General features: G+C 41.5%; 11 protein-coding genes across 21 annotated transcripts; 7 read left to right on the top strand and 4 right to left on the bottom strand.

The window, feature by feature from the left end:
• Window positions 1-1257: 1257 nt before the first annotated feature.
• On the bottom strand, window positions 1258-20808 carry SCTR (secretin receptor). Its single transcript, XM_027723616.2, has 13 exons — window positions 20746-20808; window positions 16840-16966; window positions 12706-12816; window positions 8671-8774; window positions 8277-8374; window positions 7158-7290; window positions 6177-6330; window positions 6027-6087; window positions 5420-5489; window positions 2800-2891; window positions 2578-2716; window positions 2365-2406; window positions 1258-1439 (listed from the first exon to the last, which is right to left on the bottom strand). The coding sequence occupies exons 1-13, from the start codon at window positions 20788-20790 to the stop codon at window positions 1263-1265; spliced, it is 1353 nt and encodes a 450-aa protein (XP_027579417.2). The 5' UTR covers window positions 20791-20808; the 3' UTR covers window positions 1258-1262.
• A 4803-nt stretch (window positions 20809-25611) lies between these two features.
• CFAP221 (cilia and flagella associated protein 221) lies at window positions 25612-48519 on the top strand. Of its 4 annotated transcripts, none has more exons than XM_039382026.1 (25): window positions 25612-25732; window positions 27319-27492; window positions 27919-28019; window positions 29011-29097; window positions 29202-29297; window positions 30296-30396; window positions 32777-32880; window positions 34037-34196; window positions 34702-34825; window positions 34912-35023; window positions 35245-35353; window positions 36076-36163; window positions 37297-37386; window positions 38253-38348; window positions 39549-39639; window positions 41178-41314; window positions 41727-41807; window positions 42823-42930; window positions 43073-43357; window positions 44812-44970; window positions 45394-45488; window positions 46055-46144; window positions 46347-46466; window positions 47436-47465; window positions 48068-48519. In XM_039382026.1, the coding sequence occupies exons 2-25, from the start codon at window positions 27354-27356 to the stop codon at window positions 48189-48191; spliced, it is 2727 nt and encodes a 908-aa protein (XP_039237960.1). In that variant the 5' UTR covers window positions 25612-25732; window positions 27319-27353; the 3' UTR covers window positions 48192-48519. The 4 variants fall into 4 exon arrangements, with proteins under 4 accessions (XP_039237960.1, XP_039237964.1, XP_039237958.1 ...); XM_039382030.1 differs by having other exon boundaries at window positions 25612-25826; window positions 34702-34819; XM_039382024.1 differs by having other exon boundaries at window positions 25612-25826.
• Window positions 48520-69579: 21060 nt separating this feature from the next.
• Window positions 69580-101915, top strand: ESYT3 (extended synaptotagmin 3). Its single transcript, XM_027723582.2, has 23 exons — window positions 69580-69889; window positions 75705-75746; window positions 76621-76755; window positions 77247-77323; window positions 83395-83461; window positions 84073-84162; window positions 85080-85135; window positions 87645-87765; window positions 88745-88918; window positions 89410-89492; window positions 89916-89964; window positions 90622-90711; window positions 91569-91631; window positions 91725-91793; window positions 92997-93062; window positions 94459-94545; window positions 95344-95493; window positions 96034-96470; window positions 97562-97651; window positions 98177-98308; window positions 99763-99868; window positions 100142-100191; window positions 101107-101915. The coding sequence occupies exons 1-23, from the start codon at window positions 69620-69622 to the stop codon at window positions 101141-101143; spliced, it is 2541 nt and encodes an 846-aa protein (XP_027579383.1). The 5' UTR covers window positions 69580-69619; the 3' UTR covers window positions 101144-101915.
• A 440-nt stretch (window positions 101916-102355) lies between these two features.
• On the bottom strand, window positions 102356-113459 carry CEP70 (centrosomal protein 70). Of its 4 annotated transcripts, none has more exons than XM_027723594.2 (16): window positions 113354-113459; window positions 112809-112908; window positions 112524-112647; window positions 112017-112197; window positions 111528-111697; window positions 110367-110426; window positions 109584-109683; window positions 109123-109211; window positions 108706-108780; window positions 107535-107634; window positions 106689-106859; window positions 105931-106077; window positions 105250-105418; window positions 103942-104056; window positions 102940-103019; window positions 102356-102559 (listed from the first exon to the last, which is right to left on the bottom strand). In XM_027723594.2, the coding sequence occupies exons 1-16, from the start codon at window positions 113360-113362 to the stop codon at window positions 102492-102494; spliced, it is 1758 nt and encodes a 585-aa protein (XP_027579395.1). In that variant the 5' UTR covers window positions 113363-113459; the 3' UTR covers window positions 102356-102491. The 4 variants fall into 4 exon arrangements, with proteins under 4 accessions (XP_027579395.1, XP_039237946.1, XP_027579396.1 ...); XM_039382012.1 differs by lacking the exon at window positions 113354-113459 and adding an exon at window positions 113101-113292; XM_027723595.2 differs by lacking the exon at window positions 113354-113459 and adding an exon at window positions 113113-113292.
• On the top strand, window positions 113300-121307 carry FAIM (Fas apoptotic inhibitory molecule). Of its 3 annotated transcripts, none has more exons than XM_027723599.2 (5): window positions 113300-113398; window positions 115821-115956; window positions 116325-116553; window positions 117982-118031; window positions 119145-121307. In XM_027723599.2, the coding sequence occupies exons 1-5, from the start codon at window positions 113361-113363 to the stop codon at window positions 119292-119294; spliced, it is 603 nt and encodes a 200-aa protein (XP_027579400.1). In that variant the 5' UTR covers window positions 113300-113360; the 3' UTR covers window positions 119295-121307. The 3 variants fall into 3 exon arrangements, with proteins under 3 accessions (XP_027579400.1, XP_027579402.1, XP_039237952.1); XM_027723601.2 differs by lacking the exon at window positions 113300-113398 and adding an exon at window positions 113478-113535; XM_039382018.1 differs by lacking the exon at window positions 113300-113398 and adding an exon at window positions 114864-115170.
• PARP9 (poly(ADP-ribose) polymerase family member 9) lies at window positions 121212-132341 on the bottom strand. Of its 2 annotated transcripts, XM_027723583.2 has the most exons (10): window positions 132028-132341; window positions 131578-131617; window positions 129322-130151; window positions 128246-128470; window positions 127960-128166; window positions 126460-126520; window positions 125646-126020; window positions 124718-124866; window positions 123252-123426; window positions 121212-122132 (listed from the first exon to the last, which is right to left on the bottom strand). In XM_027723583.2, the coding sequence occupies exons 1-10, from the start codon at window positions 132040-132042 to the stop codon at window positions 121828-121830; spliced, it is 2382 nt and encodes a 793-aa protein (XP_027579384.2). In that variant the 5' UTR covers window positions 132043-132341; the 3' UTR covers window positions 121212-121827. The 2 variants fall into 2 exon arrangements, with proteins under 2 accessions (XP_027579384.2, XP_039237936.1); XM_039382002.1 differs by lacking the exon at window positions 128246-128470.
• Window positions 132027-140106, top strand: DTX3L (deltex E3 ubiquitin ligase 3L). 2 transcript variants are annotated; one of them, XM_027723592.2, is made up of 5 exons: window positions 132027-132336; window positions 133151-133371; window positions 135252-136793; window positions 137536-137753; window positions 139082-140106. In XM_027723592.2, the coding sequence occupies exons 1-5, from the start codon at window positions 132165-132167 to the stop codon at window positions 139149-139151; spliced, it is 2223 nt and encodes a 740-aa protein (XP_027579393.1). In that variant the 5' UTR covers window positions 132027-132164; the 3' UTR covers window positions 139152-140106. The 2 variants fall into 2 exon arrangements, with proteins under 2 accessions (XP_027579393.1, XP_027579394.1); XM_027723593.2 differs by lacking the exon at window positions 132027-132336 and adding an exon at window positions 132458-132511.
• A 1889-nt stretch (window positions 140107-141995) lies between these two features.
• PARP14 (poly(ADP-ribose) polymerase family member 14) lies at window positions 141996-180003 on the top strand. The gene is made up of 36 exons (XM_039382189.1): window positions 141996-142319; window positions 142426-142532; window positions 142607-142640; window positions 143589-143663; window positions 144385-144582; window positions 144761-145048; window positions 146853-147089; window positions 147976-150230; window positions 151666-151896; window positions 152173-152394; window positions 153350-153443; window positions 154362-154511; window positions 155045-155107; window positions 156142-156309; window positions 157167-157373; window positions 157473-158066; window positions 158531-158676; window positions 159209-159383; window positions 159592-159870; window positions 162745-163068; window positions 164564-164703; window positions 164795-164828; window positions 165536-165745; window positions 166316-166552; window positions 167629-169892; window positions 171471-171701; window positions 171940-172161; window positions 172610-172673; window positions 173580-173729; window positions 174440-174621; window positions 174990-175269; window positions 175394-175600; window positions 175684-176292; window positions 176826-176956; window positions 178272-178446; window positions 179717-180003. The coding sequence occupies exons 1-36, from the start codon at window positions 142067-142069 to the stop codon at window positions 180001-180003; spliced, it is 11523 nt and encodes a 3840-aa protein (XP_039238123.1). The 5' UTR covers window positions 141996-142066.
• A 2701-nt stretch (window positions 180004-182704) lies between these two features.
• On the top strand, window positions 182705-198943 carry LMLN (leishmanolysin like peptidase). Its single transcript, XM_027723555.2, has 17 exons — window positions 182705-182869; window positions 183199-183296; window positions 183400-183430; window positions 183950-184032; window positions 184490-184607; window positions 185325-185503; window positions 186174-186279; window positions 186552-186646; window positions 187493-187610; window positions 188535-188642; window positions 189372-189448; window positions 190586-190696; window positions 191385-191517; window positions 192113-192272; window positions 193083-193213; window positions 193935-194145; window positions 194750-198943. Exons 1-17 carry the CDS (start codon window positions 182720-182722, stop codon window positions 194842-194844), a joined length of 2004 nt encoding a protein of 667 aa, XP_027579356.1. The 5' UTR covers window positions 182705-182719; the 3' UTR covers window positions 194845-198943.
• Window positions 198944-199066: 123 nt separating this feature from the next.
• On the bottom strand, window positions 199067-214347 carry LOC113989222 (glycerol-3-phosphate dehydrogenase [NAD(+)], cytoplasmic-like). Its single transcript, XM_027723556.2, has 8 exons — window positions 214178-214347; window positions 209097-209274; window positions 207004-207144; window positions 205668-205806; window positions 203923-204035; window positions 202865-203098; window positions 202608-202714; window positions 199067-201163 (listed from the first exon to the last, which is right to left on the bottom strand). The coding sequence occupies exons 1-8, from the start codon at window positions 214216-214218 to the stop codon at window positions 201067-201069; spliced, it is 1050 nt and encodes a 349-aa protein (XP_027579357.2). The 5' UTR covers window positions 214219-214347; the 3' UTR covers window positions 199067-201066.
• An 11239-nt stretch (window positions 214348-225586) lies between these two features.
• OSBPL11 (oxysterol binding protein like 11) lies at window positions 225587-266199 on the top strand. Its single transcript, XM_027723570.2, has 13 exons — window positions 225587-225860; window positions 241451-241519; window positions 242228-242403; window positions 243196-243275; window positions 244280-244462; window positions 248026-248227; window positions 252115-252260; window positions 254277-254417; window positions 256335-256833; window positions 258443-258629; window positions 261911-262093; window positions 262712-262865; window positions 264244-266199. The coding sequence occupies exons 1-13, from the start codon at window positions 225724-225726 to the stop codon at window positions 264319-264321; spliced, it is 2235 nt and encodes a 744-aa protein (XP_027579371.1). The 5' UTR covers window positions 225587-225723; the 3' UTR covers window positions 264322-266199.
• The last annotated feature ends 594 nt before the right edge of the window (window positions 266200-266793 follow it).

Below are 266793 nucleotides of genomic sequence, written 5' to 3'. Positions count from 1 at the left end.
AAAACCTGCTTGTATACAGGTTATTTAACCTTGAATGCATCCTTTGAACTTCTCTGCTTGTTTGCCTTCTGATAAAATGGCAGAAGCCTACCGTGTAGGCATTTGGTGTGATTAAAAGCTCGTTAGGGCAGTTTTGGCAGAGGGGGTTGGGAAATGCCACTCAGGCAGCATTGGACATACCATGAATGTTTTGTCAATGTCTTTAGGTGATCGGGAGGAGGGAGAAGTGATAAACACCTTTGCTTTCCATTCAGTCATCTTTGCCCTTGAAGAAACCCAGCCAAGAATCGCCCCAACTAAGAAACTGCAGATACAAAATCAAGTAGGAGACTTGGTTGCATTTCTCGGACAACTATTTTATCCTTTTCCCATTTAAACCAGAAATTTCTTGTTTATGTCCTTTAGAACATAAAGCTATAATAGCTCCAATACCTTGTGACAGCATATTACAGTGCACAGTCTTGCAGATTTCAGCACACTGGGTGATTGTAGACTCTAAAGAGATTTTTGGTAGCCAATATGGTATTTTTTTTCACCAGACAGGTTCTACTGTCCATTTCAATTGAGTTTTAAACATCTCAAGTACTTTCATTTCTTCCCTTCAAAGACAAAATGGACCAGTCTCAGAGGTACAAACACAATAGGAATGAGCTATCTTTCTGAAGTTTTTTTGGCCACTCTTGGAATATGCAATAACAGCTTTTTTACCATTTCAAAATGATACAAATATCCAAATTGAACCACTGTTGTTTCCAAGGTCTGCACTGTTAAAAGAGGCAAAGGAAGAAAGCTTTGAACCTTGATAAATTTTAGGTATGTGTTAATTTTGCATTTCAAACCCACAGGCTGTGTTTAAGGATGATGTGTAACCTTCGTCATTTAAAATTGAATGTCCTCCCAGCTTCCACAGCAGAAGAAATGGAGAACAACTAAAATTCATCAGCCTGGATTAGCCTGGAAGCTGTTGGAGAGCCACGTGGAAAATGAAAGGTCACATTTAAGGTGGAAATAGCAGCTGAAAAATACTGATGTGGAAAGAAACACAAATTAATGTGGCCAGAAGCTCAAGGAAGAGTTTTGGCCCATTTTGCTTTGCAAAATAACTGTGGTGCTACACAGGATATACATGAACAGATGTGCTTCAAGAACTGTTGACCTACAGCCAAGTCCTGCTTTTGGATACGTACACAAGACTCCCAGCTCAGCCCATGGGACTTAGCCATGTGTGTCTGAGCATGGAGGTATCCTCCAGGCATACAGTGTTAAAGCACGCTTGATCTTTGGAGGGTTTCTCTCCTGTGCTCTGGTGGGCTCGACCTCACCATGTGCATCTCTTGAGTCAAGCCACTTCCTCCGTTACTCGCTGAGGTGCTGAGATGCTGACGCAAGTGTTTGCTTAAATACCACTGCCTCCATTTTCTCTGAACTTCCAGCTGAACCTAGGTAGAAAGGTCACAAAATACTTAGTTCAGCTGGTTTATCTTGGAGGCCTGCACTGTGGAGAGCAGTGTAACAGGAAAAGGAGAGCAGGCTACCTGTGCCAAGGCTTAGGTTTATTTATTTGACCCTCAGTTTAAGGGGTTAGGCTAGGGCCTGTTTCTTGATGCTTCCAGTGATACTGTTGCCGCAGCCACACAGTTTTCTATTTAATTGCAGGTGAAACAGTCCACAGAACCTAGCTGGCCTTAGTAAGTCTTTGGTTTAGATTTTTTCAGAATTTTATTTTAACTTATAAAAACAGGACATTTTGGCACTCTGAGGTAAAATAATAAAAAAAAAAAAAGGGCAGATTTTATTTTCAAAACAACTTTTTCTGAACCCTGTTAAAGGATTGGTCAGAGTACTTCAAACCCTTCCTTCATTTCAAAGTGACTTTTTCTTCTTAGGCAATGGTTTAGCATTTCAGAGTGCAAGAAGCCTGGGAGTTATCCTGAAACTACAAAGGAAATGGTCCCTCTACCAAAAGCTTTAGCTTATGAGAATACTGATAAATTTGGACTGGATATAGCTCTTGATAAATTCCCTCCCAAGGATCAAGCCATGAGGTGACAGGTAATAGCACCATACATCAGAAACAGCTGGTTGTCAGTGTGACTGTGTGCAGGATGGTGCTCCCACCCTCCATTCCCAGACAGTAAAAATGCTATCTGATTCATGAAAGGGTTGCAATAGTTGAGAGATGAAGTTCGCATCTGGCATACAATTACTTAGGCTTGCCAGGTCCGGGAGGTATTTCATGAGTGATGTTAGGTAGCTGGGAAGAAAACCCTCAGATAAAACATGTCATTCTTTGGGGAATGTATCCCACTGATTAATGAGGCATGCTTCAGCAATAAAAAGGAATGTTATACACACTAAACTCACCTCACCGTTAAGAAAACAATAAAGTACAGCCACAACAAATCCCTAAAAGATAAAAAAGAAGTGGTCACAGAACTGCAGTTCCAGCTTTTGAATGGGGATGAGGCATCTCAAGGGAAATCAGACAGCTTGGCTTTGCCACTGGAACTCTCCTCTGTTGCGGAGTTAGATGTTCTGCCTCTCACTTTAAAGAAATAATAGCTTGTCAGATATTACCTGGAATGATCCAAGAGCCAATTCAAAAAACAACTGAATTTCCACTGTGCCGCTGCTTGCATCTTCAGGGAAAAAAGCAAAGATGACGTAGTGGACCCCAAAGAGAGGGATGAGGAGGAGCGTTGACTTTGCAAGTCTCCTGAGAATGAAAACAGAGGGAAAGGTGGTGTAGAAGGAGCAAGAAGAGCTCAGGTGGACTTCCATGGCATGTAGGGGACATACTTGTATTGGTTGAAATCGCTGCTCCGTCTTTCAGGTGAGCTGAGCTTCCTCATCAAGATTCTTAAAATGTTGACAAAGAGAATGAAATTAATCTGAAAAGAAAATAAAAAAGGTAAGAATGCAAAAACAAACACAACACAAGCAGTATCCACTTATGTAACTGCCAGCTATCAGCAGAGCCAGTTTGGGGTGTTTGGGCAAAGCAGGCAGAAATAGTGTCCATGTCCACATCCCAGTCTCTGTCCCTGCCTCTCCAGCCTGCCTGGCCACCCTGGGCTTGGGTGCTAGCTGCTTTCACTGCCTGTTTGCTGTAGCTTTAGTTCTGGGCGTGATCAGGGCTTATTATCCAGGCAAATCACCAACGGGAAGGGAGGCCAGGTGCGTTGGTAGGATCTCTTCTGGCTGTGGAGTTCAGACACAACCCACTTTGGTTGCTAGCAAGGGGGCAGCACGGGAGCTATCACTTGCTAACTGGGACTGCAAGTGCCAGTTGTTCCCTGCCAAGAGACTCAGTGTGATTTGGGATCATGGAGGCAAAGTAGTTAAAAGTGGGGAAAGGAGAGAGTTGACACTGGAGTTCTTCCTTTTGCATTTTCCCCCTCTCCAAGAGTGGATATCAGATAGAAATGCTGCTCTGCTGCTCAGTTTGGGTGAAGATGAGGCAATAGCTGTTTCTGCTCGTTTGACCCTCAGGCAAAGAGTGGGAGTTGCAGGGAAGGCACAGCCTGGGGTTGATCTTGCACAGCCCCAGACCTGCACCCCTTTTGCAACACCCTGCACCACGTCAGGCCCTTAACCCTTCCCTGTGCCTGGAAACACCATCCCAGAAGTGCATTCCTCTGTGGACATTGGAGCAGGGCTCTGGGCTATCGGGTTTCCCTAAAAGAAGCAGGTCCATTGGAGATGGGACAGACCCAGGAAGTCCCTGGGTTCCCTAAAATTATTGGATGGAAAGAGAGCAAGTGTGGCTACATGGGTGTCTAGAGAAGGCTGGAAGTTTGGGGAAGCTGAGAAGGATGAGGAAAGCAGTAGAGCTGGGAGGAGGTAGGGGTTGGGAGCATGAAGGAAAGACCGAAGTGTTTCAGGGGTTTGGGGAGGAAAAGGAGGTTTAGGTCTGGGGATTCTGGGGTTTTTAAATCCATTAGGCCAGGCACGAGCCGTGTGGGCTGAGCAAGACTTTTCGTAGATGAAAACCACGGGGGAAGGGAGAGCGGGGGATTCCTGCCGGGAGGAATTGCCCGCGGGCAGCACAGGAATGAGCATGAGCCTGAGAGCACAAAGGTGTTTATTGGTGCTGTTTTTCTGCCCTTTGAACTGCTGAAGGCTGTGAGGAATACAGAGATTAGATCTGTGTTCTTAAGAACTGGCTGTTTGTTTGGTTATGGGCTTGAGTAAAGCCTCTTTTTGGGTAAAGAGGCAGTCATGTAGGCGGCTCCTGCCTTCTGTGGCTACACTAGACATGATCAGCGTTCTGAGGGAAGTGAGGAGGCAATAGCAGGTGGTGGCCGCCAAAAGATAAACTAAGATTGTGCTTTTTGTCTTGCAGAATGCCTGGGTCTTGTTGACATTTCAAGTGGCTCCTAGGGTGAGGGTTGTTTCATTAAGAAAAATAAATGCCGTGGCCTCCTTAAGTTGATCCCATATCACTTGTGTGGTCTTGTGGAGTTGCAGGATTTCTCACTGGTAAACCAGAGCAGAACTTTAACCCACCATCTCTATTACCTGGGTTTCTGAGGGTGTACAAGTGTTTCAGTTTGTGTTTTGCAAACATAATGGTTCTTACTGGCAATGCAAAAACCTCAACCTGCTCTTGGGTTCTCGCTCAGACTGTCAGCAGGTTACTTAAGAGCAACCAACAGTTCACATGTTTCTGGACTAGGGCTTCAGACAGGTCATTGCAGCGTGGTCTGACCCAGAGCATCTCCATTGGGCAGAACAGCAGCTCCAGCCCCTTAGTACCTAAGTCTCTGAAGGTGAGAACCAGCAAATATTCAACCACAGTCACTGAGTATTATGTGTACCAAACTGGTCTTGCCATCACTACTGCCATCACTACTGGGCAGGTTTACACTGAGTTTCAATGCCTGTGCCTCAATTCACTGAGCAATGCCATTATAGTATAATTGCTGTCCACTGATATGTGGAGTGTGCAGTCTGTGAGTTGTGTTCATTGCTTAAAACAAAAGACAGTGGTCATGTAAGGCAAGTTGGTTTTGTTTTTGCTGAGAGGGACATTGACCAGGACACAGAAGGCACTTGTACGGAAATGTACAGCCACTCGTTCCTCCTCTGGAGCCTTCCTTGAAACAGTCCAAAACAAGCTTCCACAAGCCAGCCAAGTTCATATGCAATCAACAGGATGTGGAAACCTGATCTTCTTCAGGCTCTTGCTTCTTGGGAGGACACTCTAGCTTTCCTTGTGAACTTAGCTTTGGGGCATTAGTGACTAAGTCCTGCTGAGCAGAAGCTGCTTAAGCAGTAATTTATGTGTCACACCAGTTCAGACACATGTCTAAGATCGGTTCATTAACACACTTCTAAAGCATGTCAAGTAGATGATGTCTGACTTTACAGTATTTGAAAATACAGTTCGAGTCTGCTTGTCCCAGAAAAGACTTACAAAAATAGACAAAACTATGGGGCCTCTAATGATCCACCAGGTATTGGCATTAGTGTTAATGTCCCAACACCTGTAAAAATAGAAGAGAAGGTGCAGTCAGTTATCAAAACACTGGTGTCTTTTCAAAGAGGTTTAGTCTGTTTTGCACTTCAGATAGGCCCCTATTCCCTTCTCTACAAAATTAATTTCCCGTTCTCACTTAGTGGTACAACATATCTTACAGAAAACTGTCCACCTGCACTGGACAGCAGTTTGACCTTCTCGTAAAGTACAAACACTGTTCAAAATTTTGGAAGGGAGAAAGAGAAAGGAACCAAGTTTCACCATTCAGAAAGTCAAATACAGATACTGAAAACATCATGACCTGAATTCATACTTGAAAGCTACCTTCTACCTTTGAAAAATGCTGAAATGGAATTTGATGTATTTCCTCAGGTTGCTCAGCTACTCCCACCCACACTAGGATCCAGGCTCCCACCAGAGCGGGATGCTGGTTGATTTACTTGGCTGTCAGCAGTTAGAAATGAGCAGGATCCCATGGAACAGCCTGCACAGAGGCTGCATGCTCTCCCTGGTTTGCCAGCTTCCTCCCCTCCATACAACTTACCCAATATTTTCATGGAGCTGCCTGGCAGTCGCCCATGCAGCCACGAACACAGTTGGGGCACCTGCAGTGGGAAAAGCTAGTTACTGCTTCAGGAGCCCATCCCAAAGGCAAAACAAACCCAGTTATTCTCACTGAAGGGAGAACCAGTACCCCATCCGAGGACAATGAACCACCAGAGGAACTTCCTTTCCGAGAAGAAAGAAATAACCAGGAGAGTGTGGAGGTACAGTCCCTCCACGAGGAGCCAGCTGTAGTTAGACATGATGCAATACTGAAAGAAGACCATGGTGAGCTTGCAGCCAGCCTGAGGAAAGAGATGATAATTAGCTTTTGCATGGGTTTGTATCTACCTTCTAACAGAGAGAGCGAGCTGTAAATTAATCTTGGCAAATAGAGATTTTATAGCAATTAGGGAACTAAATGGGTGTCCTCGAGACAAGCATTCACATGACAAGAAAGCAGGGCTGGAACTGCTAAGTGCATTAATCAACTGCCTCATTAGAAGAACTGAATGTGTCATGGGCACATGGATTCAGATTACTGTTTCAGAGGAGTTTCACTATTACTGCCTTCTTAGTATCAGTAACATTAATATCACCTTAGAGAAGCACGTAAATGTATCTATCAATATTTTTTTTCCCCAAGAAAAACAGTTGCTAAAGACAAATTAAAATGTGCTCAAAATGCTCTTTTTCAGCGACAAAAATCCAGCAAAACTGGTGGGTTAAAACAAAACAAGCTTACATTTGTTTCTCTCCCTAATTCTTGTCTTTTAGTTTAAAGCATTGACCATCATCTCCAGCGTTGCTCACCCCTCAGCACGCCCAAATTTTCAAAATATTTTGCAACCAGTAAAAAGAAAAAGGCAAAGGCATTTAAAAATTTGGAAGGTTCCTTTCCCAGACTCTCTGAGTGCAAACCCCTATCAGGTCTCACACTGAAGTGTAAGTGTGAGACCCGATAGGGGTTTAATGTGTTCTCGGAGAAGGGGCAGAGCATACCTCTCTTCTCCCATAACCCCTCATGATGAATGTAAAGCTGGGATGGAGATTTCCTTCCCTGTTCACTAGATCCTGCTAGGATCCTGCTGGGAGACTGAGGGGTGGAGCAAGCTGGAAGGCAGAGGGTTACCGTTTGTGCCCCACAGTAATTTATGTCTTCGGAGGAAAACAAAACGGCATCCTTGATGAAGTTGGATGAGGCTCGCAAAATGAACGATGTGAAGAGATGCATGTGGATGTAGTTCCTTGTGCAGCGAAGTCTTCTGTGGAAAAAAAGAGAGATCGATCCTGTGAAGTGACATTCCTTGCCAGTGTGGGGAGCCTGTGACTGTAAACAGCAGGTTTCAATCCTTAGTACTGCTAAACTGACAAATGAAGAACAATGTTGTTCTGTCTGTGAAAGAAAGAAAGAAAGGCTAATACATCTCCCAAGAGGAATATCCTAGAGAAGACCTTAAAAAGCTGCAGTCACATCTGCTCCACTCAGGTACTAAAACAAGCTGTACCTTGCCAGAAAAATTGTGATTTCATGCCAATATGCTTGTTCTAGCCTCCCTCCCTCTTTCTGGAGCAACACAAACCCAAGGTGTTTATTCATACCTGGGTGAATTTATTTATTCTGCCAGCACAGTTCACTTGTGCCTGCAATGTTTTCTATACTAAATCACCACATAATCTGTGTCTGGAGTCCGTGCAGCCTGAATATAAATTTTCAAAGTATTTGGGTTTCCTTCTACCCAGACATGCTGCCCTGACATTTACTGTAAGGGAAATTAATTTCACTGAATAAGCAGCACAGTACAAATTCCAGGTTACAGGGGTGCGTGAAGATAAGCTGACTGTCAGATTGCTGATAGAAACCTGAAACACCTTGCCAGAAGTCAATGCAGTGACACTTAGAGCAAAGTTTTAGCCACAGTCTGAAGTGGAGAAAAGAGCAGCAGGGGAAAAGACACTCTGCCCAAGGGATGCTGAAGTCATGGGAAGACCTCAGCAGGGAGCTGGTGCAAATGCCATCTGGAACATTCATCCAGCTACATTTTCAAAGAACTGGAGAGCACAATATAATGAGCAGATCTGACATTTTTGGGGAGTCAAAACTCAGAAATAAATTTTGTCACTGATTTCTGTGAAGGTTTTCAGGAATACTTCAGTTTTTAACTTGCCCTGAAAGTCAATTGAAGGATTTGTGTCAGCTGAGATGACCAGAAGTCCTGGCCAAACACAAACCAGAGATGTTTCTCCTCACCTGAAAGAGGCCAGGACCGCTAAGGCTATCATTAGCGTCACAAGGGAGGTGCAGTATCCGACGGTGTACATGGTCTTCAAGGTCATGAAATAGGAACGCTGCAGGGAAACACATAATCACATGTTTACCTTTGTCTGTGGGGTAGAGATTAACCCATGCCAAGAGAAAGGTGTGTCCTCCTATTTAATGACTAAATTTTCTTGTAAAATCAGCTACTGAAATTTTACCCTAAGCAACCTATTCCGATCATTTGCAGGAAGCATTCATGCTGAAAACTACCAATAACAATAACCCCACCTGAGTTAGATCACAACATCATTCAGTCTCTCCTTAACATGTTCCTCCCCCAGGGCCCCAAAGCAGCAGATCTGTGGTCATGGGCACCCAGACTCACTCTTGCCTCGTTGGTCGTGTCATTGACATTGTAGCCGCAAGCAATATCAGGTCTCGGATATGGGTCTGACCAGCCCTCACTTGTACAATTTCTGTAGACAAAACCTGTGTGGTAACAATTAAAAAAAAAGACAGAAGAAGGTATGACCATTTCCAATTGTATCATTGTTCTCCTCAGGGGTCAGTCACCACAATGTAGGGTTTCTTCAGGAGCCAGGAGAATACGTGCCCCCAGGCAGTACACTCTGCATAGCTGGAGGTGAAATGCAGCTGAGCTAATTCTGTTGATACTTGCCCAGTGTACTTGTGTGGGTCATAATATTGTTTGCCCACTCAGGGATGACTGTGATGGATGTGTTTTTATTAATTGCAACATAAATAATACTGCTCAGTACATCTAGTGTTTCTTGGCCACTATTCCAAGATCAGCAAACACATGACTTGTTCACAGATTCATACTCCATGTAAACCTGATATTTTGCTTAATGGTCCCACCTCCTTACTGTGGTTTGTCATGCTCCACAGGGACAAAGTAACTGTAGATGGTCACAGATTTTTGGTGAGATTTAAATGAAAACTAAAAGGCTTTTCCACATAGCCCATACTGGATATTTTTTTAGACTGTTGATTTCCTTGTTTACTTGGAAATTAAAGGTTAGGATGAGATTACCCTCATTTAAGTTCAACTTCTGAAAGCTGAATGCTTGAGTCCAACTGTGTTCCTCACATCTGTCTTTGGAGAAAAATTGGCATTTGGAGAATCCAAACTCATTTTTCAGACAGATATTTGCAGAGGGCAGTTTGTCTGACCCACTTCTGCTGACTTTTAGTTTCCTAAAGCAGAGTGAGATGGATCCCCAGCAAGTTGAATATGATTGAATAGGATAGTTTCAAACTCATCCATGTGAATGTTTGGCACTAAAGTGGAAGTGGGAAGTCCTGCCCTACACACCTGACGATCTCATTGGAAGAAAATTACCCTCGCAGGCGTAAAGGTTATGTGCTGAGGATAAGAGAAACTATTCCAGAGAAGTGAAACCACTGCCCACTGTCCTAATCACATCTATCTGTCAGGTAAGAGCCATTGTTAAGAAGCATGGAATGAAATCCTGGCTTTTTTACAGTGATTGCAATGCTAGCAGGGTCTGAGAAGGGACATGAAATCAGCAGCCCTTCTTAGTACAAGCCTTGCCAGAAGGCACAATAAAAGTTTGGGTTTTGCCCACACATTTAGCCATGAGGACTCCAGGGCATCTAGCTCTTGTGAAATATCCCCACAGTGTTGAGGGAACAGAGGGAGATGTATGTGCAGCAGTGTTTGGCAATGGTTTATGCTCTTTGGAGCCCTGCTGAGGTTGTCAGGACAGAGTGAGGGCTCCTGCTACCTCTGGGCTAATGCTGGTGACCTTACAGCATCTCTGCACTTGATTTGAACTCACCTCTGTAGACCTGTAGGGCACAGCAAACATGCTGAGAACTCTGAGTGGGAAGAGCTCTGGGTGTGTCTGTATCAGACTATTGTTCTGATGCTGTTTTGAACATCTTGTTCCAGCTTAGCATCTTTGAAAGGGCCAGGTTTGCTTTTTAAGGCAGGTTTTCTATGCCTGCTGCAATGCAACAATAACAGGAAAGAAACAGCTCTCCCAAACAGTCCTCCCCAGCCTGCCTTGGCACTCAACAAGGGAGTGATGTGGTGACAGATTCTCCACTTCAGCATCAACTACTAAGACACAGCATACTTAACCCGGAGCAGAGCATTGTGCTTGCAAACACACCTGTAACTGGTTTTTGCCTGAGGCTGTCCAAGCAGATCAGACAAGAAGGTGTGAAGTTTTGTGTTGGTGTTCTATTTCATTATATGCAAAACACAGGAGATGATGCCAGGCATGTTATAGGGGTGGGCACGAGCAAAATTTCAGCAGTGCTCCTTGTTTATGGGTGACACACACACTGGGGAAACTGCAGCGTGCCCCACTCAGAGCAGAGTTGGGGTCTGCAGGCTGTTTAAGGATCAGTGCTTGGTGTTTACTGGTACCATGTGAGGCTTTTGAAGTTGCCTAGGCAAAGGGGAACTCTGGCTAAAGAGATGGCTGAGGAACCGGGGCCATCAGATTTGGCTTTCTCTGCCTCTGAATCCTCACGATTGCCACACCTTCCTTCCTTTCTTGCCTGAGACACAATGTGCAGGTCTGGATGTGAACTTCAGTTGTGTTAATCGGTTCCAGATAATTTTGTTTCTTTGGTCTGTTAGGTGGGAAGGGACCAGACAGTTTGGGCTGCAAATGCAAGTCTAGATGTCAGAACAAAACAGCACAGAGAGCAGGGTTTGGGCAGAGCTCAGGGCCATCTACATGGCTTAACCTATGGGCCTTTGGCATTTGTGGCTGCCCATGTGCTTTGTAAGTGGTCAGGAGAGAAAACTTTTGCTTTTCTTTTGAAGCAAACAGATTCTTTTTCAAAATTGCTTCAAACAGAGCAATGACTGTAGCAGTAATTAAACGCAGGACTCGCAAGCCAACCACAGTATAAAGTCAATGAAGAATGTGGCCATGAGAACGAGGATAAATTATTGCTGATTTTGACCCAAAATGCCAGATGCGGAGCCAGAAATAAGATGCAAATGCCAATGGACCACATCTTGGGGTTCTATTTTGAACACTGTCACTCTGTTGTTTATTAGAAGTGGTTCAGCTCTCAGCTTCTCGTTAAGGAGGGCAACTAAAGTGTAAGGTGCTAGACTATCTCCAAGATAACGCAGTGAACATTTGAGATGTAATTATGACCTTTGGATGTACGAACTCCTGCTTTCCTCCCTGGTAGGAAGACCAGAAGCAGGGAGCAGTTCCCTCTAGTGGCCGTACCAGCAGGGATTTCGTTTAAGGGCCGGTATCCCTACACTAAAGATTTGTGAGCGAATGTCAGATGGATGATTTCTTCAGCGATCTGTGCCTTTGTGTAGTTTATTCTTTGTCTTTAAACCAAATTATAGGGCTCAATGGGCAGATACTGTTCGTGTGTACAGAAAGTAGCACGGTATTTATTTTAATCTGAGTGGCTCACGTCCGATTTTATTTAAAGAGCACTAAGTGCTTCTCTTCTGAATTATCTAATCTTTATTAGACAATCTAATACTTTGTCTCCTGTTCCTCCCTTCATACAATGAATTTGTCTGCTTTTCTATAAGTACTGGACCTCACTAATCCATGCCCTATAACTGAAGAATGCAAAACTCTCTTCTGATTGGAATCATTAACTCGCTAAAGAGAAAGGTAAGCACATTTCTTAGGCATTACTTGAAAACTAGAAATGAACAGAAAGCAGGCTTACTTAATAGCTCATTATTACTGTAGCCTACAGGGAATAAATTTCATTTCATTTCTAGCTTAAGTCCCAGGAAAAGGACAAGCATTGCTTGAGCTCATCTCAGTTTGACTTGAGTGTTTTGGTGAGCCATGAAACCTGAGTTTCCATGAGTTTGTACCACTTGTGTGGAGCCTGTCAGAGCCAAAGGATAAACTCCCAGTGCAGATTTCCTCTTGATGAGGGCAAAAAAGGGATCTTTTCTGCCTATTTGGCTGGATGTTTTGCCAAAACTTGTGTGAACTTAATGCTGTGTGAAGTTTTGTCCCCATCCAGCTCAGCTGAGATCATCCACTGGCTCAAAGAGTTATTAAAAGGGGAAAGCAGAAATAAACACAGAATCTAAGTGGAGAAAACCCTTTCCCTTGAGAAACCATGCTAAAAAAGTCTGCTTTTCAGGATAGCATTTACTTCCTGTACTTTTTTCCACCTGGCGAAGAAAAATAAACACTTAAAACATCTTGCTACTATAATTCCAGGCTTTTCCATATTTAACTTAGTGTTGGAAACTGAGCTGCTAACTGGCCATTGTTCTTTGAAAGAAGCAGGGACAAAATTTCACTTCAAGTTCAGACCTGACAGTGGCATCTTTGTAAATAAATAAAAAATAAAGTGTTTCATAAATAACAGTTTAATAAAAAACACCTGGGCAGGAAAAACATAATTTTAGTGTTACCTTTTTTCCCAGTCAGCATCTGGAAGAATTCAGGGCAGTGAGCATTGACAGTCTGTCCCACAGTGGATGAAGGCCAGCAACTCATGTTATCCCACATTCCAGCACACCTGCCTGGGGGGGCAACAGTGAAATACCATCAGCATCTCCCAGTGATGTGACACCGTGAAACTCCTTCCAACAACAAAACACTGTGAAACATCTCCAAGCAATGCAACACCATGCAACATCTCCCCACGACAAAGGCAGCTACAGGAACAAAGGTGCTCAGTACTCTGAAAAGCAAGCTGGGTGAGGCAGAGCAAGTCCTGCTGAGACCTGTTGAGACCTGGATAGGACAGAATAGGTCCTGCTTGCTTAAAACCAGCCCCAGCAACCTTCAGACCTGTCCCTTTCTGGTCCTTGACTCCACTGGTCTTTCCTAGACACATAAAGAGCAACTTGAGTCATTATGAACTTCACATCAGGCCCTTGACTACCCATCTCTTTTCTGGAAACTATTGAGTGGCCCTGGGAAGATGAAGGAAACCACATGTGAATTTTTTAGCTTGCTTTCAGTCTTTCTAAAGCTTCCACTTTGAGTCACCCTAATGGCTTCCTTACATAATACTTTTGTAAACAGGAAAAAATACAACTTGATGACCCTGCTTGAGCAGGGAGGTTGAACCAGATGACCCACTGTGGTCACTTCCATCCATACCCACTCTGTGATTCTGTGATTCTGTGATTCTGTGATTCTGTGACTAGGAGTTTAAACAGCTTCAGAATTATACTGGGGAAAGGAAAGTGAGGAACAACATCAATGTCATTCTTTTATCACCATAAATACTCCTCTTTCATTTATGCCAAGGCTGTGCTGATGTGAATAATGCCAACAGACCACTTGCTGGGCTTGGCTGCCTAGATTCACCCTGTTTTCCCCAGTTAGGTGCAAGGGCTGCTTATTTTAAGGATGGGTTTGTCATGGTCCACTCCCACAGTCAGGGTGAGAAGGAGAATTTTCCAGTTGCACCCTTGGCCTGACTGTGTTGCCTTCTGGCAGGGCTGGTAGAGATGCACCAGGGAGATGATCCAATGGTCAGTGGAGCACAGCATGATGGGGATCTCTACTTGAACATCTTGCTTAGGTGCTGGCGTCTGGCATGGATGAATTTTGGCCTGCAGTGCAGAGTGTTAGTAGAGAAGACCTACACTTCATGCTCTTTGTACTACAGAGAAACTGCAATCCTGCCATTTGTTATTTTGCTCTTTTCCAGATACAGACTGAAATCATTCAGTTCATTCCCTTTTGCCTCCACTCTCCATCCTTGGTTTTAGCACAGCTTTCATTGTGGGTTTTGTAAGAAGATAGGGGAAGAAAAAGGCCGCTGGAGCACGCCAGCCCCACCGTATTCCTGGTGTACCCAGACATGTGCCATCTGCCCTGCACGCCCCCTGAAAGCTGAGGGGAGGAAGTGCTGACCAAGCACCTCCTCAAACGCTTCATGTTTTATAAGCCCAGCCTCCCATTAGCCTGAAAAAAATATTTACGTTTCTAGAAATGCATTGATTTCCTCCAGCACGACAGTGCCTGAAAACAAAGAGTTGTTCACCTCAGCTCTAGTGTCGTCCCTGTGCCAATGTTTGTGGGACTTGGTAACCATTTACTTCAAAGCAACAGTTTAATGGCAAACAAAACATCACCTTGGGTGATATTTATGCCTTGACATGGTGCATTGTTTGGGTTATCAAACCTTTGCGAATGCCACTGGCATAAAGCCCCCAAATCAGACTCAGTGCACAGGAAAACCTGGCAAAACTACAATGCTGGGGTGGTTTCCACCCAGGAGGAGAAAACAAACCCTGGAGGAGCCATTCCTCCTGTGGTGGGCTTCTTGTCATTCCTCGTGGACCCATCCCTACCTAGCTAAAGAGCCTTAGGGTGGAGGCAAAGCACAGCAACACCTCCCTGACATCCCTGTGCTCTTTGGGATCTACCTAAAGTAGCAAACAGAGCATTCCCTGAGCAGCAATACATGGTGTCACCACGATCAGAGGTCCCAGATCTCCAGTAGCTTCCCTGCTGTGCTCCCAAGAGAATTATCCTGTCTTCACTCATGCACAAAAAAGAGCATAACTGTGACTTGGGTTACTTTAATGTTACACTACACCCTTTACCAGGCTAATGGTATCAGAAGGGCAGAGTCCCTTTTCCCTTATACTGCAGCAGGATAAGAAGCACTTAATGCTCAGGTACTTTGTGCCTGATTCACCAGCAATGAACCCTGTGTGTTTGTGCCATCTTCACAGGGATGTGAGCACTGCAGCAGAGACGTGGGTGGGAACATGGTGGGAACTTGTCCCCTGCTTGCACCACTCAAAGATTCTGGGGCAGGCACAGAACAGATGGGGTATGGAAGGTGCCCCACACCCTGCAAAGCCACCTTTCTCCCTCCCTGCATGACCCACCAAGGGCATGCACTGAATCCCAGAGTTTTGCTTCTCTCTTCTTCAAACTGAAGTCCCTGTGTGGGATTTTCTGCACATGGACTTCACACATGCAGATACTTAAAGGCTAGAGGTATTTTCAGATGTGTTATTACACAGAATAAAAGTATTACTCCCTAATTTATACAAGTAAAAAACCCATCTTAGGGTTCAGTAGAATTTTAGGTAGAAGTATCCTGTTAAAAAATTTCTAGTAACGAGAGGCCTCGGGGGAATTTTAAGATGTGGATCCAACTTAAAACTGGATTAAGTCTCTACTGGGGAGATAGTATTTGACCGAGATAAAATAAGACCATCTGTAAAATGGGACTGCCTCCTAATGCTAGTGCTGGTCCATACCTGCACAGTCCTGTGAAGTTTAACTTGTCTGCATCTATGGAGCTCTGGTGCAAAGGAAACAGTGGAGCCATGTCAGAGGACCAAAGCAGAGAAATAGATAGGTTGACAAACCACCCTCCTCTTTGCTGAAGGAAACAAATAATACTGATTTATTCATATCATCAAACTTCTTATAGGCAATGAGACAGATCTGTCTTGTGGAGTATCTGCCATAGGGTACCCTGTCACTGCTACAGGGGCGCAATGCCCTGAAGCTGTGCTCACACTCATCAGTCTACAAGGCTCACAGGAACAAAACAAGATCAGAGAAAAATGCTAAGCATCCTAAGAAACCAGGTGATACATCTTCCCTCTGAGTCCTGCCTTTGGGCCTGGTCACAGTGAAACGGTTCTATGTCTCCAACACTCTCTCCTAGAGAGGAAGGCTTTGAAACTAAGAAAAAACCTCAACTCTAGCTTATCTCTGGCCAGGACACCCTGCACACAGCATGTCTCATGGGAGCTCTTTCACTTTTCACACTGGTGAGGACCTTGCCATGTTATGGTCTGCAGAAGTCCATGAAGTAGTTCAGTTTGTGAGATGCTGTGAATGACACAACCCCATCCTCAGTGCTGATGGCTGGTAATGTACAAAAAATACATACAATGCACCCTGTGAGATGCTGACCCAGCTGCTGCCTGGGGCAACTGACACTCAGTTCATAGGCAAGCTTTAATAATCGCTTGCAGTTATTTCTCTGAGACCCCTTGCACATGAACACACTTGCTCAGCTGCGAAAGGAAAGCTGTCTACATGATGAGGACTCAGTACCACGAAACCTTCCCAGGCCAAAATACTCCTTTATGTGATGATAAATCCTCACTGAAGTTCAAGAACTCTGTTATGTGGCAGTAAGAGTAAGGAGGAAGCAATGAGGACCTTCAGGACATGTGATTTAAATGCTGGCTGCTGGTCTTCATTGATTTTTAAGGCAAATACAGTTAAGTAAATTTGTGCTTACTGGGGTGACTTTGTAAATTATCTTTGTCCAAGATGTGATGATTGATTGCAATTTGCAAGACCTGGTTGCTGGTGTGTTCCCAAGTTGTGAAGACTACAGTTGAGCAACTGGATTAGAAGGTTCCTACAACTCTTGCTGTCACAGTAAGGAGTCAAAATCCCGCTCTCAAAGGCTTATAACAGATTTTACGTGTTTTTCTGCTCCTAAATGAGAGATGCACACAAAGTGCATGCCTCCTGTGGGGAGGGATGTGAAGGTATCTGAGTTCGAGGCCACCCAACTCATCTGAGAGCATTCGTTCAGCCTTTACCTGAGCTCAGGAGCAGATCATTTTCAGTCGTTCTGTTCTGTGCCTCCAGGGAGAGAGTCTCAGCACACTTTTCTTCCTCCCTTTTCAGGACACTCAGGAGGTCACAGACAGGTGGAACAGCTTTGATCTACAAATTTTAAAAGCAGTGTAATCACTTTTCCTCTTACAACTTCTATCATCTCAATAGAATTTTCCCTTTTTATGCTCACATTCCCCATGCAAATTTATCAACTGATTGAGGGCAAGATTTCCTTGAAATAGAGACAATTTCCTTGAAATACAGTCAATTTTCATAATTCAGTCTGCATTTTTATAGTAGCAGCAGGCAAGCACAAACTGAGTTTATGTCTTCTCTCTTTTCATGACATTACTGATATTTAGAAAAATGTGTTATTCTGTTAAACTAAGTACATGAGCAGGATGCTCTTCCCAAAGTCTGCAGGAACATCCAGGACACTGCTGGAGTCTCTTAGAGTAATGGAGAATTAATTACTCACCCCTGGCAATTTAAACCATAGATCTTCTAGGTTACTTTCCTGGGCACAAGTGAGGCAAATATGCCCACTTGTTGCAGACCACCCGAGCCTGTTTTACTGCTACTGACCAGTTGCAGAAACCCATCGGAAAGCAGAATCTTGCCCAGATTTTCATGAGAACTTAGATGGTAATTTGTCCTGAGGTCATTTTCTCACCTTCCCATCCTCCTTTCTCATAAAATAATGTTAGTGTTCACTCAATCCTTATGTAACAATTAAATGTGTGTTTATGTTTCATGTAGCTGGACCAAAATAAGTGAATATCAAACAACTACAGATCATGAAAATTATATATATTGAAAATCATTGCAAAATTATTTGCAGGACAAGGTCCCAGTATCATGCAGAAAAAAAGTACTTTTACCATTTCTATTATTTTATCAGTTTCTATTCTTTTTGACAACAAAAACACAGAATATAAGTGGATTTTCATTATAACAAATTAGATAATTCCTCCCTCATGAATAAACCCAAAAATCTTTATAAATTCCCACTATGGACCTTTTATGTACACATATATATATATATGCATATGTATATGTACACATATTGAAAAGATTAAAAGCCAGTCATCAGGATCTATTAACTGAAAAGTATCAGATAGAACTTTTTTATGTCCTTTTTTTAGGAAAAGTTAACCCGGCAGCATCATATTCCTGCTTAACCTAATCAATCTTGTAGCAGTGCTGATCACTTTCAGATTAGATTTGGGATAGAGAACGATCCCTGAAAACCTTGTAATGAGAACTATTACTTTTCTACAATTAAATTTTAGCCTAACAAACATCAGAGACCATATTCCCATTATTTTGGCTAGAATTTTTCTGGGTATTGTATTTTTGAACAAAGTTTGATCTTTTCAGCAATGTATCATACCTCATCTAATTGGTCTGGTGTGTTTAAATTCAGCATCCCTCTCCCTTGTCTTTGTGTGTCATGAAATAAATAAACTAGAAACCACTTGGTTTTGCACAATGTAATGAATTTTCTGGAATCACACATACAAAGAATTCAGATGAAATAAATTATCCTCTCATGCCAGGATTTAGATGCCTTTTTAATCCATGTAATCTTTGGAAAAAAATAAATTTTAAAATCCACCTAATCTTTGAAATGTCTGACTGGACTAATATGTCTAAAGAAATGTATTTGCATTTAATACTTTCATTTGTTAGCTGAAGGTTGAATTTGATAATTTCTAAATATTGTCAGATTTTTTTTTAAATGTACATTATTTATCACCCTCTATTTTTATTTATTTGCTTCCCAGTAGTAAAGCAGTTTAGTACATTTTCAGACTTCACAAGTACAAGTATGACAGCTAAGTCCTATAACATACTCTACTGCCCAAAGTTGCCTTGAAAATATGTTAAGAAACAGTATTAGTGCTGAGCATTTGAAGTGGCCAACACAATTTGTCTGGGTTGCATCTGGCTTGTTAAGATGATACTGAACATATGTAAAAATAAATGCTAGGAGTCATGTTAACGATCTCAGAAACAGGAGAACACTTCATCTTAAATAAGCTTCTACATTGCGTGGGCACTGTTTTCTTTTAAGAAATGTAGGTCCTAAGAAAGCTTTTGTTCCAGAAAGATTTAAAGTCTGTGTTATTTCTTTATGGCTAGAATGAGACCACACGCTTTTAGCACACTCAGCTGTGAAGACCACCCTGATGATCTGATACAGCATTACTTTCTCACATAAAATGTGTTGTTCAAGCAGGAATATGGTGTAGTTAATGCCTTACAATTACTGTTTTACCCCACAAAGTGGTATCCACCCTGTCCTTCTGATCAGCTAGATACCACTGCTTGGCAATAGATGTGCAGGTAACAGGATTTTAAGCCCTGGGAAAGCAGAGAAGCCTTCAGGTGCTGGTTTAAAACCCTTGCTTTCCACAAACATTGTCCCTCAGCCAGTCTTTGCCAACACTGACATCCAACCAGGCAGTCTGGGTGTGAGTGTGCGGATGTTTGCTGAGCGATGTGAAACCCCACTCTGCTGCCAGCTGTGCTCAGTCTCACTCGTGTTTACTATTCACAAGTGGCAGCAAAAAGCCTCCCCCGCAGCTGGAAATCGAGGAGGAAACATGCTGTTTCTATGTCTCTTCCTAAACAGTTCCCTGAAGCAGTTCTGATGTCCTTAACACTTTACCAGCTACTAAATTAACTCTATCCCAGCAAGGCAGGGGACAAGACATCCTCATATTATGTTTAAAGAGAAGGTACCAAACCCATTCCAAACAGAAATAGCTGTGATAACTCAATGTCCAGAACAGGTAAAAAGCTGCAGTTTGTAATATTGATAGCAACAGCCAACTACAGGTTTTAAACTGTGAAATGAATGGATCTAAACACTACTTATTATTTATATTTGCAGCCACAAATTTCACGGCCATTTCATTTGAGAGTAAGTAGGTTTCGTTTAACGAGAGGATTTAAAGAACAAAAGATGCCTGACAGAATCAAAGTAGGTGTTTTGAAAGCTAGAAAAAGAACAAACAGAAGGAGGTGCTCTTGGTGACACCCTGAGCAATGACACCTATTTACAGAGTCCTTTAGGTAGAATAAGAAACCCAAATTACAAGAAAACCATCACAGTCACTATTTTTATTGTAGAAGATGATCAAAAGGCAAAAAGTTTGCAGACTGCATTCACTCTGCAATTAAAATATCTAGGCAGAGTTCAGGTTTTCTCAGAGTTGGAACCAAATCCCCTGCTGGGACAAATAAATTGATCTTTCCATTAGTTGCAATGAAACAGTGATTTGATCCTTCCCTAACTTGCCGCATCCAAGCTGGACATATTTCACCCTTTGTTTTATATGCCTTCAAAATCTGAATGAGCTGAGCAGCACCTGGAAATCACAGCCCAGGTTCTGCTGTCCTTCGTGACCAATCTGAGAGCCCAAAGATCAGCAGTGACAATCTACCACAAATCATAAACCTAAAAGAAAGAAACTAAACTTTGTGGGTTAAACATTCCCCCATTCTGAGTCCAGGAAGGCACTGCTAGAGGTGGGCATTGCCCCTTAGGGTTTGATTGCTGGTGTGAATCAGTAAAGCTTCCCTAAATGGTGTCAAATCTTTTTTCCTTCCTCACAGAATCTGCTATGTTTACCAAAGCAGGTTAGTAACACTGTTGTCTTTATACAGGTGGGGAAAACTGAGGCATCCAGCACCTAGTTATCTGTGCACTGTCAGTTAGTGCAGGAAGCAGCAGAAATAAGAATAAAATTTTTAAAATCCCAGGTTCTACACAGATCTTTTTAAACAGACACACCACAACTTAATGGAACAGAGGTTCAATTACTCATAATCAACATGTGATTCCATGCAAATGCAGATAAATAGCTCTGAACACCTACCGGGACAGTTGAAATCCAGAAGATTATCACCCAGATTGTCCACATAGTCAGTGACAGTCTGTTTTCTTTATACCTTGTGCATCAGAGGTCACCAGGATGTTTTTATACTCTCCAGTGTGGCTCCTAGCTCTTTTCACTTCGTCCTTTTCCCTCCTTGCTTTTTTTCCTTCCCAGCTTTGACCATCCTTAGCCAATGTTTCTCTCCAGCTGCTGAGCTCTAGAGAGCATCAATAGTGAAAGGACCCCCCCTCCCGTCCACCCTGCAATTTCTCCTCCTCCTCCTCTGCAGAAGCGTCCTGTCCCAAGAATTACAGCACCTCTCTTGAGCATGTTCCTACTGTCATCCGCCTCCTTTCCCGGCTATTATTCACTGTTATCGATGGGTGTCGCTGGGGAATGATCATTCCTCATGTCCTTCCATGACAAGGGATGGAGCAGGACTCCTGTGCAAGATGTCAGCCCCACAATGGCAGGGGTAATCAATCAAGGGGAAATACAGCCCTGGAATAAGTGCTCTGCTGAGAAACCGAGTTGGAGGAATGTGACTCAGGCTGCCTGCACTGCTTCTGCTCTCGACAGCGCTGCATATCAGCAAGCACATGGCCCAGAGAGCCAGGAATCAGCAGGCTGGCAGGTTCTGCTGCAGGTGAGCTGGCTGCCCACAGGTCCAACCAAGCCCAGGTGAGCACAGCTGCTGGAGCCGAAGACAACCTCAAGTCTGGGGTAGGCACCAGAGAAAGGGTAAACAGGGTATCGGCTCTTCCCACTCCTTCCAAAGAAGACTCCAAATGCTCCCTGGACTTTACTCTCTTATCCAACATCCAGAGAAACAGCCAGTCTGCATTTTAACCCAATGCTATAGGTTGCAAGTTGTCATTGCATTTGGATCCCTCAGGTACCTTGTTGTTGGGATGTAGAGTCCAGCCATCCTGGGTTCCCCAAATACAGTTCCTCAGCAGTCCCATCCCCTGGCAGCAGAGCACTCTTTGTTTTCCAGGTTTTGCTTCTGTGGCAAAAGTATTGTGAATAGGCTGTATGCTGACCTGGGTGTGAGCTCTCAGCTGCCAAAGTAGGTGCTCCAAACCCTTGCTTGCCAAGTTCACTTGTAGCACAAGTGAATGTGGCTTCAAAAAGGAGTCAAAGTTTTCACTGTGTACCAGTGCTCTTTCTCAAAGCACAGCAGTCCTCACCTTGTCTCAAAACATCTTTTACCGCCTATTCCAGTTTACCACTGCCCATTGCCCCAGACAGGTCAAATTTGATGAAGGGCTGCCCAGAATGCAGATGTGCTCCAGATCTACCAGTACAGTTAATGACCGTGACCATGAAACATATGGCTCTTTACCTGTGCACTGAAAATCCAGCCATTGGATTAAGAAAGTCTCAATGAAGGAGTTTGGGGTTCCTAGCAAGTGCTGCCCTTTCTATGCCCACTCTGACCCCAGTAACTCCAGTTCATGTCTATATGTGTTCCCAAGGAATGTTGAGTTGCAACGCTCCCCGTTGCATACACCATCCTCATCTCTCCCCACACCCCCAGAGCAGGAATCAGGCAAGTGGCAGCATTTGTTCTAACCCAAGGCTACCTCTGACCTGCCCAGCTCCCACACTCACACATAATCCTTTCCCTCCAAAAGGGCAAATGCTTTCGTCTTCCTTGCCCCTGTCCACACTAAACTTGTACTGACTTTCATTTCTTGAGGAGCTCTGCTTTCCCACAGAGTTTGGTTGAAATTGGTCAAAGGGTTAAACAAACTGTTAAAAGGAGGTCTGAGAGGCAGCCAGACAATGTCATTACAGTTGTCTGAAGAAACCACACTGGCAGTGCTGTATCGTCTCAGTGGGGTGCCAAGTCCTTCTTTTTCTTCCTTTGGCTGAAGGAGTATTTTATTATTCCATTCATATTGTAACAGCTTCCCTTCAAAGCCAGCAGTCTTGCCTGTGTTTGTGTAATCGAGAGAGCTTTGCTCCAGAATGTACTATGGAATGTGGGGCATTTTCTGAAATAGGCAATGGATGCCCAGGAGTTTGGAGACATGATTTTGGATTCAAACACCAATGTTTTGTGACCCTCTCATTATATTCATGTGCAGGCTGAGCATTTGAAAGAAACTGGATGCAAAATAAAACCTGGAAAATTCTCACCTATGCAAGCCACTGCTTGACTTGCAGCAGATGGCAATGCTGAACACACAGTGAGGGGTGGGAAACCTGAGAACAGCAGCAGACCACAAAGAATTATTACCAAGAATTCACATATCCCAAAATGAGGTGTTTGTTTAGTTAAACAATGAAGCATTGCACTCGTCTGTGTGCATTTATACCTACTCAGTATATCCAATTTAAATTTGTCACAGCTGGAATTTCTTTCAAGTCTCTTATGTAAACCAGAAAAGAAACATCAGAATTTATTCATGCAATATTGAAGGACTTTTAATTTTAACTTTAGGAATAAATAAATTACTTACCTTTGTACTACTCTGATTGTAGGATTGTTTACTTATCAAACACTAACCAACTTTGATTGTAAATATTTATTTATTAAAACTTAAAAATTCCATTAGTGCTTCAGTCAAATAACTATTTTTTATCCTTCCTTTGCTAAATAATTAAATTGCTTGCAATGCCTCTATTACAGCTTGATTATCAGGCCATACATTTTTCATCTGACATTTGGAATATAGAGATAAAATTGAGGTGAGAATCACCTATTTAAATCCTGGTTCACAATCTTTAATTATACCAGCCTTCCCAAGGAAATATGCAGGTTTGTTGACTGATAACCTCCTCTTTTCACCTACTTTCCCCACACATTTGCTACCTCTCAGGAAACCTTACAGAGTGCTTTTCCAGAGGTGCATCATATTCAGATCCTCTGATGTGAAAGCAGAGATGAATTTTGGTTTACACTCAAGATCACTGTCCGAACAGACAGATGTACATGCAAATTGTGTTCCTGTGGGAGGAGAAATTTATTCACATGCCATTTGCTGTACTGTGTTCCCACGGCCTTTTTCTTGCAAACAGGAAGAAACCTTCATCAAATCCACAGAACTAAACAAGTTCAGTGTGGGAAACCGTACATTTAAGTTCTGGAGCTGGCAATTCTGTTTTCAGTGCCAACCTGTGCCACACAAAAAACCCATAGCGTTTTGCAGAGACATCTCCCCTTGACCCCAGGAGCTGATTCTCGGGCAGCAGACCTCTGTGAGGGTTCTCTAGCAGATGCATTCTGGAAGAGAGAATTCCAACTATCCTTCCAGCTTGTGGAGAATAAACTTCCTTAATCTGTTTACTCAGCTGAAGTGAATGGATAGTTTGGAAAAGCACTAGCTTGCTTTCTTCCCCTGATGGCCAAATCCCCAAATGGCCAAAGCTCTGCCCAAGGCAGATAGCTGCACACATGGAGCTGCGAGGAAGAGGTGAGTGCACACAGGAAAGGAGGTTTGGCAGGCAGAAGGTGCTTTAGGTACCTCTCTGAGGACTTACATGCCTTGAGAGTGCTGTAGCACTCTGGGGCACATACAGAGGTGAGGTGAGGATGAGTTCCAACAGAAAGCATGCTGTGAAACAGTGAAACAGTGAGCTGCTGGACTTCACACAAAGGCAGTGTCAACACTGATCCTGAATTTTCTCCCAAACGCAGCTTTAATTCTGTCGTCCTTGAGCATCTCTCCCCAGCCTTGCCAAGGGTGTAGGTGTCATTTTTCCTAATTAACAGCAATTACATCCTACTAAGTATGGGAACTATGATCTGGGAGCTGAATTTTATGATCTGAAGTTTTTCTTCCTTTTCTATCTAAATTGAATATTGCACTACTTTTGGTCACATTTTACCTCTATGTTAAAAAAACTGAAAGTGAATAATTTTATTTTTAGAATATATAAGGAAAAAAAACATTCTGGAAATATTTCTGCCTTTCTGTACTAAGCCTATATTTAAGACATCATGAGAAAAGCATCAGGGCCATGAATACTGTTTGTTCCAAATGCACATTCACACCCAAGAAAAATGTAAAACACTTAGTGGCTGGAGGAGATGGGGCAGCCAGTAGTCTTGAATTTATTTTTTATGTTGCCTAATGCAGGATATATTAGTGCAGAAGCCAGTGAAGGACTGGCAGAGATTGCCCAGAGAAGCTGTGGATACCTCGTCCCTAGAACTGTTCAAGGCCAGGTTGGTAGGGGCTTGGAGGAACTTGGTCTGGTGGAAGGTGTCCCTGCCCATGGTGGGGGGCGGGAACAAGATGATCTTTAAGGTCCCTTCCAATCCAAGCCATTCTGTGATTGTCTTTCTCTTTGGCTCCTCCATTATATTGGGAGTTTAGACAGTATATGGGTTTGGGACAATTAGAAGGGATGCCAAGGTATCGTAAGCAAAACACCAAATAACAACATTCAGCATTAATTCGGCATTTCTCAGTCATCACCTGTCTGAAGGCAAAAAAAAAAAAATAAGGAAGAAAACTTTTCTTTCCCTGTGCCCACGCAGGCAAAAGTAAAGTAATTCATATGTGGTATGAAAAACACCACATTAAAAAAGGTTTGTCAGGATTATTTTTCAAGGCATGGCCCTTTAATACCGAAAGTGAGAACACAAAAGGGGGGGAGAGGGGGAACGGGGGGAAGGAGAGAAAGAGGGTTTAAAAGAAAAAAAGAAAAAAGAAAAAAAAGTTGTTTTTCCTCAGTTTTTGTCCTTTGCCATCACAGGCAGCTGAACTGCAGCTGGGGGGACAGCAGCCGGCAGTGCCGCGGCCCAGCGCGGCCGCCCCGTTGCCGAGCGACCGCCGCGGGGCCGCGGTGAGGGCAGAGCCGGGCCGGGCTGAGCCGGGACTGCCGGGGGGGCTGTGGGGGACGAGCGGGCTGAGCCGGGGCTCCCTCGGGCCGGGGGCTGAAGGGCTGTGTGTACAGGACGTGCTGTGTGTACAGCGATGCTTTGGCGAGCCTCACGCGGTTGTAATGGAGTGACACCGCGTCCCTCGGTGAGGTGAGGTGTGCGAGCAGCTCCGAGACACGAAAGGGATTAGAAAGCCCGAGAACTGTCAGGAGGAGGGCGATATCCCGGTCTGAGGGTGTTTGGGGTGAGTTTAGCCATGGATCCCCATGGTTTCACGTTTCTGTTGGTGGTTTCATACAAACACACAAAAGTCTCGTTAAGGGTAGACGCGGCAATCCTGGAAAATTGAAGAACATCGGTCTGTTAGACATTGCAGGACCTTAAGGCTTTGTCCTCTCTTAACCCTTTGAAGAACATTTAGTGCGTTGTTGAAGTTGGTGAGCCATGATGGCAGCATCTCTGTAAATTAAGCCAGGAATCCTTTGAGAATATAAGTCTGCCGGCACCTTTCCAAACCCTGCATTCCCAATGGGGAATACTGACCAAGAGAAGGAGGGTGGCAGGTGTATATATTAAAGTTGAACAACACAAATGGAAAGAATTTTTTTTAGCATGCTTTTGTCCAAGTTTGGTTGGTCTCACTACCTCAGAAGAAATTTACTGTTGTGCACAACAATGCAACTCCTCTTACACATTTTCTGTTGCAAGTGGAAAATAAGTGCTTGAAGCTATTGAGTGGAAAATATTATCGAGGCCAGGGTGCCAGTAGCACGTTATTTTAAGCTTCTTGCTTATTTATTATTTAATACTGCAAAACCCATAAATCAAACCAGCACTTTATGAGCTTGAAGCGACTCTCAACTTGTGCCTGGAAGATCTAAAGCAGACTAGAAAACCAGACAAATGCCAGAGATGAGACCATAAAATGTAATGGGGGAGGTGGACTAATGGTTTAGCTTTGGAACTGTTAAGTGCTGCTTGCTTGAGGGCTGAAAAACCCAGCATGGCTTTTGAATTCAGTACTTATTCCAAAAGTATCTTCTCTTTTTCTCCACACAGTTCTCCAGTTCATACAGAGCCAAGGGCTGTGTGCTATATTTACAAAGATAAATTCTGGTGGATGGATTGTGTCTGGTGTCTTTATTATATCATGTTTGCACTTGCTGTTAGAGAAGTTTATGTTCTGATAACTGCATACTTAACACAGGATCTGTAAGGCCCATGGCTTTCTGGGTTTACAGTTATCTTCACTAAACAAATAACCCAGATGATGCTATCCAAACAGAAGATTCAAATGCCAGTTTTCTTATCCCTCATATTAATATTTAAAAATTTAAATTTAATCTGCAAGTTAACAACCCAAACACCCAGGAGAGATTGGAAGAACATCTTGGCAGAAATCGGTTCGGATAGTGGAATTATCAGAAGTACCTCATCTCCTTGTCTGTGTTGGGGCACATGGAGGGAGAGAGAGATGTTTTACATAGACCTGAAAGGAAAATGTCCCCAGTAAGCCTTAGAACAGATGAACATGCTCGAAGTGCTAGGCCTTGCAGTGAGAGCGTGGTTTCATGGAATCTCTCTGTCCTCGTACTTGGCACACGCAGAGTAATCCTCTTCAGCAGGGAAAAAAAGTAACTCCCTCTCCTAAATGTTTTTAGGCAGTTTCAGGCAGCAGATGTTACCAGTGCAAGGGAAGACATTGTGATCATTATGTTGTCTTCATTTGACCCCAGACACTGAGGATTTTTAGTGCCATTGAGACCCTGACATGGATGAAGTTCAGTCAGCCTCCACAGACATCACTGTTGCTAGGAAGACCTTCAGGAAAATACCAAGTGTCCTTTTGGGCAGCCTCGTGGAGGAACCTAAAAAAAGACGTGCTGTCCCCAATCACCTGCTGGAATCAAGTAAGTTTTTGCTCTCTGACTGTTCCCCAACCTTGGAGCAATCCTAAGAAGAGGCACTTGGCTGTTATATTTTTTTTGCAACTCACAGGCAAAACTCCCATCCTGTTGCTTAAGTTGCAGCTTCTAGTGAACCCACACTATAGGAGAGGTAGTCTGGGAAGAAATAGTGGCTGTACTGATTCTGGCTGATCCTGAAGTTTTGGGATGGCTTGTTGAAGCCATGATGCCAAGAGGTAAACTGGTGTCAAGATCATGACTCTGCTGGGGTTTTTAAAAATTCATGCCTACTTAACAGGAGAAATAATCTGTCTCATTTTTTTCTCTGTAATATATTGGGTATAGCATAAATGGACTTAATCCATATAAGTAGCAATCATCATGTGTATTTCACCTGGTCTCCTTTTCTCCCTGTTTTATGATCTACAGAGATTTATTCAGCATTTCAAAGGAGCAAGGTTGTACGGGCTGAGCCTGCTGTGCTACACTATGGAGGGTATGAAGTTGGAAAACATCACCAACAGACACTGGTAAGTGTCAGAGCAGGGATCCTCTTGGGTCTCATAAAAGGACAGCAGAATCTGAGCTGACTGCTTGTGGTCATGAGGCCTTTGCTCTGTGGAGTGCTCTAAAAAGCAGCATTTAGAATGTGTGGCCCTGTGGTAACAAAACAGATGAGTACCAGCCACGCCATGTGCAGCACCCTCCTTTACACTCTGTTTTAACTTCTGTTTCCCGTGTCTGCAAGCAGTGTAAGTGATATGTGACTTGCACATCATGAATGAAGAGATTAGGTTTTAACTTCATAAGAAGCTTGTTTTCAAAATGCCCTTGGCCTGTCACTGCACCTGCAAGCACGTTCACTGTTGGGAAAGTTTTGAAAGTACCTTTGGCCTTCTGCCAAGAACAATTTATTCTGAGAAAGGAAACTTGGTGCATAGGTTTGATTACCTTTCCTTGGGAATGGTTTGGGTATTTCTTCTCTCTGTTTTCCCTTTTCTGCTTTCTTTATTTATATGGTAAATGTGTTGAGGCAGAGGTTGGGTAGTTATGGGGGACCGGGTTCTCCAGATATAATGAAAATAAACAAGATGCAGGAGGTTTTACAGGCTAAACTGTCACTATCCAAAGGTTTGTTGCTTTGTAATCCAAAACAAAAACATGGAGTATTACATGATTCCTGTTGTTTCAGACCTCTCTAGAAATGGTCAGTAGATTGCTTCATTTTTTGTTCCTCTTGCCCATAAGCAAAACATGATCAGAATTCAATTCAACAGTAGCATCTCTTTTAGCAAGACTGTTGTTCCTTGGTTAAGAATTGTGACTTGTTTCCAAAGAATAAAAATGCAGGATGTAAGGTTTGCATAATTTTCTTTTAAATTCAGAGCATATTCAGAATTATTTCTATTAAAGTAAAAATTATTACTTCCTTGCTATGGAGAGTTTTACAAAAAGTACAGTTCTCAATTGACCTCTTATATTTAAAGTGCTTTGTGGTTTTGTTTTTCTTTTGTTCTACAGAAGCTGACAAATATTTCTGCCAATGCAATAAGCCTTCACATAATACCACCCCAGACAATGTATTTTCAGATCAAATACAGCAAAGCAGTAAGTGTCAGAAAGCTTTCACACTGCCCTTTGCATGCAGCACAGGTTTTGTGTCATATAAGCAGCTTTTACATGCCTTTTATCTTATTTTGGTCCATTTCTAGCACCGGCTTGTCCCTGGTTTGTCATATGTGGTGACGGTTGATTTTTGTCCTGATGAGTGGCGATATTACTATGACTGCATCCGGATTCACTGCAAGGTGAGGATTTATCACAAAATATAGTTATAGTTGTGATGGAATGAAACAACTATTCGGACACAATGACAATGGTATAGTTAATATTCTAGAGTCACATGGATTTATTCCCGGTAAGTCTTTATTGGAGTATTTAGTTTTAAGCATCTAAAATTTTCCTCTGTAAACATCCCAGAGCTGTGGCTAAGATTATATTGCTTATTCTGCTATTCTTTGCCAGCAGACCAGTTTTTGTGCCACACTGATGTAATGTCTTAGCTGAGCAGGCTCAGAGGAGCTCGGGAGAGTTGCATAAAATATGAAAACAGATGTATACTGAGGAGAAACACAGTGATAATCTTGAAGATCTTTTATGCCCACTTACTGGCCAACTACTAGAGAAACTTCTTATTTCCATAACAAGCTAGAGAAACTTTTTATTTCCATAACAAGCTGAGAAACTTAGTACTGTTCAGCCAGGAGAAAAGAAGGTTAAGAAACTAGAGAAACTACTAGAGAAACTTCTTATTTCCATAACAAGCTAGAGAAACTTTTTATTTCCATAACAAGCTGAGAAACTTAGTACTGTTCAGCCAGGAGAAAAGAAGGTTGCATGGAGACCTCATAGCAACCTTCCAGTATCTGAAGGGGGCCTTCAGGGGAGCTGGAGGGGGACTGTTCATCAGGAACTGTAGTGGTAGGACAAGGAGTAATGGGTACAAACTGAGAGAGGGACAATTTAGCTTAGATATTAGGGAGAAATTCATTACTTTGAGGATGGTGAGGCCCTGGCACAGATTGCCCAGAGAGGTTGTGGATGCCCCAACCCTGGCAGTGTTCAAGGCCAGGTTGGATAAGGCCTTGAGCAACCTGGTCTAGTGAGGGGTGTCCCTGGCTATGGCAGGGAGTTGGGACTAAATGATCTTTAAGGTCCTTTCAACCCTTAACGTTCTATGGTTCTATGATTTATTCATCGTAAGACAGAAATATTTGCATCCATTTGTTTGTTTGTTTGCTTGCAGGGAGATGATAACTTGGTTGTTCCCATGCATGCTTATCCTGCTATGAATGTTGTAGAATTTCCAACGTTCATAAATCTGTCTGATGTATCAGTTGGTCAGAGGTGAGTTAAGGACAGACATTTGTCCACATTTCATGGGGCATGCCCAAACCCAGAAAAATCTCATTTTCCTCTATTTGTACAACTTAATGTCTTAGAAGCTTTAAGGAAGTAATCTGCCATCTGGACTTCAAAATAATCCTGTACATGAACTGTTTCAGGTGCACATTCTCAGTAAAGTAAATGCTGTGTGAAGTTAACATGTAAAGATGGAACCGGATTTTCATTTAGTCTAAAGCAGTGCTGACTCACCTCATTCATCATATGGTGAAGCAGTATGGCTGCTGTTTGTAATCTTTACACTCCCAAGTGCTGTGTCTTTTTAGCATTATTAGGTCGTAAGTGAATGGATCTTCCTTTCAAGATAAAGGGTTCTGGAAATGAAGGTTTGGTTGGTGTAAGTTCTGGAAATGAATGTGTGGTAGGTGTTAAGTGCTAGCAAATAGCTTACCTTAGTCCAGATACTGATTAGTCATTAGATTTGCTTCTTATGTTTAAAAATATTTAAAGTGATCTGATGTGAAGCTCTGAATGGCATAGCCTTCATCTCACTTTGCCTGTTGCATGGATGTTACACTGACAGTTCTCACTAAGTAATCGGTAGTAGCTGTTGATAGGAACTGGGAAGGGGAAAAGGAGAAGGCAGATCCTGTTAATTAGGGTTCAGTTCTGCAGGATATTGGTTATATTAGTTGTATTCATGGTTGTTAGTGTAAAGATTTGAGTGAATTATAGGAACTGAAGGTCTTAGCTAGGTTTTGTAGCCTGTGAGTTGAAAGTATCTCATGAATTCTACTGAAATATGAATTGGCAAGGCACATACAAGGAAAATTCTGCCCACTGAGTCCAGCATTGCAAATGAATATTTGTGTCTTTTGAGTTTTTTTAATCCCTTTTAATCTGTTAAACTCTAGTGAATCCATCAGGAGTTGTTGTTACAGCTTTCTCACAGGACTGAACACAACTCCCGACTTTTTGGATGCCTTTAGGCATGACGTGATTCTGGTTATTTGCTCCATTTTAGTGCTGAAATATACAGAATTTTCATATTCCCAGAATATAGAGAAGGTATTAGAAATAGTATAAAATATAATTTTAAATAATGGGAATTTTTTTTTTTTAACACAGCAGGGATGCATGCTCAGAGATAATCCTGAGGGAATTCGGAAGAGTTCTTGAAAAGAAAACTCATAGTTTCAAACCTGAATTTTCTACCAGTATTTTTCATCATTAAGCTATTAAAAACTTCCCTAAAAATGAAAACTCTCTGAGGTACTTGGTACTATACAGAACTCAAGGGTCTCTGGGCTCAATCCATAGCCGGTGAGGTCAATGGAAAAACTGCCTATTAATTCCATAACTGTAGAATAAAATCTATATTCTATCACCCATTATTCTCCTTAGGTACAGAAGGTCCATCAGGCAACAGGTGGCATAATTGTCTTGGTTTTAAGGCACTTTGGTTACTGTTCAAGCTCCACTATACACTGAAACAAATTGCCTGCCCCGTCTGCTGTTACAACTTCTTCATGAACAGGTCATATTAAGGCAGAGAAAAAAGGGCTTTGCTATCATTGCTTATTTCCTTAGGCATTTCAAAATGTGCTTTCCAAAAGAACATTGTGTATAACATGCATTCTTTGCTAATCAACAGGATAGGGTTTCAGTCAGGCAGTTAATAAAAAGCAGGAGTAAGCCTGGGTAAATTGATCTTGATTTGCAGGATGAGGGATGGTGTTACACCAATGCTTTTGTGTTTCAGTTTGATCTGTGAAAATACATGCATACAAAGACAAAGTAGCTTGAAAAGATGTGTGCTAATACTCTTCATACAACTTGCATGAGACATAAAGGGCTTTTATGAAAATCAGGCCACAGCATCATTATTTCTACAGTGGTTAAAGCCCAGTCATGTGTTGGAGTTTTCAACACTTTTGAAGACTGCACAGTCTTTTCTCATCATCTTTCACAGGGAGGACCATGGGAAAAGGCTGATTTGTGGTTCTGTGCTCATTGTTGCTCCAGTCTGGATTGTTTGTACTTGCTAGATATTAGAGTTTGTAAGAATTTGAGGATACACAGAAATAAATTCCAAAAAGTAGGGTTTTAAAATTTTCTGTAATCAGATTCTGTATGGGTAGGAGAAAGTAAGTCAAGATGTAAAATGTTCAATTTTCAGATCAAGATTTAGCTTTCGTTTCCTCAGGAAGTGAAAGATTTGAAATATTTTGCTATTTTGGAACAGTGAGGAATTATAATTTTCACATTAATAAGTAACCCACTCCTCTGAACACAGATAATTTAGTGCATGTTGTGTATAATATTATTTCCCAGCTTGTAATTGTAGTTTCATTAATCTCATTCTTCTTTTCTCTCTTTTCAGTAAGGAGTATGTTATCCCATTGCAGTGCAGCTGTCCAGTAGATTTTGAATTCCACATTGATATTATTCAGCCTCACAGAGCCTTCACTGTCCAGCCAACATTTGGTAGACTTTGAAATTCTAAATACTAAATCTGTATTTATTAAGTGCAGTTACTTGTGACCGTGTATTCAGTGCTGTACAGAAAAAAACTTTGCCTCAGGGTTTTTCCAGGTAAATGCAGCCACTCATATGCAGCTTCATGGCAAAGAGCCATCAGTGGCTGGTAGATTTCTTTTGGTAATGCCCAGCTACAGACCTCTGACAATATATGGGATGTTCCAAACAGTCCATCTGGCCTTTGTCTTCCCAGAAGAGTATCCCAGAAAAAAATATCAACCCAGTAAAACTTAAGTTGGAAATTTCGGTAACCTGAAACTAGGAGGTACTGAAGGCCATCTGAAAAGTACAAAAACGTTTCAACTCCTTCTCAAACCACTGAGCTCAGAGATCAGCAATCAGAGAATCAGATAATCATTTAGGTTGGAAAAGACCTTTAAGGTACACCTAACACTACCAACAGAGTTCACCTTCAAGGATGAAATTCTTTAGCAAATTGTATACACATACAGGAAAAACCCAAACCCAACCCAATGAAACTACCTGGGGTTTACAGGTTGCAGAAAGACAGGCAACGGTCACTTGAAAGGGATGAGAAATTGGTCTTTCTGATGAGCAGAATAAGCTCCTTGTTGCAGAAATGTTGAGGAGTCCCTGTATCCTGGGATTGCACTGAATGTTTAGGGGTATGAATAGTGGTTAAAGTGGTTGAGAAAATAATGCAAAAGGTAGTAAGGAAATAGGGTCAAGTAGAGATAGGTGATGCATCAAATCCAGGTGAGTCCCCCCACTTGGAAGAGCACAGAGGAATATGTTTATAAGGCTTTGCTCGTGAAAGCAGCAAGTGATGAAGACAACACTAGCAGATGCAAGTGAAGAATGTCCACATGTAAACAGGCAATCATTTTCACAGCAGTATGAAACATTACAGCCCTCCTGTCAAATCTTTCTGCTATTGCAAAATATCTTCTATTATCTGGCAATGGACATAGTTCTTGAAAGACTGAAAGACAGTTCTTGAGGCCTGAAATATTTTCCATGCCTACTGCCAACCACTCACAGATTAAATTGTTTAAAAAAAAGGTAGCCCAGAATCAATTTCAGCATATGTAACTGGGCTCATGTTATATGGTCTCTTACTGTTTTTCTCCTCTCATCACAGGAATCATTCCAGGCAATGAAAAAGTGAAAGTAACTGTGAAATATTCCCCACTTGAGTATGGAACAGCACAAATGGCAATGCAGTTACGGATTTCAGAGTTTCGCTCGAAACCCTATGTGTGTGTATTCACAGGAACATCAACACCACATCTGGGTCTGATGTATGTGTGGCTGACTGATCTTTGAGTTCCTTTGCCCAATTCCAAAAAATACCTATGTAATAGGATATCATATCATTTTGCTGTAATAGTTTTAAGTATTTGTATCTTTGGAGACTTAAAATGCACTAATGTAATTTGACTGTTAATACATATACCTGCTCTGCTACATCATTTACTCAGAAGTGGAACTACCAAAACAAATATAACAAGAAGTTACATGTTCTTAAAGAAGTATCGAGCATCCTCAGCTTCTGTTGTTCCTCCTCTTTATTATTTTTATTGTTGAGGCCTTGCAAATGCAGGGAGTTGTGAGCAATGAGGCCTTTTGGGCTATACTTAATTTTTTTGTGAACACTGAACATTAAAAAGTTTGGTTCTGGTCATTATTTGGGAGAGAAATTTCCAGTTTCTTTCTATACATAAAGGGGGTGTAAATGCATGTACTAGACCTATATGCTGTTTCCAGAGTACTTGTGAGAGCAATATCTGTTCTTTTGACATCTAGAAAAGAACATTTTGACAAACAACAAAGTCATCCAGCAAAAAAAGCTGGGTCTGCAGGAAAATTCATGGTGTGGAGAAGAGACCAAGTCAGCCAACCACGATCAAAACCTATTCAAAAGGAAAAGGTGTGAAAAGACAATGATTACAAGTACTTTTCTGGGCTGGAAATCTTTCATGTTTCTATTTCTTCCTATTAATTTATGTCTCATAGGAAATTGAATACCAGAACCTCAGATTCCCCACAGACTTGTCAAATCCGTATGCTGTAGCTACTGTTTTGATACAGGAACCAGGCAAATTGAAGATTAAGGACTTAAAAGAAGGTAAAGTAATTAAGCAGCATAAACTTGGTCTTAGCATTATTTGTAGTTTTCTGATGAGGAGCTTTGCTTCAGAATTGCTGATGTGATGTGACTGTAGTTTCTGTGAGAAATCTCACCTTAGCTTTATGTATTAGTGGGTTCAGTTACCATGATGGATAGATTTCACAATTAAAAATCCAATCTAGTTTGAGGTGTGATATGGCTTTTTGATATTCCTGCAGTCCTTTCCCAAGGCAGAGAAGGGGTAAAAACCAGACAGATGAAGGAAGCTGTATTTCAATTAAAAGTCAAACAAAATGTTGAGGAAGAGGAAGCAAATCATCTAAAGTGGTAAGTGTTAGTTAACCACATTATCAAGACTGGGATTTACTTAACTAAGGCCTCTCTGAATGATGTATGCAGTATCCACTAGTGCATAATGCTACCATTTCTTGTCCCAAGAAGGCTTGTTTTACAGCTAAGTTACTGTTGTTTCATTTAATTTTTTTCTCTTCTGCCTAAGAGCAGTCTCAGTAGTAATCCATAGTAGTAGTATCCAATGAGGTCTTTGACTGTGTTATGGTTCCATTCAGAAAGAAACCTGCTGAAAACCTTGTTCACCCAACCTTTTTCTCAGGCATCTCATCTTGTGCCCTTAAGGGCAAAGGAAGATTTTGTCACGGTTGTCAATAAATCAAGACTAAAATGAATAGTGGAGTGAACAGAATTACACTTGGAAGTGTTCAAAAACATGTAGATGTGGTGCTGATAGATGTAGACATGGTTTAGTGGAGGACCTGGCAGTGTTAGTTTAATGGCTTGACTCAGTGATCTTAGAGGTCTTTTCCAGGCTTATTGATTCTGTAATCCTATATACATCAAATGGTGTAAAGCAAAACATAGTTGGATGTGTAAGCACACCATGGTTTTGTTTGAAATCCACAGATCTGCTCTTACACTGAATGTCATGGACACCTAGGCACCTTAGGAAGAGGAGAGTGAGTCTGTTAGCCTTTAAACAAAGCAAACTATGCATTAAGTAAAAAAATTTCTTGCCTCCACTATTAATGCAGGCAGGTTCATAAGGGAGAAGATCCAGTCTCTGAGGAATTTAAAAAAGAGATTATTGAAAGACGACAAAGGGAAGAAGAGCAATACAAGGTTAGTCTTTGATGGTTTTTTTGTAAATTTAAAACCAAAGTTATACTTTCAGATTATGCAGTGCACTAGTGAATTGTAGCAAGCTCTCTACATCTTCAGTTTTTCGTCATACATCAATGCAAAGCTGTACTAGCTGTGCTTGTTACTGCAGTTATATCTTTATTGTACCTGAATATCTTTATTATGCCTGTTTCTGACGTGGTTTTATCTTGGAGGTAGACAGAGAGAAGAGTAAGCTATTCATGGAAAGGTAACTAGATCTTTGGCCAACCTAGCAGATTTGAACCCAGTCACATCACAGTGCCACATTCCAGCACAATCCTGTCAGCACTGTGGCTGCATCCAAACTTCTGCGTATTTGTAGCTCTCTGAAGAGCTGATGTCCTGAATGACTCACAAAGAGAGAGATGCAGTCAGTACTCTCAAGCAGAGCCATGGGGAGATAATTCATCCAGTTGTTCTGCACCTTCACCATCTCTCTCTTTAGTTTCTTCCAGTCACTCCAGACTGCAGGTCATCTTCCACAGAGGTGACAACAACAATAAGCAATACTTGGTGGCAGGAAATATTTTTCCATGTGGCACAGCCCTCAGAGACAGGTGGGGCTTGTCCCTCTTATCCTGCCTCCTGGATATTCAAGTAGCTTCTGACATCCCACTGACTTCCAAGGAACTGCTTGCGGGAGTAAAATTATTTATAGACAGAATAAAGGCTTGATTTATACAATGAATTAGGCACAATTAATTAATTCAAACATTTTATTTAATAGTAAAAGGGAGGAAGTGAGTAAAAAAAAAATCTAAATTGTGAGATTGTTATATCACTGAATTGATGTATATTAACTTTGTTTAGAAGCATTTATTTCCTTACCTGCTGATTCTGGCTATGCAATGCAACCATGTTTCGCTAAGACAGAGATCTGATTGAAACTCAGACTTGAAAAGACATTATTTTACTTTGTGTGACTTGCTCAAGGGTTGCAATAATCACTCTCTAAAAGGGAATTAAGTCTATGTTTTGTTAATGCACCTCCAGAACGTTTCATTGTAAGTGAGTTTCACTAATTGTAAGGGAGGAAAGAATTTGCTGGATGCTTTGCGCTAATGTGATTGTTCTTCCCGATGACAAATTAGATCCAAAGAGGAGACCCTATCATAGAACAGGAGTTTCAAAGGAATGAAGTAGAAGTTTCCTTCAAACGTGTTACCCAGCATGTTGGCCAGGTTTGTACGTACATTATTATAGCCTGCTATATGTTATTATCACCTACTAGGCTACCAAACAGCCATAGATGTTTGACATTGAATACTTTTCCTCCTAATGTTCCTATTTCTGTGTCAGTGCCTTATTTCCCATTTTACTTTTAGGTAGGGCAAGCATCATGCTACTTACACAGCTCATGTTCTGATGTTCTGATCTAATATGAGAGTCAAGAGGAAATCTGCAGGCCTAACCTGAGATTTATATTGCTTGTTTCTCTCTGGAGAAGCTTTCTCATGCCTGATTGTAAGGTTAAGCTTAAATCATAAGATTTGCAACCTTTACCTGCAGGTCAGATTGACAGGAACCTTTCTGGTACTTAGATTTTTTTGCTCCTTCTCTGTGTCATCTTTCACCCTTCTTTAGTATGTGCTATCAGCCATTATTGGAGAAGGGATACTGGTTTTGCTGGGCCCCTGGTGTGAGTCCTTACAGCTGCTCCAGCTTCACATCTGTGCAAGATGAAGTCTATATTTGGTAGAGACCCTGTCCATTCTCTCTGCTGTCCAACTGCCCATGTAGTGCACTTAAATCATAGTATGTGTCTGCCATTTGTGTGGATGCAGACCGTGCAACGTTACCTCTGCATTCCCTATACCACATCTGCAAGTATTTGGTGATTACTTCCCACTAAGCCCCTTAGTGAAGGCTTCTGGTTAAATGCCAGTACTGCAAATGCTTTCACTTGACTTAAGTTCAGTATTTAGGAATAACATATGGATGCAGGCCAAGGAATGGCTTGAGCTGAAGGAAATTTCTCCCTTATCCAGTTGTAAAAGGAGTTGTCCTTTTTCTTTTCTGTTTCCTTTAAAAAAAAAATGCCATGCAGCATCCAAGTGTCCAACCCACATTTGACTTGCTCCGTAATGACCCCTGGAACAACAGAAAGAGGATGTTAAGGAAATTCCAACAAGCAGCATACAAGGTAAAGTGAACAAACAGAATGCAGTGTGGTGGCATGATGCCTTGGAAATAGCACAAAAGAACATGCAAACAGACACATAAGGAGTGTTCACAGCTAGCTAGGGATTTGATAGTTTGATAAATATGGCCCTACCTCTACAGGAAATAAGGATATGGAGTAAGTTTTGTGTTCAGCTGGTGCTTCATATTGCAATTGAGACTAAATAAATGCAGATGAATTTTTTTTTTAAGTAAAAAATACTTCTGCACAAAAAAGAGAAAATTTCAAAATGCATATAGAACACCGTACCCAGTTTTGGGCACCTGGTACAAGAAAGACATCAATAAGCTGGAGTGAGTTCAGTGTAGAGCCACTGGGGGGTCTGGAACACTCACTTGGTAAGGAGACAATCTGGAGAGGGAAAGTAGAGGCAGAGAGCAGCACCTTCCAACACCTCTGAGGAGGTTACTGATGATGGAGCATCCTGGCACTGGTGCATGATGGGAACATGGGAAACAATGGGCATAAATTCAAATAAGTGAGGTATAGACCTGGAAGCTAAAGACTAATCAGTTAAATCACTTATTTCATTGGGTTTAAATATTAACTTGCATCTCCACTGCTGTTTCTCCAGTAAATCTCAATGTAGCAAGCAAGATGGAAATGTCCTGCTCTCCTAGTGTCCAGTTTGGATATTCTCCAATCTATTCAGAATATTGAGGTCTTGAAATGAAATGCTCTTTCCTGTAAGATAATTTGCTGTAAATGGCCCCTTCTGGTATTAAAACCTAGAGCTCTTCATTGTTATCCTGTGACATATGGGCAAATTACACAGTGCAGGTTGCTACTTACTCTCCTTGTTCTCAGAGCCACAAATACAAATATGGCCCTGATCAACTGGCTGTTCACTCATTGTTAAATCTGTGTATGCCAATAAACAAGCTGAAGGATTAGGACCTAGCCAAAAAACCAGTCTGATTAACCTGTAAGGCTAAATTGAGGTTTTAACTGTATTTGTTGTGTGATGTCATTGTAGAGTTAAGATCCATTCTACATCTCTCTTTCCCATTTTCTCCCTCCTGAACAGAAAACTATATTCTAAAGTAGAGATATCTGAGTGAGCTCTGTAGAATAAATACAGTTTTAACACACACAATATATTTCTGTGGCTGTAAATCCCAGTCTTCAACTTAATATTAAATTTGAAAATCATTCTCTCAGATTTTGATTCAGGCTCGGCTGAATCGTTTATTGCTTCTGTTCCGTGGACTGACCAGCGAGGCCAGAGGTCAGGAGGAAGGATCTGTATCTGGTAAGGATTAGAACAGTTTGATATTTTGACTGTGGGCTGTGATAATTCAGGTTGTGCTGCAGTGTGCCAGGTTCATTACATATAAACATACAGAGTCCTTACAAAGGAGTCTTCCAGAGAAAAAGAGAAGTGTGACGAGGTAGAATCATAAAGTGATTTGGATTGGAAGGGACCTTTAAAGGTCATCTAGTTCAATCCACCTGCAATGAGCAAGGATATCTTCAACCAGATCAGGTTGCTCAGAGCCCCGTCCAACCTGACCTTTAATGTTTCCATCACCTCTTTGGGCAACCTGTGCCAGTGTATTATCACCCTTGTTGCAGAAAAATGTCTTCCTTATATCTAGTCTGAAACTACCTTCTTTTAGCTCCAAACCATTATCCCTTGTCCTATCGCAACAGCCCTGCTAAAAGGTAGAAACAGCTGTAGTCAAAATACATCTATTTTTCATACATATTATTTCCTAGATTTAAAAAATGTGATTAACTCTTCTTAGGCACCTTATCTACTTAATAACAGGGCAGAAGCTGTGAATTCTCCATCAATGGAAATGTTCAAGGTCAGGGTGGATGGGACTTCAGACAACCTGATCTAGTGATAGATGTCCTGGCCCCTGCCAGGAGGGTTGGACTAGGTGATCTTGAGAGGTCCTTTCTATCCCGAACCCTTCTACGTATAGCCTGAGGAAGAATGGAAGGGCAAACAGGACTATATGAGAAATAGGCAGATGAACAGATCAGGCAGAGCCCAAGAGTCAGAGACACAGGATAAGAAGAACTTACTGCATGTGGGATAGAAGGGGGAAAGACTCCAGAATGTGATGAAGGCAGGATGTCTGAACTCAGGCAAATGAGGCAGTAGGAACCATGAGATACATGGCCAGTACTGGGTTCAGGTTTTTTCCTCATCTCTTTCTCATGTAAGTGCTTTTAATCAATCACTTTTCTTTATACTGAATTGCAAATGCTGGCCTGGAAAACTCACTTGTTGCTTAACAGTCATAGAAGGAAACTGGCCTTGGATGGGAGTCATAGTTGGGTATATGGGGGACAGAAAAGAATTTTTGTCTCTTATGTCCCACTCCCACACACAATGTGACAACTGCTGAGACACATCTTTCCATATCGGGCCTTTTCCTGCTTTTGCAAATAGGCACATTTCATTCCCAGTATGCAGGAGTTGCAGGGATGCTGCAAATAGAAGATGTAATGGCACTTAGTGTAAGAGAGACCTCTGACTTATCTCTTCCTTGCTGAGCAGAAGGAGATAGAGAACCAACCTGGAACGAGTGGGCTGTAATGTCCTCTCAGGAAAGGGTAAATTAGATCTGTCTGCTAGTCAAGGTATCATGCTTCATATCTTGTAGATGTGACATTTAAAGCCTTTAGGAAGTATTACTTTACTTTTTAATATTAAAATTACTAGACACATCCTGTTTTAGGAAGATGTTAAATACATTTTGTGTCTTGATTCTATTTTTGAAACTGTGTATTAAGATAAATTATGAAACTTTAATATTTGTTTTCCATTAATGACAGAAACCAGGAGTTTCAGCAAATCAAAGAAGAGTGAAGAATGTAAGGGCCTTTCTTCCAGCATATCTGAAGATCTTATATTGCCTTTTGAATTCCCCTTTTGCAGTTCCCATGAACAAAATGATGATTTGGTGGGTATAGTAAGTAAAATGTTGGTCAACACTCAAGATAGGATTTTGTTGAAGATATTGGCCTGGTACTGCCTTTATTAAATTTCACAACATGACTGGTTCTCACAGATTAATTCAGGACTTGGTATTTATTAAGGGTACTGCTGAAAACAGTAAAAAAAAAATCTTTGCATTCTGTAATTCTGAGCAATACATTAATGCTCAGAGTTAGTTAACATCCATGATTTTGCAGAAGAAAAGAAAGAAAAAATAACTGAAATCCCAAAGTCCAAGAAAGAACAGCAGAAATATCAAACTGTATAAAATAAATGTTTGCATAATTATTTCCATATGTTTTCAGTTAGCTGTGCTGATGGATTGCTGCCAGTGCAAAACAAAATGCCCACCATATTCCTGGTTTTTAAGTACTGTTTTCTTTCAGGCACCTGATGCTCTTGGCCTAGTTCCTGTTGGATCTGTGGATGTGACAGTCAGACATATTCTTCCTTATTATGACTTGAAGGTGAGTTAGCACAGCTCCCTCAACTGTATCGTGTTTCTCTCTTCCACCACTCCAGTTAAATGTTTTCTTCCAGATTCAGTGGCCTCTGTGCAGCCCAGTAAAAATGCTTTGTGCGTCTGTGTGATTAGCATGCTTGTATTAAAAACATCTCACCTGTTTCCACAAGTAACAAGCTTATAGTCAGAATAGTCCCCTCTCTCCAGACAGAAAGATGAGTCACCTCAGCTGAAACTATTATATCTCAAACATCAAAGTCCTTCTGTGAATGAGGATGCTGTGAGCCCTGCACACCACACAGTTTTTTCTTTTGTTCTGGAGTTTTATAAAAGTGACATAATAAAAATGTCCTTCCTTTTAGAAAGTAATGGAAGTCTTCTGTTTATCTGGCATCCAGTTCTGCATGCTTAGTTCCTTCATAGGAAATACGAACATCTCCTTCTTGAAATATTTAATTTTTTTTTTCAATTTTATGAGTATAGAAACTTTTTTCTCCTGAATTCTAAACCCATTTCTCTCCAATTTTTGAATAGCAAAGGATCAAATTCTGCATCCCATCAAATAAATATAATTCCTTAGGTTCAAATCCATGCAGATTTTGGGTCAAAGTACACTTTCTTTTTATTCAGGTGATGTGACAAGTCCGGAAACTTTCTTGTAGCATCTTTTCTCCTTACTGCACATTGCTTCATCTGTCAGTGTTACACCCATTACTCACACAGCCTTTCACGTCCCATTAAGTTCAGAATATTTGATCAAGAAACTCTTAAATCGATTATCTTTCACAGAAAAGCAAGAATGAAAATATTCTCTTATGCCCTTATTCAGCTTGACCTGATGAATTATGCCTTCTCAAAGTTTTGATCATATACCATGTTCCAGAATGGCGATCCAAGTATCCTTTACCACAGAGATGTGATGTGTCCGTGATAAAGCCGGAATGTTCCGTTCCATCTGTGAGTTAACCGACAGTGATTATTGTCATCTCCTGCAGCACATCTTTTTTCTTTGCACTTAGGTTCCTCAGCATTCCAACATTATGAAGTATCAACCTTTCTGTACACACTATGCAGCCACAAGTTACAAACCTCGAGAACTTTCCCGGCCGCTGAGGCAGGGAGCCCAGGTAACAAATCACCTCAAAATCACACTTTGCTGAAGTCACTCCAACCCTACAGTTCTACAATAATTTGATTAATTTTGTCTCAGCATTTTATACTGAAAAGCTTACTACATTCTGAAAACCTTTGATGTCTGTGTTTTTCAAGGATGAATTGATTCAAGTAGCTCCTTCTACTGAGGGGCAGCTTGACCTGGTCTTCCAGAGGACAGACTTTCACAAACCATCCCCAGCAGAGGATTTTTACAAACCATACTCAGAAGAGGATTTTTACAAACCATACTCAGAAGAGGATTTTTACAAACCATCCCCGGGAGAGGATTTTTACAAACCATCCCCAGAAAAAGCAGCAGGAAGAGATATCAGCCTCTTAAAACTGGTTCCTCCCCGAGCTTTAGTCTACCCTGCAGAGAGCAACCCACTTCGCATTTTTGTAAGTAGATGTTGACTTCCACAAAGAACCTAGGAAAGGAAGGAAAGTGTATTTGTTTCATCAACAGCCTCATGTGGAATTGATAGGCAATTTTCTTACTCAGATTGGTATATAAAACTATACAGAGTGAGAGTAATCCTTCGTGATGCAAGCTCTGGTAGATAGGAGTCACAGAGCTCATCCCACTGAGAGAGGGAACTTTTCACTTTAGGATGGGTTTTGATCAGTTTAGGGAAGGGATGATAAGGCAAAATTGCCAGTGAAAGCAGAGAACTGGAGACCCTTCCAGTCTGACACTCCACAAATGGTGAGTGATCACAGAACTCCCTGGAACACCATGGAGCCCCTTCCTTCTTCTCCACTTGTTTCCCCATTTGGATGCCAGAGGAAAAGGCATGATCTTGGCATCTCAGTCCTTCTATAACCTCCTACTCTTGCCCAGATAGGTAGGACACTCTTTTCCTGCTGTTCAGCTGGGAGACTGCAGTTCTGCCTGATCCTTGGGTAAACAGAATAGTGAAGTCAAACTCTGCTCACAATGCATCCTGCTGCCTTATAGTTTCTAATAATTCTCAGAGCATCCCAAAGCACATTTCCAAATTATTAGGCACAGAGATTCAAAAAATCCCCATCACATGCTGTGCGCGGGAGGACTTTCTGTTACTTACTTGTTGTGTAGATTGTGCTACTTGGCTCCACTGCAGAAGGTGTTTCCCACACAGTGCAGCTCAGCCTGCAGGTGCCTGAGGTGTCTCTGAGCAGGCAGAGGCAGCTGTAGAGCTCAGTGCAGTGCAGTGTGTGGGTGCAGGCAGATCTCCCAGCCAGCGTGGCACTGTGCCTGGCTTGGGCGGCTCTGTCTCTGAGCATTTCTTAGCTGCAATGGCCCAGAGCCCACTGTGCTGGTCTGGTGATCTTGGCATAACATGTATGTATAGACTTGCCCTCACTGCCTGCGGCCAGGACTCCAGTGAACTTTCTGATGAGATCTTCTCTGCATCTCTTTCATCCCTCTGTCATGTCATAAGAGCCAGGCACAGCCTGATTCCACACTACCCAGCATTAGGCTTTATCCAGAAACAGATGCTAGTGCAGGGAAATTGATGGCAAAATGCTCACTAGCTTCCACCACAGTGAGTCCACTTTCCCTTTTTGGATTCCGAACTGTTCAGAGAAGCAGCAATGGATTTTAGAATAATTAGGCAATAGCTTTTTCTCCCAAACTTCGAGACAACAGCTAAATTGCTGTATTTTAGACAGCACAGAGAATGAATGAACCAGACAGATTATAGGATGAGGGGAAGGGATAGGAAATGAAGGATCACACCAAACAAACAGGCACAATGAGAGAAGGCTGTGAATCTGGGGACACTAATTTTAAGAAATGAATTTTCATGAATTTCATTCTTTATGGTGCTCAGAACAATTTATTAAAATAATCTCTTCGTTGTTTTTAGAACCCTGCTCCAGGATTAGTTCCATTTTTACTTCCATTGCCCTATTGTGAATCAAATATTGAATATCATCTTTGTCCTCATCCAAAATACACCTTTACCAAGGAATGCCCCAAAGGATCCAGTATTCCAATCACACAAAAGAAATTTCTGCATCACAAGGTATGGCCTTTTGGGTTTATTGTATGAGTATCTGGCTTGGGTATGTTCTTGCCGAGAACTTGCTCTAAGGAATCAAAAAGGAAGATGAAGTCATCCTAAATAGAAGACATTTTCAAATATAAATTATGCATGCACTTAAATATGGTCATGAATATGACATGGGTCAGAATAACTAGTTCTAATAACTCTTGTTAGGCTTTATCCATGTCTCTTATTTATCCCAAAGTGTTTCTTCGCTCCTTCTGTCTTTTTTACTGTCTATTGTACTTTCACAATGTACTAACAATGATGGGAGGATCTTTAAAATATTTAGCTCTCCAGATTCAATTCTCAGCCAAGAAGTGAGATGCTCTGCCCTGCAAACCTCTCTCCCCACTGCATTATGTACTAAAGGTCTGATTACTGTAGCACTTGTCATTTCAGGAAGTGATTTCTGGAGTAATGGAATGGAGGAAATTCTCACCATTGGTGTATTCCACTTTTTCTAACATTCCCACATTGACAAATACAGCACCTAGGTAAGAAAGAAGTTGAATATACAGTGCCTCTACCCTGCAATAGTTTCTGTTGCCTATAAGTATATTGACCAGTTACTAGTCCCACCGATGAAAATGGGCCTATGGGTGTAATAAATTGCTGCTCAGAAATCCAAAACCAACAGGAAAAACTCCTACTGAACTCCTTGGAGGGTGGGTTAAGAAAAATATCATTAGGGGAAATGCCTAGCCTGGGAAGAAGAGTTCCAGTCCGTGCTTTCAATGACATCTCTCCTGGAAGCTTGTTGTCTAAGTCCTAGCAGACCCTAGGAGGTACAAACTCTGTCTGTCCTGCAGGAGTATGAACAGTAAAACCTTTATTATATGGACACTTGTACCCAGTGGTAGCCAATATCTCTCAGGCTCACATTCCCTTGTATCACAGCAGTTTCTGGTGTACTCAAATTTTCCAGGAATATTTAAAAGTACCTCATCTTTATTGTAACCGTAACTACTGTGAAGCTTCAAAATATAAAAAGTTTAGTGTAGAGTAACTGCATTAATACCCTTAGCATTAGCAGCTTAAACTAATACCATTTCCATCACAGGGATCCTTACAGTTTAGATATGCTTCCAAGAGATGTACCACCAGTGCTGTCTGACTTACCCGAGAGAGACAAGGAGAACGTGATTGATCAGTAAGTTTCTCCTCTATTCTGTACATGTTGTGATTGACTGTGTGTTAACCACTTGTTTGGATGGGTGTAAACGTGTCTCAAGGGATCCTCAAAGGCAAAAGCACAAAGTCCCTCTTGCATAAAACATACCTTTGTTTTGTTGGCTAAAAAATACTTTTAAAAGGATAAAGGTCAATTGTTTGTCATCTTTACTAATTTTTAGTGAGACAGATGAGGCTGAGTTTGAAATGATTCTTACTCCAGAGATGGTGAGGGCTGAATTTCCACAGATTGGTCAGGCACTCACAGAAGAAGACGAAGAGGAATCGGCAAAAGAAGAAAGGTAGGTATAATTTTAAATTAGGAGAGAGGAATAGGAAGGAATCTGAAGTCAAGCATCCCCTTCAGAATTGCATAGAAAGTCATACTGAGATGCTCTAGGGGCTCCATCACAAGTGGGATGTAGATCTGGTACTTTTGAAAAAATTTGCACTGCAAATGCAGTCTCTGGATTTTACTTCAGAAAGCAGCTGTGAATGTGACACATTGGCTTGCATGTCTCTTATTTAGTAATATCAACATGATTTAACACTTGAGGCAGTTTTCTTGCCTTCTCAGAGATATTCAGCATTCTTGGACCAGTGACTTTTTCTTTTCAGTGACCCTTTTGGTTAGATATTTATTAATGCTGGCAGAGGAAAGAACCCTTAGAGTTTGCCCCTGGCGTGGTGCTTTTTACTCATTTTTTTCCTAGGAGTAGGTCACATTTGCTGTGCTGTTAAAGCTTCACACTGCCCCAACACACATTGCAGCAGGTAGTATGAGTATGATAAGTGATTGCAGAGCAACACAGGAGAAAGTGCTGAGCTCTAACCCTGTGTTTTCACAAATACCTTGTGGGACTTGGAGCAAGTGAATTAATCTTTCTGTCCAACAGTTGTCCCCTTGTCCCCTCTTCAAAATGGTCATGATGTGGCTTAGATGTCAGGATGAGCATAATAACCTTCAGAAACTTTCAGAGCCATCAAGAATATCTCCTTTAATTTTAGAGTGAAATAATTTGATTGACATTGAAATCCCGTGTAACTGGCAGCCATTAAACTTAAAACCAGTGCTGTGTGTTGTGAGGTCTCTGACAAAACACTGATTGCTGTATTGTGACTGCTACAGCATTGATTGAAGATAATTCGCTGTAAAAATGTAGGTGTGTCATACTCAGTGCTGTTCTTTACATTTTGTGACACTCTGCTTGTCAGAACATGGGGATTTGGGACAGCTTGTGGAACTAAAGAGTGACCTTTTTCTTCCACAGTAATACAGTGCTGGATGATGCTTCTCTTGGGTAAGTAGTTTTATAACCATAAGATTCTTTCTCTGTGAAGTTTTAGATGTTTTCATCAAAAATGAAAATACTTTTCTATATTAAATGACTCTGGGTATTAATATTTACTTGTTGAAATCTTCCCTATTATTTTGGCTCTGTAAAGAGGGAAACAAAAATTTCTTAGCAAACAATGAAGTCTCAATCCTTTATGTTGTCATTGGCAGATTCTTTGTTATTATTGGTGGGGTGGTACTTACTAGATGACAGAGGATGTACTGCTCCTCTATCACGGTTTCAGCATTTTATCCTTAAGGCAAATCAGTTTTTCATGTGGCTGCTCTTGTTCTGGCAATTACAGCATGTGTTCCTTCATGGATAAAATGTAAAACTCAGTTTGTATTTACCTCTCAGATGGTTAACTTTCCTAACTGGCCAAACCAGGAGTGAGTGTTCTTTCCACAGTTTCACTGCTTTTCCAGTTCTGCATAAGTAATGGAATTGCCTCTGCATTCATTATTAAAAAAAAAGAAATTGTGTGTCTCTTTCTTTGGATTTTTCAGCATTCCTAAGTAGTTTCCCTGGTTATTATAAATACAAATGATGTTTTAAATTTCTTGCAGAGACCTGCACAACCATCCGGATGGACATTTTCAACCCCAAAACAATGAGCTTGGAGAAAGGATTCAAAAACATGTGGAGACAATGAAGCTGAAAGCTCTTAATAAAACCCTTGTTCTGGGATAAGAGTAATTTTCCAAAGCCCATGGCTTGGCACTGCTTATCCTGTTAATGTACAAGGCCTTCTAAATCCCAGCTACATTTACTTTCGTTCAGTGAGGTCAGCAACTTCTTGTGCCAAGAGAACTGCCAGTAATGCCACCTCTGTCAAGGTCTCTCACTGTGCCCATCACACCAAACACAATAATTACCCCAGTGAGAAACCTCAGCCTTGTACCTGTTCATTTTGTTCTGGTGTGAAGGACTAGAAAACCTCAGTACTACCATGTAATTTTGGTAATTAATTTACAGCCCACTACTTTCAAATAAAATGTGAAAAGACGTCATGACCAAATTCTTCTGAATTTGTTTTTTTCAGTTATGACCTGTCCTTGAATTTTTGCAGGTAAGTTGCTACATCTCAGACTTGACTGTAAACCATACACTCGAGACTTTTAATGAAAGGGAAGACTTGAACACCATTAGTGTCCACCAAGACAATGTCCAAGCACATCTCATTAGCTGTTCAGAGGTTTCATTCAATGCACAGCTCTTGGCAAAAGGATTATGAATGAATTGCATAGCCTTGTGAGAAACCTGTAATGCTCAGGGTGTATTCCCTAGAAAAGGAGATTTCTCAGCATATCACCTTGCAGCTGTCTCCTTACTTTTTTGTGGGAAAGCTGGGCATCAGGCAAAATTGGTTTTAACCATAGGAATTGATTGCTCATTTTGAAGAGTGTTCCAAGCTATTTGTGCTGAAAAGCACATTCTTCTATACTAAAAGGCATCGAAATTGCAGCAATACACACTATATTCCTAGAAGCCATACTTCTTTCCAGGCATCCTTAAAACCTTTAGGAAAAGAGAGTGATCAATGTAGACAAGCTGTAAAAAGCCCAGGAAGATAGAAAATAGGAAAGTAGGGTGGAAAAGCAACAGGATAGCCTGTATTATACCAGCTACATGATATCACTGCTCCCTTTGAAGAAATAAAAAGCTGGAAAGTTTCCGCTAACTGTCTAATTGGCAAGGGATTTGTTCAGAATGCAGGTCTGGATATCTGCAGATTTCTCTGACTACAAACAGTTGCTTGAACTTGTACACATGGTGTTTTCTTCTGTAGGTCCTGAGGAAAGCAGTTGATCTTTTAAGAGATGAGCTAAGAGTTGAGCATGTTTCTTAACATGACCATGACAAAAACATTCTCACATTTTACAGTGAAAACAGTTCACAATTCATAGTTTAGGTAAATGAAGCATAGGTAATTCTTAGGAACTGGTATCTATGAGCTAAATGTCTAATCTAGTCTAGTAAAGATGGAATAAGTGTTCAGAAACAGTGGTGATCAACCAAAGTTAATCTCTTTTTGTTACAGCAGTATTGTCTTTCCTTCCTTTTCCAGAACAGTTTCCTGGTCATCCCAATGGAAATTATTCATTATTCTCCAGTGGAAGACACCAGCCTTCAAAGAAATGAACCTCCTTTCTATTGAAGTGATCCTCCTTTCTCTGCCTTAGCGCTTTTATGGGCCAGGTTTCAGTGTGTAGAGAAGTGCATTACCTTGCACTAAAATGTTCCTAGAATTCAAAGGTGCTCTTGGTAATGCACAGACCCCTGTGCATTATATCCCTCCAGGATATCTCATAATAAAAGGCTGGCTCTTCTGGAGGTAATAAGCTCTCAGAGGCAGTCCAGCTGAGTTCAAGAACATGAGATTTGGCTAAATAATTTGAAGTCTTAGGTTTTCATGAGACCTCTTAAGTCAGCCCCTGGTTGACAACTGAACATTTTCAGAAATGGGACATAAACCATAAGAATTAGAACCTGCAATTGGTGGGTTTTCACTGTTTGGTGTTACAGAAAATAAATCGGAATAAAAAGAAATGATGTTATGGAAAATGTGCCTCTGGTAACATTACCCAGTGGACCGGAATATTTCTGATAGTTATTTTTATCTGGATTATAATTTATAATGTGCTGAATCAGGGCGTTAATTTTGGAGAACGGTTTTATGTATAAAAGATGTGTACAGTTTTCTCTGACAGACTTGTTAACAAACAGTTGCTTACAGGGTCTTCTAAAAGGATCGTTTAGTAGGATTCAATACCAATTGTGTGAAATGTCAACATTCAACATCAGTGCTATTTAAAAGAGCATTAGTGCAAACTCTAGCCTTAGGCTATGTTTTTATAAACTGTGGAACAGTTTATAAACAGTTTATTAAGATGTCTTTTAATGAGCTTTCTTATGCCTGTACTAAAGCTGCAGATCACTTTCTTTTGAATGTGCAGATTTTCACATACAGTTTGCAAACTAAGATCAATTAATATATATATATGTAGCCAAATTTCCCTACATTCTAATGTTAATTTGTCGATTACCTTATTTTGGGAATCAAAGGGCTGCATTCTTACTGATGAGAGTGGGAAGGTAAGAATGTGTAAATTGATGTGCAGAATGTGACAAGTTTATTTCCAGTCACTGCAAGTAAAGGAAAGGATTAATTGGCTAAATGACAATGCAACTGTTTTACCAATTAAGATATATCCATCTTGCCTGAAAAGGCCTGTCCTATTAGCAAGGTTAATAAACACTGACTTACTCTTTAGCTTTTCTCCCTTCTATTACATAAATGAGCATTAACCTCTAAATCAAATAAAAGGTCCATTTTAAAAATTAAGAAAATGTTAATGTGAAAATGATCTATGAGCTTAAGTGCTCAGTAACTGGGTTGTTAATCTCACTTACTGTTTCACAATGAGAGAAAATCCATCAGGATCTTTAAAATGTAAATTAATTGTATTTTATAAGAAGGCTGGGAGAAAAACAGCAGTGCGTGTCTGATGTAAAGAAAGGGATGAAATTATATTTTCAGCACATAAGAATAGTTCCATGAACCCCAGACTAAAGAAATCTTGTTACCTTTGGATTTGTAATGCAAGGTTCAGTTATTCCAAGCTCTGGTTGAAGATTTTTGTCTGGGCATTTATTTGGTCTTTCTTCTGCATAGGTTTTCTTCTGTCTCTTCTCACGCTGAGTCCTTTGCCTTATGGAAACACCATGGATGCTTCTCTCCAGGTGTTTCACCATGGAGGATTTTAGCTCTTGCTGAGGCCTCTCCTGCTCTTCCAGTTCAGTTGGAAATAGGCAGCAGGTTTAGAATTTATTGCATGAGATATATGCAAATGATGTAATTTCCTTAGAAAGCTGGAGAATAGAAACTTCTGTGTGTGTTTGTGTGGATAAATTTCTTTGTAAATGTGACTGTGAAGTGCTGCTCTGCAATCTGTAAATGCATCATTTGTATGTTCCTGTAGAGACACAAACAGCTGATGTGCTGAGGGCCTCTATGACCTTTGAAAACCACAGCAGTTATCAATGTACCTAGGTTTTTCATAGAAGTTATTTTAAGGCAGAATTGGTTTAAAAATTGTTTTTTTCCTCCTCTGTTTTCTGCTTCTCCCACTGTCAGTCTATGCACAGAGTACCAACACTGGTTGCATGGAGTAAGTCCTCTTCTTCAAGCAGTTGCAGCTTGAAGACAACCTTCTCAACATTTTGGGGGGTCTCTGGGTTTTTTAGGTTTGTTTTTCTTTCCTGAAATGTAATAAGCCTTCAGAGAGGAATTCTAAGCACTGAGTAGTGTCTACAGCTGTTTGGTCTGGTGGCACAGAGTCAGATCTTCCAGCCTGAGCAACCTCTTTGGCCTTCTCTACTCTGCCTGCTGCCAAAGGGTGGTCAGTGGTAGCTACTTTGGAATAGGGCCTGGAGAGCCATCAGGAGTAACAATGCTGCAGTTTCTCTCTGGGCCTTGTGGTTTGGGGTATTGTCAGTAGCAGGGTCTCTGAGTTGCTCAGAAGAGATCTGTTATTCCCAGGAATGCTATCCCATTCATACTGCTCCCACAGACTGAAGGACTTGATCCAAAGTGTCTTATGATTCTTCATTTCTATGGACCTCTCAAGTAATGTGTCATTTCTACACTGCTGGAATTTGTTGGAAGTCTCCAATAAATACTGCCGTTCTGAGCCATCCTTTCATTGGCTATGTCCCTCTGTGTCCTCCAAGAAAGCTGAATTCATCAAAACCAAAAGCAGTGCAATATCATGGCAATACTTCAAGCCCAAAAACAAGATCCAACAATAACATGATCTGGCCAAAAAAAGCCAGACACATCTGACAGGGCTGTCTTCTGCTACTTAACACCTGCAGAAGGTAATTGGTTGTGAGGAACCTCCCAGATTATGTCTGTATGACCACAGCAGGAACTTGAAAATTAAATCAAGAAGCTTCTGAAAAACTCCAGGTGATTTCAGAACACCTGCAGGAAGTATTTTTCCAAAGCACTGGTACATCAGAAAACATCTTCTGATGAGCTGCCCGCTTGTGCCAGGCACCATTTAGTTCCAGCACATTCATGTTTTACCATCCAAAGGGTAAACTGAGTTTTAAGTGAGTGAGGGCTCTCCATGGTGAGGAGCAATAGCATGTTCTTCTACCTTTAAAGAAATAAAATTTCCTGTCCAGGATGCAATCCTATTGTTATCTGGGAACGTTTTTAAATGGTTACATCTTTTCCTGATGTTTCTAACTACTTCAGTCAGTTTCTATGAGTTTTTAATTGCACAAGAGACTGAGTTAATAGTGCATTATTTTTAATCAGTTCATTTTATCTAGCTTCAAAATTATGAACCAAATTATCACCATCACCAAGTAATTACTGGTTTATAATAATTTCACAGTGTGGAGTCTCCAGTAATCCAATCTGTGTTGCCTACAAAACAACACTGTGCTGTGTCACCTCAGGGATGTTGGCTGTGTGTGTTGCTGGCTGAGTTTCAGAGCACCAGATGAAGAAACCAAGGCTTATTTCCCTTGAGTTTGGATTTACATGATTAGTTCTCTGTGTGTTACCCTGAGAATGGACATCAAGTACCAAGAGAGAATTGCTTTGAAACAATTCTCTTTTTGCTTCCCTGCCTCTGAAGCACCTTTCCCTGCAGGCAGCATCACATTTCAACCTACTTGGTACTTCTGGTGACCCAGCAGGCACAGATGTCCCTGTGCAGCTACTGTCAGCAATCACAGTCATTTTATATATTGGTACAGGAAAGCTCAGGATGCTGCAAAGTGTTGATGAGCCATGTCCACCACCAGAGCTGGTAACCAAAAGCTTCTGATTCCTCATGTAGGATACAGACCAGAGAATCTCAAATTTCACAGGTTCAGTTCTTCATGATAATAACTCCTCCATGTCAATGAGAGGAGTATTTCCATTCATGGAAATTTGTAGTAGCTGTTTAGTCAGCACAGCTGACAGGGAGCAAAGCAGCTATGTCTGCTATGACAGCAGTACCCACCTTGATTACTTATTTATCCCTTCTACAAGCACCTCTCCAGCTGCTTGTATGCACCCTTCCTCAATGGATCCTTCCTCCTGGAACACAATGAAGATCCTACTGATGAGTTTTCTTTCAAACCCGTCTTCCAGAGAAGCAGTGCTGGGGTCCTGGTCTGGTGAGGGTTCCCTGTCCACAGCCTTCCCTTTTAATCTGCACCACTGGAAATACTGGTTTATGGAACCAGGGGTATTTCAGTGCAGTTCCCAGTGCATCACCCAGCATTTTACTGTCAGTCAAATTAGTAGAGTCACATTCTTGCCTTGCTAAAAGCAGGTGATAGAGAAGCTGTGAGCTTCTATTCACGGTACTGATAGAAGCATTCACACACTTGCTGGGAGGAGCAACTCAAGCTAAACTGAAAAGTTTCAATCCTGGTAGTAAAAAAGACAGGCTTCAGTGCAGACTGGTCACTGACATCAGTGTCCAGCATCCAAGGAGGCTCGTGGTGCTCACATTAAAATCAACCTTAATTAAAACTAGCACGGACAGCTTTTTTGTGCTGCAGTCAGACCTCCCACCTTAGAAGAGACATGCTGGAAGACTCCTGCATTTTAGAGTGCAACACTACTTCTTCAGAATTAAAAGTTAGGAGTGAATAAAAATGACATACAGAATGAGTGATCCTGATGACTCGATTAACAGCAGGAAAAAGAGTGGAAATCTGAAAGATACCCCTAGGTGTCAGCATGAAGCATCAGCTAATGCAAACTGATCCAGGCCTCTCTTGAGAACACATAGATTTTCGCTGTATTGTTTGTAGCTCATATTTGGGAAGTGTGGCAAGAAGAGGTTCATATGATTTCAGCGTTAGGAATGAGTGTGAAAAGGCGAAACTGCTGGCCAGATCTTAGCCAATGTGCTTAGTAATGCTAAATGCAGACATTTAATGCTCAAGACAGATCTCCAGAATGTCTGAATTGTTTTTAACCAATCTGCTTTTCTTTCTCTTTTACTTCCAGTTTCTGAGCTGCAGGTTATGCTCCAAATACATTTTCAAGATTTTTCTGAAATTATGAAAGATAGAACCTTAATTTCAAATATATTAAATTAAAAGATGTATTGCTTGATCATCTGCAAACCAGATATTTATAACAGCACCAGGTGCTGTGACTGTTACTGCTGGTGTCCTGAAACTGGTAATTCTCATCTATTGTCAATAAAGACGAACCAGCTTCACCTGAGGACTAGTTTAGGATCAGATCTTGTTTTTATAGGAATAACTGAGACTGAAAAATCACCATATGTTTAGATATACATGATTCCTTCAGCCTGTCAGTGTTGTTTGAGAATACTGCTTGTCATCCTTGATGCTTTGTGGACCAAAGAAGATGCAGTAAAGTAGTACCGACCCTCAAGAAAACTTCTGCAGAATAACTGTAACAATTAAACTGTAAACAGTAAGATCTGTATTAACATTAAAACTACTTTTCTGCCATTTCCTTTGGAGACTCAAACACTGTGTTGGTCAGAAGTTCCTGGTCACAGCTGGATAATTGTGGCTATTTCTGGCCATTATTGGATTCATTATCCTGATGTATTATTTAGAAGACTGTTTATACCAATAGACAGATAAAAGGAAAGTTAGCTTTGCAAAAGCGACATATTGAAGTTTCTTCAGAAGTTTCGAATTTTGGCTCTGATCTGCCTTGGTTGAAAATAACAGGGATTATGTCACTGACACCAATGCCATTTGCACTAACAATTTCAGGCTTGTATGTTTCTCACTACATTAAACATTTTCCATTGACATAATCCTATATTTAAGGAGATAGATTGGAACTTGGTGCCCGAGAGACACTTCATCCTGCTAGGCTGGGGTTATTCAGGTGAGGCCTCACAATAGCCTGACTTCCTTGGAAAGCCTTTACTTTGTTCTGCTGTTAAATGCTGTTAAATGTTTTCTGTTAAATCTTGTGTGTTTATAATGGCATCAGATGCTGCTGCGAATCACCGAGGGAGCAGATGGCAGAGAATTCAAGTACCTATCTCCCTCTGATGCCCCTGGCAATGAAGCATCCAAATATCTTCCTAGATGGGAGCCTAAGAGCTGTGCCAGAATGCAAACAAAGGAATCTTTAATTTTAAACATTGCGGCAGCTTGCTGATTGTGGACAGTCCTCCTTTCAGTCTCTCAGACCCCACAGGTTGTTTGCACTTATTGCTCTGGAGTGTGTTAGTCTCCCAAAGGGACAGAGCAACATTACTAATTTATACTAATCACTCTAAAAATACCGAAAAAGCTGTGGAAAAATATCAGGGAGGAGACAATGGAAAAGCACAGCTCCTATCTATCTACTCTTCCAACCTGCAAACATACCACATCACAGTGAAAATCTCCTTTTTAATGAAACATGGTGACAGAATTTTTTAAGTGCCCTGAAAGATGTCAAAATTTCCCACTCTGTACTGCTGACATGCCACACAGGAGAAGTAAATCTATTCTTGTACTTTCAGGAAAGAAGTAATGAGTTATTGCTGTGATTATAGTTATTATTTAAGTGAGCGTCTGTTCCAGGAGCTGGAGGTTGATGTACAGTTGAATGTCACTGCTAAGGTGGAGTTTATGTATTAGATTAAAATAAATATTCAAGGTAGGGGGGATGGGTAGTGGAAGGAAATGCTTTCCAAAAAGGATGAACTGAGTATAGATAAAGTCCATGACAGTGGCCTGGTTGAAAAATATTTTCACGAAGGGTTTCTTCATCAGACTAGAACAATCCAATCTGATAAACTGTTCATAAAGAAAACCAAAAGGGTGCATCTGTGATGAAAAGAAGTGCCTGTGTTTGAACATTGGATTTTTTGGCTTTATGCAAAAGTTGCTGGATGAGGTTGAACATGAGACTGACCATGCAAGAGGTTGTGACAGTCTCTTATCTGTAAGACAAAGGAATATATACTAATCTGTCTCTGTTAAAAGTATGCAAATGTGAGGAAGTGATGTTTGCAGTCTGATTTCAGGCCCCTGAATTTAAAGAAATCCAGACACAATGACACAAATAAGAGACAAAAATAATTGTATACATGAACTGTTATTTGTTTAACCTGCAGGCAGAACTCGGGTCAGTTTAGAGTCATTTAACACACAACTTAGCACTGGAAAGTCTTGCATATGTCCAGACTCTTATTTGGCTTTGTAATTTCTAGACTTGCCTACCTCTTATCTTATTCCCTTTGAGTATTTGCTGCACTTGCAATGTGTAACAGAAACAGTGTCCAAAAATGCCTGACAGAAATCTAAAAACACAAAGCTTTCCACTGATAGCAGTGGAGTTACTTGGCATGGAGCACTCTTGGAATGCCTAGTTACAGATAATATACCTGGGGGGAATTCTTACACTGCCAACAGTGGGACAATCCTGGAGTTTCAGAGAGAAGATCCTAAAAATCTTTGAATTTAATCACTCAATGTAGTATTGGAGTTAATGGTCCCTTGGCTTCAAACATGGTGGTCAGATCTCAGAAAGATTTTTGGACTGTTCAGCCAGAAAGATTCCCTGTCACTTGTAACACTTGCACCACTGAATGCTTTAAGGAGTGCTGCCTTTTACAAATATTCCTCAGAAGAGTCGTTTTCAAATACATCCTTCCTGTAACTGACATTTAGCATGACAGTTTTGCTTTTTCTTATTTTATACTATACACTACCAGGATGATAGTTAGTTTCTTATAAAAGTATTTTTCTCTTTTATCTTTGCTTAAAGATACAATTATATTTCTGGTTTTCTTCAGCACAAAAGGCCAGACTGTTTTTCAGATCCATGCAGTCAAGAAAACCTATTTCCAACTGTTTATTTGGAGAATTAAGTGTTTGTTTGAGGATTTCTTAGTATCTTTTCTTTGAAGAAATTATCATCAGCAGCTCAACTCTAAACACATCCATAATCATTATTAATGAAAGTACCCATATTATCACCTTATTCACATCACCACGTAAGACTTTATTTCACGTTGCAGAAAATAGATACTAATTTATACAAAATCTGCAGCTCTACAGCTGTCTCACTGACTGTTAGCCATCTCAAATTGCAGTTATTCTGATTTAGATCCTGATTCTGATTAAAGAAGGCTCTAGATATTTTGTGTGACCAACGTGAAATACCACGAGAGGGGTATGAAATGGACTCCACGTGATTGTAGGGTGTCTGCAGCTAGGCCTTCAGAATTTCTAGTCAGTTTTAGAATTTGGCTTGAGTGATTGTATTAAAAGGCAGTAATTACATCAGAAAACTACTTGATTAAAAAGCTGACTGTCTCTGAGCTATTTTTCTAATGCATTTTGAAATCTTTTGACTTAATGTATTTTAGTTTTGTCTGCAACTACTTGAGAAATGTAAGAAGGAACAGCTTGTTTCCTTCAGAATGGAGATACTATTTGTGAAATAACCTTTTCAGAAGTGAGTCACTGATGAAAGGAGGAAGTTCATTTAATATGATCCCATGAAATTTGAAAAAAGAAAACTGAGTATTATTTTTCTGAAAGAAAGCTGAGGGTTGACAAAGTCGGGCAGCATTAAATATAGGCTCCTCAGCCACCACATGAAATAAACTCTTCCGTTTGGTTATGATTTTGGTGGCACTGAAAGTCAAAAATGATATCTGGATTGTCAAAGGTTTAGCATCTCGAACTGCTGAGCCAAACTCAATCCCTGCTAGAAACAAGTACCATATGAAGTACTTATTTTAGCCACATGTAATTAACTCTGAGGCAGAGCCATCTCCGTGGTAGTAGGGGACCTGGCAGTAAAGAGTGCACAGATTGCAAGTCCAGGGAGTGGGACATCAGGTGCCCACCCAGAACAGTTCTTTCCTGAGCATACCCAGGGTCTGGTCTGGCTGTGAATCTGAGGTGGAGCCAGACACCACTTCTGCTTGTGCACATCCAATGTGCCTCTGGAGCGCAGGCACAGGCATGGAAAGGACCTGCTGTGCAGCACCTTTCACCCCAGCAAGCTCAGATCACAAGTCCTGCATGGCCATGCTGGAAGGTAATGCTGCTGGGGGGACACAGGAAATCTATGGGCCAAGCTGAGCTCAGGAATTCAGCACCACTGATTGCAGTTGGTATTGTCTGATCAGCACCGTTGGGATCAGTCCCACTGTTGGGATTTGCTGACTTTGACTAAAAATTATCATGATAGGTTTATTTTAACGTAGTCCAGGTCAGAGGCTTCATCTATGACTCTTCTTACTAGACATGAACCCTTACTGGAGCCTTCATTTTATAGACTACACATCTGTAATCATGAAACCATTCAGAAAAAAGACCATCTCTTAGTTTTTAACTGTCAAGTCCTGATCAACCCATGACAACTTTCATTCAACAGAATATAACTTCATCATCTTTCCTTCTAGGCCTTTTCAGCACATCCTACCACATTCAGGCCTGCCCTCCAGTGGATGTATTTTCTGCACTTTGATTTGACTTAAATTTTCATTAAGAAAGAGCATTGTTGGAAAAAACCCAACCAAAATCACATAGTACTATTGGAAAAGATGAATAGGAGATAATTAGGTCTAGTGGACCTTTGCTCTGCTCCTCTGAACAAAAGATTTTGTGGTAACAAACAGAATAGAACCAAATGCAGGAACTGGAAAGAAAAGGTTTTTCAGCTATAAGTTATTTTCCAGGAAGAAAACAAGATGCAAAAGAACTTGGACAAAGAGAAGGAGCAGGGTTACTATTGTGTTTCCATTTTGAAATCAATCATGACTTATTGACCATTGTGCTCAGAAGACAAACATTTTGTCAGTAAACAGAATCTTAGTGTTTTTCACACTCATTCTGTTGTGAATGGCACATCCTCTCTCACCAGATTTTGTTGGTAAATGGGGCAGGACAGGCTTTTATTACTACTATTAGCCTGCAGGCTGCACTGGCACTCTGACCCTGCCATTGTTGAAGAAACATCCCCAGGTGGCACTTTTGAGTTAATGGTTCAGTGGGGTCGACTTAGCCCTTGCTTTACTCCCTACCTTCCAGTTCTCCAGTAGTGTGTAATGGAAAGCACATGCTGTGATCCTGTCATGTAGGGAGACAAGGGGACTTTTCACCCCACCCTACTGCTGTGGGACATGGGAATGTAAGAATGGCCACCAGGTTCACACCAAGAGTTATACTGCTATCCATAAGCAACCACTTAGGGGAGGGTAAAGACAAGCACTTACAATACTCCCCTAAAACTCTCCCAGGTTCCAACTGTTCTCATCTCAGAGTTTTCTGAGCCTGATGTGCTAAACCTCAAGAAACCTCTTCTCTCAGTACTTGTCCATTTTCTCCTTGAATCCATGTGATTTTTTTGCCATTCCATTTTCCTTTGGCAAGGCTCCAGAATTCTGTTACCACGGCATAAAGAACCTTCTCTCATGTTTTCCCCCAAAATTCACAGTTTTTCTTTCATGTGGGGAAGAATGGTAGGAACATTGCTGCGTTGGAGTTTTTCTGGCTCTTCTCTCTGTCTCCCTCTCGATTCTTTTTTTTTTATTTATTTATTTTTAAAACACTGTGCTTTTGCACCGACTCTTTGTCTACATTTCCCAGCAGATACAGTTTTGACTACTGATGGGCTGCAAGGTGGCATGTATCTATTTACACATAAATTCAATGGTAGTGCCAAACTTTAGCTGATGTTCTAGTGATTGGTTTGCTTGTAGGAAAACAGAAGTCCTTCATGATAGCAGTAAGGAAAAGGATAAAAGCAAAATCTGCCTTAAACCTTTAAATTAGAACTATGAAGTAATTATTATCATTATTTAACAAAATAATTAACCTTTCTCTTCTCTGTATCAACAGAAAATAGTCACATAGGTGACTATTGGAGTCAGAAGCCCGTAAGAGAGTGGAAACTGATTGGAAGGTAGGGGAAAGAACCTGGAGCTATGATAACCTAACAAAGATAAATCCTTCAATGAAAGACCACCAAACTCCCATAGAGAAACAAAGAGAAAAATGCCTGTTTATAAAGATGGGAAAATGCCTGTTTGAAATGATAGGATAACTTTGTATTTGTCTAGCTGCACAGAATTTATACTCCCTAGGGAAGTAAAACAGAGGCTGGAAAGCTGAGTTTGCACTAAGCTAGGGAGAGCACCAGGAAAGCAGTCCTATTTTTCTGATGTCCAGAAAACAGCAAACATATGCTTTCTGCAATCTTTTTGGCAAACTCTCAGCTGAAGGGATGAGTAACCATAATGATATTTTCCATTTCTTTGAGAACACTTCTGTTCACACCTTTACCATAAAAATGCTGTTCTTGGAAAGGTAGATCGCTCCCAGCCATGCACACTCCCAGTCAGTGTTCTCTTTTATGCTATTCCTACAGCACCACATAAAGCTGAACAGATGACTCAGTTTCAAATCCAGAAGCAGCAATCACATGCAGAGTTTGACTTCAGTAATTTTAATTTGCATCCATCAAGATTTTTTTTCCATAAATATTATTTCATCTCCAAAACAAGCAGCTGTAGTGGAACAGTGATCTCTACTGAGAACTTGCTGCTGCTGTTAGCAGTGGACTTTTTAAAGACACAGGAACTGACATGAATCTCTTTCAATCAGCTTTGTGTTTTCTGGTCTATGATATGTCATCTCCTTATGCACAATGTCAGACCTCTAGACTTGATTTTCCGTTCTTTTGCTTTACCAGTAAAGTCTTTCCTGTTTCAGTTTCGTTCCCTGCCTGTGAGGAACTACAGACACTTGTGCCTTCTCTCTGCAGGGGGAGAATTTCATCTCTCATTGAGAAATATTTCCTCAGAAAAAAAAGTTCTGTTCCTTAAATTTCCTGTGTATTAAATGTGATCTGGTAATGGATGGTTATAAATGAAGTAGTGACCCTAGAGTTTTAGAAGCTGAGTGGCAGAAACTGAAGGATTTTTTTAGACAAATGGTTTTTCTAGTGCAAGTACATGGTGAAAACATAAGAATTTGATGTCCAGGCTCCAAGTGCTTGCACAGAAATACTACTTCCAAAACATCTGTTTGTGAGCATTTAATATGTAACAATTGTATTTACTGTGAGAATGAACGGTATTTGACATCTGAAATGAAACTCATAAAATAGCAAGATTATATCAAGTGCTAACTTTTTCCTAAAGCATGTTTTAGGATTTTTTAAACCTTAGACGTCTAATCACAAGAACAGTAAACAAACGCCAGTTAGCACAAGCCCAGATGTAGCATCAGCTTCCCTGATTCAATAATACTCTCTCTCCTGCTTTCTGAACAAAAACAGGACAACAAATACACTGCAAAAATTGGTTTGGAAACCAGAGGCCAGCTAGGATTCCTCACTGTATTACCAAGCCAGTTGTTTAACTTCTCTACCCCTGTTTTCACTCTTGGAAATGGCCTTTAATAGCATTAGTGTTATGTATGTTGAACTGCAGGTCAGACAATCAGCTGCTCTGTATTAATTTGGCTCCGCTAAATGTAACGGAGCCAGAATAGTTTGCAACAGCCCATTATATGTTTCTAGATGCTTATTCTGATAATCCTCAGTGCTAAGCACTTGCTTACTTTCTATGCACCTCTCTTTTTATCCGCAGTGGAGGACATCTACCCTTGACCACCAATCTTAATTTACCACTTATGACCTTACATACCACTTACGCAGTTTTATCTATTGCCAAAGATTTGGGTGACAGATTAAGTCTTCGGGAAGAGTTTTCTCTAGGACATTGCTTAGAGAGGCTCCCATACCAGCCAGGATACCTGCACCTTCACAGAAGTGAAGTAGGAAAGACTTGGAAAATTTGGGCTATTTTGCAAGGTGCTTGCTGTCAGTGACTGACCTGAGCAAAGCGCTCAGCATCAAGTGGGATGCTCACAGATGAATACAGTGCTGGTGATGGTGTCTCTGCTCTTGTCACCAGTAAAATGTCTATTTAAATCTTAGCTGGATTCAGGACTGCTGACACTTAAACAGATGCCAGGATCTCAGTCCTGGCCAGCAGAGGCCACTAAGAGATTGTAGGAAGAGCTGTACAAGATGCTGGAGGCCTTGTAGTTCAGCATGCTCACTGCTGGAGAGACAGCATCTGGGATGTGGATGAGGATGTTTACCAGAAAGAAGGAAACTTTGGAAGGTTTTTCAAACTTTCCAAGATTTAAAAAATAATCTTGGGATGACTATTTCTTTTGCTGCTGCTCTGCGCTCTAGATGGGCCGGTACTTGCCAGCAATGAGCTGGAGCAGGTGCAGAGGGAAAAAATCTTTATAAGAAGAGGTCCAGTATATTATTTTCATTGTGCCCAGTGCTAAGGAGGACTTTGTAGCTAGACCTTGCAGTTTGGTACACTTACCTGAAGTCAGACTGTCAGCTTGCTTACGTCAGGGTTTAATGATCAAGCTGTCACCTATCATCCCTTTTGGGTGGACAGTAGTTAAAGTTCAGATGTAACCCATGGGGCCCAGTTGCCTGTATCACAGGGTTGTGGTGAAGAGCTGAGGTGGGCTTTGAATCTGCTGTGTTTACTGTAATCTCATGTTCCTATTGATGGGGATTTTGTGTTCGTGAGTGGCAGTGCTATCTTACTCCCAAGGTGCCTGCTTTCTTCAAGTTTTTCTCAGTCCATTTGGTTTTTATAAACCCCACCAAATATCATCATATCTTTCCCCAGTCAAAGAAATTCATCATTTTGTGCCTAATCGCATTCAGTTCTAGTGTACACATTGATGTGAAGGGAGAGGCACTGGGTAAAGGAAGATGATTTTGGCTTAGTAACCTACTTCCACAGTATTGTGCAATTCCTTTGTGTCTTTAATTTGTTTGTGTGCTGCAAATGCTCATGTTAAGCTCAGAAAAGTCATCTGAGAATTCACCCACTGCACATCTTCAAGTGCAAAACTGGCATAGAGAAGTTCTGCCTGCTCGAAGAGGTTTTAGACACCATTGAATTCAGCACAATTCTGCTGTGAACAGGCTTTCCACTGACCTTTCTGGAGCTTTGAAGGCAGCCCTTCCCCAATTTCAGGTCTTCATTTTAGAGCATCAGCTCTTTGCTGAAAGCACACCATGGAAACAGGTGGCAGGAGCTCCTCAGAGGGAGCTCCTCAGTTAGGCTGTGTCTATTTGCTTTTCTCAAAGAAAAGGCTAAGCACACTAAGCAGAAACTCAGCAGGAGCTGGGAGGTGCAGCCTTGCAGAGAGACAAGATGCTCTGCAATAACTGCTCCTCAGCAATAACTTGGCTCGAGGAACGTGGCTTCTGACTGACTGAATTCCCAGCCCTGTGCCAGCCTGGCTGTGCCACTGCACACTCTGCCATCTCTGGCAGCCCACACTCCAAGTGGGAGAAGGCAGACAGGTGTTCCTGTGTCAGGATCCATTACGCTGAAGGGATGTTAAGCAGGCAAAACTGCAAACAGCATTCCTCACAGCTTCACTTTCATTGCTCCTGCTGTTACTCCATAGATCTGAAGCTGATCTGATGTCACATGCCATGTCAAGCACTGAACACAGATAAATCTGCACTTTAAATGGACTTCATTAAAGGTGCTGTTATGGATGAACCATTGCAGTGGATAGAAAGGAGCAGAAAGTGTCAGGTTTTACCTCTCTCCTTTCATTGTGGGAAAGGTAACAGATGTTGTATCCATTGCATCTTCAAAACCTGGGTGTAAAAAACACTAGGGGCATAGGAATGGTGTTATTAGATACAGCATAGAATCATAGAATCATTTAGATTGGAAAAGACCTCTAAGATCATCAAGTCCCATCAGTAACCCAACGCTGCCCGGTCCATCACTGTCAATGTCCCCAAGTGCCACACCTACACATCTTTTAAACAACATCATAGTGACTCATCCACTTCCCTGGGCAGCCTTTTCTGGTGCTTGAGAACCCTTCCAGTGAAGAAAATGTTCCTAATATCCAATTTAAAGCTTCCCTGGTGCAACCCATGGCCATTTCCTCTCATCCTGTCACTTGTTACAAAAAACAAACACCCGTCTCACTACAGCTTCCTTTCAGGTAGTTCTAGAGAGCAATAAGGTCCAGTTTATCAAGAAACCCCTTTGTTTTGTGACACTTCAAACAGAAAGTGCCAGCTAAACAAGATACAGGCCTCCAAGAAGCAAAACCAAGAAAGTTTGTCCTTCCTGATGAGGAGGTACCATCTGGGACAACAGTTCTGTACTTCATGAATTATCTTTCTCACTGCTTGACACTTCTAATGTGTCTCACAAAGGCTGAGCATTCAAATTCCTTAAGAAGATATTTCTGTAAGATCAGTCAAGTCCTTTAAGCACTTAAAACATGCCAAGATGTAAGTTGCACAGATTAGAGACTAAGTCATAAATTATTAATAAGCTTGTTCTGGAAAATCATCATGCACTTGAAAGGCAATTTTTATAGCCTAGTGTGTCAGTAGCCTGTACCAGCAAGCTCTTTCACTCAGCAGAATCAAAAAGGATTTAAAAGGATGGAGAAACAATTTTTTCCCAGGGTTTTCTTGCTTGCCTTTCACTAACTGACATACAAAATCTATAAAATATTTTATCCTCCAAGAAATGTGTTTTGCTATTTTTAGACTGAAGACATAGAATCTTGTGCTCACAAATCCTGTTGCAGATACAATTGTTCAAAGATGGAATAAATTTATGTTATAACAATGGTAAAATTTAAAACAAACAGATTAACACGTTTTGCTTCTGAGCTCAAAATGTATAATACAATAATAGAAGTTGTACTGGGCAAAGACTTTAAAAAATAAACCAAAGTTTCTCTTGCTCATTGCAGCTCTCTGCTGGTCCTGTTACATGTGAAATACAGTCTAATTTCAGCAAGATTTTACTTTTCTGGTGGGAATTTATTTCTCTTCAATCCAGATTATAAATGTTATAATGTTCAGCAGGTGGCACCAGCTGCCCACGGCCAGTGCAGGCTCCAGAATGACACCAAGGTGTGCTGGTGTGTCTTGCCTGAAAATCTGAGTCATACCCAGAGCCAGGGAAGTGACAGCTCCAACTCACAGGCCATCTCCAGAGGCACTGGAAAACACGTTCCTCACTGTAAGGGAAGTTTAGTTTTTCCCTCTCCCTGTTGCCATCATCGACTGTGCTTTGTGTTCTTTCACATTCTTGTGCCTCACCTGTGCAGTTACATAACTTATGTGTACACAAGACACAGCTTTTGTCAGTGCTCTGCTAACCCAGCTGTCCACTGCCACCCACAGTGCCAGAGCAGAGTGGGATCTGCTGGCAGGGAGGGCAAGGCTGGGCAAGGGACACTGGGCCACACCACCCTTTTACCTCCTTTGGTGGATACTCTGCATCCTCCTGCCCTGCCTTCACTTTACTGGGCCTGCTGTAGAAGAACAAGTAGATGAAATAAATTGCTGATACTGGTTTTGTTACATTGCCAGCTCTTCAGTGCCTGTCTACTGCCCATTGTACAAAAGCAGTGAGGAGCCATGAGCCAGGCAGGCACGAGGCACAGTATGGGGGAGTGAGCTCAGTGGAGCAGAGCCCTTAAAAGAAAGGATCATGTATTGCCAGCCTGGCTTTGCATATATTCCCGTCTAAAGCCCTGGTTTTGCAGTCTTCTGCATGTGATTATTTTTCACATGAGAAGAAATCCATTATTTTTACTAGTCCAGACCAGGTTTATAGATAATAACAGTCCTAGATTGGTATTTTTTATGCCAATGGGATGATTCCTAAAACAGGACATACATACATAATTATTTTCATGACCAAATTACAAATCTCCACCCAGAATAATATCCCCAGCTGAACAATGTAACCCAGGCTCACCTGAGTGCCCAGCCTGTACTTCATTTTTGGACAGAACCAGTCAGAATGAAGGAGCCACAGATTTCCCTGGAGAAATGCACTCCAGACTTATTTGAACACAAACAGCAAGGGTAGATACAAGGCTTTTGCCCTATGATAGGCAGTCTGGAGTTGGCTTTGTTTGACAAGGTGAACAGTGCATGGATGGAGAGTAGGAATCCAGAGGAAACTAAACAATAATGCTTTGTCAAGTGAGTGCCAAAAGGGGCAACATCTTTAATCAGAAGTCAGTCTGACAACACAAGAAGTAAGGTTTTATCCTTACATGAGTGTTTTATATTTTGCTGTGGATGCACAGAGAAAAGACATGGTGCACCTCCAACATTTGCTAACATTTAAGAGGGAATTTCACAGTGTTCAGAAACCCTGAAGCCACAAGAAATTTAAGTTAGAAAGTCATCTTCAGTAAACCCTTTGATAGGTTGTTGGTGTGCACTTCATTTGATATTTCAGATTAATTCCTTTGTATGTTCTTTATAGTCAAAAGAAAAGCGTTGGCAGTTTTTCATAACTCCCCACCTTTAAAATGGGTTGCCTTAGTTACCGTGGCCAGCTTGAGAGACAGCAAATTTAGTACTAATACATTTTTCAAAGCCCTGCACTTTCTGTAAAATATCTATGTCATAATCAGCTACAACATATGCTTTTATGGTAGTGTTAATAAGTACAATGGTGATGTCTAGTCAAGTTAAATAAGGGGTGAAGGTTGTCACAGGCCAGAACAATAGTCTTGGGTCATTACCTTAGTGACCATCCTATGTACACTGGGAGAAACAGGTTGTGGAATTTCCCTGTAATTGAAAATCAGGTTGGCTTCCAATGGCTCAGATATCTGGTGCTTGGAAGCAGCCTGCTGCAGTCAAGATCATACTTTCCCCAGTAGGAAATTGATAAGTCTTAAGTTGTCCTCTTGATTCAGTATTTCCTCTGACACTTCAGAAAATTGGAGGAAACAGTTATTCTTTAAAGGGTAACTACAATCCATCATAAACAGAGTTAACAGTGGTCTCCAAAGTTATTGATTTTTCTTGTTCTCATGAGCACAGTATTTATTCAAGAACAGCTCAAATAGTTTATTTATGAAATTAGCCAGCGTGTATTTCACTGCAGCCCCAGTGTCTTTCCCGCTCAATAGTTGCCACTTGTGGATGCTTCTAAACTGCATGACTCTCTGAATTTGAGCTAAATACCTCGAACTCAGAAACAGTAATAATGTGAAGGAGGAAAACGCTGTATTTACCTTTTATTACATCTTCTCCTGATAGAAAAAGCAACCTTCTAAGTCTTCAAATTACTGAAAGAGCCTCCCTTTTTCTCAGAAGCTTCTGTTTTTACAGAAGGTCAGACTTCAGGGCTGAGTTTATCCATGTGAAGTTTCACCCTGTGGCTGAAATGATATACTGAAAATGTTTTACAAAGCTTTAAGTGACAGTGGGGAAAAATAAATAACAAGTCAGCCTCAGCCTTTGGTCACAGTTAGAACCAAAGCAGGTGTGTTTCTACATGTAAACGTATCTCCTGATACATGTAACTGTGCAAACTAACCACTATGTGGTTTTTAATGTATGGTATCAAGAGGGCAGTACTCCTTCAGCTGCTAGATCCGTCAGTTTCTGGACCTTATCTTCACAGCTTTACAAACAGAAATGCCCTCTGGGGTCAGCCCTCTGCTCCAGTTGCTACTAGTGATGATAGGAGTTGCTGTTTGGAGAGAGTATGAGCCCAGACATTTTCTGCGCAACTTTCTCCTCAGCCTTCCCCAGCCTCCACAGCTGTTGTGTCTATGATGTTAGAGAGTACATTTATGGGCCTTTTCTTGGAAAATTTACCTAATCCTTTTTTTGACCTGCTGATACCATTTGCCTTGCAGCCTCCTCCAAGTTCTAAACGTTTACTGCCCACTATGTAAAGAAGTACTTCCTTAAGTGTGTTTTATAATGATATATCTTTGCAACATCCCCAGGAAGAAGAGCATATTCATCCTCATTTGACAGTAGGGAAAGATTAGGAGGGTTGTTTCCAAAAGTGCCTCTTAATAGATGTCTCATGCATGAGTTCATCTGATGTGAGGCATCTGAGTTTTCAGATGCCTGATTTCTATCCCTGGTCAGTCATGCACAATGATTAACATACAAATGAGGATCACTTGTGGTGTTGTTTGATTTATCGACTGACCTATAATTAAATACTAATTCCACAGCAAAGCAGAGGCCAAACCTAGTTCTCCCAGACACGGTCAACTTCCTTTTCTTGGAGGTTTTTATCAGGCTCATCATTCATTATCTTGTGCAGCCGTTATCAAAAAGGAGCTACAATAAAAGCTGGTATCATTCACTGATGTTCCAGACTTATCCACCGAACAAAGAGTGGCATTTGCCTGATCCAGAGAAAACTGCAGTGGAAAACACAGTGTAGAACTGTACAGTCACAGCCTGTCTGTTAAGGCACAAATGGAAATGTATAGAAATAATATTGCTGTGGGGAAAAGCATCTCAAAAGGTGTCCTGTGGTTCCCTAGAAAACATATAATATGAGAAATGGCTGAGAGAGCTGGGTTTGTTTGGTCTTGAGAAGAAGAGGCTCAGGAGAGACCTCATCGCTCTCTACAACTACGTGAAAGGAAGTTGTGGTGAGGTGGGGCCGGTCTCTTCTACTGTGCCAGCAGTGAAAGGACCAGAGCAAGTGGCCTCAAGGTGAGGCAGAGGAGATTCAGATTAAATATTAGAAATTTTTTTCACTGTTAGGGTGGTCAGGCATTGGAATAGGTTGCCCAGGAAGGTGGTGGAGTCACCATCCCCGGAGGTGTTCAAGAGGCATCTGGATCTGGTTCTGGGTGATGTGGTTTAGTGGTTTAGGGGTTACAGTGATAGTGCTGGGTTGACGATTGGACTTGGTGATCTTAAAGGTCTCTTCCAACCTGGCGACTCTATGATTCAACGATTCTACGATTACCAGTATTTCAACATCTGAACCCCCACAACATCCCCATCAAAATCAGAAGAGGACGAGAAGAAGGTGCAAAGGAAGTAGGAAAGCAGCAAGCATCCAGAACCAACAGGTTGTGCCTGCCCCGTGTGCTTCTACACCAGCAGCGAGCGGCCACTGCGGGGCTGTACTGCCCGGGGAGCGGGGCTGGCCGGGAGGGCGGGGCCGGGCCGGGCGGTGTCCCCGGCGGGCGGCGGAGCCGCGGCGGCGGCGCGGGGCGGGCGCACTCGGCAGGGGCGAGCCCGCGGTGTCGGGGGCTCGGCTCTCGCCATGCACCCCCCGGCCGCCCCCCGGCCCGCCGCGCTGCCGCGCCTGCTGCTCTCCAACGGGGCGCGGGCGCTGCTGTGGCTCGGCCCCGTGTACCTGGCGGGGTACCTGGGGCTGAGCGGCAGCTGGGTGCTGCTGGCGCTGGCGCTGTGGCTCTGCTGGGGATACAACCGCCGGGGGAAGCGCGACCGCCTGGCCGCCGCCTTCGCGCTGCTGGAGGACGAGCGGGAGGCGGTGTGCCGGGGCCTGGCCGCCCGGCACCTGCCGGCATGGGTGAGTGGGGACCGGGGGGTGCTGCCCGGCATCCCCCCGGCAGCGGGGATGCTGCGGGTCCCGGCGACGGCGGGGCTAGGACAAAGAGCGGGGTGTCCCGTAGCGAGCAGCCGAAGGAGTGGCAGTGATGCCACGGGCCGAGCAGTAGCGTCTCTGATTCTGAAGTCTTGCTCAGTAAAGCGAGGATTAAACTGGAAGTTGTCTTAGCCGAGGAGATGTGCAGTAAGGGGGTTTGTAAAGCAGACCGCTGTATCGCTAGAGAAACCTCCTTTCAGATATGTGCTGTTGCATTGCAGGTATTTTGCTGTCGAGGATACTTATTTCAGACCTTCTCATCCAGCAAATTTTCTCCTCTTTAGTCACATTTAAAAACAACCAAAAATATATAAACATAATATTCTCTGCCTGCTAAAAGCCAAATATTTGTCTTTAAAGAGCTATCTATGGATGGTGTGGAAAGCCTACCCGTTTGTTGTTCTCATTTGTTTCCAGCCACTCTAGGTTTTAAAGTGAAGAAACTAGAAAATCTACCTGCACATTTTATTCCACGTCTTTGGTTATTTGTTGGGTAGCCGTGGTTGGCTAATGGAAAGTATGATGAGATGTTTGGGGGTTTTTTTTCTTCATCATCATTTGCTGAGCATTTACAAATTCCCTGCCAGGGACTGGTAGGGAAATGCTTTTCTTGTAAAAAAGAGAATATCAAAGAGCTCTATTTGTAAGGAGTGTTGCATGGAGACATTTATAGTCAGCAAACTTTTATGTAGCCTACAGCACTTGGCTGTCCTTAGTTCTTTGGGAAACGAAGGCAGCTGGCAGTTCTGGGGAGGGAAGCCAGGGTCTCCTGGCAGAGCTGGTGCAGCTCCCTGCACGTGTTCCCTCCCGCGGGGCACAGAAGCCTCTCTGAATGAGGTTTCTGCTTGTTTGTATTGACAGAGCGTTTAAAACAACTCGCAGCATTAATGAGTGTGGTGGTGTCAGCTCTTGTCCTGATACTGTGTTTTATCCTCACGTGCCCTGGATCGTGGTAACCAGAAATTGAGTCTCTTAGTCACTGTCACTCGCCTCCCAGCGCACACAAACTCAAAAAGTTCTACTAGGTTTCGTGGTTGAAAGTGTCAGGCTTCATTAGTGTGGGAGGAGGCAGCTGATGGAAAGGATTACTGATTGCTCTGTACTCGGCCTTCACAAGGATGCACAGAGAGCACTGCGTGCCCCAAGCACAGGAGAGGCTTGGAAAAAGGTTTGGGGAAACTCCAGCAGAGCCCACCGAGATGGTCAGAGGCTGTAGCACCTGGTGTGAGGAGGGGCTGACACAGCTGGGACTGTTCAGCCTCCTTCAGGAGGCAGAAGGGTTTAAAGGGTATCTTGCCTCTGTCTCCCACTGCCCAGCACGTGCTCACAGAGAAGGTAGAGTGACACTTTTCAGAGGTCTGATTCCTGACTTGAGAAATCTTGGAGCTGGCTGCCAGAAGGCAGGCTAGGATGTAGGACCAAAGAATAAAGGGGCTGCACCCTGTGCTTTTAGTTTTATCTTTCATCCATGTTGTCACTTCTCCCCCTTTTCATTTCTACGTTGATAACTTCATCAGTTGGTGTTTGCTTCCACACCATGCTTGTACTCAATGCATTTTTAACTCCTCTGTTTAATTCTTCTCTCTCCTTCCTCTGCTGATCTTCTACTTCTCCCCTGTGCTGATCTTGGAGGCTGATTCTCACCTGATGTCTATTCAGTTTATTCTCTGTGGTGTTGTCTTTTTTATCTTTCGTTTTTTGCCTTTCAGTGTTCATGAGCCTTTATTGAGAGAGCTCTAAAAATGTCCCTTGCATTCTTCTCTCCTGTCATGCAGAGGTGGGAGTAGAAATACAATTCAGGCTAAGGGGAGCATGGGTTGGATTTGCAGTCTTGTAATCCTAGGAAAGGTTCTGGAGGTGAGAAGAAATGGCAGCATCTTGAGATTTGTAAATCTTTGTCTCTTAATGTGCTCTATAGTAAAATGAGGGGGATCCATCCAATGAAGAGTTAAGACCAATCATTGGTTATGCTATTGGTTCAAAACTGTTCTCCCTAAGAGCGGTGCAGGGCTTCTTCAAACATGACTCGAGTTCCGCTCTGTCCTGGTATCAGTTGTTAGGAGATTTTCATATCGCAGCCTTTCCTTCAGGGGGCATGCTGGGAGGGTTTCCCTAATCTACTCAACCATCTGTTTAGGGGAATTTTCAGGGTTATTTTGCAGCACCAGTTTCTTGGCTGAAACCAGCCACTGAGTTTGGAATAAAAGGCATTCTTGTGCTAGACAGTGTATGTGGGCAGGCAGCGCTTCCTTGGGAAACCAGGCTGGAAATCTGCTCATGGCAAGCAGGGTGAGGTCTGTGTCTTGGAGTGGTGAGACTTTCTGACTTCAGCTTGTTCAGCCTTTAGCATTACTTCTGTAAAAGCAGGCAGTGCCCAGAGCCGAGGTTTGAGCTTCCACCTTCTTTCTCGCTCTTTGGGGTGGTGGTGGTGGTTTCTTTTGCAGCTGTTCCGCAGGTTGCACATGAGAGGACCCAAGTATGCTGGGTTCCTCGCTGATGTTAAACTCCTTTTACCAGGAGAAATACTACTGGGTACAGAACTGTCCTTTTAAAACGTTGCCTTTTAATTCCTTTTTCATATAAAAGGCTTGTTTAGACTTTTTTTTCCTTTTTGCCCCTGTCCCTTAAAAAAAACAAACAAAGCGCCAAAAAACCCAAACAAAACCCAAACCAAAACAAACAAACAAGCAAAAAACAAATGCAAACTCTGATGGGAAGATTCCTGTATTGTATTTGACCAGGATGGCACTGTTGTGTCAGACATGGCTTTTGTTACTGCTGTGATCCTTGGTGTGTTCTGCTCCAGGGCAAGGTGGAGCTATGCAGAAATTTCCTCATTTTCTTTACTTGCTAGTAATTGCCCCTTACCTTGTGTTTTTGATCTTCAAAGCTCATTTCAAATGCTAAGTAATTTTTGCAGCATTCCTTAAACTTCGGCAAGAAGTATGCCTGCTTTTGTAGGTGGATAGAACTGATTTTGATAGTGTGACTTGCCCAAGGCTACAGGATTAAATCTTATTCTGTGTTAGTATTAACTTTGGCAGCTCCTGGTGTCTGGGCTTAGGAGGAAGTGTTTTGGGCTTCTCTTACCTGTACTGATGACAAATTCGAGGGGCAGGGCTCTCACCACTAAAAGGGGCAGAAGGGAGTCTGAAATCCAGAGCATGTGGTTCAAAAGTATGGATCTGAGCATGGTTTTATTAGGACATATTATGACAGAGTAAGTTCTTGGAATGAGTGGTTGAGTCAAGAAGAGAGCTTGGTGGTGTCACTAGGCTGAACTAGGCATGCTGGCTAGCAGGAGGTACACATTATGGGGATACCCTGTGGGTAGGAAAGGATTTGCTCAGAGCTTATGACTTACTACACAGTGGATAATCTAGATGCAACACCCGGATACCAAGCTCTGCTTCCTCTGCAGAACTGCTCATTTAGTTCTTCCCATGGAGTGGACCTGAACTTTGGTATTGGAAACCCACTGAAACTGGTGGCCTTTCATAATGGGCAGAAAGCTGGTTTTCACCAGAGATATTTAGTCATCTTGTTTCTGTGGTGTTCACCTCTGCAAGCCCTGTCATGTGAGCCCAGGAGCTCCTGGTGGTCTTTGGTGCCAAGCTTTGAGCTACAGCAGTGCTATTCCTTCCATCTCTCAGAGGAAACTGAGGCACTGAGTGTCTGGGTAGGAGCTGGGCTGCAGACACGTCAAGTGGGATGGAAATGTACCACAAATGGCTGCTAATGCTGTCACAGCAATCTGAGGTGTGACACAGTGCTGTGGGATTCATTGCGGTTGCTTTTGGAGTTTGCTGTGGGCTGTCTGGTTTGGGCGTCTGTGGCTCAGAGAGTGAATTCAATTTTGCTTTTTCTTATGGTGGGTCTACCTATTGCCTCCTTCTCGTGGTTTTTGCCTTTTCCCTGATGCTCCTTTGTGCTGTTCCAGCTCTCTTTAGCCACCAGCTTGCTTCTTGGTCACCTCTGGCAGTTTTATCTCTAGGAGCTTTGGCTCTAGCAAATAATCTCGGACAGCTTTGGTGGTTTATAACGTGCTACATTTCTCCCCTGGCTGTGACTCTCTCATAGGGATGTGGCAGCCTAACTGTTGTCCTGAGTCCTGGTCTGTCCTTCCTTTTGGATTGCACCCTTCTCCTCACTGTAAGGTGTTTTGAAGAACAAGCTCACCATGCTATTTCTGTTCTATCCTGCCTGTGGCTGATCCAGAGCTGTGGCACAAACACTGCAGGACCTTGGCAGCTGCCTTCAGCCTACTCAGGATTTATGTGCCCCAGTGGAAGATGAAAGGCTGGCAGGTGAAGTGGAGGTCCCCTGATTCACATGATCTACCTCACTGTAAAATGTCAGCAGCAGTTTATCAGTGTTGATTGTCCCTTCTGGTGCTGTGTTCTCTCTTTATCACACAAATAGAGCTGGGTAGCCTGACATTTCTGTGAACTTGCATTGTCTTATTTAATGGAAAAGTTGCTATTTAGAGCATCAAAAGAAAATGCTTTTAAAGAATATGGTAATACTACTTTGGTTTTTTTAATGTAATAATTGGAGATAATTTGCAGCATTATTTGAGCAAGGAAAATGGGCTCTTAAATCATACATGAAGCTGTACTAAAAGACAGGCTGCTGTCCATTCCATCCGAACATCTCTGAGCACCTCTCTGAAAGCTGCTGAATTCAACAGCAAGCCTTTGCCTGAGGAGTGTCATTCACAGCTCCTGTAAGAGGAGTTATTGTCCTACCCAATTACTTTTATCAGGCTAGATGATAGTCACATTCTCTTTGTGTTCAGGTGCTCTTGTGGAGCAGAAATGTCCATTCTGAGAAGCTGCTGCACTGTCTTTCCCTTCTGCAATAGCCTGCTACCAGCGTGTGACACTGGCTGCAAATACCACATCCATAAGACTTTAATGTGTGATTGTAGCTCTTCACTCAGTGGCTTCCCGGTGAGGTCTGAGAGATCAGTTAGTTACTTGAGAGTGGCCTCATAACCGATTGTCCTGATGGTGATGAAGGAAGTTGTTACTTCAGGGAACTGGAGGGATTTTTGTAATGGACATATACACTTCTTGTTGGCATTTGATGTGTCTAACTTGGAAACTTGATGCATAAGTGACTACTTCATTGTAATTTGTCCTTAGTATCTCAAAAAGCTCTGAGAGGTGAAAACACCAGACTGTTACAAATGATAGTGTATGCTAATAGGCTTGAACTCTTACAGTGCTTCTTTTCCCTGAAGCCATTGGCACTGTGTTAGTGTTAGTGGAGAAATGCTGCCACAACCAATAAACTGAGTTTCCTAAACAGGTTCTTGTTTTCCAAAGTGCAGTGTCCTGGTTGAGGTGAGTGAGTACAGGAAACAGGTCTGACACAGCTCGTGATCTTGAAAGCAAGTTCTTGTGGCTTCCCAAGGCATGACAAAGAGAAGGATGAGAAATCTAATGCTACTTGACATCACGAACAGGATGTGACACTTGCATTAATCATATAAGTGTGCCCAGAGGCATAATGGTACATCAGTGCACGTGGGTCCTTTGGCCTTTTACTATTCTTAACTGTTTGTCTTTCATGATTTTTCAAGGAGGTGGTAAATTATAAAGGACGTATGTATGAAGGCAGAGGGATCTCAGCTTACTTTAAAGCTTGTTCCATGCTGCATGGTATCTTTTGTACATGTTGCAGTGTGCCCAAACAGATGGCATGTGGCACTCACTTTATTCTTCTTTGCATCCAGGTTCACTTCCCTGATGTCGAACGAGTGGAGTGGCTGAACAAGGTGAGGAGCTCTGAACTCCAGTTTGAGGCCACCTGCTTTGAGCTGCATCCCAATGCAAACTCTGTGGGACAAGTCTGAGAAAGTTGTCAAGTCACTACAATACAGCTCAATCCCATCAGTATCTGTACTGAAATATAGAGCCACTTAACTATAGAGTTGCCACTGAGGTTTTGGTGAGAGCCACTGTGAGCCTGGTTGATACAGGTTTGATGAATTTCACAACAACACTTCATTCTGAGATTAAAAAATGAAAGCGAGTGTGTGAATGTGTGTGTGCACGTAGATATGTATATACATATGTGTGTATGTATTATTATTTTAGCAAAAGTATTGATATCTCCTCTTACCAGAGGACAGCTCTAAGGCATATGCTCCCATCAGCAGGTGTAGTTAACCTCTCACTGGAACTGAAAACTTGGTGGAATTCAAAGCAAAACAGCCGAACTTGAAAATTAGGAGCCAGTGACTACCTTTTTTTATTTTTTTTTTAACAAACTTTATTTTTTATGTAAAAGCTCATCTCGCTCCTCTCTCAATAAACCCAACTCCAGGGAACTCTGGGACACTTTAGAGTAATTAGGGACTGTTGTGCTCTAGAGACTTAACCCTGGGCCTTGTTGGCTCCCGTGGTTAGAAGCAATCCATAGACCGTATGGTGCTGATAACTCACCATTCATTCCTGAAACAAATTCCTGTTCTGAGGAACTGGGATGGATCCTTCCATAAGGATGATGTAAGTGCACAAATGTGACTTGGTATTTTAAAAGGACTGATATTAATAGCCAGGTGTTCTGTAATGGGTGTGTCTGTTTCTCAACAGAAGGTATCTTATGTAAGGAATCTTTAGTGTGTTTCTGCTTTTGCTGTTCTCTAGGTCCTTGTCCAGGCTTGGCCATACTTTGGAACAATCATGGAAAAAACATTTAAAGAAGTTCTTGAACCGAAAATCAGAGCAAAGAATGTACATCTGAAAACATGCACGTTTACCAAGATCCACTTTGGTGAGAAGGTAGTGTAAGTCCTTTTAATGTTTGTGGTTCACTCTTTTCTGAAAGGTTCGGGTGCAAGGGAAGCCTGATGTTCAGCTCTTTAATAGCTTTGTTCCCTCCCCGTGTTGACTTGAGCATCTTCACTGTGAAGGAGAGATCGTACAGGAGAGACACACGTCTATTCCCACACGGTGTCAGCATCCTAGGACTGGAGATAGAAAGAAAAGGGCCATATCTATATTTCTTTCTGTCACACCCTTGCAACAGGAGTTTTCAGTGCTTCCTAATGCTTGCAACATGGGCTACTTGCAACCAGCCCTGTGTTTGAGGACTGCCAAGGCTGTTCCCTCTTTAAGGGAAAAAAACTAATGTGGTTTACTCATGCTTTACGTGCCATTTTGCAAAGTCTTTAATGAATGCTTCTGTACTCAAATTGATCAAAGTGAACAGGACTTTTCACTTGGGCTTGATAGATATTAACTGTGTCATATCTTGTTTGTCTTTATTTCAGTGCCCTAGAATCAATGGAATAAAAGCCTATACCAAAGAAATTGGTAGAAGACAAGTTACCCTGGACCTGCAGATATGGTAACATTGCATCATTGATTGTGTAGATGGTTTTTAACTCGTTGCCCATTTCACACCTGTGTGTCATGCTGGACTGGATATGTGGTCCACTAAGATCAGCATGAAGAGGTCCTTATCTTATATTAACCTAGAGTGATATGAGATAGTCTGCCCTCAGCTAGATGTCCTCAATACTTACAGAGGTGAAAGGCTGTGCATCAGCCTCTCAGTCAGAAAGCACCTGCACAGGTTTAGGTTTACCTGCTCTGGCCCATCACTGCTGCCATGGGTGTTAGAGTGTGTCCCTTGGCTTTGCAATTGATGGCAGTAAGAACCCAAGTTTTGGAACTGTATTGCCTGTTCTGAAAGCTCTCAGGTATAGAGGTGCTTGGTCTGTCTTGCCCACTATGGTTTCTCATTAATCCTGCCTCTCCAGTTCTTCCAGAACTACTTGCACTATTTATTTTTTAATTCCTTCCTCTGGTTTAATCTTCTGGTTTTACTCACCATTTGTTCTATGTGCCACCCAACACATTTGCTTTTTTGATTACAGCTGTTCTCTGAGCAGAAAACTGCCTCTAGCTCTATCAACAGCAACAACAACAAAATTAGATAAAACATTTAATACCTCCCAGGCTGTTTTGAATGAGTTTGTGTGTTTTGTTAACATCAGAGCCATCGCAGAGCTAAACTCTCTCCTGGTTTAGCCTGGAGAATGGAATTATGGGAAGAATTACCAAATGAATGCTGCTGTAGCTCTCTTAAGTTTAGTGGGCGATTGAGCTGCCTAATTTTAAATGGCTTTTCATGGTAGTGCCAGGAAAAAAGTGTGAAATTATGGAGTGTTTTGGCAGCAGCACAGAGGTCCTCAGAACTGTGCCTGCTGCTTAATGTGGCAGTGGCATGGCAGCATCCCCGGCCCTGGCAGAGCACCATCGCTCCCTGTAAAACACGATTGATTTTCAGCCAGGTGTTGTGCTTCAATACTGGGAGCAAAGTACTTTTTGTAATAGCCAGGTCACTGTTAGGGCCTTTGGCAAATCATTCATGCTTTCCGTGTTGAGACTGAGATCTGATACCTTTTAGGCTCTGCAGAACATTGCTGTTCTCTGCTAAACTGCTTCTCCAGGCTGCTTCTCCGACATAATAATTTTCACTGTCTTTTTAACAATCCTCTGCAGAGGGATTCCCCCACCCCACATTCCTGTCCCTTTGGCAGACCCATCAGCATCTCCAGACTGGCCTTCTGTTCCTCATACTGATGATAACCTGACCTGAACTGTTGTCTGATAACCCAGATGTTTTCTGTATTCACACAGCAGTGTGCAGTCTACCTTGTCTCTCTGATGGGGGTCTCTTCTCCAGGGCTATGTTAAGGCCCCAGCTTCACTTGTGTTAATACATCAACATCAGTTTCTGCAGCTAAGCTGAGTTGTGCGTTGTGCAGTGTCCACAGGAGGTAGTGTGTTAGTTCAGAAACATGAAGCAAATCAATGAGCAGTAGTATTATTTACCTGTCTTTTCCCAGATTACCAAAGGAACAGGGTTTTTTCTGCTACTTAGAGGAGATGGAGTTGAGCTGCCCCAGTGTGAGGCTGCTGCCCTTCACACTCTCAGTCACTGTGTGATGGTGAGGTTTAAATGACTATCTGTCTACAGAGCTGCATTCTGGCATCACAGCTCTGGAGGATAGTGATGTGCTGTTGGTGCCTGTGTGGTGCACTGTGCAGTGCTGGCAGCACAGTGACCTCCCTCTCTGGGGTTAGGTTTCAGAGAAGTGTAGCTGTGTTGCAGTGGACATTAAAGGATTAACGTGTCTGCATGTTATAAACATGACTCCTTTGCCTTGGTGCTTGCTAGCTGTAATTTGTGGGAGTTCCCTCGCTGGTGAACCCACGTGAGTGTGACCTTTGGCTGGGTCACCACTGCATGCAGCACTGACCAGGGCAGCTGCAGCAGGGAAGGCTGAGCAGCTACTTCACACAGGGTGCTGTTACCCTGGTGTTCAGCTGCCTTGGCAGCAGCTCTGCCCCACTCCAGTGCTGAGTTACCCTTTGTGTTAGGCAGTGTCTTGCATCCAGAAATCCCAGCATACTCTGAAAATGCATTTTGCTTTCAGTCTCACAGCAGTACAGGAGGAGGGATTTTTTTTCCTCTAGTTTTATCAAGGAGGTAACTAGTTGCTGAAGCCCAGACTTTTTGACTTAACATGGGGAAAACACAGAAAAAGGGCAGGACTAGAAAAAGCCTTTCCTTCTTAGCCTTCCTTTGTGGTTGGTATGGAAACATTTGTGTAGTTTTAGTAGCCACTTGTACATGTGGTTCACCAAGGGCTTTGTTTAATCTGTGCTTCTGACCTCCACAACCTGATGCAGCGCTGAATACTGGGGTTCAGTTCTGTGCCACGAGAAGAGGAACTTGCTTTCCTCTGTTTTAAATTTGCAGTGTGATATCACAAATTGAACCCTTTGCTTGGGAAGTGTGAAAAATAGCACTTAAAGGTCCCTTACTTGTATGGGCAGTAGCTATCAGCAGAGCCAGGGGTGCAGTAGGTCTGGTATTGCATGGAGTTACCAAAAGAACTCAAGAAGCTGCTTTAATTAAATCTGTTAACAACAGCTTACATGGTTGTACATCAGGAATGGTTATGTAGAGGATCATCTTATTACAGTCTTGACTGTTCCACTTGAAAGGACTATACTTGAGTTTTTGGCAGGAAAACCAAGGCTCAGAGGTAATTACACAGAGGTGAGGCACACAGATCTTTTGGCAAAGGCAAGAAAGGAGGCTACAAGATTTCTTCCAAAAACTTTTTCTCGGTCCCTGAGATGATACACTCAATTGGTGTAAATTAAGTTATATAAATTTTGTCACAGCTTATAGGGCTGAACAGGAATGTTGTGGTAACCACTGCTTACCCACAGGTCTTTGTACAAAAGTTGGTCATTTAACTGTGTGAAGGTCCTGGTGTCTGTATTCTGTACATGTACCTGTTTTTCAGTGCAAATATACATGATCTACAGCTTTCATGTAACATATAAGAAAGTATTAGAGTTCTTGCAGTGACTAAATGAAATATGAGATCCCTGCCGGACTGGGATTTGAAATCCCCAAATCTGAAATATGAGATCCCAGCTGGAAATAAACTGGCAATACTCTGGGATCTCCAAACAATTTGCCCTAGATGTAAATCATAAATCTGGTGTCCCCTGAGCGTAGGGAGCTGACAGTTGCATTCTCCAAATAAATTGATGTCAGAGTATTCCAGAAATGTTCTCAAAACTGCATTTTCCAAAATGAGAATTTTGCAAGTGCAACCACTTGACTTCCTACAGCTAGCTCTTCTTTTCACTTTCTGCAGTTGTCTGAGCTGCTGCATAGCCATATAATCATTGGATATAATCATGGAGTTTCAAAGTATTTGAAGGCACTACTACCCTCCTGAAAATATCTTGAAATACAGTTTCTTCCTATATCATTAATATGATTTTACTTATAATCATTTTCCATGGAAAATGTGCTGAATTTTCTTTTCCATCCTCTTCTGTGGCATTTACAGCACATGAGAAGTCATAGAAGAATAGTGTAATAATTAATATGTATAAAAATGTATTAATTGCAATTTATTCTCTCTGGACTTCTAACTGGCAAGTTTTCAAAGCTGTAAAGATAGTCTGCCTGGAGAAAGAAGTCAAAAGAAGTGTGCAACAATATTTTGAGCTTTAGTGGAGTTTGGGCTGAGTAAGTTTGTAGGCTCTTACAGGAAAATAAAAGCTTTATGAAAACAGGTCAGTCTTGAGCAGAAAAGGAGCCTGACTGGATAGGGAAAGAGGAAAGGTAGAGATGGTTTGTGTTTTCTCATACCCTGTGTTACCTGGTCACATTTTCTTGTCTCTCTTATTTGTGTAATACTGCATGTTCATCTCCCAAGTACAAAGCACTTGAGAATGCTGGCCCAAAGGGGATTTTAGCGTGGGGGGCCATGAGGATGTGTGGCCCATGAGCAGTTGTCTTATTGCACTTTCCTTTTCTAAAGGGATGTACAGACATCCAAGTTAGTTCAACTTGTTAGCATGTGCTCTTGTAGCAACCCTGCCTTCAGCCAGTGGATTGCCATTGGATCATAAACACCAGGACCAGCTTTTCCACCCAAATACAGAAGAGATACAGATGCGTGCAGCTGCTCATCCACAGCTCAGGCATATCTGCATCACCTTGTGCAGCAGGTGATTTAGGGGAGAAATGGGTGGTTATTCCACTCTTCACAGGTGGGTAAAGCAGGTCCTGTGGAGGGTGGAGGGCCTTGACCCTACACACTTTGAAGTGTCAGGACTTGAGTTTGGGTCAGGTGTGCTCTCTCTGGGGGAGGACAGCAGAGAGCTCAACAAGGATACACTGAGCAGAGAAGCAGATGGAAGGACAAACAGCTGGGACTGGAAATGAGGAATAAAACTAATTAAAAGAGTGCATCCTTCCTACTAAGCACCCTGGTGTAGGAGTGATGCCTGTATGAGGCCAATTTAAGAATAATTAAAGACTCTGTTAAGACTTCTCCAACACGTAGACTCTAAAACATGGTGGCAGCTATTGGAGTGTTACTGGAGAAAAGAGACATCTAGGACTGGGTAGGAAGAGTTTTTGACTGTGTGGAAAAGCATAAACACTGTAAATTAAAACACCACAGCTCTTACTTGTTGTGTCGGACACTGGCAACAGCTGAATTAAATCCTCTTGGATTAATTACTGCAAATTGAGGGACTCATTTTGGCTCCTCATTTAGAATTTTATTGTAACAATGCTCTATTAGCACCCACTGTAATGAGCTAAAAGATAATGTCAAAATTGTAGAAGTTAACAAATGTAAAATAAGTTTAATTATGTGACTAGCTTTTAAGAAAGATTGTGTTAATTTTGGCATGGCTTGTGAGGTCGGTTATTTAAGAAATGAGAATGCTCTAACATTTAAGGCTTTAATCTCTGTGTTAGGTGCTCTTAAAATTCTGTTAAGTGACTATCTGTAAACAAATATACAAAGAACTTTGCTTGCAAAAATGAGGACAAATTCACATGGTTGCACATTCTTGGCAGGGTTTTTTTGGGTGGGAGGGAATCTGTCTATGTGCAAATTACAACATGAATTTGTGGCAACTGCAGCACTATTTACCTGTATAGATGTGGTCAGAGCAGAAATCTTTTCCTTTGATTATGGGGTGAAATTATGCATGCAGGAGGCAAGCACAGCACATTCACTCTACTGCTGTACCTTTACACCCTGCTTTACCTGAGAGTGTTTGTGTGTCTGCAGCCAGAGCTATTTCTCAGGGGGCTGAAAGGGAATTTGGTAGCTCCCTTCAATTGTTTTCTGCCAGAGGCATCAACAGCTCTGCTATGTTCTTCTCCCTGGGGAGTGGCTATCAGTTTCTGCATAAGGTGATGTTTGTACTTTTATTAAAGTCTCTGGTGGTTTCCCAATTGCCAAAATACCACATTCAGCATTTGCTTTATTTAAAGCCTGATGTTCTCCATGGCAACTGACCAAAATCTGATCTAAGTCATTGTCTTTGAATTCAGCCTCAAGGAAACCAGGTTATTTTTAGTGATAAATTTGTCCTTCGGGTGGATTTTTGGGTTGTGGGTGAGGGTGATCTATGGGCTTTTTGGGTGTGGGCAAGGTGGGAACCCCATAAGTAATAGGAGGACGGCTCTGCACCTGGGAGCTGGGTCACCAGGTTGTCGGGCCTTTGGCAGAGAAGAGAGCAAGTAGGCAATTGCTTTTGAATGAGCTTGTTGATCCCCTCCTTGCAGCGAGCTCACCTCAGCCAACACCAGCCTTAAGAACAGAAAAGTAACCGTGAAATACAGATGTTACTTTGATATTTTATAGGTAGATCAATATCCCAGCTGACTGCAGGGATTCTCTTGTGCAGATCTGACCCTTGTTTAACTTTCCCTTTTCAGTCACTTGAAAATCCATCTCTGCCTGGGGGGTTATGTTGTCAGTCCTTAAACTGATTTCATTTATACTCCGTACAGCCCCGAATTTCTCATGGAACTATTGCAAACTGTGGAATAATGTGATAATTTTCTTTCAGTTACATAGGAGACTGCGAGATTCACATGGACATATCGAAATTTAATCTTGGCGTGAAAGGTGTCCAGGTGCGTGCTGTGCTGTGCTGACGTTTTCTGTTCAAGGCTGTGTGAGGCAGGAGGCAGCACATCCCAGTGGGGAGGTCATGACACTTAACTGGGAAATCACCAGCTATTCAGCTTGGAACTACTGGCTTTATCTCCTTGTGTTTTGGCTGGGGAAATGGTGCCTTCCATGGAAAGCACCTAAATACCACTTTTAAGCTTTGTAGTGTGACTCTTAAACAGGGTCAGTGCCAGAGCATCGAGTCTGTGTGGGGCAGCTTCTGCCACTGGAGTTCAGAGGAGCTGTGTGTTGGTGGAGAACTTCAGAAGAACCAGGACATTCATAAACTGGTGTAGATGAAACCAACAACCTGTTCTTACAGTGTTGAAAGCTAATAGGCAGAGCACTCCATTGTATGGCAGGATTGCAGAGAGACTCCACAAACATAGCAAGTATTTCCTGGTATCAGTAGCAGTGGTTTGGCGGGAGGAGGTTGTTGTTATTAAATTCTTAATAGAATTGGCTTCAAGCAGGATTTTTAAAATTAACTCCATCAGTGAAAAGCTCACAATTTTGAAACCACATCCTGAGAATACCTTAACACTCAGCTTTCCTTGGTCTGTTCTGTTTGCAGTTGTATGGGACATTGCGGGTGATCCTGGAACCTCTTCTAACTGATGCACCTTTTGTGGGAGCAGTGACCTTGTTTTTTATGCAGAAACCGGTGAGTCAGTCGTGGTGCAGGTGCTTGAATAACAAATGCCTGATTGTTCAGTGCTCCTTTTGAACTCTAGGAGGACATGAATGAATTTGCCCTAAATTTTTGTAATAGTGCTTAAAAAGTTACTTGCTTCACTCTAAGAATGGGAGTGCTGTCACTCTTCTTCTAGTGACAGCACAGTTTCCTAGGCCTTTGCTGTAAGGTTCCTGGCTGGTGGATATTTCCATTCGTATATTTTAAATGCCATCATCTTGCAGACCATTCAACCATGGTTGACTTTTGAAAGCTCTCCTGTTTAAGGTCATGTGCCTTGTAGTGAATTGTAGTTTAATAAATATGAGAAACCTTTTAGTCTTGTAAGGACCAGTTAGTTATCTTATGGCACGCAGCTTTGCTTGTGGGTTATGCTTTGCTTGAGTTCATGGGAGTCATATATTTTTGATCTTGGATGAGGTGTTCTTGTGTTTAGATTTAGTAGCACTATTTTAGCACATGAAAAAAAAACCTTTTTGTTTATTGTAAGAGTAGGGATACAGACAACCCCCTGCCTCAGGGCATAGGCCAACCTCTAAGTGAAAGGATGAGGAAACAACTTCAAAGTCTAGGTAGAGTTGTTGAATTTCCTGCATGACCCCAGGGCATCTGCCAGTGGCCATTGCTAAGGGCTGAATGCAGTCTTTCCTTGTGCTTGCAGGTTAAGTCCCAGTGATATCCTCATTTCAGGATGGCAGATAAAATAGATAAGGGAATTGATACCAGCTGTTGGTTTTAATGTACAGTTGCAATCAATTACAGGTGCTGATTTTCCTTTCTTTAAACAGCTGGCTTTGTTTTAGAATAATTTCCCCTTTAAATTCTACATTTGTTTTGAAATAAATTTTAATAGTCCTGTATATGTTTTTTCCCTGCTCTTGTTGTAGCATTTGGAAATCAACTGGGCAGGCATGAGCAACCTCCTGGATGTCCCAGGGATTAAGTGAGTGTCTACTTTGCTTCGCTTTGTTCATATTCAAAAGCCTTTAGAAGTTGGGTCTTCAGTAATCATCAAAGCTGTTCTCAAGAACGTTGTGTAGAAGGTTGTGTTGTGTGCTGGTTACTCATCCCATAGTATGTGGCTGTGGAGTTTGCAAAACCTGAGGAGGGTGCTTTTTACATTCTGTCAAAATTGCTTCAATTGCTTCACTGAATTTAGGATGGAAGTAGTAAATCCGTCAAACAACAATGATTTAATTTGAGAAATAACTGCAGTCCCTCTGACAAACTGAAATACAATCCATGATAAAGAAAACCGCACCAGATTTATAAGGAGAAATGTTCTCTTTTCATGTAATCTGCTCACCCTTTAGGTTATTCAGAAAATGTAGCTCTTCCCCAATGCTTCCTGGGTTGGTGTTGCATATAAAACTTGCACATCAAGGATGAAAATCTTAGTGGTTTTCAGTACTGTAAGTTTCAAACTGTTTCACCAGATTGGGGATTAACTTTGTCTTTGTTCCTTAGTGTAAGGAGAAAATTCTGTTACATAAGATCAAAATATATTTGATTACTCAGCCTTTGCCTTTCTCCCTTCCAATGCAAATGCAGACATTTCTGTTCCCCAGTGTTCTTCTGCAGCTCATGGCTTTCAGACTCACGGGAAGTGTCTTATTTAGGTGCCAGTTTATGCATTAAAGGGCCTCTGAAGACTTTTGATGTTGAGTGAGAGGAAGCTTTCTTTTTCTCTTAATGTGAGGCCAGAGTGGCCTTTTGCCCTGAAGTTTGGCCTGAGAGCTCCAGATTTTATCAGAGGAATTAATCTGTTCTCTTCTAACTTAGTTTCCCTAATCCTTGCAGGGAGAAATTATGTAGGTGTTCCAACCTACAGCCTCTCATATAATTAAGTGCAAATTTAGTGTCCTAAATTTTCACTCCCTGGTTCTCTCACAGGGATTTGAACACAGAAATCTTTGCTTGTCATGAGCACTGCAATGAGAGCTGGGAGCAAAACTTGCCTGACCATGAAGGGACTGAAGTACAGGTTTAACAAGAGCCCTCCCTTTCAAATGGATTGGGTTTACTTAAGAGAGCAAAGAAACTGGATGCAGTTGTCTGTCCTCATGTACAAGCTGTGTTTAGTTGGGTGCACCCTGAAGACCCAAGAGAAAGGACAATTCTGTGACATTCCTGTAGGGTTTTTTTTTACAGGAAAGCCAACAGCCTGACCAAGGCTCATGGTTTAACATTTGGAGTAGGAAACTACTTTCCATATGTGTGAATCCAGCCTCCTCTGTGGATTGTGGCACTTCTGTTACACAGTCTTTCTCTGATAAGCTGCCTTATAAGCACTAGATTTATCAAGAAGATGAAAGTATTTCAGATACTTGATGCTCTTGGGTTTTCCTCTTAATATTGTCTTTTGTTCATGACAATTTGTAGTGAGATGTTGAAATCCTCTTATTAATCACGTGGAGAGTACTGGATATCTATGATTAGCCACATATTTCTTGCTCAGGAAAAATAGTTCAAATTAGTTTTCCCTGCCATACAAAGACAGCAATTGTAAAGAAAAGATTTAAAACAAAAAGCTAAAAATGTGTAAGTTGTAATTAGGCTGGAAGATTGCCTGAACTCCAAGACAGTACCCTCAATTCAGCCAATGTGATCTCCAATTACTTAAACCAAGATTTTCCCTCTTAGCACAAAATTTTCCAAGATACAGAATTTTATCTTTTGCTTGGTCTTCTATTAAACTAAATGAGCTTGGGACTTTTGTCTTTTTGGGGATTGGTGGGGTTTTGTTTGGTTTTTTGTTTGTTTGTTTGGGGTTTTTTGTTTTGGTTTGGTTTTTTTTACGTGGCTGGCTTCTCCTTCTATTTTACAGTAAGGTGTCAGCATGCGACCAAGAGCAGGCAGCAGTGTGCACTAAGGCCATGTTCCAAGTCTTAAAAACAAACTACCTCGAGGCCTCAAGTCCCCTGGGAAATGGGTGAAACCTCCTGATTCCCTCCTCATGTTGCCCGTCCCAGAAGGCACATGAGTTTGCCTTGTTTGGGTGTGTGCATGATGTCACACAGTCGAAGCTCCCATTCATCATTTACAACCTGCTACAGCCAAATTCAGTCCAGCAGTAGGGGTGCTCCTTAATGCAAACTTGCATCACTAAATTGAAGTTGAATGGCCACTCTGCAACTCTTTTTATAGAATCATTTAGATTGGAAAAGACTTTTAAAGATCATCAAGTCCAACTATTAACCTAACACTGCCAAGCCCACCACTAAACCATGTGCCTAAGCACTGCTTTTACAGGTCTTTTAAACATTTCCAGGGATGGTGACTCAACCATTTACCTGGATGGCCTGTTCTAATGCTTGACACCCTTTAGGGGATTGTGGGCAGCATCACTCACTTTGCAGTGCCCAGTTTCTTTTGCTGTGCCTCATTCTTTCGCTCTAACCGAGTTGTGATTGATTGTAGAAACTGAGGTTGCTTTTTTCCCCCACCTGCAGTGTAATGTCAGACTCCTTAATTCAAGACTTCATTGCTGCACGGCTGGTTCTGCCGAACAGGATCACAGTGCCTCTGAGAAAGAACATGAACATTGCCCACTTGAGGTTCCCTATCCCCCAGGTGAGTTGTTTTTCAGTGAGAGTGTTTATCTTCCTGCGTGTGCATTTGGCACCACATGGGTGCTTGCAAGCTTAGTGACTTAGGATCCTGCATCAGCTCTTTTAACCTGAATTATGGGCTTTTTGTAGGTGATAGTTCAGAAATATGAACTATCCAACATCTACTGATATAATTTGGGAGGGGGGGACATGGACACTCGGGGTTCCTACCCTTTCTATATGGCATAAGGAGTCTCTTTAGACTCTGAACTCATTTACCAATTAAACCTTTAGTCTCTAACTGAAGATCTGTGATATACTCAAATGAGAGGATAAATACATGAGCAATGAATGTCCAGCTATTTAAGATTTTTACTGGTGCTCTGAAAGGGTGTAAATAGGGAACTTGGAGGGTGACATCTCTTTGTTACAGAAAAAAAATGGGAAAAAAACCCAAGAACAAATCTCCTAAATACTTGACATATCCACGTCTTCAGTCTCCTTCATCCATCCAATACCTAATAATCTTATTAATGAGGATAAATATAAATGAGTGACAAAAGGATGCTCCCTATTGCAAATGCGCATCAGCAAACTGAAGTTGAATGGCCACTGTGCAATAAAATAAGTCCCTGGCAATGGGTGCTTAGTTCCTTCTTCAGTCACTGGGAATTGATCCTTACACTTGATTTGACTGTGGCAATAATGCTGTGTGCATATATATGCTTCTGATTTAAAAATAAATTGAATATTATTTCCTGCACAGTTATCTAGATTGCTTTGTGCATCTGCTTAAGGGTTTTTTCCCCTCTAGGTAAGTGGTGGGAAAAGTGTTTTAATACAGCTGTCACTGGAAATGTACTGCGTCAAACTATGTGTCTTTGCAGAACTGTCACAGTGACTGCCCTTGCTGCCTGAAATAACTAATTTTAGGAGGCAGCATATTATAATTATCCAAAGATTGCATTTTCATGACCAGTTCTGTATCTTATTTTATTCAGGGGGTAATAAGGGTTCATCTGCTAGAAGCTGAAAACCTTGTCCAGAAAGACAGTTTCCTTGGTGCAATCAGGGGGAAGTCCGATCCGTACGCTCTCCTTCGCGTTGGCACGGTGCAGCATCGAAGCAAGACAGTTTCCCGAGATCTTAATCCCATTTGGAACGAGACATTTGAGGTACTGAATCTTTTGATCTCTCCATCTGTAGGATGCGTAGCTATTTACATCCCTGTGCTTGGAGGACCTTCTCTTACCTGACTGCACTGGAGCAGGTGGACTTCCTTGTTACTCGGTTGAGGCATTTCTGTCCCTTAAACAAGTTCAGATTTACATTGTAAACTTGAAATGTCATTCAGGTTGATCTGATTTACATGTGTGGGTTTTTGGAGGAGGTGCAGAGCCCTGCTTTAAATATCAATCAGTGCAACCGTAGGCTGCTCTAGCATTGGTTTCTCTCCACTTATTAGGGATACCAGTTTGAGGAGTTTAACTTGTAGTTCAAAACCAAGCAAACTGAATTTGAAATATTTTCACCTATAATCAATTGTATTTGTTACGCAGTTAGCCACAGAAGAGCAGGGAATGTCCTTTGTGTGTTATACAGCTGTGAAATGTCATGTTCTTGTCCACAGCTTTTTGGTTTTAATCAATACCTCTCTCTCCTCCAGTTTGTTGTTCATGAAGTACCTGGTCAGGACCTAGAAGTGGACTTGTATGATGAAGATCCAGATAAAGATGACTTCATGGGCAGGTAAATTAGCATGACCTTTGCTCGGGGTCCAGTAGCCGCTGCTGTGGGACACCTGGATTATTTATATTGGCAATTTAATATTGTTGGAAGCCATTCCCTTTGCCCAGATATTGATACCAAGTTATTAGTTTGTAGTGCAAGTAACTTTGAGCAAGGTAGAGAGTGGCCCATGCTCCTAGAGGGAATCCTGTGAAGCCATTAGAAGTGATGGTTGCCACATGACTTGAGATTTAAGTTTTTCAAGGGAGAGATTTCAGAAGTGTAAGTGCATTCCGGTGCATTCCTCCACACAGGCAATGTGGAGAAGTTGTTGTTTGGAGCAGACTTGAGTGTGGGCTTTTTTGGTGGTGGTTTCTTTTCTCCCCAACAGCAGTATGCTATATGCCTCAATATACACTGAAATGTTTGCTTTTTGCCTTTCAGCTTGCTTATAGGCCTAGTGGATGTAATGAATGACAGAACTGTTGATGAGGTAAAGATCACAGCTTATTTCTAAATGTGTTGGTGGTGTATGCTTACATGTGCTCATTTGTGCTCCCCCTCTGCTACTGCAGTACTTCTGTGTGCTTAAAGCTACCTTGCACACTTGCACAGTGGTCTTTTCACAAAAAGAAAATACCTTCACTCAGAAAACTTACAAAGTAGCCATTACAATAATTTTTACGGCCAAGCTGGTAACCCCAGACAGCCGTGAAGTTACACTGAGCCAGCAGTGGGGTATCTTGTGTTTGTATCTTGTGTCCCATATGTACCAAACATTTTGTACAAGGCTGCAGATAAGGTTTGGTGAAGCAGTCTGATTGCTGAGGGGAGAAATGATCTGATCTTATGGTCGTTCATCCTGCAACCCAGCACTCTGCAGACAATGTCAGGGTGCCTGTCTTGTGCTGCTGCTGGTTGGAAATATCCATGCACTTTGCCTGTATATGGGTATCTTATTTCCATTTTTTTCTGGCTTGTATTTGTAAGTAGATGGATGTGCTACAGTTTATGTGTCAAAAGTGCAAGTTAAAATGCTCAGAGTACAACTCATGTAGTCTAATGCACATAAGTCTCAGAGACTGCCACACACATATAAAAATTATTCTGCCTCACAGTTCTCAAGTTACCCTTTGTTGTCTCCGTTTAGTGGTTTCCCTTAAGTAAGACAACAAGCGGACACTTGCATTTAAAACTGGAGTGGCTTTCACTACTAAATGACCAAGAAAAGCTACATGAGGTGAGTGTATTTGCTTGAAGGATTCAGGTACTCTGATCCCTGTCCAGTGATCAACAAAGGAGTGTGTAAAATTAGGACCCCCAGGGCAAATTCATGGGAGTTTATTTTTGTCTGGCAAAGTTCTGATGTGATTCCCTCCCTGCCACTCCTACAGAGGAAGGGCATTTGCTTGCCCCAGGTCCCTTGGTAATTCAGGAGTAACTGAAATCTGGCAGCTCCTTTTGCTTGAATTGGCAAACCTTTGTTTGACTCACTGCAAAATAGCTTCTCACAGGTCCTTTCTTTGACAGTTTTTCTCCTGCCTCTTCATCTAGGATCTGTGTAGTACCCCAGGCCCCTGAAATAACCTGTACTAGTCATAGACAAATACACAGAACTGGTGCTTGGTAGGGCAGTATTTCCAAATTGTTGCTTGTCCAGCAGAACTGCTTGGATAAAGCCCATCTCCCAGGGATGCTGTTTCTTCAAAACCAACCAAAACCGTTGAAGTTCCACTGAAGTGAATAAAATTGTTTCCAAGCTTTGTTCTGCTGATACTGGATTGATGTTGATATATGTGGTTGAGCATGTTTTCAGGTGTCTTGCTATGCTGGGGAACCCAACCAGTTCTGCACTGAGGGATTGCTGAGCATTAAGGCCAGTGCATTGAAGAGACTTACACATCTTACTGGTCTGCTTAGAACTGTCACACTGTATTGGCTTCTGCTCTTCTAAATTGCAAGTTTTAGGAGAAAAGCAGAGAGCTGCTTAGCCTTCAGAAACTGCCCTTCGAATTTTGTTATATTTTACATTGTCCTTGGTGAGTGATCACATCTACTTTGTGTTTTGTTTTGGCTTATCTTTCCTGGCCTTTGCAGGATAAGAAGGGTCTGTCTACAGCAATTCTGATAGTCTACTTGGACAGTGCCTTCAACCTTCCAGTAAGTACAAACCACATGCAACAGCCTTCACTCCTAACCTTCTCTTTTTAAGACCACAAACTAATTATTTTAAATACTCTTTCACTAATTCAGAAAAACCACTTTGAATATTCGAATGGTGAATGTGGAGCAAAGAAGATCAAAAATAACAAGTACCTCAAGGTAAGATTTATATTTTCCTCCCATGCTTGCAAAACAATGTTCTGGATTATGGGGCATTGTAGTAACTGAAACTGCCTGTGGTTCAAGAGAAATAACCTCTCCACTGCCAGAATCTAAGTGACCAGGGGTTCAAAATATTCATTGAAAGGCCACCCCTGCCCCAGTAAAAGTCTAGGAGATCCAAGTGAGAATGCAACACAGAAATTTTTGATTGTGCCTGTGGTTGTTTATACTTTTATGCTTTGGACAGAGAGTCTGCAGACATCAGATTAGGTCATGATAACCTTTCTGCTGTTGCAGAGATTCTTCCCATGCTGAGCTGTTCCAGCTTGACATTGGGGTGGGAGGAATATGCTTGTTTGTGGTAACCTTCCTGTTCACTGGAGACCTGACCACCAAATTCCTCCCCCCTTGGTTTTAGAGGGATTCAGAAGCCTCTGTCATTCCTGCCTCCTCTCTCGTAGCTTCTATTTACTTTCCCCCCAAAATACTATATTTTGCTACTGTGATGTAAATGGTGGGTATAGGGAAGAATGTCTTTCTCCCTTTTTTCTTGAACAAGTTACACACAGTCACAGCTCTGAGCTATGGATAAAGCTTCCCATTCTGTCCAAGTAGCTCCTCTCCTAAGTACCATCTTTACCACTGAGTTACTAGCACTTAATTCTGAACCTAATTGTGAGTGCTTTGTATGCAGTGTTGTGCCAAGACCAGTTCCTCAGCTTTGACTTCTGTAGCATTAGTGCAGAGAAGCACAGTACAAGAGGTTCAGTATTGTTACTTCTGGAAAGGAATTGTTACTTGATGCTAAAGACTTGCTTCTACCTGCAAGTCCTGAGCCTTGGAAACCAATTCTGAAAGTCCTGTTTCATTCAGGAATGATGAAGACTTTCCACTGAACCTTCAGCTCTCTTCTCTGTTTCCTCACAGCTTCTGACAATTTTTTAACTGCTCACCTATTGAAACCTAAGTACATAAAACTTTGGCTTAAATGTGTACTCTTGATGGTAAAGACTGTGCTGTGTTATGGCTGGAGGCTTTCCTGTGTACTACACCCTTCAGATGTCCTACATCTGAAAAATATGGTCAGCTTTCCAGCAACTCATTTCAAGTAACAGTAGTGGTGTGATATAGCTTTCTGTAAACGATAAATTTCTCTTTTTTTTTTCTGATTTCTTCTTTTTTCCTTGTATTAAATGACAGAAGATGGAACGAGAACCTTCCTCGTTTGTCCTGCTCACAGTTGGAAACAAGACTCAGAAGAGCAAGGTGACGCTGTTCTGTTTTGCTTTCCTTAAATACTCTATTTTATGGGTGACTATTTCCAAGTAGCTTTTAGGAAGGGAAGGACTTCTTGTGAAACTGATGTGAAGAGCTGTAGTTATGGTGATGGCTGCAGAGCCTGGGAGGTGGAGGTCAGTCAGCACATGGAACCACTGTATCACTGAGCTGTGGTGGTTAGTGGGTGTCTGATCAGCTGCTGTACAGATGTGTGGCTTTGTGCTCATTGCCATGGAGTCATACTGGTCAAGACACTCCAGTTCTATAAGGGCTGAAGAGGAAAAAAATGATAGGTCTCAAATCTGGCTCATGCTTTCTCAGAGCAGGGTGTCATTTGTTATCAACCTGGCCTTTGTTTCCCCATCAGAGCCTTTCCTGGCTGTGTATCACAGTTTTACTGATTTTTTTTCTTTTTTTTTTTTTTTTTACCTGTACCAGATGTATCTGGATCTCCTCCACTTCACTTTCAGTTCCTTTCTCATTATTTAAAAATTACTTTTGCCTGATGAGTACAAGCAACAGCTGAGCTCTGCCCTCCCAGTAGCTGCCGTGTTTGCTGTCCTGCAGCTGGATGCAGATGAGGGCAGCCCTATGTTCTTTTGGACACCCAACAAATAGGAATGAATCCTCTTGGCTACACATGGGCGTATAGGACTGACACCTATTTTCCTTTGTTTCTTCCACCTGCTTCACCCAGGAATTGGGTTCTGCTTGCATTTTTACCTTTTTCGGCTTTCCCTCTCCCTACCACATCATTTGCCTCTCCTAAGCTAGGTAAGACTTCCAGCCTTTCCCTGCTCCTTTCTCCTTGCAGCCAGCAGTCGTGGCCTGGCAGAGACAGCTGGTTTATGGAGCAGCCACAGTCCCCATGGGTGCTTTCCATGGTCTTTCATCCTTGAAGTGGATGGTACTGAAGCTGTGCCATCCTACTCTTCCCACAAGATCTACACCCCTGAAACTGCCCCTCTAGCTTTCCTACCCTTCCCTGTCAGCTCATTGTGGCTTTGGGAGCTGGCTCTGGGTGCCTGCAGGCTGGAAGCAGCACTCTGGCTCTCCCTGGGTGGAGAGGTGGGAGGGAGGGAGCGGTGCCTTGCTGCAGGTGAGGCAGGCTGCTGGTCCAGGCAGCGCTGGCTGGGGCAAACTGCAGCTCACCAGACTTGTTCTTTGGCATTTCCACATCCTGCAAAACTTGTTCTGGTTTTGCCAGAGACTTTGCTTCCGCACGCTTCTGACCTGGAATTTCCACTCTCTCCATACAGCTGGGGTGTAGCATCACTGGATAAAATTAAGAGGGTCACCGTGCCCCTCTCTGGTGATCAGTGTCATGCATTCTGTGCTGCTTACAGAACAAACTAATGTATGTGCCACAATCTTCTTGTTGCAGACCTGCAATTTCAGCAAAGATCCCACGTGGGGCCAGGCTTTCACCTTCTTTGTCCACAGTGCTCATTCCCAGTCACTCCATGTTGAGGTGAGAGAAAAGCCTTTCCTTGGAAGACCAACTGCACATCTGTAGGAAGAAACCTCTTTTATGGAGATCAGTGCTGGTGTTTTCTATGTGGAATTGTCTTGTTCTGGGTTCCTCCTACTTAAAAACAGAAGAAGGACCTGTTGTTGCATGGGTGATTCTCTGTTAGGTGATACTGGTATCTGCCTTTGTTCTAGGATCATGTAGTGTAATATCTGAGTTTAAAATGTGGGATATTTCTGGCTGCAAAATGCAAAGGAGTTTTTATATAGGTCGGTGTGTAGTAAAGACATCAATATTTTGCTGTCAGAAATTGCAGCCTTAATAATTCCCAACCACAGCCCTTCACCTCAGTGTTCTGGCTTGTTAAGCAGTTCTGTCTCTCACCAGCCCCTTCTAGGGCTAGTCAGTCAGATATTGTAGAATTGAACTTAGAAGGTGTATTGAAGTTAAATAGGCTAAACAGTTACCTAAAGAGCTTGTAAAGGTTTAGACCAGTTGCCATCCCAGCTGCCTGGGACATTGCTTCTCCCTGAAGCAAGTAGGGAAGGTCCAGTAAATCTCAGGGCCTGGTTTTTCTGCTGAGGCAGTTCCTTATCTGTGTAGTTAGGGATGGGATTTTTACTCCAAACACACTAATTTGTTACACCCCTGAAATACTGGTATCACCCATTTGGAAGTAACCACACTTGATATTATGTCCAGAAGTAAATAAGCTAATTTTGGTTTCTGTCTGAAATACCTTCTTGCTTTGCTTCCCAGTTTGCCAAACTTTTGTTTCCTTTTTTTTCCCCCCTCTAGATAAAAGACAAGGAGCGGGATAGTGCCCTGGGAACTTCAGTGGTATGTCTGTCCCACTTACTTAAGGACCCAAACATGACTCTGGATCAGAGATTCCAGCTGGACCATTCCAGTTCAGACAGCTTTATTCAGATGAAACTTGTGTTGCGGGTATGTTGTTCTTTCGTATATTCATTTGGCTTCCCTAGTGGAAGCATCCAATTCTAACCAGGCAAAAGAGATGAAAGATGACTGTGGAGAAAGGCAGCTTTTCTTCACAGATGAGTAGAAAGTAGAAGTGTGACAAGGTCTTTAAGTGTAATTAAGAGTGTATGGTGGAGCTGAGAAGTATCCATGAAGCTTCCTAATACTTATTGTAGAGACAAGGCTGAAAATCTTCTCCCAACAATAAAGAGTTAGTCTGAGAAAATCTAAGCTGGGGAAATCAAAGCTTCTCAAAAGTAAGAGACACTGATGCTTAGAAGTCATTTTCTCACTGTGCTCTGGATCAGTGCTTAGACAGTGTTAAATGTATATGCAGTAGGACAAGAGAAGAGAACACTACAGTGAATCCCACAGACTCCTTTCATCTCTAATGGCAGATTCCTGCTGTTACAATTTTGTGGTGAAATTTTCTCCTGGGTGGTAATGCTGGCATTCACCCCAGTGCTTTGGGAGCAGCACTCACTGCTCTCCCTTGTGATTTTTTAGGCACTGAATGTTGAAGAACCTGATCCAGAAAGAGTCAAGGCTGGTGTCAGTGCCTCAAAGCAAGGTCCCGTGCGTGTTATGGAAAAGGGTGGAAACCAGCAGAAGTCTGTCTCCCCACCAGAAGTCTCAAAAGTACCTCCTGTCAGCAAAGACTCTGCAGCACTTGAATCCCTGCCAAAAAGGGACAGTGGAGAAGACCTGGCCACTAAAGACTGTTCAGCAGCCCCTGTACCAAGTGAAAGAGTTGCAGCCCCTGATGGGGCAGAGCACAAGCAGAACCCAGAGCATCGCCCGCCGTCAGCGCTGCACAGCGGAGCGGCGGCAGTGCCCACGCTGCCGGTCGTGCAGGAGCTGAGGCTTGCACCCAGTGTCACTTCTCTGGGTTCTCTGCCTTCCTCTTGCTTTGAATTAAGTAGCAGCAATCTGGACATTCATAAGTAAGTGTTCTTCCAGCTGAATTGTTCTTCTCGTGGGAAAGTTTAGGTATTATAGGTCGCTGTTGCATAGAGGTGAATTCAAGGGCTGCTAAGTCGTTTGGTGTCTTGGTTCTCAACTCACAAAGAATTGACCTAAGTATTCCAGTCAGCAGCAAAGTAGATTACAGGGCAGTATCAGATCAGGTGTAAAGTGAAAGCAATACATCTCTGGCTTTCCTAAGAGATGCTGCACATATTGGCTTCATATTATTGAAGAACCTCTCTACACTCCTGGCTGCCATAACACTCATTTAGCAGCAGGATATTGGAAGTCTGAGCATCCCACTTCTGTAGTATCATAAACCCTTGATAAGTTTCTCTGGCTGCTTAAAGCTTTGAATGCTGTGTTTTAAGAGTGATGACGCTGTGAACAAAGTTTGTATGGATAGGTGTGCTTGTGTTTGTGTCCTTCCCACAGTGCTCAGTAGTCTGTTCTGTTAATCTCCCTCCTGGGGGGCAGAATGGACCTTGTAGAATCCTTAATGAACTGAAGTGTCAAAGAAGGTCCACCTCACTTAAAAGAGCATCAGAGTAATTATAAACCTGAATGTGAAACCCAGCTCCCGCTGTTCGGTCTTGTACTGCTGGACTGGCAGATTCTCTAGCTCTGAACAGGGCTTCATTTATAAACTATTTTTAAACCATTTTGAACAATGTTTTTTGGATTTGAAGCCACTTCAATAACATGCAGAATGAAATATAAAGAAGGTCCCATTTTGCATATACATACATTTTGCATATACGTACAGGACATTCTTGAGCGAGCTGTGTAACACACTAACCTCTACTTTGCTCCTCCTTCTACAGCAGGCCATGGAGGGGCTTTTTCGGCAGTTTGTACTGTGGGACTGAAATCAAGTTCGTGCAGAGAAGGCAGGGACGGTGCTAACGGGAATGTTGATTCTGTGGAACCTCTGTGGTCCAGCTGCTTCCTAGAAAGCAAACATTAGGATGCCAGGGAGAAGAATAGTGCCCTGAAAGTTGGTTTTAGTCTGCATTTGGTCTGTTCAATGGCTGTATTGAAAGGCTTTGACTGTGCCAATGTCTTGCAGTGGTACCGAAATGCCTCTGGGGGAGATCCAGCTGACAGTCCGTTATGCTTCCATACGGCAGAGCCTCGTCGTGCTGGTGAACGGCTGCAGGTAACACTGACAGTCACCGAAAGAGAGGGGCAGAGCTCTCTGGGCTTGTGTCAGTCATTCAGCAAAGCTGGAGTAGAACCAGTGCAGCAGGAGATGTCTTAGCACTGGCTGGCCTCAACCTGTGCAGCCTCACTAGGCCCAGCTCTGGTCAGTGCCAGCAGCAGGTCAGGGAGAGAGGCCGGCGAGTAGGGCCCATTGCAGTAGAGATACTTCAACTGTCATCCACCCAAAACTTCCTCTGAACAGCACTGACAACTGATGTGTGTCTTGGGGTCTCGTGATAGGCATCATGGCAAGGATTGATCCCTATGACTGAATTTGTAATTGTTAATTTAGGAACCCTGATAAGTGGCCACACACTCGGTAGTGAAAATTCTGTTTAAATAAATGTTCTTAAAGTTTTAGTTCCAACTCCCAGGATTAATATTTTTGGCCCATGAAGGTTTGGTTTGATTCCAAGAGAGTCAAGTTATTAAAACATACACTGGGAGAACCTGCCTTGCTTGTCTGTATTTCTTTTAACAGAAACTTAGTACCCTCTTCCAGTCGTGGAGTGGATCCATATGTTCGTATATACCTGCTTCCAGATAGAAGGTGGACAAGCAGGAAGAAGACTTCTGTTAAGAAGAAAACATTGAACCCTCAATACGATGAGAAGTAAGAAAATGTTAATTAAGATTGTGGCTGAAATAGTTATGATGTCTGTGTAACGAAAGGGCTTCCTAAGGTGTGCTGCTGTTGGTCCTAAGGATTGTCTTGTGAACGTTTGCAGGTCTTCTGAAACAAATGGCACTTTAATTGTGGTTTCCAAGTACTTGGGGCTTGCTCTGCCTGTGGTGTTGTCTGTCCCTCTGTAGCAGGGCACACCTTCTTCCCTGCCCCTTCCAGCGGGTGCAGGCTGCACTTGCTTCCTTGCAAACAGACATTCCCCTACCCATGTTTAACTCCCTGTCATGGCAAAGGCAATATTTTCATTCAAATGCCTCACAGAGCCTACTTCTCTGTTTATACTGCTTTGCCTGATGCTTGTTTGGACACCTTTCCAAAAGTCCAAGGCAGAAGTACAGAGCCTTTAGAGACTGGACCATTCTTTGGGCAGACAGATGGATGTTGTCATCAGTACCTGGTGGTACAGGGTAAAATGTTCCCACCCCTTTGGTGACAGTGTCACATGCACAGCTCTACCACTGAAATGGAATGTGTTTTGTATAAACCCAAACGCAGTAATGCTTAGAGGAAGAGCTGTTTTGAGAGGTGGTCTTAGTCCCATAATTAGAGGAAGGTACACATATGGGAAAATACGTGAATATTGGGTGATCCTGGTTGGTTTAGATTTTTCCTGTGTTGTGTCCTTTCTGTAAGTCAGAAATGGAGAAAGGATTTTAAAATATTTCATCTTAGCACTCAAAACACTGGAGCTGTGGATTTTTCTGTGTATTCCCAAGTAGCTCCACTGATTCAGTGCCAGCCCAGCTGTTGGGAACATCATCTCGTTTTCCTCATCCTCAGTATTGACGTATCCTGTACATCCTTAATTAAGGATAATAAGTTGGGCAATGCTTAGCTCCAAAACACATTACCTGTTTTACAGCTCTGACTTGAAGAAAAGCTATTCAGGTGGGCAGAACTGATTTAGCATGGACAAAACTCACTTGACATTAGTGATGTGTGCCAGAGGCTTGAGTCAGAGCCATTAAGAATTTAATTGCCACAAGTTTCAGCCTTTGCTCTTCAGTGCAAGGCTATTCTGTGAAATTGGGGGTTTGGCTCAGCTGTTTCCTCTGAGTAATGAAGGTTGAATGGCAAACACGCTGGTCTTCCCATGGAGAGGAAAAAAGATGGTACATGGCATTTCATCATGGATGCATGTTTTCCTCCTTCCCCCAGCACAGTGAACAGTCTGAACACAGTGTAATAGTCTTTCATGAGGCCTGGAAGAGGTTTCTTGCAATGTGAATGAAATCTAACTATAGATTTGCCTTTTCTGTACCTTCTTTTCCTGTTAAAGTCTTGGCTACTGATGTTGTACTCTGTCACTGCAATCTGGCCACTGATGCTTACAGGATTTTAAGATAGGACTTATGTCTCTCCTTTCTAAACTTTACATTTAGGTTTGAATTTTTTGAATCTTTGGAAAATGTCAAGAAAAGGACACTGGACATTGCAGTGAAAAACAGCAGGCCGTTCATTTCACAGGAAAGGAAGGAGCTGGGGAAAGTAAGTTTAAAGAATCCGCACTACAGATGTAACAGAGCTGAACAGTCTGGGCCATTCCTGTAATCCTGAAATGCAGCTCGCTGGCAATCTGGAAACAACATCTGCCAGATTTTCATCTGAAATCAGGCTGTACCATGTGGAGGCTCCTTTTCACTTGGGCCTGAGATGCAGCCCTAGAACTAGAAAGTGGGTCTGACTTGGGAGGAGTGCTAGCGTAGCTAATCAATTTGTATGCTGAATAATATACAAACAAATAAAATTGGCTTTTTAAAGGTGCGGATCGACCTGTCCCAGGAGGACTTAATAAAAGGTTTTGCACAATGGTAAGTACCATCTCCATACTTCCAAAACCTGCCCATTGCTTTGTTGGGAGTTTGCATGACTGTTGTTGAAGTTCTGGTGACTGGGCTGTGTTTGGGTGAGCAAGAAGAATATCTGACCTGCAAACGCAGGACTAACTTGAACTAATCTGGTAGTTTTATCTAAATTGTGTGTTAATCCATGGGCTGTGCGGTGCCTGCCCTGTGAGACAACTTTAATGAGATGCCTGTGTGCCAATTATAGTCTTCAGCATATTTTATGTTACCATAAAAGCCATGGGGACACATAAGTAAAAGAATTATGTTTATTAAAGCAACTTTGCAACAAATTTTAACTTGGATAAAGATCTTAACTAAATATTCTGATCAGCAATATATATATATATGATAAAACTTTAATTACAAAGCATTTATAGAAACTATTATAATAAGCCACTTACAGTTCTGCCTGTATGTTCATTGTGGTTCTGAGGTTTGTGTGTTCATTGGTCTGAGGCAGAGACTGAGAACCCGGCTTGGGTGTTTTTTTCCACTTCTACGTCTGTAGCTAATGGCAGTAGTTCTTCCTTCTTTCTCCTTCAATGGAGCCCAAGGAATGCAGTGTGGGTAGTCCGGGAGCTTGCCATCTGCACAGGCAGTGAGCCAATATTCCAGATAGGAAAACCATGTTTCCCTGGCCCAGCTTGTGTGTGTGTGTGTGTGTGTGTGTGTCTCAGGGCAATTATGGGAGGAGGGAAAAACAACACACCCGAAGTTCCTGGTGAAGAGCTGAAGTCTGAGGCCACCTGTGGAGCCTCCTTTGTCAGGCTCCCTGTGAAGGCCAAGCAATAAAGCAGCCCGAGTCCTCTCTATTGTGGCAGTTAAAACTGTAAAGAAAGTCTTAAACTACTGTAATTACTTACTGTGTCTGTCTTGCAGGTATGAGTTGACAAGGAGTAGACGCAGGAGAATTTGATTTCTTCTCATGTACATAAGGCACTAATTTTTCGACTTTATATAAATGTATATATCTCTTGTAATTAATGTGTTTTGCACACTCATTGCAAATTTGAAGCAGTCTTTAGCTCAGGACATGTAAATTTAATGATCCCATTTGGAGATTAGTTCTCACTGAAGTTAAAAAATAAACATATTTCCCCCCCCATAGGGAATAATTTGTCCTTAGAGAATAAATCTTTTATTTTTGCCATTTCTGGCAAATCATCCCCAAAGGACTTGTAAGTTTGAATCCTCTCTTAAGGAAGTGTACCTGGGGATATTTTAGATTGTCAGCCAAGTGTCATTATCTTGCTTGGCAGTCTCATGTCCCCAGGATCTTGTTCATGTTGTTTTAACATGAAAGTGTTGTACTTTTCTGAAGCAGCATTCTTCAGCTGTAGGGCTACAGAACCCATTAAACTTTAATAGCATTTATTTTTTGAGAAACTAAGAAATTGGTATTCCACTGCTCAGAAGTACCTTTGCAGACTGTGGCTGCAGGTATGTAAATAATGAGCTTCCAAAAGCAGGGAGCTTAGTTACCCAGATGTCATTAAGGTTTTAGTTTGTGACACCTTAATAGGTTTTGTCCTTTGTTACAGTACATTTCAAAATCTTGTAAACCCAGATTATGCCTGAGGAACAGCAGAGTTTTGTAAACTAAGCTTTAATATTGAGGCAAAATATTTTTGGAAGCTTGGTGTACTTGTTTCTGTACAATAAACTTCTGTCTTGCGTAAGAAACTTGATCTGTTCCTTTCTGAAACTGACTTTTGGAATATGACCATGGTAACTTCTAACCATCATTTGAAGCAAATTTCCAATATTTTTGGCCTAGATTGCATTAATCCAGTCTGCTTCAGTCCATAACATGAGAGAATACTCACTGAGTAACAATGTGGTCACATCCCAAACTGAGCCGAAAATGTAAACATTTTAAAACGGGCTCTCCAGAAAACCAAGATAGGCAAATGCTGAAAGTGTGATGGCTGAGGCAGTTAGAGCACCTTTATCTCATACTGAATGTGTCAGTAACATTCAAAATGCTCGTGGTTATAATGTGCCTGGTCGTGTGCTGGGTTCAGTTTCCTGGACTGATGCAGAGCGTATCTCTCTCTGAGATTGAGAAGACCAGTCAGTAGCAGTTATAATGAAAATTTTTCTTAAATTGACCAAGAATTAAGAAAAATTTAAAAAAATGCAGCAACTTTTATTTATATAAAATCTGGAATTGTTGCTTATGGTAACAGTAGAGGTAGCTGTAATTCATATACATCGACAGGTGTGTTCACAGGTAAGATAAATCTTGCTCAAGAAGAGCAGAGTCACTCTTTACCAGCTCTCCATTTCAGGTTTCGCACCACAGGCAAAATATCATCCAGGTTACTGATCTCTGCAACAGAATGGAAAGCAAAATGGTAAGGCCTATGTACCCAGAACACCTTCAAGCTCAGCCAAAATTCTAACTTAACTGTTAGAAAAACAGACAGTGAATAAAATAAACTCCTCACACCTTTTAATGCTTTTGGGAAAAAATCATTTGGGCTTATGAGTAATATGATTGAGTATATGCATTGTTCAATGAAAATAAAGTATTTTGGTCACTTCAAGAGGAAAGATGGAAAGAAGAGGGAGACAAAAGGTAGCACTATCCCTCACATGCTTCTTGTGTTTTAGCATGCCAGGAGTAAACAAAACACTTGTTAGTTATTTAAAGTTCTATGAGGAAACATTTGCATGAAGATAATTCCAACTGTTGCAAATATTACTTACCTAGAAGACAGAGCAAATCTTGGATGAGAGCTTGAAATGGTGGAAAGAAGTGCTCATGTTCCTCTAGTTTATTGATGATACTGAAATGTGCAAGTGAGACTGTCAGACAGGGGCTGCAAGGACATTGCAAGTTCACCTCCTTGGCTGTTCTGTCATTCTGTCATGACTTTGTAGAAACACAGCTACTTCGTATATAAAACCATTGACACCAAAACTCTGTTCTCCAGTCCTGAAACCTGCAGCCACCAAGAGGTAGCTGTCACAGGGATCTCTGATTTCACTATTTATGCCCTACATACGTCCTTCCTTTCCTCCTCACATGGCATCAGGTTGTCTATGGACTGGAACATTAGTCTATATATGCTAAATATACTGCCTGGGGGTTGCTGATATAACTACCTTGGAGGTAGGGCTAGAAATGCTTTATAAGCAGCTGTTCTTTAGTTAAAATTGTGAGGAGTGAGCACAGAAGGGCTGAGTATTGTTAACTCAGCATGTGTCAGACTTGTTGCCTGCTCCCATTTTTAGTTGGTTTGTAGAGCATAGGCTGAACACAAGCTCTTACAGTCTGCTACCACCTAGATGTGGCTGTCATCTGCTGAAGATGGAACAGGTAGGCAGCTTGAGGCATACACTGCCTTAGCAACTCATACACTTCAGTATTACAGCTTAAACTTGCAACACTTTCTCTTCCCCACCCACGTGCAGGATTTGTCTCCTGATGAAACACACATCCCATTAAGGCTTCTTTGATCACCTTATCCATGCAAACCACGGGGTGTTTTGGAACCTTCTGGCCTCAATTCTTCTCTTCCAGCTTTATCCTTTTGATGAAAGGATTCCAGAGTTGTTTCAAGTAGGATCATAGTAACACCTCTGCTGTCGCAGTTCACTGACTTTATAACAAATGATTGGTTTCTTTCAGCATCAGTTTAGCCATTTTTCTCAATTACTACATCTGATGTTTGAGGAATGGTCACCAATGGAACAGCCCCCACATACCTGTGGATGTCCTGAGTCCCCAGAAGCTGCTGTACCTGCTCAGTCACATTCTTATTAACGATGTCACATAGTTTCCCAACAGTATCCACTACCACAGTGGGCGGAGCTGAACTGTCTGTGGAAAAAGAAACACTTCATGTTTCTTGTAACAGTAATAACAGGGAAGTATTTTAGACACAGTTGAATTCTTGCAGGTGGCCAGATTTTATTTGTTTTTCATAGATCTAGGCATACACATTCCATCGTTCATAGAAAACAAAGTGCTCACGGTCAGAAATAAACAAATGTTAACTAGGAATGGGGAATCTCTCACTAATCTTTCAGTGGCTAAAAAAAAATTGGCAGAGCTGTGAATGTTCACAGCAGAAGTGGTACTAAAGTGCACCCTACAATTTCAGTGGAAATCAGCCAACTAAAATTACATATATAGAGAGAGGGTTCCTGTGACACACCAGGCACATTATAGGGCCTATGCCAACAGGGAACCTGCTTAATAAATATTTTGTTAACACCCAGAACTTGTTTTGGTATTGGATTTTAACTGTTTTGACTACTGTGACTGAAGATAACAGGCTTCTTGTCCTTTTCTCCCTCAATTTCAGAAGAACTAGGCTTGGAGAAGGCATCTTCTAAGCTGCAGTTACTAGAGGGACATGAGGCTTCCTCATCTCCCATGCTGGCTGCAGGCAGGAAGACTCCTTCTTTCCTTGAGTAAGGCTCAGCAGCCCAGGAGCCTTGCTCTGGGGCTGGACATCCGACAGCCCAGCCAATCCTTCAAACCCAGGAGCAGCAGCAACTCCTGTTCTTCAGAAGTACAAACTAGAAGAGAAGTAACTAAGTACACCTCTGAGTTCTGACAGGTTTTGACATTCAACAACTTCTTTTGGTTTTTAAGTTTAGCAGCATAAGATGGAAGTTTCTGAGGATTGCACACAATTACATTTGAATGAATTACTGAGTAGAAATCTACAGCAGAGGTTATCTTTCTAGTAGAGAATGAAAGACAATTATGAAGTCAGCTCACAGAAAACAAAGCTTTGTGGGAAAAATAAAAATTCCATTTCCTCTGTTATTCTTTTCTGCCTCCCTGTTATTCTTCAGCAACTGCTAAAGGCTTACAAATAATGGGAATTTGCTATTTAAACTGTAAATTGTCAGGAGCCTATTTTTATCTTCCCAGTGAAGAAAACACCTGGTTTACTCGTTTCTCAACAGCTCAATATTATTTTCTATGAAGAGATCAGCTTTCTCACTTATTTTCATCTTCCTTTGGAATGGTCTGAACAAACTGCAGTGGTCAGTCTTTACCTAGTTCCAGGAGCTCATGGAGATTCCTCATAGCGTTGGTCATTTCCCCAAGCTTTGTGTAAACCTCATTCATTCGTGGATAAACACCATTCAGAGAATTCACATCAAACAACTTCTGGAAGTGGGAGACTATGGCAGACAGGGTCTGCAAGGACCGTGTCTGGCTGTTCTGTAACAAGCAGGAAGAACTCATCACTGTTACTGCTTAACAAGGCAAGGACACTTTCAAACTGTGAAACACTCCTAAAAACAGTCTGAAGAAACATTAGTGTACTGCCCTTATTAAATCTCAGCCTTTCAAGTATTTTTAAATCTGAAGACATATTTTCAGTACTTTTCAGGCACAAATATATACTAAATCCAAAATACTCTTTCAAAAGCTTTCTTCTCTGTTGCTGAGAAGTACATTTATGTATTCTCAGCACTGACTGAGAAACAGAACAGGATCATTCCTGAGACTACAAGGCAATGCAAATTCATTGCTGGTCAAGTGCCTTTGATCAAAGCAGCCTTCTCCAAGGTGAATTTATCCATTATACTAAAACAGTCTTTGACTATTACATGTCTTCAAACAGATATTTCTTAAACCCCACAAGGCTTTCAAATGCACCGATCTAATCACCGTGTGAAGAATGCACTTAAGAATGTAACTTGTGATTATGAACCCCTGGCGAGAAATACCTTTTCCTTATTTTCTATTTCTTCCAAAATTGCATCTACTATGAACTGGAGATCTTCAACTCGTATGGATTCTCTGTTATCCTGTGGATCTGCAGTATGCCAGGGCATGAGTTCCAGAGACAGTTTTCTCAAGGACCTATGCAAATCCTTTTAAAGGAAGGGAGGGGACACAAATTATTTTAGAAACTGCTTAAAGTTGTTTTTATTACAGAAACAGGCAGACTTGCTGTTTCTCATATGCAGAAACATTCCAGTGTTGGAGATGGTAAGGTTTTAGCTTTCATGGAATTTAAGCACAGTATCTTGCTGACATTCTTTGATTTGAAAACAACAGTTATAGTCTAAAATACTATATTTGCTGTTTTACAGTTTCAGTGAATTAAGAAGTTTTGATCACAGAGAGTTTGTTTTCAAACAGAACTATTTCACTTGTATTTGGATCAAAAAGTTACTGTTCTGGCCAGACAAAAGGAAGAAAGAGAATGCACCGTCATTAATGTGTGAAGTCCAGACTCTAAAGCTTAATTGTCTTTTTATGGACTCAGCCAGTGAACAAAAATACTTAAATGATATACAAAGAGGAGTATCTCTGTTATGTGTTTCACATGGACAGCAGAATTACTTTTAACATTTAACACCCAATCAGGCAATAACAAAAGCTACACACAAAAAACCCACACAACTACGTACAGGGAGAGACCAAGGAGGGGTCAGCCCATGAAAAGACTATAAGGCCAAGTACAATAACGTGTTGTTACCTTTAGGGCCATCAGCTGATCTGCCCACATTTCTATGGTGAGGGGAAGGTGCTCAAATCCACATTCCTGTCCACTCTCTTTAGTATAATTTTGCACTGGCCCTTTGCTGCGCCGGTATATTAATGGGGGAGCTCTTGGACTTCGCAAAATAGAATCAATATGGGACAAAACCTTCAAAAACAAAGAACAAGTGTTATTGCTCAAATATGTATGACATTTTGTAATAAAATTCCTCTCTTTCACAGTCTTGATTGTCTAAACATTAAATCACAAATAGCTCCAATATTACTATTAATCCAATGTTACTATCGATGAATTTTACACAAGCATTCAATATGTAATAGATTCAAAGATTTAAACATACTAGCTAGAAGATATGTAAAAGTAATGCAAATATAATTCCCTTTGAGGGATACTTAATATACTCAAGGTATTGTTACTTCCACAGTTTGCATTTTGCTAAGTTTTATTATATTAGGGCTTTTTAATTTGAAGAAAAACAAAAGCCACTATCTCCACAGGCATGTTTAATACTGTAACCTAAGGCTCTGTTTTGCCCAAGACCTTGAACAAATCCCCTGTCCTGAAAAGACTTCAGCTAAATCATGGATTTGATATTTGCCAGCCTAGTGTCTTCTTCCTTTCTATATGTTTCAGAGATAAAACAATTGAGAACTAGCCTACATTAACTGTCAAATCCAGGACATTACTCATCTTGCACAGAGGACTTGGTAGGAACTCTTAGACTCAAACCAGCACCCACCAGTTTAGGTGTTTAAACAAAACATGTATAGTATTGCATTGTAACAGTGCTAGATACACACAGCACAGATAAAATTTGTGTACCTGTAAGTAATGCCGGCAAGCTGCCTGCAGCTGATCCACTTCTGCAGTGCTCCCAGATTCTTTCTTTTCTTCTCTTTCTCCAGTCCTACTGCCCAAAGATCTGCACAAAAATACACACAGTTGGTTACACAAACAGCCTTAGCAGGAGATACTACTTTCAACCTGATAAAAGAACCAGGTATGTAGCACCTACAAAATAAAATCCCCATGTTATGCTGTTGGCCAATAGAATTCCATCAGACTGAACTAGTACAGACTGACAACACAATACCTAAAGTAAATATCACTGATTTATCTCAAGCCTCCAGGCTGAGGTTATTCCAGACTACTCTGATTTAGAAGGGACACCACCAGACACACTGTTATTCTGTTACCAGAGGTTCTACTGTGGCTGAAGACTTTAAAATCCAGAGTTTTACTGAAAAGGGTCAAATTCCAAGCTCAGTCTTTATCTGGTTCTGCTGGAATATCTTTCCTAGCTAACTACACACAGCTCGACATCCCTCTTATCAAATCTAAGATGACTTTCTCTAAAATTACCATCTAATTAATATCCACTGCACAAGAGAAAAGACCATTTAAATATACACAATGTGTATATTTATTTTAAAGTTTAAGTGATGTCTTTTTCAGGCTATGTTTATCATTCCATATACACATGCACAAATGACTAAGTGAAATTACAGATAAAAACACTTCACCTACACTAGATCTTTAATACCTTCAATGTATTTTCTTAGTAATGTTTCAGAAAACAATGAAGTCAACTTCTAAGAATAATATGGACATAACTTCTGTAGCTGTAACATTTTGCCAACTCATACCTTCACATTCATAATCCATAATGTAACCAGGAGCTTGCTTTATAGCTCATGAAGCAGCAAACACCACAGATCTGCCCTGTCCTTATAGCCTGCAATAGCCCTCAAATCAAATTCAGAAAGACAAAGTGAAATAAAAAAGACACACTGCTGTGCCCCCATTTGGAGACCCTGCCATCATTTCAGAGATACACAAGGCTTTGGAGATCCAGCAGCATTTGCTGCCCATAACGAGGCTCTGAGGAATGCTGATAAGGTACATGCTGTATAAGCCACTATCTACATTACAAAGTAACTTTGCTTTCAGAAGTCCAGAGGATTCATGGAAGTTATTAAAGGAATATACTTACTGGATAATTTTCTTTAAAGTTTTCTCTAGTTTCTTCACTTGGTGCTTGTGAAATTTTAATTCCTGTGCAGTTGGCCTGTTAGAAAGAAAAAGCACTGTATTATATGTCTTGTATTGGGAGGTATCTATAAAATTTAGCCAAGCAAAAAAATATGAAAGCTTTGCCAGTGCCAAAACATTCTGGAAATTAAATCCTGCTACATTTCTATGTGATAACAGCAATTAACAGCAAACTAACCACTAGCAGTTGTTTTTAACCGTGTAGGAAGGGGAGTTTGGCTGTTGCTGCCATATCTTATTTCTTTGATTGCAGATTTCATACTACACTTGTGCAACCACTGGTACTTTTGGTTTCTTTCTTTGTAAAGCAAAATCTACCAAAATGGCCTTGCAAAGGATGATACTTATCCTTTCTCACCTTATTTCCAAATCTTTTTTGAGATTTGTATTTTCAAGCAAAAGCTCTTCGTTCCTGGCTTTTGTTTCAATAAGTTGCTTCTGGAAAGACTGCAACATAGACTGGGTTATTTCTTCTATTTCACTCATTTCCTAATCAACAAACTTGAACAATTTAAAATATTACATGTTAAGAAGAGTTCACAATTGCCTGTACAGCAAGACAGCATGAATGAGGAATAAATGACTAAGACCAAGAGCTGCATTAGACCACAGGTGGAGAACTGTGACTATGCAGTCCCCAGCAAAGACTCACAACACAGTGCTGAACCTTTGCGTAAAGACAGGGAACCCTGCCCAGAGAGGTTACAAGTTCAGAAGACATGACAAGGGACAGAAATCAAACATATTTATGTTTCTAGGTGGCTCTTGAAGGGTTACCATTTAGAGATCTGCACTGACTTAGATTTGGCAGTTCCATACCGTGAGCAGTGCTCTGTAATTAGGAGTAGCATCTAGATTTAAGAAGTCTTCCTTGCTTTTTCCTTGTCTCTGTACCCGGTCTTCATCTTTTTTATATTGCCTATTGGGAAAAAAAATATTGTTTGAGCTTACAATTCAATTAACTCAAAAATCTAAGTTGGTTTAGTTAGGGTTGTATGTATGATAATAATGTTCTCAAAATTAAAAAGTAAATAGAATTGGAAATTCTGCCCTAAGATCCACTGCTCTAATTTCTGGGAAAGCTGCTTCACATGCCAATCAAGTGCACTTATCCTCAAGAGAAACTCCAGTACAAGTAAATCCCATTTCAGTTTTCAAGATAATAAACTCAAACTATAGGAATGTCTCAGGTATCTGCTTGTTGCTTTGCAGCATGATAGATCTGAAAACCCAGTATTCCTTTAGTTTTAGGAGATCATTCAACTGAGCACAGCTGATGCAGCAATTCTGGCAAAAGAGGAAAGGAAAAAAAAAAAAAAAAAAAAAAAAGAAAAAAAAAAGAAAAAAAAGACTTAAAGCTCAAGTGTCTGAATATCCCAAACTTCCCAGCTGTCCTGGCCTCCTGACTGAGGAGCTGCTTAGCCTGGACTGACAGTTATTCCCTGGATGAATCCAAATTTCCATGATCATTACAACGTTTTGGTGTTTCTTACATTCTAGAGAGATCTGGAGCACAGAATATTTACCACTATATGGTTTAAGAACAGTAAGGGGTAAATAAATTTTGAACAGTAGTACCATAAGGCATTAGATGAGACCTACCTCAGCTCCTTTTTAATCTGACTAATTTGAGATTCATAATAATCAATTAGACAAAGGTACCTGAAGAAAGGAAAAATGGCATTTTGAATTTCAGATAATCTCAAAAAACTCATGCCTGAGAAATAGTGACCAACCCAAAGGAACAGGCGAGCTTACACAGCTGCACTGCACTTCAGAAGTGGCTGCTCCAAACAGTGGGTTTTCTTTCATGGTTTGCCAAAACAGAAAATATGACGGAATGAAAAGTAGAGATACTAACTCTGTACTAGTCTAGAACTGGCAAAATCATTCAAGAGGAGGAAAAAACCTAAATCTGCCCAACAGTCTCCTCATCTTATAACTTACCCAGCAAGCTTAACAGAGAGGCATAGTCAAAATAAAGTGGCTTGAGCACTCTGAGGTTGCGTTTTGGAGAGACACATGAGAGAGCACAGGGAACCAAACTCAGTGATCCCTCCTCTCATACAGCAAGGGCATGAGGGAAAGCCTGTGCACACACAATCTCTTTTAGAAGCTTCCCAAGTAAACATTTGTGGCCAGGCCTAGAAAGCAGGTGACATCAGCACAGTAAAGCAATGGCTAACTGAGGCCTAAAAACTGGCAAATGTCTTGAGTATAGCAGAGCTATGGAAATCCTATTGGCAAAAGATTCAGCCTTGGGATACTTTCAGAACTTACCCTAAAGTACTCTGAAGCCTCACAGCAAGCCTGCAGTTGCAAAGATCCCTTCCCAAAACTGGAAGGGCTATTTTTTTGGGGGGAGGGGTGGTGGTGGTGTTGAGGATCATGTCTGTTGGGTTTTTTTGTTTGTCATTTTTTTAAATTTACATTTTTAAATGTTAGAATCCCAGGATGAGATCATCCTAGCAGACACTGCAGTTCCAGAGAAGAGTGAATCATTCCCTGCCCTTTGCTGACACCTAGTGTAGGCAGTGGCTGGTAAGTTTTTAATTTCTGCCATGGATTTATCTGTCTCACAATTTTACAAAAGAAAAATATCACTGCACTGATGTACCTTTAAAAGAATTCATATTTCAGCTTGCACCCCTAAGGTCTCCAGCTTTTTTTTTTTTTCCATATAAATATTGAGAAGCATTACTTTAAGATCTGTTTCTTCATTCAGTGATACAGGTTGTTCACCAATATAAGAAGATCACTTACCTCTGATCTAGAAGAGACTTGGGAGCTCTTTTGCAAAACTGACGAAACATTTTGTTTTGAGTGGCAACGCGGTGCTGCTCCTCCACCCCAACCTTGCTCAGCTCCTTCTGCAAACGGGCAATAACCTCTTCCTGTTCTTGCAGCTTTTCCTGCTGCTGTTGGTATTTTACCTGGGAATAGGTAATGGGAGCATTATTAAATTGTTCTGACCTCCCAGCTGACTGTTCTGTACATACCCAGCTACACACTTGGTCCCAAGGAGGATTAGTCTTTGGGTTTTAGCCATACTGAAGAGACAGTGGAAGAAGGACACAGATATTTTTCTAAGTTATTGATAGAAAATTTTGCACAGCTCAAAAAATCTTTGCTCTAGACAGTGTACTAACTCCATGACCCAAGACTCATGTAAATTTTGATCAATGTAAATATTTTTAGATCTTTTAAAAAAAGACGAAAGTTTGAATCCTCAGGCAGCACTATCCAAACTACCTGGGAAGCCTGTTGGTCTTTTTGAAGTTCTCTGACTTGGTTCTGTTGCTGGCAAGCTTTAGCTATCGTTTCATCTTCCAGCTGACGAATTTTGGCCTTAATGTTTTTCACCACATTTTCCAAATCATTAGCCCGTTGCTCTTGTCGAGATGCCCGACCTTGCTCCTGTCGCACCACGTCTCTGAAAAAAAATAAATAAATCCTTCATTTAAATTAAACTCATTTCACTAAAGACAATGCAGGAAGCACACACCTGACACACCTATTATCATTTGATAATATCCTGTGGCAGCAGATATGGGAAATATGCAGGTATAGGAAGAAGCAGCAGATGAAATAACAGAAGAGCTCAAAAGGAACTAGACCAACATTGCTGCACATTGGGCAATAATGTCAGGAAAAAAGTCTTAGGCCTCTGGTGAGACTAGATCTCCACTGGGCAGGAGATGCACATTGATAATACTTTCACTTTGCATTAGCAGGTAAGTTCCTTCCACTGTGTCTTACCTAAGACATCGATTTGTCTCCATAAGTCCTTGCATCAACTTCTGCTGTCGCTCAATGTCTTCCACCAGCGTTTTTAATGCAAGTCTTATTTCTAGAGAAGACTGACTATCTAGGACAATCATATCTGGAGATACAAAACATAAACAAAGTCACAGTGAAAGGCTTCTCCTTTTTTTAAGGAGAAGACTGCATGTCTGCTGCCATTTGGAAGTGACAGCTTTAGAGATGCCTTATGAATTTAGACTTACTAAAATACAAAAAGCAGTTAAATTAGCATGTCCTTACCTGTCGTATTTCTGCAGCATTGGGGGGCAGCAAGACTCACCGGTTTCAACCCATGACGCATTAATAGCTTGTTTAAATTTTCCCACTCTGCTTTCTCCTGCTGCAGTTGGGAGAAGGGGAAGAAGAGGCAGAAACCTGAGTTCTGCAGATCAGCTGTGCAGGCGGTGGGGGATACCAAATGCCCCCAAATTAAACCAAACCAACCCCAACCCCCCTAGAACCCCCAGCCACTACAGGAGGGGTTGGGAGACGCTCCAATAGGATCCGCAAAATACACTGAGGAAAAGCGTACTTAACAACATACAGCACGCTCAGTTTTCCCGATCTCTGTCAGAAGGCAAAATATGTGCAATGAGCAAAATTCGCCTTTTTAAGAAGCCCAGACCACCGGCTCTGGGGTCCCTCCAACGCCCCTGGGGCGCAGCGGCCCCGCCGCGAGCGGAGCGCTCAGGGAGCCGGTGGCGGCTCCGGGGGTTATGGGCTGTTGGATCGCTCTTTGTCCTGCTCCAACCACCCAGCAGCGACACCCGGGGCCGCCACGGTACCTCTGTCATGGCGAGGGCCGCCGACCGGGACGCAGAGCAGGAGAGGTGCCGGTTCCCCGGCCGCGGAACGCCTCGGGCGGGAGCGGGGCTGAGGGAGCGGGCGGGCGTGCGGGCGCGGGGCGGCGCCGGGCGGGAGCCGCCATTTTGCGGCGCGGGAGCCGAGGGGAGGAGACCCGGCGGAGGTAGGAGCGGGGCCGCCGCCGTGCGGGGCGCGGGATGAGCCGCCTGGGGGGCGGTGGGAACGGCACTGCAGGGACTTGGGCTTTTCACAAAAAAAAAAAAAAAAAGCTCGCTGCCGGTGGGTGGGGGAGATATGCAGCGCCCTGGAGCTCATGCGCTTCCCGGTACGCCGCGCCACGATGAGCGCTGCCGGGATTAGGTAGATGGGGAGCGGTAATCCGAGTTTATTTTTCAGAGCAAGCCCTCATGTGTACAGGAGTAAATCTCGTTTTGGGCTGCTGGCTTGGTTAGCAGAAAACGCGGTGAAACGAGGCGGTCGGTGCAGGACAGATGCGTTTCCCTGGATTGGAGCCAGCGGGTGGCTGTTGGAAGCGAGCAGCGCCTGGTCCCTCCGGGCTTTCCCTTGGGACTCGGGTGGTACCGGCTGGCCTTCAGGAAACACACGGCTGACCTAGAGTCTGGGTTCAGCTTCGGTTTAAAATAGAAGTCTATAACCTCATTACCATGATTTGCTAAAAAAAAAAAAAAAAAAAAAAAAAGGAATTTGTGTGTTCTGGGATGCTTCCTAACCCTTTCAGCACCGATCCTAAATGATCTCCAAGATCCACGCCGCAGGATTGCGTCCTGCCGGGGATGGTGAAGGGTGGCCTGGGGACACTCTCCAGCTGCCACCTCTCCTGGCATTTCCTTTTGTGCCCGAGGCCGCTCCTTGTGCTGATCCAATGCCTGGGACAAGCGCGGGTCTATCCCGAGCCCCCGCGCCCGCTCCTTTGAGGAGAGGGAAATACATCCCGCCTGACTCCCACCGTGTGCCAGGGGATGCCAGCCTTCACAGCCACCAGTAACTTCAGGAACAGCCAAAACAGTCTCCTGGGCATTTATTAGCACGTGTTACTATTTGTTTACATTTAAGTTACACTTATTGATATGCACAGGCAAGGCAGACAGCCCTTAGCAAATTAGTGAAAATAATACATTAAAAATCAGTCAGTGGTTGTAAAACACCATCATGGTCTATTACTCTTAAGTAAGAAACGAGTTATTTGCGGTTCACATAGATTTTGTGACTGAATTGCCAGGTCAGATTTGCTCATGTGATTGCTGTAAACTGCTACAGTGGTTTAGGAAAGCGAGTGGGTGAAATTGTTGGCTGTGCTATTTCACAGTCCTGAGGTCATTACGGTCTGGGACAGAGATGGGCAACTCTAACTGGGTTCCTGCTTTGGTCAAGTTTTTAGTTTCTAAGCTTTCGGTCACAAGTTGGGCAGCCTGTTTTTCCATCAAATAACCAACAAAGTTATGATGAGCTAATAAAGTTAGGATAAACTGCATTTACTAATTTTGCAAAATATTATATTTTTTCAATATACATTTGCCTTTCTGTTTAAGAGGAAAGATGGTTTTATTTTAAATGTTTTTGTTTCATCATATATACTACAGCTAGCACTGCATGTAGTTAATAACGCTTTTAAAAATGTCCTTTATCTTAACTGGAGAAAACCAGGAAAACTTAGACCTCAGCACTTCTCTGCTGCTATTCTGCTTTTCTATTTTTTCTTGCTGCTAATTGGATTAAAAGCTGTTTGGGTTACTATGGCATCCGGTGAGGAGATTACTGTCTGTGAAGATGAAGTAAGGTAAAAAATCAGGACTGTGGTATGAGCAGATTTGGAAAGATATCCACAGTTCCAGTGGTCACTTATGATTGTATCTAAACTTTAAAAATTACTTAAATAAAAGGATATCTTGCCAGATCTCTTCCCCTGTGTGTTTGTGTGTGCATTTCTGAATGATGTAGGTAGTGTTTATGAGATTACAGACAAATCTGTTAAAACAGCAAATAGCTAAACTGGCCATCCTGACTATTTTTCAAGTCCAAAAGGCTGAAACACTTTCTTTGAGACTAATCAAATACTGTATTTTAATGCCTACCAGGAAATAGCAGAACTGTCCAGGAGCATCTGAATACTAAGTGTATTTTGTAACCTACTGTCACCTGAAATGGGAGTTCTAGAGGTTTTTAGAGGTTAGATGGGTATCTGTGTCTTTGTACCGTGTTCGTCTAAGTGAGTCTGTGTAACTGTCGGGTTATATTTTGTGATATTTTGTCATATTTGAGTGTTTGAAAAAAACATGAAAATATAAGCAGTTCTGTAAGCTTATTCTTTCAAGTCTCATTTTTCATTTGCAAAAAACAACTTGCCCTGAAGCAGTAAAGCTTTGAACTGCACACATCAGGAACTGAACTTTCAACGACAATTAATTTACTTTGTTGGTTTTTCCTTAGGTCTCGGTACAGCCACTTAGAGAAGATGACAGATTTGGTGGCTGTTTGGGAAGTAGCTTTAAGTGATGGTGTTCATAAGATTGAATTTGAACATGGGACCACTTCAGGAAAACGTGTTGTCTATGTTGATGGAAAGGTGAAATTGCTATGTGCTCAAAATTCACTGTGATACAGATTATATAAGTGCACTTCCATGCAACATGCATCAGAGCAAACAAAAGACTAATAAATGCAAGCGAGGTACATTCAGTTGATTAACTTTACCTGACTTATTGAACTACATCATTCTTTTTTTCAGTTCCAGTTAAGGTGTGAGTATTCATGAAGTGCTTTGCTGTCTTTGGGCAGAAGCACTCTGTGCATACAAACCACCGTGTATGCATTCATTCCCAAATAACAGTTCAGTACTGAGCTGTCTCCTGAGTTCCAGTTCAATTTTTTTCATATTAAAACATGCACTCAGATTTCTCAGTTAATACCCACTGTCTTTGTCTTATTCTACAGGAAGAAATAAGAAGAGAATGGATGTTTAAATTAGTGGGTAAAGAAACATTCACTGTTGGAGCTACTAAAACAAAAGCTGCTATTAACATAGATGCAGTCAGTGGCTTTGCATATGAGTATACTTTGGAGATCAATGGAAAGAGTCTGAAGAAACATATGGAGAACAGGTTAAAAACAACCAATACTTGGATATTGAACTTGGATGGTACAGACTATAGAGTTGTTCTAGGTAAGTAAACATTGAATGACTCCGTGTTACTGCCTTTGAAAAAGCTTGTGTGCCTTTAATAACTGGTAACTAAGAGAAAGTGCAGTTCAGTGGGTAGCACTGGTGCAGTATAAAAGCTTGGGTGGTTTGGAAGTTTGGAATGAGATGCCAAAGACAATCTGAAAAACAGCAACGTGGTCTAGATTTAAAAACAAAAGAAAAAAAAGAAAAAAAAAGAGGTTGGGAGGCATTATGGCTGCTGCATTCATAGAGCTGCTCTAACAGGACAGTTCTGCAGGTGAAGCCTGTTATAGAAGTGTTATCTGTGTTGTGATCAAACCTGATGTTTGTTCAGCAGGTACCCAGGCCTTCCCTCCAAAAATCATCAGCCAAAGTCAAGGAGTCTCTATCTGAGGAAGTGTGACAATTTCTACATTTTTGATAGATTAATGAGCATCCTTTTTTCTGCATCACTTCTTAACTACAAATTTAATCTAAAAACTTCAGATCATATTCTTTCACTATTTTAATAAGCAGGCAATACATCTCTTCTGCCCCCCTTTCTTAGATACATTACAAGCAGCCAGGAGGAAGGGACCCTCTGAGGAATTTGTCCATGGCATCTAGTGGGAAAACTTCCGCTTAGGTATTCCTGTATAGTTAGATCTGGAAACAAGAGATCTTGGGCTATGATTTTTATAAAGCCTCAGGACAGAACGAACTGCCCTAAGATGAAGGGGGGCAATGAAGAAAAACAGTTTTTATGCCAGAAACAGATATATCTCCTCACAGGATTTTAATCTCCCTGTGCTTACTGGAAAGGCAAGCAGGGCTCAGCTCTCTGCTGATGACCTGTGGATGACAGTGTCTGTAATGTGAATTCTAGAGCAAAATAATTTAAGAAGGATATGCTGGGAGAAGTAAAAGAATATTCTGTTTCAAATGGAAAAAAATCTAAGACTGATATTTAAAGTACTTAGGCTTTCGAGAAGATTTTAAGAATACAAACAGTTTGATGGATGTTAAATAATGCTGCTTCTGAATTAAACCAACCTAGAAAGAATGTTAGAGCTTCACTGAAAAAATGGCACTCAAAGAATTAGCAGAAATTACTTCATTTTTCTGTCTTCAAGTTTTTCAGTTTAATTAATTACTGTCAGAATATTTCTGGCAATATTCTGAACAACCCAGTGTCAATAGCCCAGTGTCAACCCAGTGTCAGGGCTAGAGAGAGGTAAAAATGTATGTTCAAAGCAAAAGTTGTTTCCTCATTGTTGAGAGCCTCCCCATCTCTGCTATGAGAGCAAACCCTGTAGCTCAGGTACTACGGCTAATTAGGAACTTCTTTTGGGAATTCAAAGTAAATTTCAACAGTAGATTTTTAAAATTCCTAGATCTTTGTCTGTAGGGGCGAAAAAAATACCTTTCTGTTTTCCTTTTCCTTCACAGAAAAGGACACTATGGATGTGTGGTGCAATGGTCAAAAAATGGAAACAGCGGTACGTGATCCCTTCCAAAGGCTCTTCCCAGCCTACGGTTACATAACCAAAGCTTAGCAAAATAAGCTTCTGTCTTTGTGTCACACGTGCATTAATTTTTAGAGCAGGCTGGCAGGTAGAAGGCTTAATCTGTTTGGTGTCTTTTTGTATTATGATGGCTGTCAATACACATACTAGGGAGGCTTCCCCCTCCTTGAAGGATGTGTCAAAGTGGTTACTACTGCCACAAGAAAGCCCCTGGATGAGTACAAATTGTAAAAACAACAGTTTTGGTATACCTGAGAGGAGGATGAAGATTCACCAAATCATGGAACAGCCTGGGTTGGAGGGAACCCTAAAGATCATCCCGTTATAACCTCCCTGCCGTCACAGGGACACTTTTCACTAGACCGGGTTGGTCAGAGCTCCGTTTCTGTAGAAATCAGTGGAAGAAACTCCTTCTCCAGTAAATCAAAATTTCTCCTCCTGATGGCTCTCAGCCTTTTCCATATTGTAATAAATGCTCTAGGAGATATTCTTGCAAGCTGCATGTGCAGGTTTAGTTGTCAATCTCACTGCTTCCATTACAGTGGCACACGGATTGTTCTGCTCTCCCAGAGACGACACAGCCATGCCTGGCAAAATCCGTAATAGGAAATTACCTAACTGCAGCAGGAGCCAAGAATACACAATCCAAAATACACAACTGGTACTCAATTCAGGGATCTCTTTCTGCATCCTGCTGTAGAAGGCATCCTAAATACTTCACCTTTTACTGCCACTTCAGCATAAGTTTGTGTGGCACTTACTGGCTGTACGGCACAACTGGGCAGGAAGATGCTTTTTCTGTTTTTGTTTACTAGCATGGATGAGTAATATTAACCCACAAACTCCAACTTTACCATTTTGAATATGTGAAATTTTGATTGTGATCTGATGCCCACAGATCTTTAACTGGGCACGTTGACAAAGCCCTGCCTGAGATTCTGGAGCTTTGTTCAGTTTTTGGGCTGTATTTGTTGCAGGTACCTGTGGCTGCTGTAATGTGGGAACTATAAGTGATCTTGACACTGATGCTTTTTCATTTGCTAAAATATTACGTGTCTGTTTTTACTCTTGTCTCCTTCCTCCCAGGGTGAATTTGTCGAAGATGGGACTGAAACTCACTTCACTGTTGCTGATCACAGCTGTTGCATTAAGGCTGTCAGTAGCGGGAAACGAAAGGAGGGAATTATTCATACCCTTATTGTGAACAACAGAGAAATCCCAGAGGCTGTGGAGTAGCCTCTAGTTAACTGATTATTGTAGAACCAAGATCAGGAATTTTCAATTACTGTGGTAATTATTTTACTATGTACTACTTGGTACATCTAGTTTGTGCTGGGTTTATTTTCTAGTTTCTGTATATGAAATTAATCTTTTTGAGGACCAGATGAAAATAACTATGTACAACCTCTTACATTAGCAGTTTTTAAAAAACTATGTATATAGAATGTATATTATATCACTATGTGTGGAGAACACTGGTGAACTTCAGTAGCAATTATACACCAGGAAAAAATCTCATTATAATAAAATGGAAGATAAATATTCAGTTACACTGAATCCTTATAAACTGCAAGTGTATGTGGAGGGAGGAGAAAGCATGTGCTGGGCATTGGAATAAGCTGTTAAAGCTTTCTCAATAATTATTTTTTTCTGTTAAACTGACTACAAACCTTTTCAGGTGCAGTTAAGAGTTAAAAAGTTAATAAAAAGGTTATTAATGAAATACATTGTTACCAATACTTGTGTAACAGTATTAAAGTAATACTGAGTTATGAAAACTGATTTTTTATTCTGAGTAGGAGCAAGATGTTACATTGTGCCAAAAAAATCCTTTAGGTTTTCTGAAAACTGATGCTGGTTAGAAATTTTTGCAGTAGTTCAGAAACTCGGTACTGAGTTTTTCAAAAAAGCAAATAGAAAAAGAAGAGTTCCTGCCATGAAATTGCTTTAAAAAATGAAATCTCTTGAAGCAAACTGAAATAAGAGCTTATGCTTGTTCAGTGCTGTCTAACCTTAAATCTACAGCTCTGTGTTTCCATGGCAGTAATGTGTGAATTGAGAAACATGAGGAAAAAGGGAACAGAAGTAGAAAAGAATTTGTTGCTTACATGGAATAGTTAAAATAGGAATAGACTCTAAGAGCAACCTTGGGATTTCCTGAGAACAAAACTCACGTATGTTAGGGGCTCACACACTACAAAACTACCTTTTGCAAAAATAGGTATAACTAATGTTTAAAATAATAATAAAAAAAACCCAAACGAAATATGAATATATTAATTTAAAAGTTTCTTTTGTAATGGTTAAAAAAATTTCCACTTGCAATCTCAGAGTTCAGAATTAGACTTTTATAACTTAATTTCTTCTGGACTTGTGGGTAGTTCCTAGCACTATGACTACTAGCTTAGGAGTTGCAGGTGCAGTACAAGTATCCTGGGAATTCATTAACAAATTATTTTGAAAAGTTTTATAAAATGCTACTTTCATCTGTGTTTTAGAGATGCACAGTGCTTCACCTGTGGGTGAAATGCTTCTCATATGACAACACAGTTGTTTTTTAAAGGTTTTATGTGAGCCCTTCTCTTCCCCAGGTAATGACAGTTTTAACCATAGCTGACTTCAGGTGAGAGGCTGACCTGATACTGACAGGTGAGGTACTAAAGAGGAGCCTTTATTCCTGTATTACAGCATTGTTTTAAGCTGTTTAGGTGTTTTAGGCCCAGAACTGGTGATTTTAAATGCTTCTGTTTGGACAAATCTTGTAGTAGCTTTTTGTTTGGGGCAATAGCATTTCAAATGCTGTAAACATCAGGCAAAGTTTTAGGCTTCAGTACAGAAAGTTTCCAAGTACCTGAGCACAGGACTGAATCCCCTTTGATAGTCGAATTCCTATAGTGGCTCTTGGCTTTTTCATGTGCTGGCTTCAGGTCACTGCAGAAGCAATGTGGGCATACCTGGCTACAAGGCTGTCAATGTAATCTTTAAAAGATATTGGTAAAGGTAAATTAATTGAAGATCAATTTCAAGCTGTAGTTTGAACCAGTTCTTTACTATCTTGTAGCCTTTCAAAGAGATTAAATGTTGCTGAGAAATCTAAAGCTCAAATACAGTCCAAATCACATTCTTAAGATTATATAAAAATTACAAGTTAACTGACAGTGACATTCATACTTTTTATTTTGAATACATGTATCTACAATGCTTGAAATAACTAATAAAACCTGCAACAGCAACTCCTGTTAGAAATCATGAAGTTTTGCCTCATGTTTGTCATAATTGCATGTATTTAACAGCATGTCTCTCACTGGGAAACAGCTTTTGTCTGCTACATTCACCTATTTAAGTCAAAAGAAAATTTAAGAATCAAAGACACAACCAAGACTTTTTGTTTCACTGACATATGCAATATCTCAGATTAAGAAAATGCAATGGAAAAATGACAGCCTATGCAAACATGTGTATAGTCCCCTGCTCAGAACACTGTAAGGTAAAAAGTTAATGACCATGTAAATGTTAAACTCTTATTTTGGGATGCTCTCCCTTCTGTTTCCACTCACATAATTTTCTTCTAATCTCCTTAAGGCATTGCCTTACTGTTTTGTTCATGGATATTTCAGAGTATTTTGCATGAGGCACTTTGACCACAGCATGTTACTAAGTAGAGCAACCTCTCAAATCTAAGCACTAGACTGTTCTGAGGGGATCTTCACAATAGCTACAGTTCTGATTAATTCTCACTCAGGATGCTGCTGGTTTCCTCAGAGAATGCTCATGCATAATGCTCAGTCACTGGGGAACAAGTCAGCAAATATTGTGGAAGGGCCCCTACGCTGTTGTAAATGACAAAGGTGTCAGGATTGTCCATATCATTTACCAAACTGTCATATAATGTAAAGGCATCTCTCTCCACAGCGAGTGGCATAATAATATTAGATGACTGGCCTTTAGTGTATAAGCCTGTTAATACATCAGCCTCAAACACATACATTTTAGAGTCCATTTCCCCCATAGCTTTATCCTCGATTAGGTTTCTCAGGTTCCTTTTGAAGTAGATGCCAGGTCCATAATTTTGTTCTGGAAAAAGAAAGAAAAATTTTCAGAAGAAGACGACAAAGTGTTCAACAATTGCTTCTTTTGGGGTGGTAGTCCCAAGAGGCTGCTGCTTGATTCAGGATTACACATGATGTTACTGCTCAATATGTGCCATCTTTTTGGAAGGACATTTGATTAACTGCTACTCCAGTGATAACCATTCAGATGTAACTGTTAATACAGTGATTGAAACATCAAGGTCTAAAGTATTTATATAAATATATGACTGACACTTCAGGCATCACGTACAAGGGACTCTGATAAGCACCAAAGGCAGCAAGATTTTAATAATGCAATTGACCAAAAAAAGCTTTGATACTTATAAGAAGAATGTCACATAAAACTGCTGTTACAGTATCATGTGGAAAAGTACAAGGAAATTAGACCATCATCCTATTTACTGCTCTTAAAGTGTGGAAATGTGCCACGTACATTGCATAGACAAAGAAAGGCAAACTTTTGAACAGTTTATTGCCTGAAATCCCAATTCTGCAATCGACCAGCAAAATATCACACCCTTCACCTATTGCAGGATGAAGCACTAAAAGCTTATTCTTTCCCTTTCTGAAAACATCTGTCTACTACAATATTGTGTAGAGCCCGCAATTTGTTCCGAGCATGCTCCCGTCCGAATGGCAGCTGAGCAGTCAGAATATGTGCTGTCTCTGACCACACCTGATCTGAGCAGGGGGCTGGGCTAGATGGCCTTCTCAAGTACCTTCCAGCCTCAATATTCTGTGATGCCTTTCAACATGTTTAAGCACCAAGCTGCTGAGTGCATGTTTGCAGCAGGTAAATAAGGACCTCTTTAAAGAGTGATGCAACAAAATAAAACTTGGAGATGGAATTTTGTGTATAGTAACAATTCTGTCAGTAGTATTTGGGCTAGGCTTGAATCCAGGCTTGTCGTCCCAGAGCCTTACTGACTCTACAGTATCAGGGAGGAAAACCTTACTGTAGATAATAAAGTAAGCTCGTACGAATCTAAATGCACGTGAAAAACAGTTATTGTTTAGGAATGACATTTTTTTCTGATTTTGACCCGAATTTAGTAGTCAGTCACTGTTCATTTTGATTAAAGATGCCAAAGCAAGTTCTTACCTGTTGGTGGAGAATACATCCTGTGAAATCCAGTCTGGCAAACTGAACTACAGAACTCAGCAGGAACATGCTGGTACAACTTGTGGGTTATTTTGGAGGTACCTTGTCTTTCTTCTATTCTTTTTTTCATTTGTTGGAATGCAGCAGATAGAAGAGGATTATGTATCTTTTCAATCTGTAACATAAATAAATAATAGTGTAGTATAAGCAAACAGAGACCAATATCCATGCTATGTTCTTCAATGCAAGAACCTTTGGTGTAGTTTATATGCATCGACCGCATAGCAGATAAAGTATCTGAAGTGTGCAACTGATCCAAGGAAAAAGAACCATACCACTATCCCATGCCTCTCATTGAAATCAGTAGGAATATTTCTCTTGAACTGATTTCCAGTACTTGAGTTGTACTGAACAGACGGAGTATCTCATACGTGAGAATAAGCCGTGTGGGTGTTACAGCCTAGTCTTGTGAAGAACTGCAAGTGTCCAGAAAGGCGTGGAGAACCTCAACTCCCATTGATCAAAACTTTACAGCTGTCAGGGAAAAAGGGGGCACAAGAGAAGAGGGTCTGTCCCTTGTGTCCCCAGTGCCCAGCAGTATAAATAATCACACAGAACCTCAGGCAAACTGGCTCCACCAGTGGGCAGCCACAGCCCCATGCCAGGGGCCTGCAAGGCTCTTCTCCAGAGCCCTCTCGTGCCAGACTGCTGAGCTAGAAACAAGCAGGGGCTGTAGTACTTCTGCTCTCTTAACTCATTTAACTGAGCTACAACCAGTCTCCAGTTTTAAATTCTGTTGTAACTTCTGTGTTGAGACTGAGCAAAGTCTTTAGTTCTGCAGATCAAGAAGCATTTGGTGGGTATTTACTCTCATTTCAATGTTAATATCTTTCTCTTAGGAAAGGCAGTTGAGCCCACGGCAGTGAGGTTTCCAGTTGCCCAGTTACTACCAGGCACAAAGTTTACAAACTTCTGTATTTCTCTGCCTTGCACAACCTCATCCACCTGCTGTTCAACGAAACACTGATACCCAAGCAAGATCCCAGCTTCAACACATAATCAGATCAGAACTCTGGCAAATTCAGTTGCTAATTGTTGGTGTCAAGCTCACAAAAAGAAAACAGGGACAGTGCATTAGTATCCTGGAATATTGTACTCCATCTACCATACCAATCTCATATTTGTCTAGTCCTATAAAGGAGCATTCAAAGCACAAAATATCAGGAAGAGTATACAGTACAATTAAAAAGACTACTCAGAATTTCATCGCTTTCTGAGTGATTATTTGCATTATGTTTAAAATACTTTTTATTGGGAGTAAAGACTGCATCTGTTTTAAGACTTAGGCTGACTTGATCTTAATTTTTAAAAGCAATATATTGAAATAGTTTATCTGAGTCTTTTAGGCATACATTAAACATGTTAGTTCAAAAATACGAGCTGAGATCCAGTTTCGCCCTCTTTACCTTGAGAACATGAAGTCCAGCTTTTTCAAACTGTTTCTGTCTGTCTTTAAACTCCTGGAGGTGTGACTCTACTGGTAAAATCTGGATGTAATTATTAGTATTTGTCTTGTGAAGGTCTTCTTCTGAAAGTTGACCTGCTTCTGGTTGGCCTGGATATGAATAAGGGAGTAAAATTTTCATATATCATAATGTCTGAAGCAAAGGGAAGGGGGGGAGATCTAATACTTTAGTTGGTAGCTAAGAACAAAGAATGTTAAGTATTCTCTGAAGTAATGTCAGAGGCTAACAATGAGACATATATATATAAATGTATTCTATTTTTCTACATTTATTATAAAGAAACTGGAGAGAGGGAACCAAAAAAAAGCAATTTATATTTTCCATTACCCTTCTCCACAGCCCAACCTTCATATATAGGTATCTATATTGAATGGCTACACGAATGAATTAAAATCAGCCACTCAGTAGCTTTTTGTAATGCCACTAGTGGTATCGACTGATCATGAAAGCCAGGGATGCTGCAGAACAAGTCCACTGCTGAGTCCTGCAACAGTAGTCCAGCTGTAGCCAGCAAAAGAGCTCAGCAAAGGTTAATTAAGCACAGATTTTGTAAGTCTCCAGTGGCCAGGCTTTAAAGTGAAGGTGTCCTGGAGGGAGCCCCACTACAGCTGGTTGTACATCACAGCCAACCCCTGTATAAACTGTGCCCTACTGGGAGTAGTGCCAAGTGCGTGGCCACAGCTAACCAACGGTCCTCCACGGGCTCACGTGTTAAAAGTACAGGAACATCAGTAATTAAAGCAATATTCAGTATGTGTGTGTAAACTGAATACACGTCTGTCCACTCTCAGCAGTACCAACGTATACATTGCTTCATACTTGACCTTATTTAGGCACTTATTTACTTAATTAGTCACTATTTACATACACATTGAGTAGAGCAGTTTCTTTTGTTCAGCTATAGTCTTCTCTTGCATACGAAGCAGTAAATTCTCAGTTGTGAGCACTGCATCAACCACAGCATCAGGAGGGCCTTGAAATTCCAGTGTTGCTTTTCCACCTCTCACTTCTTCTGACACACATACACTAGAAGGCTGCTCTCGAAAGAGTTCTGCAAACTCCTTTTTACCAAGGCAAAAAATGTAGTTGTTTTTAATAACAGCATGGCGACCTTCCTGAATTTGTACCACACTCCGCAGCCACGATTCTGCTGCTTCCACTGCTGTGTGTGTTCTCCCTCTAAGTTCAATCACTCGTTCTTCATTTGCAGTCTCTTTTATGGTTTGGCTGCCTGACTCTGTACCTGGAAGAAAGGCAAGTGCATTGGAAGAGTGTAGAGCTCTCAAGTGCTGACACAAGTTCCTACTTGTAATCCAAGTAGAAAGAAAGTAGTGTGCAAGAAACACACTACTCTTCTGGTATGCTCAAAAAAGAGATTAGACACCAGGAGGTAAGGTTTTCAGGAACCACACACACACACACATATGCAGAATTTATTTGCCTTTCACTAAATGACTTCCAACAAGTAAGGCACTGACAATGATTTTTGTTTGAAAATCGTAAAAGGGACTGCTCAGTTCCATTCCTATTAATGTAAAAATACACAATGCTCACACACTTTTGCCTCCCCCTTTCTTGAAGACACATATGCGAATATTAAGTTCTTTTTAAAGGAAGGTGATTTTGGATTCTCAAATCTGGAGTGTCATTTACTTGAAATACCCCTTCTGTTCATTACTTACTCAACGGATCACTTCTGTTTTCCAGTTTGTGTTTTGCTGAATACAATTTTCTCTGGAAAACCTTGAAAGATAAAAGTTTAGGAGCAGTTTGCAATCTCTGTTGTCAAAAATGCAATTCATCTTTTCAAAACTCTGTCAGATAAGCAGTTTACAGCCGTAATTACATCCCACACATAGCCCAGGCCCCCAAATTCCGAAATTGTTAATGGCTGGCATTTGTCAGCTTTTCCCAAAATGTTATTGCTGACAATATCAAGTGCATTCCTCTTCTTCTGCATCTCCTAAGGTTAAGACACCTTACACACTGAATGGCACCTTTACCAACTCCTTGTGGTTGTGGCATATCTGGAACTTATTCAACCACATAAGAAAGTGTTCATTACTTGCAGATGCTGACGAATCCTTACTCAGTTTTAAAATACAGACTATTCCCCTGCCTTTAACCCAAACTCCTCTTTGTGATCCCACATGGAAAACCTCAGAGAGGCTGCTAGGCAGCAGATTGGCAAACTGCCTTTCCTTTTTCATTCAGCGAAAAGAGTTTTGGCTGCGCCCTGATCATCAAGGGACTAAGTGATGAGCACATGGCTGTCAGACAGCTTCTGTTAGAGCTTATGGGAGTGTTACAGAACATGGATCTGTCCTTAGAATCAGAGAATGGTTTGGGGTGGAAGGGACTTTAAAAATCATCTAGTTCCAATTCCCCTCCACCAAGTTCTTGCACATGTTGATAGAATGGATGGTTGAAGTTAAATGGGAACAAAAGCAAACTCTGTACTCTTATAATAGATGGCTGACATCAGACAAATATTCAAAAGGAGAGAAATGGCACACTGTAGGAGTCGGGTTACAGGAAGGATGCTGGATGAGGCATCCTGGGAAATGAAGTCCCGAAGTACTCCCACACATGGGCAGCGAGGTGCCCCTGGTAATTGGTCAAGGGAGTCACGTGCTACTTTGAGGTGCATATAAAAAGTGGTGATTCATTTGAATAAAGAGGACTTGGTGCTGAACCCCCAACCAAGCTAGCCGGGGCCGTGTAATTTATTTACGTGTTATTTTAATACACCATACCACACTGTCTGCTTGAAACCTTTCTATTATGTCAAGTCATATAATCTGTTGATAGTGTTTTGCCCTAGGACTTCAGACAAAAAAAAAATCGTTAAAGAAATTTCTTGAGAAGGAATAAGTTTACTCCCTACTGAGTGAAGAGTGGACTCTTTCTTATAAATTCATTGACAGTCATGAGAATTTCAAAGCTCTCTCCCCTTTTATCAGACTACAGGGCGAAGACTTCCAGTTTAGTGAAGAGAAAATAAAGATTTGCAAAGATTAATAATACATATTAATGAGACAAATAGTTTCATAAAGGGACCTGCTGCTCACAAATGCTGTTAAGTAGTACAGAATACAGACTACCTTTATTTTTAGTCATCTGTGGGAATAATTTTACAGTTCTGTGTTTTCCTTACGAGTAGTTAACAACAAATTTGTTACCTGATAGGCATTAAGGTCATCTGGGCAAATGACAAACTGCACGTCTCTCTTCTTCTCAGGGTGTGCCCTGGCAAAATTTAAAACTTCTTCAATCATGGTCTCTGCCACTATATCAACAGGAAGCTTTAATGACCATTTTACTGGAAAAGAAACTGAGGGACATTGCTGGTCCTGACTCAGGCATCTTTCCACTGCATGCTTTAATTCCTGCAGGAAAAACAAGTATTTCAGTCCTCACATCGCCCAACATGAAAATCCATTAAAATCCAATGTAACTGATCATCACCTCACACTGTGACACCGGGTGTTCGCATTCTCTCAATACCACGTGCAGTACAAACTTACAAGGCAGACAATACCCTTCTGTTACTATGAGTTCCTTATAATGTGTCGAAAAACTAAGATGATTCCTAAGTTCCTCCCGAAGATCTGGACCCGCTTTTTGCAGCAGTCTTGAAAATGGGCAGGGAGGCTTCCCACTCTTAAACACACAGTTAACAACAGCTGTAGTCTGCAAGGCAAGAGTGCAAGTTTCAGTGTACTTCATGTTTACTACTTGCAAGCTTTGATATTATAGAGAGCATTCTTTCTAGCCACAATTCCTGTAAAAAGGCATTACTGCAGCAGATCAGCTGCTTGAAAAGTTTTCCTGCTACTTACTACTACAGGCAGCACTGGAATAAAGGATGCACCTTGCAGTAGCACTAAATGCAGATATTTTCAGAAACAAGCAGTGTGCACAAGAGCTGTTCCAGTCATCAGAGTGTATTCAACTCAGTTTTACTGCCACTATCGAAGTGACCCACATGTGCCTCATCCAATCCAATCCTGCTGCCAATTATCAAGCAGGAGAGAACTATGGCTATGCCCTGTTTAAAGGTAAGGTGCACATCATCTGTATAAGCTATTTTCAGCTGTTTCAGTGGTTTTTTAAATATCTGCAGTAATGGCATCTATGGGAACACAAATTATAGGAAAAAAAAGCAAAGCAGGAAATAAGAGTAGACTTCTAGAGAATGCACGATAAAATGTGAATTCCCACAATGTTATAAGAAGAAGATAAATCTTAACAAAGAGATGTATTAATAATCATCCAATCTCTAGCTGCTTCCTATTCTATCATAACAGCATGTAAACAAAAAAGAAATAAAAACATTCTGAAGTTTAATACCTGTTTAGAAAAAACCAAACAAACCACAATTCCTTGCCACTATAATTTACCTACCATGTGTAAATTCTCATCAGGTTGAGAAAAACACTATTTAGTGGACCGATACAAAATGTGTTCTGAACTCTTGGGCTCCAAATCCTGCAAAGACTTGGAGGCAACACCATGTTCAACAAATTTCAGGACAGACTTACCTTCTGCTCGTCAAGGTGTCCTCTTGTGACGCGCAAGCGAATGCCTTCATATTTGATGAAAGTTAAAGCCTGGCTTGGTGAAGATGACACAGTTTCCTGAAGTGAACTGGTATCATCCAGAAACTTCTCACAGGCCTTCTTCATTTCTGCAACTGTAGCCTCATCAATGTTCACCAGGCGGATTTCCCTGAGAAAGCTTGGTGGATGTACCTCAACAAATTGCCTTACAGCCATTACAATCACCTGAGCACACAAACTGAGTGGGAAGCCAAAGATACCTGAGCTCACTGCTGGGATAGCCACAGACTTTATGGTCCTTTCTGGAGCACTAACATAAAGCAGAACATTCATAATAGCTTTCTCAAGTAGGCAACAACATTTTTCCTTTTCAGAAGCATTCCACCTTGGACCAACTGCATGAATTATGATCTCACAAGGAAGCTTCCCTCCACTTGTTACTGCTATTTCACCAGCTTGGACTCTGCCATACTTCTGAACAAAAAAGTTGCTTTCCTCTTGTATTTCTGACCCTCCAGCTGCCACAAGGGCGAAAGCGAGACCTGCTGCATGCTGTAGGTAGTCATTGGCTGCATTCACCAAAGCATCAACCTTGTGTCCTGTGAGATCACCCTTACAAACACAAATGTCAATTCCCTTTAGTTTTTTCCTGTATACTTCAACAGTGCTTTTTGTGCTTTTGAAGGCCAACGTACAAGCAAACTTTTGGGAAATGAGATTACTTAGACAGTTGTCTCTTCTCTTAAGAGCTTCATAGGCATCTTTATTGATGGGCATCTGCAAGCTGACCTCATCCATTACCATGTTTGATCCTAGGATACAGAATATAAAGTGAAATAGAAGATACTACTGTCAAAACATTGCTTTTTATAAAGAAGTGTAGTTTATAGCTCTCAATTTTATCCTACTGTCATTACTAAGCAATATTTTTTACACAGTACGACCTTCTCTCTCCCTTTTTCAGAGGCGTAGAAAGCCTGACCAATCAAAGAGTCACTAAAGGTTACAAGAACAGCATCACTGAGCCTGTGGTGACTTGAGGGTTTGGGTTCGCCTTATTTTTTACCTGAGAAGGAAGTTTGGTTAAGATGTGTCTCCTGGTGGCACTTGTATTCTCTCTCTTCTTCCTACTGTTTATTCTCCCCACCATTAGGCTGACACAGCCATTGTTGGGGACACAGCCATCAGTGACATAATCTGAATCTAAAAAAATTAGGCATGCTAGAAAACTTAATTTCATTTAGAGCCCTAGCCTCATCAAAAGACTGATGCAGCAGCACAACTGAATGGGCTGAGAACAAATGGTGAGAAGGAAGATAAAGGAGCAGACAGGCAGTTACAGGGCTTTGTTACCTGGCTGCAGTGTCACCGTGATGCTGGGCTGCATTTGACACTAAAACTTCAGCTGAGAAAGGAAAATGTGAAAAGCCACGCCATAATCAGGGCTTCAAAATGCTTGCAAAAGCAGAAAAAAGCACTTCTTCCCCTCCGAGATAATTTTGCTGAGCAGACAGAAGCTTGGCTCCGCCCTCTCCAGGGCATTCTTAGCGTTTTGTTACTGATTTCCAGGAAGGGCCGAGGATAAGCACCCCAGGCCTTTGCCAACGACTCTCAGCCACACCAGCAGAGGAACAACTGCCGATAGGTTCATTTAACTGTGCCACAGAGATCTTGCGCTGAGTTTTAATTCTGTGAGTCTTGTTTGGTCTACAGTTAAAGCCCTCGAGCAAGTTGTTTCTTTGTATGGAACTTTGTTCAGAAAGACTTTTGAAATCACTTTTTTTTAGGGAACAAAGATCACGTGGGGCAGTTTTTACATTATCGCTATGGCTATACAGCCCTCTCCTGGCAGATGCCAGCAGTACTATATGCGGCCATTATGTTAATTAGTTTAAATCAATTTCTGTGAGTTTAATCAAACTTCCCTCCGGGGTATGCTGCCTGCCTGTACAAAAGAGTCTAACGTTTTGCACTTTTAAAGCATACACACTAATTCATCCAAACACTTCTGAGCTCTTGCTTTGTTAAAGGAGAAACGAAAGCAAATCCCGCTGAAGCAATCAATAGTAATGTTGATTCATAACCTTGTCTAATTAATATTAATTCATATTAGTTATGAATTTTAGGTTGCTTTTGGCTATTCCACGTTGATGTTTTCCAGTTTGATGGCTGTACCTGGCACTTTTCAACTTAAATATGAAGGCACACACTTCGCAGATGGCTAAATGAGAGGCCTACCTAAACCGATTTTCTCCTCCGAGGTCCCTAGAATGTAACTCTATAGTAAAAAAAAAAAAAAAAAAAAAAAAAAAAGAGAGAGAGAGAGAGAAAGGAAAGAGAAAGTACATGTTACAAGTAACAAAGTAGATGGGCTGCCCTCCTACGGGAGCGGTTTTGCTCCAAACCGAGCCAGCAGCACCGGCTTTTCAAACATCTGTACGAAGCTTTCTGATATTTACAACGCTGCTCGGAGCTGCCGGCGCTCTGTAGGCGAAGTTGCCCACAGCATCCTCTGGCCCCGTGTGACCCGCGGGGGCAAAAAGCCAGGAAAAGTCACTTATTCCCGAGCACCATCCAGAGGACGGGACTGTTGTTTCCCCAAGCCCCAACGGGAGGTCCCGCCGCACCCCCAGCCCCTGAGGGAGCCGCCGCCGCTGCCCCTCCGCACCCCCAGCCCCGCTCCGGTACCTGCAAGGCCCCCATGAACCGGCTCGGTGCGGCACCGCCGTCTGCCCCTCAGCGCCCGGAGCTGGAGCGGGGCCCGGGGCGGGGAACAGCGGGCAGCGAGCGGGAAACGAAAGCGAAAGCGGGCGGCGGGAGCGATCATGGCGGCGCCGCTGCTCGTGCGCCTCAGCCCCGCGCCCGACCCCGGCGGGAAGGAGATCCTCAAGCTCCAGGCGTACTTCCAGTCGGGAAAGCGGTCGGGGGGCGGCGAGTGCAACGTGAGAGCAGGCCCCCAGCCCGGCACCTACTGGGTGGACTTCCATGAGGAGCGAGGTACAGGGCGGAGGGCGCGGCTCGACGGGACGGGGTGGGGGGAGCAACTGAGCCGTGTGAGGGGCTGGAAATGGCCGCCAAGGCCATTTGCACTTCTGGGCAGGGCATGGATAGGGCAGGGCAGGGGGTCTCTGGGGCCACTAGTGTTGCAAAATGTGGAATGTGTCAAGAAGAAGTAAGTTTATCGTAAGTCTGGATGTTCTTTGCTGTAAGACTTTTGTCTACTTTCAAGCCTAATCAGCAAGAAAGGAGAACTAATCAGTGGGACAGGCAGCAGCCAGCATCCCTTAGTTACGGGCATCCGTGCACTAACAATCTTTAAGGATGTAGTAAATCAAGCTGCTGATGTATGTCTATGTTTTTGCTAACATGGCGAAGTACTCAAGGTCCACGTACCCTACAGCTGAACTATATTCATTATAATGCTAAAAATCACACCTACAGGTCAAAAAGACCCCTGCTGAGGTGAAGACCCTTCCCCTGAGCATGCATAAAAGTTAGCTGGGGTTATGTAACTTGTGTGGAAATTACTAACCAATTGTAATAGAAGGGCTGTGCTTGGAAAGTTACTAACTGAGTATAAATAACGGTGTATAAATAACGGTGCCAGTTGGGGCATGCTTGGTTTGTGGAATAACACTGAGCACCCAGGCTTACACAACTCTGAAATAAATAATGTGTTTCTCTGGAGTGTGTAATTATTGGCTTGCTTGCACACCAGGTAACAAATCTGATTTTATGGGCAACACTGGTAGCCAGCACGTTTTCAGGTAACTTTATCAGCCTTGTCTGCCTGTCCCTCAAATTACTGCAGATAAGAAGAGCGTAGAGTCCCGCACGAATCATACCTTGGAAATGGGTGCAAAACGCCTGAAGATAGTCATCCAGCCAGGAGAGGGGGACCAGAGCAAGAGCCGGGTTCCAGCGCAGGCCTCCACCAGCTACGATGTCCCTGCCAGCCCTGTCCTGCCCCAGCAGGAGCAGTGGGCAGCCAATGGCCATGGGGATACAGCAAGGGAAGTCCTTACCAAAAAGGTACATTGGGACGAGCAGTGTCACAACCTGCCCTGCTTGTAGTTCCATGTAGTCCTTTATGTTGTACTTCAATATTTCATGCTGAGCAAATGTCGAGCAAACATAATCTTAGTAAATAAAATGTGGGCCGGGAACGACTTCCGAGTGCTGAACCAGAGGTCAATCCACACATGTTTACAGGCTGCATGTTTTCCAACATGTCAACCACTACTCCCCAAAGCATTGCCCTGGTAAGTTTCAGAGGATAGGCTGCTCCCAAAAGGTGAATGAATTGCATGAGATTTGGATCCCTTCCAGATACACAGATCTCTAACACTATTTCAGCATGGTTTCCACCTTCAAGCAGCCCTAATTGCTTCTATCTCTTATCTCAGTGTTGAAAAAATCTGCTCTGATGTGATGAAGCACAGCAAACATGATTTCAGACACTTTGAACTAAAAGTTAAAGATCAGCTGTGTGTTAGGGACATGAGATAGGGCCAGGCTACATGATGTGAATGTGGCTCTATTGAGGCCCTGATATCCGGCTCAGAGGGTTTACCCTATTTTGCATGGTAGCATAGATGTATCTTTTGAGATACAGCACGTGCTAGCATAGTGCTTACCTGGCATCTGTACCAGTATACTGCAAATTTCCCTATCCTTTTGTCTGTGCAAAGTAGACATGTGAACATGTTAGTATTTTTCAGAATCCTGTTTTTTGCCTTATCTCTGAGTTACTAAAGCATGACTCTGGGGAAATTTTTAAGAAAATTAATAAGTGAAATTTAGGAAGTCTAATAAATAAAGAACAATGAAATATATGTGCTGTTAAAACATGTTGTGTCTGTGTCACCTGACACTAAGGGAACAGATAGATTCTTTTGGGGATCCTTGGCAGAATAATGATGGCACTAAGTTGTAGTTACAATTAAAGTTTTGTGGGTTTTTTTAACAGGATTTTATGATTAGCATAGCACAGAATTAAGGATTGGAATAGCACAGAATTTCCACAAGCAGAATCAGTGTAGGACAATTTTATGAGTGGTGTAGCACAGCATTTGATAGCACAGCTTAGTTTCTTGTTTCTAGTGACCTGGGCCCCAAATCATGTCAAATCTTAATACTTGGCTTGCTGTATTGATAGAACAACATAATCTAGACTTGAAAAGCACACAAAAGCCTATGTGTCATCCACTCAGTTCTCAAAGGAAGCAGAGGACAGTAGAGGTGTGCCTGGCCCCTGGTGGATCACGAATCTCATCATCCAGCAGCAGTTCAGTCCAAGTTCCCACTTAGGACTTGTAACTAGTTGATCTTGTAGACAATGCTGCTAAACCTCCCTGTACTGTGATGGAATCAACACCACCTGTTTGGCAAGGTGCCTGGAACCTTCAAGGCCATTAAGGAGGGCACTGCTCAGCCTGGTGCCCAGAAACCTTGAGGATGACAGGGAGGGTAAGAAGAAATCTGTTTGCCTTGTCTACTTGGCGTGCAGGACTTTTAGGGCCTGATAATGAGGGGAAAAGGGACTAATACACAATGAGCTCAGTGGCAGAGGATGGCTGTTTGCCTTGTAAAATGGCATTAGTTATGCTAATTCTGTTGCCAGAGGTTGGGAGCAGAGAGTGCTGGTCACAGTCTCAAACTAAGTAGCAAAGTTACTGTTTCTGCTCCTGCAATGCCGATGACATTAACAAATTTCATTTTTGCTGCTGACTTAGAAGCAAACTGTGTTACTTGCCTGTGTGTAATGTCCTTATTCCTGACATAAAAGAAACACTGTGTTGTAATCTGCCCCTACTGAGATGAACAGGGCTTCTCCTTGCTCAAAATATAGAAGCAGCAAGCAGAGAACCTTAGGAAAAACTAATGTTGATATATTCTTGTCTTTTCTTTAGATATTTCTTACAGTATCTGCTACTTTGAATGCCAGTATGTTCTCCAAAGAGCAAATGAAGAAAATTACCATCATGTGTCCAAACTTAAAGAGAGAAAGAAACCCTGACACTGATGGCTTTGAGAAATTGACAGGAGATTTTGCAGATATTGAAAAAGCTTATCGCTACTTTGAGGATATCCTTGCAGGCAATGACCCAAACCATGAATTTTCTCATTCTGAAAGTCAGAGTGGTTTGAAAGGTGAAAATGGTCTGAATACTGAAGAAATGAATGATCTTACAGTTATGACAGCTCTCTATGAGTATTTTAGTCATACCCGCAAAAAAGAAATCAAAGAACTTCATGAACGTTTTGGAGTGCATATAAGAACTAAAGACAGTCACGATGGAACCACATCAATATACTTAACTTCTGATAAAAATCCAGCATCATTACAAGCAGCTAGTGATTTTTTTATCAGTACTTTTCAGAGAAGTGTAGGAGATCTGAAACAGGAAAAAATTCCCATAACAAACAGTTACCCATTAGAGGAGACAATAATGAAATTGAATGAAAGGTTTAGTAATCTCCTTGCTAAAGCGGAAGGGAATCAGTTCCTACTCCGTGGTCCAGAGAGTGAGATTTTAGCTGCCAAAAGATTTCTAGCAAAGGAAGGTAAGAACAGCCAAGCTGAAAAGAATATGAAAGTATCATCTGTACTGTACAAATATAGGCATGAAATTGCAGTTGATTCTTCTGTGTTTAAATTGTTGGAAACCGTATTAAAGAAAGAACTTGAAAACATTGAAGACAAGTTTGATACAAGAATAGAAATCAAAGACAATTCATATGACCAGAAGATGCTTATACTATTTAGGCCTAAGATCCAAACTTTTAATATGTCATCACATGCTACTGAAAGTTTCATCAATGCATTTCAAAGTGCCTCTGCAATGTTAAGAGAAAAAGTCATCAGCCTGAAGCTTTCAGAAGATCAGAAGAAAACTTTAAATATGCTACTCAGAGAAAAACAATTGGAAGATCTTCATGTAAAACTTAAGAAGAAGGAAGACAAATTAATCTTAAGGGGTTTACTAGACCATCTTTATGCTGCTGAAAAGCGCATTATGAACCTTCTTAATGTTGAAGACTCAGCACAAACCAAAAATAAGGCACCACCGGCCTCTGATCTCAGCTCTCAAGAAGCTACAGGAGCACTTAAGAAAACACCAAATGTCACACAAAAGAATAATCTTACTCCAGAAGGACAGGCTAAGGCAAAGACAGAAGAAAAAGACAGTGATGAGTGTCCAATTTGCATGGACAGAATTAAGAATAAAGAAACACTGAAAAAGTGTAAACATGCATTTTGCAAAAGTTGCATCGACCAAGCCATGTCTATTAAGCAAGTTTGTCCTGTTTGTAATACCGTCTACGGAGTCATGAAAGGAGACCAGCCAGAGGGAACAATGTCAGCTAGACGCATGCCGTTCTGTCTTCCTGGTTATGAGTATTGTGGTACTATCGAAATTAGCTACAACATGAAAGGTGGTGTTCAAACTGTAAGTATATTTAAAGATTCCTAAAAGATGTTTTTTCCCACAACAAAACCAATATTGAATATAAAATTAAGTATTTTCCCATTATTTTAATTCAAACCCAGGAAAGACCTTTCTTTGGTCTGTATAAATCTGCGAGTAGTTAATTCAGTGTGTTTAGGTGCAATTAAGTAATATAGTAGGAACTAAATGGTCAGATGGTGGCCCTCCGTTTTATACGCACCAGGACAGAGCTGCCTGTCTTTAATTTGTACCTTGGGAATAACTGAACTGAAATCTGTGGAGTGATATCATGTAAACAAGGTTTTGTGAGTATAATGATTCTCTGGGGCATTCTCTTCTCTGTAAACAGCAATGGACAAAATGAATAGCAGGCTGGCTTGTAAGCTTTCCAGGTGAGAAATCAGCATTTGTTATGTGCTTGGATTCCTGACTAGGACTGAGGATGGAGTAAATGAAAAAGTCAGGGGTACCGTGACATGCAAGGGGGAGAGGAAAGAGGGAAAAAACAAATCTGAAAATGACAATGGATGCGTGAGTGATGACAAGAAAATGTGAATGAAACTTACGTGAAAGAAAATATCTGATGAAAAAAACCTCCCCAAGATCAGTCATCAGTCATGCTATATCCTTCTGAATAAAAGCCAAGATTAAAAGTATTCTGAAAGCTGGGATGTATAATTTTCATGCTTTCAAAGCATTTATGATATACAATGTGTTTTTGTTTTGTTTTTCTACAAAACAGAGCAACCATCCAAACCCAGGGCAACCTTATCACCCAACTTTCCGGACAGCGTATTTACCTGACAATGTGGAAGGGCAACAAATTCTGGAGCTCCTCAGAAGGGCCTTTGACCAAAAACTGATTTTCACAGTGGGGCAGTCACGTACTACTGGCGCACAAAATGTTATCACATGGAATGATATTCATCACAAAACTTCCATGACTGGAGGGCCTACCAAGTAAGTAGTCTTCTCTTTATATAATATTATTGCTACTCAGATGAGTCAGGAAGGCTGCCCTGAATATTTTCCATATTAGAGCTTCCAAATTTTGTCACTAACAAAGTGATTGTGAAATGCTCTGTGGATCCAAACATGAACCACCCTCACCTATTTGGACAGATGGAACAAGGATGAACTTAGTCTTCTGTTGCCCCTCAGGCCACTCAATCACCAGTGAGTTGTGTAAGGCACTTAGTTAATAACTGCTCTGATTAGAAATTACTTCTAGTATAGGACTGAACAGCAAGCTCTTGATAGCACCTAAGGTTAGACTCCTCATCTCAGCCTCTCCTGTTACCTGCTCTTTGGCACAAGGAGGTGCTGGTCCATTATGATCCCAGTAAAGATTGGACTCAGACTTTGTAAAATATGATTTGAAATTCTACGTAACAGAGCTAGCAGCAAGAAGAAAGAGATTGTTATATAGATATGGTCATGTCCTTTTAGGTGGTAGGAACCATGAGTTGTGCAGCATTTAGTGGGTCTCTGATCAGAACACAGGACATTGTGCTGGCCCCATCCACAGAAAGGGTTACCCCATTTTGGTCTTTCGAGCTATCATAGGATTTTCTGAGTAGATGACAACTCTATTCAGCGTTTCTTGAGGACTCGCTGCACTTGTAGATAAAGGCAAGGACATGCGGATGGAGCAATCATTGGTACTGAGTGGGAGCTGCCCACAGCAGAGACATGAGGGAGGCTTGGATCAGCCCTTCGTGTCCTTCCAGGGCTTGTTGCAGCCTCTGAGGGCCAGGTGTTGTCCTGCAAGCTCTAAAGGTTTGTGTCTAGATCTTCCTGACTGGGCTAGGATCATAAAAGAGCAAAAAATATCAGTTTCACTTTATCCCCCACTCTGCACAAATTCTCTCCCCTGGTTATCACCTGCTTCATACATACTTCTGGTGATGCACTATTTAAAAATCCAGAGGTGCCATTATGTTTCTGATTTGAATGCTCATTTGGATACACTTCGGATCTGACTTTTCTTTTTAGAAAGATGTACACCCAAACACCCTCTCATTTTGAAGAGACACAGCAGGCAGCTTTGAAAATCAAGTTCTTATTGTCAGTTTGGACAACAAAATGCAGCAGCTCCTTAAGTTTGTAGCTTTACCCTGTCAGTATCACTTCTCTGACCAACAATATGGGGTCTGTTTTCTCTGTAGGGCAAGAAGTGCATAAAACTTTTGTAAGAGATTTATAAAAAGATTTTGATGAGAAGATTCTGTAGAACTTTCAAGTGCTTCATTGCAGAAGTAGTTCAAACAATTCTTTTCTTCTCCTAGTTTTGGTTACCCTGATCCTGGTTATCTGCAGCGGGTTCGATCAGAATTGAAAGCAAAAGGAATTGAATAAAGAAAAGGATCAACTGTCAACTCTTAGTGTAATAACTGAACATATAACAGTCAATTTACTATTCAAGCACTAAGAGGAGAGAAATTACTTTGTTCAACTGCTGTACCTAAATCACTTGTATTTCACACTCAGCTAAGAAAAGTAATCTTTTATCATCAAGCAATATATGTTCTTTTCACAAATCATTTACTTTTCTATATGTGTAGCCCTTACAGAATCTAGGTTTTGTGAATGTAGTATCAGGACTTGTTGCATCTGTTGAATATCAAATATATCAAATTGTTCATATTGCTTTACCGGTGATTCTGATCTCCACTTTTCCCCACTTCTTCAGTCTGACTGCCAAAACCATTAGATCCAGTACTGGCTTTTATTAGATACAGTTAACTTCGGTAGAAACACTTAATGTTAGCTTTGTGTTATTATGTCTGTCACCGTGAATAACATCATGTAACCCATCTAATAGAAAATTTTCATGCAGCTGCTACAGTGTCAGCTGTAATCAGGCTATGGACTTCTGCTTATTTTCCTTTTCATGATAGAAATGTCATTAGTGGTTTGGGTTTTGCACATGGAATTAGCGTGGCTCATGTATGAGTGGGTGTATGGATGCTGCTGTATTCTTAGCTCTGCAAAGTGATGAATGCTCAGAGCCACCTTGAGGCAAATGAAAAGTGTATATGCCATCTCTGACAATGGGCTTCTGGGTCTGTGTCTGCCATTGTGCTTAAGCTTAAATACAACTTCTAAATCAGCTTTGCAACTATACAACTGTATTCTTCCCATTGATTCTAATATAGGTTTGAATTGTATCATAAAGTTACTCTGCAGTGCCTAAACAACCTGCTAATTACCTGTATGGTGGTGTGTCACAAACACAGACATCATTTCAGTGAGTTGAACCATTTTTGTAAGGCTACTAAGTACAGCTAATAAAGAAAATATAAAAATGCCATCTGTGTGTTTCTGTATTCTTCTGTACACAATTTTTCTCCTTCTTGTGATACATATAGCTGTATATTTTTCTAAAACGTAGGAACTTCCCTGCAACACCATGATTTGGGATGATTTGGACTCCATGCCACCTCCTTTTTTTTTTTTTTTTTTTTTTTTTAATTCCCACATCGTGAATAGGCAGTACTACTTTACCATCTCAACTTTCATATTTAGTAGTGTTGGGCACTGTTTGGTTTTCACATGGTTTGGGATATCCTTACAGCTCTGGTTTTGTGTTCCTGTATTTGTTGTAACATTTTACACTATTCTGTGTTACCCCCCTTTTCTGTGCAGTAAGATAGCAACATTCCAGTTGTTTCTAAGTGCCTGAGCTTTTCTGCACACTGAAACAAGCTGTTGTGCTTTAACCCCAGCTGGCAACTGCGTAACATGCAGCCACTCGCCCCCCAACCCTGGTGGGGCAGAGAATCAGAAAGGCAAGGTGAACCTTGTGCATTGAAATAAGAGCAGTTTAATAACTAAACAAAATAAAATATACTAATGCTAATAATTGTAACAGAAAGAGGGGAGGAGAAAATAAAACCCAGGAGAAACAAGTGATGCACACCACAGTTGCTTACTACCTGCTGACCAGCCTCTCACTGAGTAGCAATCACCCCCCCCAGCTGACTCCCCCCAATTTCCATACTGAGCATGATACTCTATGGTGTGGAATATTTGGCCACTTTGTGTCACCTGTCCTGGACATGCTCCTTCCTGGCTTCCTGTGCACCTGCTCGCTGGCAGAGCATAGGAAACTGAAAAGTCCATGACTTGGGGTAAACACTCCTCAACAATAACTAAACATCAGTGTGTTATCAGCATTTTTCTCATACTACATCCACAACACAGCCCTGTACCAGCTACTAAGAAGAAAATTAGCTCTCCCAGACCAGGACAGCTGTGAAGATCAAATCTCCCTGGCATCTTTTGGTCTCTCATTTCACTTTCTGTCCCATTAAGCCATTTCACGGTGTCACACCCCTATCCAATAACTCACTGGCTCCCGTTTTGTCTGTGGCAAAGTTTGCAGGCTGATTTGTGCAGCAGAGTCCTGTTGACTGTCATGGAAAAGCTCCCAAGCCTTTATCCTATAACCAGCTGTATAGACCTTTACTTCCTAATCGTAGCTGTACAGTTTAGGAATAAATGTACTTGATTTGTAATCACAGTCAGCAATTGTGCCTGAGTTACAGCAAGGGAGGACAGCATGTAACTGGGCTTGCTGTGGACAGAACAGTGCATTAGGAAACAACAGATTAATCCGTTGCCCATCGAGAAACAAAGGCATTTCCATGGGTTGCTCAGTAGTGTGTCTGATGATACCTTTTCTTAGCTGGCATCCACCCATTTTTATCATATTTAATGACATTTGGTTATTTATATATCTTCTTGATGAACTTTCCATGACATTAGGGAGGAAAAATAATTTATCTGCTATTTTAGTGTTACATTACTAAAATACACAGCATGAAATAGCTGAGAACTGTAACCTTTGAAAGGGAAAGTCCTGAGCACTCATTTGAAAATATCGCAGCTAGCTGTCACGTTGGTCTGAGGAAAATACTCTTTCGTTGCAATCTTGCACAGTTGTAGAAGCTTCTCTGACAGAGAATCATGAAAACGGGTAATTTTACTTTAGTTTACGACTTGATTTGAAAGTTTAAGGCAGGGAGAGTGACTGTTAACCAGTGCGTGACCATTATAAGGTCCGGGGTTGAAAACACTGTACTTGTGACACCCGTGGAGGCACAACGCGCTGTGCAGCCCGGCAGCGCTCCGCGGGCCGTGAGAGGCCGGTCCTGCTCCCCGAGGAGGCGCGGAGGGGACCGCGGCCCCCGGCCAGCCCCGGGCCCGGGGGAGCCGCCTGTTCCCGCCACTGGGCGGAGCCCGGCGCGTCGGGTTTCCTCGATGAAGAAATGAAAGCGAAAGCGGCGGGGAGCGGAGCCGTCGGTGCGGCGATGGCGGGGCAGCGGCCGGGCGCCTTCCCGCTGCTGGTGCGCGGGGACTGGGGCTCCGCCGAGCCGCCGCCCGCCCTGAAGAAGAAGCTGCTCTGCTACTTCCAAAGCCAGAAGCGCTCGGGAGGCGGCGAGTGCGAGCTGCGGGCCGGCACCGACGCCGAGACCGGGACCGGGACCGGGCACCTCCTCGTCTGCTTCGCCCGCCCCGAGGGTGAGCGGCCGGGCCGGGCGGGTCGGGGGCGCTGATGGCGCTGCCCGCGGTTCGGACGGGCGGGGAGTGCCGCATCCCCCGTGACCGGTGCCTGTTGTGTTGGCAGTGAGGCAGCGGGTGCTGGACCGGCGAGTCCACGAGCTCGAGTGGGGGCCCGGCGGGCGGCTGTCGCTGCAGGTCACCGCGCTGCCCGCAGGCGGCGACTCCGCGCAGGTGAGACGGGCGCGGGGCCGGGCGGGCGGCGGGCGAGGGGCCGCGGTGACCGCTCTCCTCTTGTTCCCTTGCAGGAGGAGGGACGGGCCGGCGGGGCCGAGGCGCCAGGTAGGGGCAGCGTGGGACGCGGCGCGGGACTGAAGCGCCCGGGGCTGGCGGGGCACTGGCCCGGGGAGCTCGGGCGGAGGAGCGGGGATGGGGAGGGAGGCGGAGCGGGGATGGGGAGATCTGCTTTCTGGTGCTTGGCCGGGCCGGGCGAACAGCGCTCTAGCGCTTTGATTCCCCTACCCTGCGCTCTCCTTTATTTCCCTCATCCCAAAACCGACGTATTTTCTAAACCGCAGCCCGCGAGCCAGCCCGCAGGCACCGCACAGACCCACTGCTCTGGCTAGAGGAGCTAATACACACACAGCTAATACACAGCTAATTAATACCTACCCGACTAATCAATACGCACACAGCTAATACACAGCTAATCAATACACACAAGGTTAATACACACACAGCTCCCTGACCTCCACCCCCTAAGTGCCTATTTGTGCACAGATGGGAACTGAGGGCGCAGGGTGGAGAAGCAGTTTGGGTGATATAACCTTATCTTTTGTTTTCTAATTTACTTGCATTTCTTCCTGTTCTAAACTAGCAAGTAGAGCTGTTGTGTAGAGTCAGAACACATCATAATAGAGGCTTTTCCAGAGATGCCAGTTTCCAGATGTGCTTCCCTCCCAAGGGGAGATGTCCTTGGCACTTCTCACGTTCAATGCAGTTTTTATGTGAGGACAGTGTGTAGTGCGTGGGAGGACATGCTCACGGTGGTTCACTCAGTATGACTGTGCGCTAATTTGATTTTTAACATTATGCCTGAGCCTTCTTGAGCTCAGAGTGTTTCTGCAACCAATTCAACATACGTTTTAAAAAGAGGAATCTATGGAAGTCTGGGATTCTGGCAGTGTCAAATGAAACAATTCAAGCTGTTAGATCCTGGGTGTACACAAATGTGACCTTTTTCTTCTTGAAGTACCCAGTAACTGAGAAATCATTGTCATTTATCTCTAGTTAATGAACCCCAGGTGTCTCTTCCCATCTGCCAGAGTAAGGAGACTCCTGTGTGTACTCTGCAGGAGAAGGCAGGTAAGTGTGCCACATATCCAGCGGTGACCAGTGTATTCTTGCTTCTTTGGTTTTCATGGACCTTCCCACTGTGGTAGTGCCCTGGTCACCCGTGTGGCTTGTGGTGTTTGTCTAATGTAGTGTAGGAATTGTGATCTCAGACTAAAAGAAATAAATGGGTTTTTTCCTTTGTATGAGTCCCTTTAAAGTCCCCATTTCAGTGGCTGCCTCAGGCAGGTCAGTTCCTTAGGAAACAGCAGTAGATGCTGGCCTCTGTTCTGGCTAAGGCTGTCCCTTCCCAGACCTTCCCAGATGCTCCCAGCCCTGCTGGGGCAACCTCTGCCAGAACATCAGTAGCTTTGTACCCCAGGTACACCTGAGCTGCTGTGGCAGCCAGCACATGTAGACTCCATGTACCCACAGCAGTGGCTGGAACTGTGAATGGAGAAAGTGCCCAGGCAGAAGAGCACTGATTCCCCTCATTGTGTGTTTGTGAAGAAGATTTTGTAGCTTTTACTTCTGCTGTCCTTACCTGATGCTGAAGTGAAGCGTTTTTTCCTCACCTGTTGTTATGGCAGCTCCCACTACTGATATGCTTAACTTGTTTAGAATTCTTACCCTGTTCTTTTCCCTGACCTTATGTGTGGTCTGAACAAAAAGTGGAGTGAAAACTTGGAAAATAAGAAGCTTGGTATTTTTCTTAACTTTTGCCTAAGGCATTGGAGTGTGATCTTTTTTTCAGAATCATGTGAGAAATTGGAAGCAGAAAAAGCAACCTCTAGGAAGTCTGTCATAGTAGTAACCACCGCCGCTGGGGAAGAAATAGAAGATGAGATTGTGGAAATGTACTTCGAAAATAAAAAGAAGTCTGGTGGGGGGATCATCAGGTCCTATGTCAAAGAGGGTCAGCGAATGATCATCACCTTTGAGGATGAGCAAGGTACGCTTGTGTGTTATGGCTATTATACTGCTAAAGTTCCCTTTTAAAAATAGGCCTTTGCTGGTGCTGGATCTCTTTGTGGGTATTGCTCCAAGCAGAAATGGTGTATTACTTTTATTATTTAATATGGTCTGCTGTGGGGAAGATCACATCTTTGGTTTTTTTCCTGTGCAACTAGATGCCCAAGAAGTTTTGCAAAGGAAGCATCACAAGGTGAAGAAAATTGATCTGTTCGTGAAGCCGTGGCAAGTGGACACTCTGCAGGAGCCATGCCAAGCGGAGAACTCTGAAGGATCCCTGCCTTCCACCTCAGTTGTGCTGGAGAATATGAAGGAGACAGTAAAAGATTGCATGGTTATTATGCTGGTAGAGAACGTCAGCGGCTTGTCAGAGGATGATGGTGACTTCAGTGTGGAAATGATCCCTGAGTTACGTGCTGCTGTAGTTACTTTTACTGCAAATACTGGTAAGAAGGAGTCAGAGTTGAAGCTCTTTCTTATTAGCTACTTGTTTGCATGTGTGTGTGTGAGTGAGGCTAAGCAGGAAGTGTTTTCTGTCATATTTTTAAGGTTTGGTCTGATATTGTGTCCTTTTAAAGGAGGACTTACACTACTAAAGTAATGCCATACCTTTTATCTGTAAGGTGTAGAGGCCATTGAAAGTCAGAAGAGAGCTAGCTCTGATTTGGATAATAAACAGAACAGGTAGAACTAAAACCAAACTATAACTTAGAACAAGCAATGAAGGATGTACTTGATCTGAGAACAGTTTGATGACAAAGGTTGTCCTTGACAAAAGGTTTTACATGTGTGGTAGGTTCGTATGGATTAGAAGAAAATTGCACAAATATGTGGAGCAGAGCTTTTTAAGGTTATTAAGCAGACTGTGTCAGGCTGGAGAAATCTACTGCCATAGACTGGAAGCTGGGAGAGAGTTGAGGAAGCAGCATCTTCTTACAGCTTCTCTAGATGCCTGCTGTGGCCGTTGCTGCGGATGGGATACTGGTCCTGGGATGCTGAGGCAAGTCCAGCTGTCCTTACAGAGTGGCAGCATCAGTTGTGTGAAGCGTGGCACTAACACCACATGCTGTGGTACCAGTGAGTTGTTAAGCTACTATGTGGTTTTTAGCGTGTTCAATACCATACACTTTCTTTTCTACCTTATTAATGATTGATGACAAAGGCATCTTGCAGGTGATGGAGAGGTGTCTGCTCCTACTTCTCACAGTGGGGGACTGGGGAGACTTTCTGGTGGACTTATGGCTGATTTTACTAGCAAATCCCATCCCAGGATTTGGGCAAAAGTAAGTGGTATGAAAAGACTAGATCTAGAAAGATTATCAGCCAAATGTCATGGCTCTTGTTGCAGAGAGAGAACTGAATTAAACTGACAGTGGTGAACTGGCTTCAGGATTCTTTAGCAGTGCTGCTGTGCTGGAGTCCTTTTAGGGACAAGGTGACTTTATATGTGCTTGATTCTGGGTGAGAAGGTGGGACAGGAAAGAAGAGAGAATTGAGTCTTACATATGGAAAAATTCTAAATCTGTAGAAGATAGAATGTGGTGAAAAGAAGTTATGTATCACTTTGAATCAACTTAGAGAGAACACTGGTATTATTGGTAATATATAAAAATGAAGTTGCTGAGAAATCTTAGTTGTGAAGGGATTAGTATGTGGTTTAATTAAACCAAAGAATTTTTTAGCTTCCAGAAGGTGTAGATTTTTCTGCCTTAGAAATCAGCAATTATTTGTCTCTCATGTTGTGGTCCAGTCCTAAATTTTTGGTGTAGCCTTTAGGAAATAAAAAACTTAACTGTTTTTCCCTGAAAGATGTAAAAGTGATTTAACTGTCCTTTAGTGTGATGATAAGGGGGAGTAGCCAAAAAGAAAATGTATTTATCATAAAACTGAGGGAATTTGAACTGTTGGCTCATGTCTGATTAGTTGTGTACAAAGCCATAGCCCAGAAATGAACCTGATCTTGTTTCCTTCTGAGGTTAAAGAGACCCAGTTCTAGTCAGCAGGAAAACTAGCAGCGAATTCTGGGTACAGTCATTGTGGTCAACAATTGTAATCAACCATGAGGGGAATACTGGGTGGCAGATACCGAATACGTGGAAAGAAGTAGCTTTGGGGGCACCTCTGAGTTGATTTTGTAATTCAGTGCTTTGACCAGTGCACACAGCGATAGTCTGCTAGCACCGAGGTTGAAAAGTGAGCTCCAAGTTGGAATTTGTTTTTTTTCTATTTTCTTCTCCTTTCTCTTCCTAGATACAGGGGAATTTGCTAAAAAGGTTAATCAAAACCACAGAGCAAAGCAACAAAACATTACTGCACGGTGCCTCGAGCTAACAAAGAGCATTAGGGCTGAAAATATACCACCCAACACATCCAGTGACTATATAACCATCTACTTTGAAAATAAGAGGAACGGAGGTGCACAAGTGACGGATGTTCAACAGCTGCCTGACGAAGATGCAGCTATCATTACATTCAGTGACCATAAAGGTAATGCAGAAGTGCAAAGCCCTTATTTCTTTGAGAACTTCTTATTTAAGGATCAAAATGTGAGAAATGCCTAGAGAAATTTCTAGAGAAATGCCTCCTTTACCCTCATAAAACAGCAAATCTGGTGCTTTGTCAGCAAGTCTGTGCTAACTGTGCAAGCCTCAGTTTTGGGCCAGCTGGGCATGAGGCATAGAACTGTTTCCTTTTTCCAGACAGCTTATTTCACCCTGGCCCTGATCCTTATAGAGTTCAGGTTGCAGTTTGAGTGCAGGGGACTTTCCCCCCAGCCTGCCACCTTCACCACCAGCTGTCCCATGGCAATGTGTGCTGTCTAGGTCATCAGGGAACAATTTCTTGGGCAGCTTTTTTGGCTGGAGAGTAGGTGGTGTGGCTTGTCCAGTCAGTGACAGAAAGATGAGTGGAAGGTGAAGGACAAGAGGGAAGCTGGAGCCACTGCAGTGAAAGGGAGAGCTGAAGGGAAGTTGAAAGAAAGAGATGCTCTTTCTGTGGGAAATGGAGGAACTGGGATTTGATACTGCTGAGTGTAACCCAAACAACTGCTGAGCTGGGCACTTTAAGTACAGCATATAAGAGAAGTGGGGGCAGAGACTGTGCGTACCTCCTCCCAGAAGTGGACTGTGTTGTGCTTGACTTTCTCTCTCCAACTTAGTTTCTGGCATTTAAAATAAATAATTCTTCAATAATTTGGAATTATTTCTATCTGGGAAGGGAGGGAAATTAATCTAAAAATGTTCTTAGAAATAACAAACATTATTATTTAGAAAACATAGTTTAAAAACCCCAAACAACGAAAAGAACACAAAAACAAAACAGAAGATCTTAAATGCTGACATTAATAGTCTGGGGTTTTGTTTGTTTGTTTTAGATGTAACAAATATCCTGGCAAAGAAGCATACAATCAACAAAATGCCCATCTCTGTCTATCCTTACTACACCTCGCTGGGAACAGCTCTATATGGAAAGGAAGGGCCACAGATAAAGAAGCCAGATCCAATTACATTGCCCCTGGACCCTTATATCTGGAATTATTTGCAAAAAAATAGCAGCCTCATTGCAGCCATAAATTGTGAAATGGCAAAGTGTAATTGTGTGCCAGTGTGGTCTGAACCCCACTGTGCAGACCCAAAAGTTTCCTTGCATCCTTCTGCTGTTTTGTGTGAGCAGAAGAGATCAGTATCTCAGTTGGTCAAGAGATGGAAGGAAAATGTTTCCGCAGCCTTTTCACAAAGCATATCAAAGTATGAAGCAATTCAATGTCAAGTAAGCGCAGAGGTGTGGGAAGCCATTAGAAACAGCTTTCCCTGTGATGAAGTTCTGATGATCCCATGTATTTCCAAGGATTTACTTGTTCTAGTGGGAGAAAAAGAAGTTGTGAGTAATGTTGAACAAGATCTGAAGGTTCTGATTGAAAAGGCCATCAGAGAAATTGAAAGAGAAAAGCAAAGAACTGAACAAGTGGTGACAGTGAGTCCAGGGGAATATGGAATTTTACAGGTTTCTGGCCTGGAAGAAAAATTTCGTATGGAGTTCCCAGGTCTGAAAATAACTTACGATTATTTGCAGAAAATAATTAGGCTATGTGGTGTGCCTGAGGAAGTTTATAAAGTAAAAGGGGAAATATTCGATACTATGCACAAAATGGTAAAGAAAACAGTTAATATCCACCCTTTCATTTTCCAGTTTTTAGAGCATATTGATAATGAAACCCTGTCACAGAGTCTGTTTATGTCAAAACAAATTAATGCCTTTTATGAGCTTGGCACAGGAGCTGTCATCTTGAATGGGAGTACACCTGAAGATCTCCTAAAAGCAGAAGAAGAAATAAAGAAGGAACTGGACTACAGAAACATTGCATTGGAGGATGAGTCAGTCCTCCAGGAGAAGGAATGGCAGATGCTCACCAAGGAAAACTGCTCTAGTGAAGCTGTAACAGTCACTCAGGCAGGGAGTCAGGTCGTCATTGCTGGTTGTTCTCAAGCAGTAGCAAAAGCCTTTGGGGAACTTTCCAGCTTTATAGATGAAAACACACAGGTACAAAGGGTCATTGGAGGAAAGCCCATGGCGGTCATGATGTTTTTTGAGAAAGAGAAGGTTGATGTTTGGGGTGGCTTACTGAAAAAAGGTGTGAAAGTTGACTTTAGCACACAGAAAAAGTGTAGGGTTATATCCTTGAGTGGATCAAGGCCAAAAGTGCTGGAAGGAGTCAGCCTAGTTGAACAAATACTATCTGGCCTGTACTATAAGCGTGTGGTAATTGGAGCACCAGGAGCCAAGTCATATTTCAAAGAGCACGAACGTGTTTTGGCCTCCCATGCAAAACAAGAGTTTAAATGTTTAGTCCGGCTGGAAGAGCACTCAGAAGAGCACCTGGAAGAACAGCAAGAACATAGTAATGAAGGCAAGCCCTATATGCAAGTGACCATGGGTGAAATTGTAATAGCAGTTTATAGAGCTGACTTATGCACTCATTCTGTTGATGTTGTGGTGAATGCATCTAATGAAGACCTAAAGCACATTGGTGGCCTTGCTGATGCACTGCTAAGAGCTGCTGGTCCAGCACTGCAAGAAGAGTGTGATGAGCTGGTGAGGAAGAACGGGCATTTCCAGCCCGGGAGCGCAGTTCTCACGGGCGCTGGGAAACTCCCCTGCAAGAATGTCATTCATGCTGTTGGGCCCAGGTGGAGGAAGGAGGAGCCAGAGAGGTGCGTGGACTTGTTGAGGAAGACAGTGAAGAAAAGTCTAGAACTAGCTGAAACATACAATTGTTCTTCCATAGCTCTGCCTGCTATAAGTGGAGGGATTTTTGGCTTTCCACTGGAACTGTGTACATATTCAATTGTATCCTCTATCAAGGAGACCTTGGAAGGATCCAAGGGGGACAGCAGCTTGAAGGAAGTTCATCTTGTGGATATTGTACAGGATAACATTCAGGCTTTCAGCAAGGCACTTAGAGAAGTGTTTCCAGATTCTTCACCTTCCTACAGGTCCCTGCATCAGGCCAGTAAAATTCCTCAACCTAGGGAGCGCAAAATTTCTCAAAAAAGCAAGAACTTACCGTGCATAACAACTGAGGAAGGCCTTGATATTGTGCTGCAAACAGGAAGCATTGAAGATGCTACAGTAAGTGTTTTAAATTATCTGCCATTGAAATACCAAGTGGGTTTTTTTGTGGGTTTGTTTTTTTTTTAAACACAAAACCAATAAATGACCAACCCTAGACCATCATCTGTAGTTAGCAATACTGCCATGTTTGACATGTTGCTGAAATTGGCTATCGCTGCTGATAACAAGAATTGGTGTTAGGTGACTGTCTTACATGGTAGATACAGATGGCTGTGCAGAATTGCATTTTGTCATCTAGTCCAACCCCAAGTAGGGTCCCCTGGAGCACGTTACTCAGGGTTGTGTCCAGACAGCTCCAGAGATCCCTGTGTACATGGTATGTTACAGTTTAGCAGAAGCAACTGAGGCCAGCAGGAATCAGTCTGGGCTCCAAACCCTCCCGATCCTTCCTTGCTGGGCAGAAACCATCTCCAGGCAGCATTGACCTTTCCAGAAATCCTGATTGTGGGAGTGTGGTACTAGTACGAAAGCAAAAGAGAGTGCTCAGTATTGGCTAGCACGAGTACCTTGCTATGTGAGACTGGCTGGTGCTTCCAGGTCCACTGTGCTCCTGCAGCAGCAGAGACATTTACATCTGAGCCTGGGTCTATAGCCAGTCCTGTTTTCCCTGCATCTGTGGGATATTGGTCTGGGAAACTTTTATTTGTTCTGTCACTGGCATGAAACATGCAGTTACTATTGCATTTCCTGTGAAGAACCATCTTCTCTAATTGATTTCCAGTTGCCTGCTGCATTGAAATTCTGTTAGCTGGCTGATAGCTGTTTTACTGGGATTGCCAAAACTGGAAGCAACTCTCTTCAGAACCCTTTCCATAATGGCTGGGAAATCCTTTCAGGTGTGGATGCCTCCCACAGCTTGTGCATGCGGCTCTCCTAGTTGGACAGGACAGAATATATGTTAAAATGTGTACAGAGGTCCTTCCCAAGGAGCTGGATATAGGGCTTGACATAATGTTCATAAACCTTTGTATTTCTCTCATTTAAAAGTTACTGCTTTTCTTACTTCTTTCTCCTTAGGCTTCCTCCAGTCTTGTTTGTCTTCAGGTTCTGCTTTTCCCCTAGACCAGCCATGCATGGGAGTCCTGCCTACCTCAGTGAACATAGATTTTGGTCTGTGAGCCTCTCTTGGAGAACAAACTTGCATAAATGTTTTTCAAGTGGAGGTAGAATGAATAAACCAGGAATGCAGAATTTTAAGTTTCTCCCATCAAGCTGAAATGAATTTCATTGTTAACTCAACTTTTGTGTTTCTCTGGGTAGGCTCATGGTATTAGAATTGAGCATAACTTCTATTTTATTCCAAACTTTACTCACTCTGATTGCTATCCCAAAAATTTACTTTGTAAGTCATCAGGCAGGCTGTTTTGATTAATCAAGGCAAAATTTAAATTTGATACTTAAAAGGTAGAGTTTTTGCTTGTGTGTTTTTCAGACATCCATTGTTGTCATCAGTGTTGGCAGAGATCTCCAGCTTGATAAAGGGCCACTTGCTAAAGCTTTGCTAAGCAAGGCAGGGCCAATGCTTCAGACAGACTTGAGAAAAGAAGGCCTAGGAAGAGCTGAGGAGGGAGCTGTATTGAAAACAAATGGTTACAATCTAGACTGCAGTGTTGTGCTTCATGCTATTGTACCTGCGTGGTCCCAGAGAAAAACATCTTCAAAGGTATAAGGTGTTTTATTGGCTGGAATTTGTCTGGGCTTTATAGTGTGTTTAATGCCACTTTTCCTTTGAAATCAGGGACAGTGTCACAGAAGGCAGGAGAGTTTGACCTGTTCTTTTTTAAGTGTGGGGCTGATCTCTTGTTGATTGATGAATTCCTTGTGATGTATGCAATTAATTGTATTTTATTACCAAGCTAAAAGGGGAAGTGCTGTGTTGCACTGTGTTGCTGGAAAAAAAATTACCTTTAGTAACTGAAAAAATTATTGTGCTTTACAGGTCTTCGGTGACATCATCACAAAATGTCTGGAGATTGCTGAAGAACTATCTCTAAAGTCAATTACTTTCCCAGCAATTGGGACAGGAAATTTAGGATTCCCAACCTTTATTGTTGCTGAATTATTGTTTGACAAGGTGTTTGAATTCAGTAGTAAAAATGGAGTAAATTCTCTTGAAGAAGTTCACTTTCTGTTGCATCCAAAAGACACAGCTCATATTCAGGTGAGTTACTCTGGTTTTCTTTCTCTATCATATGCTGATTTATTTGATGATACTTGGCTATCTGATGATCTTCAAGGAATCCACGGGGTGCTTGTTCTTACACTAAAGAAAAACTTTGCTGACAGTCTCTCTTGTCTATACCGAAAGTTCTCATTTTTGTTCTGCCCATCATGGTCACCTGCCTGTCCTGTACAGACCTGCTCCCTTCCTGTCCTTTTCTGTTTCCTGGCAGTAATACAGACAAAGATGTAATTATTCTTTGTCTCATGAACTCACCTAATTCCTCAGTCAATAGGTCTTGACAGGTGGGTTGTAACTCCTGCATCAATGCCTCCACCCCTGGAAAAAAGGAGTGTTTAGATGGAGTGCTAGTGTCTTTTTAGGAAAAATAATTGTGCTAGGTATGCTGTGCTGACAGACTTCTCCAGTAGAAACATCCCAGTATTCTGCATCCCCCTTTCTTTAGTATCACTTTAGCACAAATTTTCTATATGCTTGCTCTAATTACTCATTTCACACAGAAAGAGAGCAGTCACAGATAAGTGTTTCTGTATCTGTTGGCTTCTGCTATTTTGTGCAGTAGCTAATACATTTTGAAAGGCCAAACCTGAAGGCTACTGCATCAAACCTGAGCTGTTTATATAAAGAAGGATGGCATTACTTGGAAAAGCTGAGTTAGTATAAACTAGCCCCTCAGTCTAAGGATGCCATCTCTTGCTCTATCCCTGTGGAATGGGGCTAGGCCTTTGACTTACTTATTTGTGATTCTGCCTATTGTGCACGCTGAAAAGCCTTGCTCTCTGAGAACAACATGTGCCATCTTGCCATCACATTATGGCAGATGGTATGAAGTAATTTGTGTTTAGCTCTTTCTAAATGTTTTTTAACTTGACTTTTCAAACTCCACTGTGTGTAAAGAACTTCTTCAGGGGTTGATTGTAATTTCCTTCTCTAGGTATTTTTAGATGAACTTGAGAAGAGGTGTGGAAATACTGCAGGTGTTGAAATGCAGAAGCCTTCTCCAAATGAGGCTGGCCAAGGCACAGGTGGTAAGCGTGTTTCACAGAAGCTACATGCCTAGTGGATTCTTTTATTCTTTAAAATATTCCAGGGAATGCATTCATAATGGATGTTTAGATATTTGTTTGGTGAGCATTTAATTCCCAAACTCCAGGTGGCTGTATTTTCAGGTTGAGTTATGTCTGAAATAGTATTGGAGATGCTAAGAAAAAAAATGTACCTATGATTCCTTATCCGGATAGTCGGGACAGCAGAAGCTATCATGTGCCAAGGGCACAAGCAGAGCTTTTTCTTTTGTTGCTGCAGCACTAGATTCGACTGTGAAGAGGTCAATGTCTTTCTATGTCCTGGGAAGGCAGATGAGTTCCTGGTTATGTGTCTTAGAGTGGTCTCTTTGGAATACTCTTAAACTTTTTACGTGTTCAGATGAGTAGCAAAACCAAACTGAAATATCTTTGGTGTTATCCAGCTTAACAGAACTGCAGCCTGTAAAAAATCAGTTACATGTTGAAAACTGAAAAAAAATTTTACAAATAACACATGGGTAAAAAATTCCACCTGTCATGCAGTAGAGAAGCTGCCTGGAAACTCTGTGAGACAGAGGAGCAAAAGAGTAAGACTTGGAAAGTTTGCTGCCCTCTTACATAGAGGTTTTACAAAGGCTTATACTGTGAAATGTCTCTAAGTAGTGACCTGTATTCCAGGTGTGCAGCAAAACACATTTTCTCTGCCATCCTGTCATGAGTAGAAATTATGGGAATAGTGCAGGTTGAGCAAGGATTCCTGTGAGAAGGGATGATTTTCAGTTAGCATGGCAGGCAATCCTCTCCACAGGCTGAGTCTGCAGCCAAACTGTGGTGTCTATAGGTGTTGTACCCATGAACAAGTCCCTTATCTTTTACATCATCAGTCCCTTCTGCTCAGGGTCTGTATTTCTTTTCCTGCAGCTTTTTCTACTACCTCTTCAACCTCAGCACATAATTTACTTGAAATGACAATTGGCTCCATCATGTTCCAGGTGGCAGAAGGTGATATTACCAAGGAAAAGGGAGATGTCATTGTAAACATAACAAACCAAACCTTCAACCTCCAAACAGGTATTTTAGTTGATATTGTGTGTGAAAACAGTACATGTGCTTGGAAGGGCTGGGAAAGGAGACAAGGAAGTATTTTCTTCAATGCTTCATACCCTTTTATTTTTTTTCACAGTGTGGTTTCTGTTTTGCTTCTTAGGGTACAAAGGTTCAATTAAGTACTGTCTGAAACTTTATTTTCTTGGTAATCTATGTTACAGGATGGCATGTTTAAGACTCTCTTGCAGAAAGGGAAACTAATAATTTTTTGGGTTTTTTAATATAGAATCTTTTTATAGAATACCTCTCAGACTAAAGGAGAAGACAAACCTCAATGAGTTTTGACCTTGGGGAAACTTGTTGGGTACTTTAGACATCACTTTGTGTTGAAAAGCGGAAGTCTAAAATTTTGGCAGCAGTGCTTTTCAATGAAAACATTTACTGTTACTGGCATTGAGATATTTTTAGATATTGTGTGGATACAGTTCTGCTTCAGAAAGGACTTTAACAGTACTAACAGTAGTAACAGTGGATTCATGTGCCTCTTCTCATTTAAGGTGTCTCAAGAGCAATTCTGAATGGTGCCGGAAAAGCAGTTGAAGTTGAATGTTGTCTACTAGGTATGGTACAACATTTCTGACCCTTCTGAAGGTGTTAATGCACGGCAGGGAATCTGCTGGAATAATTTATCAATGTTGCCTACTGTACTTCCATCTGTATTATGCACTGTGTTACAGCAGCTAGTTTTTAAATCACTTAATGTAATATTTGTAAAACATCTAGTGAAGGAAGGAAAAGAAAAATCTTCAAAAGGAGATGGCTTCTGAACACATGTAAAGATCTAAATCTGTTAGTTATTACATCCTCTTATTCCAATAAAGCTTTCCATGATAAAAACAAAGAGTTTACATCGAACAGAGCAAGCGAGATGTTGTCAGAAATGTTAATAGACAAGCCATAAGTTACTGGAAACAACTGTCTACCTGCAACTCCTTTTGTCATTTCTGAGTAAGAAAATGTTTGCTTTGTCATAACTAGTAATCCACTACCACATCCTCTATGTGACTACTTTTCAGTAGTGTGAAGCTGGGTTCCTGCCTCAGAAGAGGCATTTATTTGTAGACCAAATTGAGCTGGTGAACAGCAGCTATAATGAAAGGGAAGTAAGGATGGACAAGTATGTGGTTTAAAACCCCACAAAATAAAGGAAGTGGGAAAGATGAAGGTGTGGAGGTCAGCTTGGAAGACCAACCAAAGGAAAAGAATTATGTGGAGGCAATCAGGGGTAAACAAACCTCTCTTGCACAGGCCAAGAGGGTAATTTGGGCTAGGCAGCCTGGGGGTAGATGTCATGCCTGTGTGTTTGTGAAGACAGAGTGCCTGTCTGCATAAAGTTCTCCAAGTCTGCAGAGCAAACCGGATAAATAAAGATGCACACAAAATTTATTTATCAAAAGAGGCACATATCTTACAAACATAAATTGAATCCTTGTGCCTTGAAAGTGAAAATAGAGAGAGGGAGTTGCTTACTCTATGGATGGAGACATGAAGCTTATCCTGGGGCATATTTGTCACCACTTCTTATTTCTTAATGAGAACTAGTACACATCTATATTGTGGATAATTGTTGATTATGTTCTACTACTTATTTCAGCCCAGAAACCTCACAAGAGCTATATCATCACCCAAGCAGGAAACCTGCCATGCAAAAAAATAATCCATTTTGTTGCCCAAGATGATATCAAGTTTCTAGTTTTCCAGGTGCTCCAGGAGTGTGAATTACAGGGGTACACCTCTGTCGCCTTCCCAGCAATTGGAACAGGTCTGTGTCTCCCTTTTTTGAAATGGGTTCAGTGCATATGATTCTGCTGATCTCAGGGCTCAAGGAATGAGTTTGATTTATCTGGAGGGGTTATTATTTGCTGAAAATATATTTGGAAACTGCAGTCTTCAAAACTGTTATTAGAGATTTATGAAGAGCTAGAAAGCTTCACTCCTTGCAGACATTTAGTACATAAAGAGTATGAGTATTCTAGAACCAACACTTCCTTGCTAACAGGGATTCAAAGGTATATCTGTGCTTCCTGGAGAACCTGCAGCCTGATATGTGTGCAGCTCAGGGAGAACAGCCAGGGAGCTACTTCTCCACTGCTGAAATCAGTAGATGCAACTCTGCCTGGCAGCCGCACAAGCAGGGTTGATGCAGATGGAACATGAGCCAGTCAAAAAGGCCAGATTGTCCCTTTTTCTTCTCTTGTTATTTTCAGTTAGTTCGGTAGAAATCCATAGCATCGGAGAATCCAGAACTGTGCCCCATGCATGGGGGAACCCCTTGCATGAACAAAACTAGGCCTACATTTTGAGCAAGGAGTTGGTTACTGGGCCACTGAGCGTCAGGCCTGTGGCCTATTAGGTACTCAAGCTGTACAATCTACATCATAACCTGAATGGTTGCCATGCCAACAAAAGGAAACTTCCATTTTTCCCTTGCTGGAAAGGTGGTCTCAAGCGTTCTTCTCATGATAAATAGAAACCTTTCCTCATTGCCTGCCTGACATTATTCTTGACCTGTTTATGATCCAAGTGATTGTGGGTATGTTCATAGCTGTTCTTGTAAAGATGTTTTAATAATTTGCAATTAGCAGTTCTTAAAAGCAAAATATCTCTAACTTTTTTCAGGAGAGGCAGGCCGCAATCCTGCTGAGGTAGCTGACAAGATGATAGATGCAGTAACTGACTTTGCAAGAAGGAACTCTCCTGCATCTGTGAAAACTATTAAAGTTGTCATCTTTCAGCCACATCTGCTGAGTGTGTTCCATGCAAGCATGCAGAAAAGAGAAAGGCCTACTAAAACACCAATCAAATCATTTATTTCCAAGATAAAATGTAAGTAGATGTCACTTAAGTGCAGGTTATAGATCAATCTGTTTAGCAGCAGGTAGTAATAATTAATATTAATTACAATATTTATGTATTTCAATGTAGCATTCCGGAGCCCTGAGAAACGTTCCCCAAAGGAAAAAAGCACAGGAGTTTTGGAAAAGAAAATCGACCTGGCTGTTGTGCAAATTTGCGGTGAAATTAAAAAGGAAGTGGAAGAAGCTGAAAACTGGCTGAGAAGTGCAATTTCAAAGGAACAGCTTCAGACAGAAATTGTAGATGACTCCATCTCTCATTTCAGTAAAGAAGAGAATGAGGAACTGCATCACCTACAAAAGAAATTAAAAATTGCTCTTTATTTGAAGGGTACCTCTATTGGAATTTCAGGTTTTGGGAAAGATGTCTGGATTGCTCATTCAGCTATTCAGAAAATGATCCTCAGGGTAAAAGCTACTAAACAGGAAGAGGTCCAAGCAGGACTTTTACAAAATTTAATTGAATGGCAATATTTTGAAGAGGATTCCTATGTGCCCTTTGATAGTCTTACAAATATGCAGTTGGAAAATGCTTACAGGGGAAAGCAGAAAAGTATTTCAGTCACCATTGGTGAGAAAAAATACACAGTGGATATGAAACTTAAATATGCTGTGGATGACCAAGGAAAACAAACAGCCATTAGACGTGTTGATAAATCTGAAGGTAAGTAAAAGCATCTTGACAAACTGAGGTTCCATGTGAAAACCAGGTTGCATCCAGCCTAATAAGAGAAGGAATGGTAAGAATATTCAAAGTATTGTTAGGAGCTTTCTGCAGTTGCTTTTCTGGAGAATGTAGAAAGGAGCTGAATTGGGATTTAAAAATAAAAGAACCCTGCAGTTTTTTAAAATATTTTGAAAAGTAGGTAATGCGTTCTGAGGTTCTTATCAAGCTTTCTAGCAATAATTAGGTGTTTGTAGCAGCTGTCATTCTAGCTCTCAGCTCACTTCTGGTTTTGAGATGTATCTTTTCTATTTACTGCTGATCCTGATAAGGAGCTACCTCTTTCTGACTCATCCATAAGCAAGATGTATGGGCTTTTAGAAGGATTTGTAGCAGGGCATACTGAATTTTAAGCAGTGTTTAAGGGATTTGTGTAAATATGATTGATCATGTTTCTTCTGCAGATCAAGAGTCAACAGTGCTCCCTGCAACATGGGACAATATGGAAAATGAGCGACTCAAAATAGTGGAACTAAGACCAGAAACAAGAGAGTATAGAGATGTGCAGGAAAGGTTTCTGCAGACCTGTCAGTCATTCCGAATTGAAAAGGTATGTCATAATTTCTGAGCACAAATGCTTTGATGGTAAGTGATAAAAGATACTAACAACAATGGAAAAAGTAATTCCATTGGGATTTCTGGAGTTGGACAAGTCTTTCTGGCTGTCACTAACTTCAACCAGCATCAGTTTAGTGGGGTATTTGAAGCAGCTCTTGAGCAGTTGCTTCTTCAGCGCCAAGGGAGAGTGCTCTTGGAATGGTTTTTGCTGTAACAGAGCACAGCATTTGCCCACGTAAGCTGTGTGTGCTGTGCAGGCAGGGGCATCATCTCTGGCCCAGAAACCTGCAAAACGCTCCTCTGTTGTTTCCCATGGAGTGTCTCTGTCATGTTCTGGGCTGGGTTCTGCTATCTGTGCGCCAAAGTTTGGAAGGATTTGAATAACTTGTTTCATCATTTGGTATAAAAGCATTGGAGCTGGGAGGGGAATCTTGGAAGCAGATCGAACTGTCTATGCACAAATTTTTTTCGTGACAGCAACCTACCCTCTTTCTTTCTGTCTTTCTTACTTCAAAACTTTGCAGATTGAAAGGGTACAGAACCCATATTTTTGGAAGGCCTACCAAATAAAAAAGCGTGAAATGGATAAAAAAAATGGCAACACAAATAATGAGAGGCTTCTGTTTCATGGGACGAGTAAAGAGTCATTAACCTTAATTAACAACCGTGGATTTGACCGGAGCTATGCTGGAATGCACGGTAAAGTGACTATCTAAGCAACCCTTGTTTTCCTGAAAGAGGCTAGGACTGATTTACCATGCCATTTGAATAGTCCTGCCTTGCAAAATCATTTGTTTTGTTATATCTCTGTATTGCAAATAAAAAGCAAATTCACTAGCTCTGAAGGTGGCAGATAAGGGATTGCTGCTACTGAAACACTCACAAACATTTGTTTTTCTGACTACAGCTGCAAACTTCGGAAATGGAACGTACTTTGCTGTTAATGCCAACTATTCTGCCCACGACAACTACTCTAAACCAGACATGAATGGGAAGAAGCACATGTACTTGGCTCGAGTCCTTGTTGGAGAATATTCTCAGGGCAGAAAAGGAGCGATCACTCCAGAACCAAAAAATGCTAGTAACTCTATAGATCTGTTTGATAGTTCGACTGATGATGTGAGCCGGCCATCCATGTTTGTAATTTTTAATGACATTCAAGCTTACCCAGAATACCTTATCACTTTCACTAGATAAGTTGTTTTGATTGCAGCCACGATTGCAGGTCTTTCAGCCTTTGTATAGGATGGAAACACCTATAACAAAACACACAATGAAAACAATAATTAGTTGTATCAAATTAATTTCTATTTCCATTTAAGCAATCTGGCAATTTCTGATACCTCTGAAGTAGACTTCTTGTTTACACTTGGAACATAACTTTGTACTGAAAACTTCTGCTAGATTACATATTAAGTCTTTGTACTGTATCGGCTTTTCCATGCAGCCTTAGGGCCTTCCTAATTGCTGATGAGGAGTGGGAAGGGATAGTGCAGCCACGGACTGTACAGTGTTGCATTTCTGATGCCTTCTTACACTCTGTAAGTGACAATCTCATTGTGGATTATGACACAGTGGTTTTCAATAAATAAACTAGTCATAGTTAATGGCTTATGTTTGTCTAGACCTCTCAGAACATTTAGCATTGATTTTCAACCACTGAACTTCAATGAACTTGATGTTACAGATATGGATTGACTTGTTTTTAATACCATAAACCTGCTGCTTTGCAGTGCCTCCAACTACTGAAAACTCTTAGCTCCTCTGAATGAATTGGCTTTGACTTATTTGGTTAGATGATTAAGAAAAAAAATCTTCCAATACCTTCTTTACATAGTTAGTTGGGTTGCTGTTAAAGTTTTACTGTTGATGTGTCCATGTGAGCAATAACTATCGCAGGGGAACTGTGGCCAAGGAACACCTTTTCTGGGAATGTGGTGGGAAGTACTGTGAACCTGCAATTCAAGTATCTCAGTAGAGCCATGAACATCAGGCTGTTCATTCGCACCCATCCCATTGTGACAGTGCTGGAACAACTCCCTTTGGGCCTTATTGCTTCTCGTTATGTCAGTTTTCTAACCACTGAAAAATGCTGACTGTTGAAATCAAGTGTCTTGAAATCAACTTCACCTGGAGCTTGAAATCAAGATATGGGTATGGGGGCCAAAAGTCTTAAGTTTTACTTTTACAATGAATAAACTTATTAAATCTCTGTAACAATACCCATGGTCCATGGTTCATCAGTGTGCCAGGAGCCAGAGGAGATGGCTCCAGGTGCTTCATTGCAGCTGGTGGGTCACTGGTACCAGTCTGACCATTCCCTCCAGAAGACAGTACTGCATCAGTTCTCAGTTTCCCATTGCCACAAGAAGCTGCAGAGGACACCAAGGTGTTTTTTCACCAGGTTTTTTCATTACAGGTGCCATGGGCATCCAGCATGGAACAGAAACCTGCAGCACTGGGCTCTGTGCAGGCGATGAGTGACAGATGCTACTTATCCAGTTTATTCTAATCAAAAGGCAAAGGTAGGGGGCAGGGGCACACAAAGGGACATAGAATCGTAGAATATCCTGAGTTGGAAGGGATCCACAAGGATCATCAAGTGGAACTCCTGGCCTTGCACAGGAGAGCCCTGAGAGCATTGTGCAAATGTTTCTTGAACTCTGTCAGGCTTGAGGCTGTGGCCACTTCCCTGGTCACAGGGAAGCCTGTTCCAGTGCCCACCCACCCACCGGATGAAGAACCTTTTCCTAATATCCAACCTAACCGTCCCCAAGTAGAGCTTCAACCTGACACTGCTTGTTCCACCCTGACCTTGTTCCTCCAGCAGCGATGTTGCAGAATGTGGCATATGTAGAAGTTTTCTTAAGAAACCATCTTCTCTGAGGTTTTATCTTTGTATACTTTCAAGCTTAATCAACAAGAAAGGAGATTTAATCCATGAAACAGATAGCAGCTAGCAAGAAAGCTCTAATTGCTGTCCAGGTGTTAGACAAAAGTACTTGTTGGTAGAATTGCCTTGTTAAGGTTTAGAGCTCAACATGTCACAGTGATCTCAGACCTAGGATGAGGTTACCAAAGCTTCAGGAGAAGGATGTACCACTGACAGTGAACGTGAAGAATGCCACAAGGACGTTTGGCAGGATGCTCAAGATAAGGAAGAAACTATTAAAGATAACTCAGCAAATCGGCTGAATCAGCTTGACTGGGGTAATATTTTGAGAACAATTCCCATGTGCCCTCTGACAACCTCACAAATATGCAGTTGGAAAATGCTTACAGGGGAAAGCAGAAAAGTATTTCAGTCACCACTGGTGAGAAAAAATACAGTGGATATGAAACTTAAATATGCTGTGGATGACCAAGGAAAGCAAACAGCCATTAGACATGTTGATAAATCTGAAGGTAAGTAAAAGCATCTTGACAAACTGACGTTGGGATATTTGGCAGGATCCCCAAGATAAAGAAGAAACTATTAAAGATAACTCAGCAACTGTGCTGAATCAGCTTTGACTGGGGTAATGGTAATTCCGGCAAGGGGAGATCACGACCACCAACTCACTTGGCCCACCGAGTGAAGAAACCCACCGACCCAAAAGAAGAGAAAGATTGAGAGCATGTGGATTAATTGGCATGAGAAGCAAGACAATCGTTAACCAGCAGAAGACAGGAGACTAATTAATAAGAGAGCTAAGTAACTTGTAGCCAAGGAACATTACTGCCTTTGTTTGATAAAATATATGAACAGTGAAAGAAACCGCTTTGGTAGTCTCTGTGCTGGCTTTGTGAATTTGCCACCCAGCGCTTCTTTCTGCACAGAACTGTAAATAAATGAAATGCTTGACTGCGTGTGTGGATTGGCCTCTTGTACAGCGGGTGAAAGAAACTCTTTTGGGACAACAGCGACACGGGCTGGCAGCCCCCCGGCACAGGGGCAGAGGGGACATTCTGTCAGGTGAAGGGGGTGCCCGAGGCAGCTTCGGGTGCTCGAGGGGGAGAGAAGCTTAAGGGCGCGGGTGTGAAGCTGCGACGGGGGTCCCGAGGAGCCGGCCTGGGGCAGGTGTGTCGCGACAGACGGCGGCGGAGCCCCGAGAGGCGGGTGCCTGCCGGGAAAAGGCGCGGCCGCCGCTCTGGGAAGCGAAAGCGAAAGCGGCGGGGAGCGGAGCCGTCGGTGCGGCGATGGCGGGGCAGCGGCCGGGCGCCTTCCCGCTGCTGGTGCGCGGGGACTGGGGCTCCGCCGAGCCGCCGCCCGCCCTGAAGAAGAAGCTGCTCTGCTACTTCCAAAGCCAGAAGCGCTCGGGAGGCGGCGAGTGCGAGCTGCGGGCCGGCACCGACGCCGAGACCGGGACCGGGCACCTCCTCGTCTGCTTCGCCCGCCCCGAGGGTGAGCGGCCGGGCCGGGCGGGTCGGGGCGGGGGACCTGGCGGGTCCAGGGCTCGGGGTATGGATCAGGGTATGGGCTCCCTGCGGGGATGAGTGAGGGTGTTGGGGGTGGCAACTCACAAGCCTAAACTTCCTGCTAGTTAAAAGATAGGTTCTAACTTAGTTGTAATACTAGCTCCTGTCTAGTATGTCATCTACAGTATCTATAGTACATAGATGCCATATACACCCCCTAATATACAGTATAGATAGTCTCTAAACATGGTGTGATTCTTGTGGATGTCCTGTGCAGGGCCAAAACTTGGACTCAGCGATTCTTGTGGATGCCTTCCAACTCAGAATATTCTGTGATTCTGTGATTTTTTTCTTATCTATATGCTTAGATGTGGTGTTTAGTTCTATCCTCTGGATTATGTATTGCAGAAAAGCTATAAGCTAATAAATATATCCTACGAGCTATATGTCTATATATATTAATCTTGATGCACACCAGTATTCTCCAGATTGCTCTTGGGATAATAAAGGTTACGCTAATCTAACAATATATGTAGTAGTTACAGATATATATGTATAAAATATGACATATATAAGATGCCTGTATTTCTCTAAACTTGCTGCAACGTGGAAAGGATTTAGCTGCAGTTGGGTTAGATGTACACATACATATGCATGTATGTGCATAAACACACACACACAGAGATTTTTTTTTTCCTTGCCTTATGTATCCCAGTTGCTGACTCAAAGAGCCGGTAAGTTCAGGACATAGAGCCACAAGCCATTTTGGCTGAAAGAGGATGTGAAGGGCTTGGGGGCGGTACCGGGACTCAGCAGATACCCCCATGAAACACGTGATAGAGCTGAGCTTTGCATCTCTCGTGTTGCTTTGGGGAAATAATGTCCTCTGCCGTTCCGTTTCTTTTCAGGCAGAAAGCCTTGTGTGTACTGTGTTCGTGTTATGAGTTGAAAGCTCTTTGATTTCGTGGGACAGCATGTGTGTCTGTCCTGGGTCCGGCTAGGACAGGGATAACTTTTGCAGCAGCCAAAAGGGGCACAGCCAGGACCCAGGGGATATTCGATCCCACCTGAGCAAGCACAGGGGGAGCGGGCAGGGAGGGCGGTTTTCCAGTGTTTGGCGAAATAAGCGGTTGGGTGAGCAATGGCGCCTGAAGTGCTCGCCCCTATTGTACACTCTGCTATTAGGATTGGGGATGTTACTACCCGTTTTTCTGATATCTAGTAAAATGGCCTTATGTCACCCTGTGACCTTTAATTTTTTGTGCCTCCAGTTCTCCTCTCCATCCCATCACCACGGGGTGCAGGGGTATGGGGTGGTGAGCAAGCGGCGCGTGATGTGGGGTGTTTCAGTGGGAGCAATAAATTGTGGAATACCATTCCTAAACCACAACAGTGTCCTAACGTAATGGTGGAAAAGCGCTAGGTAATCCAAAGCTGTATTTCTATTCAGATTTTCACTGGGGTGTTTTGGTTTAATTTAGTGAAGCAACGAGTTCTTCAGAGACAGCCTCATGAGTTGCATTTGGAAGGAAAAGGAAAAGTGAAGTTGACTGTCACAGAGCCTGAAACCACACGAGCTACTGAAGAGGAGACACTTGAAGAAAAACTAGCTCCCACAGAGGTGAGTAAAAATTATAATCCCAACCAGAGGTTTGAAACAGTGGTGACAGCATGAAATCTGTCACTGATATTTTGCTTTCACTTTATTTTAGGCTCTGGATGCCATGAGCAACCTTCAAACAAAAGGTAAGATGCTATCCATCACTCTGATTCTTCCTGAAACAAAAGATATTGGTGCTTTTCTCCACACATGGTTCCTGTTCTGGGGGGAGTTTTGCTGAAAGTTTCTGAGTTTGGTAGTGTGACTCAGGTGATAGAGGGAAAGATGTCTGGCTGGTGACACTGCAGACTTGATCACCACAAATGGAGTTCACCTGGCCAGACTTGGACAATGGGCCTGGTTTAACTTCCTGCTGCACTGATGGCAGGGCACGGTGGTCAGCAGGGGGCTTTACGTCGAGTCACACAGGGCTGCTGGTGGCCTGTGGTGCCTGTGGATGTCCTGGGCTGTGTTCAGGCTTGTTACACCTGCACCAGGGCTAAGAAACAGATGCAGAGGCTGCAAAGTCTCTCCCAACCCTTACTGACACCTGAGCAGCTGTGGCCAATTATCTCAATGGCTTTTAGTTGAGTTTAGTCTCTGACCCAGAGAAACACCAGTGACCTTGACTTGTTTACTCATGCCTACTTTTGTACCACCACAGAAGGTGCCTGCAGCTTGCAGAATATTGCATCTGGGCTGTTTTGGATCCCAAAATGTTGAGGGATACCCTGCAGTATTTGTTTGGTTAGCAATTTCTTTTCTTGGGGAAGGAGAGTAAGGGTAAGAAGAGTCTGCTTATTCCAGGAAATGTGTACCAACATTCTGTGACTTACTTATCTTTGTGCTGCAGAGAGTTTTGTTCCAAGCAGCGAACTCCAGGAAGAAGCTGGCTCTGCAGAGACGTCACCTTCGGTGGTGTTTGAGAACATACAAAAATGCAGTCCAAACTGCTTACGTTTGCTGTTGGAGAACATCAGCGGCCTGACTGTAGATGAGGACTTCACTGTGGAAGTGATACCTGAAATAAATGTTGCTGTAGCTACCTTTATACAAAGTCTTGGTAAGAGAGGGGGACACCATCATTCATCGCCATGTATATGTACAAGTAACAGCTTTCAGAGCCCGATTCCTCTCCTGTTAGAGATCCAGACTGTTTTATAAAAGTACCTGGGTTGCAGTCTCTCAAGAAAGATGTCTTACATACAGCTCTACCAAAGTGCCCGTGACCCAAATGTTACACTGTAAAAAGAAAATGGTGGTGCCTCCATTCATTGAAATTGGATGAGAATGGTTCATTGTTCCCATCTTGGTTTGGGTTAGATGAAGAAGAATTGGAAGTGCACAGAATGTGGGGATTTTTGCAAGTTGTTAAGCTATATAAAGTCTCCTCTTGAGAAGACAGGATACTTCTGAGATGGGAACAGAGATACAGTGGTAGTGAATAACAGAGTAACACGGTTATGTGCTTTTCCCCTTTTTTATTACAACATAGACTTATTTGGCACCCAAGACACTTTTGTTCCAAGTAGAGAGACAAGTAGACTGGGCTCGTTCTCTTCCAGGATGGATAGCTGAGGCTGATGTTGACCCAGGAAAACACGGTCCCTTCATCCTGCTCTTCTCTTTACAGATACTGAAGAATTTGTGAAAGCATGTTTACAACACAAGAGAGTGAGAGAATTCAAAATGACTGCCAGGGTTCTTGAATTGACCCAGACCATCAAGGCCGAAAACCTACCGGACAGCATTTCCCCAGATTACATCACCGTTTACTTTGAGAGTGCACGGAACGGAGGGGGGCCTGTGTCAGATGTCCAGCTCTTCCCTGAGGAGAACTCAGCCATCATTACTTTCTGTGATCGCAAAGGTAACACTGTCTTTTGCCTGACCAAGGTGCTTGCAGGCAGACAACTCGCAAGGAAATCACCGCAGACTTTTCATTAGGGAAAGCCTGGCTTGCTGTCGCTAAAGTTGGCGTATGCTGCCTTTTTCCTGAGTGCTCTGGATTTAGAAATACTGCTGCATGTCTAGGGTTTCAGAATCTCTTGTGGTTTTCCTGGGTTTGGTTTCTTTTTGGTGTTTATTTTTCTTTATCTTATCAAAGATTCCTTTTAATGTCTGCTTTGTGCATGGGTTGTTCGCACTGGTGTTTTTTCCCCATTTGCAGAGGGTTTTATCTGCAGTACAAAACTAATTGTCCTTAGAGGTAGAGAGAGCAGGATCTGTCAATGACTTCAGCTTTCGCAGTTCACTTTCAGAAACTAATTAGGATGAAATATCTTCATTTCAGGCAAGAATAGAGCTAAAGAACAATCTAGTTACTATTCCTTGTGTTGAATCACTGTCCTCTTTTTGTGCTGTGCAACCTCTGGTATATACCTCTGTGTTAGGAGACTCCTGGCTTAGTGAAGTTATTTCCTTTTAGTTAAAGATTTATCTTCCAAGTGATTCCTTTTCATCTGACTCTCAGAATTTTCTTAAGAATATTTTTTACATGAATTTAATATGTAATTTGGATCATTATAATGTGGTTTTAAGTCACTGCCAACATTCTAATTTCTTTGCTTAGTCCATTCCAACTAAAATGGCAAAAAGAAAAAAGGGTAAAATGCACTAGCCTGAAGAATTTCATTCGACGTTAAGGAGTATTTCATAGTATATGTTGATATAGCCCTGCTCTGTGGTGAAGTTTCCTTAGGAAACAAGAGTAAGGTGTAGCTCTATGTGTAAATGCAGACACAAGCATATTTACCCAACTAGTAGGAGCCAAGCCTCTTCCATTGTCCCCTACAGAGTGGTTTGGAAATCCGAGAGACATAAAAATAGCTCTTTGAAATTAAAGAGAAAAGAAAAATCAATGTAATAGTTCTATAACCAGAGACATTTGCTTGATTTGAAGTTAATGATATCTGTATGTTTGTACATATGTGCACTGCCTTTCAGATGTGAACACGGTCTTGGAAAAGCGGCATTTGCTGGAACAGACGCTGATTTCTGTGCATCCCTATTACCACTCCCTGGGAACAGCTCTCTACGGAGGAGAAAGACCAACTATCAAGATGCCAGACCCCGTTGGGGTGCCACTAGACCCGTATGTCTGGCAGTTTTTACAAAGGCATAATAAACTGATCCAAGGCATAAACCAGGAAATGGCAGTTTGCCATTGTGAGCCCAAATGGCCCCAGGCAGACTGTGCAAACCCCAATGTCACGTTGTGCCCTTCGTCATCTCTCTCCGAGCAGAACAAGGCAATGATTAAGTTGATCAAGACGTGGAAGCAAGATGCTTCTGAGGAGTTCTCACGTATCATGGCACGTTACACAGCTATAAAATGTAAAGTCAAGTCAGCAGATTGGGGAGATGTGAAAACCAGGTTGTTGGAAGATGTTTCTTTGATCATAACTGATATTTCTGAGGACGTGGTGGCGATTGCAGGCAGCAGAGCAGCAGTGGAGAGTGCAGAGAAAGAAGTGAGGGAATGCATGGAAAAGGCCATGAAGCAAAGTGAAAGGGAAAAACAAAGCATAGAAATTTCTGTGCCGGTGGTCCCAGGGAAGTATGCTGTGCTACACAATGCTGGGTTAGAAGACAATATTCACAAGGAATATCCATGCCTCAGGATCTTTTATGATGACAATAAAAAGGCTGTTCAGTTGTGTGGATTACCTGCGGAAGTATATAAAATCAAAGCTGACTTACTGGAAAAGGTGTTGAGTATGCCTTATACATCAGTGTCCATTGATCCCCGTGTTTTCCACTATCTACAGGGTTTGGATAATAAAAAAATGTCAGATATGTTATTCCTTCAGAAAAAAATTTATACTTTTTATGAACTTGAGGAGAATACTGTGTTGCTGTATGGAGATACTCCCACAGACCTTTTAGAAGCAGAAAAGCAAATAAAAACCAGCTTAGAATCCAAGTGCATCAATGTGGAGGACGGTGAGGTCATGAAAAAAGAGCAGTGGAAGAAACTTCTTGTCTCCTTGCATAAGACATACAATTCTTCCCAGGAAACTGTAATCACTGAGCAGTCTGTTGGAAAAGAAAATAAAGTGATTATTGCTGGCTTTTCTAAGGCTGTGACAGAGGTTTATCAGAAGCTTAATGATTTTATAGATAAAAACACACTTGTGGAAAAAATAATCCCAGCAAATTCAGTGGTGGTAGAGTTCATAGAGAAGGAGAAATCTGGTGCTTATTGTGAATTGAGGAAGAAAGGGGTGACAGTACGTTTTGACATCAAGACACCATGTATTTCCCTGAGGGGACCAAGAGCAGAAGTGCCAGAAGCAGTCAACATGTTTGAAAAACTTGTCTCATCCCTTTACTCAAAAAATGTGCCAATTGATAAACCAGGAGCCAAAGAGTTCTTCATTGAGAGGCAAGATTCCTGTGTTTTTGAGGCAAAGCAGAAATTTAGCTGTTTCATTAGAATCAAGGAAGAAGAAGAAAAACAACAACAACAATGGAAGGGTGAGAAAGTGAAAAGAAAGCTCTACTATGAAACAAGACTGCCACATGGAATTGTAGTAGCAGTGTATAAAGGTGACTTGAGTGATTATCCTGTTGATGTTGTGGTGAATGCATCTAATGAAGACCTACAGCTCCTTGGTGGCATTTCTGGGGCACTGTTAAGAGCTGCTGGTCCAGCACTGCAAGAAGAGTGCGATGAGCGGGTGAGGATGATCGGGCGTTTCCAGCCCGGCAGCGCAGTTCTCACGGGCGCTGGGAAACTCCCCTGCAAGAACGTCATTCATGCTGTTGGGCCCAGGTGGAGGAAGGAGGAGGCAGAAAAGTGTATATGGTTGTTAAAAAAGGCAGTGAAGAAAAGTCTAGAGCTAGCTGAAACATACAATTGTTCTTCCATAGCTCTGCCTGCTATAAGTGGAGGGATTTTTGGCTTTCCACTGCAGACATGTGCAGATTCAATTGCATCTGCCATCAAGGAGACCCTGGAAGGATCCATGGGGGACAGCAGCTTGAAGGAGGTCCATCTTGTAGATAATGCTGAAGAAACTGTTCAGGTCCTGAGTGAGACAGTAAAAGAAGTGTTTTCAGGTAAATCATCCTCCTCAAGACCGCGCGCGGAAAGCTGTAAGATGAGAAAAAGGCAGAAGGAGAAGACAAAAGAAGGTGTGAAGATGGTTACTACAAAGGAAGGACTTTGTGTCCATGTAGAGGAGAAAAACACTCAGGAAGCCACGGTAGGTCATCGATTTTCTGCTTGCTCTCTAACTTTATGGTAAAATCTTCTTTAGTTTAAGTAAAAAAGGAAGAACAGTAGGTCATGCTGTTTTACAAGGCACTTGCTACATAAGGAATCAAGAGTGTGCTAGCTAAACAGGGATGCAAGCTTGCAAAACTGAGCGCTGGTTGGGATCTGTCCCTCTGCAGCTGTTTCTAGAGGGCAGCTTTGAATCTCAGGATGTTTTATTCTCAGCTTGGTTCTGTTTTCCTTTTTTCCAGATCTAAGGCCAACATGTAAAATAGTTTGCTTGTAGAAGGTAGAAATACCTCGTACAATTATTTGTATGATCTGCAGCTATCTTGGTTGGATATTATGGTAAATCAGTACCTGCCCGGGCTGCTGTTTTGGGAAGGCTAACAGGGAGGTTGGAGCTTTTTTTTTTTCAGTTCCCTATTCTTTGGATGGGTGAAAGTGACAGCCTATGGATAATTTACTGAGTTCTAGAAAAGAGACTCCATAAAGGAGTCCATGTTCAGATTGTTTTACCAAAGTCTAGACCAGATTTCTCCCATTTTTTTTTATTCATTTTGTTAGCAAAGGGTTTAACTGCTACTCATATAGACCATTAAGACCCAATTTACACCTCTGATGTAGGTTTCCCCTTATGTTTTCTTTTCTTCAATGATGTAGAGTGCATCTGGATAAATCTTTTTCAGCAACTGCTGGTTTTCATACTTTGGAGTTTAAAATATCCCTAAATTACTATTATTATAATTATCCTCCTATTTCAGTGGCCATGTTGGTGCATGTAAAAGCTGATTCCAAGAAAGCAATACTAGATATGAAAAAAACTTCCGTATGACACACATGTCAAATTGCTTGGTAGTTAAAACATCTCCAGTGGAAAAAAGCAAAGTAATCACCAAACTTCAGGACTTCACCTCTTTTACTTCACGACAGCAGAACTACCTCCCTGTGCCTGATTTTGGTTCATGAGGTGCTGCTTTTCTGATAAGGTGTAGACAATCCCACATCAGTGAAATGGAGGAAAGGGACATTAAACTTTCGACATTAGGTGTACCTTATACAGTACCTATGTTTTGCATCCTGTGATGATGCTGGAGAAAAAGGAGCAATGCTGCAGTGGTTCTTCACAAGGAAATGTAGGAAAGTCTGGATCTGGGCAGAGGGGGTGAGACAAATGGCAGAGGATGGTTTTATTTCACCTGCCCAAACATTGGCATCTGCTTGGACAAGGTGATTCACAGCTTCACCACCGCTGAGGCCTTGAGAGCTATGGATGGATGGATGGATGGATGGATGGGTGGATGGGTGGATGAGTGGGTGGATGGATGACCTGCTCACACATAGTACCTGTGGTTTTGGTATTCACAGTGGGTCTAATGCTGCCTACCACAGATTTCCTACAAATCCAGGAAGACTCAGTGTCCAGAAGCTGTGCTGAAAACCAGGTTATTGCTCCAGGGGCATCTGGTTTCTTATGCCATGTGTGGCTTTGGTAGTGCTGTTTGTCTTGATGCATATTTTGACTCCAAGTCTGGCTACAGATATTTTTGCTGTAATCTTGTTGCAGACGGATGTTGTTGTCAACAGTGTTGGCCCAGATCTGCAGTTTGGCGTGGGGCCTCTTTGCAAAGCCTTGCTGGAAAGAGCTGGACCAGCACTCCAAGTAGAGTTTGACAAAGAAAAACAAAGTCAGGCTTCTGGTCCAGGGAGTGTGGTCTGCACCAGTGGACATGCTCTGGCCTGCAAGTCCGTGTTTCATGCCATACTACCTGGGTGGAATGGAGCAGAGACAGAGAAGGTACCTTTCAAATATTAAATTAAAATAAATAAATTTGGAAACAGATGTCTTTGTGATCTGTCCTGAAGTTTCAGGTTTTAGCTTACTTAATTTAGATGGCTTGACTCCATTTGCTTCTGTTGGAGTGACCTTAAAGGTGCTTTGATGCACTGAGAGCTTCTTTTCCTACTGGTTACTCTCTTTGGAACCGATAATAAATAATGCCTTAGAAAAAAAGTATCTTTGCTGTGTTTTTCAGGTCCTAGAAGATGTAATGAATTTATGCTTGAAGAAAGCTGAAGAACTTGGACTGAAATCGATCTCTTTCCCAGCTATTGGGACTGGAGGATTTGGATTTCCTAAAAGCATTGTTTCTAAGTTAATGTTTGATGTGGTGTTTGAGTTCAGTAGTAGCCACACTCCGAAGAGTCTCCAGGAAGTTCATTTTCTCTTGCATCCAAAAGACATTGATAACATTCAGGTAGTTTTTCTCAGGACAAAGCTGTCTATGTTACGTGCTGTTCTGGTTGTGCCTTACTAATATATTTTAGTTATGTTGCTTTCTTGAGGGAATAATTTAGCACTTTCTTACTGCTGTGGGCCACTGACAGTGGGATGTCTCTCCAGTGTCTCTGAAATATAAACTCTCAGCAAGCACAAGCTGCAGACAAAATTGGCCTCACTGCTGGCTGCAAATGCCTGTAGATGCTCCCTCGTCTTTTGACAGAGGAGATCTGGCAATTCAGACACATTATTTCTTATCATACTGTCTACACTGGGTCTTCAGCTGTTCTTAATGACACTTAAATATGACTGTAAATTCCATTAGGGGGCTCAGCAAGAGCTACGTGGCTGTTAATCTTAATTATAGAAACATTCCATGGATAAACTGTGAAATACTGTCTTTGGTACCTTTTTTCTCTCCTTAGGCTTTTACCACTGAACTAGAACATAGGGTAGCTGCAAGTTGCAATGCTGCAGCACCACAGCCAAGTAAGTTGTGTAGGGGCAGGAGGTGGGGCAGGGGGGAGAATGTAAATACTGTGGAGTGGTTTTATATGTATCAGGAGACGAAATAAATCATCAGGGCACAGGGCATTTTTCTTCCTCCTAATGGACTTTCCTTCTTAAATGCCATTTGTAAAATCTGTAGGAATTCTTTTGTCCAGGGCATGCTCAACTCTTGGTGAGGCCAATCTTACCATATGGAAGAGAGTGTCCCAATAGGAAACCCAAGTGGAAGAACTTTGCCAAACAAGCCATGAGTGATATGTATTTCTGTACCTTTAATCTCCTCTGTACAGATATATATAGACAGAATGGATGTGACCCAATAGCAAAAGCATCTGAGTGAACTGCTCCAAGGGCAGAGGCTTATTCATAAGGATATACAGCTCGCTCTTCTCAGTTGCTGGGTACCAGGGAGATGAATTAAAAGTGTGCAGATAAAATACGGCTTAGAGAAGTTTAGGCTAGAAGGAAGGAACAGTTTTGTAGCTGTGAAGGTAAAGATGAAATCACTTGCAAAACTGATGTGATGGGATCTCCATTATTGGCAGTGCTAAAGCTGGATACTCCATTTCTTGTAGGGGTTAATTCAGGAAACTGTGTTACAGAGCTGCTCAGATCAGACAAACCCTGAGGCCATTTTCTGAATTTGTGTTGCAAGAATTTACAGGAATAGAAAATGGTTTCACTTTGACAGCCTTTGAGCAGGAAGAATACTGTGGCTTCCAGCCTTCAGAAATGGAGTAAAGAGAAAAGCAGAGACAGTGGACATCCATCAGACTGATCTAGAGCATATTCCTTAAAAGGATAAATAGAAGTTTCCATCAGTGGAAGAGAATAATATCCCAAGCTAGAGGAGAAGTGACTGAAGATATTTTCTTTCCCTTGCAGGTTTCATTAAGCCTGTTTCTACTGAAGTATTGGGAGTTCATGAAATGAGGATTGGTTCCATCACGCTCCAAGCAATTAGTGGAGATATTACCAAGGAAGATACAGAGGTTATTGTAAACATATCAAATCCGTCATTTGATGCCAAAACAGGTATTGTATTGAAGATGTAGTCATTTAGGGATAAATTTGGGCTAGTTTTTAGAAGGGGGTAGGGGAAAGAATTGTCCATAAGGGAAACTTTTATGAAATATTTTTCAGATGAGAGAGAGGGATTTGTGATTAATCCCGAAATAGATCTTCAGTCGCTTTTTTACGTGTCCTAAATATTCAATTTAGTTTCCAAACAGAATGCATCTGACCAGATATTTCTTGCTTGAAACCAAAAATGTTTAAATAAAATGTTTAAATAAAAGGGAATGTTTAAATTTAAATGTTTAAATAAAAGGGAATGTTTAGATCAAGTAGAATTCTGAAAAACTGCTCTTGTCCTAAAACATTTCACTAAGAGCCAAAGTCCTGGTTAAGTAAATTGACCTGTAAGAAGCAGACGGTTCTGACACTGTGAATTAGATGCATGACAGATACCAAATGATAAAATTCAAAGCCATGGGAGAGTTTGGTGAAGGCGATATGGGTTTGGCTGGTGAAACAATGAAATAGGAGTTGTTCTTAATGATTTGTAGTCAGCAGTGAAGGCAGCCACTCCAGTGTGCCATGGAGGGGGTTTAGGGGAACAGTCAAGGTTTTGTACTTTGTGGGATTTTGCCATACAAAAATTTAGGGCATTTGTAGTGTACAGAAGTTGGGCAGAGTATTGACTTGACTTAACGAATGTGTACGCTTTTGTTGTGTGATTTAAGGGGTCTCCAAAGCCATTATGGATGCTGCTGGTTCCCAGGTTGTAGACGAATGTGCTCAGTACGGTATGTTGATGCAACAACTTAAACATCAGTGTGTTATGCACATTATTGTCATCCTGGATCCAAGACACGGCCCTGTACCAGCTACTAAGAAGAAAATTAACTCTATCCCAGCTGAAACCAGGACAACCTTATCATAATTCCTCTGTTCTCTGCATTCTGGCAGATCAGTAGAGCTGTAAAATTCCAGCTCCCTGGGTTGGCCTCCATGAGCACAGAAAGCCACATTCTAGTTACATAAAAAATAAGTGGCATAAGAAAGGATTTCTCATATAAATAAATTTGGCATGCTTTTAAATACAAGTGAGCTGCATTTAAAGTCATCCTAAATTCTTACATTGTACTTAATAGGAAACTACTTTGTAGCAGAGATCTCAGGAAATTCAAAAACACACATTTACTTGAACTGATTCCTCAAAGAATCTCTGCAGAGTATTTATAGAGAAAACCAGAGAATTAGTTAAACCCAGGATAATATAACTCACCATAGATCTCTTTCCACTTCTTCATGTTCTCTTCTAGGATCAGGAGAACCAGCTGTCTCTCCAGAAGAGATAGCCCCTTTGAAAATGTCTCCTTCTTTATCTTCTTCTCTCTTCCAGCTGGGCAGCATCAAAGTGGCTTTATCACTACACAAGGTGGAAATCTGTTGTGCAGTAAAATCATTCACTTGCTTTCCAGTAACCACGTAAAGAGTCAGGTCTCCAAAGTACTTAACGAGTGTGAGCAAAGGATGTACAAATCTGTTGCCTTCCCAGCTATTGGAACAGGTTTGTGTTTTCTTGGGGAAGCAATGAGGGCTCTGATGGGGATAACTGGGACAAACTTAATGTGGGGAACAGTAGACTTGTACAAGAAACTGTTCCCTGCTATGTGCCTTTTCTTTTTGTTTAGGTCAAGCAGGACAGAGTCCAGCAAAGGTGGCTGATGAAATGTTGGATGCCATAGTGGAATTTGCAAGCAAAAAATCAGTACAGCATTTAGAGACAATTAAAATCGTCATCTTCCAGACAAATATGCTGAAGGACTTCTATGAAAGCATGAAGAAAAGAGAAGATTTGGAGTCATCCACGGCGGATTCGTGGTTTTCTGTGCTTAAATGTAAGTAGGTGAGTTTTCTGGGTGCATGGGCAAATTGAAGTTCTTCTGTTTACAACTAATAAGTGACATATATTTATTTACAGCCTTGCTTTGGGGCAAAAAACAATCTACTGAGAAGAAAAAGCCCGTGATTTTGGAGAAGAAAGTCAATTTAGTCACGTTTCAAATTTGTGGAGAAAGCCAAGAAAATGTGGATGCAGCTGAGTCCTGGATAAAGGATTTAATTTTAAAGGAACAAAGTGAAACTACTTTTACAAATGAGCTAATTGAAAGTTTTGGTGAGAGGGAAATTGCTGCTTTAGTAGATCTCCAGAGAAGAAAGCATGTCACCATTCAGCTTGACAGTAAACTTTCTCCCCCAGTAATTACTATTTCTGGTATTAGCAGAGATGTCTGGTTTGTTTTGGTAGAAATTCAGACAATGGTCCAAAAAATGAAGGACGTTGAAGAAGAACAATCCAAGGCAGAACTTCTTTCTAACCTGGTAGAATGGAGGTATCTAGGAAGCAACGATACCTTTGTTGCTTTTGATAAACGGACAAATATGCAGCTGGAGGATGCCAGACTAGCTAAAAAACCATATCTCGATGTCAAAATTAACAAGAAGAACTACAAGGTGGATCTGAATACTCTACAGGCTCATGATGACCAAGGGAAAACTATAAACATTCAGCGTGTGTCAAAGAATGAAGGTGAATTACACTTTTGTTAAATAACAAAAACTGTAATAGTGATTAATGAATGATGCTTCTGATAAATGCCATCTCAGGTATCCTAGAAAACGTAAGGTATTCCGTAGTTGTTGTTTTTTTTGGACATGCCATAGCCAGCAGTTTTGATTTTCATAGCTAGTGGCAGGTATGACTGAAACCAGAGCATCAATGTTAAAACCAAATACTATCCATACATACGTGACTAGTGAGCACAGATTTCATGCCGAAGTCTGACAAAGGAAGTGGTGTATGAAGTGGGGTTTTCCAGTTTGTTTTAGTTAGATATTGCTATGGGGATAATTGGACTAGAGAAAATGTAAAATTTTAACTTTGCGTTCATTACAGAGCCAGTGATGTTTGGAAGAGAGAGAGTACTTGTAGAATAAAGTATTGTGAACGGTACTGTCCTCTTAGCCCCCTCTATGCAGTTGGTTTTAAGATGTGCCTGTGAAGCTGAGCTAGTTGTCTATCATAATAATGTAATCTCTGTTTTACATATTTGCAATCAACAGAGCTCCCTAAGGAGTGGGAAGACTTGCAAAATGAACGGGTCAAACTGGTGAATCTCAAGCCATCACATCCGGATTACAGAACAGTTGAGAAGATGTTTAGGACAACCTGTGCCAACTTTACCATAGAGAAGGTGAAATCCTCTGGGGGGGAAAAATGTCCATGCTTGGGCTAGAAACATTAATATACTTTCTAAATATTTGTTTGCAAGGTGTCTACAACCCAATACACCTTTCATATGTCAGTCTCCCTGGCACTCTACAGGGTGGATAAAAAGCAAAGCAAATTTCGTAAGAATTGTTCTGCCATTTCTGCCTTCTAATAGTGCAAAAACAGTGACCATCAGTCTTTAGGCTGACTCTGTGTTAAACTAATGTGGTACCCACTAGTTAATGTGGTGTTTCCCATTATGAAACTCTATATTGAAATGGAAGCATGAGCAAGCGTGTTCAGAACACAAGGAAAAATATAAAGTCCTTGCAGATTGACCATAAAGCTATTTTACAACTTCTTCCCTGTCATTCCCAGAGCCTTTCACTAAGCTGTTGGTTTTAACCAAAGAATCAAGATTTGATTCTGCTTATTAAGAAATCTGAAACAGAATGCACAGAGACTTAATTGCCAGGGAGAAGATGGAATCATTCTGAATCAGGAGAAGAGATAAATAGGAGAAAATACAGTCAAAATAAGAGTGAGAGTAATGTGTTTGAAAATTTTCTTCCATCAGGAGCTTCAATAAGTATGGTCAGAAAAACACAATTAGAACAAAATATCAGTGTATTATAGAAAAAAAAATCGTGTAATTACATGATGTCTTTTTCCAATAAAAATGGAAAGATGTTACAGCAATGCCTTTCAGATTATATTTTGATGCAGAGACACTGCTTCTCCTTGAGTATGTTCACATTGTTGGCATAGGGAGCCAGCAACATCTATCCTCCCACCAATTTATTTTTATCCAGGAGTTTCTTATGTGTTGCTAAGTTACGCATTTAAGGAAGCAAGTTTGACTTTCAGGCTTAGATCTAGAAGAGAAACAAATTCAATGTAATGTTATCACTACAGCCTATCCTTTAGTGAGGAAATCATCAGTAAAGATGATTGAGATGTACAGAAGGCATCTTACAACATTGCTTCTAGCAGTGGTACAGCAGCCTGTTTCTAGAAATGACAATGCACAGCACAATGATTGCTGTGTACCTGGTATACTGGAGAGGCAAGACAAACGTATGCTCAAAATTACTAAGCTTGAAAATCTGTTGTAATGTGCTTTGGTTTCTGATTTTTCAGGAGGTAACATATTCAGTTCCCCTACCCAAACCACATACTAACAGGGCATAGTGAAAATGACTGTCATTCTTTCACTTTGATTTCATTTTACTGCTTTCCTGCCATGATAAATATTCCTTCCTACCAGGGTAAATATAGTTAATTTTGTAATTTTGCAGATTGAAAGAGTACAAAATCCCTTCCTCTGGCAGACATACCAAATAAAAAAAAAATCTATCTGTAAAAAGAACAAAAAGGAAAATAATGAGAAGTTGCTATTTCATGGGACAGCTGCATCCTCACTGAGCACGATCAACCACTGTGGATTTAATCGCGGATTTGCTGGAAAGAATGGTGAGTCATTATTCAAATCAGTTAATTTCCTAGACATATGGGTGTTATGGACTGTCAACATTATAGTGCTGTCAGCACAACATGAAGACTGAATGAAATTGGAGAACAAAATAATAAATAACTCCAGAGAATAATCTATATGATAGAGGAATTATTTAATAGACAATTATTAAATATTTAAAATAAAGATGCTCTGCCTTAGTTCAAAGATTGTTTTGTTCAGTTGCTCTAGTACACTCATGTTGTGTTTATTATTTACTAGCATTCAAAAATGAAGGACAGGATCCAAAGAAGTGGAACTTAGACTGAATTGAGGTGCTAGTTGCTCTTAGAGGCCTCATCACCTTACTTCAAAAGTCCTTAATTTCTATTCTTAATGTCTTCTCCCTTAAGACTTCTTTGTACATGCTTAGGGCTGACTTGATCTTGAGTGAGCTGGGCAGCTTAACTCAGATCTAGTTGACACTTTGGTGTGGTCTGGATCCAAAAGTAGACGTTTCTCTGCCCGGATCCTCTGGAGGTCCTTACACTGAGATTTTCTTGAATAAATGAAGCCCAGCATACACAAAATACGTCAGGTTGTGCACAGGTAGGAATGGGAGCCACAATTTCTTTTTAAAACATGACCAGTGGAGATGTAATTTCACTTTCCTGTCAGGAGGTTGGATTTATTCAGAAAGTAAGAGCGCTAGATCCCCATGTCCTCTCTCTGTTTGTCAGTATTGACATCCACTTTTTCATCTCAGACATGATTTACGATTGGAAAGGCAGCTTCCCTTCTGTCAGGCTGGGTAGCCAAGCAAAAGTATCCAAACGTCAGAGCAGCCAGACAGGAAGGACCTGTGTGTCTTGAACAGCTTTCTACCAGTGTCAGAAAAAAGAAGTTTGTCTCGGACAAAGACATGTGATTCCTCTAACTTGCTGGGAAGTGTGACTAGAAAACTGTAATGGCAATTATATAGTAATTTTAAGTAGAAAAGTCTCTGAAGAATTGAAATTTGATTGATTGCAGGCTAAACAAGGCTAAATAGATAGAGAAGCCCTTTTCCCCATAGGAAGGGGGGTAGTCAAAACCTGGGCACTGATACAAACCTGATATCTATGTGGGTTCGTATTTGATCCTGATACAAAGGATTATTATGGATTTTTCTGTTTAAAACTCTCACTAAATTTATAACATCTGCAGAGTTAAAAAAAAGGGGGGAGCTTTAGAGATTCCTATGAGAATAAGAACACTAACTCTATTTGAAAATGTTGTCCTTCCAAACAGCTGCAGCCATTGGAAACGGAACCTACTTTGCTGCTCATGCAAGTTATTCTGCTCAGAATCAGTATTCTGTTCCGGATGTGAATGGCAAAAAACACATGTACTTGGCTCGGGTCCTCACTGGGGAGTACTGTGCTGGGAAGGCTGGACTAATCACTCCACCACCAAAGAACCCAGCAGATCCTACTGACCTGTATGACAGCGTAGTTGATAATGTGTCTAATCCAACAATGTTTGTCATTTTTAATGACATTCAGGCATATCCGGAATACCTTATTACTTTCAAATAATAGAACAACCTTAATAGTCTGGAAAATTTTAGTGCCTTTTCACATGTGTGAATTAACAGGGCAATTCTCTATTCTTGTTTATGTTTAGGTTTCTTTAGGTAGTTATTGATCTATCCATGTGTTTAAATGTCTTCAACGAGGACGAACATAAGCAAGTATTTTTGGACATGCTATTTCAATATTCACATTTCAAATTCAGTTATGCAGAGATGTAGGCAAGAGCTGTGAGAACAGCTCCAATCTTTTCCTGTGCATGGCAGAGGAGAGTGGTAGGAAAGGCAGCTGCTCTGCCTTACCTATGGCCAGAAATAAGTGGCATAAGGTAGGTCAGCGTACCTACCATGTTCCAGTATTCACCATGTACAAAAGGCATTTTACAACATTGCCTCTAGCAGTGGTACAGCAGCCTGTTTCTAGAAATGACAATGCATAGCACCAAGTGCTTGGCTCCCTGTGAAGATTTGTTCAAAATGCTCCATGCTGAGAGATTCTTAAAGGTCTTTTTGGACCTAAACAGTGCTATGATTCTATGATTTTAATAACCTCACTCACCAGCAGAGTTTTCAGTCATTCTCAGGAATCCACTCACCCTTGTTGGTGCTGAAAGTCTGGAAGAAAAAAAATTTCCAGTATTTAACATTCACTTTGCACTCATTGTTTCACCCCCCCTTACCCTCTTATGGCATACTTTCTTATTCCCTAGGTATAAATTACTGGACGTTGATATTCATACCATATTCAACAGGTATTCATACCTGTTTCTTAGGGGAATTCTCCATGGTACCCTGGATTACCTACATCAAGCTTCTACATACAAAATCACTGCTTCTGCAATTTTCAAGACCATAAACAGGGACTTTTAATTTTGTCTTATCAGTGCAGAAACATTAACCCTTCTGTAGATCTATTCCCTAATTTGCAGTGTCAATTACAGGGGCATAATTCATCATGCTTAAACAACTTGAAATTTTTTAAAGTTCTCCTAAACAAGTAACTAATGACATTTGTACATCTTTGCATGCTGTGCAGTTAATCAGGTGATACTCTTACAACTGCCAATCAGAAGCTGTATGCACAGTTTTAATAAAAGTAATTTTAAACAGCTACATTGTACTGCTGAGTTGTTTACACAAAGGAATACACCTCAATTAGACTGTTGCTTTACATTTGAGTATATGCTATAAAGGCTTAGAAGACAAAATTGTTTTCCTGTGTTGTCCATGTGACAGGTTTGTGCATACAAACTCCAGGTGAAATTACTCTGCCTTAGTCTAAGAAAGACCTGCGCTGCAAATAGCTGTCAGGATGTCTTAAAACCCCACTGTGATGTTCTCATTGCCTGGAAAGGGGAAAAGGGCTTACAGTATCTGTAGGTGGCAATGTAAAAAATTTCTGCTCTTCACAGCAGATGCCCATGCAGCACTTCAGATGAATGTCCTGCATAAATTCCCATTTAAAGCTAAACGAAGTTTAACCCACTCCTGGTTTAAAAGATTTTGCTCCCTGTGAAAAGGTGAGGATGCTTTTCTCCCTTCTCTGCTTTTTCTGGTGCTTTTCTGTACTGTGGAAACAGTGCAGCAGCCAGAGCAAGTCAGTTTAGCTGAAAGCACCAGCCATCCACTGGCTTCTCCTGCTGCTGTCACCGAGCTGCGGAGTGAGCCACCACTTTCTATTCCTGTGGCCCTCATTATACCTGAACACCTTGGAAAGCAGCAGGAGCTACAAGATGGAGCACTACAAAAACACAGATGAATTTTATCCCTGGTGCTGGTGGTAGAAGCTTCTTTAGTCATTTTCATATTAGAAACTTAGGAATACTGTGTTGTACAATGTTTGTGGACTGAGAAGCTGGAAAAAGACTACTGTGTATGAAAAATGAAATCCCGGCAGAGAAGGATCTGGGGGTGCTGTCTGACAGATGGTTGGATATGAGCCAGTGTGTGCCCAGGTGGCCAAGAATGCCAGGAATAGTGTGGCCAGCAGGACCAGGGCAGTGACCGTCCCCCTGTGCTCAGCACTGGTGAGGCACCTCTAATCCTCTGTTCAGTTTTGGGCTCATCAGGACAATAAAGACATTGAGGTGCTGGGGCATGTTTGGAGAAGGGCAATGGAGCAGGGGAAGGGTCTGGAGCACAGGTCTTGTGAGGAGCAGCTGAGGGAGCTGGAGGGGCTCAGCCTGGACAAAAGGAGGCTGAGAGGTGACCTTATCAGTCTACAAATACCAGACAGGAGGTTGTCGCCAGGTGGGGTCGGTCTCTTCTCCCAGGTTACAAGAGCCAGGACAAGCAGAAATGGCCTAATTGGTTTAAACCTCAAACGGTTTAGATTGGATATTAGGAAAAATTACTTCACAGAAAGGGTGGTCGAGCATTGGAACGGCCTGCCCGCGGAAGCGGTGGAATCACAGTCCCTGGAAGCGCTAAAATCACGTGTAGATGTGGCGCTCGGGGACATGCTTTAGTGGTGAGCACAGCAGTGCTGACTTAGCTGCTGGACTCGGTGATGTTGGAAGCCCATCCCAAACCCAGAGCTCCTGAGACCCCGGATCCCCCTCCCGCGCCCCGCCCGCCACCTCCCCCTCACCGCCTGCCCCGCCCCTCGAGGCGCCGCGCCCAATCAGCAGCGCCCGCCGCCGCCGCCCCGCCCCCCCGCCCATTGGCGGGGGCCGCTCCCCCGGCGCTGCCTCCATGGCGACGCGGCGGACGGGCACTCCAAGATGGCCGCCGAGCCGGGCGGCGGGCGCGCCATCGCCGCCCGCCGCTCCCACCCGGGGCTCGCCGCCTTCACCGCCGGGCTCCTGCTACTGCTGCTCCCTTCTCCCTCCGGTTCTTCCTCTTGTGACCACCATGTGCCCAGCCGTGACCAGGTGCGGCCGCCGCGGGGCTCCTCAGGCGGCGGTGGGGGGGTGCTGGGCAGCAGATGGTCCCTCGCTCCCCGGTCGCGCTGTTTGGGTCCGTCCGTCCTCGGCTTCCCCGGGGCGGGCTGTGCCGGCTCTGGCCCCGCGGCCCCGGGTGTGGTCGGTGACGGCGGCGGGTGGTCGCGGGGCGGTTCCTCCCCGGTGAGGGAAGGGTCGGGAAGGGGCTGGAAGGGACTGATGGAGCGGTGCTGCCGCGGTGAGAAGGAGCACAGGGCTCGGGGTACTGTGTCTGCCCCTCTGAGCTGCCTCATCCAGCGGCCCGTACCTCTCCTCGCCAGGTTGTCTTTCAAGTTCCTCTCAAGGAAAATCATGTCTCGAAGCGAAACGTGGATCAACAGCTAAGAATTAAGATTGTATATGACACTAGTGTTGAGAAGTGAGTATAATGTTGTGGCAGCTTCTTCCTTTTTTTTTTGTCTCCGTGGCTGAGAATGGAAACCTTACAACTAAAGCTTGATTGTTTTGTTTTTTAAATGTAGCTTGCTGACTGAGAAAAGACATCTTATAAAGGTATGTTATATTTGCTTCCCGTTTTTGTGCCTACATATTTTATTATATGCATAAAATTAAGTTTAAGGTCAATTTAATTAGAAGCTTTGAATACCAGCCATTTAATATTCTCTAGTCGAGGAAACCAAGGCTTTGTGTATAGATTATGCCTCTATTCGAAATAATTCCAGTGTTCTGCAGACTGTAGTTTGACAGGTGTTTGCTGTATCCCAGGGTGCAAAGGTATCGGTAAGAAATGTGCATGTAGTTTTTAAAAGCCTCTTTGAAGCTGTACATTGAAATTAATACTGGCTCCCTTTCCATTTTGTCATTCCAATAACAAAATATGAGAATACTGAAACAAAATATTTCTTCAATATGTTGATAGTAATTGAACTTCTTGGGGAGTCTGGGTTTCCCCTATTCTGCTGTACCACCACATCTGGCAAATTTCATGTAAGTCGACAGTTAGTGCCTTTCAGGTGAGTTGTGTCTACACTGCTAGTGGGTGACTTTGATTTTTTTTTTTGTCCTGTTCAGAACAAACTCTTCCCCCAAGCTATATCTTACTTGGAGAAGACGTTTCAAGTGCGCAAATCCACAAGTACCATATTACTAAGCAGGTAGGTGAAAGTTTGTTGAAAATCACTTGCTATATTTGATATTTAACATTGTGTTGTATGGCTTTTAAAAGTAGAATAGAATAAGAGTGTAGGAAATGCCCTCCTGAATCAGACCACCTGACCCAGGGGGGTAGCAGATGCTCTTTTAGGGCGTATACACAAATCTGCCAACCTTTCATTATCGACACCTGCATTTTGTTGTGTCAGAAATGTTGAAGGCTATACATGCTGCCAGTTCCCTTTTATATGTACCCCATTTATGAACCTGTTCCTAATCTCTCTTTGAACCTGTGGATGCACCATTAACAGCTGGAAGCATTATGTCCTCCCTAGCAGTGTGACTAACAATTTTCACTGTGAAAGTTTTATTAAAATACCAGTATAATACTTTCAGACTATTCTAGACTTTTGGTCTAATAATAAAACAGTGCTGACTGTCTTTCATGTTTCATTGAAGGCAATGTGTGACAAACCAATATTTAAGGAGGAAAGCTGACCCTCACAGATATTGCCAAAAAGCCTGCGCAGACCATACGAGATGTGGGCCAGTTATAGTTCCTGAGGAACACCTCCAGGTAAGCTCAGCTGTCCAGTCTTTGAAATAATCTTTGAAAGATTATTGTTTGTGGAAATTAATGAAAAAGTAAATATTGCTAACTGTGCATAAGTGACCTCTTTGTGGGAGATCACTAAATCTGAAGGACAGAATAGAACACCTTAAGTTAATGGGAGTTCTGTAGTTTATGTTGTTGAACCAAAAGTCAAATAATACTGGACTAGTTACTGTTTTCTAAGCCTGCATTGTAATGACGTGCACAGAGAGGATGAGATTTGAAGCTTATTAAACTGCTGCTAGTCAGCTTGTTATTCACCTTGATCAACGAGTTGGATTTTCACACAGTTAATAGTGTTGATTTCTTTTTTTTTTTTTAAGTCCTTGTTTGAAGAGGTTATCCACTGACCCGACAGCATGGTGCAGGAAATGCTTCTGACATGTTTGCCTGCATGAATTTTTGATTCAGCTACAGATGTGATCAGTAGATTTCTTTCTCTCCTTCTTTTAATTTTTTTTTTTAAAACTGCCATCTTCATGGTGTCTGATAAATCAAAAGAGCCAGTCATTTGAAAGCTATTCCTTGGCTCTGGTTTTGTTTACTCTCTTCATAGGGCGTTTTCTTACCTTCTGCTGTTTTACAATGGGATTTATTCTCAGTTTCAAGCTAATTAAATTGTCATACGAAATTTTGATCATAGATAAAGTGTATTAATTGTTCCATTTGAACATTGCAAAGCAATGCAGGGTGTACAACGAGAGTGACTGGCACCGCAGGCCCACTGGCTTGCCTGACCAAGAAGGGGTTCGAGATGCTGACTTTGTGCTCTACGTTAGTGCTCTCACTACTGAAAGGTGTGGCCATGAAAATATCATTGCATATGCAGCCTACTGCCAGCTGGAAGCTGAAATGGACAGGCAAGTATTCCCTCTGTTGCAAACTCTTTTTTTAATTAAGCTTTCAAGTTTTTTCATTGTTCAGTTGTGGAATTTAATTGTTTGCTTGTGTTGTATAACAAGGTAGGAGTCATTATTGAAATAGACAAGTGCTGTATTTATGTAAAAACACAAAGCCATCAAATAGTGCTTAACTTGCAAAGTTGAGTCACATGAGTTAAAGCTAATCTTCCACTGTTAATGCCTAAACTTTATCTCAAGATCCTCTTTCTGGTGGAGTGCTTCATGTGTTCATGTGTTCACGGAGTCATGTGTTCACAGACTTAAAGGAGAATGCAAGTGGCTCTGCTTACATGGCTCTTGTTTCCAGCTCAGTTGTAGTCGCTGTCACAGGCTTTGTACCTCTGTAGGGTCTTACCTAAATTCAGATCTCTTAGGCTGTTGTCACTAACACCTGTGCAGAACACTGAGTGTAGAGGTTGGCTGATCCCACCTCTCCCCATCCCAACAGTAAACTAGTCACTGAATCCTTAACAGATAAAACATTTATAAATTATTGGGTAAGTTGTTTGGAAGGACTTATTTTCACATTAGTCTGTATTTTCTTTAATCTTCTACTGCTTCAAATGAATGTGATTTGAATTTCCTAGTATTTTACTGAAACCCATTTAACTTTAAAACTGTCTTCCAGGCCAATAGCAGGATATGCCAACTTGTGTCCAAATATGATTTCAACGCAAGCTCAGGAATTCATTGGCATGTTGTCTACAGTGAAACATGAGATCATCCATGCACTGGTGAGAGTTGATGTTATAAAATGTGTTTCCCTGAAATTGGTGCCTGCTTGCTCACATGCCTCCAGCTTGTTGTAAGAGGAGGATGTTTGATGGAGGAAAGCTCTTGCTTTGCCTCCTTGAATTTATGTGTTATTTGCCTTGGAGCACATTACTTGCAGTGTATGTGCTACTTGCAGTGTATCTGTGCTGGGGTGGGAACTCTTTCATGGCATTTGAGTTTGGATGTAAATGTCTTACCAAAGGTTTCCATATGCTTGTTTTTTAACCTGAAGGGGTTCTCTGCTGGACTGTTTGCATTTTATCGTGATGATGATGGAAAACCTTTGACACCAAGATATGCAGATGGACTCCCTCCTTTTAATGAAAGGTATTACATGTTTTTTGGACCTCTTGGTACTCCCATTGAAGGATATTTTCCTGTTGCCTTTTTAGGATGTGTTCTTACCTGTTGAAAATCCAACTCCATTCCATTATTAGAGCACTTTGCCTGTATTATGTTCAAACATTGGTATGTGTGGTGGTTTTTTAGTCTTTCTTTACACTGCTATTGAGCACTTGTATTATCCACATGTATTACAAATTAAGACAGGATTTTATTTATCAGGAGACTTGAACTTAAGCATTACAATGACCTGTGCCTAAATTTTGATGCTGATGAACACCTCTCTAAATGGAGAATTGTGTTTTCTGTAGGCTGCCTAATGTCAGTGCAGTTTGTTTTTAAGATATGTATCATTCAAGGTTTATAGTTATGCAGAACTGGCAAAGTGTGTAGTCTGCTGTGTGAATTTTCTGACTTGTTATAGAATGAGCAATTTGCTTTTTTTTTTTCTTTGTTTAGTTGATGTGGTAGAAATGTTCTTCTAGAGATTTTTTTGGAGGTGGAAGGGTAGAGAGCCTTCTTTGTTCACCTTTTTATAATAGCCATTCTGAGATTTTGAATTCCGTTTCTTACCCTCTTGGTAACAGTCGAAAATATATCTTGAGTTTATAGACATATTTTTAATAATCTTATTTTGCCTTGTTAAATCAGAGTTGTGTGTGTAATGAACACATATCTTAAAAAGGAGAAATGTTGCATAATAAAATTTTTAATTTAGAAAGCTTGAAGGGAGCACAGAGATTATCCGTGATTCTGTTTCTTAGAGAAAAATCTTTTCACAGTAGCAAGTCTTTGTGGGAAAGGTTTGTAACCAAAGCATTCTCCTTGCAGCCTAGGTTTGTATCAGTGGAGCAATAAAGTCGTGCACAGAGCAGTGAGGTTATGGGACGTACGTGGTGGCAAAATGCTGCGCCACGCTGTTCACCTTCTGGTAACGCCTCGTGTAGTCGTAAGTGTGGAGTAACTTCTAAACTTCGTGTGCCAAGGTTCCCATCATGTTTCTCGAGTCATAAAATATTCCTTACTCTTTAAGAAGTAATAACCTACCGTTGAATACCCTTTCCCTAAAAACATGGCCCAAAGCCTACTCTGTTGAGACTGTGTAGTGGATCCAAAGTGGAAAATGGGTGGCAGACAGTATGAAATAAATAAATTGACTTAATATTGAGAGACAAGGAAGGCACTGGGAAGTAAATTATGACAGGTTAAGCAAAACTGATGTTGAAGAGATTCCTTAATCCTACTCTTTAGATGTTTTCCTGCAGACTTAGACACCTAGTATTCCTGTTCCTTTAACAGACAGCATTGTCATTGCTTTTCTCATTTGTAAGATCATTCTATTTTCTACTTTTCTCTTTAAAAGCATTGTTTTAATATTTTCTCTAATTTTATTGATTACAAAATAATATAGTTAACGTTTTGTCATGTTTAAAAAGAAATTCCTCGAGTTTTCTTGGAAATCTTTCTTGCTTCCCATGCCTCTCTCTGACTCTCCCTCTGTGCCATCAAAAGAACATATACTCAAGTGTAATAAATTGGTATTGTAAATAAGTTGTAGTGTTAATCATATTTGGCCACAAATAATCTTTTTGTTTGTTTTAAATCTAACACAGTATATGAGCAAACTTGGATTAATTACCCCTCATTTATTGCTCATTTATTACCAGGAGATGAGTAGGCAGAGTGTTAGGTTCTCTATTGGGGTGCTTGGTGGCTTAGTCAGCCTCTGAGTAGAAGTGTTTTACATTGAGAAGAAAATAAAATAGTAGAAAATGAAATGCTGAAATACTTTTAAAAGATAATTATAGAGCAGTAGGACTGCATGTGGGTCTCTATCTCAATATTTTGAGAGTTGTAAATGTTTTCTTTCTAGGAAGAAGCTCGAAAACATTTTAATTGTCCAATTCTAGAGGGAATGGAGCTTGAAAATCAAGGTGGCATGGGTACTGAGCTCAATCACTGGGAGAAGAGATTGTTGGAGGTTAGTGCTGACACTAGGAATGAAAGGGGATGTGGGAATGTCTGTTCCCTCCACCTTGATTTTTAGGTTTAGTGTCGTACCTACTGGAGCCTTGAAAATGCAGGGGTATCAACCTCACTGAAATACATCACAAACAGTACTTAATACTTAAATACTTAAATTTATCCAGAAATGGGACATTTATCTCTTAACCTTTTTGCTAAGTCTCAGAGTATGAGTTTGAGATGCTTACTGAAAAACTAAATGTCTCTTACTTCTGTCTGCCATTTACCCTTTTGAGGAGGTTTGCTCCCTTTTTAGTGCAAGGGGGATAGTCCTTTGAATCATTTCAGCTTTGTTGCCCTCTGCTTCATATATCAAATATGTGATCATTCTTCATTACCTTGACTTCATCTCTGTTCATGTGCCCTGGCATTGGCTTTTGCCATCTGTCTTCCAGAACCTTGTCTGATCAAGAAAACACTTATTTTCCTCCTGACATTTAAATTAATTTTTATTTATAACTTTGTGCTGTGTTAGGTTTTTGGCAGAGGTACACTTTCTAGTCATTGGTGTATGCAGTGAGGTAACCTAGAAGGGAAATGCTTCAGGACAGACCTTTTATGAAGGAGGATGGGATTTGATTGTCAGTAGTAAAAAGAGACTGGAAATAAAATGCCTTTTCATAGGAAGGATTTTCTTACAGTGATGATTTTCAGCGGCTTACTAATAGTAACTGGTAACTTTCAGAATGAAGCAATGACTGGATCCCATACTCAGAATCGAGTCTTTTCCAGGATCACCTTGGCATTAATGGAAGACACAGGGTAGGAATTAAGAATAGGGGTTGGGGTTTGGTTCATTTGTGTTTGGTTTTCATTGTACTTGATCTTATTTAGAATTGATGCATTTGTACTTACCCATCTGCAGCACAGCAGCTAATCATCATAACTGGCATTACACTAAACAAGAAGTTAGACCCCGTATGTTATTTTTTCTTCATGTATTTCAAAACCCATTCTTAATTTAGCCTTAAAAAGCTAAATTTTGGAGGTGGAAGGGTAGAGAGCCTTCTATGTAATGCATAGTATGCATAGTATGCATAGTACTATGCAATGCATAGTACTGTTTGTAGAGTCTGTTTACTTTTTTTCCTGATGTAAGTCTTCTCTAGTTGCATACAGTACATATTGATTTTTTTTCCCCAGCTCTTCTTGCAGATAGAAAGCAGAAATTGCCTAAAATGTCATCTTTCTGTATGCATTGTTCCTTTGCAGATCATGAAATTTTCTTCTAGTTCATTGGGAGCTTGAAAAACAGTGTAATTGTAGTATATTTTGTTACAGGCAGGGATGCAGTTTCCGTTTTTCTTAATTTGAAGACCTTAAGGCATAGTACGAAGTTCTTTGAGCTGAGTTTTATTAACCAGAACGCTAATTTTTGAAGTAACTGTATTCTTGTTATAAATGAAGCCAGTAATCAAGGATTCTTAGCAGCAAGGCTGTTTATTCGATAATGAATGAGCAAAGCAGCGCTGGGTGCAAAAGGGGACTCACCAATAAGCACACCCTCTAGAGTGTTTTGCAGTCTTTTATACATTTGTTCCAGGAAAGTCCCCACCCAGTTTCGTTTCTTGGTTATGATGTCAGTTTTGTTTCTCGGGCCGTGCAGGCTCTTATCAGTGGTTGAGGGGAAAACTTCAAGTTTTCCTTTTTCTTATCCTTTGGATAACTTCTTTCCTTACGCATGCGTATTTACTCGTTGCATATATAAACAGTATATTTTTAAGTCTTATTTGGCCTTAGTGGTATATATTTGTTAAAAGCAAATTACATAAGCATATTTACATGAGCATATTTAGCATATTTACATTTGGCAGTTTGAATAACCCTCTATTTCTTGTTCTTTATTAACGTGAATCATTGTGCAATTCCTCACATTCTCGTTTTAAAATCCCTTTACAGGTGGTATAAAGCAAATTACAGCATGGCAGAGAAATTAGATTGGGGACGCGATAAAGGCTGTGACTTTGTAATGAAGAGCTGCAAATTCTGGATTGACCAAAAGAGGCAAAAGTAAGGATACAGTCTTTAAAAAAAAAATTGAGAGGAAACCTTGGTGCTTGTTTATATTTGTCCTTCAAATGTAACTCAATGAAAAGAAGTAGGGGCAGATATAGATGAACAAGGAATGCTGCACTGCATCCCACTCAATACGATAAATACAGAGCCAAACATCTTAGGGTGTAGGATGCATTTACACTATGAGAAGACTGTGCTTCAGAGAGGATGGGTAGGACTTAATCTAAAAGTGTTTGCCCTCTTATTTTGTCCCTTTTAATTGGAAATGCAACCTGTGTCATTTTGCATTACTAGACTGCACTAAAAGCAACAAAGGGAGGTGATAGGCATCTTCAAAACAAAACCTGCCTTGTTTGTTCCTTTCAATACTCATACATTCCTAAGACACAGCTGCATAGTGGGCCTGTTTTGCTTGTATATTTTTTTTAGAGTTTACAAAGCAGTGTCATTAAAACTAAATAGGTGAGTGCATTGTAATTTTGATCACTGGCTTGATATTCTGAAAGGTCATACCCAGACAAATAACAGTAATTAGCCTCCAGGGAAGAAGTTGATGCTTCTTTGTGTCATTGAGTGAGCGTAGGGGAGAATGGGAACAAAGAATCTAGACAGACTGTTTATGTAAAGCATTTGAAGTGATCTAGTGGGATTTTTATTCTTCTTTTTTTCTTTCTTTTTTGAGGAGGCAATTAATCAGTCCATACTGCGACACTTTGAGGAGTAATCCTTTGCAGTTAACCTGCAGACAGGACCAAAGAGCAGTAGCAGTGTGCAACTTGCAAAAGTTTCCAAAGCAGTTACCTCAGGAATATCAGGTATAATGGATCTTACTTTAACAAATAACTGAAGTGTTTTCACTGTTGAGCTTTGCAGCCAGATGATTATATTTTTGGTTGTTTTTTTTTCTTCTGAACTAGTAGATAAGGGTAGATAATGTGAAAAATGTCTGCCTAGTTTATTCCAAGGAGTCTGAAAAAAACCCCTTGTGATATTAATAAAAGAATAAGGAGGTTTCTTGACCATCTAACCAAATACCAGATGGAAAAGTTGCTGTGTAAAAGAAATCCCTCAGAATGTTTTGTTTGGGGTATTTCTTCCCCTAGTCTGCTGCCCTGTGTCACTGCACACTAAGAAATGTGTTCTGTTTACATCTCAAGGAGTGCACTGATTACAAAGAGGGGAGTCGGGGCAGGAGTGGGGAGTGATACATACAAATGTGAATCTCTACATTATTTATATATTCTTAAATACTTCTGGTTTTTCTGATTCATGGGTATTGTAAGTTGCTGTTAACTGCACTCCTGAGTGTCACAGCTGGTGTTCTTATAGGTGTAGTGATTGGGTCTGTTTAAAAACAGTTGTACACTTGTCTTTGCACAAGCTGCTTCACTACTGTATTTTGTTTTGCAGTACTTCGACAATCTTAATGGAGTACCAACAGAAGAATTGCCTTATTATGGTGGCTCAGTAGAAATTGCTGACTATTGTCCCTTTAGTCAGGAATTCAGCTGGCATTTAAGTGGTGAATTTCAACGCAGTTCAGACTGCAGAATAATTGAAAACCAACCAGGTCAGTACTCAGGTTTTCAATATGATATTGCAGAGACTGCATTTCTTAATTTGAAATGGACTTGCTGTATATTCAAACTGATTGGATGTGAATTTTTTCACTAGTCAGGTTTTACCCTACCAGCTGTGTAAACACTATGTTGGAGTTAGAAGCATAGCAGTACTACCTTGTACACCTAGGAGGCAGACTCCCACATCTAATGCAAGAATTGCCGAAGAGCAGAACAGATAATAACCCCACCGAAGAGCAGAACAGATAATAACCCCAAATGATCCAGATATAACACAAAGGGTTAGGGTGGGTGAGTTGGTTGTTTTTTGAGTGTCTGAAACATAGTTCCACTTTCCACTTTTGTGGGGTTTTTGTTCAAGGCAAGGAGCTTTGCAAATTACCAGAATATGGGTAGTGCATGGGTGTTCAGTATTGCAGAACTGCAGAATGCTGGAGGATATTACCTGTCTGTGCAGTTGTATCAAAAACAAACAAACACACCCTCTGCCCTGCAGCCAGAAATCACAGCTGGTGCTCCCTGGAGGCAAGCATAACCGCATAGTTCTGATGGAAAATGCTTGCTGGTTGGGGTTTTTTTGTGGTTAGTTGACTGGTTTGTTTGGTTTTAAAATCTTGTGTTTCTTCCCACTTTATTTTCAAGATGGTATAATTCCCAAATTGATGATGATTAAGGGTCTGAAATATTCCAAAAGTAAACTTTAAGTTGCATGTGGAGATACTGACCATTATAGGCTTTTAAGTTGATGTGGACTTTGTTTCTCTAGTAAGTTGCAATTCAGTATATTCCTTCTACCTTAGATCCTACCAAAAACTATGGTGCAGAGAAATATGGACCAAACTCTGTATGTCTTATTCAGAAATCTGCTTTTGTTATGGAACAGTGCAGGAGGAAACTCAGTTACCCTGACTGGGGTAGTGGATGTTACCAAGTAAGTATGTGTTGGGTTTTTATCTTTTTTTTTTTTTTTTTTTTAAAGTAACACTTAGGAGAAAAGCCAGGTATAAAATGTCAGCTATGACTTAGAACTTTGCATCTGCACACTGAACATGATCTTCTCTACCTCACATCTCTAGATCATTTGACATGCTTTGAAAACAATTATCTTCCAACCATAAGCCTGTAATTTAGCTAAGTTAAGTGTGTGACCTCTGGGATGGCTTGTGTGTTACTCCCAGTCTTGCTAGGGACATCATCTGTCTTAGCTGAAGAGAAAGTGTCACTGGGGTAAGAAGGAGTAATTATATGAAATGTTCTGTTGTTGAAGCTTAATGCTGATCAGTCACTCTGATTTTTCAGAGGTGGAAAGCACTGTGCACATGTCACTTATTTTTCATTATCCTCATTCTCTTCAGGACTGTCTCACTAAAGGTGTCACATTCAACAGCTGCACAACTAAAAAGTAGACATGAGCAGAAGCCAAATTTTACTCATTCTCAGTTGATGATCTGCATCGTTGCACAAAAGGAGTACAGTCAGTGCTTTAAAGCATTCCTGAACCGAATAGTTGCTCTGAGTGCATTAAAATACCTGCAGTTCATCTGTGCTCTAGTACCAGGTGTTTACTGAATGTCCTATTTACTTATTGAAAGAGCCTCCAAACCCCCGCTATGATAAACTGTAATACCGACTTGACTCTTTTTTATTTTAAGGTTTCTTGTTCTCCACAAGGGCTGCATGTTTGGGTCAAGGACACTGCGTACTTGTGCAGCCGCTCAGGTCAGGTATTAACTGTGAGCATCCAGATGAATGGCTGGATACACGTTGGGAATCTGCTCTGCCCAGCCTGTTTGGACTTCTGTGACTCCTGCCCCCCAGAGCGGGACCCTCCAGCTTCTAACCTAACAAGAGCTGCACCCATTGGTAGGTTGCCTTATTTGCTGAAGTGAAACTTTAATGTTCGATATCTGAAAATTTCAAAGATTTATGTCAGCTCTGACTGTTGGGAGCAGGAAAGAAAAGCCATGGCTATTCAGAGATCCCAGGTGTAGGAGGTAAAGGAAGATAACAAAGGTGCCCTGCTTTTTGCTGTGCGGTTGTGCAGAATGGTGGCTAACACAGGAGAAATGTGTCTGAAACATAACTCCTTCATGTCATGTCTCCTGGTAATCATCCCAGAAATCTAGCTTTAGCCTGGGAATTTACCAGGAATTCCAGTCTGTGTTTTGAAGGCCATATCGTTATTATAATCTTAAAAACTGTCACCTCGTGGAAAGTGAGTTCTCACTTGTGTAACTTCCCATTGACAGTGTTAGTGTTGTAATCCAGCACACGAAAGATCAGAGTCAGTTTTCTTTTTCAGGGAGGTAAAAAGCTTAATTCACTAAATACCAGTTAATGTTTAGTCAAGAAGTTTGCTTTAGCTCTTTCATGGTTTTTAGTGTTCTCTTTGTTATTTTATCTTCTTTTTAAATATAAAATTTATAAACTTTATGGTTTTTTGTTTGTTTGTTTGTTTTTATTTTAGACTTGTGCTCCTGCTCGTCCAGCCTGGTGGTAACCCTTTGGCTACTGATGGCCAACTTAATTCCCCTGCTAACAGGGTTGTTTCTCTGTGCATAGAGTTTAAACTTGGGGCCAGAAGATGTTCCGAGATGATACACTATTATGTTGCACTCCTTACTGTGGAGCACAGAGTATTTGTCTCTGCAGGAAGCTGTCTTCTGCTGAACCTCATCTCTCCTGGCAAGTATTGGTGCAGACAGTAGTCAGGGAGGTGCTGACAAAAGCAGCCAGAGTTTTGAGAGGAGGAAAATTTACCTTGTCATCTCAATAAGTGCCAGTATTTTCCTGAATTGCAACCTTTGGTTTTTTTGACTCAGTAGCAAGATCCACTATGCCAACTGTGTTAGACTACCTGGCAATTCAGTTAAGATCTGAAACAAGAACTCTTCTGTAATAGAACTGAGGGTTGTTTTGGTTTTTTTGTTATGTCTGTTGTGTGACTGGTAGCAAAGTATCCTCAAACTGGAAATATACCTCAGTGGTTTAGTCGAAAGCCATGTAAAAATAAGTTGTTGTCACTGCTAATAACCCAGACCTGAACAGGTTGGGAATTTGTTTGTTTTGTCAATTCTTACAATTTATGGGTGAAGGAATAATTTAATGGGATAGACCAGTGGTTAGCAGTTGTCACCACAACTTGATTTTGCAGCTTTGAGGCTTCTCAGAATTCATACTAGGTAAAGCAGCTAATTCTTGGGGTTCATTTGCATATACCTACATGCACAAAATGGAGTTTCAGACTGATAATGAAGACAACTGTCTAGAAATCCCATTCTCATTTAGCATGTGCCAGTTCTACTGTGAAATTTAATACATAAAATATTTGAATATTCTCAGAGTAATTTGCTGGGCAAATACGTTTCAGTACTGATATCCAGACTGTAAAACTGAGATAGAATTTACGATCGTTTTTTATTTTGTTGGTTTGTTTCTTAAGTAATGAATAATGGCATTATTGTTTCTTAAATAGTATGAACATAACTGCAAATGTTCTCACTTTTTGTTGAAGGGCAAACCAGTAGCAATGGCAGCTATAATCTTACAGGACCATGATGATGTCTCTAGACCAAAAACTATATTGAATGTGTAAGGAAAATCTAATCTGTTTTCCTTTTTTTTATTTTCCACCTCCACTTTTTCTTGCACATGTAAATACTATGGATTATTTGAGTATTTTGCAATAAGTTGAGAATCAGACATTTTGAAACACTTGCGGGTACACTTTGCTACAAAACTAATAATGAGAAAATATAGAAAAGGAAGGAAGGGAGTAAATATCAAGCTAAGGAGAGCTGCTCTATAGGACCCTTGTAAGGATGGTTTTATAATGTATAACAAATAGTCCCGTTTAGAGTAAAAGAAACTGTCACGTGATTCAATCCACTGTCTGTCCTTTTAGGATAGTTGTCATACTTGGAAGAGTGTTAAACTTGAGGGAATGGACATGCCCAGTGCACTAAAAAAGTGCAAAGATGATGTTACTCTGCTTCTTGAATGTGCTGTGATACTAGAATTGTCAGTGACTGGATCCCTTTCTAAAATGGAAGGTAGGGAGGTGGAGTAAATTTTATTTAGCTATAATTAAACTTTAAATTATTAAAGGACTTCCATCGTGATTGTAAGGAATTCTTAGTGCCTACTGGACTTGTTTGTTGTTTTTTTTATTTAAAGAAAGTCTTACGACACTGCTGAGGCAAGTAAGGTGCAACCTAAAACTGTCTGAAGGCATCACAGTTGAGAGTACCTTGCACTGGGTTATGTCCCCTTCTTGACTGCAAGTTAAGTTTGCTTTGAATTGTACAAGGCCTAGGCTAGACTTAAACCAGTGTTTCAGAGAAGCAATACAAGTCAGGACTCTAATGCTTTAAATTTGTGCAAGTTCAAATTACGCAACACTAAGATTGATAAGTGAACACTAATCATATGTCCACAAAACAGTCAATGTAAATTGATTCCTTGGAAACATAAAGGTTTGAGAATACATCTTAGGTCCCAGAGCTTGATATTGTATTTTTTCTGTTGTGCAATAATACAGTTGAAATGGTATCACTCAACAACAATGCTTTTGATACTTGAAAAAAAATTGCTGGTTATTTTTCCTTACTGTGGAATATTTGCACTGTCTGAACTTTCTGGTTAACTTTATACCTGTTAAACTTTTTAACTGGTGTTAATTTATTGTGCTCAGTATTTGATATGCTGGTCTCCTGTCTGTGTAAATGTGAGATTTGTTATATTTAATTGAATATTTTTATCTTCTACACAGTTGTTTATCTCGAGAGTTTTTCTTCTTTTAATCTCTCTTCCTGAGAATTAACTGAAAGATGGCTTAGAAAGTCGATGCTTACCTACTTCTGAATTGTATGCATTAATTAAAGAAAGGGGCTGTAGTGCTTTGTACTGACAGGGAAAAATCTATGGGAGCTCTTGTGGTCAGGGTCACCAGTACCTGCTGAGTAGCTGCATCAGTGAATCCAGTGAAGTAAAACTGCTCCTGCCTTAATAATCTGAGATTTCAGTCGTAATTTCTTTGGTGTGCAGCCCTTCAGCTGGCTGTGAACTGCAGAACTGGACGTGACTTTGGGGGGTTGGGTGGGGAAAGTACTCCAGTCAGAAAAATGCAATGTATTGTATCCCATCAGTGGGTTAGCAGCTGTTAGCAGCTGTAGCCTTGTGGGAACTGCCAAGGAATGTGTCAAGTTCAATTTAAAGTGACAACGAACTGGTAATCATCATAAAGAATATTTGAGTAAAGCTGACTACCTCAGTTGTGTTTGTCTTTGCATTCAGCTTCTAGCCTGCTGTGAACTTCCAAATCTTAAGATGAATTAAGTAAAAGCGTCTCAGGTTTCCAAGAATAAAGTAAATACAGTAGGAAGCATAAGCCATTTTTGAGTGTAGAACATAGCTAAAAATGTAGCTTTATACCAATCAGTTGTGTAGCCTTAAGTGTAGTTTATGCTGTAAAAATCAGAATTGCTTTTAAATAAATACGAAGTTTGCAGGCAGCTCCGTTAGGTGTCCTGAGTGCAGGTGGCCAGTCTATCCTATTGCATCTCTTATCCTGAAAACTTTGAAATGTAGCCCAGTTAAGCCTTTGTGTTCTCACCAGAGTAAATGGGGCACCAGGAGCCCTTCAAGTTGTGCTAAGAGATACATGAGGTAGCTCACCTGTAGTAGAAACATTTTCAGTATGTAGTGTCCACAGTTTTAATTTTTAAAAAAACATTCCGTGTTTGCTTAGGGAAACAGATTAGTCTTGTGGACTTTTCTGACCCCAGTAGTTCAAAGCATTTCAATTAGAAGTCAAGGGAAGTCATACTTCAGGAACACATTTTTCTAGTGTTTCAATTACAAGAAATAATTATAGCTTTTGGCTGGAGAATGCAGCAGGTAAAACCACACTGAAAAGCAGCAATTCATTCCTCCTGAAATGAGTCGAGGTCTTGGGAGACTGTCATGGCCTTTGGTGTAGGTTAATTACTGAAAGAGAATCATGTCCCCCGTTCGTTGACTGTCAGTCCAAAGCAGCTCATTCTTTCTACTGTGCATTAGTAAATTGGGAAGACTTATGTCGCTTAAGAGCAGACATCTCCACAATTCCTCATGAGGGCCAGTTGTTTTTAAATCTCCCCGTACTGGAAATCTTTCTGCTTAATTGTATTCCAATAGAGAGGGAATCGTATGTCCTTTCTTCCCCTCATTTCCAGGGAGTGACTTTCAGCCAGTTGAGCAGCTCAAGGTCTTTTCCCTGTGAGATTGAAGCCCCGGTTTTTGCTTGTCTGGTTGTGTGGGTGCTGCTCATGTGTGTGTATTGCTCTTCAGGATTTGGGGCTATTTGTACACTGAATAATGTGATCTTAGCACTACCAGACTTTCAAAGTGCAAATGTTGCCTTTCAAATATGAAGCTTACCTTGGAGATAAAACAACTGTTTTGAGAGAACTGGCTGACCTTGAACATGTGTTTCCTATTTTGGTACAGAATGTAAATATAGAACTAAGTATTTTACACTGATTTTGGCTGAATTGAGATATAAGGGCTAATTTGTGTTATTTATGGAGTAAAAAAATTACTTATTTTACTGGTTAAAAAAAGTATGTTATAAAAAAAAAAGACGAGACTGTTCATCAATAAAATGTCTGTAGAAAATTGATTATTTTTGTCCTTTTCTTTGAGAGCTGATGATGATTTAACTGCAAGAGTAAGCGCAGTAAAGGACCACTATTACAATAGTAATTTATTTTGTAAGAATGTTGAAAAATGAAATTACATCAAGTCTTCATATTGATCACTTTATTAAACTGTTATTTGATACACTTTGAATGTAAAATGTTCTATGTTATTATTAGCTCATACATGACTTATCAGAAATTCAGCCTGACAATGAAGTAAGGAGGTTCCTGAATTCTCTATCCCATCCTCATCTATTTGATACTTGAAAACTGTGCAATATATGTTACTTTTCCACTTGAAATTGAAGATCATAAATTCCCTGCTTTGTGAAAAGGATTTGGCCGCGTGATTCCCATTTCAGTGGAAGGAATGTTGGTGTTGCCCTCTGAGCCTCGAGCCGTTGGCTGTGACTGGAGTCCGAGCGGGAGAAGCTGAGCTGCCTTTGCTGCTGTCCAGCAGGGATCAGGGGTGCTGCAGCCGTTGTTTGGTACTTGAGCTAGCTTTGCTAGCTGTGAGACTGAGATTTTTACGATGTATTTGTAATTACAATACATTAGTATATATATTACTCTGATAATATCCCTCTATAATGAGTTGAAATGATTTTATAATCTTTTTTTCTTTCCTCTAAACAGTCTACCCTGAATACATAGCTTAAAAAAAACCCACTTGCCTTCCTCTCTGCTATTTTGAAAAATCAGATAAAGCACAGCAAAAGTAGGTTACTCTTCCTTTTTGTTTGCCTTCTCTCAAAATAGGAGTCTTTCAAAAGGGTATTAAAGCTTATAAAATGCACCGCTGTTCATTTTGTAGATGATTTTAACTCTGAAAAACACCAGGTATGTAAAGTTACCTAAGTACAACTATAAGGTTTAAAAACTTCAGTGGTTCTAAAGTTTACGCCATTAGTAGCACAATAAAAAAAAACCCTGGCATATGCACCAGGTTGTGTTTAAAATTCAGAAGTAGATGGAGATCTCTCTTGTGGAGTGTAAGATGCGTTGCTTAATCAGGATCAGGGCATTACTCTGCAGTCTGGAAAGGCATGGGTTGCTGCACTGGAGTCAGACCAGTGGAGTTTCCCAGTGGAGTTAAAATTGCAGCCCCGTTTCAAATGTATTTCTGTGCGTCTGTAGCGGTCGTTTTCATACTTGTATGAAAGTCAAGTATCACAAACGGATTTTCACTGTTACTTGTTGCGCCCTCAAAATAACAGCAGTGCACAAGGTGCAAGCTGAGCTGTGCATCCATCCTCCCTGCCAACCTCCACTTCTCCTCTCTCAGCTGGTACCAATTCATGACAAAGACTTGCTGAGAAAATCTGATGTGAACAGAAAGGTTTCGGTTATCTCAAATTTTTTTTCTGTATCTTAAAAGAATACAGTAAGTTTATAATGAAGGTCAGACTACTACTGATGATTCCTAGGGTCCCAAATTTGAAACAGTACCCCCATCCAAAACCCCTTATTTCTCCTTTCCCCCACACTTAAACCATTTTATTTATACATCTGCTGAACACTTGTGCGTGTCTGAGCACAGTAACAATATTGATTTTTCCAGAGAGGCTTATACTGGGAAATGAAACCAAGGAGGGCCTAAATGTCACAAAATAAAAAATGTTATTTGTGTTCGAGGGGAATTATGGAATCCCAACATCTGCCCATGTGATTGCATACTATTGCTGTCGGAGCTTTTTTTTTTTAAACTATAATTTGTCTGTTTGAATGAGTTCTTCAATTTTTCTGTATTTTGTGCTGTTCTGTAAGTAGCATTAGTAGGCAAAATGTTGAGGTTCTCATGAGCTATATTGAGATTATGTTATGGAAATTAGAAGGGGAACTGTTTTCAGTCAACAAGAAAGGAATTCTAGGGAAATGCCCACATTATTAATTCATACTGTTAAATTTTACATCCATTTCCTATTCCTTGGGTATAATGTTAAAATTAAAGGCAGATTTTTTTACCCCCAGAACAAGGATAATGAAATACATTCTTTGCTGCCTTTACAGCAAGTGTTGTCACACAACCTGTTTCCCTGATTGCTGGGTAGTGGACAGAAGTCTCGGGAAGGTGAGAATGCAGCCAGGTGAGGAGAGGGGATCTCTACATGTGCTCTGGGTGGTTCTGCAGGCACATGATGAAATCCTGGATCGCTTGACCCTCGTAGCAGATCTTGTAGATGGTTGTAAATAATGGAAACCTAAAAGAAGCACATAGCAATTAAAAAGTTGTTAAAGTTTATATATACATTTCCATTCCATTTTAATGGAAAAAAAAATTTGTTATATTGAAAGTGGAAAATTTTTGTTTCTCTTTACAGTATACTTTTAACTTGGAGGTGCCTTTACTGGAAGACTACATAGGGCAATGAAGAGAAGCTAGGGGCAAATCTTGGGAGTGATAGCAGAGAAAAGCTGTCTTGGAGACAAAATTCCTATCCGATATTTTTTATTTAAAAACAATCTTGAATTGCATGTTCTCTTTTTCCTGCTGTGTGCAAAATGGATATATTATTTGCAGTCATTATTGGTATCTAAAGGACTACAAAGAAAGAAAATGTCTAATGATTTTCTTTTCATGGCTTAAAGGATTCTTTTCCTTTTATAAGCTGAATTAGTCATTATGTGGTAAAAAATGAGTCCACTGAATGACTTGGAGCTGAGTATGTAACTAAGTGCAATTATAGGATAATATTGGATCAAGTTGTGATTTAAAGTTCACATTCTGTCAAAATGAGCTTCTCTTTTCTCATTTTTGAAAGATAAAGCTACTTGAATCTTCTGTATCTGTTATAATTTCAATAGGGTTGGGTTTTTTTAAGAATTCATTTAGCTGTGTTTGACCTCTCAGTACTGCTAATGGATGGGAGGGAATAGGATTGAGGGAAGTTTAGGTTTTCTGTTGTGTAAGCTGAGGCAAAGGTTTCAAGTTGTAAATAATCTTACATCATCCCAAACAATTAGAGGTGCTTTTTATCTCAGCAGTATTTGTGGTACTAAAGCATTGATATCAGCACATGTTACCTTTTAAGGCATGTAAAAATTTTGATTAGGAGTATGCTCCCAAATTTTGTACTGAGATAACCAAGTTAAGGTTCGCACTGAGAGCAGGACTGCTGCAAGCTGCAATGGTGATACACTGAGAACAAGAAACCCTTTGATCGCAGATTGAACCCACACATCATATCTGCAGGCTGACTCTCTGTATGGCCTTCAATCTTGTTTGGGAGATGGGGATGTCTGGGAGGCTCCTTTACATTATTATTTCTTTTGTTTCCTATGTATGGGCCGTTCACTGAAGTGTTGGACTCGATGATCCTTGTAGGTCCCTTCCAACTCAGAATATTCTGTGATTGTTTTCCTTGCATTTCCAGTATGTGATCTCTCATTTCTCTGTCTTTTCTTAGACACTAACAGTATCCCTGAACTCTCTCCATGTGTGTGACTTGTTTCTTCTAATGCTGCTCAGCCTCCATCCTATTCAGCTGACCATGGCAATGAGGAGTCAGGCCAGGCTCTACTAGTGGCCCAAGTTGTAGAAGGTAGTCGTTGCAGATAATTAAACACAAGTACTGCTAAGGAGGCTATGAAACATTTGTAATTTGCTGTTGGTTCAGTTGGGTTTTTTTAAATCAAAGCACTTACTTATCCAGCATATTTTTCTGTTTCAGAATCTTGTAGACTTCAGCTGAGGTCTGAGGACCTTGCAGCTTTTGTCCATTCAGCATCTCGTTTTCCAGTTCCTCAATGGACTAGAAGAGAGAAGACTGATTACTTGGATCAGAGGGGATACTGCTGTGATACCAGCAGTTATCAAGAAGATAAACAGCTAATGATGCCTTTGTAAAACACAGAAGGATTTCTTCATACATTAGTGTAAAGCATTTCAAAATCCTCCTTACCTTTCCTGTGCGAGCAAAGGCTTCTGCTACTTTTCTGTTGCGTCCCCCGTAGCAGGTAGTGATCAGATCAGCAACCCCACAGCTTTCCAAAAAAGTGGCTATTGACACTGGTCCCTTGCAGAACATCTTGGCAAAGGCCACCATTTCCATGAGGCCCAAGCGTATCACTGCTGCCTTGGTATTATCACCGAAACTCAGTCCATCACAGAACCCAGCTCCCACTGCCACGATGTTCTACAAAGAAGAGGGAAGGAAACAGTCAGACAAGGTGTGCACTAAGCTCTAAGAAAATCCCACAGCTCTGTCTTCATCAGAACAAGGTTCAAGTTCCAATGGCCACAAGTTTATCATATGAAGAAAGGGGCCAGGTAGTGAGTGTTGGACAAAAGTCACTGGACTTCTAGAAAATTTTTCTAAAGTACCTACTGTTATTCCCAAAAATCAAAGCAGCTTGTTTTATACACTGATATTGCAATCATGTAGCATGTATGCAATTAATGTTTTGTTTTTCTGCTAGTTCCAAGTCAGTACTCACTGACCTTTCTTCTATTTAACTATTTAAACTATCCCACACCTTTCTAGGTTTTCTCTGAGGGTTTCTGATTTAAGCAGACATGGGTTCTGTGCAGATGCTACAGTAGATCAAATTTTGGGCTTGCCTACAAAAATAATCAGTAGAATTGCCCTTTTCTACAGCTCTAAACATATTTTTCAGGATCGTAAGCACCTTTAACAACTCCTCACCATTGTTCTGCACCTCTCCCTTCCCACCTTCCACTTCCAAATAAAAAAGCAGAAAGGATCACAGTCTGAAGTCACTTTCAGCACATACAGAATCTCACTGAAGTGCCCCCTCACTGGAAACTTGGTAGTTTTGGTATTATTTCTGATTTTTCTCTGTTTTCCACGTTGAAAAACTGGCACGTGAACTATGTATCTTGTCTGCGCTCATTCAACCACATGGTGACAGGAGTCAAATTAGAACCCCTGGCTTACAGAAGACTCAGGTGAGGGTAGGATTTGGCCCTAGTGGAACATTCTGGTTCGAAATCACTCACTTTTAAGGCTCCACAAAGCTCCACTGTATCGGAGTCAGGCACCACGGTAATCCTGAAATTGGGAGTCTGCATTAACTCTTTAAAGATTTCCCCTTGTGTTTTGTTTTTGCAGCCTGTGGGGAGGAAGGATGAAAGAACATTTTCACATGTTTCAGAGTGCACACAGTTAAGCTTAACCTGACATAAGGTTCCAGGGACCACTTCAGGTTTTGTGATCTCAGTAACGGGGTGTTGCTAAACCAGAGCAGCTCCCACTGCTGGAAGCCAGTGTTAAATGTAGGCAAGCCCCAGAGCATTGACCATCATCGCTTAATAACATTTTAAAGAGCTTAAAAGTAGATGGCCCCTAATGCAGCATTCATTGTAAAACCACAGACCTTGCAAAAGATATTATTTACAAACCGCTCTCTGTGCTTTCTGGTATAATTTCTGCTTTGAAAATGTAACGTGTCACTGCTAAGTACTATTATGGAACACAAATGATTATTGCCCTATTTATTATTACAGAAGGATCCACAGATGATGAAGTTGAACGTGTGCACTGCTGGAAGACTTTTCCTACCAGTTCTATGGAGGCCACATATCATGTCTTTACAGTGCTTGCCCAAGGAGAGCCCCAAGTGGTAAAGGGATTGAGGTTTGCCTTGATCCAGAGAGCCCATGGCCTGCTGGGCAAAGATTTCTGATTTGAGTTCCACTTAAGTTTTATAGGAGGTAGCTTGGTTTCCTTCAGGGAGAGCTCAGCAATGATTTTACTGGCCTGGGGCACCACACTCTGGTGTGGTAACTGGGCGGTTTCTGCCCCATCTCATGAGAAACTTTGCTTCTCATTCTTCACAATACCAATTCTCTTTGCGGTGGCTGTTTATGAGCTGCGTGGCTTTCTCTGAGGACAAAAGCAAGGGGCAAAGCTCTTTGCACAGTGATCATCACAACACGGCTTCAAACCAGGCCAGCAGAAGTTAAATTCCCTCCAGGAAAATTAATATAGCTCAGATCTCCTAATCATATCTGGTCCTATTGGGCCTAGTTGCTCTGCCAGCAACTAATACCCAGCTGGTACAGTTTTCGTTATTATTGTAAAATTTGCAAGGCAAAGGAACACTATTGCAACACAATTTATTTTTCTTTTGCCTCCCCAACTATAGAAGGATGTAACTTTAATTTTGACTGACTTTAAAAAGCAATGGGTTTTAAAAACTACTGGATGAACTTTCCAAATCAGGTCAGACCCAGGTCTGGGAGGATCTGAGGCCGTGTCTTGGCAAGCAGTCTGAATGGGAGGAAGGAACAGAATGTTACTGGGAGTTTTTTCCAAAGAAAGAAATGTGAAGATGGAGAAATACACCTCTGGGAGTGTGAGCACATAGGAGCTTCTGATTACACTTCTCTATCTAGACTGTGTAGTGTATCAGCTGCCAATATACTCAGTGTTGAGCTCTAAGACACAAAACGTGGCTCTTGCCAACTCCTACAGAAACAGGACTAAGCTGTGATTTTTTTAATGGATTAAATTAGCTCTAGCACTGAAAAACCCACTGTCAATTTGAATCTGTTCCTTCTAGCACTGAACGCTCCGGAAATAATCCTGCCTCGCTGAAGGAGCTCAGCAGGTACTGCTCCACTCTGGAACCACCTGGGACCTGTCACATCCCCCTGCTTCCTCCAGATGTTATCTTGTTGCCCAGCCACAGGTGATACTAAACCCCAGCTACCAGCTCAAATTGACTCTTTGCAATAGTTACCAATGGTGGTTTCACAGAACTTCTCGTCAGCCACTTCCTTGGCTATGTTGGCCCCCATAAGGACACTGATTTCTATTTTCAGGTGCTCTCGAATGAGGTCAGAGATGAGCTTCAGGCCATCAGGACCGTCATCAATCCCCTAAATAAAAGACAATAGTCAAAGCCAAGGTATTAGAATAGGAAAATGACAGCAGCAGACCACTGGTAAAGTAAAAGGTACTGTATTGCCTGCAGCTCTCATTTTAATTGGAAAAAAATGGGGTCTTATATTCACTAGTGTTAGCCATAAATACAAATACCCTGGGTTTGTACTTTCATAACTGCAAAATCAAGGCAAGTTCAGGGAGAAGGAGTGACAGTCGAGGTAACCTTGCAAGAGGCCTCACATCCAGTGCTGCTGTCCCAAGGCTTGCTTTCTTTGGTTCTGTGTTTTTCCTTTCTGTTAAATTCCTGTAGTACAGAATCAAACCTTTAAAATAAGCCTATGAGCAGTGGCTTCTTCAGTATTAACCTGACTGTTTCTTTGGTATTGAGGAGTATACTGAACTGTCTTTTTTTTTTTTTACCAATCTGGGGGTTTTTTTAAGTTAAAGAAGGTAGTAAATTTGCAGGAATTTCCTTTCTTTCTCATCTTCCTCTCCTCTGCTTACTGCTGCTTGTGATGTAATTTCTATAAGGGGAAAATATAAAAGGGGAAGAGCTGGTGTTGTAGTCTGAAAACTTGAGTTACGTTTCTTTCATTACAGCTTTAAATGGGATATTTCCTGTAATGCAGTGAAAAGAAGTGTTAAGACTATATTCCTATGCCATGCCTCTGGCTTTTAGTTTGACATTTTCTTCAAAATATTAATTCTTTTTTAAGATTACAATAATTTGGTACCTCTAACCTTAAAAAGAGATTCCTTAGTTCATGCCAGACTGAAATTGCTTCAATTTTGCAAAATCATGAGTGTTATTGTGCTGTTTAAATGCTGCCAAGAACAGCTTTAGCATGTACTTGGAAGAGGCCCTTCAATTCAGCACTCTCAGTTAAGAGTTAATTGACGCTGTACTCTGATGAGTATTTTTTTTGGCAGCAGCACCAGCTTTATGCAGCTCTCCCTCTGTCCATTTTCACCTCCATGCTGGTTCAAATGGGAACCGATCCAGGCTAAAGATGATTGGAAAGACAGATACTCTTAGCCTGGATGGGTTGCCCCATCCTTCCCTCTCCACAGCCACGAGAGCAGCAGAAGTGCTGGCAGAGCTAGGTAAGATTTAACTCTAAAGCTCCTACTCTTAAACTGAAGCTGTTTGTTTACTCTACAGATTGGGTATTGTTGAGACAACAACTTACCTTGATCAGGGAAATCCCAAATGTCCCAGGTTTTATCTGTCCTGCAATCTGCTCACAGATTCGTCCAATGAATTGATGTGGCAGAACAAACACTAGAATATCTGCCCCATTTGCTGCTTCAGCCACGTCCGGTACAGCCACCTGCGACAAGAGGGACAACCAAAATGAGCCTCAGGTAGGAATCCTCAGTCCTTGCAAGATACCAACGTGCCAAAGCCATGGCAGATGCAGTGCAAATGTCCTTAATTTTAACCACATGACCCTGTGGCATAGCTGCCAGCTCTCCATGCGAGTAGCAACAGATCTCTTCTGAAATATCCAAAGCAGCCAAATTATCTTAGGTTTGGATTTTTTATAATTTTTTTTTTATATATAATTTATCCCATCCCTGTGTGGATAGTCTGGGGAAGATGATGTAATTTCTAAACTTGTGGTGTCCTGGGAAACCCCTTTGCTAGTTCAACTCCTGGAGGTGATTCCTGAATATACTGAAGAACTCCATATGGTTCTGGAATAAGTGGTAGCACAGGGGAGCAAACCAGAGTGGTGAGACAGAGCCTCTTCTCACAGTCTTTAGTTTCCGTACATCAACGGCTGTTCAATAATAAACTATACAATCATAATATATATTATTAAAACTAATATAAATAATAAACTATATCAAAAGGCAGAGATTATCATCATCTTTAGGGGGTTATGTGACTTTGTTTTAAATATATAGTAATTTTACCAATAGTTACAATGTGCTTAGTGACTCGCTGGCTGTATGTTTCTCCAAATACTGGTATTACTCAGAACAATTCAAGCCAGGCCACAGAGGCAAGGGCAGGTGAATTTGAACCTGTTAGAACAAGCAGTTTACAGTTGGAGAAAACATCACACTTGGATGCAGCCTTGGAGCACACAGCTTTAAGCAAGCACGATTCCCAGCGGGAGAATCAGAACTGGTGCCAGCCAGGCTTCTTCTCTAGGAAAACAGCAAAGTGGAAGTGGAGCAGAGGCTGGCAGTGCTGTGCAGGAAGGGCTCCTGTCTCTCCAAAATGCTGCAAAGCAATGTCAGGAAAAAGTGAGCTTGTTTGTTTGGGTATTTTTTTTCTCAATCAGAAATGGTGTGAGGGTCCCTTCAGGGTCTGCTGCAACTAGCTCATTTCTGCTGGTGAAGCCTCAGACTTTGCTCCAAACAGGGTGAGGCTGACCTCAAGTGATGATGACAAGCCTGTTGATCTGCTAGAAGGTTGTAAAAACAATAGTGACAACTGTTGTAAAAACACAGTAACCCAGGAGAACTGCGTGCCAAGTTCAAGCACCCAGAGTGCAAATATGCAATTGCAGCACTAAATGGAGCGCTAAATATAACCACTCCCAAGCAAGGAGACCCATCACGTGCAGGGTTTTAACTTCCCTTTACAACTGCAACTGCTCCAGAAATGTGGCACTACTTTCTTTAACTCACAAAGCAGTAGCATTTGGCAAAATTTTGAACAGCCAAAACCCCTCACCTCGCTTGCTTCAGTAGCAGTAAATTATGTAAGCTGAATAATTTAAGTAGAGATGCATAACTTGGTATATTAAATGTCCATGAAAATTAAATACCTTATATTTTTGTTGGAATTTAGTGTTATTAATTATAGCTATCCTGAAATCACCCATGTAATGATAGCTCGTTACTCATCTCCTTGTAAGCCACAGCCCTTAGCTGTGCTGTGGATTTCCTTTTCAGAAGAAAGGAGATCAGTAGCTTTCCCTGTTCTCCAGAAGATGCCGTGGGTTTGAAGTATCTCAGCTCTGTGTAGACAGATCTCTGCTTGCCATTTCTAGAGTTGTGCTGATGTCTGCCAGAGAGAGGATGGTGTGTCACCAGCACAGACACGGGTGTTTGAAGTCGCGCGTGACGTACGAGACAAGGAGAAATCACAGAAGTGAATTATATTCCAGGGAGTTATATTGGAATGAGTTAGGTGACAAACCGGAATGAAGCAGTGGGTTGCTTTCTACTTTTAATTTTTTCAGATGATGCCTCCTTTATTTAAAAAAAAAAAAAAAAAAAAAAAAAAAAAAAAAATTCACTGATTTCTAATTTTTTTTCAACTTACCACATTGTGGGGTATCTTGTATCCGGGCAGATATTTAACATTTTCATGTTCCTGGTTGATTATTTCTGTGAGTTTTCTTCCGCTGATGATCTCTTCAAACACCCACATCTTGACAGTAGGATCAAATCTGTTGGACTTCTGGACATTTTTGCCAATGATTCTGGCTATAGCTGATCCCCTTCAAAAAAAAATAAATAATTAAAAGGTGAAAAATAGTTTTATTGTGAATTGGAAATGCAAGTTACTTTAAACATCATAACTCATAAAAGGCCTGTGCTATACAGCTGTTTAGGTGCTCGTGACATTTTTCAGAAAGCTTTATCTACTCCCCTTCATCAAAAGCCCCTCAAGTTTAAAAACACAGAAAGTAGAACCAGGGAAAACATAACTGTAATAAGGGATCTGAAGTCATATCAAAGGCTATAGAGCAGGAGTTTGATGTACTAACAACAGTACTAAAAATACAGTGTCTGGGATTAAAATGTCTCCCTCTCCTCAAATAATTCCTTTTTTCCTGAAGACCAACAAATGTAAAATAATCCAGGTGGTAAAGCAGTGCTGAGTGATCTCACTGTGACAGCCTTTGTGCATTTCGTCTAAAATAGATGCATCCCACTTTCCTATCCATAACCAAGGAGTTGCAATAAGGATTTTACGTAAGTGCTAAATCCTCAGAAAAAAAACCAAACAATCCTTCAACCTGATGGTTTCTCTTTATTTATTGTTCTAATTATCACTGTAACAGGATCTGTAATACTTGCAGCCTGAGGATATTTTAACCATCCAGTTCACTTGAGTCACGCTGAGCATTTTTTAATCTCAGGTCAGACAATAATTTTATTTCCCCATCACCACTGCAGCCTTGCAAACACTCACTTATTTTCTTGGCAAGAGAGAATTAAAGACCCTGCAGAAAATATTGGAACTATTGCTTAATGCTCTTTAAATTATATGTGGAAGAGGGGTGATTATTTTTACTCCTCTATTCCTTCTCTCCATTTAAAGCTACTTCAATCTTTCAAATATTGCTTATTTTACTAACACAACTGAAAGAGAAGCTCCAGTTGCAACACTTGTCCTCTGTCCCACTTGTAACACACCTGCAAGGAGAAACATGAGCAGGATTTAGCTGTGGTATGTTTTCTGGAACTCATAAAATTCTTGAGAATATCCAAGACAAAGTACAGGTAGGTCTGTGCTGTCAATGATTCAAAGGGCAACTTCATTGTAACTGTCTCTCCTTGACTCACCCATATTTTTGGTAGAACAGGTTTACACAAGGTTGAATTGCTTAATAAGTAGTAAAAGCCCAAGGGCTTAATCTTAATCTTTAATGATAAAGAAATCCTACTGAGATCAGTGTTAACTATATGCTATATCCGGAGCTGTCATAATGCTTTAGTTAGTTAATTAGTTAGTTAGGGTAGTTTTTTGGTTGGTTTGGGGTTTTTCTTTTTGTTTTCACGTTTTGTTTTGTTTTGTAAGGGTTGATTGGTTTTGATCCTTTACAATGTTTAGGACAATGTTTTAGGGGTGAACCTTTACTGTAAGAGTTCTGCTGATTTGAAAGAAAGTCATGCAGTTGTATCATACATTCATATTATTATAGACATACATTCATATTATTTATAAAATTACTTATATTCTGGTTCTCTTGCCTTGCTATCGACAGAAAGCACAATCAAAGCTTGAGCTGAGGATGAATTGTGACTGTGCACAAGACATGTATTAATAAGAAAAGAGTTTGTTTTTTTATAAACTTGAGACCTAAATTCATTGTCCATGTTGTCCAGCACAACCTGGATGATGAAATTGGACCTCAAGCTTATCCATAAAAATAACTTTCCTAGCTATGTACCAACAACATATGATTTTCTGTTTAAAGATATAGACTCCAGCCCTAATTTCTGAAATCTTGAATGGGACACACAACTCTTAGTAGATAAATCTGATCTTCTAGCAGAGCTGTCATTACCACTGATCAGCCTTGGGAAAAAGAATTGCTTTGTCTGTCAGGGCTGTGTTCTGTACACCACACAGGTGTACAGAAAAAAGAGGGCTGCTTATGCAAACAAAACCAGAGACACTCATGTATAAAGACTTTGCCATTCTTTGTTTTATTTTCTCCCAAACTCAATTCAGTGAAGATTAATAGAAGGCAGAGAACTCCACTTGGATAATTTTAAAAAGTAAGTGAAAACTGCCGATCAGATTTTTCCCCCCATTTAAGTTAATTCATATTGAAAGTGATTTACATATTGCTAAGAGAAAGAAAGCTTTTATCTGGAGATTTCCTATCAGTATAATGAGAAAGCTTTGATATAGAATAACTCAAATAAGACCCATTATTTATGTCTGTGAACATGGAAGTATTTGTAGCATATATCAGATCTGATGAAAAGTAGAGCTTAACAGAGCCCAGGAAGCAGCTGGTCCCTTCCCTCTGCACAGGGCAGGCAAATATACTTAAGCCATTCCTAATAGTTTTTCCAAATAGGTCTTAAAGACCCCAGCGACTGCAGGTCTCTTCTCTTCCCCAACTGGCCCATCCCAGGACTTTGCTATCCTACACATTAGAAAGATCCTCCTCAAATTGCAGTAAGTCTTTCTTACTGCAATTTAAGCCTATTTCTGTTCTAGAAGGGTGTCATATTGTTTTCCTTTAGATGCTTGAAGATTATGTCGTCTTACAGTCTCTTCCTTAGAAAACCACACAAATTTTTTTGAATTATAGCATTGCTCAGATTTGAAGGGATCACGAGAGGTCTCCGGCATGGGAACATCACTGAGTTCCGATGGGTTGCTCAGGGCTTTGTTCAGTCGAGTCTTGAAAACTCTCCAAGGACCACCTCCACTCTGGGCAACCTGCCCCAATGCTTTATTGTTCTCATAGTTGTTTATTTTCTCCTCTCTTTAGATATTGAGTCAGAACCTTCTCTGATTCAATTTATGACCACTGGCTCCCGTTTTCCTTCCACGCACCTCCATAAAAAGCCTGGCTATCTGTCCATGTTGAAGACAAGAATCCAGTTCAAGCCGGATCCTTGTTGAGGACTCTGCAGCCCCAATGAATCTAATCCTGGGACAGCTTTTGGATTCTGAAGGGCCGGGCAGTGAACTAAACCTCCGTTTTAAAAAGCAGATAACTGAGCCATGATTAACATAACCACAAACCCTCCTGCACCTGACCGGCAACCATAAAATACAGAGCAGCACTTGCTTCACTCAACCATATCACTCATGAGCCTCCTGGCAGTGTTGACTTAGCAAGTCCCCATGACCTGCTGAACTTCTGCAGCTGACATGAGCTTTTGCAGCATGCTGTGTCACGTGTCAACCACAATTCTGAGCTGCAGGAAAGCCTCAAGAGCACAGATATGAACTGCCACCGAAATATTCAGGAGGAACATAAGGGAAAAAATGTTTGCCAAAGGTAAACATTGTATTTCTACGTTGTGCTAAAACAACCTGTTCTGCCACTGAGGCTATGAATAGATGTGATTCAAACATCAGACCACAATGTTTATCTCCTCCCTGAGGAATTAACAGTCTATGCACAGAGTGGGAAGCAAGAGATGGGCCCAGGCAAACATGAGTAAATAGATAATACTAAATGAGCTGCGGTCTCGGTATCTCTGTGGTAGCTCTTTCCAAGTTTGTAGGTACATGTGGAAAAACAGAGAATTTTCTCAAGTACATATCTGAAGGAATACAATTAAGTGACTTTAAAGAATGTCTTATGGGAAGGGGACAGCCTGGGAGAGGCAGGAGGTCCCTGCTTGGCGGTGCAGCAAGAGAATGATGAAGGTGACTGTCGGCTGACCAAAGGCTAAGTTTGACTCCCAAACATGCAGTCACGGCTGTTGAGGGGCTTAGAAGGGACGATAAGCTGCCTGCAGGTGAGGGAAAAGACAGCGGCAGGGAGAGGGATGACTCTCCTGAAATGATGTGGAAACAAATTACAGGGCCAGAGACAGCCAGATGTGTGACGATGAGTTCCAGAAGACTTAGCTGTGCAATTCCATGTGAAAGGCTGTGTCTGAGAGTTGTCGTGCCCAAAGAGCCTGTGATCCAGCAAGAGCATGCACTTGCTTTTGCAAGGCAGGAAGGCGAAGAGCTGTGTTTTAACTCTGCTGTGTTCTCAGCAGCTCACAAGCAACCACTCCCTCACCTATTGATTTTTTTGACATTTGCTTCCACTTAACTGTCAGATATTTTTAAAATCTTAAGGAGCTTTCTCTCCTTGTACAAAAACAATCCCCAGAACTACCTCGAGGCTGGGTTCGCTAATCCCAAATGCATGCACATACATGTTGATCTGTTTGTTTGTGCTCAGCTTACAGAAAATATAAGAAAAGTAAATGCAAAGTCCTGTGAGATGGGCTTGCTGACTTCAGTGGGGTCTTTCAGACCCAAGGAGCTCTGGAGAGCTGTGCTTTTGTTCAGGCTAGAAAGGACTGAGCAGCAGCAAACATGTTCATAAAAATGGGAATAAGAATAACTGGGAGACCTGAACACAAGACTGTGTCTGGACCAAGATGCAAAAGGACATGCTGAGTAGAATGGAAGTGAAAGGTGCCCATACATCGTGGCTTCAAACGAATCCTGTGCCCCGGTTCCTTCAGAGGAACACAAACAGCATCGTCGCTCTCCTCACTGCCGAATGCTACAACCTGAACTGCCTGGGCCCTGCCTCAGGCACACACAGCGACAGAGCTGCGGCTCCGGGCCTCTCTGGAATCTGTCGCCAGGATTTAAGAGGCTCGCATACCTAGGTGATGCAGGAGCATCAGTCTTCCCAGCTCTCACGGGCTAGTGCATCTCGGGGGGACGACGGTCCCTGCCCCAGGAGCCCACAAGCCGGGGCAGGACGGGGCCGGGGTCGCGGTTTCAGGACCATGGAGACGCTCCGCTCCCCTGGCCCCGCCGCTCCCCGCACTCACCTGTTGCGAAGCCCCCGGCCGCGGCAGACGAGGGAGGAGAAGACGAGGAAGGAAAGAGGAGAAAAAAGAAAGAAATGGGGGGGGGGGGGAGTAAGGAGGAGGGCAAAGGGAGAGGCCCCCCCGCGCTGCGACACTTACCAGTTCCCTGAGCCGACGATGCAGACGCGGAGCGGCGACATGGTGCGGGCTGCGTCCCGCCCGGCGGGGCTCGGCTCGGCTCGGCGGGGTCGGTCCGTCCCGCCCGCCAGCACCGCCCCTGCCGCCCGGCCCGGCCCCCGGCGGTGCGGGAGGGACGGGCGGGAGCGGGCGGCGGTCCCGGGGGCAGCGCCGCGTCCTCCCCGGCTCCGCCCGCGGCCCTGGCGGATGCTCTGCCCACGCCGGTCCTTGCGCCGACGGATTGCCCTGTGATCGTGCCCTGGAAGGGGGAATGGGGAAAATGGTGCTTTCTCCGAAATTTACGGGGATGAGGACCTGCGTGGGGAAGGCAGGGAGCCTGGCACTTCTTGTGGGGTGTGCCCTTCCCGTCCACCGGCAGCCCCGAGGGTTTCGGCAGGGTGGGTAAAGTGGGACACAGCTGGGCCATTCGGGGCAGTGAGAGACGTGTCAAGGTCCCACCTGTACTGCCCCACAGGCACGTAATGGTTTAATCCTCTCGACATGTGAGGAGCCCACCAGGGAAGGGGTGAGCGCATTTGCAGAGTCAGATTCAGCTGATAAATCATCAACTACATCACAGTTAGGAATAACATGGGACATCAAATATAAGTTATCTGCAAGAAAGGACAAATCAGAATGTTGGTCCATTTCCCCTACACGGCTTAATCATGCATAACACCCTACAAATGAGCACATTTTACGTCTCAGACCTTTAGTACGCCATCTCCTCTTCAAAATGTCCTTCTCTCTCATTTTTGAGCCAAAGAGCTGCATTTGCCACCTTGCCCTCCTGCTTCCTCTCATCCTGCTGTGCCCAGGCTCCCTGCCCCACCAGGGGGCTGTAGGCTCAGCAGTGACCACATCTGCTGCCCTCGCACCAGGGCTTGGCTCAGTGGGTTCCTGGCTCCATGGGACATGGACACCTGACACTGTCATTCATCAAGGGAGGCTGGCTGCCAGCTTTGGAGAAGCCTGTGGGTGTTTCTGGAGGTACACATATGTTCATCTCACATGCTGTTAGCTTCGTTGGCTATTTGGTGTGTCCTGATGGTGATGAGTTTGGGGACTTAGAGAAAAAAAAAGGGCAAGCCCCTGCAAAACAGTATTTTGAGAAAATTACCGGGAGAGGTTGCTGAAAAAGAAGGTGTAGCTGGGACCCTGGGCATGTGTGAAGCCTGATGGGGTCTGCGAAAAGAGGCATTACCTGGAAGCACAGTTTGAGCACAGCCAAGGCACAAGAGCCTTTCTCTGGTTCCAGGTACATTTTCTCCATTCTCCTGCTTGCTCACCATGATTTACTTCTTCCTCTGTGTCCCTTCACTCTCTTCTCCCTTTAACTCACGTTCCCCTTGTGAAGAAAATCTAAAGTGGGGGTGAGGAGCGGCCATCATCCTTCTTGCCCCATTCAGCCCCTGAGACTTCTTTGCTTGTTGCAAGCTCTTCTGTGCTGGTGAGTCGCCAGGCCCCATGGAGGGGACACACTTACCAGAGCACTGGCTTCTGCAACTAATGCATGGTAGAGAAAATGTCCCTCTTCTGTACAGTAAATAAGTATTGCAAACTGTAACAGTTTCATCTAAATTAATATGGAAGCTTTTAATTACAAAGGGGAACTGTATCAGTTCGGTGTCCTCGGGACTGATGGATTTATGTGCCTCCACATTCCAGTTGCACTGACCATTTGGTGGGTGCACAGAAGCTGGCAGGGGTGAAACTGGCAGGGGACAAGCAGGCAGATGGATACGGCGGCACTTGTGAAGAGCAGAGGACACAGTCTGGGGCTGTGAATGCACGCATTAGCTTATCCATCTGTGACACTAATTGGCTGTGGAAGTAGGTAACTTGTGCTGCTGCTGAACTCTCCTCTGGATTCATGCAGTCACTGCTCCATGGAGATGGATAGAGAAGCGTTCACTTCCAAAGGACATTTCAGGTGGTCTGCAGCAAATTTTACTTGTCAGGTTCAGATGTCAAGGCTGTCTTTGTGGCACTGTTGTGTGGGGACACGGAATGGCCCTGAGAAATGGGTCCTTTGTCAGATTCCAGAGCCCTGGAGCCATATAACACACGCTGGCGGATGCTGACGATGGTTGTTTTATCAGGCAATGAGGAGGATCTGCTCTTTCCCATGAAGGCTCCATGTTTGTTTTTCACATAAGCCCAGGAAGCTATCTCTGAAGTGTGAGTCATTGGTACATAACAGACATAAAAAACTCAGTCTGCATAACAGGGAGCCTAAAGACAACTCTCTCAAGGCCACCCCCACCCAAGCTCACCTGATCTTCTGCACCTAATGGGTCATGCACAAGCAGCAGCCAGAGATTACACAGCTGAATAGTTTTCCTCTGCAAATGGAAAAACCTCACTGTCAGTGCAGCAAATCCAGGGCAGTTGACGGGAGTTTTCTCTATGCCAGGTGGGCTTCTTTCTGTGGTGGCAATGCAATCTCTGAACACCCTCAAAAACGTGACTGGGAAATGTCAAACTCAGTATCCACCTTAAAACTGGTTAGGTTTTTTGCCCCCTCTTCTCATACCGAGAAGCTGTTTGAGAGCATTACTCCTCTCACAGTGAGAGCCCTTCTCCCTGTTTCATATCCAACTTATGCCCATCTGCTCTTAGCACAAGCGCTGTCTATAAATGTGAGTGATTCTTCTCCCCTGGCGCTTATTTTCCCTCTCTGCCTGCCTAAACCCCAAATGTATTTACAGAGAGGAATCAGATCCCATCTCACCAATCATTTTGCCAAGCTCAGCAAGACATACTCTCTATCTATTCCTGTGATTATCTGGATGTCACTTCTCTGTACCTGTTCCAGAATGAGTTCAGGCTTGCTGAACACCATTAACCCAAATGATGTCCAAATATTTCAGCTGAATTTTACCCAGTGTTTTGTATATATTTACTTTCTCTTCTTGAAAATACATGGCTTGCTACATGTAAGACTGCATTTATCTTTTTAATAACTACATCCTGCACGTGCTCCTCCTCTTCTGTTGTTCATAGTGGATAAATTCGAATTTACAGCAGAAATGTTATCAGTCTCTCAGTACGTGTCTCTGTACTGTATGTTGTTACATTTCATCCAATGTCTCTTATTAGGGCATAACAATCATATAATTTGTCCTGTAGGATTTCCTCTCCATTGAAAATATCATCCAACTTTGCCATTAGCAAATTTTGTTACCTCACTTGTCATTTTTTGCATCAAGCCAAGTAATGAAATTACTAAGACCAATTCCTCCAGTTCTATAATTTTGCTCTCAGCCCCATCAGCAGTTTTCACTCCCAGTTCTCTTGCTTTGTCATTTTACAGTGCTTATGTTAATTCTCATCTTCTTGAGTTTAACTAATAATTTTCTAGGTGATACCAAGTCAAATGCTTTACCAAAGTCCAGGTTGATAAGATTTATTATTTTTCCTTTGTTCATATTTTATCTTATCATTATCTTATCAAAGAAAGAGATTGGGTTAGTCTACATATAATGTACCTAGACTACACTTTAACCCATTTTCTGCTTCCTTTCTTCTGTTACTCATGGCTAACATTTCCTCTAAAAAAGCTTAAAGATTTCAGTGACAGAGATTATTCAGTCTTTAGAAGTGAAAGGTAGAGACTTCTCGAGTTTTGTGGCTGTGTCACACAGTAATTTCCATACCCATGCTCTTTAGTCCATTAATTGTGCTGCCTCTGCTCTCTGTGGTTAGTTACAATTTTTTCCTTCTGGAGTCTGAAGCAATATATTCCTTTAGCTTTTAGGTATCTGCTGTGCTGTTGTTGTGGGCAATACTTTCCTTTGTTTCCTTTGCAATCATGCAGCTAAACCCCTTATGCTTCTGTTTTGCTTCCCTGTGCAGGTCTGTTTTTTTTTTTTTTTAATGATTTTGAGCTGCATCTTTAACTTTGGGTGTTTGAATGACAGTTTTCTCTGCATATCACTCCCTTCTCCTTTTTTTCTCTAGACTTTCTGCATATTCCTGAGATGTCCTGCACTGTCTTCATCCTGTGAAGTAAGATTCAAGGAGCCTGTTCTGTCTTTTGACTACTTGAAAGCAAAGCAGAGTAGGAATTTTGCACTTCCTGGGTCGTGACCAGACAGTAACACTCCTCAGCATCTTAAGGAATGAAGGCTTCAGGGTTTAGGGGACGATGAGCTGAAAATTAAAGTTTTCTTTTTTTTTTCTTTTTTTTTTCCCCAAACCTTGTGGGCTAATGTCAGTAGGACTCAAACGTTTAATTTCCTCACCTGTGAAGCTATAGGTAAAAAATTTGAGGTAGGTCTGGAGTTTAGAACAAGGGTTCCCAATTTCTGCCTGAGTGCGTGAGAGGAGTTCACCTGTTGTGAGTGTCCACGAAAACCTTTCTCTTGTTGAGGTCTGCAGACCATAAAAAATCTGCCACTTCAGTTCTGCCCAAACAGCAGGCACCACACCTGACCTTAACCTTACACTAGACAGCCTGATGGACTGCACTGGCCTCAAAATTACTTGGACATCACGGGCCCCTTCATTTTCCACTGGAAAATTTTTGCACATATGCTTTCCCTGAATTATGTTCAAAATGGAAGATTTGCATGGTTTTAAATGTAATTTGTACGCTTAATTAATTTAAATTATTGATAGCAAATAATAACCATTTATATTGAGGTATCATGTAATATATCAAAAAAGCTTTTCCTGGATGTTAGGTACAAATAAATAATGTCAGTTTGTGCCCCTAAGAGCTGAAAGCCCAAAATACTTACAGCTTCACAGCTTCCACACAGACTTCTTGCAGTCTGCTTTTATTGACTCATGGGATCTAGAAAACAAATCAACAGTGAAGTTTTTACTCCACTTATTTCATTAGCTAAATTTTCTGCTGCAGGTTCTGATCAGATTATATAGGAAGAACTTTTTTTTTTCACACTTAAATTAGTTCTCCAACAAGGTACTTAGCAGAAAACAAGACTGGATTTTAGCTCTATAGAAATCTACATAATTCCAAGTAATTTAAGGAATTTAAGCAGAACAGACTGAGAGGCCAATTGTAAACCATCTATACTCCTTAGGACTTTCTGTAACCCAACAGAGAAGTTTTTCAGGAGAAGCAACAGGATTATAGCAGAACTGGAAAATGCATTTACCAGAGAGAAACAGTACTGGTAACTTAGAGTTAATTTTCTATTAAATAGATATCAAACCCCAGGCAACTGACCTACAAAGACTTTCCAGAAACCAAATATACCCACTCTGTAGGCAGCACAGACTGCAGTGAGAAGGAAGGATATAATTTGGAAATTTTGAAGTAAATCCAGAATTGATCAGAGTGTGCAGGTACAAGTAGGGCATCTGGTAATGAGAACAGCTTGGTATCAGTGTCCCTAAAGCAGAGCTTACATGGAAACACAGCAGTCAAATTATGGACTACGTAGGTTTGCCCACAAAAATTACCAAGTGCTTTGGCTTGATTTCCAGACTGAACTTGTTAACATGACACACCTGGAAAGGGCATTTGCAACTGAGATAACAAGCATCTAAACATGATAATGGAATTTACAGCAGATGGAGAGATACTCATGTTGCCATAGGAACCATGCAGGAAAAGTGTGTAGGAGTAAAGTATGGCACAGAAAAGCATCTGGGAGAATGCCAATGCAGAGAACCTGCTGGATGGTCCCCCAGTGCTGCAGGGCTGACTCCTCTGTGATGGACTCACATGTGGCTACATTTTCTGAAGAAGAAGTCAAGTCCTAAGCAGCCAAATGTGTGGTTTTGAATTCTAGAATTTCCCACACAAAGGGCTTGAGTAGGGGGCTATCTAGAGGAAGTTCCTGTTTCACTCTCTGTTGGGGTGAGTAACATGGCAGAAAATACCCCCTTGAGCTCAAGGTGAGGAGTCCAGGTAAGGATCATCCCAGGGATTTTGAGGCAAGGCAGAAGGAAAGCCCTTCCATGGTGCAGAAGGGCCAGACAGAGGTGACAAGCTCCAGCCATTGCCCTTTGTGCTAGAACAGCCTGCACTCAGCCACAGTGGGTGGTGAGGAAATACCCCGAACTCTGCCTGCGCACGAGTTGGAGAGAAAAGGGCAGGGAGGTATCCCTGTGTGACTTGAGCAAGCAAAGGATTTGCACTTGGGAAAGACCCAGGAGACATATCCAGCTGTCAGCAGCAGCTCCAGCACACTGCCAGATTAAAGCCACTCATGCTGGGAAGTGATGCAAGGGCAGGGAAAGGGCTTGAAACACAGTGCTCATCCATGGTGTGGCTACGGAAATGTCTCGAACTCTAACACAGTTATGTCCTGCTCGTGCTGGTGAGCTGCCTCTCCAGGACAAGCTTTAGTCTGTATAGGGAGTTGGAAGGCCCTCCAAGACAGTATAAGTGCTTTGACAGTTCCAGATGGTGGGGCTGGGCACCAGGCAGAGTTGTAGGCTGTCGAGGTCTAGGAGATAAAAGGTGTGATGATTGTAGTTTGTCAGGGTTGAGAGGGATGGAGGGCCATGCCCTTCAGTCTTGTGTGATGGCTCCAGAGCAGTGTCGCTTCTGATATTTTTGCAGCTCCATGGTTGTTGTGATGAGCATGACAGCTCCAGGCTGTGCCACGCTGCTCTCCAAACAAAAGCATTAAAGAAAGATTACACAGGTAGCAAAACTCCAAAGAAGCCTCTCTGGAGGCAGACGCAAGGTCCTTCAGTCCCATTCTTTGTTGAGTTCCCAGGGCCCAGTCCTTTCCTCAGAGGTTATCTCACAGGGTGGAAGCTACTGGGATTACAGTCCCAGCTTCCAGCCAGACTGAGCCCTTGCTGCTGCCCCAATTTCCATTTCCATGTCTGGACTGTGTAGGATTGAGGCAATGCTGGACCCTGCAGCATGACTCAATGCAAAGTCACACTGAGTGCAGCTCAAAACGATGCCAAATGTGAGTGGGAAGGATGTGAATGGGTCATGGACAGGTAAGGAAATTTTGTAGGCAATGTGAGCTGCTGTGCTGTGTAAGTTTGCTGCTTTCAGCTGCACCTACATTACAGCAGGATTGATAGGGACTGATAGAGAAGAACAAGGAAATCAGGAGATGATTGACAGTGATTGAAAAGCCCAAATGAAAAAGGGTTTTGAATCATTAAAACTACAGAAGGATTAATTAAAACCATTAAAAGCAAGCACCAGAAATCCAGTGTTTCATACACATGTCAAATTACAGCAAATCCACAGACCCACGAACTCAGTGATATCTATATAGCTCCGAAATCAAGAAATTCACAATGTAAAATACTCGTGGGTGAAATAGCTTGTGCTACATTCACCTAAACTTACTGGCCATTTTCACCTACAGCCAGGAGAATATAGCCATGTGTTCAGTGTGTTGAAGGAGAAAGGCTGTTTATTTTAACCAAACTTCCTTTCTTATTCCTGTGTCACAGCACCTATAGTTTTAGTAGGCAGGTATCTTTTATTCTTGGCAAGAATAGGAAGTTCTTTCGTGTTCATTACCCAGAAGAAACCAGAAAACATTGTTTCCCAGACTATTAACAGTATCAGTTCATAGTAGTATCAGAAGTATCAGTTGCCTTGAGAAAGAATCTATCCCAGTAACAATTGTCCAATTAAAAAATGCAGACGAGAAGCTTTGCTAGCAATGTTCCTTTGTGTCATTCTCTCATCGCCCAGCACCTCCCCCAGTTCAGCAATGATTATAAGAAGTCGCACTTCTCCTGCAGTAACGACAGCTACACTTTTTGGCTCTTTTCCCAGGTTTGATGCCATTCCTCCGCAAGCCTGTAGAGGACGTAGCTCCCTTAGCAGACAGGAACAGCAATAGCGACGTCTTCTGTTGCCCAGGTACCAGAGTGGAACACAGATTTAAAACTGTTAAACTTGGTCTCATCCAAAGACACTTACTAGGTCAGGAAAAAATCCTGTCCGATCAACAAGGGAGTGGTAGAAAACTTGTAACATTATTTTTTTAAATATTACACTTTATTTTTTTTTTAAGGACACAGTGATGAAAAATATGCTGATATTTAGAGCTTTTACTCTTTGAACATGGATAGACCTTGCTGCTCTGAAGAAATTATACTGATCTGAAGAAATGCTAAGCATGTTAAATGGCTTTAAACTGAAAGAGAGTAAGTTTAGATTAGATATTAGAATGAAATTCTTTACTGTGAGGGTGGTGAGGCCCTGGCACAGATTGCCTGGAGAAGTCGTAGATGCCCCATCCCTGGAAGTGCTCAAGGCCAGGTTGGATGGAGCTCTGAGAAACGTGGTCTAGTGCAAGGTGTCACTGCTCCTGGCAGGGGTTAGTGAGATGATCTTTAGGGTCCTTTCCAATCGAAGCCATTCTATGATTCTATAATTCTGTGTATAGCCAGAGTATAAACTTTGAAAGAAATCAACAAGAGTTGTTTTGGGTTTGATCAGATCCTGGTCAGTTTCCTGAAATCAACAGAATGATGAATGAACAGAATGAAAATTTGGCAAATTTGTTTTTACCGGAGTTATAATCAAATACAATTCACTTCAGCTTGTAGCCATAATCAGGCTTACAAGGATTTTATTTGACAAATGTTGGTAAACATATGTTATCCTATTCACACGTTTCTCCCCCAGATCTACAGCTCTTCCTCATTTCTTCCTCCAGACCGGGAATTTCCAACAAGTGGCAAGGCTTTGGCAGGCTGCAGGCAGGGCACAGCTGCAGGACCCCAATGCTCACCCTCTGCTGCGCTCACAAGGGCCAGGGTGGGATCTGGGTCATTTTGAACCACTAAATTATAACTGGGGAAGTGAAGAGAGCAGTGAACTGAACACAAGCTATAATTAGTAGCACCCATAAACTAAAGAGAAAAGGCGGCTTGAAGTGTGTAAGCCCTTAGCAAACATGGTTGAGTTGTCACCCTTTCTGTGCTATTCAGCATTTTGTCAATGCCATCTTACGAGAGCCTCTGGTACTGCACGTGTAGTGCCTTTTTTTAAGAGAAAAAAACTAAATGCACGGAGTAAGAAAAGCTGAGTTTGTCACCCAGTGCTCAGGGGCTGCACAGACATGCACTAAAGATCTCTGGCCTGTCTGGGGTGTTGGAGGCATTCTGGGTGGAGGAACATCCACTAACCACCTGTGATGGTTACGAAGGTCTAGCAAGGGTGAAGCTATGTCTCTGCTGGACCCGGTTGTCCTCAAACAGTGGGGAAACAAAGTACACAAGTGTACTTCAAATTTGCTTCAAATTTTCCCAGGAAAATTTCAGTGGAAAATTTCAGGGGTATTGGCATGCATTATGATACCATGCGATTATATTATAATTTTAATAGAAATGTGAAGTGATTGGCAGAGCAGGAAACAACATGTTTGGAGGGCAACAAGAGACCAGTTCTGGCCAAAATTTTCTCTGAGAAAGCCTTTTTTTTTTTTTTTTTGCTTGCAGTGACAAGTGTACTTCTAAAAAGGCAGAAGTGGTGGATTTTATGTCTGTGCAGTGGTAATATCTTATGTCCCTGTAAGAGAATTCTAGGTATAGATGCCACAAGCACCTGCTGTCTGATAGCAGAATTTGTGTGCTTGGCAGGGAGGTATGGATATGTGCTAATTTAGAGCCAGATTAAAGCTTGTAAATATATTTTAAAGACATGATGCTCATATGGTACTGTCACCATTTGCTGGCCAAAGGCAAAGATGATTTGAATGTCACTGGGAAAATGCTGGTAGGAGATGGAAAGGCCAGGGCGGCTTTCATGGGATAAAGAGCTGCTACCAGGGGAGATGCTGTAGGAAAATAAACTGTTTGTATGAAATATACTCTGCTTTACATTTTTGCTTCTATGTATTATTCTCATACAGAGAATTTTTAGCATCTTTTGCGTTATGGTTGTTTACAGTATTATAGGTGTATAATAAGAGCTGGAGAACAGAGGAGGGAGTTTGGATGAGACGTGGAGCAGAACCACAATCTCGCTAACCACAGTCATGCCTGATTCTGCCTTCCTCTTCTTCCTATGCAGATTGATTAAAGCCAGAATGAGGATTCTCTGCCCCTGATTTTAAGAAATAACACTGCCACAGTCAGTGAAGTTTGGGTTGTCCAGAAGCCATGCCTGCCCTGAAAGATTACACACAACAAGACCAATCTCTCCCAGTTAGCTCTGCTGTCATTCCAAGAAGGAAAAATGCAGTACTTGGGATGAAAAACAGAAGGGAAAAGGGGGTTTGCTCTCGAGGCCATGCCATGGCATCGCTTGGTGCATGAAGTGCTCAGTTTGACCCTGCTTTATGGGTCCCTGTGACAGCAGCCAGCAAGATCCGAGCTGGCACATCCCCACTGTATACAACACAGCTCAGATCCCTCACTCCTCTCAGTCATCTCTCATTTTGAGGGGAGAATTCCTGTAGCCCTGATATGGGAAAATGACTGGAGGTAAGATTGCCTTTACAGTAAGATTACTGTTACGGAAATTATAGGGGAAAATACGGTTGCTACTCCCTGGATGGAATGTGGTCAACATACCTGGCCACCCACAACACAATCTTAGGGGGACTAAACAGAGAGTGGAGCAAAGAGGAGACACCTCAGCTGGGCTCTGTCAAAACCCCTGCAGAGAAGGGAACTTGGTGGTACTTTCTAGCTGATGAGCCACACAGAAGCTGAAAACCAAGGGAGATAATGGAAGATGTCCTGCTGTTGAATCAGCAAACACGGCAAAATTACTCTCCTTGGACAGACATACGTCCAGACTAGCCCGAGATACCTGCCTCCGAGGTGCAACCAGCCCTCACTAAGATGCATGACTAGTCATTCAGGCTACACCTGAATGTAAAGAGTAGTATAAAATTTATGTAAGTTAAGAATATAAATATAAGAATATAAAAGCATATATAAGTTAAAAATGAGGAGAATCACAGAATAATAGAATATGCTGAGTTGGAAGTTAGAGGACTCCATCAATAACTTCTGGGACCAGTGAATGGTTCTCCCTACAGGAACACCTATTGTGTAAGAAGCGTACTCTACGTACACTGAACGATTATCTCGAGCTAACTTTTGTTAGGGATTAGAGCTTGTTAGGATGGTCCTTTGAATTAGCGTACTGCTCTGAATGCGTTTTTGCGGTCAGATACTATCAGCGGCAATCCCCGAACCTTAACCTGTCACAATGTTATTAATAAAGGCTGTCATTCCGTAATGTGATCTGTTCAAGGGCGCTGACAGCCTAACCACACATGAAGGCTTTGAGGAAATTCCCCCTTTTCCCCTGACGCCCGAATCTGAGGAGCTCCCTCAAGTTCGCGAGCACTGCCCGCACTAAAGATGGCGGCGGCGCTGACCCGGAAGGGGCGGTGGGGCCAGGCCGGGTGAGGGAGCGGGAGGGCGGGATCGCCCATCCTGGCGCGGCCGTGCGGGAGCCCGGCCCGGCCCAGCCCAGCCCATCCCCGCGCGGCCGAGCGGGGCGCGGAGGTGCCGGCGGCCGCCGCCATCGCAGCCCGCATGGGGCGGGCTCGCTCCGTGCGCCGGGGCCGGGGGCGCCGCTGAGGGGCGGCAGCCGCGGTGCCATGCAGGGCGCGGACCCCGCAGCGGCCATGAAGGGGCCGGAGGGCGAGGGCAAGACGGAGCCGCTGCCGGCGGCGGGGCAGAGCGGCGTCAGGAGCGGCGGCGGCCGCGGCAGCGGCAGCAAGGGCTGGCAGTACAGGTGGGCGTGGGGCGCGGTGAGCGGCGGCGGGCCCGGGAGCGCTGCCCGGGCTGCCCCGGCGCGGGTGGGCGGCGCGGCTGCCCCGGCTGCAGCCCCCCGGCACCCGCAGCACCGCCGGGCGCGGTGCGGGGGCACTCGGGCACCCCGTGTCCCTGTGTCCACCGTCCCTGTGGAGACGGCGGGCGGCTCCCGCTCTCCTGTATCAGCACAAAGCTGCCGGGGGATGATGTGCCTTTGCTCCCGCCTCTCAGATCCTCTTTTCCCCTCGCAGAGCGCGGTTTAAAGTTGTTGGGGGGTGGGGGCGCTTCGTCACTTTCCAGCCTTTCCAGAAAAGCCAAACTTTCTGCCGAGTTTTAGCTCAATGTGTCAACTTAATGGCAGTCTTTTTATTGATGCTTTCTGTTTGTTGCTGATAGCAAAACTGAGTGTGTACGGACTTTATGTCTTATCTGACTTGTTTTAAGAACGGCTGCGCTTAGCATAAATCAGGATGATTACTGAGGTACAGCAAGTACAGCAGAAGAGAGCTGAGAAAGCCGGAGAAGCTGAGCACGCAGCATTAGTCTGAATTATTTGCCTGTGTGTTTGAGAGATTTGGGGGGTTCCATATATTTTTTCCCGGTGTGCTTTCTGTTTGAACATATTCCCACTCACACGCTGGCTCTCTAAGACATCTCTTGAGAGATTTCCAAATGTCTGCTCCTAGGTCTCTCATCCTTGACTGGAGTTCTGCCATGTTGCTGTGCTGCTGTTACGTGAAGTTTACACACTTCTCCTTCAAATGGAGACTCCCCAAAGCCGTCATCTGCCAGCCCAGATGGGCTGGCTTGCTGTTCCCGGCGTGTGGAGGGAGCCGGAGAGAGCCGGAGCGTGGTACATCTGCCTGCGCCCAGCGGGACAGAGGGACATGGGATGGCTCAGAGAAAGGAGCACCCAGGCCCAGGCTGTGCAGGAACCAAGTGCCTGGTGCTTTTAATAGGGAGTGAACAGCTCGGTCATTGCTGAGAATCTGGGTCACGAGTAATTTACTTTTCTGGTGACTAAGTGTCTGGAAGAGAAGTGGTGATTTCAGGGTGAATATTTCAGGCTGCTAAATAGGGAAAGCTAATTTTCAGATTTAGTTATTGATTGCCTTATCTTCTGTTTCCTGTTGCTTTTAAACTTTTTTTTTAAAAAAAACTCTGGATTCAAGTAGAACTGAATTTTCTAAAGAAAATTGCTATTGCTGTAACCAAGCACACACTTACTGTTCATGTGTTCCACATGTGAAACACAGGATTTAGTTTATGCAATCAAAATGGAAGTATTTTATGTTTTTGTGTGGAATTGGAGGCAATGAAAGGGATGAGATACCTGATTTGCCTAGATGCCTTTTTGCTGTAGTATGTTTGAGATGGTGGTCACAGTTCAGTGCTGTGCAGTGAAACTCCACTTTTTAAAATTATCCATCCAGGTCTTTCGTTTCTTCTTCTGGTAGGATAAAAGTTGAACTGACTGAGTCAGTTTGGTAGCTTGACAGCTCTAAATGGGAACTGTCCATGTTATTCCTTGTAGATATCAATATCTTGTTTAATTTGCTGTAATACTCTAGTGCAAATTAGTCTTTCTTATTTGTTTCATTTCTAGAATATTGGGACAGATTTAATGTACTAATGGTATTATTCTAGACACTTGAGATACCTCGCTGTTAATCTCTGCTGTCTTGGAAATCAATTGTTTACTCCTAGATTTGTCTCTATATCTAATTACCCACAAAATATCACCTTTTCCCCCGTCCCTGTAGGAAGCTCTCCTGGACAAGATGCTGTAGCTTAGATTTTACTTTGTGAATTACTTCTGTACTAAAATATATTTGACAAAAGAGAGACACCCACCCCCCTCAATGATGAATCAGTGTCCAACTTATGGGTTTTAGAAATAGGGAACTTTTGGTGGAAGTTTGATCTTTAACTTTTCTAGCTCAGAGTGAGAGTAGGTTGCAGTCACACAGCCTGGCAAGAGTACGGTCCTAAAGTACTTGCTTCACATGGCCCAGGTCTGGTACAGAAGTTTAGTTCTTGGTGAAGCATCTTGTCAAAACAGCTGTAGCATAGTTGTCAGACAAATGGGAAAACAGGTACTTGATACTTTAATGCTCCAAAAGGGGAATTAAGACTATAGACAAAAAATAAACCTCCAGCACTGCTGGAACCTGAAATAATGAAAACTGAATCTCTCAAAGAGGTGGAATGTCACACATCCTCAGCACAGAGTGAAGCCTAGAAAATAAAAAATGAAGCAGAAAATCTAACTTTATATTTTGGTAAGAGCTAATAGGGAGACTTTTAAATAGCTGTGATAGAGTTAGACCAAATATTTATCATCGTGGAGAAGAAACAACCAGAGGCTGCCAGACACTTGAGGTGATGTGGTGATACAGCTGAATCTCCCATCAGACTTCCTGCTTGTGGCCTGTGTACTAGTGAGTTTAGGCAGCCAGTACAGGAGTGCCTCTTCTGAAATTTATAAGGGCTTGGTTTCTTCAGAGGATAGGAAAATACTTTTTTTTTTTTTTTTGACTTACTAGAAGTTGAGTTCTTAAGAAACTGCTCTTTTAGCCATCTGACAGGAAATGATCTTGTTTTCTTGTGCATATATATAATCAGGGTCAGAGAGTGTCTGAGAGCAACCAACCCTTGCCTGCATTTTCCTCACTGGGGTCAGGAACAGCCCAAATGTTAACTTGGGTTTAAGTGGATAAAGAGAGCCTGAGAGGCTGTGCTGCACACTGAAGTCTTTAACCCTGTTTTCATTTAGAAAAACAGTTACCAGGAGGAGAGACTTCTGAATAACTTCAAATTATTAAAAGATAACTTGATAAAGTAATTTAAGATTATAACATTTTCTTTATTTTAACAGTAACCAAGTTGAGAAGTAAGTATAGCCTTACTCATATAAAGAATTATTTGCATTCAGCAGTTTTGCTCTAGCTCTTGACCATCTTCATTTGGGTTTTGCCTTGCTCTAGGTTAAATGAACAAGAGTAATTTCAAAGCAGTGAGAGAAAGGTGGCAGGTTTGGCAGGTATGTCTATGACATGTGATTTGTGTTCGTTCAAATAGCACAAAAAATGTCTCAAACAGAAAGCACAATCTCTGTCTATGAGCTAGGTGGAGAGCTGATCAGAATATGTGCCAGAGAAGTGTAACAAGTCCTGTCAGCCTGGCTTGAGGGGCTTTCAGATTATTTTGAGAGAATTGACTTGCAATTACTGGTTCTCATTTATCTACAAAATGAGAAGTTCAAAGTGCTGTGGTTGACTAGTGAAACAGGGTAGTCTTTCCCAGTTGGAGACATGCAAATGTGCTGTCCTCTTATGTTTTTCTTAGTGGTTCTGCTCTCAGATACATAAATCAATTCAGCTGCTATTAAAAGGATTCCCAACATTTCTTCCCTTGCTGGTAGAAATACATGTAAAATGTTCATGAATTTCCCAAATGATTGCTGGTTTTGAAGCTTACAAGTTATATTTCAAAACCTATTTGCTTTTTAGTTCTGTGTGTATTTTTGTAGATAGCTGCCTTTGTTCCTTATTTCAGAAATGGTTTTAGCATCAGCTTACTACAGATTTAGCCACTTATAGCTATAAAAATGCTACAGATTGTGTCTTTTGCTCTTTTTTTAAGGAAGCAGCTAACTTTAGTTAGCTGATCCTGAAAGTTTACTTGAGTGCTTCATCAGGGTGATTCACAGTTGCCAATTAGTATATAAAGCCATTTGGATGAAAGCAGCTTCAAGGACTAAACTTCCTAGACTGACAGTACTTTTTATTAGTTGGGATTTTTTTTTTTCCTTACTAGGAGTGACAGTGGCTGGTAAGAGGGTTCCTTGTGCTTGGTGGCTTCTGCTTGTCGTTAATAAGGTTATCAAGTTAAGGCAGAATTCTCTTGCAAAATTACTCCATGTGGCTTTGGGCTGGAGTAAGAGAAAATAAGAGCAGAGAGAGTTTTGATAAAAGAGTAACACTAATTTTTTTTGCATCTAATGCAAATGGATGACATGAAACAAATGGAATGGTTGCCAGTCTTGTTTTAAAGGCTTTGTTTTGCAGTTGATACTATGCAAGCACTCTTCATAAATACTAAAAAAAGGGAGTAAACAGTTACTGACCTTAATTCAATCTTCTGCATTTTGAGCAGGTCAGCATGTGATAGTGTAACAGAAGAACTGGTAACTGGAACACATGAATATATTTTAATTCTGCATCTCGAGATGATCATGAACTCCATAAAGTGATCCCATATGAAATGCATTTTAAAGACAATGCTTATTTCTGAGTTTGATACCAGTTTTTTGAGGGTGACTGATGGTGCTTTGCACTTAAACACGTAGACGTGAAGCATGTGAAACTGAGCTAGACTGTGGAAGTATTTGATTTTTATTCATGCTATCTTGCCAAAATGATCTAATTAGTAGTAAAAAAGAGTGTCTTGAAACTGATACAGTCTTCTTTAGTGGACCTTGATGAGGATCCTTTGTATTTGGGGTGTCACTGATGTCAGTTGCAAGAAGAGGTGTTGAGTGTTTCTAGTTTCTATGTGTTTCTAGTGATTTCCATGAATGTTTGATCTTGGGAGGATAAATTTCACCTGTTTGGCCTATAAAGCTGAAACCAGCTTGCTTAGAAACAGATACAGGAGGTAATGGCAGCACAGTGTTCAATAATGCTTGGTGTTGCAAACCTCTCCCTTGCTGGTCCTCTGTTCTTGTCTGGGCATCAAATTCATGCTTAGGCTGCAACAGAGAGTGTGAACTGACCTAATTTAGTGGCTCCTGAGAGCAGGCCAGAATTTAAGTTTAAGTCCCTATCACTTGATAAGTAGAAGAAAAGAAAAACCTCCCAAACCTTCAGGTAAATGTTAGTGTCATCCTAGGACAGTTCTCTCTAATGCTGGTACTCCTAGTGCTTCTTTTTTATTACACACCTCCCTTGTTCTGGCTTTTCTTTTTGCGCTGCTTGAAACAAAATTCTTTGGGATCCTACATGGAATTTGTGTATATTTGCTGTAATCAATAACTGTAAACCCCCTGCTTGTGATGCACAGCTGCAGAGGGAGAGAGAGGCTGTGATTTTGCGATGTCATCTCCCAGGTGGGAGGTCTGGCAAGGGCTGCTCCTGTTTTGACTTTCGCCTGCTCTTGCAGCCCACCCCACTTCCTCAGTATCCTGCTGTCCTAAGAACCTGCTGGCATTGTCACATAGAGATGCCAGCTGTCAAGGGAGATGGCTTTTTTGTTGGCATCTTTTGGGTTGGCTGGTGGCTTTGATGTTAAGCCTGTGTCAAAGTAGATGATCTTCCTTGCTTCTGTTTCTGACGATCCTTGGAGATACCTCAGCACTGCCTTCAGAAGGCCCATGGTGCTCACTTTGACTTGTTGCTCACCTTTTGCAGTGTGATTCTGAATGCTGAAAAGAAGATTTTTCTCAAGTGATTGCTGTGAATTTTAGAATTTATTTCTGCAGTTTTATGTGTTCCTTTTTATTACTAAAAATCAGATTAGGACTGCTGTCACATTTGTTTGATACACTGGAGGGAACTGGCTGAAAAACCTGGTGCCTGAATTTCTTTATCCTCATTTGACTCTTCGCTTAAAGAGTATACCATGCTTATAACACTGATTTAGAAATGCTGCACTTCACATAATTTTGCTCATTAGAATAGACAAGAAGCTCATATTTAAAGTGTTCAGCCAGTTTTATCCATCTCAGTATCCATTCTGTGTTATTAAAAAGTTAAGGTCATCTTTTATCAAGCTGATTTTACAATAGCTGAAGCTCCAGGCACTTCTCAAAAGGCAAGTGAGCCATTTGTGTTCACACATGTATTTACACTTGGAATAATGGGGTTGGAGCAGATGGAAGCTCACATGTGTTGTAAATTAAGACAAGTAAATCTTGGTGTGAGGGGTGGTAAGTGGATAGAGTTGGAGAAACAGGTTTGGCAATTTAAACAGAGGCTTCATGTTGATTGGTGTTCTAGTAGGGAATATGAGCTCAATTCCTGAACTAGGTGACAAGGTCTGGGTTCCCTTCTCTACCCCTGTGGCTCCTCAGTGAGCAACTATTAAGAGCATTGTCTCTCTCCTGCTTCTCAGAGCATTCCCATGTTGGACAGGCAGCGGGAGTCATATGTGGGAGTTGGTTCTGGCATCACAACGTACTTGTGTTCATGCTGGCATTTCATCTAGAGTTCAAATTAAGCTAAACTGAAGATGCACAAACTTTTGAGTAGTTTCTAAATATCAAATAATTTGTGCTTTCCATAGAATAGGTTTCTGCAGGGTGTAATGGCTGTTACAAATGTCTATCCGTCACTAAGTGCAAAGAGTATTTTTCAACTTCACCTTTTCTAATGCAATTAGTATCAGAGAGTTAATTAAATTGCCTACCACATTAACACCTTGCTTCGCCACACACATTCTCTCCCCAGAGAGAAGATGAAAAACAAACTGCATGTGCCTGACCTAATCACATTGCTTAATGAAGGAGCAGAAAGCACCAGCTGCTGCTGTGAGGTTGAACCTGGGAAGGTTCAAGCGCTTACTCACTGTGAAAATTAAGGCACAAGTGCGATGACCCCTGTTTACTTAAGGATCGTGCCTTGACGTGCCCTCTGATCACCTGCCTGTGCTGATGAATTCTTGTAGGGGATCGCTGCCTGCTGGAAATGCTGCCAGACAACCTTCTTTTCAGGGTGCTTGCAAAGCTTGTACCATTTCAGATTTTCTGCACTGTGTGTCTAAAGCTGAAATGGGAAGGGAGGACGGGCTGAGGTTGGGTAGGAAAAATATTGTTTCTTCATGTGTGTTAAGCTGCCAGTCTTGTATTTGACAGCCTGGTTAGGAGCAGGCATGTCAGTGTCAGGGGGAAGGCTTTTTGCTACGGGTATGCATTTTTTCTTTTTCTTTTCAGGTGTAAATTTTAGAGTTTCTCAATGAGGCTGGAAATCTTTAATCTTGGTTAATGTTTAGGCATTGCCAGATCAGTTTCCCAAAGAGCCCAGTTCACACTGGAAAAGTTGGTTTCATTTGTTGCATGGAGATGCATCAGAAAGCATGAGATCTGCTGGGCAGAACTGCAGGATGCTGTACGAAGGAGGTGGTTTCTGACTCTGGCTCTGACTTCCTCTGTGGTAATACTCATACATTATTAAAACTGCTTTTCCCCTGTGATCACAAACTGTGTTCCTCTTTTTCTTGAATGCCTGGTTTGGAACAGTTGGCTCTGATTTTGCAAAACTTTCAAAGGGTCATGGCTGCAGCTGAAACCAGCAGAAGCCATGGTTTGAATGTATGAATAAAATAAAATTTGGGCTGCAACTGTCTCAAAGTTATAGAGGCTGAAAATTCACTGTGCCTCAGTTCTCTATATGCAAAATGGAATGATAATGTTTTCATCCTTTTATTGTTCAGTATATGACTACTTCATAAGGGTCTATGGCAAGCACAAGAGAAGAAAACCACAAGAAAACTCATTACTAGTGCATAAGTGACAAATGAATAATACCTTATACTCATTGCATGATGAAAAGGAGCGCTTTTTTTAATTACCTCTTCTCTGGGAATCGCTGTCCACTTAAAGCATTGTACAAGAAAGTAGTTTTGCTCTCTTTATGTGTTGTCATAATCATAGGTGGTTAACATGTGCTTTCTTAATTAGAGTTTAAACTTTCCTAACATCTTATGCCTCAATTTAAATGTAGGAATATTTTTGTTTAATTTCTCTGTGTCCAAGAATTGTAGTATAATTTGGAAAGCCAGCCAACACTACTACATCCTGACTGCTCCCCTGGGTTTGGTCTGACCTGAGAGGTTGCAGAGAGCACATGCTGGTCCATTGGCCAAATAGAAGGCATTTACTTGTGTTGAATCCTGAAATGTGCCACTTGTAACTGTTTGCCAGCTAGTCTTCACAGTAATGGCCATTGCTTCTTGAGTCTTGTGGTTCACACAGGTTTTTGTCTGTATTTCTGAATATTTAGATAACATTAATTGACAACAGTCAAGTAAGTGTGTTCTTGCCTGCTTGAAAGGTGGTAATAAATTGTTATGCTCAGTATTGAATCTGAAATGTTGCAAAAATCTGAGGTAACTGATCAGTATATTAACTTCCATTTCAGTGTTTTATTGCTGCAGAGTCCAGGACAGCAATGTGTACTTGTTAGTATAATCATTTAAGTCATAATCAAAAAAAAAAAATCTCAAACCTGCAAAGGCATACCTGTATATTTCTGGTAGGATAAGAGCTACTAGACTAGAAGCAGAGCAAAATGCCCTGGGATGGAATGTGTAGCAAGCTGAACCATGTTGGACTGTGCCTAAGAGTAACTAAGTGATACAGAGGTTTGCTCCACCACTTCCTGTGGATAGTGCTTACCAGGATCCACTGCTTTCTGAGGTGTCATAGGTAGCAGATCGTCAAAAACTGCCAAGATGCTCATCTGTCAGTGTTTGCCTTGTCTGTTATATCAGTACTGTTCACAGGGCAGAACAGCTTTAAGTTGACTGCTTGAGCTTTCTGAAACTAGACATCAGGTGAAAGTCTTGAGTTTTGTAATAGTAATATGTGAAACTGTGCATTATGGTGTGCTGATGTAAACTGGTAACATAAATGGTAGCAAAGATGCAGGCAACAATTATTTGACCGAGGTATCAAGTGGGTAGTTCAGACCTTTAGAGGTGCTGCTTTTTCATATGCTCCAGCTCTAAAATGTTGTTGGCTGAATCTACAGTTATTTTTTTCCAGCTATATCATTGCAGAACAATCTGCAGGGTTGGCTACTGACTCTTGGGTCCACCTTCAGTTCTGTTCTGCTGACGCAAATCCACAAATAAATTGTATGTGAGTGGAGTTCTTGCTGACTTGAGGAGTTCATCTATGTGTGAGACAAATTGCTTAGCTGAATCTCACTGCAATTTTTTCCAGGCAGACTTATTGTGAGAGCTAAAGAGCTCTGTAAATTATGAAGTAGTTAAATAATCAGTTTTACAGTTGTTCAGTGAGAGCAGCATTTTGCTACTTATTAATTAAATATTATCCGTTTTCTTTTTTCCATTTGCTACTCTGCAAAAGTGTTACAATTGTATATCATTGACCTGTGCCATTAACGCACAAAAGAGGAGAATCAAATGCAAGTTTCGTTAAGATGGTTTTAAAAAAAAAAACCTGTAAGCTTGATTTAGCATTCCCCTTGAGAACTAGTATTGATAGAACTTGAGGTGCAAACACAGCTACTGTGTTCATAACAGGGGTTGGGGAGGCTGGGCCATGGGAGAGCCCCTCTACTCCTGGGCAGGAAGCCTGGGCTGTGTCGTGATGGCTCATGGAAAGCTGACGGCTCTACCACACCCTTTTTTCCTGGCAAGCCTGCACTGCTCTTCCAATGCATGTCTTTACTCCCAAGGATTTACAGGAGTGTGTGTTAGGATCAGTTTTTATGTCTGATGAGGATGTGTGTGTTGCTAGCACGCTTGCAGCCAAGCGGTGTTCCAAAGTATCCCCAGGGTCTACTGTTGATGTTCTTGTGATAGTGTTGGACCGCTTTTCCTTGCACTTGTGTTCTTGGTTTCTAAATTTATAACTGAGTAGTCAAACACATGAGCTGAAGAACAGGAGCTCTGCTGCCACTTTACAGTTCCCTGTAGGGCACTGCTGATGAATTGCACAGCAAGGTTAGATTTTTTTTTTCTTTTTTCCAAAAGCTGTTTGGAAAAGCAGAGGTAATGTATTGATGTAGATACTCTGTAAGCAACCGATGCTTCTGCCTTACTTTATTAGGGGTACTGGGGAGCCTGCTTTTGCACCACTGAGCTGTGGGACTGGAGTGTGCTTAACTTGGTGGTGGTTTCTTGGGGGCAAGTCATCTTTGCAGTTGCAAAAGATATGCCCAAACTGTCTGTTGCTGACATAGTTGTTTGGGATTTTTCCCCCCGTTTTTATTCTCCCCTACACTTCCCCTCTGTGTAAGGAAAAGGGGAATCAGTGCATTGTAGATAAGCACTTTGCAGTGCTCAGTGAGCAAAAAACAGGCTGTTGCCAACAGTGAGCCTGTGGGCAGACAGAGACGAACAAGTTCAGCGAAAATGGTTATTGCTTTTTCCAAACTGTATAGTCAAAATCACTAATTGGTTTGCACTCTTACAATCCCAGTTTCTTTCTTTTCTTTATGCTTTGATATCTTTTAATATGAAGATGGTCTCTTTCACCAGAGTTTTGCATTTTGCTGTGAGCTCAGTAGGAAGAAATGTCTTCCCTTGGCCAGGGTCCTAAGGCACCATGTTGGTGCTGGCAGCTCTGGAGGCTGGATCCCCCTTCAGGAGCCCTCCCTGATATCTGCATGGGCTGGATCCCCCTTTAGGACCCCTTCCTCATATCTTCACGGGCTGGATCCTCCTTCAGGAGCCCTCCCTGACATCTGCATGGGCTCCAGATTCCTGGCCATCCTTCCTGCTGTGAGCAAATCCACACATACTTGGATGCTGCTTGTAGTCAGGCCTTACGCAAGTCTGTGGGGAAGCCTTTGGCAGCTGCCTCTGCTCTTCAAGCAGCTGTTGGGTCTTCAGAGACTTGGCTGCTCAAAGTATCCCACGTGGTGCTGTCTGGGTCCCAGCAAAATTAAAATCATCTGAAGGGCAGTCTTGGAACTATTGTGTAATGGCTTTCCAGATGGGTGTAATTTTGTGCCACTGCTTGCAGTGATTTGTTCGTGGGGGGCTTTTGGGGAGAGCTGCACGTGAGGTGTATGAAAAAAGAGTGGAGAAACCTTCTGCATCATTGTTTCTTCTAGGAGAAAATGTTGTCCCAGTACATGTCAGGTGTGAGCCTGGGTGTCTTGGCAGAAGCTGCTGAAAGACGTCATTGTGGGACTGCTGTTCCTCAGTATCTGTTCAAGGCTTGGGTGCTGCATGTAAACAGGATACAGGGGAATTTGGCCTGACTGTCACTATCTTGTTTCTCCCCTGGGACAAGAGACCACCCTGCAAGGCACTGACAGCTGCTGCAACTTAAAGAGTCATGCTAGAAAAGGATGAGTAAAACTAGAAAAGGATAAATAAGCTAACAATGATCCTTTGTGAGTCCTTTATTCCTATTGTATTTTAGTGACATGTAGATATGTAGAAATCCGGCTTGTGGGAAACATCTTTGACTTAGGGGATGGATAGTTTTCTGGAACGAATATGAACGGATGTGTAATTGTTCATAGAATTCTGTCATTTGCTTAGGTGGACAGTTTCAGTCCCTCTCATAATATTTATAAACTAAACAAGTGTGAGAAATGGGAAGTCAAGTTCAGTGGTGTTCAGCATTTTGGAAAAAACCCCAGATTTTAGGAGGTGGTGGTTGTGCTGAGCTGGAGTTCAGATGTTTCTGAGACAAGTTTCTGCATAATTTTTTCCTAGGTTGTGATTTGTATAGTATCCTCACTTAAAGTCACTTAAAGTAGCCCAACAAAGTTAAAATCAATTTTATTTTTTTTTTAATCCTTAAGGCTATGACACGTCAGTTGCAACATTTCCTTTCTTTGACAGGACGTGTGAATTTCAAGAGAAATAGGGCCTTTAGGAGTTGTTGACTCATTATTGCTGTTCCTCTGACAATCTGAGACTGTGGTGAGCCTTTTGAATAGCAACAACAGCATCTTGGCTATGGAAAGATACACGTACCCATGGGTGCATGTACATGCACGTAGGCAGCACTGTGAATGCAAAGGTCTTACTAAAGTTGGGAAAAATCCCAATGTAGCCAGGCTTCAGTGTCAGTGTTGAGATAAGTTGTTCAGTGTTTTGTGTCAAGTTCACTTCCAAACTCTCTTTCGTAGAAGTCAAAAACCCCAATGTGGGGAATTGTGAAGGCTTTTGAAGTGCATGGGTGACTTTGAAACAGGTTTTACCAGCACTGTTTCTAATGAAACAGTAGTAAGGGCTGTAGGGAAAACCTTACTCATATTTTACAAACTGTGGTTATCTGTGAGTAGAGCCACTGCCTGAACCTCAACCTCTTGTTCCCAAAGTCTACCATCTTAAAGCCTTTTGTACTGCTCTGTAGAGCTTTGCTGTTAGTTCCATACTAGTGAAATATTACTGGGTTTTCTGTGGTTGTTTTTTGGAATTTTTTTTAGAATATTAACTGTCTTACAATACTGCTTTAGCAACAACAAATATCTTAGTTTAACTTTTACAGCAGAGACACTCATCTTAAAATTCTTGAAGAAATGCTCTAGTTATAATCCCTGGCCTTGTTCATAAGTAATACTGAGAATATTTTCCAGTATTCATAGGAAAGTACTAGTGCTTACCCAGAAGATTAGGAGGTTAACTGTAGTTCTGTCCTGTGTTGTGTGCAGTTATGGAATTACTTTTTGTGAATTGCGATTTGCAGACTAGATTTAGATTTCTTCGGTGTATAAAATTGTTATTTAAAAATAAGCCTTAGTTTAAACGTTGAAAATTCCCTGCCCAACATGGTGTGGGAATTTGTACTCAGATAGTCTGAGTAGTGCCTATAAGGTCTGTGCTTTTACTCTTATATTTGGTTATTTGTTCACCCCTCAGCCCTTATGCTGTCACGGGAAATATTTGCAGTATCAGCCAAGTTTTTCCTTACCCTTGCCAGGCAGGCGATCTGTTACTGGCATGGGTGCTAAAAGTTTGTCCAGCCTTTGGCAGGGTGAAAGCTAAATACAGTCTTTTGGGTTTGTGCAGTTCTAATGCAGATGCATGAGCACAATTAAGGAGGAAAATAATTCAATCAGTATTGTCCAAGAGGCGGCTCATTTAGCAGGGACCTCTTCTCATGCTCCATCTCTTTGGACTTTGGCTCTTCTAATGTCCTCCTAATCTCCCACAGTTTAGTCTCATCCCTGGCAGTGAGTGGGAGGTACCTGCTGAATGTACTTCTGGGCTTCACCTTGTCCATTGAGTTATAGCTCTTCTGTTTGAGATATGGGGTTTGGGAACCCCCTGTGTGAAGAGTCAGGGATTCTGGAACACAGCTGGTTGGTGTGTTTAACATCATGCACTCGTGTTCATTTGCTGCAACGTGCTCCTTTCAGATTGGCAGTGCCCACAGTGCTGGGGGTGACTGGCTTGTTTGTCCTCAGTCATTTTTTCAGACTTCTCTGGGGGGATGTTTTCAAAGCCTTTCAGTTGAACCCTCCAACTTTTGGGACTCATGAGGCTAGAGATACAAGTTTTTGAAGAGGAGGCATTGGGAGAAATTTGGGTGTAGTCAAAATGAAAATCCAAGTGAAGAGGAACATGCAGATGAAGGCAAAATGTAGTCAAGTGGTCATTTAATATGGAAGTACATCACCAGGAGAGCTGCACTCCCTGCTACAGTGGCTTTTTCCTTTTTCTGAAGACTGACAAAATCAGCCATCTCATATGTCAAAAAGAAAAATGGTCAAATGATTTTAATCAAAGACTGTTTAATTTCCTGTTGTCAGATGAGTGGACTTCCATAGGCCATACACATAGGTGTGCTGTATTCACTGCAGTCTGAAGTTACTTTTCTAATTTTTCTTGGGTTCTGTTAAATGTTCCTCTGATTTAGGCACTTCAGTTAATGGGAGAGCACAGTGGCTCTAGCCCGAATTGCAGGGTTGTGTACGATGTCTTATTGAAAAGCAGGAGTGAAGCTTGCATTCACTAAAACTGAAAAACAATTAACTGTGACTAGGGACGATTTTCAGACGATTAAAACCCAAGCTCATACATTTTTATGACTATGCAATCTCATAACTTTCAGCTAAATTAAGGCAGCGAGGAAGTCTAAACTGTACTTCCCTTGTATGCCAATAATAACAAATGAGAGGCGTCTGCAGAGGATGAGTTTGATTATGTCTCTCTTAGCTTTTCATACATTTTCATACATTTAAAATACACGATAGCCTGAACACCCTCTGCTCTCCTTGGTTTTACTTTTATCCTTAGTAACACTTAATGAGCTATTAGAAATTAAATTCCTAGATAGTCCTACTGGCTGCTCTCCACTGCAGGATATTACTGCAATTCTGATTGCTGCCGTAGTAGCTAGAATGTGTATTTTTGCTTTTAAATCAGTAACTTGTTTTTTCTTAAAAAAATATACATTCTTGCATCTCTTGTTTGAGTAGTAATACAGAATGAGAGCGATTTACTCTGTTCCTGTTTTCATTAGTGTCATCCTAGATGGCTTCCCTTAGGGTGAAACAGTGTAACATTACATTTATCAAATTGTCAGGTATCTAATTAATCTGGTGATACTGACAGTGTGTATAAATGAGGTGTAGAAAGCAGCTTCAGCTGTTATTTGAAATTTACTTCCATATTTAGTCAAACTATGTTTGCAACCAAGACCCACTAATAGAGATGATCCCTTGGCTGTAGTAATCCTGTTTTTCCCCACTTTTCCCCTTTCGCTGATATGGCACTACTTTGACCTTTTTATGACCAAGACAGGCTGCTGCTCCATTGGACTCTGAATAATTTCATTTGATCTTCAACATACTATGAACTACCAAAATTTTAACTTAAAATCTAAATAAGATTAGTTAAATACAATTTTTTTTTAAAAAAGGCAAATAATGTCTGATATTTGGGTCACTGTTTCAATTCTTCATTGAAATAATAAGAATTCCTCATGCTGGAGACCTGAATTGTCTGTCAAGAGTGTGTTCTTCACTGTAGGATTATGCCCTGGTGTAAGAGGCGAGGGCATTGAGGTGGCATTTCTAGAACTGTGGGAACATACAACATAAAACAGGTCTTTAAACTGTGATCTTAAAGTGAGTAGTTTGTAGCCATAGCACTTGTAAGCCTTATTTAGGGCAACTGATTTTCAGAAGCAGTAATGTATTTTGCCTGTATATGCAATGCCAAAATGACTTCGATGGATTCTCATTTTTGGTGGATGTTGCAAGTTCAGTCTTTGAAAAAGAAACTACCTGATTTTCCTGTCTGGCCAGAGGAGGAGATGTTTTGGCTCCTGCTTTAGATTTCAGAATATGTTGATGTGACTGCACCTGCATGTTGTGTTCTGTAGAACATCTGTTTGGGAGTGTGACTGTTTGTGCAGGGAGAAGGGTGCTGGGCATTAGGGATTAATAACGCCACACTGGGGTAGGACCACCTATGGACTGTTTTGGTTGGTGACTGTGATCAAGGTTCTGTTGAAAAGCTTGTGAAAGTGAATTTTGTTCAGGAGTCCAGAAATAGAAAGCTTGCTTAGAAGAGGGAGCTAGAACCAGAAGCAGCTTGGATACTAAGTCTTTAATTACCTGAAACTTGTAAAAATGTGTCCAGAAGTGCCTGTTGAATAAAACAAGTATTGTTGAAGCTAATTATGATTTGAAATTATTTGGAATTCAGTAAATATAGTTAAAATGTCTTTAAGAAACTATTTTAGGAACGAGACTGGAAAATCTGTGAAGTGTAGCTTTATTAAAATGATAGTGCCCTTCTAAAAATGAAGATGAAAATTCATCATCTGAGAACAGATGATGATGATCAGAAGCTGGGAAGATCTAAAATATGTTTACTGTTGGCTGATTGCTTTTCTCTCTCTTTTGGTAGCGATCACATGGAAAATATTTATGGCTACTTAATGAAATACACCAATCTTGTCACTGGCTGGCAATATCGGTAAGTCTTTTATGGTGCTTTTTGGTGATGTTGGTCTCTGCAGCATCTAAATGAACAGGTTTCAGATTTTTTTAGTAATACTTGGATTTCCCTATTTCTCTTAGACAAACTTTTTGCAAGAGTCTTATGCTTTTCTCAGTATAGATTAAGCTAATGTGCATGTGAATTATATTTGTACTAAGACATGAATAAAAAAAGGCGTAGGAAGCAGTTAACTCATTTGGTGGCTTGTAACTAAGCTTGTATGTGTAAAAAGCATTTACAGCATTAGGTTTTTTGTCCTTTTCCATTAAAAAATATTGTCTTTGTGTTTTCTGTTGAGTCTTCAGCTTTATGCTAATTATGCCATCATTAAAAAAAAATATTGAAGACTTCTTTACTTCAAATTCAAACAAGCTTTTCCCTTTAGTTCTCCAGGATGTCTGTCTGGCCTGCAATAACTTGATTTTCTATGTCAGGTGAAATTCTCTGGTCAGGTTTCCTATTTGGTCCTGTTACTAGACCAACACAATGCAACCAGATTAATATTGGAAAGACTACACTGACCAATTGCCTGACTCAAGTCATTAAGTCCCAATACCATCTGTGCCAACTTGTAATGAAAGTATTGACTTCTCCCAGTACCACCACCCTCACAAAACAAAAAAAAAAAAAAAAAAGGAAAAGGAGCAGGTTTTATTTAGTGTATTTGCTTTGTTATCATTGCAGGTTTTTTGTGTTAAACAATGATGCTGGCCTGCTGGAGTACTTTGTGAATGAGCAGTCCAGACATCTAAAGCCCAGGGGTACCCTGCAGCTGGCTGGGGCTGTCATCTCACCCAGTGATGAGGACTCTCACACCTTCACAGTCAACGCTGCCAGCGGGGAGCAGTATAAACTAAGAGGTAGGACCTGGATTCTTGAGCAGGGGATTCTTCCACTAGGGGACAGTCCTGGCTCTCACCTGTGGCTGCTTGGCTGGCCTTGGCTGCACGGCCCAGGAGAGAGAACTTGTTTGCGGACTAATGCAGTGGGAATTGTGTGCAAAACTTTTCATCCCGCTCTTCTTTATGGATAGTTCCCTAATATTTGGGTTTCATGACCTTCAGAAGACCAGGAACTTCATATGTGTAGAGGGGAGTTTAATCTCCATGTATAGTGTCCTTAAATTGTACTGATTCAAAGTTTCTAAGTCATTGTAGGTGACAGCACTGTGTGGAATGCTTGGCAGAGAACTGCATTATTCCTAATGTTCGGCTTGTTAACTGCCTCGTGGTGGTTATAAAATCCCATTCTCTGATTTTGTAGGCTACAGAAATCTGGGCTAATAACTTTTAGTATTTCTTTCGTTGTAGGTTTCCTGTCATTTTCTAATTCAGGGTACCTTACTCTTATTCCAGGAAAGTGTTTTATGTTGTTAGCTGATGATATGTGTGAGGGGAGTTATGGTTTGTTGATTTCTTTTCCCCAATTAATTTTGTAACAAAAAAACAACAAGAAAGAAAGAAAAAGTATATACTATTTATGCTGAACTTGCTTTAGTATTATAGTTATTACATGTGAACAGGTTTTAGATTTAAAAAAAATATTATTTTGCACTGTTAAAATCTTGTGAGTGTTTTAAAGAATGAACCAGTCTTTTTTGTCTCTACTTTGAAATGTCTTCAGACATAATCCTTTTGGTTTGCTTTTGTTAGCTACTGATGCTAAAGAACGTCAGCACTGGGTTAGCAGGCTACAAATCTGCACACAGCATCACACGGAAGCTATTGGAAAGGTATGACTGATATTTTCATGGGCAGAAATAATTTAGGCTGGTAGAAGTAGTTGCAAATACAACTATCCTGCCATCTAAGACAAATATTATGAAAGGGCCCATGGTTGGGCTTGAAATTTACGTCAAAGAACCTTTTTCTGTGTAATAGATGACTTGTAATAGGCATATGCTCTAGGAATGAAACAGTGAAGTCCATTAGCCTCTGAAGAGCTGAGTGGTCCTCTCTGAGCAGGTGATGCTGAGCTGGTGTTTGAACAGGGAGCAGAGATGAAAGATCAGAGTATTTTTCCAGTGGCCTTGCGTGGTTTTTTTTTTTAATGGATGAGGAAACAGGACTTCATGTTGTTGAAGCCCTTCCCTTTTGGGAGCTTTACTTTTTTTTTTTTAACCTTTACTTTTCTTCTAAAAACCACTCAACAGCCCACAAATAAATTTAGGATGAATTCCCATGTTTGAGAAGCAAGTCCTCAACACTATATCTGGGTACTGTCGCTAACCAACAATGTGGTGGTTGCAAATACAGTGTATTTTATAGAACCTCCTGATTGCCATAACACCTGTTCTGATACCTGAACAAAGCCTTGCTTTTAAGTTACAATCAACATCTTGTAACTGGCTTTGTAGTGAGAAATAAGTTCAATTAGTAGTTCTAAACAAAATTCCATTCTCTTAAATGTTTGCTCTATCCTTGCAGGACCTTTTAGGAGTCAGTTTCTGGTACTGTTGCAGATCAAGGACTAATTTTCAAGTCAGAGAAGTGATACTTATTGATCAATCCAGTTTCACAGATTGATCGTAATTGGACTGTAAAACAGGGCAACTGGCAGCAGACAGTGCAAAATATTTACCAGTTGCTACTGATAAGTTATTAGGGCTTTGTCATCTGTCCTTGCTCTTTAAAAAATCAGGAATTAAGCTGTTCTACTGTATCTTTCATATTAGAACATTTGTTGATTATTAGGATTAATTGTAAATGTTTTTCAATATGCTTATTTATTCACTAGAACAACCCTCCTCTGAAATCTCGCAGCTTCTCTCTTGCATCCCAAGGAAGTGCCAACTCTCCTGGTGTGCAGAGAAGACCCAGTCAAAATGCAGTTTCGTTCTTCAGTGTTGGACATCACAGATTGCCAGCAGGAAAAAGAGTTCCCATTATGCAGCCAGATCACCTTGTAGATGTTAGAGAGGTTTGTATGCTTTAAATCATCTTACAGTTTTTTGAGAGAGCTGTCATGTTGTTTGTAGGATTGTGCAGAAACCTGCTAGTCTTAGTTGGATGTATTGTCAGTAGCATGTCCTAAGCTATTACTGCACAGCTGTGTGAGGATAAGGAACTTGTCTTGGCTAATTGTAGAAGTATGTGGTGTTTATTCTGTGATTTTTGTGCTCTGCAACAGTATCCTGATGCTGAAGATAGAACTATGCATGTTCTCTTCCTTGCAAGTCCTGGCACTACAAGTGACAAGGGAATATCGTTAAGGAGGAAGTATGACATCATACACTGTGATGCTATTATACACTTTTATTCCCATGTCAAGCTGTGGAAGAATTGACTAAGCTGTGCTTGTATCTCCTGTGACTGAGGAGAAGTTGGTTATGACTGATGTTTAAGAATACTAATACCACTTTCTGGTATGCTGATTAATTTGGACAAATTGTCTAGGGAAGAGAGAGCAATTCAGAAGCCTGCTTTTTTATTTTTTTCACTACACATTCAGGTGTAGTCTATTTTGGGGGGAAAAACAGAAATAATTACTTTTCCATCTTGAGTGACAGAACAGATGGACTACTGGTTGATGGAACTTGTGAATATTTATGGGGTAGATTTTAGACCTTAGAATCTGTAAATCTCTCTGTCCGCAGCAGACTGTTCTTGCAGATGTCTTGCAAAAGGGTAACTGCTGACATCCTGTTTTTATCCTCTAATAGCAGTAAAGTCTCCAATAGTACTAATGCAGAGACATGTGAAATCCTGCCAGGTACTCAGGAAAAATTCTAGCATTCCTCTGGCTTCTGTGTTTTGTAAGCTGTTTCATGTGCTTTATCTTGTGAAAGAGAAGTTTGTCTTCCAAATTCATTTTAGAACTGAAGCCTTATAGGCAGTTGTTTTTCAGTTTGATTTTCAAGTTACCTCTTACTTGTGATAAACTTCTTAGTAGTGTGGTGCAACACTTACAGCATTTGGTGAACTTAAATAATACTTTCACTTTCCTACCTATTACATGAAAACAGTGACAATATAGAATATGGCATTAATATTTATAGAATTGATGCCAATAGCTCTCTGAGCAGTGTTTCTTTTTTGTTGTTATTGTATTTTGGTGTTTGAGAAGCTGCCTTTAAATGAGGTAGTATTTCAAAAATGGCTTTTTTCACTTTTTGACTTTTCGAAAGGCGATATGGCATTCAAAATTTTAGGGAGGAAGGGTACGTGTGTGTGAGCTGGAGCACTGAAGCAGTGGCTTGCATTCTCTAATCGGGATTCTCACTGGGTGGGAAGTAAAGTGGAATGATTTTTCTTGGCATTGCAAAGAGCACAGGAAACTATTTATGCTCTCTCTTGATTGCTACTGAGTTGGGAGACTCAGCATGATTATTTACCAGCTTCAAAATTTTTGACCTGTACAGATGAAGAATCCTCAGTAGTAACAACTTTTCTCAATGTTAGTTTGCTTGCCTTTTTTTTAAAAGCTAAAATGCTTATTAGATACAATGCCTACTTTTTTATTTAAAGGTATAGTTGAAATACTTCAAGGGCAGGTACGTGCCTGTTACACCTGAGCATGATACAGCTTCAATACTTACAAATTCTGTTTGAGAAGCTGTGGGAAGAGCAACTTCTCTTTCAAAGGATCTGCTGGCTGCATGGTGACCTTTTTTGATTTTCCTATGGATTGCTCTATAGCTGGGCCTTCTGTCAGTCTCTTTCCCTTTTACTTCCCCTCATTCTTGGCTGAATATGTGTCACGCTGCTGACTTGGATACCTTGCAAAGCAGGAGATTTAAGAGGATCTTTATGCTGACTTGCACTAAATGCAGGTGTATGTGTTTGCAAAGTGAGAACAATTGCCTGTAAACTTCTCATTGATATTGCATTTTTAGTCACAGTGCTTTTCATCTTCTTGCACTACTTTATTTTTTTTTTCCCAAATCTGAGTGTATAAATAGGAAAAAACTTAGGACTGTTCAAAGTGTGTTGGTTGGAAGGGGAGATGTGCCTATTTGAACTGCAATGCTCAGCATAGCATGGCTTGTCCTGTTGTCTGACCTGATGCTGGAATGAAGTGCTTGGGTCCTACCACATAGTAAATTACTAACAGTGAAGGTCGCCAGAAGGATCATCATGATTTGTCAACTGATTATCTGTGGATTTTGGTTTTTTTGATCCAACACACTTTTTCAAAGTACTGGAAAAAAAACTGCACACAAAGACTTTTATCACGTTCACGACTGGAGGAAAAGGAGACACATGTTGTGATAGCAATGGTGTGTTTGCATAGGCAAGGCTGTATATAATTGTTTTACTAGCTCTAAGGCTGACTCTGCACAGTTAAACACTTCCAAAGAGCCAATGTTCTGTGCATTCACACATTCACATGCTACATACCAAGCCCTTAAGTGTTCCAAATACCACATACCGTGACCTTGGATGAATACATGTTCCTTAAGTATTGCATAAAATCTTAAAATAGTTCCTAGAAGGGATTGCAGGCAGAAGCACTGAAAAAAAAAAATCCAGTAAGATACTGCTAGGATTGGTGAATTAAAAAGCTACGTAGTGCTGTAGCAGTTATAAATGCATTAATGCACCTTAGATTCTTTAAAGAAATTCTACTGCTGCTCTGCTAAATCAATCTGTCTTTACATTTAACTCAACTGCCAGAACATGTAATGATTACAGAGCAGTGCTGTCCAGTTACATTGATATTTGTTGTTCTGCCCCAGAAAGGGGACTAGCATCCCTGTGATTCAAAGATCAGGTAATACTTTGTTTCTGTGAGTGCTGCTTGGTGGCTGGTGTGCTTTGCAAAGCACATGTGGGCAAATGTGGTGTTACAGATTCTGTGATTTAAGGGTGTGGAGCTCTGTGTGAGGGCAGAAGGGAGCTTGGGGGGGAGAGCAAGGTGGACAATGACAACAGGACAACTGCAATTTGAACACATAATGAAGATGAAAATCCTGCTGGCTTTCTCCCCTCTCTGCAAAGTACATGGTAAGATAGTGATCCTGACTGCGGTGTCAGTGCAGGCAACAAATGATAATCCTTTATGGTTTGAGCCAAAATGAGTAATGTGGATTTTTCCTTTGAAGTACTGCATCTGTTCTTGTAGGGAGTGAAAAGATCTTTATACCCACAGATAGTAGAGCCTTTTCCAGTCTGTGCAGAGCACGGAGTTTAATTACTTCTCACGCAGAGTGCATGTGGGGTTCCCCTCATCCTTATCAACTAGGCATGAAAGTGTTGATATTTGTTGCAGCAAGTATCATGTTCAAATTCCTTCTTTTTTGAATGACTTCGATTATTCTTTTGCTTGTTAATAAGGTGCCATGTATTGCCATGGGAATTTCATTATGCATTTAATGACTCTGTAGTAGCTGCATCAAGAAAACGAAGTACAGTTACCTTGGCATACATCTGTTACCTTGTAGTTTTATTGTCATAAAATCATTTGGGATCCTCTGTGTGCACAGCTGAACACGTATCACACAGCACTTCCACCCCCTGGTAAGTGACTGTTTTGTTTGGCAGATGATGTCTCAGGCTGAGGGCCAGCAGAGAGACTTGATCAGGAGCATAGAATGCCTTCCTGTCTCCGGTCACCTTACGTCCTTGGATCAAGACCTGTTAATGCTCAAAGCAACTTCCATGGCAACCATGAACTGCTTAAATGACTGTTTCCATATTCTCCAGTTACAACATGCTTCTCAGCAAAAGGGATCCTTACCAGCAGGTGGGTATAGGTGCACACAGAGAGCAGAACTCTGTAACAAATACAAATCCTTCCCTTCTTGCAGAAAGGTTCGTTCCACTGAATCCATTTTCACATGGGCAAAGAAAACTGGCTTCTTGTGAGTTTTTCCAGAGCCTAACTTGCTTGTGTTGGGTGGAACTCCATGCATGTTATGTATTTTTTTTTTAATATATATAGTATATTCTATCAAAAAGTCTGTGGCAGCAGCTGCATAAATATAACATCTAATTGTTGTACAGCATCTTGCAGCAGAATAAAACTACATAAGGCACCACATCACAAAGACTGCCTTTGGGATGTACTGACCTCTCAGGAAAAGTAACAGTAGAGTGGGAATTTTGTGGGATTGCAGAAACTAGGATATATAGTGTCCAACACAATTCTGTCAAATGTCATAGGTTTGTTGTTTGTTTTTTTTTATTGCACACTAAATACCTATTATAAGCATTTACATGTGTGTAGCTTCCATTTCTAGTTACACATTAAAACAGCTCTACATTTGCACAGGTTATTATTAATGTTATTAATATATCAGTATTCTTGTTTTGAGTTACTGTTCTAGTCTAAACCATGGCCTGAGTCAAGTGTTGCATTCCATTCTGAGACCAGAACAGACTTGTAGGCCAATGCAAATTGCTTAAAGGTTAAGAAAAAAAGAAAATTTCTTTTAATAAACAACTGACCACCCCAAGAAACAAACCCCCTACAAACCCCAAACCTTACTGCTCATGGGTGTGGAGTATGTCCATTCACAGACAGCAGACAAATATGTCGCCCTGTCTGCACAATTGATCACTTCTATGCAAGTAGGATCTTAGCAGATTGTTCTGCCTAATTCATGTGCAGTGTATGGAACTGAATGTGTTCGTCGTTTGTAAATTCTGCATTTTATTGTGCCTTTTTTCATGTGTTTACTTTGTGGCTTTTTGTGAGCAAAAAGCTTTTGAGGATTTTCAAATACTTCTCTTGCACATCAGATCTGTAGATATGGTAAGTATGTAACAGAGTATACTCATAAGTTGTCTCTTGCCTTATCTTTCCCATATTCCGATCATATTAGTGGCGCCTGCTTTGCCAGGGCATATTATTTTAGAGCTGTAGTTAGTTTAGCTTCTGGGATGAAAAAATATGTCCTATAAAAGTATTAAAACTATATAAAAAGAATTTGCGATTCTAAAATCACCACAGGCATTAAAAGAGGATATGTGAATAGGATGAATTAACTTTTTTGCTGTGTTTCAGTTCAACATTTCATTTTAAAAGTGAAAAATTGGATGGCACCTCTCCGAACCTCTGTCCGAACTCTGAAGTTACTCACACTGAAAGGACTCTTCCTATTCCCTTTGAATTTTTTTGACTATTGATGAGTAACAGTGGGAGGTGCATATCAGAAGTATTTTTGTTTTGGCATTTTCACATGTGCACTACTAAGATGGTTTTTTTACTTGTGTCTGGGGACATAAGTAGGGTCCAGTGAGCACCTCCGTAACAACTTAAGAAGAAGATAGCTTTGTTTTGGTTTTTGGGGGGTTTTTTGACAAGTGTTATAGATTTATAATTTTTTAAACTGTACGGGTAGAAGCTTAGTTCACTGACTGCTGTTCAGTTGGTATCTGCCTGTTAATGTCCAAATCTAAAAAAATTGCTTGGAGATGTCCAACTCTTGGATATCCTAAGGAGATGGATGGAGAGGGGAGGATCAACAAATTGGATGATGCATTACTGGGGCCAGAGTTAACAATAGACCACTAAAAGAATGCATGTTCCTTTCTGCAGCCTTCCACACTCACCCCTGCTGTGGCCTTTCTAGAGACACCATAATACACTTGTTCCTTTCAAGGACTGCAAAGAATATTGTTATTATTATCATCATTATTATTATTAAAATCCATGTAGCTTAGATTTCTCCTCTTAACTCAGGAGGGATACTTCTGGTTCAACTGGCAGAGCCTTTTTGGAGGGTTCAGGAGTTAATATAGAAAGAAAAAGAGTTGTAGCTTAATTCAGATGTTGCAGGAGGCTTTTCTATATTTAAATGTAGGAAAACATAACATGAAAAAGGAAAAGTTTGAAATCAAACTGTTGTATCTAATAAAATATATACAAGCACTATATAATCTTAGTAGGATCAGAAAAGCAGGGCATCATGCTTCACCTAGACATGACTGAGGTGCAGGAGGAAGTGATGGAGACTTGTCTAACATAACATCAGTTTAAACACAAAGTGGAAAGAAGTATTTTTGAGTCTGTTAAAGTGGTACTTGACTGTGAAGAATGTCTTGGACAAGTGCTTGTCAGGCTTAAAAAACAAGAATTAGAAATTATGTAAGAGTTCTAGTTTGCTATAAATTGTTAGATGACAAAAGCCACCAAAAAAACAAACAGAAGAGTGAAAATACTGCCCCAACACATCAAGATGTATCATGAATCACAAACTTAAAAGATGAACAAGAAAGTTGCAGCTATGAACTTTTTCTAAATTCAACTCAAAAGTGGTGAAATGTACTGGATTGAAAAAAAAAGGTACTTTGTTATCATAAAGGTGAATTGCAGCAACAATTTGCAACTCTTGAGGAACAATGCTAGAAGTAAAGGTTCTAATATAGAGGCAGTGAGTGTGGATTAAGTGCAGCCTAGACTATGCAGTTAGAGATTAGTGTGTTGAAAGTTAAAGCTTAGAAAGCAGGTGTCATGAAGAGGTTTTAAAGATGAGTAAAACCTTTTCAAAAAGATAAGTGTGACAGTGACATTCTGAGCATCTTATTTTTTTACTTCTTTGAAACTTCTGTGTAAATATCTTAAACTGCTCAGGAATTCTTGTTTCTTATTAAGTAACAGATTAATGAGTAATAGACTATGAAAATAAACTACATTACTGTGGGAAAAGTTGTCTTGGCTCAATAGTAAAGCTGGACTTTTTTCCTGCCCCAGTATTTTCCTGGTGGAAATGCTGCTGTTTATCTGAATTAAGCTTACTCTGTCTGTTGTGGTTGAAGATGTGACCTAGTTCCCGGTAACAGGGGTCTGGAAATAAAGGACTGTGTAGGAAGAGGAAACAGACACTTTAATATAGGTTCCCAAGCACAGGGAACTTCTATCTGGTGGTAGAAATTCAGGTTTCCTAGTGATTTCTGTGTTTGCAACACAGTCAAGGTGGTTTGTCAGTTTGTGTATTCTTCAGTAAAAACTGATTGGAATCACCTGTACACTTATTACCCTTTGAAAAAGAATGGAACATTTTTATTATTAATGAGGAACCCTATATGTTCTGATAAATTAGCTGGGAGTAACTGGAGATGCTGGAATCATCAGGTGGGTAATAGCCTTCCAAGTCCTGCAGCCTTTTTTTTTTTTTTTTGACAACTATTATTTATTCAACAGCGTGTGCTTACCTTTTCTGCAGCTGAGAAAAGACAAGCACCTTCTCCAGAGAAAACACTGACAAAAAACCTTCAGCTTTATCTCTTTTTAATGTAGAACTGAGCTGGGTTTGAGAAGCTGATAAGTGAAAAGCAGCTTTTTTTTTTTTGGTACCAGTTAAAGAAAATTGTAAGGGTTACTTAACATTCCTGTGATACTGGGTTCCTCCTGTAGTATCTGATTACACCTTTCATGACACCAACTAGTTTCTCCAGTCCAAGTTGCATGTATTACAGCTCACCAATCGCAGTGTTTGTGCTAATGATCACTGAAGGTGGTGTCTCATTGCACCACCTTTGTTTAGTGGCTGCTGGAGGCATTGGCTGCAGGAGGAGTTGGCTGCTTTCAGCTTATTCCATAAAAAAATAGCTCTTTTTTGAAAAACTGCTGTTTACTGACCTTGCAGAGGATGAGCAAGTTTCAGCGCAAACTTTCTTTTGCTTCAGGAACGACAATCAGTTGGTTGGAACCGAAGATCTCTCTGGCAAACCACTTCAAAAATGGAGCAGCTCAGAATTTCCCAGCAGAGATAAACAAACCAGCATCTGTCAGAGAAGAGCAATCCATTGCAGAGCCCTGCCAGCTAACAAGGGTAAGGTAATGTGAACATCCCATTTCTGTGGGGAACTATTTAGAGGAATATCTGTGAATGTTTCAGTCATGTTATGGGAAAATGATTTAATGACAGTTATTCTCATACTTTTGATTAGCTGTGCTGGAGGAGGAGTGAGTCCAGTTGCAGTAAATGAAACTCTCCACTTGTTTTTTCAACAATTTTTTGCTGCTTTATGTAATTAAACATCAAGTGGAGGGAGCCAGTTGGGATGGTAGTGCAAGGTGTTGAAATAGGCAGTATTGCCTTGCATTTTGATCTAAAACAAGTAAATAATGAAGTGCAAAAAACCTAACTGAAATTCATGACACTCTCAGAATGGGCCCAAGAAGAACTGCCTAAGCAGACAAAAGACAAAATTGCTGGTCTCCAGCTATTACATCTCCCTGTCTTTTTTTTCTAGGTCTTGCTGCATCTGTTTTTCTTAATCTGAACAACTCTCATCACTTGACTTCAGGATGGCTTAATGTATTTGAAATACAGCTACAGTCTGTATCATTATCAGCTACAGTCTGAATCGTTATAACTGACAAAATGGATTTGAATTGCAAAATACTAAAGTAAAAAACCGGCAGGGATTATGATGAAGAACATGTTTTCCTAACTAAGCTAGAAAATCATAATTACATTCTCTTTATGCTAGTTGGTTTCACACAGTTGTTTAGCTGAGACTGTGTCATTGTGAAAAGATAATGTGCTGGTTTATGTCTCTGCAATAGCACTGGGCTGTCTTGGAGTAAAATTGAAATGGAAAATAATTTTTTCAGTTGCTGCAGTTTATAGTTTTTTAAATGGTTCAGAGTAGTTACTATTAAGTTAGAAAAAGAAAAGAAAAGATGAAACAAAGCTAGAAGCTTTCAACTAAATCACATAATTCCTTTCTTCCAATAATTAAGCAAGTTACAGTTTGAGTACTTAATATATACATGGGATATGACTGATGTTATCACTGCCTGTAGGTATTTTCACCTCCCGTAGTTATGATAGCAAACAGCATGGCATCCTTGGAAAGGAGTCACCTTTGTGATACTGCACTTTTCATCAGGATTTGAGTGCTGTGTGAGGGCTTGGCCCCGTGTTTTGGGTAGTTGAGTGTTCATAAATCTGCCTCCAGCCAGGACAGCTGCTCCAGGACAAATGGCTTTGCTTAGGCAGAGGCATATTGCTGCCTTCCTGTGGCATTCAGAGCCTCTCCCTTCTGCATCTGCCTCCCTCCAGCTGTTTGCCCCAGGAGGATGCGGCTCAGAGCCCTAGAAATACCACAGTCCCTTCTGCCTGAAGCGTCTGACTCTCAGCTTGTGGTGTGAGGGTTGTTAAAATGGTGCTGATATAATTTCTACTAATCTGTCTGCTTTAGTTATACAGGCAACCAGCACATGCAGTGTGTGTATGTGTGGGGCTTTGTTGTTGCTTTATAAAACTGCTATAAGTTACTTTTTCCTTCACTGTTAAATACTGGCACTAGCAGCAATATGATAATGCTTGTGAAGAGCAGCTTGTGAGATACCAGGCAGGATGGTAGTCATGTAACTAGGAACTACCATTTGATACAGCCTCTGGAATAATGATGGCAACACTGGAAAGGCTGAAATAGTGTGGAGGTGGAGGGATGTTATTGAGGTGGTTGGAATTTCTGGTAGTTTTTGCATTGCTGTTTCTGTGTATGTGCTAGATGCTTGCCATTCTGTGAGCTCATAAAACTTACAGGAAAACAGGTCATGATTTCTTTTAACTTTTTTTTTCATGACCCATTGTGGGAGGTGATGAGAAATCTTAGCCTGTATCCTCGAGATGGAATCTGCAATGAGTTATCTTAATATCCCTTCAAATTCTTCAGCAGTTGTTTATCTTGTGAATAGATTCTGTTGTGTAGCTCTCTGCAGGGGTTTATTTAGTCTCTTTTCATACATGGACAGTTAAATACAATCTGAAGTCCTTTTTGAATACTCTCTGGCCAGTCACATCTTTGAGCTGAGTTTATGGCTCTTATTCCAGGAACCTGAAGAAATAAATCCAGATGAGGAGCTGGAGGATATCTGTGATGATAAAGAAGATGATCTAGGAGCGGTGGAAGAGCAGCGCAGTGTTATCTTGCATCTCTTGTCTCAGCTGAAACTTGGCATGGACTTAACAAGAGTAAGTATAACTGAAGTGTGAAGACTGGCTGCAGTAAAAGTGAAGTGTCATTTTAAACTCAGCTTCTATATTGAACAATGTTGTGTTTTATATTAAATTGTGTCCTGTAGCAACTTCAGGTCCCAAGATGTGATGTCCTAGTTTGAGGTAGGTTTAAGAGAAATGGGCCGAGGAGGTGGATTTTCTTTAATGCAACTGACAATATCTTTTCTACTACCTTTTCTTTGTGTTTTCTACTGTGGTTTTGTTGCCTTTCCTGTAATGGCCTGGTTTTTTTCCCTGTGATTGCACCTGAGTTTTTCTTGCTGTTTTCTGCAGCCTTCTCATATTTTTCTTTCTGCTTTCCTTCCTTGATCTCTTTTCTGTCTTGATAATGCTTTTTCACTTGCATAAGCCTACAGCTGTATTCATGCTACTTCTGAAAAGAAGTTTTCTTTTTGGTTCCTCGTTATTGATCCTCAGACACTTTGCTGTTCTCATTTCTGTGTTTACTTACAAGCAGACACAGAAAAATTAACACTGGAGAGAACTGGACTTGACACTTAAGTGCAAATATCAAAAGCAAGCAGCTTGGAAAAATTAACACTCATTTCCTACTAGACAACTTGGGCAGCAAATCTGGGAGAATCAGGCTGCTACCAGCTTAAGTTCAATTCAGTCCTGTAAAGATTTCTTACCATAAGCACTAGGCGCTTTTAAAGAAAAAATGGATTTTAGAGTGCCATGGAATGAGGAAAACACTCTCTTGGAGTTATTTTTTGAAGCTATTTTTGGGCACTAGCTACATAGCCCCTAGAAACACTTGTATTGGGCAGCTTACATTTCACAACTTGAGAGGGGAAAAAAAGGTGGTATGAACAGGCTCTGCTGTTTGTGGCTCAAACTTAAACCCTTGCTGCTTAACCAGGAATTGATTACGTCATTATTTCACTTATATTGAAGATTGGATTTGGGATAACTTTTTCTCTTAGTTGGAACAAATTGTCAAGCCCATCTCCCAGTTGTGACTTGTGGCTGTGTATAATGTCTTTAGTTCAGAGCAGGCAGAGTATCAGGGTACTGAAGTGAAAATCCACTTTAATACTCCAGGTTGGTGTTGCAACAACATGGCAAGTGTATTCAGTTTAACAGGCATGTTTATTAAGAGTTTTAGGTGTGTGCTCTTTCTCTTTGAGTGCAGCTGATTTAAATGGGTTGTCTTGATGTCATGGTTGAGACACCCTGTATTGCTGCTTACAGTAGTTAGTTATGTGGAGTTAGTTCCCACTACAGGGAAGGAAAAGGCTGATGATACCCACAGCCTCTCACTCCACAGTATTGCTCTTGGCTCAGCAAAGGACAGAACTGCTATTTTTTGTAGTGGTGAATGTAACTGGGAAAGTATAAGGTGCCTCTGCTCAGAGGTACAGGATCAACCTATACTATGCTACTTCTCATGGATGCTTGTTTTAGTTGCTGTGGTGAGAGAGATTCTGCAAGCTCTCCAGAGCTGGCATAGCTTCGCTGCTTTTCTCTCAATTAGACAAATCCTCTCCTAACCTCTGTTCTGAACCTTCCTTGCTATAGTTTGAGTTCTTTCATGCTTGTTTTCTCCTCCACAGACATATGGGACACATTATCTCTTTGCAGCTGTTATATGTTTTGTCTTTTTAGGTTGTTTTTATTTACTGATGCTCAGTCCCTTTCAACATCTTTAGTCCTAATAGTACTCACTGGGCTTTTTTGCCTCGCAAATTGCATTTCTGGAACCTCTGATCACTGTACTTTGCTCACATCTTACAAGAGGGACAAGAAAGTTCAGTCTGAATGTGTGGTGTCCAAAACAGGACAGAATCCTCCTCTCAGGAACTTCCCTTATAAAATGCCTGTCTCTTCTGTTTTACTTACTAGAGCCTTCTGGGTTTTCTTTTATTCCAGGTGGTTCTTCCCACATTTATTTTGGAGAAGCGGTCGCTGTTGGAGATGTACGCAGACTTCATGTCCCATCCGGATCTCTTCATCGCAATCACGAACGGCACCACCCCCGAGGAGAGGATGATCCGCTTTGTTGAGTATTATCTCACCTCGTTCCACGAGGGCCGCAAAGGAGCCATTGCAAAGAAACCCTACAATCCCATCATCGGGGAGACGTTCCACTGCTCCTGGAGGATGCCGAAGAGCGATGTAGCTGCTGATGCCAGCAGTAACTTCCCTGCTCACTCCCCCTCGGAGCAAGTAAATCTGTCTAAAGATGTGGAAGGCCAAGCAGAACTGGACTACTATACAGTAAAATTTGTAGCCGAGCAAGTGTCCCACCATCCTCCTGTCTCAGGGTTCTATGCTGAGTGTGTAGAGAGAAAGATGTGTGTCAATGCCCACGTCTGGACAAAAAGCAAATTCTTAGGAATGTCAATAGGAGTGACAATGGTTGGTGAGGGTAAGTGTAACTTCTGTCTTTTATTCATTTTAGAAGGTTGTTAAAATATTAGTTTGATAGCAGATTTGATGTTATATTCCTCTGGTAGGGGAATACTGCTTGGTAGTTTTGTTTCAAAGACTTCAAAAAAACTATAATAATCTGCTTGCAAAAGATGTGAGTGGGTTTTTAGATTTTTTTTTTTTCCACATACTTCTGGTTTTCCTCTAATCTCTGTGATCTGCAAGACTTAATATGTAATCATTGGTGATGTCTTCCTTTATTTTTACTGTTTGCGTATTACAGAAGTTACTACAAGTCATCATTATAAACAGCAAATTTTCATACGGGGTGGAAAAATAGATAGGTTTATGCTTTGCCAAAAATCAGGATTATATTTGGAAATAAAATTTTGACTTTTAAACCAAAGGGCAGTTACTGTGATGTAAACTGATATTTATGAATAAATTTGCATCAGACATTTGTTAAGTAGAAGTGTTGCTACATCTCCCTGTATTGCTGTTAATGTATCTTACTATGCACGTTTTGATTTTCTTTAACTAGAAAAATTGGATCCTTTGGGGACAGAGAAGGGTAACTGCCCTTTAACTGTAATTTCCCTTTAGTACTAGTATTTACTGCAAGAGATGAGACAGCCTCTCCCATTCTGTGTCCCCTGTGTATATTGCCCAGTAACTGGGGATTCCAGGCCCTTTCATGTAAACTACGCACCGGACAAGGGAATGACCAAGGGAATGGCAGGGGATGTGGAAGGCACATCTCGATGCTTTGGCTGTACCAGGTAATCTCAGAAGCTGATATCTCCTCTAGGGCCTTTCTCAAATCAGATTATACATTTTCCGAATTTCTCGTGTTGTTCCTACTGATGTCAGGCGCCCCAGTGATCCTGTGCTCCAGAGGCACAGACTGAGGCAGGCAGCAGCCAGGTGTTGTGCTACAGTCTTGTGATGGCAAGAGGTGCACCTTGTGGTTTTGTTTTTTGTTTTTTTTTTTAATAGGAATGACACAAACCAACATATCTTAAAACTCAAAGAAAAATTCTACTATTTTATGAGATTCTTGACATTTATTGCAAAAGTTACTGTCAGGCAAGAGTTGGGTTTATCTTGGCAGAGGTGTGGTAAAGAGAGTTGTCTCTGCTACCTGCCTTCAGATAGGGTAAGATGTATTACAGGGAGGTAAAACGGGAGTATTAGCCTTCCTCAGGATCTGCAGTTCAGGGAATTCATTTGTTATTTCCTTTTGTCAGTGCAAGTCTTGTCTTGCTGTGCTCCAGAGCCATCAGTAAGAGAGTGACCAGCCCTTTTACGTACTACTGAGGAGTGTGTGCACAGCACAGTATTGTGCTTTATGGAGCAATATTGCTGGGATAAGTGTTTTTTCTCCAAAAGAAACATAAGTGCATGTTACTCAGGTTAGTACTTTCAGGAAAATGCTTGTATTTAGAATCTACTAAATGTCACTTTTTTGGTTTTTTTAAATTTTATTTTATATTTTGGTGTGAGGGGCTGTGAGGAAAAGTAGTCAGAAGTTGGATTGACTATGTTTCAAAAACCTGGCCTTTTCTGAAATGATGCTGATTCAGGGATTCTTGTATTTCTCCACACAGGCATCCTAAGTCTCTTGGAACATGGGGAAGAATACACGTTCTCTCTGCCCTGTGCATACGCTCGGTCAATTTTAACTGTTCCCTGGGTAGAACTGGGAGGAAAAGTCAGCATAAACTGTGCAAAGACTGGGTATTCTGCAAGTATTAACTTCCACACCAAACCCTTCTACGGTGGCAAATTGCATCGGTGAGAATGTTTGTTTGTTTGAATCGAGATTGATCTCACTGTCTTAAAGGGTTACATGTTGTTTGCAACATGCATTGTAAGTGCACTGCAGGGATCATTGTCTTAGGATTTCTGTGTAAGAAACTTTAGACTATCAAGTTTTAAGCAGCTTATAGAAAGTCTCTAGGTAAAATTACCTTTTCTGAAGACAAAAGTGGTAATTCTTTTAATGGTAGTTCTTCACTTGTATGCATGTTTTGAAACTTAACAGGTAAATGAAAGAAGATCCAGGGGAAATTTGTTTGGGGTTGCTTCTAGCAAATACTAGAAGTGTCTGCACAGTTGGTGCAAAAGGGGTTTTTTTGACATTTTGTAGTAAGACTGCTGCAGATTACTCTTGTGCTAATATAGACAATTAACTGAGGAAGGAACAAATTGGGTGGTAGTAACACAAAGAATCCAGAGCATTTTGCACTCTGCTGTTTGCTGAATCGTGTTTATTTAAATAATGTTGGAGATCATAATATGAAATATGTAACAGCTTAGGACATCAGAATTTCTTAGATGTGGGTTTCTCTCTCAGGTTGCAAAAAATCAGCAGTCTTCTCTAAATCATTTTTCCTTAAACAGTAGAGTAAGGCTGTATTTGTTGCTTAAAGAATACAAAAAACTTCACCTTGCCCCATAAATTCCCATACCTGCCTGGAATTTAACTTGGAAGTATAGCTCCCCTGTCCCAATGGCAGCTGGAGAACTGAAGCTTTCATGTAATTCTGTTTCACTTGATGCAATTTGAAAGTGACACGCCGTTTGGAATTTTTTTCCATTGATTACAATGTATCTTCCACCTTGGGATAGCTCCTCTTGTGCCATAAAAAATGAGTGATGGGATGTAATTTTACTTCAGTGATTTAATTTTGGAAACTGTTTTGTTATTTGTCTCTCTGAAATTAGTCACAGATGTAGAGGCTTTTTAAAGAGAGATCTGTTCAAGGTACTGCAACTATTGAAAATTTGACATGGTGATGATTGGACATTGCCAAAAGAATCTCTTGATGGGGAAGCAGCAGTGTTGTCATGGTTACCCAGAGTGCAAGTGAGTTGCTATGGCAATGGTATAGATTTTTTTTTTTTGTAGAGTGACCCTTCTTGTTAGACCTCAGCTGGATATTGGCTCCTTGGTCCTGTACCTCTTTAACTGGATGAAATAGAGGATAATGATAACGAACAGCTAGACATATATCAGTCACGCCAAGCTTACAAATAACTGCTACCAGATTTTTATCACTAGTACTAGTTCAGGCAGATACTATGGTCTGCAATGCTGGGAATGGATGTGTGTCACAGAGCAAAGCAACTTAGAGAAATACAAGTTGTAATGAGAGTTTAATGGAGCAGGTCAACACTGCACCTTAGTAGTGAGTGATACAGCTTTGTTTACTTCAAGCTGAGCAGAGACAGTGATTTTATGATTGATGTTAAAATACTAGATGTCAGTATTGCGTTGTTACCACACAATGCTTGGAAAAAATCAAGTCTTAAAATTGTGAAGATGTAATTGCAGTCAGACTGGGCTGGTCTCTGGCATCCTGTGGATTCAGGCTGTTCGTGGAACTCTTGGGAGGAGAACAGGGACTCCACCTCGTGTAGTAGCTTTGGTGAGGTTTGGAAGTCGCAGAATGAAAAGCAGCACAGAATGAAGGCTGCTTGCTTGTCACTTCTCTTTCAGTTGGTTTCAATAATTGTTAGTGCTTGTTAACTTCCACAAAAAACAAAAATTGTAAATGTGCTTTTATTCTTAAAATGATGAATCTTAAATTTTTGTGATGGAAAACTGTGTGTGAGCAGCACATATTTATCAGTCTGTTTGGGATTTTTTAAAGATATTTCTAGTGAGGTTAAATTAGGTTTAAGCTGCTGGACCATGATGTGGCAGAAGTCCTGGCTGCTGCCTCTTGCTGTGAGCTGGCTGTGAGCTTTCCCCGCTTGCCCCAGAGATTCCCTGCAGCTCTGATTTGACTGGCATCCAGTGTCTCTGTGCTGAAAGGTCTGACCTGTTATCCTTGTTTTGTTGCTTGAGAGATTAATTTCTCTATTTTGATGCCAGGTCAGTGCAGATACATCAGGGAGTGACCGGTGCGTGTGGAGGAAGGGAATTGGGATTGGTGTTCTGTGCTCCCTTCTTCCTCTGAGTGTGGCACCACACACAGGGTGGGAGCACAGAAGTGCTGCTTTCCTGCTCTCCTGTATGTAGTTGTGGTGTGCAAGTCAGCTGTTCCTAGCTGCTCAGTATAGAAGTGTGGAAGGAGATGTAGCCTGTGCTTTTTGTGTGTGATGATGAAATGCAGGAAGGGGAGCTGGAGAGTGGTGTATTTTAGGGTGCTTGGGTACAGGTAATTGCAGTTTAATTGGAGCTGGAGATAGTGTCCTTTGTGAATCCTGCAGCTCCTTACAACTGAGAACATCTCAAATCTGGTTTGCATAATGTGCAAACCCTTTTGATTCTTTGTTTCTAGGAGAAAAGTTCTGTTTGAGGGTGGTAATTTGCTTGCTGAGAAGTGCTCCACAACTGGGTCAGGATGGAGTGGGTGTCAGAAGGTCTTTGGACAGGTCTTGATGTTGAGGAGAAAAATGTGCATCAGTGTGTAATTATGGTGATACTTGAGCACTGTGCAGCACCTTGAATGAAATAGTGCATGTTAGAAAGACATTTTTCCTATCTTGTTATTGGCAGAGGTTTCTGTGGATGAGACAGGAAACAAAAGGAGTTCTCCTGATTCCTAGTTTCCTACCTTGTTCTTCTGCCTTTATGTGTCTGCTGCTTATATGAGCAACATAAAAACGAGACCACCTACATATGGAGAACATTGAAATATAAACATTCGAGATAAAGTGCCAGCAGGTCATGAGATATATTCTTGCTAGAAAGTTTAATTTTTATTAAAAGAAGTCTGAACTATGTACCTGTGATGTGATGTTTCAAGTGGCAATGATCAACTTCTTGTTACATGTGAACCGGCCTGTGTTAGTTTCTTTTTCATTTTCAATTCCCTTAAAAGGTTTGAAATAAGCTTAAGGTGAAGCCAAAAATGGAGTTTCCTGGGTAACCTGAGGAGAACTAGAGCAGTGAGTGAAAGTCACTTTGCTCTTTCAGCTTCTCCATGCAAATGAAATTCAAGGAACTAACGTTTTTCAAGGCAATGTGGCAAGTTTGCAAACTCATTCAGGATTGAGTGATTATGCAACTAAGAGTCCTCAGGTGTCTTTGGACATGGCCTTTTAAAACCAAATTTCTTTGCTAGAGTCACGGGTGAAGTGAAGCAGAACGCAACGAACACGGTGGTGTGCAGAGTGCAGGGGGAGTGGAACAGTGTGCTTGAGTTCACCTACAGCAACGGGGAGACAAAATACGTGGACTTGACAAAACTGACTGTGACAAGAAAACGAGTCCGGCCCCTGGAGAAGCAAGGACCCTTTGAATCTAGGTAGAGTATGTGCTTGCTCGTGCCTGATCCTTTTTGCCCTAAGCAGTCTGGTGAGTGCCTTAGGAAAACCTGCAAATGTAGAAATTATTTGTGCATAGTGCTTAGCAGCAGCGATCTTAATTTTTCATGCTTTTAAAAATAAAAGTCAAGAGTACAGAAAAAAAGTGCAAAAACCAAGCGCAGGCACATAGTTGTTTATCTTGTCTCTTATTCATGAACAGATGTTTTTTTGAGTTCACAAAGTGCCTGCTAGAACAGAGCCTCCTTATATTTTTTGTTTTTAACCGTCAGCTGCACAGCAGGGCAGCTCCTGACAAAGGACATCCTCACAAGAAACTGCTTGTTGAATAACATTTCCATAGCAGGTTTAAAGGGTTCGCAAACAGACATTAGATTGGCACTGCCAAAACCTCAGAGCCACTCCTACCTGCTCCCAGTTGCTGGCATAGCCGTGAGCCCTTACCTGCACAACAGCATCGCACTCGGACCTGGGCTGGTTTTCACGTGTAAGGGGAGGAAATGCTCCTGTTCTGAGAGAACTGCTTGCAGTGATCCTGTAGTTCAAGGGGACAGGCTAAGGAAACTTTTGAACAGTAAAGTTACCCATTTGTTTTGCAGGAGGCTGTGGCAGCATGTGACAGAGTCTCTGCGGGATGGAGACATTGATAAGGCTACAGAGCACAAGCGAGCCCTTGAAGAACGACAGAGGAACGAAGAGAGACTTCGTGCTGAAACAGAAACACCGTGGTGTACTAAATACTTCCTTAAAGATGTAAGTTCCCAAGCATTTAGCTGTTGATGAAGACAGGAGCAGATCTATTATGCAAGCAGGTGCACACGTGTGTTTGTGTCCTGTCCGAATAGAGAATTTGGCCTTAGATCTTCTAGTTTAGGTCCATGAGATCCATAGGAGTAAGGTAACTAAAGACTCCTAAACACGTAAAGGTGTGACTTTATTCTTCACTTCCCAAACACTTTGATTCTGTGATTCCCTTGCATCAAAATGTTTGCCTGTTTTGTGGTCCGGTTTCCTTTACCAAGCACACAGAAAACAGCTTTGCATATAGATGTTTAAGTAGAGTGTAACAGTAAGTATCCAAAGAAAATGATCAGTAGTACTAATTTTGCCTAGGCTGTGTGTGTATGTACCCAGCATATTGCTAGAAAGAGTGAACATGAGTTTATTCTCAACTTTGCACTAATTTTTTTGTTCTTCTACATTAGATTTTGGATATAGCTTATTTGTGGCTTAGCCTGTACTTCAACAATGTTAGTAGCAATAATATAGTAAGATTTAACAAGGTGAACTGCAGCCTCCCTAGGAGGATTGGGGGTTGCTGGTATGATAACTTTAAAACAGGCTTTTCTTGTGGTCCAGGTGATGAGATCCTGTTGTGTGGAGAGCTTTGTTGAGCCCTTTGCAAGAGGGGAGAACTTGACTGAAACTTATGCTGTAGGAGTTTAGATTCTCCTTACAATTACAGCTTTATCTGTAACACAGCAGTAATGTAATTACACCTTCTTCTTCCCATATCTATGATTTAGTAAGGGTTTAGAACATAGTCCAAAAAGTTTCTTTTTCTTGGCTTTCTTCCAGTTCTGTTTTGTAAGGTTCAGGACTATCTGTTAGCTCCAATAAAGGTTTATGTTCTCTAAAGCTGTGTTAGTGTAATTAACTCAGACTTACATAGTTGTATTGTTAGTATCCAGATTTAGAAAAGATGAAATTCTGTTGCTAACCCAAGACACAGATGTACTCAGAAAATGTTTAAACTTAATCCTGAGCTACTTCATTTCTACATGAGCAGTTGGTCTGTGTTAGAGCTGACAATCCTGGGTAACTGCCTCTCTGCTGGCTGCTTATTTGGCTTCTTAAAGTAATTTGGATCATGGAGTGGAGAAGAGTGGCTCTTTGGGTTAATTACAAGTGCAGTCGACTCCCAGAGAGTGCTGTGGCTCGGCAAGAGCCTGCACGTGTTCTGAAGTAGTGTCAGAAGCCTGCAGCGTTCACCTCTGTGCCTTAGTCTGTGGAGTTGAAGGTATAAGCTATGTCCCTCTGGTTTTCACAGTTATCAGCCTAATAGTTATGTGAAGGGAATTCTCTCAGGGCAGTGTCTTTATTATAACCATGTTTTCTCTTCAAATTGCAGGGAGATGGCTGGGTTTATCATAAACCCCTGTGGAAAACAGTCTCTGCCGCACAAACTCAGCAAACAGACACTAACTAGAAAAAAAAAACTGCTTTAAGATGAGTTTTCTGATTTTCCTCTCCTTTTCCTCTGTCTCTCAAAACACAGTAATCACACTGAGTGTCCCCTTTTTATGTAATTGTGCAAGTTTAAATGAGCGTAAAGAAATAACTATACTAGGGCACTTTAAAGCTATTTAAAAAAAGGTAAAAATCCAAGTTGTAGAGACAAACTTGGCAGGTACATTCAACCACCTTGTTTTTTGTATGACCCAAGAGATTTTATCTGCATTGTGTAAGATTCTTCTAAGTAGATCTGATTGCAAAAGCTGCCTAAGAGAAGAGAGACCTGTTGGATTTTGGAGTGACATATGAACTCTTTTGGAATCTGCATCAAGCCCTTTAATAACTGAAACCTTCTCAGTACCCATGTAGACAATAGCAACAAAATATTGCTGCTTTTATGCCCAGTAATTAACCTTCTTGGCGAAAACTGGAGGGGTGTTTGGAAGATGTGCCCGAAATCAGTATTAAGAAACAGCTGGATCGTGACGACCTTTTCTTCGGAGAGAACGTGTGCATGCATTGGAGGAACATGGAATATATGTAGAAACTACTTTTCTTTTTTATGGATTTATAAAAGCAATTAGACGTGTAACCATGGAGAAATTTTTCCTCTGAAACGTTTTAATATACTTGAAATAATTGACTTGAATTGGAAAAGTAATTTGAACACTTTTCAACTCTAATTTTATTAAATCTCTTTGAGTGACTGATTTTTCTCAAGTTATAAAGTAATGAGGTTTGGCCTGTTTTTTTTCTCCTCCAACTTCTCTTCCCGAGGACTAAGGCTTTCAAAATGAACAGAAAATGTACAATTTTTGTATTTAAATTTTTCTGCCCATCTAATCATCTCAGAGATGAAGTATCAGTGTTAAAAACTGTCCTTTGGATTGTTTTGGTTTATTTCCTGTGGTGTTGTTCAGAGCAAAGCAGTGAAATGTGACCTTGAATACATGGACTGTAGGTCTTGATTTTTCATCTTACCATAAAAACAAAAAACCAAACAACTGATTATGCTGAGGACTGGGTATTGATTTGAAACACAATCAGATATCAGGAAACTGTATTCAGGTACAAACATCCTTTTTTTTTAATAACTATTTTATTGAAGTCTAAGAATTGCTGGCAATTAAGAATAGTACTTATTATGGCTTTCGTTATTGTTGTAACTACAAGCTACCTTAATTTTTCCAACAGTGGTGCCTTACTCTGTTTTTTCTTCTGATGTAGTCTTCCAATCAGTGTATATAACATTATCTGCCACTTCCCAGCCATTGCAATGGCTGCACCTGATCCAGCATCGTGAGAACTCACAAGTGTGTGATCTGGTAAGATGTTTTCCATTAGGAGATGCAAGTGTAAGAATGCATCAGAAGGTTTAAATAACCATGTTAACTTTCAACACAAACTGTAAATCATGCAAAAAAAAAAAAAAAGGAGTTGGGTTTATGCACAACTGTTTTGATCCTCTTGTACATTTTTTTTTTTTTTTGCTGTGAAATGCACTGAGATCTCAATGCGAGTCATAGTCCGTTTGTGAGAAGTGGGGGGGGATAATAAAGCTACAAAATGATTCATTTGTTCTGTCTGCTTTCCTAGAGATCAGGTGACTGGAAAGAGTAGGTTGTTATTATCTTTTACGCTGGAGATCTGTCTGGGCTTTCCTTGGTCCCAAAAGTGGGATATTTTGGCACTGTGTGCTCAAGTAGGAACTATATTCTCCAGCAGAAGAATGTTTTAGGCCCTACTTGTCTTATTTGTGACATTCTTTCCAACCATCCTGTTATGATAGTTTTGGATATCCACTGTGCATTTTCATGTTTAACCAGGAATAAAAATAAAAATTAAAACAGTAGGATTAGTTCCTCCTTGTTTCTGGATCTGTGGCATATTTGGGGTACACTCCTAGCCTATTCCAGGATTTGGGGTAGGAATCATAGTGTAACATGAATTTCTTCCATGGTTTGTTGGTACCTGCACCAAACTGGGGGTGGTAGAGAAACAAAATAAATATATGTTTCATAGTTATTTTATCTGTATCACTTGGCACATTTGATTTAAACAAACAGAAAGGGCTGTGGTGCAAGGTCCAGCTTTTAATATTGCAGTGATCAGAGCAAAAATAAACCTTTTTCAGCTGAGCATACTCCAGGGATCAAACTTGTGCTTACTAAAATAGAGACTTATGACTCAGTCACTGAGCTCTGCTTAAAATTTTGATTTGGGAATTTGTCAAGGTAATGGCTGTAAATCAGACTGAAAAGCTCCTATGTTGACCATAAACCCATTTGTGTTCCTTATATAACATTATCAGTCAAGTTATTTCTCTTCCTCCCTCATCTGGTATGCTTGTGGTTTCACACTAGGGAAGCTGTTACTAATTTTGTTGTGTAAAAATAGACCCAATGCTGAAGAAGTAGCTTTATAAAACGCATGAAATGATTTCTTT

This window comes from Pipra filicauda, unplaced genomic scaffold (genome assembly GCF_003945595.2).
Source record: "Pipra filicauda isolate LSUMZ 115617 unplaced genomic scaffold, ASM394559v2 scaffold10_size6260569_pilon, whole genome shotgun sequence".
In the NCBI taxonomy this organism is placed as follows: domain Eukaryota; kingdom Metazoa; phylum Chordata; class Aves; order Passeriformes; family Pipridae; genus Pipra; species Pipra filicauda.
Note: the sequence above shows the minus strand (reverse complement) of the source record. Positions and strands in the feature narration are given on the sequence as shown.

Excerpts from the sequence above, each read along its gene's own strand:
- SCTR (XM_027723616.2), bottom strand. The coding sequence starts at position 20,790 with ATGTGGACAATCTGGGTGATAATCTTCTGGATTTCAACTGTCCCG. Across the intron at positions 8,775-12,705 it reads GATGCTGACTGGGAAAAAAG|GTTTTGTCTACAGAAATTGT; the intron begins GTAACACTAAAA and ends GTTACCACACAG. Across the intron at positions 2,892-5,419 it reads CCATAGTTTTGTCTATTTTT|ATTAATTTCATTCTCTTTGT; the intron begins GTAAGTCTTTTC and ends TTTTCTTTTCAG.
- CFAP221 (XM_039382026.1), top strand. The coding sequence starts at position 27,354 with ATGGATGAAGTTCAGTCAGCCTCCACAGACATCACTGTTGCTAGGAAG. Across the intron at positions 36,164-37,296 it reads GGGAAGAAGAGCAATACAAG|ATCCAAAGAGGAGACCCTAT; the intron begins GTTAGTCTTTGA and ends ATGACAAATTAG. Across the intron at positions 39,640-41,177 it reads GGAGGAAGGATCTGTATCTG|AAACCAGGAGTTTCAGCAAA; the intron begins GTAAGGATTAGA and ends CATTAATGACAG.
- ESYT3 (XM_027723582.2), top strand. The coding sequence starts at position 69,620 with ATGCACCCCCCGGCCGCCCCCCGGCCCGCCGCGCTGCCGCGCCTGCTG. Across the intron at positions 85,136-87,644 it reads CTGGATGTCCCAGGGATTAA|TGTAATGTCAGACTCCTTAA; the intron begins GTGAGTGTCTAC and ends CCCCACCTGCAG. Across the intron at positions 99,869-100,141 it reads AAAGGAAGGAGCTGGGGAAA|GTGCGGATCGACCTGTCCCA; the intron begins GTAAGTTTAAAG and ends GGCTTTTTAAAG.
- CEP70 (XM_027723594.2), bottom strand. Across the intron at positions 103,020-103,941 it reads GGGACTCAGGACATCCACAG|TATCATCAATAAACTAGAGG; the intron begins GTATGTGGGGGC and ends TGCACATTTCAG. Across the intron at positions 102,560-102,939 it reads AGATTTGCTCTGTCTTCTAG|AGATCAGTAACCTGGATGAT; the intron begins GTAAGTAATATT and ends ATTCTGTTGCAG.
- FAIM (XM_039382018.1), top strand. The coding sequence starts at position 115,127 with ATGGCATCCGGTGAGGAGATTACTGTCTGTGAAGATGAAGTAAG. Across the intron at positions 115,957-116,324 it reads TTGTCTATGTTGATGGAAAG|GAAGAAATAAGAAGAGAATG; the intron begins GTGAAATTGCTA and ends CTTATTCTACAG. Across the intron at positions 118,032-119,144 it reads GTCAAAAAATGGAAACAGCG|GGTGAATTTGTCGAAGATGG; the intron begins GTACGTGATCCC and ends CCTTCCTCCCAG.
- PARP9 (XM_027723583.2), bottom strand. Across the intron at positions 128,167-128,245 it reads ACCCGGTGTCACAGTGTGAG|GAATTAAAGCATGCAGTGGA; the intron begins GTGATGATCAGT and ends TTTTTCCTGCAG. Across the intron at positions 123,427-124,717 it reads CTGGACTTCATGTTCTCAAG|ATTGAAAAGATACATAATCC; the intron begins GTAAAGAGGGCG and ends TTTATGTTACAG.
- DTX3L (XM_027723592.2), top strand. The coding sequence starts at position 132,165 with ATGGCGGCGCCGCTGCTCGTGCGCCTCAGCCCCGCGCCCGACCCCGGC. Across the intron at positions 136,794-137,535 it reads TGAAAGGTGGTGTTCAAACT|AGCAACCATCCAAACCCAGG; the intron begins GTAAGTATATTT and ends TCTACAAAACAG. Across the intron at positions 137,754-139,081 it reads ATGACTGGAGGGCCTACCAA|TTTTGGTTACCCTGATCCTG; the intron begins GTAAGTAGTCTT and ends TTCTTCTCCTAG.
- PARP14 (XM_039382189.1), top strand. The coding sequence starts at position 142,067 with ATGAAAGCGAAAGCGGCGGGGAGCGGAGCCGTCGGTGCGGCGATGGCG. Across the intron at positions 142,320-142,425 it reads CTGCTTCGCCCGCCCCGAGG|TGAGGCAGCGGGTGCTGGAC; the intron begins GTGAGCGGCCGG and ends TTGTGTTGGCAG. Across the intron at positions 156,310-157,166 it reads CTTCCCAGCAATTGGAACAG|GAGAGGCAGGCCGCAATCCT; the intron begins GTCTGTGTCTCC and ends AACTTTTTTCAG.
- LMLN (XM_027723555.2), top strand. The coding sequence starts at position 182,720 with ATGGCCGCCGAGCCGGGCGGCGGGCGCGCCATCGCCGCCCGCCGCTCC. Across the intron at positions 183,297-183,399 it reads TATGACACTAGTGTTGAGAA|CTTGCTGACTGAGAAAAGAC; the intron begins GTGAGTATAATG and ends TTTTAAATGTAG. Across the intron at positions 191,518-192,112 it reads AGTTACCTCAGGAATATCAG|TACTTCGACAATCTTAATGG; the intron begins GTATAATGGATC and ends TTTGTTTTGCAG.
- LOC113989222 (XM_027723556.2), bottom strand. The coding sequence starts at position 214,218 with ATGTCGCCGCTCCGCGTCTGCATCGTCGGCTCAGGGAACTG. Across the intron at positions 209,275-214,177 it reads ATCGTCGGCTCAGGGAACTG|GGGATCAGCTATAGCCAGAA; the intron begins GTAAGTGTCGCA and ends TTTTTTTTGAAG. Across the intron at positions 203,099-203,922 it reads AGCTTTGTGGAGCCTTAAAA|AACATCGTGGCAGTGGGAGC; the intron begins GTGAGTGATTTC and ends TCTTCTTTGTAG.
- OSBPL11 (XM_027723570.2), top strand. The coding sequence starts at position 225,724 with ATGCAGGGCGCGGACCCCGCAGCGGCCATGAAGGGGCCGGAGGGCGAG. Across the intron at positions 242,404-243,195 it reads GGAGCAGTATAAACTAAGAG|CTACTGATGCTAAAGAACGT; the intron begins GTAGGACCTGGA and ends TGCTTTTGTTAG. Across the intron at positions 248,228-252,114 it reads AAAGGGATCCTTACCAGCAG|GAACGACAATCAGTTGGTTG; the intron begins GTGGGTATAGGT and ends CTTTTGCTTCAG.